This window comes from Eurosta solidaginis, chromosome 3 (assembly GCF_040869045.1).
Source record: "Eurosta solidaginis isolate ZX-2024a chromosome 3, ASM4086904v1, whole genome shotgun sequence".
NCBI lineage: Eukaryota > Metazoa > Arthropoda > Insecta > Diptera > Tephritidae > Eurosta > Eurosta solidaginis.
Window position 1 is genome coordinate 168,060,024 of NC_090321.1, and position 288,358 is coordinate 168,348,381.

General features: G+C 39.8%; 3 protein-coding genes and 1 pseudogene across 4 annotated transcripts; 2 read left to right on the plus strand and 2 right to left on the minus strand.

The window, feature by feature from the left end:
• Positions 1-42,999: 42,999 nt before the first annotated feature.
• ari-2 (E3 ubiquitin-protein ligase ari-2) lies at positions 43,000-229,409 on the plus strand. 2 transcript variants are annotated; one of them, XM_067773816.1, is made up of 3 exons: positions 43,000-43,647; positions 152,052-153,415; positions 229,073-229,409. In XM_067773816.1, exons 1-3 carry the CDS (start codon positions 43,581-43,583, stop codon positions 229,133-229,135), a joined length of 1,494 nt encoding a protein of 497 aa, XP_067629917.1. In that variant the 5' UTR covers positions 43,000-43,580; the 3' UTR covers positions 229,136-229,409. The 2 variants fall into 2 exon arrangements, with proteins under 2 accessions (XP_067629917.1, XP_067629916.1); XM_067773815.1 differs by lacking the exon at positions 229,073-229,409 and adding an exon at positions 209,051-213,218.
• Positions 170,215-171,491, minus strand: LOC137243480 (piggyBac transposable element-derived protein 4-like; annotated as a pseudogene).
• A 1,471-nt stretch (positions 229,410-230,880) lies between the features above and the next one.
• MED21 (mediator complex subunit 21) lies at positions 230,881-231,785 on the minus strand. Its single transcript, XM_067777773.1, has one exon. The coding sequence runs from the start codon at positions 231,732-231,734 to the stop codon at positions 231,309-231,311; it is 426 nt and encodes a 141-aa protein (XP_067633874.1). The 5' UTR covers positions 231,735-231,785; the 3' UTR covers positions 230,881-231,308.
• Positions 231,786-277,087: 45,302 nt separating this feature from the next.
• On the plus strand, positions 277,088-278,927 carry LOC137246765 (zinc finger protein 569). The gene is made up of 4 exons (XM_067777774.1): positions 277,088-277,324; positions 277,527-277,618; positions 277,693-278,255; positions 278,659-278,927. The coding sequence occupies exons 2-4, from the start codon at positions 277,550-277,552 to the stop codon at positions 278,855-278,857; spliced, it is 831 nt and encodes a 276-aa protein (XP_067633875.1). The 5' UTR covers positions 277,088-277,324; positions 277,527-277,549; the 3' UTR covers positions 278,858-278,927.
• The last annotated feature ends 9,431 nt before the right edge of the window (positions 278,928-288,358 follow it).

Genomic DNA, 288,358 nt, shown 5'->3' on the forward strand with positions numbered 1-288,358 from the left:
TTGTTGCACTCGAGACCCAATTAATTCTCTGGCCACTGTTCCAAGTTAAGGAAAAAGAAAAAATGTCCACGCCAGTAGTTGCCTTCGCATAGGCGCATATCAAAAATTTCAGCCAAGTGTTTTCGCAAGCGCCTTAGCTGGGACCATCGCATTAGGTGTGTAAACCAATATTTCACAAGGTCTGCATTGTCTATATACCTAAGCGGACCACAGCCTCAACTGGCAGATAGGAAAGGGCAAATTACTCGAACGACGTTATCAAAACTGTGACACTGTCGCACTCAAAAAGTTAAACGGCGTACAGTGTCTGAAGGAAATCGTTTCCTCGGAACAAGAGATCGCTGCCATTGGAAGTCTTGTCGATTATTGGCAACTCCTAATTTAGCTCAACCGACACAGCATCATAACTCCCACCACATGAGTACGCATCATCATCATCATAAGCAGTCGCACAAATGATGAGATATCATCATAATAATCACGCGCATCCAACGCCAAGAGAGATTCCGAAACATAGTGGAAATGGTAATAGTAGTCAACAACAGCACAACACTGCCGACACAGTGGGTGAGTTCTGTTGAGTTCTGTGCGAAAACAAGTAAGGCAAATTTATTATATTCCAATTTACGCTAAAACAAAGATGACAAATCCAATATCAATAAAATGAAGTTTTCCAGTTCATTCGAGGACGAGTTTTTTGTTTAAGAATTTGATTTTTCACTGTCAAAAGTCACTTCGAAAATTTCCTACTTCCTACCTAGATGCATATGCATATACAATATCCCTTTTAAACCTTTTGTGAGGATATATAAAAAACCAAGAGAAAAGTTGGGGATCAGCAGAAAATGAAGCAGAAGCAGAAAAAGGAGTTGGTTAAAGAATAACGCATTTTGGAATAAATTAAATACATATATTTTTCCGTCTTCATTACTTATTATTAATAGGAAATAAAAAAGTAATATACAACACTTGTAAACTTATACCTACATATATGACCAATACATGTACTACGTCATACTACTACTATGACAACATATCAGATATCTATACACCCAATATAAAAAGTGACGTGCACTAAACTTTTTTTTGCAAAACACACAATAAATTAATTACAAAAAAAAAAAAAATAGCACTTAGTCTAGTATACGTACGTATATACAAAATAAAAAAAAATGATGAACGATCTTATTAACTTATAATTAACTTAGCTCTATGGCGTTTTTTTGCCTACGCAATCACATATATTAAATGCATATACGATAACATAACTATCGGTATACATAGGCCTAGGATAGTTAACTTCGTAAACACAATCACTCTACGGATACATACATATTCCTATACAAATCATTGCTGAAAATCGTTAGAAGTTATATACCTGCATGGTAGAGGAAAAAAATAAGGTACTTAAATGAAACAAAAATGGTGTAAGAAATTCGAAAACTATTTTACTAATATAATAATGAATGGTATCCGAAGATTGGTGTTTGCCGTATTGCGCGCTTGTATTTAAGATCCAATTTTTCGTGCGTCGTACAAGTAACAACATGTTGGTACTCTATGTACTATGAAGCAAATAATTTTGAACCTAATATTTCAACAAGCTACGCTTTCAAAACACATGTTACAATTTATATAGTACTACAATTAAAAATATTGTAAATTTGCAAAACAAAAGAAAACTTTCTTTAAAATACACAGAAAAGTTATTTTAAAACCAAAAAAAAGGGAATTAGAACACGAAGTTATATTTTATAACCACCAAATACAAATACATTAACAAATTTTACTTTCCCAGTTTTCCTGGCGATAGTCTTATGCGAGCTCGTTTGCGAATCTTTTGCAGGAACCTATAGGCACACTTTTTTATTTATTTGCTGCAAGCAAACAATGTTGGTTTTAAAACAACATTTAGAGAAACTACTACCTTATACGAGGGCTATTCATTTGCACACATAAATACAATCTTAATATCGTTTTCATTACATATATGTAGTTTTTTTTCATTACATAATTATATATTATATCCATACTAGGCGTGTGAGGGATTAAATGAAATAATTAAACGTACGAAAAGAAATATAGATATATAAGCTAATATCCATACATATACAGGTATATATATACATAATAGTATTGGACATTTTCGTGAACGCGGTATACGTTTAACAACAACCGCAAATGGTTGAATCTATAGTCTATGAACTATTTTGAAATGAATTTTGAATACACTTTTGTAATTAAAATGGGAATGCTGGCATTCTTTTGATTTAGAAGGCATAGGTAACACAGGTAAGGGGCCACCGAAAAATTAGGTGCGTCGGTGGCCATGGTTTTGAGGGTGGGATCAGCACCGGACGTCACAACAAACCCGCGGCGCCCCCTATGTATATTCGGTTTTTTTTATTTTTATTTTTATTTTCACCCGTTTTAGTTTTCTTTTGATTCAGCAAGTTAGTAACCGGTCATAGCCAGTTCTGTTAACTTTTTTTTTTTTTGCGTTCGATATTTTGAATTTTAAATTTTGAATGTTTAACGGTCTGTCCGTGGCATCCGGTTCTGCCGGATGTCGTTTTATTTTGAAATGTAAGCGTTTTGAATGAGTTCTGCGTTTTTTGACAGTTTGTTTTGAATAGGCATGATAGGAATTTTTCTGTTTACGGCGCAGGACAGCAAGATTGGCAAGAACCCAGCCCAGCCGACATGACTAGCCACAGTGCACCACAATATCATGCCGACCGCCTTCCATGCTGCTCCACTGTAGATGCATTTCCATAACAATTTAATATTCCAAAAGCTCCCATCCCCTTTGACAGCATACACATTGACCATTTAGGTCCCTTACCTGCCATCAGCTCAAAAAAAGTATATATTGGTCGTTATAGACGGCTTTACAAAGTTGTACGCTGCAACAACTACGAGTTCCAAAGAGTCATGCGCAGCACTCCAAAACTTCTTTGATAGCTATAGCCGACCCCGACGTATCATCAGTGATCGAGGCACGTCTTTCACATCGGCCGAATTCAAAGAATTTGTAGAAAAGAAAATATACAACATATACTGAATGCAACCGCGTCACCGCAGGCGAATGGTCAGTGGAAGGAGTTAACCGTGTCCTTACTCCCCTAATGGCTAAATCTTGTGAAAAACATGGGCATGCAGATTAGTTTCATACGTTGCGTAACGCTGAATATATACTAAACAATACTGTCCATAATGCAACAAAAACAACACCTTCTATCATCCTATTTGGCGTCGCTCAGCGGGGTGAAGCTCATTGTTTACTATATAGTTTGGCAGCTTAAATAGAGCTTATGTTGCGAATAGAGTGGAAGGCAGTGGACTAGGCAGTCGAATGTCATATAATGAAGGAATTGATGTTCGGTGTTTTTTCAAAATTTGCCCGAAATCCTGAATCACAAAAGGGAGTGTAGTTAAGTACAAAAATGAAAAAATGTAGTTAGGTTTTGCTCCTTTTTTAGCAGGAGATTTTCATTTTAAAAATGTAATGTACAAACCATTGTTCATTCTATTACCTTTTTAGCAAGAGATTTTCATTTTAAAAATGTAATATATAAACCAACGTTCCTTCTATTACTCATTTTATCTATGGAGCTTCACATGCACTTTATAAAAACGTGCTTTTTATTTTTACGAACTTATTCCTCAATGAAAATAAATGAAACATGTATTAATGTAAGCATTAATCATGTTTCTTACTTCTTAAATATTCTTCTTAAATATTATAAATGTGTTAAAAGTAGCAGGACTAAAATAATATTGACAAATCTGATATGTCAAACTAATTTTATATAATAAAAATGATTTCATAAATTGCATGCATTTTATACATATGCATTATATTTTAAATTTTTTCTAACTATTCGTTTTGTGCTGACTTAATTTTGATTATGCATAACTTTCTTTGACATAAGCTAAAAATTCCAGGGGCCGTTTTCACCATCTTCGGTGAAAGCTAGGTTAGGTTAGATTGCAAGGGCTGAGCTGAACACTAAGGTAACAAGCTCACTACTTAGGCCACCAATGGGCCCATTTTAATTGTAAATTTTGCCAGAGCCTTTACTTCATAGCAAGAGACCTCAGCGAGGTCACGTAGAAAAGGTTTACCAAGGATAGCCATCCTACGCCTACTGAGCGCTGGACAGTGACAGAGAAGGTCCTGGACGCTCTCTTCCTCTTCTGTACATCTGCAGCTGCGACAATAGTCGAAGGTCTCTACCCCCATTCTAGCACCGTGCCTACCTATTAAGCAATGCCCTGTTAGAACACTTATCAGGGACGATAGAGCTGATTTGTTTAAAGTCAGAAGAGCTTCTGTGCGCCCCTTGTCATATGAGGGCCAGGTTTGCCTGGATGTCTCACACGAAGATATGGCTGACCATAGTCCATTAAGTGCTTGTGCTCACACGAAGCCTGAAACTGGCCATGGGTATGCCTACCGAATCATTTCCCGGAAGAATATGGTCGGTGGTGCCTCTTCTGGCCAGCTCGTCTGCTCTGCAATTGCCTTCAATATCCCTGTGCCCAGGTACCTATATAAGGCTGATACTGAAGTGCTGAGCCATCTCGTTAAGAGATCTGCGGCATTCAGTGACCGACTTTGCGTTGTCGACGAATGAGTCCAGGGCATTTAATGCGGCCTGGCTGTCAGAGAAAATAAACACCCGTTTACCATCCTTAGGCATAGACCCGAGATGGTTTACAGCCCTGTGTATTGCCAGCATTTCCGCTTGGTAAACACTACAGTGATCTGGTAGGCGAAAAAAGACCTCTAGACTCAGATCCGGCGAAAAAAGGCCTGCTCCCACCTTCCCGTCAAGCTTAGAACTATATGTTGCCTGGTATTCCAGTCCTGTCGCGATGGTATATATACTATAATTTTTAACGAAGACGTTATTTGGCGTGCAGTAGTCAGTGCGCGCCGGGATTGGGACTGGGGCGCTCGTGCCCAGGATTGTCGCGTGTCCACTAGATCCATTTGACCAGAGACCTGTTTCCCTTATGCGTAGAGCGGCGATGACCGCTATTTACTTCGCCACCAGGTCAAGAGGTGGAAGGTATAGCATTGTGTTGAGTGCTTCAGAAGGAGTGGAGCCGAGAGCCCCGGTGATGCAGAGCTCCGAACTCCGTTGCACCTTTTGAAGCGTCTTAAGATAGGTAGTTTTAGCTAGTGCAGGCCACCAGACCAAGGCACCATAAAGAAGAATCGGGCGCACAATGGCTGTATAAATCCAGTATGTCACCTTGGGGGAGAATCCCCAGGAGGTGCCAATTGCCCTCTTGCAGGTGAACAGCACTGCTGCTGCCTTCTTGCATCGCCCCACTATATGGTCACTCCATAATAGCTTCCTATCCAGAATTATTCCCAAATATTTGACTCGATCGCTAAACGCTAAAAACGTACCCCCAATTCTTGGCGGCGTTAGATTTGGCACCTTATACCTCCTCGTGAAGAGGACAAGCTCGGTTTTGTCCGGGTTAACTTCCAAGCCTGTGGCTGTGGCCCAGTGCGAGATTTTCGATAGTGCCCCTTCCATTAGGTTGCAAAGAGTTTGCGGAAATTTTCCCCGCATGGTGACGCAGATGTCATCTGCATACGCGATCACTTGGTGACCTTCCGATTCCATGAGGCGGAGTAGTTGGTTGACGGTAACCACCCAAAGTAGCGGAGAGAGAACATCTCCCTGACCGGTCTGCGGATCACGCATCCACCTAGCTCAGTTCTAACCTGCATACGCGTAAGCAGATTGTATATAAACTCCACCAGGCACGCGTCCACCCCCAGATCGGTCAGCGCAGAGGTGATGGACTCAGGGAGAACGTTGTTGAAAGCACCCGCTATATCTAGAAATGCCACCAATGTGTATTCCTTGAGGTCTAGTGACCTTTCGATAGCGGATACCAGTGAGTGCAAGGCCGTGTCAGTTGACCTGCCCTTAGTATGGCATGCTGTGCTTGCGAAAGAAGCGACGGCTCAATCCTCCTCCTGATGTGGTCCTCTAGAAGTCTTTCAAGCGCTTTAAGCAGAAAAGAAGATAAGCTTATAGGCCTATAATCATTTGCTTTAGAGTGGGAGGGTTTCCCTGCCTTGGGGATAAAGACCACGTTGACTTCCCTCCACGATACTGGTACGTAATTTAGCCTAAGACAACCTATAAACATCCCTTTAATCCAGGGCCTTATAGGTTCGGCAGTATACTGGAGCTGAGCCGGAAAAATTCCATCCGGCCCCGGCGATTTGTAGGGCTAGAAGGTCTGTAAAGCCCAATCTATACTTTTATCATCTGTGAGTTCGCTTATCAGCTGATCATTAGGTGACCCTCCGCTGACAATACTTGAAGACACGCCCGTTCCTGCTGGGAAGTGCGTATCCATTAGCAGGTTTATGGTTTCAGCGCTGGAGTCCGTCCAGTGCCCATCCGGCTTTTGGACGTAACTTAGCTGAGTTGGAGATTTCGATAGCACCTTCCTTAACCAGGAGGCCGCGGATGCGGATTCAATCCTGCCGCAGAAATCCCTCCAGGAGGATCGCTTTCCATTCCGGATTGCTTTTTTATATATATTTATCTTCGCTTTATAAGCAGCCCATGAGGATTCATGTCCATCATGCTTTGCTTTATTGAAGGCCGCCCTACATGACTTTCTAAGTTTATCAAGATCAGACGACCACCATGGTGGTTTGTGAGTATCCAAAACCTTTTTAGCCGGGCAAGCCCTATCTAAAGCATTCCTGCAATTTTGACTGAAATTGTTTACAAACACCTCCAGCTCCTCCTTGCTTTCTGGGACTCCTACCTCCTCTGCGTATAGCAAAGCTTGCCCTCTAAGAAGATTCAGAGGAAAAGCAAAGCCGCCATGGTGGAGCAATGAGCTGAGTCTTCTAAGAAGACAGGTAAAAGAAATGTTTAAACTCGCAAAGACCGCGGAAAGCGAAGCGTGTCGGGACGAGTACAGGGATCTACTGAGGATCTACAAGCGTGAAATTACCAGGGCGAAGAGAAACTCATGGAAAAGTTTCTGTACGGACATAGAGTGCTCCAGTGAAACAGCACGGTTGAAAAATGTCCTAACAAAGGGAAACATAGTCCAGGGACTAATAAAGAAAGAGAACGGGGAATGGTCACGTGATAGTGAGGAATCCCTTGAGGTGCTTCTCGATACATATTTCCCATCGGGAGACGGTTTAGAAGAACCAGCAGACATCACTCACACTTCGATAACGGAGCTAGTGGTGCCGGGCTTGGTGACCGATACCAAGATCGAGTGGGCAGTGAAGACGTTTTCTAAGTTTAAATCGCCGGGCCCAGATGGTATATTCCCGGCCATGCTACAAGTCTCAAGTAGGGCGGTCGTGGAATGGCTTAAAATAATATTCGATGGGTGCATAATAGTGTTGGAAAACTATCGATAGCCAGACCTATCGATAGTTTGCGATAGTTTCAGATTGACTATCGAATAAATTATCGATAGTTTTCTTAAGTTGACTACGCGAAGTTCATGTATGAATATAGCAAAAATTATAAAGCTAATTTCTGAAATAATATTGCTAATAAACACTTATTGTTAATTTTATGTATGTTTTTATTTTAAAAACTATTTTGAGAAGGTAAATATACATTGTGGTTTTCAAAAAGGTTTTCAACGTACCTACATACTTATGTATCTTTTTTTTTTTTTTTTTTTTTTTTTTTTTTGCGGGGAGGCTGAAAAATGCCTAATGCACCATAATTGCTGCCGTCGCAGCAACCGTGTGTCCGTAGACTAAAAAACAGCCCCGTTCTGGAACCGTCGCCCACCCCGGCACCACTTTCGCATTACTTCAGGGTGGCGTTCCATATTTCTCATTTTTTAAGAGCCTACTGTTGTCCCTGCGTCCAGGTTCCCGCTATTTGCTCTGAGTGTCCATTTAATCGCCACTGCTTCGCATGCGCATTTCTCTGCGCTCCCTCTCAGCATCCATCAGGCGTGTCATTACTACAAATACCATTTTGCTTACTGCAGTCCAGCATTCTTTCCTGCTGCACATATGTGAAACTAAATTTCTCGTGGTAGGTTCCTCCCCAAAGACTCCATGCAAGGTGAGTCTTTCTTCGTGGAAACGGGGGCAGTAGAACATGACGTGTTCTGCGTTTTCTAACTCTGTGGTACACATTGGGCAATGAGGATCTTCCTCTATCCTACGCTTCCATAAATACTCTTTGAAACATTTCATTTACTTCGTATATGTACATTACATACATACATATGTCTGTATGTATTTTTAAATAAAAGCTTAACTTCTATTTAGGGAGTTCACAATATGTTGTAAAGTGTTGTATCCTTGTATAGTTTAAAAACGCTTTTATCAGCATTGTTGTTTGCTGCAAAAAATTTGAATAGCGACGAAGGCCAGCTGTACGGCGATATTCAAGTTATGTACAATAAACAACAATGCTGGTAAAAGCGGTTTTAAATTATACAACGATATAATACTTTACAATACCTTGTGAACACCCCAATTATTTTGATTTGTATTTCAAGAAATCCAATGGCTTTTATTGAGAAAAACTATTTTATCCATATTTTTAGGCTTTAGTCTGTTTCGCCGTTCGGAACTTACAACTCCGCATTTGCTGAATGTGCGTTCTGATTCGGTCGAAGTTGCCGGAATACAGAGATATTTCAAAGCAACCGTCTTCATAGTTATAAAATCATCGTTTGAAGTCTCAAAAAAAATGTTATGTATAAATTTACTCAATATTTAGAAAATATATACCTTCCAAAAATATAAAATATTCGCACTCTGAATTAAATTGGGTCTTTCAAGATATTGTATTTTTATGATTATATTGTCTACTTTTCGGGATGTCACCTCTTCATTCCTTGCATCTTCTAAGAATTGAAATAGTGGATCACCTCCGGGTTGGGAAATATTTTCGATCGGCCGTTCGCTCACTGAAGGTGTTATACAGTTCATTTCTGATTCAAGAAGCATAGCAGCTGAGTTTGCGTTCAGGATTGAGATGAAAGCCTTTTTCTTGAAACGAGGATCCAATAGTGTTGAAATTTTAGTTGCGGTTCTCTTCTCGTATGGAAAGGACGTTCTACAACCCCTTCTTTTAAACTTTTACACAAACGTAAAGCGGTAACGTTATCTGGTTAGGGTAAAAATAGCGATTTTTAGTTTTTTAAACGGCAAAAAAAATTAAAATTTATATACCTATTTTAGTTTCCATTTCGCAAAGATTTCGGTAAAGCCTATTGACCAAAGGAATTATAAGCGATATTGTTAGCCCGTTTCCGGAACACCTAACCGTCAATGTATAAAAAAGCGAGAGTATTTTCTCGACTTGCTTTAGCGTAACCATTTCTTCCCCGGTAAACGGTTCAGGTGCTTTTCTGTTTGCCATTAAAACCGATTAAATGACATCTATTGTTTCCAATATTCGTTTGATCATCATGTATGAGCTATTCCAGCGTGTTGCAACTTCTTGTATAAGTTTCAGAGGGGTCTCGGTATTCTGATACTTCTTAAACAGTTCAGTTGCATTTGAACTTTTTTTAAAGAATGTGACAATCGTTTTACACTTTTGTAGCAGAGGAGCCAGATATATGTTGTCCTTGTCTTGCAATAGACTATTTTGTACTACCAAGTTCAAAGTGTGCGCCAAACATGGAAGATTCTTCTTTTTCAAAATTTCGCACGCGTTAGTCATATTAGAAGCATTATCAGTAGCAATGTATGTAACCTTATCCAAAATATCATAGTCAATAAAAATATCATGCAAAGATTTGACAATGTTGTCAGCGTTGTGATTAGTAGCTTCAAGTAATGGCATAGTTGATAGTACTGCCGTCGCATACTAAAGTCTGGATCAATAAATTGACACGTTCTTTCCGTGGCGGCCGAAGTTGTTATAGCAAGGTACTCAACAGCTGAGAGCAAATCACGCAGCTTTGACCGGCATTGTTCATACATATTTTGTATATGTACGTTTTTTAAAGTGGTTTTGCTGGGTAATACATACGGCGGATCTAGTATTTTTGTAAAGGCTCTAAATCCTTCATCATTAACAATACTGAAAGGCTGCAAGTCAACTCCAATTAGTCTAGCCAAATTCTTATCAATTTCTTTTTTTTCGCGATGATGTAGGATCATCTTCTGCACCTCTTTTGAAATGCGAGTCTATTGAACGCATTGATGATAGGATGCTACTGGAGCCGCTCGAGCAACCATCATTTTCATTTTCCATGTTGGGATGCATTCTCTTCAAATGGTAACGTAAATTGGACGTGTTGCCACCTGTCCTATATTATTTTTGGCATATAAGACATTTAGCCAACTTCTTGTCGGTAGACTTTTTAAAATATTTCCACACCTTTAAGATAAACATTTTAACATCTTCATGCAAACGTTAGGAATTATAAATATTTACCAAATATAGCCCCTTAATCCTCCCATTTCCGCCAGCTTCGTCAGTGGCTTCAACTTCGGCCGAATCGGCATTTGTAACAGGGAACTCAATTTCTACAATAATGGTATTGTATTAAAATAAAATTAAAGCGCAAGATTTGTATGCTTTATTTAACTTACCTTCGTTGGTTCTAATCACAAATTTATCCATTTTTTCGTGTTTTAAAAAAATTTAGGCATGGTAACAAAAGTCGAAAAATTATTGATGGTTTTCCCAAACTATCGATGGCGGTGATGATGCCCGACTATCGATACTATCGATAGTGTCATCGATAGTTTTCCATCACTAGTGCATAAGACTGAATCATGTACCGTACTCTTGGAGAACTGCTCGTGTAGCTTTTCTACCAAAGGCGGGGAAGATCGGTCACGTGTATCCCAGAGACTATAGACCCATTAGCTTAACATCATTTCTGCTCAAAACCTTTGAGAGGCTGATAGATGTGTACATAAAGTCCAACGTGGATGAAAAGCTGCTCTCCACAACACAGCATGTGTACACCAAAGGCAAGTCGGTAGACACCGCATTGCATAGGGTGGTAATAAGCATAGAGAAATCCCTGGAATATAAGGAGTATGCTCTAGGAGTCTTCTTGGACATTGCCGGGGCTTTCAATAATGTTGCAAAATGGGCGATTATGGATGGTCTTAATTACATTAAAGTACATCCTGCCTTAATCAGATGGATCGGCTGCATGTTAAATTGCAGAAAGATTACATCACAATGGGGATTGTACGAGGCCACGAAATCAGTGGACAGGGGCACGCCGCAGGGAGGGGTGCTATCACTTCTGCTGTGGACACTGGTAATCAACCAACTGCTCAGGCAATTCGATGAGGGACCCGTAAAACTTACGGCTTACGCAGATGACGTTGCAATTGTCATAAGTGGAAAATGCCTTCCAACGATTAGTTCTTTGATGGATCGGGCGCTTCGGGATATTCATACCTGGGCATCTAATGTCGGGCTGAAAGTCAATGCGGAGAAGACGGATATAGTCTTGTTTACAAATAGGTACAAGGTCCCAAATTGGACCAGGCCTAAGTTAGGAGCGGTGACCTTACAGGAGAAACCTTGCACAAAATATCTAGGAATCATCCTAGACAGTAAGCTGTCATGGAAGCTCAACGTGGAGGAGGGGGTCAAGAAGGCCTCAACGGCACTCTATGCATGTAAAAGAATGCTGGGGTGCACGTGGGGCCTATCGCCCTCTCTTTCTCATTGGGTTTTTACAGGAATTGTAAGCCCTATTCTATACTATGGAGTTCTTGTTTGGTGGAAAGCCACACAAAAAACAGCATACCTCAAAAAATTAGAGGGGGTATGCAGACTATCGATGCTTTGCATTACGGGAGCCCTGAAAACAACCCCGACGGCTGCACTGTATGCCATTCTGCACATTCCACCTGTAGACCTGGTAGCAAAGAACAAAGCGTTAACGACCGCAACCAGGCTCGATGCTTCAGGGCAGCTTGAGCGCCGACCATATGGCCATAGTAGTATAGCGTCATCAGTCACAAGACGAACAGACTACATGATTCCCTACCTGCACTTTGAGGGAGATCTTAAGGCCACAATAGAGGTGGACGGTTGGCGCAAGGGTGCGCAAATGGCGGACGAGGCGATACATGTGTACACCGATGGTTCCAAAATAGTGGAAGGAGTAGGGTCTGCGGTATACTGCGCTGATCCGGAAATAAGCAGATCCTACAGGCTGCCGGATTACTGTAGAAACCCTGGAAGAGAATAGCTTAAGCTGCAACCCTGTTAACTTTTATATTGACAGTCAAGCAGCAATTAAGGCAATAATATCGCATAGCACAGCACCTCAATGCGTGTTAGAGTGTAAGCAGTCTCTGGAGAGAATCGGGACAGGGAGAAGCATACATCTATATTGGGTCCCAGGGCATATGGGAATAGATGGGAATGAAAAAGCGGACGAATTAGCTAAAAAGGGCGCATCCCTTGAAGCTTGCTCCGTAGACGTCCCAATTAGATTGGGCGAGATTAAGCGAAGGCGAGAGGTGCACATGATCGACCAAGCAGGAAAGGCGTGGGTTCAAGCGCGGGGCTGTAAAGTGTCGAAGATTATGTGTAGGTCTTACAACCTTAGAATAACACAGTTGCTTCTATCATTAAAAGGACTGTAGACTCATGACGGGTATTCTGACTGGACACTGCCTTCTGGCGTCACATGCATTTAAATTAGGCTAGGTCAGTGATAGCAGGTGTAGGAAGTGCGGGTTGGAGGAGGAAACGATCGAGCACGTTCTGTGCTCCTGCCCTGCACTTGCCAGGCTAAGACTCCAGCTATTAGGAGTGATACAGCTGTCAGATCTAGAAGTAGCAAGTGGCTTAAGTCCTAGGAAGCTTCTAGTATTTGCCAAGAGGACGGAGTTATTTTATAACATAGGTCCTGGTTTTTGATAGGGTTTTTCAGTTTGGTCGTTAAAACAAACTTCTGGTAACACTACGGACTCAATCAGTCTATGTGAGGTCCTCATGGACCGGCCAGTTCAACCTACCTACCTACCTCCTCAGATAGCTTTTTACCTACAATCTTCTTATAGTAGCCCCAGTTTGTTCTAATATTTTGTATATACTTAGGACTTGCGTGCGCCTGCGATATAGAAAAACTTATATATCTATTGTCAGAAAAGGAGTGCTCCTTTAGAACCCACCATGAAACGATAAGGTCACTGAAAGAGTCTGTGACCAGTGGTATGTCAAGGAGGCAAGTTTAAAGCTCCTCCCTAGCCCCTCGACGCTGACCGCTGTCAAATCCCCATCGCTATAGTTGGGTAGACGAAAAACATTAAGAGTAGACTTAGCCAATATACATGTGCGAGGCTTACCCTTTTCCTGAGCGTTATAAAGCTTATACGCTGGTGTCCGCAGGCCACAGATCCTATTGCCAGTGATCCACGGCTCCTGGACTAGAACGATGTCTACCACACCTGAAGACAGGTGCAGTAGGAGTGCATCTGATGCTGCTTTGCAGTGATGCAGGTTTATTTGGAGGACCCGGATCACTACTTGATTGTGCTCTCCTCCGTGAGCGTCGCGTCGGAATCGCCATCCTCCAGAAGCTGACCCTCAGAGTAAAACCCTCTGAGAGCCAAGCCCCCGCTCGAACTTGCCGAAGCATAGCCACCAGCTTCTTCGCCCTCGTCTACCTCCATCTCGTCTTCACTGGCGGGGAGTTCAGCCACCTCCGTACGAGATGCAAGGTTTACCAAGGCTTCGACGTCAGCCTTATAAACCTTAAGGCTTATATTTTTGAAGCCGTAGCTTACCCTGAAATCCTGCCTTTTCAACGCTTCGACGCTTGCGCTGTCGAGCAGCAGGACTATCTGCATCGTGGCCCGTTCAGTCTTCTCCACGTTAACCACCTTCCAGTTTTGGGTCGGTAGACCCGGGTTGTACTCCTGGAGCAGTTCCAGGATATCAGCGTGGTCCGTTGGCGTCACTGGAACCCAGGCTCGCGCCCTTGGTCGTGAGGGGATGTCACACCCCTCCACTACCTTGAGGCGCGCGCCCGGATACACCACCCCTATCAGCGAAACGGCGGCTTTATAAAGCTTCGCCGACCTGGCATCGTCACACGCAATTAGTTTTATATTGCCCTGGAACCACCCCGCATCGGTATAAGAAGGCGGCGGACCAGGGTCATCTTTTTTGACCTTAACGGCCACAGTAGCGAGCGCTGCCTCAATCCACTTCCACTGCTGTTTCGGGATCCTGCCATCTTCGCTGCTCTCGTCCATAAGACCAATGATCTGCCGATCCTTGGCTATTTCGGCGAAAGACCGAGTCCAGCCTCCCTGCACCTTGGCCCTTTTCGGCGCCGTAGGGTTGGTTTCATCTCGACCCAGTCCGACCTGTACTCCGGCAATATTTGCTTCGCCCAAGCAAGATCACGCTGAGCCTTCGCCCAGTCCTCCGCGGAAACTTCCCCCTCCCTAACCGGCGAGGAGGTATTCCTACGCAGGATCCGGGCAGCCCAGCGCTTGTCCTGATTACTGGGCTTTTTTACTCCCTTGACCCTGGAGCCCCCAGCAGCCAACCCGCAACACGCTTGACGCTGAGTGGCAGCCGTGCTGGTGGCTCCGAGATGGGCGGCAGCCGCCCCAAGGGCCTCCCGGTCGGTGGCCCCTCCCCGAGAGGTACCGACCTTTGGAGTACCATGGCTGGATTTTACCTCAGCCCTTTCCTGTCTAGATTGGCCCTTGGCCCTATAGCCGACCCCTCCCCCCACCCTGAGGCCCACAGCAGTTGACCCACCAGACGCTTGTCGCTGGGTGGAGGGCTTGCTGGTGGGGCCCAAGCGAGGGGCGGTAGTGGCACTGATGACCTCCCGGTCAGTACCCCCTCCATGAGAGGTACTGGCCATCGGGCTGCTCGAACCGGATAAACTCTCGGCCCTCTTCTGCCTATCTGCCGCTGCATCAGCGAACCTCTGAGGAGTTCTCTCAGCTAGTTTTAGGCCCGGCTGAGCCGTAGCCTTTGCGGAGCAAGCTCCTAACGAATTCTTCTTTGGAGAGTCGCCCTCCTTACAATTTTAAAAAAAAATTTCCTACATACTATAAACCCACGAGTAGCGGAGAAGGGGAAAGGTCCACCCGGACAGAGATCCGCGATGTCCGGGTTAGGCTTAATAGCATCGAAGGTCGCCCGGTATTCGATGCACTCCGTTAACGACTGGGCTATTTATGGGCCCCCAGCCAGGCTGATCCTCGGCACGGGTCGTATAACACCTTGATCCAGCCCATTTAAGGAGAAGGGGAGAGAAAAAGGAAAAGGAAGAAGGGAAAAAGGGTTTGAGGGGAGTGGGAAGAGAGGTCGCCGCTCGAATTAGCCGCCGAAGCGTTACCAGGTGCCACCACGAGGAGGCTCCGCCCCTACATGAGGGAGGGAGGGTGTAAAAACACCTACGAGTCGACGGTTTGGGGTGACGCCGGTGAGTGCAAGGCACAAACACCCCCATGAAAGGCACCCCGGTGAACGCTAACAAACACTTTATTTGAAAGAAATCGTTCAGTGATTCGTCAAATAAGGGTTACTTTAACATGAAGATAGATAGAAAATTTATTGGGGATTGCACTGCGACCGTTTTTCTATTGTGCCCTCATCAGATTGCGTCGCGTTCCAGGAGGATATGTTCCACCGTCTCTCCTGATCGATCACGAAATCGACATGAATACAAAATTATATTTTTTATTTAGTTGAACGGCGATATAAAATCTTTTTTTTTTTCTAAAATGCAAGAAACTTTAAAGAGAACGTAGGTTTTTAATTATTTGTGTGTTGCTTTGACGTTGGCGTTGCGTTGCTTATGGGTTGAAGCACTTAAAACACGTGTATTCAAAGTCAGATGTAGACGCAACGCAAGTGCCAAAACGACGCAAAAGTCACCTTAAGCGTATTTGCTTTAGGTGTTATTTATCAATATTAATTAAAAATGTTAAATCTCCTAAAAAGTTGAACTTAGGCAAGATACACAAGAGGCATAGCTTCGTGGACGCCTGCAAAATATGGCATGCAGCTAAGATCTCTCTACACCTCAATATTGCTTATGCTGTGCCTAATACGCGTCTATGAAGCTACGCCTCGTGTCCATCTTCTCTTAGATTATATTTCAAAAACATTTTTTAGCTTTAAACTTTGTTCATAATATTCAGGTAGATGTCTACTACTATGGCAGTCGCTTGCATACTACTATTTCATTATTTAAAAAAAAAAATTAAGTTCGGAAAAATGCAACCTTATCACGTGCATTCTCAAACACGGTTGCCACACCATATTGTCATTTGGGAACAAAATTGATCGAAAAAAGGACCAGACCTCAAAAAAGAAGGAACAAATTTTAGTTAAATTTTATTGGTATACAAACAATTCGGCAAGTTCTAGAGTATCGTATTTGTTGTAAAACGCGAAAATTGTAGGATGTTTCAGGGGTTTCCTATATAAAATTTTAATAAAGGAGACACTTGGTTTTAGTTCAGACTGCACAAACAAAAATAAAGTGGACCTTTAGGTATCACATTTTCAAATTTTTAGGATAAGACTATGTCTTTCACCAATCTAACGTTGTGAACCTAGTTTTGCTTAATTGCACTGAAATAAAATGTATAGCGCAATAAATAATAAATGAAACTAAGCAATTGTGTTAATGCTATTTTTATAGATGCTTTCATTTTCACTCACAGTTTAAACTTCATACCAGAGCCTAGATTCAGTAAGTGTGAGTTTTGAACTCAGACTAAAAATGAAGCGTCTTAAAAGTTTCAACTGTATAATAATTGAATACCGATCGAAATATCTAAACACTAAAACAAGTCTTTTTCTGATAAGTGCGTTGTTTCATCAAAAATTAATGACAATGTGTTTGTCCGAACATTCAACACTTCATTTTTAATGCCTCGCCTAAATTATCTCCCAAGTGAAATGTCATTGTTCTGCTACATTTTATTGATAGAGCAATTCTCGTGGTAAGAATTCCATTGGAGTAAATTGAAAATTATATAAGGGTAATAGATTTGCTGCAATTTTTTTAGCAGTGTTTTCAATTTTTGTTTCAGTGAAAAAGAAATAAAAGTACCAAAACCGTGCCGAAAAAGACCCAAAATTGAGAAAAAGGACCAGCGGACCATATAGGGGGGGAGAGAATGGACTGAAGTGGCAACCGAGTTCTCAAATACAAGCTTCCACATCAAATACATATACATATAAGTACTTCGACATTACGAAATACATTGTCGCGTTGTGAGGCTAAGTATTTTTGCATAATAGCTTTTTGACCACCACGATACCATAGATTAAGTATAAAATTTCACAAAAATAATACATTTTTTCGAAAAATTACACAGAATATCCGCAGTCATTGTTTACGAATTTTGAACAATGAGAATGGCAAATACGAACGTGTATGAAATGTAATGTCAAAACGTATATGCACATGGTTGTATTTATATGCACGAAAATGTTTTAAAATCGCATGAAATTGTTAAAATAAAATTCAAAAATAAATGAAAAAACTTTAATATAATTAAAAAGAATCGTTTAATAACAACAAAAACGCCTTATATATTCTATATATGTATATATATCAATTGGTAAGGATTATCTCACTTTAAAATTTACGCTAAATAATCTAAAGTTTTTTATTGAAACTGAGTCGAGAACTGTGCGTGTGAATGTGCGAATTTCACCGATCAGCTGTTAGTTGCGCTACTTGGTAAAATTTACTATGGTGAAGTTATTGATGAATTAACTGAGTACTTAGACGAGAGTAACAGTGTAGTTGAGCGTGACTTAGCTTTGGTGAGAGATGCCGCACAAAAAAAATATAATCAAATCGCAAGAATCAAATCATAACTATTTTCTAAAACGTAATGGGCCTGCTGAAAATTATGAAAAGGCGATTACGTAGTTATTATACACAGTAACACTACGACAGGCACCAACAAAAAATTAGATCCTAAATATCATGGGCCTTATGTAATTGAACGGGTCCTACCTCATGACAGGTATGTAGTACGCGATGTCGACGGTTGCCAGATCACACAAATACCATACAATGGTGTTGTTGAAGCTAGAAAGCTTAAAAAATGGGTCTTGAGTTCAGCGGTCTTAGTTCTCGAAAGTGGTCCTGAAGAAACGCTTACCGGGTCAGATATAGAAATAACAAATTAACTTGTAATATTATTATAATATTAAGTTGGCAAATTGGGGTCAATTCGAGGCTCAGGATGGCGAACTGTAGTATATTACAGATTACAGTTACGTCTCATGTACAGTAGGATAACCGTGTATGATTATGTTGCCATGTCGCATAGTGTATCTGACCGTTAAGTTATCCCTTAGCTTACCGCGTGTACTAGGCCTAAAAGCCAAATTAAACTTCCTTAACCCTAACGCCATAGTCGTAACCATACCCATATCCATAACCATCTCAATGTGATCGATTAATGGTGCCTTAACCTAAAAATCGTGAAAATTTCATAAAAATTATGAAAACGGAAAAAATTACAAACATATTCCACAAAAAATAAGTATCTTAGTCATAACGTATCCAAAACAATGAAGAAAATCTAAAAAAAAGTTATTAAATTCACCAACTCAAATATTTTTAGGTTATGGATATGGAGAGCAACCAAAAACCAATTGAATGGCTATGGCGTTAGCGTTATGGTATGGCACCATTAATCGATTACATTCCTTTCCATAAGGTAGGTTCGATCAGCTGATTTATATGGTTATGGCTTTATGGTTATAAGTCACCATTAATTCGCCCTTAAAGCCCTAATGTAAAAGTATTGTAAAGCATCGGAATTTCGATAAGCGACACTAGCTAAGAAACGCCTCATTAGCCATCATCCCGTCGCAAAGGTCCTGAGCCAGATAAACTGAGCATGTAAATGCAACAACAACGATTTGAGCCAGATAAATCCAGATAGAGGTCTGGTTCAATTTGTGAGCCAGATAATTTGTTAATTGTCTTTAGTTTGGCAACTCTGCCTTTAATAAACATACCTTTTCAAAAATTGATGTCGCCGCCTATCACATTTCACGTGTGCGAAAATATCACATCTGATTCTCAAGTCTCTCAATGATCCAGAGCATTCCCGTGAGAACTGAGCCTGAGCCAGACCTGTAAAACTCACTGGAAGACGACAATTAGTTCATTCCATGGTACAATAACCAGGTAAAAGCATCAGAGTTGCATTTTGCATATTTTTTCATTCGAAGATACTTATAAAATGTCAAACTTTGTTTGTGTTTACATTTTTTGTTTATTTACTTTTGATGGTAAAATTTATTAGGTAATTCTTTACTTTAGCTCACAACTACTAAAACTCCTTCAAAAATATCGGGAGAGGTGTCAAAAGGCGCACTTTGGACCCAGGACCATGAATCCGAAAACGGAAATTGAAAATTGAATTTCTTTCCAGATATATTTACAAACAAAGTTGAAAATTTTCATGCGGCTGTTGTAATTTTGATGGTGTTGTATACCCACAAAAAAAAAACTGTGGGTAAAAGTGTTTAGCGCGGATATAGATTTGGTATCTCATGTTAATTTTTAATACACAACCAATAATAGCCAAAGCCATAATAATTTACATGGTCATCAATTCCTTCTCTGATTCAAAAGCTGAACCATAGTGTACCTATACAAGTGCGTCAACTAAGCGATAAATGTCAAAACTACAAACAGCCTCGCTCACCTGATGCAAATTCAGGTCTAAAATTGCATTTTTGGTACGTAAGAGTACTTCAAGCTGAATTGCATTTGATAGTTTAATAAAACTTTGTAGTATTTACAGATGAAATAGTTGCATATATTTCCGCGGAAATAAGAATACTAGAAGATTTGTAGTCTGCAACAATGCGTAAACATACGGAAAGCAAAATTTATTTAAATTAGAGTCAAAATATAAAGCGCCACACGTGTAACATGGAAAAATTTCACTACTAAGGCTGTTTACACAAAATGGTGCTGTAAGTGTAAACAAATCAAACTCCTATATGACACTACTTTAGTTCCTATGTATTTTCTGTTATATTTTTTGTCGAGGGAGCCAATAAGGTTTCAGTACTGGTGTAAGTGTGTGAACTATATTTGAAAAAACTAACGAAATACAAGAAAAATACAACGTAGTTCATTAAAAACAAACAAGCCAGTTTGTGTTTCGATAGGGTTTTTTGACATTAGGCCGTTTTTTATTTATTTTTTTCTGACAAATGAAAATTTTGTTTTTAGTTTCAAAATTTTGTGCATAAAAACACAACTAATTTCAAAGTGTAAACTGTGTGTGCAAATGAGTTTTCAATAAGTGTACATTTTTCAGTGTTTCAAAGTTAAGGAATTGACCTCCAGATTCTTGTGTTACACAAATATAGTGAACTTGGGTACAGAAATTCAAATTAAAAAGTGTTTCACAATAATTTGAAAAACTCTACGTTTTCTCTGCTTTTTACACTTAAAGGAGTAACCCCCCGTAATCAATTAAACATTTAATGAAAATCAATAACTCTGAACTGAATACTTTTCGCCATGATATAAAATTAATATGCTGTGGAACAGGAGCAACACTTTTGTGACTACATAAACCCTGTTTCAATCTTTTGCGTCTCTGCACAGAACCCTAAATGACCGTTTTCAACCGAAACAACAATGGCAACCCAGATTTTCCCGTTATGCTCACTTAAGCGAGTGCCTGTCAGAAAGAAGTCAACACACTTGTACTTGTACACTATGAGCTGAACTACCAGCTACCGTCATCAGCTCAGTGTCATCATTGCCAGTAGCGCCAATAAAACCAAACTCGTGCCTGACACACAAAAGTCGTTTCACTCACTAGCGCAAGTAAAATGTACTACGCACTCACTACTAAGCAGCGTCAAAAATTCGCTTGGAGTCATTGCGTCAATGAACTACCATTGAGCTGGCAACGCATTGGCGCTGGCGCCATGCAATTTACATCACTAAAATTGCGCGAATGCCCAGGCTCATGACTTTTTTAATCCTGATGGTGAAAACGAAGCAGGGGCAAAACATATGGTGTATTCCTGGCGCATCCGTCCCACTTTGTGGAGAATGAACGACTCTACAATGCTCCCTCTTATTAATCTACTCTCTTTGGTAGTACCTTGAAAGATCAGTGGATGCACCAAAAAATATTTTAAGCGGATGGGGATGTGCAGGAGCAATACCGCAGATACCTACATTTTAAGCAAATGTTTGATATACAAGTAGAGACTTGAATGTACAGTGAAGTTTGTCATTTGGATGCGTTCAACGCAATGTTATGCATTCCAGTAACACCGCCACCCAAAAACTCTGTACAATATAATTTCCGTATTTGACCTCAAGCTTTTAAAATGCTTCCGAGTGCTTTAAACGCTATATTTTAATTGTCTTTATGCTGTATCCCCGAAATGTTGCAGAATTGGCTCACCGACTCCAGATCAGATTAATTGCAACTTTTAATTCTTAACATTTTATATTTTCTCATTATTAAATTATCTTTTCTTATCATCAATTCATATTTCTCATTATCAATTTATGTATTCGCAATATGAAGTAACATATTTCACTGTCAATTTATATTTTCCCAATAAGAAGATACGCTTCTCATTATCATATTTTATTTTCTCATAATAAAGTTGGATTTCCCATTATCGATTTGCGTTTTCTCAATATAAACTTATATTTCTCAATACAAAGTTATATATTCTCATTATAAACTGGAAAAGGTGTAGTGCGTAAACGAACTGTCAAATTTTGTATGAAAAATCATTTACACAATTTGTATAAATTTAAGCGCACATTTCATGGTGTAAATGCGATAAACTCAAAGAAATGCAACCTTGCAAACATAACAGCCGTCATTTTCATGTGTAAAAATTCTCTGATACAACGAACGCTAACGCGGTTAGGCTATTATCGCTAAGTGTTGCGTACTTTTCTGCGCACTTGATTTTGTTTTGCAGATCTTTGGCGATGGAATTTTAGCTAAGCGAAAGTTGGAATGAAAACGGCGACCTTGTAACTGATGTCCAGAGAGTGCTTAGATTACTTCTCTGCTCTCCTAAATGGAGGCAGCAATTCACCGCGCAGAGATGAAGAACCCGATCCCGCAATCGATGATGATGGAATATATGTCCCCCCGCCCGATTATGACGAAGTTAGAATAGCAATAACCAGATTGAAAAACAACAAGGCCGTGGGCGCTGATGGATTGCCTGCGGAGCTATTCAAGTTCGGCGGCGAGCAGTTGGTAAGGCGCATGCAGCAGCTTCTTAGCAAAATATGGGCGGACGAAAGCATGCCCGACGGTTGGAATCTAAGTGTTCTTTGCCCAGTCCACAAGAAGGGGGATACTGCAAAATGCACCAACTATCGTGGAATCAGCCTTCTTAATATCGCATATAAGGTCCTTTCAAGTGTATTGTGCGAAAGATTGAAGCCCTCCGTGAACCGGCTGATTGGACCTTATCAGTGCGGCTTCAGACCTGGTAAATCTACCACCGACCAGATTTTCACAATGCGCCAAATCTTGGAAAAAACCCGTGAAAAGAGAATCGACACACATCACCTCTTCGTCGACTTTAAAGCCGCCTTCGACAGCACGAAAAGGAGCTGCCTATATGCCGCTATGTCTGAATTTGGTTTCCCGCAAAACTTATACGGCTGTGCAAAATGACGTTGAGCAACACCATCAGCTCAGTCAGAATTGGGAAGGACCTCTCCGAGCCGTTCGAAACTAAACGAGGTTTCAGACAGGGTGACCCCCTATCGTGCGATTTCTTTAATTTGATGCTGGAGAAAATTATACTAGCTGCAGAACTTAACCGCACTGGAACAATATACTATAAAAGCGTGCAATTACTGGCATATGCTGATGACATTGATATCATCGGCTTTAACACCCGCGCTGTTAGTTCTGCTTACTCCAAGCTGGAAAAAGAAGCGGTAAAGATGGGTTTGATGGTGAATGAGGGCAAAACGAAGTACCTGCTGTCATCGAGCAAAGAGTCAGCGCATATGCGCCTTGGCAACCACGCTACTGTTGGCAGCCATAATTTCGAAATAGTAAAAGACTTCGTTTATTTGGGAACCAGCATCAACACTAGCAACAACATCAGCACTGAAATCCAGGGAAGAATCAATCTTGCCAATAAATGCTACTTTGGACTAGGTAGGCAATTGAAAAGTAAAGTCCTCTCTCGGCGAACGAAAATCATACTCTACAAGTCACTTATCGTACCCGTCCTGCTATATGGGGCAGAAGCATGGACCATGACAACAGCAGATGAAGCGGCTTTGAGAGTGTTCGAGAGAAAAGTTCTTCGAAAGATTTATGGACCTCTACGCGTTGGCGACGGCGAGTACCGAAGAAGATTTAATGATGAGCTGTACGAGCTATACGCAGACATCAACATAGTCCAGCGAATTAAAACGCAGCGGCTGCGCTGGCTAGGCCATGTTATGCGAATGAAAGATGATGCTCCGGCCAAGAAAGTGTTCCTATCGGAACCCGCCTATGGAAGCAGAGGTAGAGGGCGGCCCCCACTCCGTTGGAAGGACCAGGTGGAAAATGATTTAAACTCCCTTGGTGTGACCAATTGGCGCCGGTTGGCGAAGCGAAGGAGCGACTGGCGCGCCTTGTTGGACGGCCATAACCGTTTAGACGGTTAAGCGCCAACTAAGTAAGTAAGAAAGTTGGAATTTTATTTTAAACAGATTTAACGCACAGAGCAGAGATCTGCAATGAGTAGTTGTAAACTCAACGCGACATAGGCAAAGTCACAATAAAATATGATTTTAAGTTAGTTAACACTCGAATAGAAGAACTTGACTGTTCAAAGTTGACTTCGAAGAAACCTTGTAATGTTGATGCATTAAAAGAAATGGATAGGATGAGAAGCGTTACTAATAACTAAGTAAAGATTACATAACTAATTTAAACAATATTTTACCCTACTAAAAATTTTAAAAAATTCATATTTAAATTAAATTTAAGAAAAAAGCTTTTCTAAGAACAAGCTTCTATTACTTGTTAATAAAACGAACTAAAAAGTAAAAAATAAAATTAAAGAAAAAAACTTTTTTAAAAATAAGCTTTTATTATTGGTTAATAAAATTAAATAAAAAGTAAAAAATAAATTGACTGTAAAGGAATATAACACTTTATAAGTTCATTGTAAACTTTACGATAATTAGGCTTTTTCGTCTGCGACAAAAAATTCTAAATTGTACATAATTATATATTTTTACATTAAAACTTTACACCTAAATTATTACATCTTACAGTTTATATCACAGTCCTAATTGTTCTAATAAAAGCGTGTTACATTGTGATAGCAAGAAAAGGAGGTCCTAAATGTTCTTAATTGTACCATCAAAATTTACCACGGTTTTTATTTGAACAATTAGGACTGTGATATAAACTGTAAGATTTAATAATTTAGGTGTAAAGTTTTAATGTTAAAAATATATAATTATGTACAATTTAGAATTTTTCAGTCAATTTATTTTTTACTTTTTAGTTAATTTTGTTAACCAATAATAAAAGCTTATTTTTTCTTTAATATTTTTCTAATCAATTGGTTCTAGCACCATCTCCCATAATGGAGACATTTCACGTAAACGTTCGGCATGTTTGATGCATGTATCGGTAATATAATCAACCTCTTCAATGGTGGTAAAACGACCAATACTAAACCTATAAAAATTTAGCAATAAATTACTTTCAAATTAACTACTCAATTCAGTACGGTAAACTCGTATACCTTATTGAACTATGTGCCAAATCCTCATCAGTTCCAATCGCACGTAGTACGTTCAAAGGTTCCAGTGATGCAGAATTACATGCTGAGGCACTAGACAACGCCACATCTTTTAAGGCCTTCAGTAATGATAAATTTAATAAACCACCCTGCAAAAATTGTTGGATTACGTGTTCCATTTTCTTCATGTTGGAGTACTCTAACTCCTTTGCAATGCGTTTGCGGACTACCATCAGCTGATCATTGCTCGTATTTTAACGACCGTGATCACGACACGATGACGATCGAACAGAGTTGCCAAAATTAAATATTGCATACAAATAACTGATAATAAAATTTTACTATGAAACTCTGATAAAATGCAACCGCGCACTGGTTTTATGTATACATACTGTTTGCGCCTAATTGGCATCTCTATATGTAATCATATCAAACGTCAATTAGTGGCATTGGCAGCACTGACTTTCAGCTGTCAATGGCTGCTTCCGTTTATCTAAAAAGTAATTAAACAAAGAAAAACAAGTGGAAGTTTTCTTTATAATCGGTTATAATCCTCGCGTAAGTAAAACTTGCAACCCGCAACCCGCATTTTAACGCTAACATTTTGGTCCATCGACCCGGATCGCGCAATATTTCCGCAAAATACAGTCCACATCGCTTTAATTAAAACATTTCATAAAAACCCGCAAATAAAAAATGTCTTCTTTGAAAGTTCACGATTCTGCTTTAAATGCATTAAAGCGGCATTTGCAATCGAGCAAAGCCGATTCGCTTGCTGTCGATGTAGAGGCTGCAACCACATATTTGCAATTGCTAGAGGAGCAGTGGGAACGTTTCTGCAAAGCACAAGAAGAAGTGGAGGTGTCGTGTGGCGACGAAAACACAGCAGTAGAAGAGCAGGCACGAATTCAAGGTGAGGAGTGGTATTTGATCGCTAAATCAAATTTTAAGCGCATTCTTGCACCACAAAAGCAACCAACCCCTACAGTAACTCCGACTGCACCTGCACGTATGCCGCTACCGAAGCTGCAGTTACCATCCTTTAGTGGCGATCCAACAAAATGGATCACTTTTCATGACGCATTCTGTTCACTAGTGAATTCCAATGCAAGTTTGTCGAACACAGAAGTTGCAATACTTGCGTAATTGTTTAAATGGTGAAGCATTGGAATTAGTTAGTAGTTTTGCTGCAAGCGACAGCAACTACAGTGAAGCTTGGGATATGCTGACAGCACGCTATAAAGTTGTGCGTATCATAGTGGACAGCCATATAAAAGCATTATCATCGATCGAAAAGGCATCGAAAGACTCCGCAAAAGCAATTAAAAACGTTTTAAATTTAACATTGCAGCACGTTGGTGCGCTACGTGCCCTCAAACGCCCGGTTGAATTTTGGGACAATTGGCTTGTCCATTTGACTGTTTCGAAATTAGCCTATGAAACGCGAAAACAGTGGGAATTATCGGTTGTGGCCGACAATGTGCCATCGTTTACATCGCTTCGAGATTTTTTGGAAACGCGAGCCCGCTCTTTGGAGATGGTGCCCACTGCCGCAAACGGACGTACAACTGCAAAGAACGTTTTGCATACAACATGCAACCAATTAGTACCAAAAAATCATCCATCATCAAAAACCGTTAAAACCACATCGTGTATATACTGCAAAGGTGAACATCGAATCTACGCTTGTGAAAAATTCAACCAACTCGACGCGAGAGCAAAGCTATCCACAATAAAATCAGATGGTGCATGTCTAAACTGCCTTAGTAAAGGACGTGTTTTCGCTAACTGCCGCAGCTCGTCATCGTGCCGCATATGCCAACGCCGCCACCACACGCTTCTTCATGCTGGTCTCAATACAAACGAGGCAGCTCCTGCTATGCAAAATGCCGTCCGAAACAACGTAACGTCGCACTACGCCGATGCTGAACGCGTAGTATTACTAGCTACTGCTGACATTTTATTGCAAGATAACTCCGGCCGCTGGCAGCCAGCCAGGGCACTGTTCGACAATGGCTCACATGCTTCGTTCATCACGGAGCCCTGCGTTCAACGACTTCGTTTACCACGAAATACGTCATCAGCTTGCGTCACGGGTATTGGATCCGTACAAAGAGGTCGCACAAAGGGTGAGGTCAAGTTATCCATAGCGCCAAAGCACTAAACTCTAAATTTCACGTGAGTACGCTTATTTTATCTAAAATTACTAACGATCTACCAACAAACGCCTTGTCCGAATCACGGTGGCCGCATGTCAGTGGCTTACCGCTTGCTGACCCTAACTATTTCAAACCTGGTCCGATAGATGTCTTGATTGGCATGGACGAAATAGACAAGTTTTTACTCGACGGCCTAAAAAAGGGTGAAAATGGTACTCCGATGGCACAGAACACCGTGGATATTCGACCCTCTCGGCTCATATCTCCATGCACCATTCGCTCAAAAATTTGGTTGCAAAGAATTTGGCGCTCTAACGTCGATTGGGATGAGTTAGTTCTGCCTGAGATAGCTACAGATTGGTTAACGCATAGAAAAGAGCTGGCCATACTTTCATCACTGAAGCTAAATCGCTGGCTTGGTACTAGTCCAAAGGCCGACACAGAGTTCCATGTTTTCACTGACCCATCAGAGGCTGCCTATGCAGCCGCTATCTACTGCCGCACTCAGTCATCGGACGACGAGATAAACGTCGTGCTCATTGCTGCGAAAACTAAAGTAGCTCCGCTAAAAACAACTTCGTTACCTCGTCTGGAACTCTGCGCAGCTCATCTAGGCGCTAAACTCGTCCGCCTAACTGAACAAAGTTTTGGCCACAAACTTGAAAAGCTGTACGCGTTGTCAGACTCAACGATAACGTTGGCATGGTTGCAATCAAATCCAAATCGTTGGGCAACGTTCATTGCAAATCGTGTAGCCGATGTACAAGAATTATTGCCGTCATACCATTGGAGTCACGTCATCTCAGAACATAACCCTGCAGATTGAGCTTCTCGAGGTCTCACACCTGCACAGCTCCTCGATCACCGCTTATGGTGGCAGGGGCCACACTGGTTATCCGAAACCGATCATTTTTGGACGCAGCACATAACGAAACATACTACGAATTTTGAACTGAAATCAATCAAAGCTAGTTCTCATGTAAGGCAAACGTACGAAGATTGGGATTTACTAACGAAATTACACTCTTACAACAAACTCAAACGAGTGACCGCACATATACTTCGCTTCATAAACAACGCTCGCATATCTGCTCAGAAGTCGAGTGCACACGAACGGCTGTCCAGACCGTTAACATGCTCTGAAATCCGCAAAGCCGAATTATCTTTGATAAGGTATTCGCAAGCTAACGTTTTCTAACAAGAAATTTCTAATTGCAGGTCAGGGAAGCCAATACCGATACGTAGTAGCCTCGTTCGTCATCAGCCGTTTTTAGACGACGCAGGCATTTTACGAGTAGGAGGTCGAATTAAGAACGCATCGTGCACGAACGATATAAAACATCCGATTATTTTGCCTAAAAATTCACCGCTCGCTAAAACAATAGCCCCTGAAACTCACATTGGTATGTTGCACGCTGGCCCTCAAATGATGCAAGCTGCTATAGAACGTAAATTTTGGATCCCTGGCATTCGCAATTTAGTTCGGGGTACATACCGCCATTGCGTACGATGCAAACGCTTGAACCGCAAACCGCTACAGCAGCAGATGTCCGATCTACCACCTAGTCGCGTTACGAGTACGTTATGCTTCCTTCGAAGTGCGGTCGATTTTGCCGGCCCATATAACGTAAAATTTACTCATGGTAGAGGCGCGAAATCAAAAAAGGCGTACATTTGCTCATTTATATGTATGAGCACAGGCGCCATGCACCTAGAATTGGCCGGAGAACTCACATGGCCGGCTATTGGGAGGTTGGAATTAAGCGCATAAAGCATCATTTAAAACGCGTACTAGACTCCGCGTTACTATCTTACGAAGAGTTTTCAACAGTCCTAACCGAGGTGGAAGCATGCGTCAATTCTCGACCACTCTGCTGGATACCTTCTGACATACAAGACTTCGAAGTGCTGACACCTGGGCACTTTATGATCGGCGAACCAATAAAGGGGTTACCGGACCTTGACACAGAACCTTTCAAGGCCAACCTTCATCAGCGGTGGCAAGCAATCACAGCAATAAGGCAGCACTTCTGGAAGCGATGGCGAGACGATTATCTCGCGAATCTTCAGCGACGATCGAAGTGGGTTCTTCCAACGCAAAACCTACAACGAGATGATGTCGTAGTTATACACGACAACAACGCTCCGCCCACTAAATGGAAACTTGGTCGATTTCTCGACAGCTATACCGGCTCAGATGATCGCGTACGAATTGTCAACCTACGAACATCCGAAGGAGAGCTGCTAAGACCTATTGCGAAGCTATCATTATTACCAACAAAAACACACAGTTTTTACTTTGAATTTTATTGATGTAAACTTTAAATACTTTGTACCTTTTTCTAATTTTGAACGATCGTTCAAGGCGGCCGGCATGTTTGCGTCTAATTGGCATCTCTATATGTAATCATATCAAACGTCAATTAGTGGCATTGGCAGCACTGGCTGTCAGCTGTCAATGGCTGCTTCCGTTTACCTAAAAAGTAATTAAACAAAAACAGAAGTACCTGCTGTCATCGAGCAAAGAGTCAGCGCATATGCGCCTTGGCAACCACGCTACTGTTGGCAGCCATAATTTCGAAATAGTAAAAGACTTCGTTTATTTGGGAACCAGCATCAACATTAGCAACAACATCAGCACTGAAATCCAGCGAAGAATCAATCTTGCCAATAAATGCTACTTTGGACTAGGTAGGCAATTGGAAAGTAAAGTCCTCTCTCGGCGAACGAAAATCATACTCTACAAGTCACTTATCGTACCCGTCCTGCTATATGGGGCAGAAGCATGGACCATGACAACAGCAGATGAAGCGGCTTTGGGAGTGTTCGAGAGAAAAGTTCTTCGAAAGATTTATGGACCTCTACGCGTTGGCGATGGCGAGTACCGAAGAAGATTTAATGATGAGCTATACGAGCTATACGCAGACATCAACATAGTCCAGCGAATTATAACGCAGCGGCTGCGCTGGCTAGGCCATGTTATGCGAATGAAAGATGATGCTCCGGCCAAGAAAGTGTTTCTATCGGAACCCGCCTATGGAAGCAGGGGTAGAGGTCGGCCCCCACTCCGTTGGAAGGACCAGGTGGAAAACGATTTAAACTCCCTTGGTGTGACCAATTGGCGCCGGTTGGCGGAACGAAGGAGCGACTGGCGCGCCTTGTTGGACGGCCATAACCGTTTAGACGGTTAAGCGCCAATTAAGTAAGTAAGTAAGTAAGTATAATCCTCGCGTAAGTAAAACTTACAACCCGCAACCCGCATTTTAACGCTAACACATACTATAGTATAGAGAAATATTAGTTTCTTTATTCACGCAAATGCTAAATAACATAAGAGTATTCGTAGTAAAAAATATAAAAGTTGTATTGCCCCTCTTCATTTACTTTCATTTTAAATTAAATTCACTCCGATAATTCTTTCCGACACAATTCCTTTTTAGTACTTTGGCATATGATCCTCTGTGGGTGCTCCATGGAGTACTACAGTGAAAGTACTTTGGAAAGTACTCTCACGTATGTACTCTATGGAATACTCACAAAAAAAAGCGGGAGTGGGATCACCTACTCCTCTCCTAGGACATCGCAATGTTAATTGGGGCACATTTTTTGTATGAATACAGATAAGTTTTGGAACACTCCTATACTCCCAAAGGAGTATTCCCTACATTAATTATGGAGTACTCGCGAGTACGAGGGCACTATACCTTTGCTCTGGATCATCATTACATATACCATGTGATAATCTTGAATTGGTGCGATCATATAAATGTTTCGAAAGAAAATCTATAAATTTCTTATCATATTCCATTTCTTTGAGTGCAAGATGACATGCATCACCAAATCCAATAACAATAATCCGAAGGCGGAAAAGAAAAATTTGAGTTCGTTCAAAAGATATTCCCAAAAAACCGAAAAATGACCCCGGAGTGCTTCGAAAACGGGGTGGGATCCATAGTATTTTTGCGCCTGCGGCACCGGTTGGAGACCAAAACTATATCTGCGCAAAACACTTATGTCCAGAATTTTTTTTGTGGGTAAAAATATCATCAACATTACAACGCCCACATGAAAATTTTAATTTGAAAATTTTCAATTTCTTTTGCAAATATCTCTTGACCAACACAAAATATTTTACCTCCGCGTTCGGATTATTGTTGTCGAGGTTAATGCCCGTCTTTTAACACCTCTCTCGATATTTGTGGACGCGTATTATCAGTATCATGCTGTTGTACAGAATTACCAAGAGTTGATGAGCTGGAAACGTTGAAGAAATGATTCAGCTGTTATATGTAAATAAATAATAACAATAAATTAAATATATATAATTTAAAAATCAGCTAATTACCTTTATTAACCGTTAAAAATGCCTTTTTCCTCCAGCTTCATCCGCAAACCAACTTTTTTCTTTTTTAGTTTTGGCTTTGTTGACGAAAATTATATGTGACATTTTTCTTCTCCCATCAATTTTGACAGAAGAAATTGAAAGAACGATTGACAGTTTATGTACGATCGGCAACAACAAAATACATAGGAGGGTTGCATTTTCCCTTCTGCTTCTACCTGGTAATTGTACCATGGTTCATTCAAATAAAAACGTTTGAGAAGAGAAGTCGCGACTACACAACCATTTTTTATTTATTGTTGTCATGCTTAATACGCGTCTTTTAAACCTCTCTCGATAATTTTGGACGCGTATTAGCAATCGATCCCTGTTCTAGACTTTTATTACCAACAAACTATTTTTAAGCAAAAACTCATAAATTTAAGAAAATTTGTGCAAAAACGAAGTACATAATCAAAATTTATTACTTTTGTAATGAAAATTAATACTAGCTGCCAAAAATTTGGTTATACGAAAAACTTCACCAAGCCATATGGCACATTTAGTACTTTATTCATATTATTCATTTTCTTTGTCCACTTAAAGAAAAGTTATCGCGAAAAAAAAGCTGGCTCAATTTGGGTTCCTTGCAAGGTTGATATGTTATATGCCCAAGTAACGTTGAGCCACAACCACCCATCAGCTCCGTCAGAAGTAGGAAGAGAGGGTATTCGTCTAACGGGAGACCGAGGATACTTGCACTTTCAACAGAGGCGTTATTGGTTCTGTTTAATTAATTCAGCATCCAGATCGACGCGCGTCTCCCTACTCCTTCCTCTATACTGCGAGTTTAGGGTGTTTGAATTAAGGAAAGGCTTACGCTTGTTTTCTACATACGACTGGCTGAGTTCTCAAGGCCCGCGTTTTCTTCATAGCGCTCGCGGAAATGACCTAAGCTTGTTTTTTAAATATCGCAAATATTTCACAGCGCAATTAGCAATTTCGTGATTGAGCTCACTGTCTTCCTTCATTTTCTCTATTACATTTAACCCATTTTTAAATTTTATTTATCTAAAAAGTAAAAAATAAGCAAAAAAATGAGCGTTCTTTCTTCATTGTAACTTGTAATTTTTGAATAATTTCCTTTTCATTTTCCCCCTGTGTTTAATTTTCCAACGCAACATTATTTTGTTCAAACCACACCCTGTTAATGCGGAAGCATCAAAATCATGGCGCAACGATATAAGGTTGTAGCATGGAACAGCTGATTATAAACTTTTTCTATTTGATTGAATACATCAACTTCCGGTGCAATACGATTTTGACATTTGTCCGTCGAATTTACAAAAACAATGTACATGCATTTTTTATATATGTTTGTAGGTATGTCACCATTAGAGTTGGGTCGTTTCGTTCTGAACTTGTTCAATTGACCGGGTCTCTCAACTGAACAAGTGAACTAGATCTTCGATTTCGGTTCTATTTGTTCCTTTAGTTCATTTGTTCCTTTAGTTCGTTTTATCTAATGTTATTCTTTCTCACTCTCGTTCGCGAACATTGTAAATTCATACAGACATACGCAGAAATTCTGAGCACGAATGTCGATGATGCCACTTACCCTAAAGATAATGTGTGGTCATCTTTTTGTGTGGCACTGCTACAACAATATATGTATGGACTAATTATGAAAAACATCTTTTGTAAGAAACTAACTACATTTATTAAACTTGAAAAGATCATATTTACAATTTGTGTCTGTACTATTTCAATTTCCTGGATCTTCCGAAATTTCTAACTTTTTTTGAAGTTAATTAAACATATATGTATATATTAACTTATTTATTCATAACTCATTTAAATATACCTACACAAAGCATTGCTGCATACATACCCTCATCTATACTTTGTTATGAAATCGCATTTACAGTGGAAGCAGTAAGGAAGGCGGTCGGTATGATGTGGTGGTGCACAGTGGCTAGTCATTGTCGGCTGGGGCGGGTCCTTGCCAAACTTACTGTTCCTGCGCCATAAACAGAAAAAAATGTCATATCATGCCTATCAAAACTAAAAGCTCTCAAATTCAAAAAAAACCGACAGAAGCGCAGAGACCGACTCAAAACGCTTATAAATTCAAACTAAAACAACATCCGGTCGAACCGGATGTCACGGACAGACCGCTAAACATTCAAAATTTAAATTCAAATTCAAAAAAGACTGACGCAAAAAAAAAATTACCGAACCGGACATGGCCGGTTACTAAGGCTGAAAATCAAAATCAAAAAAAAAACTGCTGAAAAATTAAAAGAAAACAAAAAGGAAAATAAACAAGGGGCCGAATATATATAGGGGGCGCCGCAGGTGGTGTTGCGACGCCCGGTGCGTATCCCACCCTCAAGATCCATGGCCACCGTCGCACCTAAAATTCCGGTGGCCCCTTACCTGGTAACCCTACGTGCCTTCTAAATGAGCCAGAACACCAGCATTCCCATTTTATTTACAATTTTTATTCAATACTCATTTCTATTAACGTATGTATGCTACAAAAAAAAAATATATGATAGTGCAGGTTTCTTAACCAGGGCTACAGCATAGGCTCGAAAGCCAAAACAAGGCTGCTTATAGCATCGTCCCAAGACAAATTCAGACCGAGAAAAAAAATGTTGAACTACGAAAAGCTATTTACACTATGAAAATGTATGTAAGTGTGTGTAGTATATAAAGTGAGAGAAAAAAAATGATCCAACAGTTCACACTTTATTGGGCCGAAATCGAAAACGAAATCTAATATGAATACTTAAGTCTGGCTAAGTTTGTTCTGTTGGGGGTTCTTTTCTTTTCTCTTACTTTTGCTCATAATATGTCTAGTTATACATATATTTATGTCTCCCCCTTTTTTTTTGATAATAGTTATAAACGCTTTGTGTGAAAAAAAAAAAATGTAATTAAATGTACTTATGTATAGTAAATATACTACATACAAAGTAAGAATTTGGTTGAATACCTTATTTTTTTTTCATTCACAAAACATATTTTAGGGCTATAAAGTTTGGATACAAATTCCGATAATTGGGGCTCTCTTACCAAATTATTATGTTGTTGTAGTAGAACTTATTTTTTTGAGTGCAACAAAATATCAATTTGGTATAATGGCATAGTATAATGATAATAATATGTAATATGTACTAAAAAATTTGTTATTAAAGCAATAAAGATGAAATTGTTATAGCACTATGTATTATATGCACGTATATTATTTTCTTCTTGTTGTTCGAACGATATTGCCAGCAATAGTGATTCATATGTATATATATATATATATATATATATATATATATATTGTATTTGTATGATATAAGAAAAAAAAAGTTTAAATCTTTTAGCCAATTCGTGCATAATCGACCAATGGCTGCGGCCGCAAATTTTTTTTTTAACAATTTATGGTTGAGCTCCAAAAATGGATCGCTAAAACGTTTCACGTGATAAAGACGGCTTATTATGAATAAAATTTATAGAGCTAACTTCAATCATTTTAAAGGAACAAAATATATTATTAAAATGTTATAAAAAAATGTATGCCCTTTGTTGTAAAGCTAACAATTTCAAATATTCAATAATAAAATTTGACGAAAAAAATTGACCCTTGTTAAATGGGTTAACCGGACTGTATAAAACTCTCTAAGTACTGCTTGGAAATTTCTTTTAACTATTTATATCTAAGGTTATACTTTGCTGGTACTTACATAGCCGCCAGAGTACGTACCATGGGCCTCTGCCGGCGTGGTTACTGTTGTTGGTCATGGCGCGCGGTATTGGGCGCGCTGTGTTGGAACTGTTGCGCTCTGGTCCGAGGTAATCGAGTGAACCTGGTGGCGATAAAACTTCGTGCTGACCTTTACGATTTGGATGACTTGGTAATTTTGGCGTTCGTTGTATTACGCTGCAGCGTACTGCTGGCCCTGGAGGCGGAGGTGGTGTCGGACGCTTTTCCGAAGGTGGTAGTGTACTTTGTAAACGTAGAGAAAGGGGTTTATCTTCGGATAACAAGGATTCTCATCACCATTTAGTTTAGTGCCGTCCGAATCCGAATCACTAGAACTTTCCTCACTAGGTGTGACTGTGAAACGCCGACCTACTTCAACTGGATATTCTATACGTGGAGCTTGTGTCACCACACACAACTGTTGTAAGGTTTATTACCACCCCGAAATAGACGAGTAAAAACGAGGCTTGTCGGAATGGACTGTGTCGGTACTTTGCGCTATCGACTCTTCCTAGTTTCTGGGCATTTCCCGGTTTATTATTTGGTAGTTGGGTTGAGGAATCGGCCTCCTCGTTGCAGTCCTTTGGTTCTTCACAATACTCTCTTGAAAATGTGCACAGCACGCGAGGGTGTTTTGCGACCAGTTGAATATAGTTGGGGACGTGCAGTTGAGGTAAGCAATAGTGCTATTGAGGCAGTCTCTGAGCTTGACGCCTTTGGTGTTGGAGTTGTGTCCTAGATGTTATACGATCCTTTTGGTATGGTCGCAGGGCCGCCAAAATTTAGGCTGAAGCAAATCACAAATCTTCTCGTTGGTATAACGCCTTATAGGACTAGTTTTACGATAAACCTTTTTGGTTTTATAAAAATGTCCGATTAACTGCGCAAGTAAAAAGCTAATTCTTGCGTTTTTTCCCGGCCGGAAAACTCGTGGCTCTCTTTTCTTTCCTTTTCTAAAATTTTTTTACTCCTTCTTGGTGTTTCTACGGCCGGAAACTCATGGCTTTTTTCGCTAGTGATGGCCGGTCTTTCTTTCTTGTTTTTCGATACTTTTGTATCGCAACTTTCGCCCGATCACCAGTCACTAGGTGTGTTCGCACGAAAACGCTCCCAAGTGGACCGTAACCGTATACCATAACAGCAGACCGTAACAAACCTGCTTCGCTTTAAAGACTAGACGATGAAACGAACAGGAAACCGGATCATCTGTGGTAAGCCACTGCCAGGGACCTCCGACGACAAGCAACGTGGGGCACGACTCACCCCTGAGATAAGAGTCTCAAAGTCCTACTACGAAGCTAGTCGGGCAACATAAGTCCATCAAAAAAAAAGTTAAGTCAAGTTGGGAATTAATTCTGTTTCCTAGTTTAAAAGGCCTTTGCGGCAATTAGACATTTGTTATGGAGAACTCGTCAAAACTCCGAAAGATGATTTCTAGTGGCTATCGCCCCCACAGAAAGGCAAAACAAAAAAAAGGTGTAGACATTTTGATATGGAGAACTCGTCCAAACTCCGAAAGGCTAGTGACTATCGCCCCCACAGAAGGCCAAAAAAAAATATTTGGGTAGTCAATGGGAACGCTGACATCCCATTCCCCGAAGGCACTCGGGCTACAGAAAAAAACAAGAAAAAAAAAACAAACTCATTCATTCTTGTCCCCATTGCTCCCAACCGCAACGCATAAGGAGGTATTAAGGACCTGCCTCTGGGACTGGTTGGGGCCACTAGGGTCAATTTCCTACACACCCAGGTTGGTCCCAACACACCCAGCCGCAACGCAGAGGCGGTCTCTAGGGACTCGCTAGTGGGACTGGCTGGGGGTGCTGAGGCCTCCCGATCATTCACCCTGGACACCCCTCCTGCCTCCGCCGCTATGGGTGGAGCGGCTTCAATGCCCGCTCCCCAGACTGGTGGGACAGGAAAGGGTGCCGCTTTGAATCCCAGCTCAACCCGTCACAATCCAGGTGGTATTCTGTGGTACCACCTGAGACGTGAGCTGAGCTGGGGTCCTACTATTCACACACTCACTCCAGACAACACTAATTCGGCTAAAACAAAAAAAAACTAAAAAAAAACAACCCAATTTAGCGGACAAAGTTATTCCTAGCCGACTACGGACAACATCCGGCAAACTAAAATCCCAACTACAAAAAAAAATAAAGTGCGTGCATCACTGCCTCATCGGGTGAATGCAAAAGTCCGGAGGACACGACGCTAAGTCTCGTGACGCCTTCGACTACTGCCCCCAATGACCAGTCCGGACAACCTGATCCGTCAACCATTCCACCGCAACGCAGGTGGCTGCTTCTGTGGCTGCCCACCTCGGACTGGTGGAATGGTCAAGTTCACACGTTGTCCGAACTGACCACTGAGACCAGCGCCTCAGGTGCCACGTTGGGCGCCATCTGTTATGGCGCCCTCAGCAACTGTCAACGATGATCACTCCGGACAACTTCATCCATCTAACCATCGACCAACGCAGGTGGCTGCTCACCTCGGACTGGTGGGATGGTCAACTTCACAAGTTGACCCGGAATGACCAGCGCGACAGCGCCTCGGGCACCAAATCCCCTTGTGCGCCCTCTGTTATGGAAACGCATCTTTGATGGAAGCAGTAAGGAAGGCGGTCGGCATGATGTGGTGGTGCACAGTGGCTAGTCATTGTCGGCTGGGGCGGGTCCTTGCCAACCTTACTGTTCCTGCGCCATAAACAGAAAAAATGTCATATCATGCCTATCAAAACTAAAAGCTGTCAAATTCAAAAAAAAACCGACAGAAGCGCAGAGACCGACTCAAAACGCTTGCAAATTCAAACTAAAACAACATCCGGTCGAACCGGATGTCACGGACAGACCGCTAAACATTCAAAATTTAAATTCAAATTCAAAAAAGACGGACGCAAAAAAATTACCGAACCGGACATGGCCGGTTACTAACGCTGAAAATCAAAATAAAAAAAAAAATGCTGAAAAATTAAAAGAAAACAAAAAGGAAAATAAACAAGGGGGCCGAATATATATAGGTGGCGCCGCGGGTGGTGTTGCGAAGCCCGGTGCATATCCCACCCTCAAGCTCCATGGCCACCGTCGCACCTAAAATTCCGGTGGCCCCTTACCTGGTAACCCTACGTGCCTTCTAAATGAGGCAAGACACCAGCATTCCCATTTTATTTACAATTTTTATTCAATACTCATTTATATTAACGTATGTATGCTACAAAAAAAAATACGATAGTGCAGGTTTCTTAACCGGGGCTACAGCATAGGCTCCAAAGCCAGAACAAGGCTGCTTATAGCATCGTCCCAAGACAAATTCAGAACGAGAAAAAAAATGTTGTGTGTAGTATATAAAGTGAGAGAAAAAAAAGATCCAACAGTTCACACTTTACTGGGCCGAAATCGAAAACGAAATCTAATATGGATACTTAAGTCTGGCTAAGTTTGTTCTGTTGGGTTCGTTTCTCTTCTCTTACTTATGCTCGTAATATTTCAAGTTATACATATATTTATGTCTCCCCCTTTTTTTAATAATCGTTATAAACGCTTTGTGTGAAAAAAAAAATGTAATTAAATGTACTTATGTATAGTAAATATACTACATACAAAGTAAGAATTTGGTTGAATACCCTATTTTTTTTCATTCACAAAACATATTTTAGGGCTATAAAGTTTGGATAAAAATTCCGATAATTGGGGCTCTCTTACAAAATTATTATGTTGCTGTAGTAGAACTTATTTTTTTGAGTGTAACAAAATATCAATTTGGTATAATGCCATAGTATAATGATAATAATATGTAATATGTACTAAAAAAATTTGTTATTAAAGCAATAAAGATAAAAATTTGATAGCACTATGTATTATATGCACGTATATTATTTTCTTCTTGTTGTTCGAACGATATTGCCAGCAATAGTGATTCATATGTATATATATATATATATATATATATATATATATATATATATATATATTGTATTTGTATGATATAAGAAAAAAAAAGTTTAAATCGTTTAGCCAATTCGTGCATAATCGACCAATGGCTGCGGCCGCAAATTTTTTTTCTAACAATTTATGGTTGAGCTCCAAAAATGGATCGCTAAAACGTTTCAAGTGATAAAGACGGCTTATTATGAATAAAATTTATAGAGCTAACTTCAATCATTTTAAAGCAACAAAATATATTATTAAAATGTTATAAAAAAATGTATGCCCTTTGTTGTAAAGCTAACAATTTCAAACATTCAATAATAAAATTTGACGAAAAAAATCGACCCTTGTTAAATGGGTTAACCGGGCTGTATAAAACTCTCTAAGTAATGCTTAGAAGTTTCTTTTAACTATTTATATCTAAGGTTATACTTTGCTGGTACTTACATAGCCGCCAGAGTACGTACCATGGGCCTCTGCCGGCGTGGTTACTGGTGACGTTGTTGTTGCTGGTGAAGCCGTCGCCGTTGTTGGTTATGGCGCGCGGTCTTGGGCGCGCTGTGTTGGTACTGTTGCGCTCTGGTCCGAGGTAATCGAGTGAACCTGGTGGCAATAAAACTTCGTGCTGACCTTTACGATCTGGATGACTTGGTAATTTTGGCGTTCGTTGTATTACGCTGCAGCGTACTGCTGGCCCTGGAGCGGAGGTGGTGTCGAACGCTTTTCCGAAGGTGGTAGTGTACTTTGTAAACGTAGAGAAAGGGGTTTATCTTCGGATAACAAGGGTTCTCATCACCATTTAGTTTAGTGCCGTCCGAATCCGAATCGGAATCACTAGAACTTTCCTCACTAGGTGTGACTGTGAAACGCCGACCTACTTCAACTGGATATTCTATACGTGGAGCTTGTGTCACCACCACACAACTGTTGTAAGGTTTATTACCACCCCGAAATAGACGAGTAAAAACGAGGCTTTTCGGAATGGACTGTGTCGGTACTTTGCGCTATCGACTCTTCCTAGTTTCTGGACATTTCCCGGTTTATTCTTTGGTAGTTGGGTTGAGGAAGCGGCCTCCTCGTTGCAGTCCTTTGGTTCTTCACAATACTCTCTTGAAAATGTGCACAGCACGCGAGGGTGTTTTGCGATGAGTTGAATATAGTTGGGGACGTGCAGTTGAGGTAAGCAATGGTGCTAATGAGGCAGTCTCTGAGCTTGACGCCTTTGGTGTTGAAGTTGTGTCCTAGATGTTATACGATCCTTTTGGTATGGTCGCAGGGCCGCCAAAATTTAGGCTGAAGCAAATCACAAATCTTCTCGTTGGTATAACGCCTTATAGGACTAGTTTTACGATAAACCTTTTTGGTTTTATAAAAATGTCCGATTAACTGCGCCAGTAAAAAGCTAATTCTTGCGTTTTTTCCCGGCCGGAAAACTCGTGGCTATCTTTTCTTTCCTTTTCTAAATTTTTTTTACTCCTTCTTGGTGTTTCTACGACCGGAAACTCATGGCTTTTTTCGCTAGTGATCGCCGGTCTTTCTTTCTTGTTTTTCGATACTTTTGTATCGCAACTTTCGCCCCACCACCAGTCACTACGTGTGTTCGCACGAAAACGCTCCCAAGTGGACCGTAACCGTAGACCATAACAGCAGACCGTAACAACAAAAAGAACAACTTGTTCGTTCATCAGAAAAAGAACTAAAGAATCGAATCTCTGAAATGAACGAAAAAGCACAACTCTAGTCACCATGCTGCCACCTTGTATCATTCCGCTATGATCAAAATCTCAACTCTGTCCGAATTTGATGTTAGGAATCATGTGTTTAGAAAACAACAAACTTCGGAGAAAATATTTGAGAACTAAGAACAAAAAATAGCCGAAATTGGTCAAGAATTGGACTTAGTATGAAATTATATTTTATATGTATTCTATGGTAATTGTTTACTTTAGCTCACAACTGCTAAAACCCGACCAAAAATATCGGGAGAGTTGTCAAAAGGGGTTGGATTTTATATAAGGTGCCACGATTTTCAAACTTTTGTTGATTTGTAGGGGTATAGGGGGTCCTAAAAATCACAAAATTATCATCCGCAGCTCTAGGAAACTCCTAGTTTATGAAATATAAGCTTTTTAATTTCCAAATTTAGTAAAATTTCAACTTAAGTCCTGCACTTAAAATTCGGGTCGCACATGCCGATAGCGGTATCAAAAGACGCGTATTTGCGTCAAGATTCAGAATCCGAAAGCAGAAACTATATTTTTTATCTCGTTTAAAGGTTATTCGCGGAAAACACGTCGGTACTATTGTCGCTTCTTTCGTTGTTGCAATTAAACAAACGAAAACAAATGAAGGTGGTGAATAGTGCTGCCAGCTCCGCAACAATATCTTTTTATCTTGGTAGAACATTATAAGGTGGTGGCACGTCGACATAAATGCAAACAAACATACGCTATCAATGTATTTTGGTTTTGTAAAACACTTTTAATAATTTGCAATCTAATATTATTTGGGGTGCTGCGCAGAAGGGTGTACTACGCAGAAAGACACACACCCGGACTTGGCATGGCGTAGCCCAGGGTTATTTTTTATAAGCGCGGCCAAAGGCCGCCTATGCAGAAAGGTGTTTTACGCAGAATTACCGTTGGAATCAGCATAAAAATCTCTATAAAGTCCGATTTTTTATTTATTTTATTTGACAAATGTATGTATTCTGCACTTGTTCCAATTAAATACATTGGCGCATAGTCATAGTCAAAATAAAATAGATTTTAAATTTAGTTGCAGCTTTTTGACATAATTTTCTATGAGCTATCTGTCAAAAAAGCTGCAACTAAATTTAACACCTATTTTATTTTGACTATGACTATGCACCATTAATTTCAAATTAGTCGGAGAATTACAAAACACTTTTTTCTCGATATTTTTGACGCGTATTAGCAGTAGACCACTGTTGTTGTTGTTTTTGTTGTAGCGATAAGGTTGCTCTCCGAAGGCTTTGGGGAGTGTCATCGATGTGATGGTCCTTTGCCGGATACAAATCCGGTACGCTCCGGTACCATAGCACCATTAAGGTGCTAGACCAATCATCTCGGGAACGATTTATGTGGCCACATTAAACCTTCAGGCCATTCCCTCCCTCCCTACCCCCAAATTCCATCAGGAGCTTGGGGTCGCCAGAGCCTCGTCTGTTAGTGAAACAGGATTCGCCGCGGACAGGTGAGGTTGACAATTGAGTTTGGAGAAGCTATATATTGCGCTGGCAACCTGAAGGGTTGCGCTACACAGCCCCTTGAATATGGTACTTTAGTCGCCTCTTTCGACAGGCATACCTACCGCGGGTATATTCTGATCCCCTAACCAGCTCAACTAGACTATTATCAAAATATTCCCCGCCAAAAGACGCGCTTTGGTACCAAGACCACGAATCCGAGAGCGGAAATTAAAATTTTATTTCTGACAAAAGTTATTTCCGAAAAACCGAAAAATGGCCCGGAGCGGTGTGGGATCCATAGTTTTTTTTGCGCAGAACACCTTTCTGCATTGGCGGCCTTCGGCCGCGCCCATAAAAAATTACCCTGGGTGGGTCCAACCACGGTTCGGAAACCAAAACTATATCCGCGCAAAACACTTTTACCAACAGTTTTTCTTGTGGGTACTACAAATTCATCAAAACAACCACATGAAAATTTTCAATATTGTTTGCAAATATCTCCGAAATAAATTTTGAATTTCCGCCTTCGGATTCGTGATCCTTGGTGCAAAGCGCGTGTTTTGACACCTCTTCTGATATTTTTGGACGAGTAAACAATTACCTATTCTATTCCACATTTTCTTTTCCATTTTTACATCACTTGGTTTTAATGAAGAAAAAAAGATGCAGTGTTTGTAGATATCAAATTTTTTCATCTTGTAATTAATTTAAATTGACAATATGAACTACAATAACTTAAAAATATGATTATTACAGGGTATTCTTTACAGAAATTGTTACGGGTCGTACTGTGTTTCGAAATTGCCATCTGTTTTTGTTTCAATCTTATGTTGATCTCATGGAGAATTAGCAACGTTGTTACGAGTGAAAATTAGTCGGAAGAGAAAAAAATTACTTTTTACCTAAAACTAGTTAAAACGATTTTTAAACTATAAATTTACTATAAAACAAAGCTATCTAAGAACAAACATGTAGAATGAATAATACTGCAAGACTTCTGCAGCACACCTCTGCTATTAAACGGGAAACGAGTGAAGTAAAAAAAAAATATGACAAGTTGTGTGCAGTGTAGAATAAAGCAATCAAATCTTAAAAAAAATTTAGTGGAACATGTTTTATGTATTCAAGCAAATAAAGCTTATATCTCTAGACATTTACCCAGCCTATTTCGACTTTGTATATCATAATTATTTTATATTGAAAAACCCCGGCAGTGAATATTAACCCTAAACGCACACTCCACCGTTGTCACCATGGTTCATTGAATAAGTTCATACATAGCGAGTTCATGCACCTTCACCACTCCAGCCCTTATTATTGCAGTTCGCGTTATTTATAAAGCATTGTAATACACAGCATTAGAAAAGAAAATCATTGCAAAAAGTGCCGTCTACCGCTACTTTAGTACTTCCTGACACCAAACAAAAATGTCAGCCGACTCGGATATGGAATATTCCGATAATGACTGCGAATATGAAGATTATTACAATTCAGGTTAGTAGAATAAGCGTAACCAGTAGACTACATGTAAAAAAATTAAACAGAATTACCGCGCTTAAAAAAAAAACAAGAAGGAAGCTTGGAAACCAGACCAGTCCAACCTTTTAATATTTTGATCTTAACCCACGTTCACAGTAGAATCAGAAAGCTGTTGCTGATGCTACCTAATTCCCCTTAAGCCCCTGGGCGGTGTAGCCTCATCAATCAGATGTGTGTGGGGATGCCCAGGTTTCTGGATATTCAACAGAAACTGCTTGGTTAGCATTTCGTTTATCTCCCTAATGGGGAGTAGTCTCGCCTCATTATATAGATGGTGTTCTGGGGAAATAAAAAGACAGTCCGTAACGGTTCTGTGGGCGGGTTTTTGGCAGGGCTGTAGTTTCTTCCAGTGAGTAGTCTTTAGGCTTGGCGACCAAATCGGGGACGCGTAGCATGCAATCGGCTGGCCAATTGCATTGTAAGTGGTAATGAGCGTTTCTTTATCTTTATGTCATGTACTCCCGGCAAGATATTCAAATTCATTCATTTATTCAAATAAAAATTAGTACAATGAGACTTAACATCTTTTATAGTACAACAAAAAACAAAATTGTAATGAACTACATCAAGTAAACAATATAAAGAGGTGTCTGCACATCCATTTTGAACATCCACGTCGATGGCTCTACGCTACCGACTGTCCTACACCCCAACATCTTGGGTGTGACGTTTGATCAGGGTCTAAATTTTGGTGAGCACGCAGCCGCAATTGTTCCGAGAATTCAGAGCCGTAACAAAATCTTCAAATCCCTCGCTGGCAGTACTTGGGGAAAAGATAAAGAAACGCTCATGACTACATACAAAGCAATTAGCCAGCCGATTACGTGCTGCGCGTCACCCATATGGTCGCCAAGCCTAAAAATCACCCACTGGAAGAAACTACAGGCCTGCCAAAATACTGCTCTCAGAATCGCCACGGGCTGTCTTCTTATGTCCCCAGAACACCATCTGCATAATGAGGCGAGAATACTCCCCATCAGGGAGAGAAATGAGATGCTGACCAAACAGTTCCTGTTGAATACCCAGAAACCTGGGCATCCCAACAGACATCTGATTGATGAACCAGCACCGCCTAGGGGCTTAAGGAGTCATCTCCGTAAGCATTTTGAGGAAATACGGCACCTGAGAACCCAGCCGTATGAAGTGAAAAAACACAAGCAGGTCCTTGGTGAACTCCATAAACAGGCGTCGGCCTTTTATGCCGGGAATTGCCCGGTGAATCCAGTGCTTAACGAAAATTATCCAAAACTTGCGGAAGAGGAACGCATACTCCCCAGGGAAACGCGTATCACTCTTGCTCAACTTCGTTCTGGATACTGTAACAGGTTAAACTCTTACCTATCCAGAATCAACCCCGACATACAAAATGTATGCCCCGCTTGCAACGTGTCCCCACATGACACCAATCTCTTCAATTGTAATGCAAATACCCGACTTTTGATACCGCTATCGACATGTGCGACCCGAATTTTAAGTGCAGGACTTAAGTTGAAATTTTACTAAATTTGGAAATAAAAAAGCTTATATTTCATAAACTAAGAGTTTCCTAAGGTTGCGGATGATAATTTTGTGATTTTTAGGACCCCCTCTACCCCTACAAATCAACAAAAGTTTGAAAATCGTGGCACCTTATATAAACCCAACCCCAAGGAAACTTGCCGTTTCTACAGGGGTGGACCATAAGGAAATGGGTGTTAGAGGCGTTGGTTCCACATTACAATTAAAGAGTTGGTTGGTGTCATGTGGGACACATTGCAAGCGGGGCATACATTTTGTATGTCGGGGTTGATTCTGGATAGCTAAGAGTTTAACCTGTTACAGTATCCAGAACGAAGTTGAGCAAGAGTGACACGCGTTTCCCTGGGGAGTATGCGTTCCTCTTCCGCGAGATTTGGATACTTTTCTCTAAGTACTGGATTCACCTGACCCTGAGAAATGGTTTTGCTGCATCTGCCGGAAAAGAATCTTTTTAGGACGGTCATACTCTGTTCAGTGGGTCTCGTGTAAGGGATGGTTGCATCGGACAGGTTGTTCTGGCTTGTTCCCAAAACCCGACGTCCACGTAACTTTTATAAATCTTTTTTGGCTCCTTGCTGTTAACGCCCATGGGCGGCCCGCAGTCTACGGCTTAGCGTACCACTACCTTCTAGCAGATCCGCTGCTCAGCAAGCCACAACAAGTACCCGCTGCTGCTCGCGCCCCACGGCACCAACAACTCAAACGGACGCTACCACACTTAACTACTATCTCCGTAGTAGAGTCAGTCCAGGGAAACAGACTTAGTCCCTACCTCCGTTTGCACCGTTTGCCAGCACAGAATTTATATGTTTGCGACATCCGCCCAATACAGCTCCTGCCTTTCGCGGTGCCACTTTCCTAGATGTTCTGGTCTCCGCAACGGCAACCTCCCGACGGGTTTCTTTGCGCCATGTTGCCAGGTCGCTAACCCAATTACACCGGGTACCCCAATGCTTACCCAAGGACGTCCAGTCCCAGGCCCACAACAGCAGTTGCTTCCTAGCCTTTCACAACCCAGGCGTAGTCACCCATCTCTTACTCCTAGAGTGACGACGTCTCCCCCGTTGCACTTCAGAATTCTGCAGTTAAACTGTAATGGACTAACTGGGAAGATCACGGAGATAGTCGATTTCATGAAGCGGCACAACATCCGCATCGCCGCGATTCAAGAGACTAAACTCACAGCAAGATCTGATCTGCAGACCTGTGTTCTGGGTATAATATCAAAAAAAAAAAAAACTAAAAAAGATCGTGAGAGCGGAAATGGAGGCGGCCTCGCGTTTATCGTACACCACTCAGTGTAATATCATTTATTTGATCCCGGCATCGGCCGCAGGGACAGTGTCTTAGAACGTCAAGCTTATCTGTCCGGTCAGGCGATGCAAACCTGTTGTTGTTGTTGTAGCAGTGCTTCGCCCCACCTAACAGACGCGACCGATCACAAACTGTCATCAATATCCTCTAACGGGAGTCCAAGGAAACTTGCTGTTTCAACAGGGGTGGACCATAGGGAAAGGGGTGTTAGAGGCGTTGGTTCCACATTACAATTAAAGAGATGGTTGGTGTCATGTGGGGACACATTGCAAGCGGGGCATACATTTTGTATGTCGGGGTTGATTCTGGATAGTTAAGAGTTTAACCTGTTACAGTATCCAAAACGAAGTTGAGCCAGAGTGACACGCGTTTCCCTGGGGAGTATGCGTTCCTCTTCCGCAAGTTTTGGATACTTTACTTTGAGTACTGGATTCACCGGGAAATTCCCGGTATAAAGGTCCGACGCCTGTCTGTGGAGTTCACCAAGGACCTGCTTGTGTTTTTTCGCTTCATACGGCTGGGTTCTCAGGTGCCGTATTTCCTCAAAATGCTTACGGGGATGACTCCTTAAGCCCCTAGGCGGTGCTGGCTCGTCAATCAGATGTCTGTTGGGATGCCCAGGATTCTGGGTATTCAACAGGAACTGTTTGGTCAGCATCTCGTTTCTTTCCCTGATGGGGAGTATTCTCGCCTCATTATGCAGATGGTGTTCTGGGGACATAAGAAGACAGCCCGTAGCTATTCTGAGAGCAGTATTTTGCCAGGCCTGTAGCTTCTTCCAGTGGGTAATTTTTAGGCTTGGCGGCCATATGGGTGACGCGTAGCACGTAATCGGCTGGCTAATTGCTTTGTATGTAGTCATGAGCGTTTCTTTATCTTTTCCCCAGGTACTGCCAGCAAGGGATTTGAGGACTTTGTTACGGCTCTGAATTCTGGCAACAATTGCGGCTGCGTGCTCACCAAAATGTAGATCCTGATCAAACGTTACACCCAAGATTTTGGGGTGTAGGACAGTCGGTAGCGTAGAGCCATCGACGTGGATGTTCAAAATGGTTGAAATTTGGGACGTCCATGTTGTAAATAAGGTCGCGGAAGATTTAGTCGGTGATAATGCCAGGTTTCGCGAGGCGAAAAAACTGGAGAGATCAGGGAGGTAGCCGTTTATTTTATTGCATAGCTCATCGATCTGTGGGCCTGGGCCTGTGGCCATTACTGTGCAGTCATCGGCGTAGGAAACGATTGTGACTCCTTCCGGTGGTGAAGGTAGCTTAGATATGTAGAAATTAAACAAAAGTGGGGATAGGACACCACCCTGTGGCACCCCTTGTTTAATTCTCCTTGGCTTTGATGTTTCGTTTCTAAATAGCACCGAAGCCTGCCGACCACCCAGATAATTTGCGGTCCACTTTTTAAGACATGGGGGAGGGGAGACCCTTCCAGGTCTTGCAGTAACGAGCCATGGTTGACCGTATCAAAAGCTTTTGATAGGTCTAGCGCTACGAGTTCTGTTCTATGGTGGGGGTTTTGATTTAAGCCGCAATTTATGGCAATGGCATTTAGCGCTGAAGTAGTGCTATGGAGTTTTCTGAAGCCATGCTGTTGGGAGGCTAGCTGCAAATTTGCTTGGAAATAAGGGAGCAAAATGGCTTCGAGCGTCTTTGCTACTGGCAATAGGAGAGATATCGGACGATACGACTCTCCTATGTTAGCTGGTTTACCAGGCTTTAGTAGCGGGACCACCTTGGCCATTTTCCATTTCTCAGGTATGACAAAGGTGGAAAGAGACAGGTTGAAGACCTGCGCTAAATATTTGAAACCCTCTTTCCCTAGGCTTTTAAGCATCGGCATGGCTATGGCGTCTGGGCCCACTGCTTTGGATGGTTTAGCGCGACCAATGGCGTCCTCAACCTCTTTAGCGGTGATAGTGATTGGTGACGCGCTGAATTTGTGTTTATGTGCGTGTCTGTTAGCCCTCCGTCTATCTTTGTCGACCGTAGAATGCATTATATATTGTCGGCAGAAAGCGCTCGCGCATTTTTTCGCATCCGACAGCACTTTGTCGCCAAAGACGATGGAAACTTTGTCTTTGTGCTTAGTCGGATTCGATAGGGACTTTACGGTGGACCAAAGTTTACCCACACCGGTAGAGAGGTTACAACCTCTTAGGTGCTCCTCCCATTTCGCCCGCTTGTGTTCATCCACAAGCAATCTGATGCGTTGGTTTATATCCCTTATTTGGGGGTCGCCTGGATCAAGCTGCCTTATAAGGTCACGTTCTCTCGCTAAGTTTGCGGCCTCCGCCGGGAAGTGAGGCCGGATTTCGGGAATTCTCCCGGCGAGGATGAAGCGTGCCGAGGCGGATTCAATGACCTTGCGGAAGGCACGCTCCCCTTGGCGGGCATCAGTCGGGATAGGGAGGGCAGCAAAGAGGTTGTCTGTAAAAGATTTATATTCTTCCCACTTTCCTTTTTTAAAGTTTATGAAAGTGCGTTTTTCTGTGACGATGAAGTCGGCGGTACGCTCGAGCGAAACAAGTATAGGCAGGTGGTCGGCTGCCAATGTTACCATCGGCTGCCAGTTGACGCAGTTTACGAGTTCTGCGCTCACGATTGAGATATCTGGCGAACTGTGACAGCTTCCTACCATACGTGTGGGGGCGTCTCCGTTTATTGTGCAGAACGTCGTTTCTTCTATTTGATCCGCCAACATCTCACCCCTACTGTCCGCCCGCAAATTTGAATGCCATAGATCATGATGGGCATATTCTCTTACTCCGGGAAGGTATCGAACCCAATACGGGTCCGTCTCCTGACCCCGGTCCTGAGAAATGGTTTTGCTGCATTTGCCAGAAAAGAATCTTTTTAGGACGGTCATACTCTGTTCAGTGTGTCTCGTGCAAGGGATGGTTGCATCGGACAGGTTGTTCTGGGCTTGATCCCAAAACCCGACGTCCACGTAACTTTTATAAATCTTTTGTGGCTCCTTGCTGCTCACGCCCAAGGGCGTCCCGTAGTCTACGCCTAAGCGCCCCCCCCCCCCCCCCCCACCCCTAACTTCCAGCAGCCTCGCTGCTCAGCAAGCCACAACAAGTACCCGCTGCTGCTCACGCCCCACGGCGCCAACAACACAAACAGCTGATACCACTCATAACTACTACCTTCGTAGTAGAGCTGGTAGCAATGCTGAGCATCAGCCCCTGCCCCCGTCTTCTTCTCCCCCCTCTTTTCTGGCAACAATCGTGCAGGTCAGGGAAACAGACTCTTAGTCTCTACCTCCGTTTGCACCGTCTGCCAGCACAGAATATATAGGTTTGCGACATCCGCTCAATGCAGCTCCTGCCTTGGGTGGTGCCACTTTCCTAGATGTTCTGGTCTCCGCGACGGCAACCCCTCGACGGGTTTCATCGCGCCATGTTGCCAGGTCGCAAACCCAAATCATCCGGGTACCCCAATGCCTGCCCAAGGGCGCCCAGTCCCAAGGCCACAACAGCAATTGCGTCCTGGCCTTCCACAACCTAGGCGTAGTCACCCGTCACTTACCCCTAGAGTGGCGGCGTCAACCCTCATGCACTTCAGAATTCTGCAGTTAAACTGTAATGGACTAACTGGGAAGATTACGGAGATAGTCGATTTCATGAAGCGGCACAACATCCGCATTGCTGCGATTCAAGAGCCTAAACTCACAGCAAGATCTGCATTGCAGACCTGCTCTGGGTATAATGTCCACAGGAAAGACCGCGAGAGCGGAAATGGAGGCGGCCTTGCGTTTATTATACACCACTCTGTGCAATATCATATATTTGATCCTGGCATCGACCGCAGGGACAATGTCTTAGAACGTCAAGGCCTCTCTGTCCGGTCAGGCGATGCAAATCTAGAAATCATCAACATCTACATCCCTCCTGTCACCTGTTGCCCCAGTGGATACCGCCCTAATATCGAGGCCTTACTCACTGGCAACAATCGCATTATCTTAGGCGATTTCAATGCCCATCACGACCTATGGCATTCAAACTTGCGGGCGGACAGTAGGGGTGAGATGTTGGCGGATCAAATAGAAGAAACGACGTTCTGCACAATAAACGGAGACGCCCCCACACGTATGGTAGGAAGCTGTCATAGCTCGCCAGATATCTCAATCGTGAGCGCAGAACTCGTAAACTGCGTCAACTGGCAGCCGATGGTAACATTGGCATCCGACCACCTGCCCCTACTTATTTCGTTCGAGCGTACCGCCGACTTCATTGTCACCGAAAAACGCACTTACATAAATTTCAAAAAAGGAAAGTGGGAAGAATATAAATCTGCAACAGACAGCAGCTTTGCTGCCCTCCCTATCCCGACTGATGCCCGCCAAGGGGAGCGTGCCTTCCGTAAGGTCATTGAATCCGCCTCGGCACATTTCATTCCCGCCGGGAGAATTCCCGAAATACGGCCCCACTTCCCGGCGGAAGCCGCGAGCTTAGCGAGGGAACCCGACCTTATAAGACAGCTAGATCCAGGCGACCCCCAAATAAGGGATATAAACCAACGCATCAGATTGCTTGTGGACGAACACAAGCGGGCGAAATGGGAAGAGCACCTAAGAGGTTGTAACCTCTCTACCGGTGTAGGTAAACTTTGGTCCACCGTAAAGTCCCTATCGAATCCGACTAAGCACAAAGACAAAGTTTCCATCGCCTTTGGCGATAAGGTGCTGTCGGATGCGAAAAAATGCGCGAGCGCTTTCTGCCGACAATATATAATGCATCCTACGGTTGACAAAGATAGACGGAGAGCCAATAGACACGCACATAAACACAAATTCAGCGCGTCACCAATCACCATCACCGCTAGAGAGGTTGAGGACGCCATTGGTCGCGCTAAACCATCCAAAGCAGTGGGCCCAGACGGCATAGCCATGCCGATGCTTAAAAACCTAGGGAAAGAGGGTTTCACATATTTAGCGCATGTCTTCAACCTGTCCCTTTCCACCTTTGTCATACCCGAGAAATGGAAAATGGCCAAGGTGGTCCCGCTACTAAAGCCTGGGAAACTAGCTAACGTAGGTGAGTCATATCGTCCGATATCTCTCCTATCGCCAGCGGCAAAGACGCTTGAAGCCATTTTGCTCCCTTATTTCCAAGCACATTTGCAGCTAGCTTCTCATCAGCATGGCTTCAGAAAACTCCATAGCACTACCTCCGCGCTAAATGTCATTATCACCCAGATAAATTGCGGTTTGAATCAATACCCCCACCATAGAACAGTACTCGTAGCGCTAGACCTATCAAAAGCCTTTGATACGGTCAACCATGGCTCGTTACTGCAAGACCTGGAAGGGTCTACCCTTCCCCCATGTCTTAAAAGGTGGACCGCAAATTATCTGGGTGGTCGGCAGGCATCGGTGCAATTCAGAAACGAAACATCAAAACCAAGGAGAATTAAACAAGGGGTGCCACAGGGTGGTGTCCTGTCCCCACTTTTGTTTAATTTCTACATATCTAAGCTACCTTCACCACCGGAAGGAGTCGCAATCGTTTCCTACGCCGATGACTGCACAATAATGGCCACAGGCCCAGGCCCAGAGATCGATGAGCTATGCAATAAAATAAACGGCTATCTCCCTGATCTCTCCAGTTTTTTCGCCTCGCGAAACCTGGCATTGTCACCGACTAAATCTTCCGCGACCTTATTTACAACATCGACGCCCCAAAGGTCGACCATATTGAACATCCACATCGATGGCACTACGCTACCGACTGTCCTACACCCCAAAATCTTGGGTGTGACGTTTGATCAGGATCTACATTTTGGTGCGCACGCAACCGCAATTGTTCCGAGAATTCAGAGCCGTAATAAAATCCTCAAATCCCTTGCTGGCAGTACCTGGGGAAAAGATAAAGAAACGCTCATGACCACATACAAAGCAATTAGCCAGCCGATTACGTGCTACGCGTCACCCATATGGTCGCCAAGCCTAAAAACTACCCACTGGAAGAAACTACAGGCCTGCCAAAATACTGCTCTCAGAATCGCCAAGGGCTGTCTTCTTATGTCCCCAGAACACCATCTGCATAATGAGGCGAGAATACTCCCCATCAGGGAGAGAAAACAACCAAACAAAAACCAAACAGTTTCTGTTGAATACCCAGAAACCTGGGCATCCCAACGGACATCTGATTGACGAACCAGCACCGCCTAGGGGCCTAAGGAGTCATCTCCGTAAGCATTTTGAGGAAATACGGCACCTGAGAACCCAGCCGTATGAAGCGAAAAAACACAAGCAGGTCCTTGGTGAACTCCATAGACAGGCGTCGGACCTTTATGTCGGGAATTGCCCGGTGAATCCAGTACTTGAAGAAAAATATCCAGAACTCGCGGAAGAGGAACGCATACTCCCCAGGGAAACGCGTGTCACTCTTGCTCAACTTCGTTCTGGATACTGTAACAGGTTAAACTCTTACCTATCCAGAATCAACCCCGACATACAAAATGTATGCCCTGCTTGCAATGTGTCCCCACATGACACCAACCATCTCTTTAATTGTAATGTGGAACCAACGCCTCTAACACCCTTTTCCTTATGGTCCACCCCTGTTGAAACGGCAAGTTTCCTTGGACTCCCGTTAGAGGATATTGATGACAATTTGTGATCGGTCGCGGCTATTAGGTGGGGCGAGCATTGCTACAACAACAACAACATGGGCATTGAAATCGCCTAAAATAATGCGATTGTTGCCAGTGAGTAAGGTTCTGATATTAGGGCGGTATCCACTGGGGAAACAGGTGGCAGGAGGGATGTAGATGTTGATGATTTCTAGGTTTGCATCGCATCAACATCTGCATCCCCCCTGCCACCTGTTTCCCCAGTGGATACCGCCCTAACATCAGCGCCTTAGCCACTGGCAATAATCGCATTATTTTAGGCGACTTCATTGCCCATCACGATCTATGGCATTCAAACTGGCAGTCAGACAGTAGGGGTGAGATTTTGGCTGATCTAATAGAAGACGTTCTGCACAATAAACGGATATGCCCCCACACGTATGGTAGGAAGCTGTCACAGTTCGCCGGATATATCTAACGTGAGCGCAGGACTCGTAAACTGCTTCAACTGGCAGCCGATGGTAACATTGGCATCCGACCACCTGCCTATACTTATTTCGCTCGAGCGTACCCCGACTTCATTCTCACAGAAAAACACACTTTCATAAACTTTAAAAAAGGAAAGTGGGACAAATACAAATCCTTTACAGACAACCGCTTTGCTGCCCTCCCAATCCCGACTGATGCTCGCCAAGGGGACCGTGCTTTCCGCAAGGTCATTGAATCCGCATCGGCTCGCTTCATTCCCGCCGGTAGAATTCCCGAAATTCGGCCTTACTTTCCGGCGGAGGCCGCAAATTTAGCGAGAGAACGTGACCTTATAACACAGCTCGATCCCGGCGACCCCCAAATAAGGGATATAAACCAACGCATCAGATTGCTTGAGGATGAACACAAGCGGGCGAAATGGGAGGAGCACCTAAGCGGTTGTAACCTCACTGCCGGTGTAGGTAAACTTTGGTCCACTTTGGTTTTGTGACAAAATTTCCATCGCCTTTGGCGATAAAGTGCTGTCGGATGCGAAAAAATGCGCGAGCGCTTTCTGCCGACAATATATAATGCATTATACGGTCGACAAAGGTAGACGGAGGGCCAAGAGACACGCACATAAGCATAAATTCAGCGCGTCTCCGATTACCATCACCGCCAAAGAGGTTGAGGATGCCATCGGTCATGCTAAACCATTCAAAGCAGTGGGCCCAGACGGCATAGCCATGCCGATGCTTAAAAGCCTAGGGAAAGAGGGTTTCAAATATTTAGCGCATGTCTTCAGTCTGTCTCTTTCCACCTTTGTCATTACCTAAAAATGGAAAATGGCCAAGGTGGTCCCGCTACTAAAGCCTGGGAAACCAGCTAACCTAGAGTCATATCGTCCGATATCTCTCCTATCGAGGTCCGTCAAGCTGGACCCCCCACGATGGATTCGAAATTTGGTAGGCCAGGTATTATGTGCTATTTATGTGCTAATTTGTTCCCAAAATAAAAAATTTTGTGCTCAAAATTTAAGTACTTTTTTTTAACCTGAAAATGGGGGGTCCAGCTGGACGTCCGGCTAGACCTCCCCCCCCCCCCCCCCTCCCTCATAAGCACTAGGTCAAACAAAAAAATTTTAATGTGGGAACTATGTGCTATTTACGTGCCCAATAGTGCCAAAAAGAATTCGGTTTTTTGACAACTTTTAATGATTTTTTTAAAACTTCAAAAGTGGGGGGTCCAGCTGGGTATACGATAATGATAAAATCAATTTAAAAATGTATGCGCATTTAAAACATAAAAAACTCGAGTTGCTTAATATTGTGTGTACTAACAAAATAATGGAGTTAGATGAATTACTTTTGAAGCTTGTAAAAGAAGCTGGTAAACACAATATTAAGCAAGCAGAATGGCAAAAAGATGATCGAATATTTAAATATTTTTCTATTTCAAATTTTAAAAGTAGAGGGAATTCAATTCTAAACAATTTACAAATGCTATTATTAGAACCTGTCCAAACAGTTACGGACAACGACAAAAACCTTAAACTCATGGAAATTTACCACAACGACCCGATATCAGGTGGTCACTGCGGAAATAAAAAGCTTTACGCAAAAATACGTACAAAATATTATTGGAAAGGTATGACCCGTGATATTGCCACATACGTCAAAAATTGCAAAAAATGCCTTTTGAATAAAGTCAAGCCAAAAACCAAAGAAAATTTGGTGCTTACACCAACACCCTGCAAACCTTTCGATGTCGTAGTTATAGATACAATAGGACCTTTGCCTGAGTCGAATAATGGGAATAGGTTCGCGGTTACCATTATGTGCGACTTAAGGAAATACCTAGTTACAATATCAATCCCTGATAAGTCAGCAAAAACAACTGCAACAGCCATTTTTGATGGCTTCATCCTCATTTATGGTATAATGAAATCAATTAAAACCGATTTAGGAACCGAATATAAAAATGAAATTTTCTCTGAATTAACTAAAGTCCTAAAAATCGAACATAATTTTTCTACAGCTTACCATCATGAAACCCTAGGTACAATTGAAAGAAATCATCGGGTGTTTAATGAATATTTACGAGCTCTTCTAAACGATAACTTCCACGAATGGGACGTTTATTTGAACTATTTCACATTTTTGCATAATACAACTCCTAGTACAGTTTTTGATAATGGATTTACTTCATACGAATTAGTATTCGGTAGAAATGTTACCTTACCAAATGAAGTTCAAAAGGAACAAATCGATCCAATTTACAATGTTGAAAATTATGCAAAAGAAGTAAAATACAGACTACAAAAAACACATAAAATAGCAAAAGATTTAATTAATGAACATAAAATTAAAAATAAGGATCTATATGATAAGAGGGCGCGTCCGTTAGCCATTAATATAAACGATAAGGTAGTAGTACAAAAAGAACCTAGAATTAAACACGAAATAATTTATCAAGGATCATATATAGTCACAAAAATTGATGGAGTTAATGTCACGGTTTTAGATGAAATAAATAAAAAGGAAAAAAACCGTTCACAAAAACCGAATCAATAAGGTAAACTAAACTTTTCTTCATACAAATTTACAAACTAGCTTGTAACTAATTTTAAATTTTCATTACTCTGTTATTGAAACATGAAATCTCAAATTAAAATTTATGTTAATATACGAAAACAAAAATTTCAATTTGCTTGTAAATAAAACCAAATATTAATATGCACGCACTATTTGTAATAAATATATATAATACATTAATTTAGTGCAATAGAAATTAGAAAACAAATTACATGTAAATAATTGAATTAATATTAACAAAATTTCATATGTAAAAGGAAAAAAATTGTTCTGATTGAACGAATGAAAAAAAAAGGGGAGGAACACCCTAATATCATACATTCATTCAACCAAAACAATTTAAAAGTCATAGGAACAAGAAGAATATTACAAATCTGATAAACTTGTCAGATTCTTCTTTTTCTAAGGAAGGGTGGTATAACCGCACTGCGTTACCCGCCTTTACGCACCACCCCTGGGTCATAGTGTACCTATACAAGTGTGTCAACTAAGCCATAAACGTCAAAACTACAAACAGCCTCGCTCACCTGATGCAAATCTCAGGTCTAAAGTTGCATTTTTGGTACGTAAGAGTACTTCAAGCTGAGTTGCATTTGATAGTTTAATAAAACTTTGTAGTATTTACAGATGAAATAGTTGCATATATTTCTGCGGAAATAAGAATACTAGAAGAGTTGTAGCCTGCAACAATGCGGAAACATACAGAAAGCAAAATTTATTTAAATTAGAGTCAAAATATAAAGCGCCACACGTGTAGCATGGAAAAATTTCACTTCTAAGGCTGTTTACACAAATGCATAAGGGCAAAATTATATAAACGCTTTGGTCGCTTCAAAGCAAAAATAACGTACGGCGTTTCAATGGTTTTCGTATGACGTTGTCAAAGCGTAGGCACGCAAGCAAAGCATTTATGTAAATTTTTCGATACTTCGAATGACAGATGAATTAATGAATGCAACACAGCCAAAGCGTCTGTGTAAATCCGCCTTAAGTTTTGTAGCTGTGAAAGTATCCTGCAAATAAAATGGTGCTGTAAGTGCAAACAAATCAAACTCCTATATGACACTACTTTATTTTCTATGTATTTTTCTTGTATTTTCTCTTATATATTTTGTCGAGGAAGCCAATAAGGTTTCAGTACTGGTGTAAGTGTGTGAACTATATTTAAAAAAACTAACGAAATACAAGAAAAATACAACGTAGTTCATTAAAAACAAACAAGCCAGTTTGTATTTCGATAGGGTTTTTTGACATTAGGCCGTTTTTTCTTTATTTTTTTTTGACAAATGAAAATATTGTTAGTTTCTAAATTTTGTGCATAAAAACACAACTAAATTCAAAGTGTAAATTGTGTGTGCAAATGAGTTTTCAATAAGTGTACATTTTTCAGTTTTTCATAGTTAAGGAATTGACCTCCAGATTCTTGTGTTACACAAATATAGTGAGCTTGGGTACAGAAATTCAAATTAAAAAGTTTTTCACAATAATTTGAAAAACTACGTTTTCTCTGCTTTTTAAACTTAAAGGATTAACCCTCCGTAATAAATTAAACTTTTAATGAAAATCAATAACTTTGAACTGAACACTTTTCGCCATGATATTAAATTAAAATGGTGTGGAACAGGAGCAACACTTTTGTAACTACATAAACCCCTTTTCAATCTTTTACGTCTCTGCACAGAACCCTAATTGACCGTTTTCAACAGAAAGAACAATGGCAACCCAGATTTTCCCGTTATGCTCACTTAAGCGAGTGCCTGTCAGAAAGAAGTCAACACACTTGTACTCATTGTAAATTTTACCAAGTAGCGCAACTAACAGCTGATCGGTGAATATTCGCACATTCACACGCACAGTTCTCGACTCAGTTTCAAAAAAAAACTGTAGATGATTTAACTCAAATTTTAAAGTGAGATAATCATTACGAATTTATGTATATACAATATATAAGACATTTTTGTTGTTATTAAAACAATAGTTTTATTTATATTAAAGCTTTTATAATTTTTTTTTTTTAACTTTGAAAAAACTCCGAACACCATTATTTCATTATATGACATTCGACTGCCTAGTCCACTGCCTTCCACTCTATTCGCAACATAACCTCTATTTAAGCTGCCAAACTATATAGTAAACAATGCGTGTACTTGTACACTATGCCCTGAGTGCAAATGGCATCGCTGTCAGCTGTTGCTGAACAGCAATGCCAATTGCACTCAGCAGGGCCAATTGCATACTGCAATGAAAAATGATGGCCGCTGAGGTGGGTTGAGAAAACGAAATAGATTAGAGTCGTGTGAGCATTGTAAATTTTACCAAGTAGCGCAACTAACAGCTGATCGGTGAAAATTCGCACATTCACACGAACAGTTCTCGACTCAGTTTCAAAACAAAACTTTAGATTATTTAACTCAAATTTTAAAGTGAGATACTCTTTACGAATGTATGTACATGGAATATATAAGGCGTTTTCGTTGTTATTAAAACAGTAGTTTTATTTTTATTAAAGCTTTTATCAATTTTTTTTTTAATTTTCAAAAAACTCCGAACACCATTCCTTCATTTTATGACATTCGACTGCCTAGTCCACTGCCTTCCACTCTATTCGCAACATAACCTCTGTTTAAGTTGCCAAACTATATAGTAAACAATGCGTGTGAGTGAACAAGAGTGGCGGTCGTGCTAATGAAAAGGAAAAGTAGATAAGAAAAGTGAAATTATTTATGTCTCAAATTTATTAAAGTAGTAAATGTTTAAAATAATATGAAACACTATTGTAAAACATAAAAAAACAACATTTTTATTTATTTAAACAATAAACAGAACAAGTAAGTGTGGGTGTGAAGTGGCAGCGAGTGTGTGTAGCAGAACAATTTTTCATGGGGTCCACGATGGACACCTTAAATGGACGTCCAGCTAGAACCCCCGCCCCGCCCCCCCCCCTCTCATAAGCACTAGGTCAAACAAAAAAATTTAAATGTGGGAATTATGTGCTATTTATGTGCTCCAACATAAGCTACGGTCTGTCAAGAAAAACAGAGGGGGACAAGGGGGGAGCGGGGGCATATAACCCTAGACGGAAAAACCGAAACGGGATAGGTGCAGAATTTTGTGCCTCCAGCTCCAGTGCTTCTGGGCCTCCAGCTAGACCTCCCCCCCCCCCCCCCCCCCTCATAAGCACTAGGTCAAACAAAAAAATTTAAATGTGGGAATTATGTGATATTTATGTGCTCAATAGTGCATAAAAGAATTCGGTTTTTTGACAACTTTAATGATTTTTTTAAAACTTCAAAAGTTGGGGGTCCAGCTGGACGTCCAGCTAGACCCCCTCATAAGCACTAGGTCAAACAAAAAAATTTAAATGTGGGAATTATGTGCTATTTACGTGCTCAATAGTGCCAAAAAGAATTCGGTTTTTGACAACTTTTAATGATTTTTTTAAAACATCAAAAGTGGGGGGTTCAGCTGGACGTCCAGCTAGACCCCCCCTCATAAGCACTAGGTCAAACAAAAAAAATTTAAATGTGGGAATTGTGTGCTATTTACGTGCTCAATAAGAATACGGTTTTTTGAGAATTTTTAATGATTTTTTAAAACTTCAAAAGTGGGGGGTCCAGCTGGACCTCCAGCTAGACCCCCCCCCCCCCTCATAAGCACTAGATCAAACAAAAAAATTTAAATGTGGGAATTATGTGCTATTAATGTGCTCAATGGTGCATAAAAGAATTCGGTTTTTTGACAACTTTAATGATTTTTTTAAAACTTCAAAAGTTGGGGGTCCAGCTGGACGTCCAGCTAGACCCCCCTCATAAGCACTAGGTCAAACAAAAAAATTTAAATGTGGGAATTATGTGCTATTTACGTGCTCAATAGTGCCAAAAAGAATTCGATTTTTTGACAACTTTTAATGATTTTTTTAAAACTTCAAAAGTGGGGGGTCCAGCTAGACCCCCCCTTCATAAGCACTAGGTCAAACAAACAAATTTAAATGTGGGAATTATACATATGTTGTTTACGCGCTCAATAGTGCCAAAAAAAATTAGATTTTTTTGACTACTTTTAATGATTTTTTTAAAACTTGCGGAAGAGGAACGCACACTACCCAGGGAAACACGAGTCACTCTAGCTCAACTTCGATCTGGATACTGTAACAGGTTATACTCTTACCTATCCAGAATCAACCCCGACATACAAAATGTATGCCCCGCTTGCAATGTGTCCCCACATGACACCAACCATCTCTTTAATTGTAATGTGGAACCAACGCCTCTAACACCCCTCTTATTATGGTCCACCCCTGTTGAAACAGCAAGTTTCCTTGGACTCCCGTTAGAGGACATTGATGACAATTTGTGATCGGCCGCACCTATTGGATGGGGCGAAGCACTGCTACAACAACAACAACAACAACTAGGGTCTCGAGATATAGGCCAAAACGTGGGCCAGTGAATGCCTGGACAGTGTTTATACAATATGGATATCAAATGAAAGCTGTTGATGAGTGCTTTAGTACAGAGTAATATATTATCCAGAGACGGACTGGGACTGGGATTAGGACTAGGACTGGGACTGAGACTCGGAGTGGGACTGGGACTGGGACTGGAATAAAATACATACCACCCTCTCGGACAGGCAATAAGGGATGCAGAAGAATGAGAAGAAATTGAGAGAAGAGAAAAGAGAGAAGGAGATTGAGAAAGAGATAGAATGAGACGAAGATGGGGATAGATGAAGCGAAAAAGACGGAGGGAGGAGTGAATAAAAGGATTAGTGTAACTGCTCCATTATCGTATTAACAAACGCAACCCTGCGTATTGCTGAATATTTGCCTTATTTCTTTATTTCTTGTATTTCGTATTGCTGAATATTTATCATATTTCTTTATGTTGTTCTATTTCACTCGTTCAATTTATTCGTTGTTAACCTTTCTTTGTAACTTATAAGTTCAGTTAAATACTGGACGCCAACAAAGTGTAACACGCTCAAGACTTGGAAATTAAATGTTCATTTTAAAACTAGTAAACATATATTTTTTACTTGCCAGTAGCATCAGTGACATAAGTTTACACTTTGCGTCCAAATTAACTTGTCCATTGAGACAATAAAGCGAAATATAGCCGAAATTCATACGCGCAGTCAGCGTTCTAACTATTTATCGTCAATTCGCAGCACGCCAAGCTGTCGTAATTAAAAACATCGCAGTCAGCGTCCCAAATTAACTTGTCCATTGTGACAATAAATTTAAATATTGCCCAAATTCGCACACGCAGTCAGCGTTCTAAATATTTGTCGTCACTTCGCAGCACCCAGGCTGCCTTAATTCAAAACGTCGCAGTCAGCGTCGCAACCGTCGCCACTTTGCCATAGTCGTGTTGAAGCACGTCAGGTTGTTTAATTTATAAGCGTCGCAGTCAACATCGCAACCGTCGCCATTTCATATTGTAGCATAACAGAAAATAAGTCTGTTGTAGTTGGTTGCAATAGATACATAACTCGTCAACATTTGTTGCTGAAAATCAAATTAACCGTCAACATTTGCCCCATCGAATACTCGCCACTTTATTTTCATTTGAACAAACAATTGCAACAAAGAAGTTCATTTTGCGTCATAAAATTTCGTGTAAATGATGACAAGAAACAAATCAAAAGAAAATAAAAATACCGATGGAAATTCGGCAGAAAATTCGGAGGAAGACGAGAATTTAAACAGAACAATGGTTGAAATGAATAATACCACCGGAGAAAACGCATCAGCACAAATTTCACAACAAGAATTGACAGCGTTGTTAGCCAGCATAAATTCCCTGCAGGAGTCAGTTAGCGAACTACGTCGTGACAACGAGCGATTGCAAATGGAAAGAGATAATGCCGCCGCAGCTAATCTTCCAGCTGGTTCATCGGCCATAACATTTACATCATCCGCAAATGTTTTAAACAATTTAGGGCTGAACTCTACCACCGCTGTTGATTCAACCAGCGTATCTACCATTCCGCATTGCAAGTACTCCGCAACGACTACCAAACAATCATCAGAATATATGCCATACCAAACAACTGTAGGCACAGCAAATTCGCTAATTATTTCTCCCTCTCCTGTCGCCACAACCGTCGCCGGTGTTTCACCAGTAACACAAGTTGCCTATAACCAACCATTGCCATATCTAGGATTCATGCCGAATGTTCCTGTGAACCTTGGGAACACACCGCCACCGAGCCAATATTTACCATCGCTGCCTACCTTGCAGGCCGCACAACCACAGATGTATCAGCCAGGAGCTGAGCAATATCGAGGAACGATGACATACGTGGAAAATGCAGCTGCTAAACTCTATCCCCTGCCTACTTTCAGTGGTGATCCGGAAGACTGGCCATTATTTAAAGCGAGTTACATTGACACCACCAGAGAGTTCGGCTACAATAACAAGCAAAATTTGATACGATTGCAGAAAGCGCTGAGTGGAAATGCCAAGCAAAAGGTTTCGTCACTGCTAATTTTTCCAGACGAGGTGTCACATGTTTTAGATGAGCTGGAATTTAATTTCGGACGTCCTGAGTTACTGTTACGTGTACAGATGCAAAGATACAACAGTGCCCAGTTATAAATGAAAGAAATATTGAACAAATAGTTGACTTTTCAAATAAGGTACGCAATATAGTGGCGTTTTTAAAGTCTTCCAATGGCCATCATCATTTAATGAGCCCTATGCTATTGGAGTTACTCGTCCTTAAGATGCCACCCTCGAAGCAGTTCGAGTGGAGTCGTCACATCCTGAATATATCACATCCTAATCTTCAAGTTTTTTCTGATTGGTTAAGTGAATTGGCGAAAGTGGTTAGTCTGATGCCGTCAATTTATACAGCCCTTCAGCCTCCGGTTACCACAACGTCGTGGCGCCAGCATGGATCGCCAACAAAACAACAGACGTCACACCAGTCTTCGTCCCGTCAGTCAAATTCTGGCCCTAGCACATCACGTCGAATGTTGTACACTTCCGAATCAGGTGAGTCCAAAGCCTGTGTTAAATGCAATCAAGAGCATCAGCTAGAAAATTGTGGTCAATTTAAAACATTGTCGGTATTTAAAAGATGGGAGTTCGTTAAACAACGCTCCCTTTGTTTTTCTTGCCTCAAAGCTGGCCATAATTTAAGTAACTGCCAATTTAAAAGGGTATGTGGCATTGATTCTTGTCGACGTATGCACAACGAGCTGCTCCATAATGCAGAGTCAGTACCGGCTGCAGCTAAATCGAATGTTTCCACACCACAAGAAAACGCACATATTTTAAATACGTCAATAAATAAGAACACTGCATGCCTATTCAAAGTCCTTCCAGTCATTGTTAATGGACCGAAGGCAAGTGTTAAAATCTACGCAGTGATGGATGAAGGGTCATCAGTCACACTTTTGGAAGAAAATATTGCCAACGTCTTAGGTGTTCGAGGATGCATCGCCCCACTCACATTACAGTGGTACAACGAAAAACAAACTACCGAGAAGTCACGCATGGTCAATCTAGAAATTCGTGGTTTAGATTCAGCATCGTATCATCTTAAGAATGTACGAACAGTAAAACACCTCGATCTGCCGACGCAGTCGTTTCGCAAAGATGCGCATGAACATTTGGTACATTCATGTGTAGCAGATTATGAAAACGCGCAGCCGTCATTGTTGATAGGGCTTGATAACAGCTTTCTATGTACACCTAATGATACGATTGACGCCGGACCGGACCAGCCTATCGCAGTCGCCACCAAATTGGGTTGGCTGGCGTACGGACCAGTAGGATCAGTGAGTACAGCCCAGGTGCTCCATGTGCGCCAGTCTGTCAGAGAAAATCAATTACATCAGCTTGTCGCGGACTATTTCAGTGTCGAAAACTTTGGTGTCAAGCATTTAAACGCGACTTTGGAGTCAAATGAAATCAGCCGTTCCAGGCGCATTCTGGAAGAAACCACCAGATATCTTGGGAATCGTTATGAGATAGGATTGCTTTGGCGCGAGGACCATATCCAACTGCCCCTCAGCTATGATATGGCCAAGCGAAGATTAATTAGCAGCTATGCCGCCACCTACAAAGCAGAAATAACAAAGTATATCGATAAGGGATATGCACACCTGTTGACAATGCGTGAAGCACAACACCATACATCTACGACTTGGTATTTACCTCATTTCGGTGTAATTAACCCCAACAAGCCGAATAAGATGCGCATCGTATTTGATGCAGCTGCTGTTGTGGAAAATACATCACTCAACTCTACACTATTGAAGGGACCAGAACATGCTCAATCATTAATGGCAATTATGTACAAATTTCGCCAACGTAAAATTGCTGTCGCTGGGGATATCGAGGCCATGTTCTCTCAAATAAAGGTTAGACCGGAAGACATAAATGCGCAACGATTTTTATGGAGGGATGGCAACCAATCCGAGCCTATACGAGTATACGTAATGTCGTCCATGATATTTGGTGCAACTTGCTCACCATGTTGTGCTGAGTACGTGAAAAATAAAAACGCTGATCAGTTTGTACAATCCATGCCGCGTGGTGCCAAAGCAGTAATACACAACACTTACGTAGACGACCTGGTCATCAGTTTCGACGATGAGCAAGAAGCGGCCGAAGTTGTTAATGAAACTATAGTCATCAATGCCAGAGCAGGATTTAACTTGAGAAATTTTGTATCCAATGCCAAGCAACTGCAACAACAGTTAAATGGACACACCATAGCCAAATCAAATGTCGTCAATATGGACCAATCACAGACCGACAAAATTCTTGGTATGTATTGGAACAGCAATAACGATGTTTTGGAATTTCATTTTAGGTTCTACAAAATATGTCGAGACGTTATCGATTGTGTACGTGGTCCAACCAAACGAGAACTACTTGCCATCGCTATGTCTATCTATGATCCGTTTGGCATTCTGGCGAACGTTACCATTACCGTCAAGATAATTATCCAAGCTACTTGGAAACAAAGCATTGAATGGGACGATCCTTTACCAGCGGAGCTTAACAAGCAGTGGGTAATATGGTGGTCATCCTTTCAGAACGTGGAACAGTTCGCGGTGCCCAGATGCCTCTCACCCCGTTACTCAACGGCAGGCGAAATACAGTTACACATCTTCGTAGATGCAAGCGACACAGCTTATGCTGCAGTGGCATATTTAAGAATCAAGCAAGATGACAGTATCGACGTCGCATTTTTGTCTGGAAAATCGCGGTGCGCCCCTAAACGAGAAATATCCGTTCCACGATTAGAACTGCAAGCCGCTGTGATGGGTAGCCGTTTAAAGAGTTCCATAGAAGAATGTCTTGAGCGAAAAATGGACAGTATAACGTTTTGGAGTGACTCTAAAACCGTATTACTATGGATTCGTTCTACCACGCGAAATTTCAAACAGTTTGTCGCCAATCGTATTGCAGAGATACTAAACAACACCGCACCCTCACAGTGGCGGTGGATACCATCGGCAATAAACGTAGCCGATGCCGCAACAAAAATAAAGTCGCCACCCATACTCCAATCAAATTCACCGTGGGTAAAAGGTCCCGATTTCCTACATGTCAGCGAAGACATGTGGCCGGAGGAACCCTTGCACATGCATTCCGAGCACTGCGTCAAAGAAGAAACGCACAAATTTTTGCTGGTCACAGCCAACAAGGTAAAGCACATTGTGGAAATTAGCAAGTTTTCGTCATATTTGAGACTGTTGCGAGTTATTGCTTGGGTTAAACGTTTTGTTGATAATGTAAAGGCTAAACAGAGCAGACGCGGAGAACTTACAGCAGACGAACTGACTGAGGCCGAAATCTACCTGTGCCAACAGGTCCAACATGAAGTTTTTTATAAAGAGATCTACGCTCTACAAAATAACCAATCTGTGCCGAAGTCTAGCGCACTATACCAGCTTACCCCGAAGCTCGATGAAAAAGGTTTCCTACGGGTGAACGGCAGAATCGATGCAGCTTACTGTCTCCCATACTCAGCTCGTCACCCCATTATACTGCCGAATGGTCACGCCCTCTCGAATTTAGTAATGGACTACTACCATACAAAACGGCATCATCATAACGATCAACTTATAATCAACGAAATGAGACAGCACTTCTGGATACCCCGGTCCCGTCATCTATTGAAAACTGTTAAAAGAAACTGTCCTGTGTGTATTAAAAGCAGCGCTAAACCTATTGTGCCGCGGATGGGTCAATTGCCACCGGACCGCCTTACGCCCTATGTACGTCCATTTACATATGCGGGTGTAGATTATTGTGGGCCATTCCTTGTCACCATCGGCCGACGTCGTGAAAAACGCTGGGTAGCGCTATTTACTTGCCTGACAACACGAGCTGTCCATATAGAAATCGCTGAGGACTTATCAACCGATGCCTTCATTATATGTATGAGAAACTTTGTTAACCGTAGGGGCGTGCCCATTCGTTTGAGAAGCGACAACGGCACCAACTTTATTGGGGCCCAAAAGGTACTGGAAAAGGATCAGCAAATCTTTGATTTCGACGCAATACAACAGGAGGCCGCTAAAAATAGAATTGAATGGGTTTTCAACTGCCCAGGTCATCCTGCCGCTGGTGGATGCTGGGAGCGTCTGGTGCAATGTGTTAAGCGCATATTACAAAGAGTTCTCAAAGACGAAGCACCACGAGTCGAGACATTGCGAAGCGTGCTTATCGAAGCTGAAAATATAATAAACAGTCGTCCGTTGACAGACATCCCAGTGACTCCCGACAACCCTGAACCATTGACACCAAATCATTTTTTATTAGGTGGCCTGAATTCGACACAGACCCCAGCTCCCAGTGAGGAGAATGTCTGTTTACGTAAACAGTGGCGTATAGCACAAAACTTAAAGAACCGTTTCTGGAAACGGTGGATATCCGAATATTTGCCCCAATTGCTCCTTCGGCAAAAATGGCGTGAAGAAGTTCGACCATTGGAGGTAGGCCAGTTGGTTTTGGTGTGTGACTCACAGCTCCCAAGAAGTCAGTGGCAAACAGGCCGCATAACCGAAGTCATTACCGCAAAGGATGGTCAGGTGAGGAGCGCCACGGTGCGAACAAGCCACGGTATCCTGCGAAGACCGACCTGTAAGCTAGCCGCTTTAGCGCTGTGAATCCCCATGGATTCACGGAGGGGTGGAATGTAACTGCTCCATTATCGTATTAACAAACGCAACCCTGCGTATTGCTGAATATTTGCCTTATTTCTTTATTTCTTGTATTTCGTATTGCTGAATATTTATCATATTTCTTTATGTTGTTCTATTTCACTCGTTCAATTTATTCGTTGTTAACCTTTCTTTGTAACTTATAAGTTCAGTTAAATACTGGACGCCAACAAAGTGTAACACGCTCAAGACTTGGAAATTAAATGTTCATTTTAAAACTAGTAAACATATATTTTTTACTTGCCAGTAGCATCAGTGACAATTAGGAAAAGGTGAAGAGGGGGGAGTGCAGAGTCAGACGGAAAAAGCTTATTAAAATATATGCAGATAGGCTAAACTTAGGGCAGGACAATGTCTGCCGGGTCTTCTAGTAAGAAAATAGGATTTGCCTGGAATTACTTTTGTTTAGCTTACCCCTAACGGAGGCAGGTATGGAATTCTAGGTTCTTATAGTGTTGACAAACAACAACCTCGCAGAAGCTATGAAATTAAAGGTAGGGACCATTAAATCACTGGTACGCTCAGACCTCGTGAAAACAAGTTTGTCAAACAGGTAAGAGGGAGACTTACAAGACATAAGACGAAACAGAAAAATACAGCTTCTGGCTTTACCATACTGGAAAATATCACACACCAAAAGTTTATTTCTCCAGCTGGAGATGTGATCATATCTCTTAAGACCATAAACATACCGAGTAATATGATTGTATAAAATTATAGGTAGCAGTAGTTGAATAGCGAGTCTCCGCCTAATGACTAAAGGTGTAAAAAGCACCCATTAGCCTCAGACTTCTTAAGGAGGCATACACTTTACATACACCTGAATTTGTGTGATCAGCACAGGATAAGTTAGAATTAATCACGAAGCCAAGGTTAGTAATTTTACTGACAACCTGCAAAGACATCATGTTCAAGTACAGCAGGGGCAAGGTAACACCTTGCAACCTCTTTTTCGCAATAGGCGGGACAAAGGATTTATTGGGATTCAGGCGCAGACTATTGCTTCCAGCCCAGTTCGCAATCGACACCAGATCAGTGTTAAACTTTTGAGCAAGGGTATCAATATTATCAAAGGAATCTGATAAATACAGCTGAATATCATCAGCATAGGCATGAAGACTTACATAGTTGTAAGACGAAAATATATCGTTAATAAGCAGGCTAAAGAGAAGAGGGCCAAGTATAGAGCCTTGTGGAACACCAGAAGTGAGAACTTCTGATCCATAGATATCAGTACTGGTCATTACTGTTTGGCACCTACCAGTAAGGTAACTTCGCATAAGCTTAACTGAATTTTCACTAAACCCAAAGTACCTACCTAGCTTTGAACAGAGTAATAAATGATGAACAGAATCAAAGGCTTTTGAGAAGTCAAGTAGAGAAAGCAAGGTCAACTGATTTTTATCAAATGGCACGCGAATATCATCCAAGATTTTCAACATGGCAGTGGAGCAACTTCGCCCAGCCCTGAAACCAGACTGGTACGGGGAAACCAAACCATTATTATGTGTATGTAGGTTAATTTAATCATACAGAAGACGCTCAAAGACTTTTGACAGGCCAGACAAGATGCTAATTGGACGAAAATCACTGGAGCTACACGCAGACTTCGTTCTCGCTACTGGTCGCACAGACGCAATTTTCCACAGGGATGGAAAGCAAGAGGTTGTGATGGCGTGATTGATAATGTGGGTTAAGGTACCAACAATAACTGGTAGTTCAATCTTAATAAATTTGATTGGTATACCATCCTCACCAGTAGCATTAGATTTAATTTTAAGTACTGATCTAATCACATGACACTCGGATACAGAGACAACTTCGAACGGTGAACCAAATTACATGAAATGGGCAGGGCTTGGCTGGCAGAAGGAGAACAACCTTTGCAATTGCGGCTGCATGCTCCCACCCAAGATTTCGGGGCGTAAGACAGTCGGTAGCGTATTGCCATTGACGTGGATGTTCAATATGGTCGGCATTTGGAGCGTCCATGTTGTAAATACGGTGTAAAAAGTGGCCATTATTGAGCAGTTATCGGCGCAGGAAACGATGGAGGTAACTTTGATATGTAGAAGTTAAACAAAAGTGGAGATAGGACACCACCCTATGCACCCCTTGTTTAATTCTTCTTGGTTTGGCTGTTACGTTCCTGAATTGAACTGATGCTTGCCGACCAGACAGATAATTTGCGGTCCACCTTTTAAGACTTTGGGGAAGGGGAGACCCTTCCCGGCCTTGCAGTAAAGTGCCATGGTTAACCATTTCAAAAGCTTTTGACAAGTCTAACGCAACGAGTACTGTCCTATGGTGGGGGTTTTGATTTAATCCACAATTTATCTGAGTACTAATGGCATTTAGCGCGGTAGTTGTGCTATGTAATTTTCGGAAGACATGCTGATCTTCGCTAATGGCAATAGGAGTGATATCGGACGATAAGAATCTCCTATGTTAGCTGGTTTCCCAGGCTTTAGTAGCGAGACCACCTTGGCCATTTTTCGGGGATGACAAAGGTGGAAAGGGACAAGTTGAAGACAATTAAATCCCTCTGCCTAGGTTTTTAAGCATCGGCTTGGCTATGCCATCTGGCCCACTGCTTTAGATGGTTTAGCATGAACGATGGCATCCTCGACCTCTTTGGCGGTGAACATCCACGTCGATGGCACTACGCTACCGACTGTCCCACACCCCAAAATCTGGGGTGTGACGTTTGATCTACATTTTGGTGAGCATGCAGCCGCAATTGTGCAAAATCCAGAGCCGTAATAAAATCCTCAAATCTCTCGCTGGCAGTACTTGGGGAAAAGATAAAGAAACGCTCATTACTACTTACAAAGCAATTAGCCAACCGATTGCATGCTACGCGTCCCCTATATGGTCGCCAAGCCTTAAAACTACTTACTGGAAGAAGCTACAGGCCTGCCAAAATACTGCTCTCATAATCGCAACGGGATGTCTTCTTATGTCCCCACAGCACCATCTACATAATGAGGCGCGAATACTCCCCATCAGGGATAGAAATGAGATGCTAACCAAACAGTTCCTGTTGAATACCCAGAAACCTGACGGACTATACGAAAGTAATCTTCGTTGTGAGCGGACGTGTTTTCGCAGTGTCGTGGGGTGCGCGATTTGTTAATACGTTTTCTCTACTATAACTCTTAAAAAAAATATATATATATATAATATGTTCTGCCCTGCTTGCAGTGACAAAGTTGATCGTGCGGATGTGGCTAAAGTCGCGTGTGCTGATTGTGGTAGCTTTTTTCATGCCTCATCTGCAAGTATTACTGCTGATGATTTGGACTATATGAAGTCCAATAACATTAAACATCGCTGTGGTGCATGCACTATTTCGCGGCGCAAGTCCATACAACAACAGTCATTACCAGGTTTTGTGCCTACTGTTGCCATGGATGGGTCTGCTACATCAGGATCGAAGTCTGCCGCACAAACATCCACCAAATCATCATCAGCGGCGCTTGCTAAACAAAAACAGCACGTGCTCAACAGCCAAAAACAACAAACACAAAAGATCATTGGCAATAATAGCGCCAACTTACATAAATCCACAAACAACAACAGCAATATCCTCAATGTAAACCAAACGGGTCAACTCCACCGCCCTCAACAAGAGCAATTGCAATCAAGTCAAACCAACACAGGTACGAAAGAAATAACATTGCAATTGCTGTATGAAGAACTCGTGGGCTTAAAGAAACAAAACTCTGATTTCCTCAGCATAGTGAAGCAGCTCAAAGAGGAAAACGCAAAATTGTGCGATAGAGTGAGCAAGCTGGAAGGTTTATTGAACTGGAGAGAACAGCAACTGCTCAGCAGTGCTGTGTACATTGTTGGTGTGCCGCAACTAACAAGTGACAATGCAAGTGAAGTGACAAAAAATCTTTTAGGCTCTGCTTTTGGCATAACTGTCACTTCTGACGACATAAGCAGATGCTATGTAAAAAAATAAAGCAGGGAACTGATTCTTCTCATTTGAGAAATGTGGTGCGAGTACACTTTGCTTCAGTTGAAATGAAGAGTAAAATAATGTCGAGCAAACGTAAGATGAAGAGAAAATTAACTACCGAAGTTCTTGGTGATACAAACAAGCAATATATTTATTAACGACAGTCTCACCAGCTACAATCGAGCTCTGTTCACAGTGGCAAAAGAAATAAAAAAAGAGAAAAGTTATAAATATCTGTGGGTTAAGAATGGCAGTATTTTGATGGAAAAGGCTGATAATGACGTGGTTGTCTATTTAAGAACTTTTGACGATTTGTCAAAAGTGAGTTAGTTTTCCTTTTTATTTCTTTTTATTAATAATAAATTAAATGGTCTCTTTCGATTTTTTAAATAATAACAGCCACTCCGTAATCAGCCCAATCAAAGATTTAAATTTATTATGTAATACTAGTGACTCTTTTGTTGTTGTCCATCAAAACATACGCAGTCTTCGGCAAAATTTTGATTTGTTGCTCTGTAATTTGGTATTATTTAAAATCAAACCGGATTTATTTTTTGTTTCCGAAATATGGATATACTGTCACGAAATACGCTTCGGTTCTATGTGACTCGGGATTTTTCCCGACCAAGGACTGTCATTTCAGTGTGACCCCATCTAATTTGTTTCGTCCCTCCCACAAATTGTCATCCTCCCAGCAGCTCCTTGCAGCAGGACTGCTCCATATTCTCTTACTCCGGGAAGGCATCGAATCCAATCCGGGTCCGTCTCCTGACCCCGGTCCTGAGAAATGGTTTTGCTGCATCTGCCGGAAAAGAATCTTTTTAGGACGGTCATACTCTGTTCAGTGTGTCTCGTGCAAGGGATGGTTGCATCGGACAGGTTGTTCTGGGCTTGATCCCAAAACCCGACGTCCACGTAACTTTTATAAATTTTTTGTGGCTCCTTGCTGTTCACGCCCAAGGGCGTCCCGGCTACCTTCCAGCAGCCCCGCTGCTCAGCAAGCCACAACAAGTACCCGCTGCTGCTCGCGCCCCACGGCGCCAACAACTCAACCAGCTGATACCACTCATAACTATTACCTTCGTAGTAGAGTTGGTAGCAATGCTGAGCATCAGCCCCTGCCCCCGTCTTCTCCCCCTCTTTTCCGGCAGCAATCGTGCAGGTCAGGGAAACAGACCCTTAGTCCTTACCTCCGTTTGCACCGTCTGCCAGCACAGAATATATAGGTTTGCGACATCCGCCCAATGCAGCTCCTGCCTTGGGTGGTGCCACTTTCCCAGATGTTCTGGTCTCCGCGACGGCAACCCCCCGACGGGTTTCATCGCGCCATGTTGCCAGGTCGCAAACCCAAATCATCCGGGTACCCCAATGCTTGCCCAAGGACGCCCTGTCCCAGGGCCACAACAGCAATTGCGTCCTGGCCTTCCACAACCCAGGCGTAGTCACCCGTCACTTACCCCCAGAGTGGCGACGTCTCCCCTTATGCACTTCAGAATCCTGCAGTTTAACTGTAATGGACTAACTGGGAAGATTACGGAGATAGTCGATTTCATGAAGCGGCACAACATCCGCATTGCTGCGATTCAAGAGACTGAACTCACAGCAAGATCTGCATTGCAGACCTGCTCTGGGTATAACGTCCACAGGAAAGACCGCGAGAGCGGAAATGGAGGCGGTCTCGCGTTTATCATACACCACCTGTGCAATATTATATATTTGATCCTGGCATCGACCGCAGGGACAATGTCTTAGAACGTTAAGGCCTATCTGTCCGGTCAGGCGATGCAAACCTAGAAATCATCAACATCTACATCCCTCCTGCCACCTGTTGCCCCAGTGGATACCGCCCTAATATCAGGGCCTTACTCACTGGCAACAATCGCATTATCTTAGGTGATTTCAATGCCCATCATGATCTATGGCATTCAAACTTGCGGGCGGGCAGTAGGGGTGAGATGTTGGCGGATCAAATAGAAGAAACGACGTTCTGCACAATAAACGGAGACGCTTCCACACGTATGGTAGGAAGCTGTCACAGCTCGCCAGATATCTCAATCGTGAGCGCAGAACTCGTAAACTGCGTCAACTGGCAGCCGATGGTAACATTGGCATCCGACCACCTGCCCATACTTATTTCGCTTGAGCGTACCGCCGACTTCATCGTCACTGAAAAACGCACTTTCATAAACTTCAAAAAAGGAAAGTGGGAAGAATATAAATCCTTTACAGACAGCCGCTTTGCTGCCCTCCCTATCCCGACTTATGCCCGCCAAGGGGAGCGTGCCTTCCGTAAGGTCATTAAATCCGCCTCGGCACATTTCATTCCCGCCGGGAGAATTCCCGAAATCCGGCCCACTTCCCGGCGGAGGCCGCAAACTTAGCGAAAGAACGTGACCTTATAAGACAGCTTCCCCAAATAAGGGATATAAACCAACGCATCAGATTGCTTGTGGATGAACACAAGCGGGCGAAATGGGAGGAGCACCTAAGAGGTTGTAACCTCTCTACCGGTGTGGGTAAACTTTGGTCCACCGTAAAGTCCCTATCGAATCCGACTAAGCACAAAGACAAAGTTTCCATCGGGTTTGGCGACAAAGTGCTGTCGGACGCGAAAAAATGCGCGATCGCTTTCTGCCGACAATATATAATGCATCCTACGGTGGACAAAGATAGACGGAGAGCCAATAGACATGCACATAAACACAAATTCAGCGCGTCACCAATCACCATCACCGCTAAAGAGGTTGAGGACGCCATTGGTCGTGCTAAACCATCCAAAGCAGTGGGCCCAGACGGTATAGCCATGCCGATGCTTAAAAGCCTAGGGAAAGAGGGTTTAAAATATTTGGCGCATGTCTTCAATCTGTCTCTTTCCACCTTTGTCATACCTGAGAAATGGAAAATGGCCAAGGTGGTCCCGCTACTAAAGCCTGGGAAACCAGCTAACATAAGTGAGCCGTATCGTCCGATATCTCTCCTATCGCCAGTGGCAAAGACTCTTGAAGCCATTTTGCTCCCTTATTTCCAAGCAAATTTGCAGCTAGCCCCTCATGAGCATGGCTTCAGAAAACTCCATAGCACTACCACCGCGCTAAATGCCATTAGCACCCAGATAAATTGCGGTTTAAATCAATACCCGACCATAGAACAGTACTCGTAGCGCTAGACCTATCAAAAGCTTTCGATACGGTCAACCATGGCTCGTTACTTCAAGACCTGGAAGGGTCTACCCTTCCCCCATGTCTTAAAAGGTGGACCGCAAATTATCTGGGTGGTCGGCAGGCATCGGTGCAATTTAGAAACGAAGCATCAAAACCAAGGAGAATTAAACAAGGGGTGCCACAGGGTGGTGTCCTATCCCCACTTTTGTTTAATTTCTACATATCTAAGCTACCTTCACCACCGGAAGGAGTCACAATCGTTTCCTACGCCGATGACTGCACAATAATGGCCACAGGCCCAGGCCCAAAGATCGATGCGCTATGCAATAAAATAAACGGCTACCTCCCTGATCTCTCCAGTTTTTTCGCCTCGCGAAACCTGGCATCACCGACTAAATCTTCCGCGACCTTATTTACAACATGGACGCCCCAAATGTCGACCAGTTTGAACATCCACGTCGATGGCACTACGCTACCGACTGTCCTACACCCCAAAATCTTGGGTGTGACGTTTTATCAGGGTCTAAATTTTGGTGAGCACGCAGCCGCAATTGTTCCGAGAATTCAGAGCCGTAACAAAATCCTCAAATCCCTCGCTGGCAGTACTTGGGGAAAAGATAAATAAACGCTCATGACTACATACAAAGCAATTAGCCAGCCGATTACGTGCTACGCGTCACCCATATGGTCGCCAAGCTTAAAAATCACCCACTGGAAGAAACTACAGGCCGGCCAAAATACTGCTCTCAGAATCGCCATGGGCTGCCTTCTTATGTCCCCAGAACACCATCTGCATAATGAGGCAAGAATACTCCCCACCAGGGAGAGAAATGAGATGCTGACCAAACAGTTCCTGTTGAATACCCAGAAACCTGGGCATCCCAACAGACATCTGATTGATGAACCAGCACCGCCTAGGGGCTTAAGGAGTCATCTCCGTAAGCATTTTGAGGAAATACGGCACCTGAGAACCCAGCCGTATGAAGTGAAAAAACACAAGCAGGTCCTTGGTGAACTCCATAAACAGGCGTCGGACCTTTATGCCGGGAATTGCCCGGTGAATCCAGTGCTTAACGAAAATTATCCAAAACTCGCGGAAGAGGAACGCATACTCCCCAGGGAAACGCGTGTCACTCTTGCTCAACTTCGTTCTGGATACTGTAACAGGTTAAACTCTTACCTATCCAGAATCAACCCCGACATACAAAATGTATGCCCCGCTTGCAATGTGTCCCCACATGACACCAACCATCTCTTCAATTGTAATGGGGAACCAACGCCTCTAACACCCCTTTCCTTATGGTCCACCCCTGTTGAAACGGCTTTCCTTGGACTCCCGTTAGAGGATATTGATGACAATTTGTGATCGGTCGCGGCTATTAGGTGGGGCGAGCATTGCTACAACAACAACAACAACAACAACAACAACGTGACTACTATACCTGGCTATACTTTCTTTGCAAATACAAATGACCGATATTCAGCGGGTAGTGTTGGAGTTTTTGTAAGAAGTAATTACGAATGTGAATACTTAGAATATGATATTACGAGTGCTGACATTTTAAAGATATCTTTAAGGTTGGATTCCAAAGTTTTCAGTTTCATGTGTGTCTACAGGCTACACTCGGTCGCTGTTCAGATATTTTTGGATGAGTTTTCAAATCTTCTTTGCAGTGAAAATTCTGGTAACTTTTTTATTCTAGGTGACCTTAATTTAGATATCCTCAACCTAAATGCTATAACTGACAGCTACTTAATGCTTATGACTAATCATGGGCTAACGTCCTTTTTAAATGAACCTACTCGTAGTGTTTCTGGGAGCTGTCTCGACCATGTATTTGTTCGCAGCAGCAGTTATATATTTAATATTGTTACTGGTATAAATCTCAATCTCAACATTACAGATCATTCTATGACAGGCTTAGTAATAAACATTACACGCAAAAAAACAACCCCGAATAGCAGTAATGCTAATTCTAAATTCACCAGGATTAATTTCGGTTCCCTCAACCAAAGCCTACAGTTTGAGTCCTGGGACTTAGTTTATGCTGAAGATAACGTTTCTGTTGCATACCAAATCTTCTTAAATATCTTTATTAGCCATATACAGGCAGCAAGCTTTTCTTTCACTCCACCTAGGTCTGAAATAAAGTTGAAGCCTTGGATCAGCAAGCGGTTGGTTAAAACCATCCGCCTTAAAAATAAGCTTGGGAGAAAGTGCGCTCAATATTCGTCAAATACGAGGATTCGTAATCGGTATAGAGGCTTATGTAAAAAGTTAAGGAAAGAAGTCCGTTTTGAACGCGACAGTTTCTATAGAAACGAGTTCAGAGCATCGCATGGGAACCCAAAGAAGGAATGTAAGGTAATAAACAATATTTTTAATCGGGGTTCTAAATCAGTCGACTCATCAATTATTTTATTACAAAGTGGTGTAAACATTTCTGATCCCAAAATTGTATCAAATCTCTTTAACTGTCACTTTTCTTCAGTCGGTCTAACTCACACAATTGCAGGCACATGCGAAACTTGGATTATTAACCCTATATTTTCGACCTCAGGCAGCAGTTTTTACTTTGTACCTTTTACCGGCGCTGAAATATTAAAGGCAGTTAATTCTTTAGATAACTCCAGATCTTGTGGCTCTGATGGAATTTCCAATCAGGTTTTGAAAAATGTCGCTTTAAATTTAGTCGATATTTTAGTTTATTTGTTTAACAAAAGCATCTTTTCTGGAATTTTTCCTACTGACTTGAAATGTGCTGTAGTCATTCCCTTATTTAAAAAGGGTGACAAAAAAGATATAAACAATTACCGACCAATTTCTTTACTCTCTTCCATCTCGAAAACTTTTGAAAAGCTTGTTAAACGTAGAATTCTTGAATTTCTTAACAACAAAAATTTTTTCAGCCCGATGCAATTTGGTTTTCGATGTGGACGTTCCACCGAAGATGCCCTCTTGAACTTTTGTTCCTTTATATATAGCGAGTTAGACAAAAAAAAAGAACTGTGCTGGCCTATTCGTAGATATCACGAAAGCATTTGATATGGTAGATCACCAAATCTTGTTAAATAAATTACATTGCGTGGGCTTTCGTGGCTTTATGTATAACTGGTTGAAATCTTACTTATCAGGAAGAGCGCAAAAAGTTAAGGTTGGCAGTTGTTTCAGTGATTCTGTTACTATTAACCTGGGAGTACCCCAAGGTTCTGTCTTAGGTCCGACATTGTTCTTAGTTTATTTGAATTCCTTATTTTCCTTGCCCTTTTATGGGAAGGTTACCGCGTTTGCAGATGACCTTGCTATAGCCTATAGTTCAACGAACTACCTAGATTTGGTAGCAGGTGTCAACTATGATGTTCATCTGTTGAGAGTGTGGTTTGCTACACATAAAATGATTGTTAGCAGGAAAACACAGATGATGTATTTCGATTTACATTCAAAAATCTCTCCCGATATTGATATTATATTCCACGCCACTGACTGCGAACATTTTGCTCTAAACAATTTGTTGTGCTCTGGAACGTGGTATAATTCTGAAACAACTTGTAGCGACAAGTGTTTTCCAATTGAAAGAGTTAAAGTCTTCCAATATCTGGGAATTTCTGTGGACCAATCCTTAAGTTGGTCAACACATATTTCTCGCCTGAAGTCCTACATGCGATCCACAGTTCGCTATTTTTATAGTCTGAGGAAGATATGTTCAAACGCAACGCTTAGAACAATCTACTACGCGTTGGTTCACTCAAGGCTTCAATATGGCATATGCTGTTGGGGGGGGGGGGGGGGGGGGGGGGGGGTGCTTCTCACAATTATATCCAGCAACTTCTTATTACTCAAAAATTTTTCATATGCAACGTTAACCGTTTTCACCACAACATGGACTTATTCAGGGAAATGAAAATTCTTCCGGTAAAACACATGTACTATTATAAAACGTTAAAAATATGTTTTATTCGCTGTGGGTATTTACACAGCCTCGTCTCTGATAATTATAACTTAAGGCAAAACTCACTGGGACTTGTTGTTGTTCCCACTTCTCGTACTACTCATTTTAATAACTTCTTTACTATCGTTTCTTGTAAAGTCTTCAATAAGATACCTGCGACTATGCGTGTCATTAGGAATTTGCGAGAATTTTTAAAAAATGTTAAATCATTTTTATTAGAGCTGTCACACGACGAGATCAAAACTTTGCTGAACCCTGTCACTTAGTGAACTGAAACCAAAATTGTTATTTTTAATGCTTTATTATTTTCATTATTTAACTCATTGAACTTATGGATTATCTTTACCTTCACCCCACACATATCGTACATGTTCATTAATCTTAATTTGTGACGGCATTCAACACTAAAATTGCATACTATTTTACTGAATGCCTTAACTTTCTTTCATTTCTTAATAATTTTTTAAGTTAAGTTCCTATTGTATACATATATGTAAAAAACTTATTGAAAGAATGAATAAATCTAATCTATAATAATCTGGGCATCCCAACAGGTATCTGATTGATGAGCCAACACCGCCTAGGGGCTTAAGGAGTCATCTCCGTAAGCATTATGAGGAAATACGGCACTTGAGAACTCAACCGTATGAAGCCAAAAAGCACAAGCAGCAGTGAACTCTACAAACAGGCGTCGAACCTTTATGCAGGGAATTGCCCGGTGAATCCAGTACTCAAAGAACAGTACCAAAAACTTGCGGAAGAGGAACGCACACTACCCAGGGAAACACGAGTCACTCTAGCTCAACTTCGATCTGGATACTGTAACAGTTTATACTCTTACCTATCCAGAATCAACCCCGACATACAAAATGTATGCCCCGCTTGCAATGTGTCTCCACATGACACCATCCATCTCTTTAATTGTAATGTGGAACCAACGCCTCTAACACCCCTCTTATTATGGTCCACCCCTGTTGAAACAGCAAGTTTCCTTGGACTCCCGTTAGAGGACATTGATGACAATTTGTGATCGGCCGCACCTATTGGATGGGGCGAAGTACTGCTACAAAAACAACAACAGCAACTAGGGTCTCGAGATATAGGCCAAAACGTGGGCCAGTGAATGCCTGGACAGTGTTTTAGTACAGAGTAATATATTATCCAGAGACGGACTGGGACTGGGATTAAGACTAGGACTGGGACTGAGACTCGCGGTAGGGCTGGGACTTGGACTGGAATAAAATACATACCACCCTCTCGGACAGGCAATAAGGGATGCAGAAGAATGAGAAGAAATTGAGAGAAGAGAAAAGAGAGAAGGAGATTGAGAAAGAGATAGAATGAGACGAAGATGGAGATAGATGAAGCGAAAAAGACGGAGGGAGGAGTGAATAAAAGGATTAGGAAAAGGTGAAGAGGGGGGAGGGCAGAGTCAGACGGAAAAAGCTTATTAAAATATATGCAGATAGGCTAAATTTACGGCAGGACAACGTCTGCCGGGTCTTCTAGTAAGAAAATAGGATTTGCTTGGAATTACTTTTGTTTAGCTTACCCCTAACGGAGGCAGGTATGGAATTCTAGGTTCTTATAGTGTTGACAAAGAACAACCTCGCAGATGCTATGAAATTAAAGGTAGGGACAATTAAATCACTGGTACGCTCAGGCCTCGTGAAAACAAGTTTGTCAAACAGGTAAGAGGGCGACTTACAAGACATAAGACGAAACAGAAAAATACAGCTTCTGGCTTTACCGTACTGGAAAATATCACATCCCAAAAGTTTATTTCTCCAGCTGGAGATGTGATCATATCTCTTAAGACCATAAACATACCGAGTAATATGATTGAATAACACATCAATTTTGTGGGCAGATTGTGAATCCAACTTATTATAGACTAACTCGGAGTATGAAATTATAAGTAGCAGTTGTTGAATAGCGAGTCTCCTCCTAATGACTAAAGGTGTAAAAGCACCCATCAGCCTCAGACTTCTTAAGGAGGCATACACTTTACATACAACTGAATTTGTGATCAGCACAGGATAAGTTAGAATTAACCACGAAGCCAAGGTTAGTAATTTTACTAACAACCTGCAAAGGCATCATGTTCAAGTACAGCAGGGGCAAGGTAACACCTTGCAACCTCTTTTTCTCAATAGGCAGGACAAAAGATTTATTGGGATTCAGGCGCAGACTATTGCTTCCAGCCCAGTTCGCAATCGACACCAGATCAGTGTTAAACTTTTGAGCAAGGGTATCAATATTATCAAAGGAATCTGATAAATACAGCTGAATATCATCAGCATAGGCACGAAGACTTACATAGTTATAAGACGAAAATATATCGTTAATAAACAGGCTAAAGAGAAGAGGACCAAGTATAGAGCTTTGTGGAACACCAGAAGTAAGAACTTCTGGTCCAGAGATATCAGTACTGGTCATTACTCTTTGGCACCTACCAGTAAGGTAACTTCGCATAAGCTTAACTGAATTTTCACTAAACCCAAAGTACCTACCTAGCTTTGAACAGAGTAATAAATGATGAACAAAATCAAAGGCTTTTGAGAAGTCAAGTAGAGAAAGCAGGGTCAACTGATTTTTATCAAATGGCACGCGAATATCATCCAAGATTTTCAACATGGCAGTGGAGCAACTTCGCCCAGCCCTGAAACCAGATTGGTAAGGGGAAACCAAACCATTATTATGTGTATGTAGGTTAATTTAATCATACAGAAGGCGCTCAAAGACTTTTGGCAGGCCAGACAAGATGCTAATTGGACGGGAATCACTGGAGCAACACGCAGACTTTGTTCTCGCTACTGGTCGCACAGACGCAATTTTCCCCAGGGATGGAATGCAAGAGGTTGTGATGGCGTGATTGATAATGTGGGTTAAGGTACCAACAATAACTGGTAGTTCAATCTTAATAAATTTGATTGGTATACCATCCTCACCAGTAGCATTAGATTTAATTTTAAGTACTGATCTAATCACATCACACTCGGATACAGAGACAACTTCGAACGGTGAACCAACATAAACAGACGAATTACATGAAATGGGCAGGGCTTGGTTGGCAGAAGGAGAACAACCTGTGAAATTGCGGCTGTATGCTCCCACCCAAGATTTCGGGGCGTAAGACAGTCGGTAGCGTATTGCCATCGATGTGGATGTTCAATATGGTCCGCATTTGGAGCGTCCATGTTGTAAATACGGTGTAAAAAGTGGCCATTATTGTGCAGTCATCGGCGCAGGAAACGATATCTTCTCCTTCTGGTGGTGAAGGTAACTTTGATATGTAGAAGTTAAACAAAAGTGGGGATAGGACACCACCCTGTGCACCCATTGTTTAATTCTTCTTGGTTTGGCTGTTACGTTCCTGAATTGCACCGATGCTTGCCGACCAGACAGATAATTTGCGGTCCACCTTTTAAGACTTTGGGGAAGGGGAGACCCTTCCAGGCCTTGCAGTAAAGTGCTATGGTTAACCATTTCAAAAGCTTTTGACAAGTCTAACGCAACGAGTACTGTCTTATGGTGGGGGTTTTGATTTAATCCACAATTTATCTGAGTACTAATGGCATTTAGCGCGGTAGTTGTGCTATGTAATTTTCGGAAGACATGCTGATCTTCGCTAATGGCAATAGGAGTGATATCGGACGATAAGAATATCCTATGTTAGCTAGTTTCCCAGGCTTTAGTAGCGAGGCCACCTTGGCCATTTTTCGGGGATGACAAAGGTGGAAAGGGACAAGTTGAAGACAGTTAAATCCCTCTTTGCCTAGGTTTTTAAGCATCGGCATGGCTATGCCATCTGGCCCACTGCTTTAGATGGTTTAGCATGAACGATGGCATCTTCGACCTCTTTGGCATTGATGGTAAATGGGGACGCGTTTTATTTATGTTTGTGTGCGCGTCTGTTGGCCCGCCGTCTAACTTTGTCAACCGTAGAATGCATTATATATTGTCGGCAAAAAGCGCTCGGGCATTTTTCCGCATCTGACAGCACTTTATCGTCAAATGCGATGGACATTTTTTCATTGTGCTTAGACGGATTCGATAGGGACTTAACGGTGGATCAAAGCTTAGCCACACCGGCAGAGAGGTTACAATTCATTAAATGCTCCTCCCATTTCTCCCGCTTGTGTTCATCCACAAGCAATCTGATGCGTTGGTTTATGTCCCTTATTTGGGGGTCGCCGGAGTCGGGCTGTCTTATAAGGTCACGTTCGCTCGCTAAATTTGCGGCCTCCGCCGAAAAAAGAGGCCGGATTTCCGGAATTCTTCCGGCGGGAATAAAAGGATCCGAAGCGGATTCAATGACTTCGCGGAAAGCACGTTCCCCTCCTTGTTGTTGTAGTGATAAGGTTTCTCCTCGGAGGCTTTGGGGAGTGTTATCGATGTGATGGTCCTTTGCCGGATACAGATCCGGTAACACAGCACCATTAAGGTGCTAGCCCGACCATCTCGGGAACGATTTATATGGCCACATTAAACCTTCAGGCCATCCCTTCCACCCCACCCCCAAGTTCCATGAGGAGCCCCTTGAATCTGGTATTTTAGTCGCCTCTTACGACAGGCATACCTACCTCGGGTATATTCTGATCCCCTAACCCGCTGGGGTCACGTTCCCTTTGGCGAGCACCAGTCGGGGAAAGGGAGGGCAGCAAATCGATTATCTGTAAAGGATTTCTACTCATCTCACTTTCCTTTCTTAAAGTTGATGAAAGTGCGGTTCTCGGTAGTGATGAAGTCTGCGTTTCGCTCGAAAGAAAAGGAACAAAGACAAGAACTGCGCTCACGCTAGATAGATCTGGCGAACTGTGACAGCTTCCTACCATACGAGTGGGGGCGTCTCCGTTTATTGTGCAGATCGTCGTTTCCTCCATTTGATCCGCCAACATCGCACCCCTGCTGTCCGCTGTAGGTTAGAATGCCATAGATCATGATGGGCATTGAAATCGCCTAAGATAATGCGATTATCGCCAGTGAGTGCTCTGATATCAGGAAGGCATCTACTGGGGCAACAGGTGACGAGTGATATAGATTTTGCTATTTTCTAGGTTTACATGTTGTTGTTGTTGTTGTAGCAGTGCTTCTAGGTTTACTTCGCCTGACCAAACAGATATGCCGTGACGTTCTAGGACACTGTCCCTGCGGCCGATGTCGGGATTAAATATATTGTATTGCACTGAGTAGTGTATGATAAACGCGAGACCGCTTCCATTTCCTCTCTCGCGATCTTTTCTGTGGACATTATACCCAGGACAGGTACTCAGAGCAGATCTTGCTGGGAGTTTAGTCTCTTGAATCGCAGCAATGCGGATGTTATGCTGCTTCATGAAAACGACTCTCTCCGTAATCTTCCCAGTTAATCCATTACAGTTTAACTTCAGAATTCTGAAGTGCAACGGGGAAGATTCGTCTCTCTAGGGGTAAGTGACGGGTGACTACGCCTGAGTTGAGGGAGGCCAGGGCGCAATTGCGGTTGTGGCCCTGGGACTGGACGTCCTGAGTAAGCATTGCGGTACCCGGTGTAGTTGAGTCTGCGGCCTGGCAACATGGCGCAATGAAACCCTTTGGGGGTTGCCGTCGCGGAAAGAAGGGGAGAAGAAGAAGGGGGCGCTGATGCTCGGCATTACTACCCACTCTGCTACGGAGATTGTAGTTATGTGTGTGAACGTATGAGCTCGTGGCGGCGCAGGGCGCGAGCAGCAGCGGGTACTTGTTGTGGCTTGCTGAGCAGCAGGGTAGCTGGAAGATAGTGGAAGATCGCTAAGGCGCAGACTACGAGACACCCTTGGACGTGAACAGCAAGGAGCCAAAAAAGATTTATAAAAGTTACGAGGACGTCGGGCTTTGGGATCTAGCCCAGAACAACCTGTCCGATGCAAGCATCCTTTGCACGTGACGTACTGGCAAGAGTGTGACCGTCCTAAAAAGATTCTTTTCTGGCAAACGTAGCAAAACCATTTCTCAGGACCGGGGTCAGGTGAAGGACCCGGATTGAGATCGATACCTTCTCGGTGCAGGACAGTATGGCGCAGTCCCGCTGCAAGGATCTGCTGGGAGGATGACAACTTGTGGGAGAGACGCAACAAATTAAATGGGGTTACACTGAAATGACAGCCCTTGTTCGGGAAAAATTCCGAGTCGTCCGGTACATAGAACCGGCTGCCATGGGACGCGACCCGCTGCTGCTAACGCCTCATGGCGCCACCAGCTCATATGGCCGCTCGTACTCATAACTACAATCTACGTATTAGAGTTTCCCCCAGCGGGTTAGGGGGTCAGAATATACCCGCGGTAGGTATGCTTGTCGTAACAGGCTACTAAAATACCAGATTCAAGGGGCTGTGTAGCGCAACCCTTCAGGTTGCCAGCGAAATATATAGCTTCTCCAATCCCAATTTTCAACCTCACCTATCCGCGGCGAATCCTGTTTCACTAATAGACGAGGCTCTGCCGGGAGGGATAGACTGAAGGTTTAATGTGGCCATATAAATCGTTCCCGAGATGGTCGGGCTAGCACCTTAATGGTGCTGTGTTACCGGAGCGTACTGGATCTGCATCCGGCAAAGGACCATCATATCGATAACACTCCCAAAGCCTTCGGGGAGCAACCTTATCGCTACAACAACAACAACAACGTAGTAGAGTCAGGATCAATGCCGAGCATCAGCCCTCCGCCCCGTCTTCTTCTCCCTCTCTTTCCGGTACTAGTATTCGAGTAGGTATGGGAAACAGAAACGTAGTTCCTACCACCTTTTCCACCGTTTTCCAGCACAGAATAAATACGTTTGCGACATCTGCCCAATGCAGCTGCTGCCTTGGACGGTGGCACTTTCCTAGATGTTCTGGTTTCAGCGACGGCAACCCCCCGACGGGTTTCATCGCGCCATGCCACCAGGCCGCAACCCGGGTACCCCAATGCTCATCCAGGGACGTCCAGTGCCAGGGCCACAACAGCAATTGCGTCCTGGCCTCAACTCAGGCGTAGTCACCCGTCCCTTGCCCCCAGAGTGCCGACGTCTCCCCCGTTGTACTTCAGAATTCTGCAGTTAAACCGTAATGGGTTAACTGGGAAGATCACGGAGATAGTTGATTGCATGAAGCTGCATAACATCGGCATTGCTGCGATCCAAGAGACCAAACTCACAGCAAGATTTGCTCTGCAGACGTGCTCTGGGTATAACGTCCAAACTGCGTCAACTGGCAGCCGATGGTAACATTGGTATCCGTCCACCTGCCCAAACTCCTTTCGCTCGAGCGATCTGCCGACTTCATCACCACTAAGAACCGCACTTTCATCAACTTTAAGAAGGAAGGTGGGATGATTACAAATCTTATACCGACAATCGCTTTGCTGCCCTCCCTATCCCGACTGATGCAAAGGCAAAGTGCTTTCCGCAAGGTCATCGAATCCGCCTCTTCTTGTTTTATTCCCGGCGGAGGAATTCCGGAAATCCGGCCACACTTCCTGGCGGAGGCCGCAAATTTAGCGAGAGAACGTGACCTTATAAGACAGCACGACCCCGGCGACCCCCAAATGAGGGATGTAAACCAACGCATCAGATTGCTTGTGGACGAACACGGGAGGGGAGGAGCATTTAAAGAATTGTAACCTCTGCCGGTGTGGATAAAGTTTGGTCCAGCCTAAAGTCCCTATCGAATCCGTCTAAGCACAATGACAAAATCTCAATCGCCTTTGGCGACAAAATGTTTCGGATGTGAGAAAATGCGCGAGCGCTTTTTGCCGACAATATGAAATGCATTCTACGGTTGACAAAGTTAGACGGCGGGCCAACAGACGCGCACACAAGTATAAATACAGCGCGTCCCCAATTATCATCGCCAAAGAGGTTGACGAGGCCATCGTTTATCCTAAACCATCAAAGCAGTGAGCCCAGACAGCATAGCCATGCCGATGCTTAGAAATTTAGGCAAAGAGGGATTTAATTATCTAGCGCATGTCTTCAACTTCTCCCTATCCACCTTCGTCATCCCCGAAAAATGAAAAATGGCCGGGGTAGTTCCGCTATTATAGTCTATGAAACATAGCTTACATAGGAGATTCTTATCGTCCGATATCTCTCCTATCGCCAGTAGCCAAGACATTGAAGCCGTTCCGCTTCCTATTTTAATGCTAATTTGCAACAGCGCCAATCATCAGCTTGGCTTCCGAAAATTACATAGCACTACCACCGTGCTAAACGCCATTAGCACTCAGATAAATTGCGGATTGAATCAAAACCCCCACCATAGGACAGTACTCGTTGCGTTAGACCTGTATACGGTCAACCACGGCAAGTTACTCCAAGACTTGGAAGGGTTCACCCTTTCTCGTGGCCTCAAAAGGTAGACTGCAACTTATCTGTCTGGACGGCAGGCATCGGTGTAGTTCAGAAACGTAACATCTAAACCCAGACGAATTAAACACGGGTACCGCAGGGTGGTGTCCTATCCCCGCTTTTGTTTAACTTCTATGTATCGAAGCTCCCTTCGCCATCTCAAGAAGTTACCTTTGTATCCTACGCCGATGACTGGACTATAGGATGTGGACAAGACAAATATCGATGGTATTACTCTACCGACTGCCTTACGCCCAACAATACTGGGCGTGACGTTCAATCACGATTACATTTTAGCGAGCAGGCATCCGCAATTGTACCTAAAATCCAAAGCCGTCAAAAAATCTTCAAATCTCTTACCGGCAGTATTTGGGGTAAAGATAAAAAGCGCTCATTATCACTTACAAAGCAATTGGCTGGTCGCTTGCATTCTACGCATCAAAATATTGTCGACGAACCTGAAAGATACAAACTGGAAGAAACTATAGGCCTATTAAAACACCGCTCTTAGAACTGCTACGCGTTGTCTTCTTATGTCCCCAGAAAATAATCTACACAGTGAGGTGAAAGTAAGTAAGTAAGCAAAAGAAATAAAATGCGTAACAAGCAGTTGCTGTCCAGAAACCTGGACATCGCAACAGACAACTGGTTGAAGAGGACCCGCTTCCCAGGAACTTAAGATGTCATTTTCGCGAGCATTGTGAGGAAATACTGAGAACCCACCCATATGAAGAAAAAAAAGCACAAAAAAGTCTTCAGAGATATTCACCAAAATGCGCTGGATCTCTAAGCCAGAAATTATCCGGCGAACCCCGTTCTTAAAGTCAAATAACCTAAACTCGCAGTAGAGAGAAGCAACCTACCCATGGAGACGCGCATCACTCTAAGTCAATTCCAATCTGGATACTGGAATGTGTTTAACTTTTACCTATCCAAAATCAACCCCGAAAAACATTATGTATGTCCTGCTTGCAACGTGTCCCCACATGACACCAACCATCTTTTCAATTGTAATGTGGAACATATGCCTCTAACACCCCTTCCTCTCTGGTCCACCCCTGTTGAAACTGAAGTTTTCTTAGACTCCAGTTAGAGGATACTGATGATAATTTGTGAGTACTCCCACCTTTTGGATGGGGTGAAACACTGCTACAACAACAACAAAATACCAAGTTCTGCATAACAATGCCCAACACTCAAATAGCATTTCGTTCGTAGTTTTAGTTTTGCTATTCGCTATTCTCTAAAAAAATTTATGACTTTTATATGATACGGCTCTGCTCTGTACTAGAGCTGATGATACCTTGGTACCCAGGTAATACCTATGTAATAAGGACCCTATGTCTTCGGGAACCCTGGTAATACAAGTGATTGAGCGTAGCGCGGGAAGGAAATCGTTAGACTCAACCGAAAGAAAAATTTAAGTGAGAATTTTTCATCCATCCATCCGTTAGTTAAGAGTCATCCTCACATATATTTTAGCAATAACTTTCATTTAAAAAAGGGTGTAGTAATAAAATTTCGCACACAACTGCTTCTTACCTCGAGTAACGCCCCCTTATGTATCAAATATTTCATATAAATCTAATCCGTTGCTATTTCCATAGCAAAAAGAGCTTTAGTCTTCAAATTTTAAACTTCGATTCCCTGTGTAGAGCTGGCTTGATCTCCATAACAAAATTTAAAAAATGAGGGTGGCAACGCCCACTTATTAAATAGGGTTTGATCGCCTTACGGTAGCAATATCTCGAAAAAGGTTGAAATTTAGTGTGCGCCTATTTAATTTAAAGATGATCTCCTTTTGATGAAGTTACTAAAATCGGTTGATGACCACGGCCACTTCTATATAAAAAGAGAATAACACATTTTTACACACATCTAACGTCATATCCCCGTAAATTATAAAATTACAATGCTAAAATTTCAGAGGTACTATCTCGTAAGGACGACTAAAAATTAAATATTCAACAACTTTGAAAATAGGCTTGGCAACAGCTACCTATACAGCTCAAAACTTTTAAAAAACCTTTGCGTCCACTTCCGTGAAACTGAAGCATGTTTTTAAGACCGACTATATTTTAGATCTGGGTGATTTTTCAGGACTGGTTCTCCTTTAAAGAGAACAGATACATACCAAATTTCATGAAAAAAGGGCCTTAACCATTCTCAAGATATCGTTACCGAAAGTAGACACAAAGCTTTTTTCAAAGTTTTGAGCTGCATAAAAAGCCGTTGCCAAGCCATAAACTTGAACAGTGACGCATCGCAAATAAAACGCATCGTTATAAATAATGTGATCATTGAACAATACTATGAAATTGCAAGCCGACTGAACCTTTACTTCGTCGAGAGCATAAGAACAATTTGCAATAATATTGAATCAACTACACCAGATGAAACCCCAGAGGATAATATTAGAATTGTATTTAAATTTAAACAAATAAACGTGGAACAGCTCGTGAGAACAACTGCGATTTTAAAAAATAAGTATGGAGGAAAAAAGCTGGTATCTGAAGGTGTATTTAAAGACGGTATGGAATACTTAGGATACGCATATACGTGCATTATCAATGAAAGCTTTAACAAAGGTGTATTTCCGGCAAGTTGGAAAATCTCAACAATTGTACAGTTGAAAAAGTCAAAGGGACGGAAAAACCGGAGGAAATACGGCCCATTAATACGTTGCCCAGCGATGAAAAAATGATAGAGAAAATCGTGAAGTGCCAGCTTCTAGGGTACCTGAACAAACAGAAAATTATAATAAATGAGCAATCGGGCTTCAGGTCAAAACACTCTTGTGAAACTGCCCTAAACCTGGTAATAGCAGAATGGAAAGAAGTCTTGTCAAAAAAACTAATAACAGTTTCGGTCTTCTTAGAACTAAAAAGAGCATTTGAAACAATTGACAGGGTTATCCTTTTGAGAAAGATAAATAGAATAGGAGTACGAAATACGGCTCTTGATTGGTTTAAAAGCTACCTTACTGGATGAGTAAGCAGAAATGCACATCGCCGGAAATTGATGTTGAAATAGGTCTACCGCAGGGATCTGTACTTGCAGCAATTTTGTTCATTATTTACATAAACGATATTAAAAACTGTCTTAGCCATTGCTACATACGACTTTTCGCAGATGATGCATTATTGACAATAAGCTTTCCAACGAAGATAGAAGCTGTGTCCAAAATGCAAGCGGATTTGGATGCTATATATAAGTGGTTGTGCCAAAACAAGTTAAAACTAAATATTGATAACACAAAATGGATGATCATGAGGAGAAAAATAACAGAAGGCAGTATTACCCTAAAAATGGCAAATAGTACTATACAAAGGGTTGATGAAATGAAATACCTAGGAGTAATAAATGATGAGAAACTCAAGTTTGATGGGCATCTGAAATATATAGAGGCAAGAATATCAAAAAAAAAAAAAACATTGGTCTATAGGTCTATTGTAGAACCGCACTTCATATATTGCCCTACAATTTTATTTACGTTAGCGAACTCGAGCATTACAAAACTACAGGTGAAGCAAAATAAGGCTATGCGGTTCATCCTCAAAAAACGATATGACACTCCAATACACGAAATGCTTAATAGCCTAAATAGGCTGAGTGTTAAACAACTCACTGTGTACTACACTTTAAAATTTATACATAATATTAAACTAGGTAACCTGCCGACATATTTGAACGACCGCGTGTTATAAAATAATGAGGTCCATGCTTATCAAACGAGAAATAGAAACAATTTTCATTTGCCAGCTGTAAGATCGGAATTCAACAAAAAAATTTATATTACGGTGGAATAAGAGAATAGAACGAGATACCAAATAATATAAAACAATGTCAAAATATCAATCTAAGAAATTATTGTTCAATTACTGCAAAATAATGCCTTTTAGATAATTTAATGATGTAAAACCAAAAATCAATTGGCATAAAGAGATCTCATGGATGTAATTCAAGAAATTTAAGAAAAATTTAAGTCTACAAGACTGTAAATAAATAAATAAATAAAGCCCATTACTTATGTTGTTTGATCAGTGATTTTTAGTCACCTTACGAGATATGTGTCCAAAATACGTGTTTTTGTGTGTTTTATATAGAAAGTGTGCGTGGTCATCAACCGCTTTGACAGTTACATCCAGAAGAGATCATCTTTAAATTTAACAGACGCATACCAAATTTCATCACTGTATCTTTATCCGTTTTCCAGATATCGCTACCGTAAATCGATCAAACCTCTTTTAATAAGTGGGGGCGTTGTTATGTTCCCATTACGCCCCTATTTAAGAGGAAACATTACTTACTATAAGTAGTAAACCAAACTTCATCACGATAAATTTATTTAAGTGAATGTCATTGGAAACATACACTGGGGATGACTCTTAGCAGACGGATAACGAATGGATGGATGACAAATTCTCACGTAACTTTTATTGCGGTCCCAGCCTTAGAACTTTACTTCAAAAACATTCGAGTTGCCCGGATATTACCCGGTTAATGACCGGGTGAACGGGTAACCGGGTAACCGGGTATTTTACTGCCGGGGTGGTGGGTACTTGCACTCTGTTCATGCCCAGAGCGGGAGCAATTGCAAAAAAAAACACTGTAATAAATTTAATACAAAAGAGATTTTGTGGGCGCTTATGTTCAGCGCTAAAATCAGATTAATTTCTTTATTGATAAAATTCTTTCCTATTTATACAAAAGTTCTTAACCTATACATATATACAACCTTACATTAATATTTACATGCTAAAGGTGCATGACTCAATAGTGAGGAATGGTTTGTCAGCAAATTATTATATTGACCTACATATTGTCAATATGATGCCCACTAGATCAGTTTGGTATGACGCATGAATATATTGGGCGACTTGGCAAATGCGAATGAACTCATGGTGGTTATCTGGGTCAATTAGATATGAACGTTTGTTTGTAAGTATATTTGTAACATTAAGCGTGTTTGAAGTGAGGTGAGTTCCACGCAATACTACAACATCGGCCTTTTAAGTGAGCGTATATAATTTTATGCTTACTTATAGACGGTCACTCTAATGTCACTGTGATAAGTGTGCCGTGTTGTTTCATTTTTCGTTGAATGACCCAGTCGACTTGCTTGGTGTTACCAAAAAAAAATTTTTTTTTGAATTCAGTTGTAATTATGTCATAGTGGTAACTTGATATTAAGAGCTTATGTGTTTTGTTTTTTTGTCTTTATTCGTTTGCATTTGCTTTACATACAGTGCCCGTTATGCTTACTCTCGCTTCATAATATGCTGACTTTTGCTATTATTTTTTGTTTTCGTATATTTACTGTGATGAGTAATTTTTTTATTTTATTTTCTTTTGCACAGCCGACCCTTAAGAGCGTCGACTCACTTAAAAATCGGCATGTGTTTACAAATTAACGTTTGTGAATTAATGGTAACTGGATACCAATATGAATTTTTTGTTTTTGTTTTCTCATTTTTATTCACCAGTAAATTGGAATGTCTATAGTGTGATTGTTTTGATTTTATTTTTTTTTTTTTCAAATCATTCGGGTTACTGTTTTTGTTGTTGTAGCGATAAGGTTGCTCCCCGAAGGCTTTGGGGAGTGTTATCGATGTGATGGTCCCTTGCCGGATACAGATCCGGTACGCTCCGGTACCATAGCACCATTAAGGCGCTAGCCCGACCATCTCGGGAACGATTTATGTAGCCACATTAAACCTTCAGGCCATTCCCTCCCTCCTCACCCCCAAGTTCCATGAGAAGCTTGTGCTATATATTGCGCTGGCATCCTGAAGGGTTCCCCTACACAGCCCCTTGAATCTGGTATTTTAGTCGCCTCTTACGACAGGCATACCTACCGCGGGTATATTCTGATCCCGTAACCCGCGGGGGGGTTTGGGTTACTAGCAAATGTTCTATACTGTGTTCTATACTGTGCCATGTAATATGTCCTGTACTGGTTTAAACCTATTCTTATGGATTATATGTGTAGGTTGAAGTAAAGATGTTTCCTATTACTATTTTCTATTCTGTAGGGGGTTTGAAGTAAAAATATTTTTTTTTTATTACTATATTCTATTCTATTTAGAATAAAAGATATTTTCCTATTAGTATTTCCTATTCTACCGGTGGCTAAAAAAGCGAGGTTTTCTAACTGAAACAGGCCATACTTACATCTATTTTTTTTAATGATATGTCTTACTTTAATTATTTCTATCAAATAACAGCTTTTCATTGTTATTTCATTTCATTAGGGTTATATTAAACTTAGTAAAAAAAATCTGTAGCTAATTATACGAAAGTTTATAATATGAGATATGTAACTAATTATGCAGAAATTTAGGAGCTGTGATTGACGGAAGAGCAAGGTAGTTTATATTAGTAGTAGCAGTTCAGCTAGTGAGCGGAAGAAAGGTACAGTGGATGTAAAAATTCTTCTATCTTTTAATTTATTTTTCCATATTTTTCCTATTTTCCAGCAATACCTTTGATCTTATATGTCATGCGATTTCTGCGGCGGCCACCAAGACAGAATCGTCATGACTTTTATGAAGAATTATTTTTATTTTAAACCGGGATTTGTCACATGCACAACCTCTTGGGTTTGTGCAATTATTGGTCTTAGAGAACGTGGCTACCTACTTTTATTATTTTAAATTTGCCTACTCGAGTATACATATTGATATGGCTGGTTTTTGATGCCAACCATTTTTCCTTAGAAAAGGGAAATACGCTGGTGGGCATGCAGCTCAATGTGCACACCCGCACCCACACACACAATAAATTTAGTTTCTTTTATGTTTGGTTAGATTTAGTTCGTCTTTATTAAAATAAATTTCATTTGTTCTTGTTTAAGTATTAATTTAATTAAATTTAATTTATTAAACAATGAACGTTTGTGTTTCACATCACACTTTTGGTTATGATAAATGTTTTTTTTGTTCTTATTTTAGTAAATTTAGTTTAAGACTCTACACTTTAAAATCTTTACTTTAATTTCCTTCACTAGTTAGGTTTTACGACCGAGCACTCCAACATGTCAAAACGAATTTTATCCCCCACGCTCAGCGGCCATCATTTTTCATCGCTGAATCTTATTACCCCTGCTGAGTGTAATTGGCATTGCTTTTCAGCAACAGCTGACGGCGATGCCACTTGCACGCAGGAATGCATTTTGTTACGTGCGTTTTGTTGCGTCAAGGCGGGTAACGCTGTGCGGTTATACCACCCTTCCTTAGAAAAAGAAGAATCTGACAAGTTGATCAGATTTGTCATATTCTTCTTGTTCTCTGACTTTCAAATTGTTTTGGTTGACTGAATGTATGATATTAGGGTGTTCCTCCCCTTTTTTTTCATTCGTTCAATCAGAACAATTTTTTCCTTTCACATATGAAATTTAGTTAATATTAATTTAATTACTTACATGTAATTTGTTTTCTAATTTCTATTGCACTAAATTAATGTTTATATATTTATTACAAATAATGCGGGCATATTAATTTTTGATTTTATTTACATGCAAATTGAAAATTTTTTTTTTTTTTTTTGTATATTAATATTAATATAAATTTTAATTTGATATTTCATGCTTTAATAACAAAGTAATGAAAATTTACAATTAGTTACAAGCTAGTTTGTAAATTTGTATGAGAAAAAATTTTTAATTTACCTTAATGATTCGGTTTTTGTGAACGGTTTTTTCCTTTTTATTTACTTCATCAAAAACCGTAACATTAACTCCATCAATTTTTGTGACTATATATGGTCCTTGGTAAATGCTTTAATGTTTATTTCTAGGTTCTTTTTGTATTACTACCTTATCGTTTATATTAATTGCTAACGGACGCGCCCTCTTATCATAAAGATCCTTATTTTTAACTTTATGTTTATTAATTAAATCTTTTGCTAATTTATGCGTTTTTTGTAGTCTATATTTTACTTCTTTTGCATAACTTTCAACATTGTAAATTGGATCGATTTGTTCCTTTTGAACTTCATTTGGTAAGGTAACATTTCTACCGAATACTAATTCGTATGGAGTGAATCCATTATCAAAAACTGTACTAGGAGTTGTATTATGCAAAAATGTAAAATATTTCAAATAAACGTCCCATTCGGGGAAGTTATCATTTAGAAAAGCTCGTAAATATTCATTAAACACCCGATGATTTCTTTCAATTGTACCTAGGGTTTCATGATGGTAAGCTGTAGAAAAATTATGTTCGATTTTTAGGAGTTTGGTTAATTCAGAGAAAATTTTGTTTTTATATTCGGTTCCTAAATCGGTTTTAATTGATTTCATTATGCCATAAATGAGGATGAAGCTTTCAAAAATGGCTGTTGCAATTGTTTTTGCTGTCTTATCAGGGATTGATATGGTAACAAGGTATTTGCTAAAGTCGCACATAATGGTAACCGCGAACCTATTCCCATTATTCGACTCAGGCAAAGGTCCTATTGTATCTACAACTACGACATCGAAAGGTTTGCAGGGTGTTGGTGTAAGCACTAAATTTTCTTTGGTTTTTGGCTTGACTTTATTCAAAAGCATTTTTTGCAATTTTTGACGTATGTGACAATATCACGGGTCATACCTTTCCAATAATATTTCGTACGTATTTTTGCGTAAAGCTTTTTATTTCCGCAGTGACCTCCTGATATCGGGTCATTGTGGTAAATTTCCATTAATTTAAGTTTTTTGTCGTTGTTTGTAACTGTTTCGACAGGTTCTATTAATAGTATTTTTAAATTTTTTAGAATTGAATTTCCTGTATTTTTAAAATTTGAAATAGAAAAATATTTAAATATTTGATCATCTTTTTGCCATTCTGCTTTCTTAACGTTGTGTTTACCAGCTTCTTTTTCAAGCTTCAAAAGTAATTCATCTAATTGCATTATTTTGTTAGTACACACAATATTAAGTAACTCGAGTTTTTTATGTTTTAAATGCGCATATATTTTTAAATTGATTCTATCATTATCGTTGTCATGACATATTTGGCTTTTTATCCTATGGATTTTCTTGGAAAAATTATATGAAAATTTGTCGAATACCTGTAATTTGACTTTTTCTTCGTTTATGTCTTCAGCTGATTGTTGTAATTGTTCGTGACGTTTCGTCATAGATCTCGTCTGTACCGCTAAAATTTGATTATTGGAATTTTTAAGTTCTTGGATTGAAATTCGCGATAATGCGTCTGCACCTACGTTAGATTTTCCTTTAATATATTCTATGGTGAAATTATATTCGGACAATTCCAAACGGATTCTGGAAAGTTTCGACGACGGATCTTTCATATTAAATAGATAAACTAGTGGACGGTGATCTGATTTAACTTTGAAGTGAGTGCCATAAATATATGGACGAAATTGCTTTATTGCAAAATATATTGCCAAAAGTTCTAATTCTATTATTGCTTTATTTTGTTCTGATTTGCTAAAGGATTTTGAAGCAAAACAAATTGGCAAGTCGTTACCATTATGATTTTGACTCAGTATCGCACCACAACCTAACTTTGAAGCATCAACCGTAATTAAAAATTCTTTGGTGAAATCTGGATATTGTAAAAGTTTTGGAGAAATCAGACTTTTTCTTAGTTTTTCGAAAGCTAACTCACATGCCGTATCCCAATTAAATTCAACCTTTTTTCTACTTAAACGATTCAATGGAGCTGCTACAGAAGCGAAATTTGGAATAAATCTATAATAATTTGCGAATGCCACGAATCTTCGGACAGCGTCTTTATCGCGTGGCTTAGGATACCTTTTAATTGCTTCAATTTTTGAATCGTCTGGTAGCAAACCATTTGCTGAGCCCTAAGAAGGTTACTTCAGGTCTAAGAAAATTACACTTTTTTGGGTTAAGTCGCAAGTTGAACTTCCTACAGGTTTCGAAAACTTTTTTTAAATTATTGAGGTGATGTGCTTCGCTACATCCAATTACTATTATATCGTCTACATACATAAAGGCTTGGTTGGGTGAAATACCAGAAAATGCAATTGACATCATTCTTGAAAATGAATTTGGAGCTACGTTAAGACCAAATGGTAAAACCTTCCATCGAAAAGCTCCGCGGTCAGTACTAAAAGATGTTATGTCTCTTGAATCTTTGTGAAGTGGGAGTTGGTGAAAACCCGAAAAAAGATCTAATGTAGAAAAGAATTTCGCACGGCCAAGGTTATCTAAAATATCGTCTACACGTGCCAAAGGAAATTTATCGGCAATTAACTTTTTATTTACAGCCCTAAAGTCAACGCACATTCTATACGATTTTTGGCTATTTAGGTCTTTTTTCGGTACCAAAATCAAGGGACTATTATAATTCGAACAACTATTTTCGATCAGATCGTTTTCCAATAATTTATTAACTTGTTTATTTATTTCTTCACGTTGAGAATACGGCAGGCGGTAATTTTTAATGTATACTGGCGTCGTATCGTTTAGTCTTAGTTTTTGTTCATAAAAATTGTTGATTGTCATTTTATCATTGTCTAGCGCAAAAATATCGGAATATTGTAAACATAAGTTAATAAGTTTGTTTTCAGCATAATTAGGTATTTGTTTTTCTAAAATGCTTTTAAGTTCTTTAATACGACTATCTTGCTTTACTGGATTATTGATTTTATAAACGTGATAATTAGAAAGTTTTTCGGTTTGAATGTTGTGGTTGTTTACGTATTTTACGCTATTTGTGGTGTTTATTACGTTAATGATCGGATTACTGGAATCAACTATACATTTCGCTGTGAAAACACCGTCGGAAATCTCTTGAGAATCCACGAAAAGTGGTTCTGAGTCGTTTTTCAAGGCGAAAATTCTATAAACTTCGCAACGAGGTGGAATAACAAATGTATCGCTTTCCATTCCGTGAAGGATAGGAAGTGCGATCTTTTCATTGCCTATCCAGAAGGAAATGCAGTTTGTTGCATAGCTGATATCGCATTTATTTGTTTTTAGGAAATCCTTACCAAGTATTCCATCTGATGGAATGTTGAAATCATTATCTACCACGTGCAATGTATGTTTGATATAAAAATTTGAAAAGTGTAAGTTAGTTGTAAAAGTACCTAGTGTAGAAACTGTATCTGTAGTTACTCCAGTAATATTAATTGTATCATTGTTATTGATTGACAAGTTTTTATTAAGAGAGGAAATTTTAATTAACGAAATGTCTGCTTGTGTATCGACTAGAAATGTACAAAATTTGTTAGAACCAGTAATATTTATTTGTATAAAATCGGAATAATTTAAGTTAAGACAATAAACGTTTTTAGAAGAAAAATTGTGTGCTGAATCAGTTAGTAATTTGTCTCGTCCTCCCTCAGTGTTCGCTCCTGAGGGGCTTCCCTGTTTAAAGCCCGAACGCTTGCATTTCTAGCTCTATTATTGGAAGTGTTAGGACCGCTATTATTGCTAGTACGACTATTGTTGCTATTATTATTATTGTTAGGCTGATTTCGATTTCCGCCGCTGGAACGGAAATTTTGCCTTTGATTGCCGCGATTGAAGTTGTTGCCATAGTTACTGTTACTAAAGGATGGTCTATTTTGTCTATAGTTGTTAAAGTTACGATTTTGATTTTGAAAATTTCGACCTCGGTTATTATTTTGAAAATTTCTAAAATTGTTATTGTTCCGCGCCCTAAATGCTAAAACTTGACGTTCTTTTACTTCATTTGGTTGCTCTACAATCAGTTTGGCTACTACGTCCTTGGAATCAGAAAAATTGGCTGAAGCAAGGATTGATTTTACTAAACTGGTTTTTGCGTTCAATCGGCAAACGTTAACTGTTTGCTCGATGGCCATTTCATGGGCTTTGGTCTGAGTAATCCCTTCGATAATGAGCGAACGCTCTAAAGCATCAGACAATTCCTCAACGCGTTTTGCAAAATCGGTATAATTGTTATTATTAACTTGCAAAGCTGCAATTTTTCCGGCCACAACTTTGGAGTTGTCGGGTTTTATACGGTTACGTAGTGCTATTTTTATATCGTTAACTGAAAGTACTTGAGTTGGTATCGCTTCTCGAGCTTTACCATCGAGTTTGGATTTAATATATGAGATACAAATGCTAGTTAAATTTTCGTCGACAAATTGTTCGATTAACTCAATTTTAGTAATAAAAGATTCGAGACCTAGGGGCTCACCGCTATAATTTTCACGCATAATACCAGCACATATGCCGATAAACGTTCTTTTTTCTTCAGGAGTCGCCATATTTGTATCGGAATTAGGATTTGAAATATTAGTTTCGGGCAATTCCTCAAATCCGTGAAATTCTCCGGACAAAGAAAGTCTAACAACAAGGTTTTTGATTGTACTGGGCGAATATGTGGTTGAGCCTTCGGAAACTGGGCTTTTAAAATCAAGATTATCGGAATCGGAATTTTCGGAATTAAAATTTTTGGAATTGGAATCAGAATTTTTGGAATTTTCGAAATTTTCGGAATCTGAGTTTTGTTCTGAAATTCTAGGAACCACTTTTTGATTTCTAAGGAACATATGTAGTAGGAAGCAAAGGAAGAAATATTTAAACTGATTAAAGTCGAATTTGTAGAAATTGCTTACGAAAATTTAACAGAAGTTGAAATTGAATTGAATGTTGATTTCAAATTGAAAGAATTATTCGGCAATTTAATGAAAGAGTGAATATTTAATGATAAATTGAATGTATCTTGAAGTAATTTAATTTAAATTGATTTCAAAGGAAAATATTTTAATTTGATAAAAGGACTTGGCTGTTGATAACGGACGCACCGCTGTATTAAAAAGATCTCAATTTGTTTGTGTAATAACGGACGCACCGTTTTTATTAAAATTGTATGGTTTTATTTTTATAGATACGGGCGCACCGCATCTTTTCAAATTTGTATTACGAATATCCTCGGACGCACCGGGATTAAAAAAACTTTACATTGGTTGTTTACGGGACCACCGTTTACGCAAAAAAAATCTTTTTGGTTAATTACGGAACCACCGTTTTATGCAAAAAAAATATTTTTCATGTTATTTTTTCTCTTTGATGGAGCCCACTGTAGGGCAGAGTGGGACTAAAATTAGAAAAAAAAAGCGTTTATTGTGTTTTGGCAATTGGTTTAAGAATCAAAACGTTGAAGCAATGCAATTATGGAAAAAAAAAAAATTTTTCTGTTTTTGTCCGACCCTGTCCCACAGTGCCTACCTTCACACATTTTGCACACATCTATGTGTGTATGTATACGTCGGGAAATTAAAAGTTTTTTTTTTTTTTTCTTTTTTCTTGTTTAATGTAATTGAATAATTATGATTATAATGGTAATTTTGAAATTAGAAGTTTAATTTAAAATGTATTACTTTGTAGTAGAAAAAGGTTAATATGAAATAATTTTTTTTTTTGATAGAAAATGTAAGAATGTTCATAAGAAATTGACAAAAATGTAAGTTTAATTTAAAAAAATTATTTCATACCAACTGCTGCTGTTTCGATACCGTTTGCTCGCTTGCCGTTATGTTGCTGCTGCTAATGGACTGCTGCTTCGGTTGCTGTTTCGCTGCAGCTGCTGCGTTTGTGCTCTGCCATGTACTGCAAGGTGTTTGTTGCTACCTTTTTTTTTGCTTACGGTGGTTTGCCGCTATGTTGGTAGCGTGGCTAGGGCCGTTATATGTTGCGTGGCTAATGCCGTTTTTATAGTAAAAATTTTTGGTACAGTCATTTAAAGTTAGTGTTTTAGTTTCGAAATTTTTTTTGAATTTTTAGATTTTGTAGATTTTTTGTAAGTGTTTGTTTTTCAATTTTATAATTTTTTTTGTAATGTTTAACCGTTTTTTATTTTTTTTAGAATTTTCCACATATTGTAGGGTTTTTTCAAATTTTTGTAAATTTTTTTTTTTGTAGATTTTAGTTTTTTGTTTTTAAAGAAAAAAAAATTTTTTTGAGTAGTTTTTAATTTTTAAATATATTTTTTTTTTTTTTTTGTAAGAGTTTTGCGTTTTTATATATTTTTTGTAATGGTTTTTAAATTTTGTAATTTTTTTGTAATTTTTGTAGTTTTTTTTTTTTTAAAGAACGTTTTTTTTTTGTATAGTTTTTGGAATTTAAAAATTTTTTTTTTTTTGTAAAATTTTTGCATGTTTATATTTTTTTTGTAGGGTTTTTATAAGTTTTGTATTTTTTTTGGATTTTTATTTGGTTTTATGATTTTTTTGTAGATTTTTTTTGGATTTTTATTTGTAACTTTTTCTTATATATGTGTATTTTGTTGTAATTTATTAATAATTCATTTTGATTCTCTTTGTAATTTTTGTAGGTTTAATTCATTTTCAGTTAAAAAAAATTTTTTTTTATTTTAAATTTTTATTTGAAGTTTTTGCGTTTTTAAAAGGCCTGCCTCTTCGCCACTATGGCCGCCATTTTGAGGCCCGGCGTCACAGTCGCCATGATATGGCTGGTTTTTGATGCCAACCATTTTTCCTTAGAAAAGGGAAATACTCACGCTGGTGGGCATGCAGCTCAATGTGCACACCCGCACCCACACACACAATAAATTTAGTTTCTTTTATGTTTGGTTAGATTTAGTTCGTCTTTATTAAAATAAATTTCATTTGTTATTGTTTAAGTATTAATTTAATAAACGTTCATTGTTTGTGTTTCACATCACACTTTTGGTTATGATAAATGTTTTTTTTTGTTCTTATTTTAGTAAATTTAGTTTAAGACTCTACACTTTAAAATCTTTACTTTAATTTCCTTCACTAGTTAGGTTTTACGACCGAGCACTCCAACATGTCAAAACGAATTCAATTCGGTTCGTTTATCCCCCACGCTCAGCGGCCATCATTTTTCATCGCTGAATCTTATTACCCCTGCTGAGTGCAATTGGCATTGCTTTTCAGCAACAGCTGACGGCGATGCCACTTGCACGCAGGAATGCATTTTGTTACGTGCGTTTTGTTGCGTGCGTTTTGTTGCGTCAAGGCGGGTAACGCTGTGCGGTTATAATATATTCAATTATTTTTCACCAATTTGTCCCTCAGGACAACTGTGTTTTTTCGTATAACTTTCAAGTCCTAGATTGGCGGCATTTGTACAGCATGTATACAACCTGATAAGGAATTGTCCTAAGTCAATTTTATCATCTACAATCAGGTTGCTTGTATTTCTACGCTGCCATTTTAGGAGCGCGACATGTCTTGTTGCTGCAAATTTATATAGCGCTTCACATATATTTTTATATGTTCTCTTTGTGACTTTTCTTCATTCTTTTTTGTTTTTTTTTTGTTCTTATTGGCAGGTTGTAAAATTTTTGTATTTTTTGTATAAGCTTTTATTTAGTTTTACTTTTGTTGTCTGTAATGGAATCTTGCAAGTTAAATTTGATACACTTCCCGGTGTCCGATTGAGCTGAAATTTTGCACACATGTATAACTCCGATGACAATGCAATATTACTTTGTTAGAATTCGATAAATTAATCGATAACACAGTTATCGGTAAAGATTTGTATTTACTTTGGCATAACAGCCTAAGTCCCATACAAACCCGGCGGTACCTATCCGTGGATTGTGATATTTGGACGTGGTGAATCACGCGTGTCACTCGTGGTGAATCTCAACGCTTGCGAAAAGCGGAGACACAACCCTCTGTTGTATTTCTGTGTATAACCAACATAGTTTTAAGGCTGTTTAACTCTGTAATCTTTTCTGTAATTTATTTTGCTTTTGGAAAAATTACCTATTTGAAAAAAGCTGGCTGAAAAATATTGGCATAACAGCTTAAGCTAAATCAAGAATGGAAAAACTTTGAAAATTTTAGCAGATGTGGCAATTTCGCGTGTCCGTTGAACGAAATATTGACAATCTATTGATCATCGCTAGGAAATTAGCGACATTCCATCAACTTAGCAGCACTTTAGCAATACTACTGTTCTTATTTGGCCGCTCAAACACACTCATATTAATTGTGCATTAAATTTAAAATATACAACTCAAAAATGACTCCGGTTGTTATGTCCGCAGCATTTATTTGGTGCAAATACAACACACTAATTTACACGGCCAAAGCCATAATAATTTGCACGGGTCATCAATTCTTTCTCTGATTCAAAAGCTGAACTACCAGCGCTACCGCCATCAGCTCAGTGTCATCATTGCCAGTAGCGCCAATAACACCAAACTCGTGCCTGAACCACAAAAGTCGTTTCACTCAATAGCGCAAGTGAAATGTACTACGCACTCACTACTAAGTAGCGTCAAAAATTCGATTGGAGTCATTTCGTCAATGAGCTACCATTGAGCTGGCACCGCATTGGCGCTGGCGCCATGCAATTTACATAACTAAAATTGCACGAATGTCCAGGCTCATGACTTTGTTAATCCAGATGGTGAAAACGAAGACTCAAAAGAATGCAACCTTGCAAACAACAGCCGTCATTTTCAAAGTGTAAAAATTCTGTGATACAACGAACGCTAATACTGTTTTCACACAGACACTTAATGATCTCATTTCACCTGCTAATGAAATCGTAAATTTTTTGCTTTCACACAGAAGTAACTGCTCGATTAGTATGAAGGATGAGACAGACAATCATGGCGGAACGATACAAGGTGGGAGCATGGTGACATACCTACAACAAAAAAGAATTCCATGTACTTGTAAATTCGATGGACAAATGTCAAAATCGTACTGCGCCGGTAGTTGATGTATCAAATCAAATAAAAAATGTTATAATCAGCTGTTCGATGCGGCCACCTTGTATCGTTCCGCTATGCAGACAATGACATTTGCTTTGACAAATGGCATTTTTAAGCACTGAACACACCAAAAACTAAGAAGCGGAACGCGGCCAACAGAGTTGCATTGTGGTTTTGACTTCATTAGGCATTCGATTAGCTACTAATGAAATAATTATAGGTTTGAATTGTGTAGGGAAGATTGAGCTTAATAAGCGTCTTAATGTAGAAAACTGCCTTTATTATTCAATAAGCCGTCTGTGTGAAAATAGTATATCGCCGTTAGGCTGTTATCGGTAAGTGTTGCATACTTTTCTGCGCACTTGATTTTGTTTTACAAATTTTTGGCGATGGAATTTTAGCTTAGCGAAAGTAGGAATTTTATTTTAAAACAGATTTAACCCACAGATGAAAGATCTGCAATAAGTAGTTGTAAACTGAACTCGGCATAGGCAAAGTTAAGTTATTTAACACTGTTTGACACAATTTTATATGCGCTCTCTGTCAAAAATGCTTCAACTAACTTAGTCACATTTTATTTCGATTATGAATATGCCCCAATATATTCGGATTATGATATAATAAAATTAAAGAAAAAAATAAAATTAAAGAAAAAAAACTTTTTAAAAAATAAGCTTTTATTATTGGTTAATAAAATTAACTAAAAAGTAAGTTGATGCATTAAAAGAAATGGATAGAATGAGAAACGTTACAAATAACTAAGTAAAGATTACGTAACTAATTTAAACAATATTTTACCCTACCAAAAATTTAAAAAAATTCCAATTTAAATTAAATTTAAGAAAAAGGCTTTTCTAAGAATAAGCTTCTATTACTTGTTAATAAAACGAACTAAAAAGTAAAAAATAAAATTAAAGAAAAAAACTTTTTTAAAAATAAGCTTTTATTATTGGTTAATAAAATTAACTAAAAAGTAAACAATAAATTGACTCTAAAGAAATCTAACACTTTATAAGTTCATTGTAAGCTTTAACGATAATTAGGCTTTTTCGTCTGCGACAAAAGAATTCTATATTGTACATAATTATATATTTTTAACATTAAAACTTTACACCTAAATTATTAAACCTTACAGTTTATATCACAGTCCTAATTGTTCTAATAAAAGCGTGTTACATTGCTATAGCAAGAAAAGGAGATCCTAAATGTTCTTAATTATACCATCAAAATTCAACACGTTTTTTATTAGAACAATTAGAACTGTGATATAAACTGTAAGGTTTAATAATTTAGGTGTAAAGTTTTAATGTTAAAAATATATAATTATGTACAATATAGAATTCTTTTGTCGCAGACGAAAAAGCCTAATTATCGTTAAAGCTTACAATGAACTTATAAAGTGTTATATTTCTTTAGTCAATTTATTGTTTACTTTTTAGTTAATTTTATTAACCAATAATAAAAGCTTATTTTTAAAAAAGTTTTTTTCTTTAATTTTATTTTCGTTAGGCTTTGCTTACTTCCACTGTCTTAGAATTTCCTATTGCTTCATGACCATCTTTGTCAGGAGCATTCAAAGGAATTATGCAAATTTTTGATTTGCTGTTCACTTTAGGCAGGGCTGCCGTTACTGTCGATTGTGACATTTTTAGATTTACTATTAGAGATTTACTTGAATTGTTTATTGCTCTTCCTCAGCTCTGGGTTTGGTAATTTGGGTAGAGAAAAAAAATTTTAGACGCGCTGTTATTCAACTGCCTATATTTAAATTTCATATAGTTTTTAAGTATAGCGGCTATCACTATGATTAATAGCCCTATCGTTCATATTAAAGCACCTAGCCAAATGTCTGTGGTTTTTGTGTCCACTTGGGCTTGTGGCTCATATTTTATCAATTTGTTGTCAACTTTTTCCTCTTCAGAGGTTTCTTTACCGAATTCATTATGCCTTGCGCAATCTTTGTCCACCAAGACATTTTGAAACTTCTGTAATTTCTTTCCTGTTTCAGTAAATAAGGAGAAATTCCAATAAAATTTCTTTGATGGTTTTTTTTATCCTAAATAATCCATTTTATTTATAATTGTTATTTTATAAAAATTGTTATTCTAAAAATTTTATAATTTACTAGCTTAGTATAGTTTATTTTACTAAATATGAAAAATATGTTTATTTCTTCATTGCAAAAAAAAGTTTTTAAACGCTATTATAATTCAGTTTTTGGCGTTTTCGGGGAACACATTTCTCATCATCCTCAGAATTTCTTCTTCTTTGGTCGTAGGGTTTACTACGTCCTCTAGGGTTGGCTCCCTAGTCGTACCTATTTTCTTCCAAAAAGACTTTAACCATTGTAAATTTTTTTCATAATCTACTATTTTTGCATCTAAAATTACTTTATCCTCCCATTTAATGGGTTGTTCCCAATATTTCCCTGGCATTCCAATTTACGTACTTAAAAATGAAAGTTAACTGAGTATTTTATGAAACGTCCTAAACATTCCAATTTACTTATTTGAATTTTGAATTTTAATTTATTTTACATTTAATTAATTCCTTTTTTTTAATTTTAGTAAAGCATAATTGACTTAATATTTCAAAGTTCCTTTTAATTAAACTAATCCTACTGTGAGGAAAGAGAAAAAATTCCCAAAGCAAAAACAAAGTTTTGCTCATAGTTTAGCGTCCCTGGGCCGCTCAATTGATTCCAAATTTTTATATACTTAACATACGTAAAACTCGTTGCCAATCTTGGTGCCAGTCGTACTGCTAATCGTGTCCTGCTGGTTTGCTATTAGTCTTTTAGTCGGTTTCCGGCCGTCATTCAGATATTCTATTTATTCCACTTCACTTATGCGTTTGCTGCCAGTCAAATATATTGTTCAATTTTCCGTTCTGTGATCTTTATTCCACCCCTTTTATGCGTGGTAATTGCGGTTTGCCGATTGCCATAAGGTATGCCTTTGCTATATTTTATTGTTTCCTTTTGCCTTGGTTTATTTTTATGCTTCAAATCGGTTGCCTTCAAGTTGACGTAGTGCCTCTGTCTTCCATATCGCTCTGGTGTGTGAAGGAAGGTTACTTTTCGGAGTTGTTTTAATTATTCATGCTGCAACAGCAGTTGGAATCCTTTGTATTTTTTGCTTATTTTATTATTTCAGGATCCTTCAGCGTATTTTAAAATTCAATTTTTGCTAGGATGGCAAGGTTATTAATTTTTCTACTTTTCGAAAAAAAAAAAAATTCCTTGGCAGGATCTCCCGCCAGCTAGATTTTTAGCAGTTTTGCCAATTTCCAATCTAGCCTGGCAGGATCGCCATGTAATAAGGCGAATCCTGCTTGGTTATTAACGCGACAGGCTCTTCTGACCAGCTAGATCTTTAGCAGTTTTGCTAATTCTGATCTAGACTGGCAGGATCGCCATGTTATAAATTTACCGTATATTAATACAAAAGAGATTTTGTGGGCGCTTATGTTCAGCGCTAAAATCAGATTAATTTCTTTATTGATAAAATTCATTCCTATTTATACAAAAGTTCTTAACCTATACATATATACATTAATATTAACATGCTAAAGGTGCATGATAGTGAGGAATGGTTTGTCAGCAAATTATTATATTGACCTACATATTGTCAATATGATTCCCGCTTGAGCAATTCGGTATGACGCATCAATATATTGGGCGACTTGGCAAATGCGAATGAACTCATGGTGGTTATCTGGGTCAATTAGATATGAACGTTTGTTTGTAAGTATATTTGTAACATTAAGCGTGTTTGAAGTGGGGTGAGTTCCACGCAATACTACAACACTTCATGGGCTTGATTCAGTAACTGTGAGTTTTGAAAAGTACAATTTTTCTTTATTTGTACTTTGGAAAGTACTTTCACGTATGTACTCTATGGAATACTCACAAACAAAGCGAGAGTGGGATCACCTACTCCTCTCCTAAGACATCGCAATGTTAATTGCAGCACATTTTTTGTATGAATACAGATTAGTTTTGGAACACTCCTATACTCCTAAAGGAGTATTCCTTACACTATTTATGGAGTACTCGCGTTTTTTGAAGGGTACGAATCATAGACAATTTTAAGATAGAGATGTTGCATGAACGAAAAATAGTTTGAAGCAAGCTTCACAAAATTCTAGTAGGTCACTTTCACCACTTACCACAGCAGAATTTGTTAAACTACCACTGTCTGTATTTATTATTTGACAATTATATGTACACTTTTAATTCAGCTAATGTGTTCAGAATTTACATTTTTACACTCTAAAACTACAATCAGTGAATTTTGTGTGCTTAAATTATGTTAAAACTTGTGTTAAAGTTTGTGGTGTGGTGGAATTGACCAACTAGAATTTTGTGAAGCTCCGCTGCTTTCCGCCGAAGTTCGCGCCTGCAACATCTCTATCTTAAAAATTGTCTCTGTACGAATAAAGGCGAAAGAGAATAATAATACGCGTGAAGTGGTGCCAATAATTATTCAACTAAATGGTGACCTCTGGTCTATATCTTTTTCTTTAAGGGTTTAAAATTTTGAGATGCGAACCAAACTAAATATACCATTTCATTTTCTTGAAAGGTATGAAGAGTAATACAAGCCGGAAGATGTGAAGCATCGTATACATTACCTTCCTAGGACAGCGTGTTAGAGAATTTCGTACACCTTTTCGTCCTTGGGCTAGATATCGTAAACTTGCTTTTAGTTTAATATTCACTTACATTAGCTTTCATGCACCATTTTTTTTTAAGAAAAATGTAATGATTAATCTTTTCTTACTAGGCAACTTCGTTTTCTTTGAAATATGAATTAAAAAAAATTAATTGGAAAACTTATATCAACGTGAATTCCCACAAGTGAAGAAGTGAGTGCAGCAATTTGGTAGGCTGCAACTTTTTCCGGTATGCGTTTTTAAGATCAGGCGATCAAACTGGTGACGCGTAGAACATGAGCTGCCGGTCAATTGCTTTGCACGTGGTTAGCAACGTTTCTTTATTTTTTCCCCCAAGTGCTGCCGGCAAGCGACTCGAGGATTCTGTTGCGACTTTGTACTTTAGATACAATTTCGGTGGCATGGGCCTTGAAGGTTAGAGTATTATCGAACGTTACCCCTAAGATCTTGGGGTGACTGACAGTCGGCAGCGTAACACCATCGACGTGAACGTCCATTATTTGCGTCATTTGTCCTTTGCACGTAGAAACAGAGTGGCTGTGGATTTGGTTGGTGATAATGCCAGGTCGCGCGAGGTAACGAAACTATTTTGTCTATTGGAGGGTCCGGTTCCGTTGCCATTATCGGGCAATCGGCGACGTAGGAAATGATAGTAACTCCTTCAGGTGGGGATGGGACACCACCCTGTGCTACCCCCTATAGTGGTTAATGTTTTTCTTCTTTGTATTTTGTACTTAACATTTTTTTAAATATTTACAACCAAGTTTAATTTTGTTCATGAAAATTTTTAAAAGTTTCAAAAGGAAAATTTTAGACAGTTCATAAAACACCCAGCGGGTAAGGGGTTAGAATATACCCGCGGTAGGTATGCCTGTCGTAAGAGGCGACTAAAATACCAGATTCAAGGGGTTGTGTAGCGCAACCTTTTCAGGTTGCCAGCGCAATATATAGCTTCTCCAAACCCAATTGTCAACCTCATCTTCGAGCGGCGAATCACGCTTCACTACCAGACGAGGCTCTGGCGACCCCAGGCTCCTTGGGCGACCCCAAGAACTTGGTGGTGGGGAGGGTGGGATGGCCTGAAGGTTTGTTGTGGCCAAATAAATCGTTCCCGAGATGGTCGGGCTAGCACATTAATGGAGCTGTGTTACCGCAGCGTACCGAATCTGTATCCGGCAAAGGACCATCACATCGATATTATTATTAATAGGTCTGGAAGCACTGCGACCTTTGTTCAGATATATTGTGCAAGACCTTTCAGCCTAATTTTGTATCTGGAGGCTCGTGATTTATCTAAGTACCTCTTCAGGCTTTTTACTCCATATAACATAGGGATTAAGAGTCTCACCACCTAGATGGGATAGTCTGCCTAGCTAGAGCGACGCATTCGCAGAGAATGTGAACCGGCGTTTCAATCCAGCTCACAGAAACGACAAATTTGGGTATCAGATAGATTTAATTTACTTAGGTGATATCGTAGACCGCAGTGTCCCGTGTAGTACCCAGTAAGAGTTCTTAGGTCCTCCCTGCTTAGGTTAATGAGTTTGGCTGATACTTTCGTTGCCGAAAGTATAAACAGTTTGGCCTGCCTTTGCCCTGGGCAATCAATCCAGTGACGTCTGAATTGTTTAGTTTCCCAGTTACTTATAGTTTCCCTGGTGTGTGCTTTTGTGAGTCCACAAAAGGGCTCTGGACCATAGAATGCTGATGTATCACCCTGCTTTGCTAGGTAATCTGCATGTTCATTACCTTCATGTCCCTGATGTCCGGGAACCCATCCCAACAAAACCTTGTTTTTGGCTCCCACGGCATTAAGGATTTCAGTGAATTCATCCACCAGCCTAGATGTAACTATGTAGGATTGCAAGGCACTCAGTGCCGCCTGGCTGTCCGACATAATGTAGATGCTCTTCGATGTTGGGCCTCTCCGCAGACATTCTCTACCACAGACCTCTATTGCATGAATTTCTGCCTGAAATATGGTGGGGTAACATCCCATTGGTATCGATTTTTTTGAAGTTTGGCCCATAGATGCCAGCTCCCGTTCTTCCGTCATCGAATTTCGATTCATCCATCGATAACACTCCCCAAAGCCTTCGGGGAGCAACCTTATCGCTACAACAACAACAACAACAGTTCATAAAATAAAGAAATTAATAAAATAAAGTGTTTATCACATATCCTTTTTTATTTGTTTTGTATCTTAATGACCTGCCTCGTGTTCTTAAGTATTGTGACGCCCACATTTATGCTGACGATGTTCAAATGTAAATATATATATATGTGCTGTCCTGTCAATTGTATGAGTTCATTTATAAGTAATTTGAATTATGAATTTAGTCAAATAGGTGTATGGGCCTGAACGGCTTATGTCTAAATCCTAGAAAGTCGAAAAGTATTGGCATCCACAGAAAGCTGCTACCCTGCAAAAATCGTTGAATCATGTGGTCCACTGGAGTACTTACCATTATACTCCACTTTAATGCAGCAATGGACCAACTCATGTTTCTATACGAACATATTGTAAGCCGATCATTGCTCGTTTTTAACGATTACTCTGATGTAATGCAGAGCTGGAGTATATGGTCCAGTCCTGGGACATCGCAATGTTAATTGGACCATATTTTTTGAATGAATTGTGGTTAATTTTGGAGCACTCGCTTGGTCCATAGCGAGTACTCCATACATGCATGCGTGTGCGGTAGCCACGGTTATGTCCTTCTGCGCAGTACAACCTTCTGCGGCATGGGGTAGCCCAGGGTTATTTTTTATAAGCGCGGCCGAAGGCCGCTTATGCAGAAAGGTGTTCTACGCAGAATTACTGTGCATCGCGCGATTTTTTATTCCAAATTTTCTATTTTTTTGTAAAATAAATAAACAGAGTTGAATGAAAAAGGTCCATTTTCCTCGTTGGTACTATTTAAAAATTTTACATTCGTTGGAACAAATTAAAGCATCTGGTACCACCAAGCAAGCAGTGAATTAGATAAAATGGCTGTATGCTTATGTTCGCGGAAAGTAAAGAAATAAATCATTAAATTTTACAATAATACGCAAATTTAAACAAATGAAAATAGTTGATTGTGGTTTTATAAACATTATAAAGTGTACTTATGTATAAAATTCTTGTGAAAGTGTTCGTATGTAGATAAAAAGTGATAGTTATACCATGGTAACTTTAACTACTAATTACTAGTAAATTGTTAATAACAATTAAAAATTACTTACTGATTCCCGTTGGGGAACTCCCTGAGAACCTATGTGCAAAATTTCAAAGTTCAAACCCCTTTGGTTTACGAATAAAACCAATTGGTCCCTTAATGTATAGCCGATCCATAGAAACTGTTAGAAGAACGTCAAAGTTTGATAAAATTGTATTTTTAAGAAAATGAAATAACTCCCAACAAAAATGAAATAACTTCCAATGCCTGAATTACAAACAATGAAGTAAGTCCCAATAAAAATGAAATAACTCCCAATCTCAAAAAATTATGAAATAACTCCAAAAAAAATTTTATTGGGGATTATTTCATTTGGGAGTTATTTCATTTTGAAATAATTACCAGCAAAAATTATGAAATAAGTCTCGATGAATTGCGAGCTATTTCATAATGAAATAAGTCCCAATTTGTATGGAAAATATTTGGGAGTTATTTCATTTTTTTGTTGGGAGTTATTGCATTTAGGAGTTATTTCACTGCACCATACTTTACTAGTATTCGCGACTGCTTTTATATGCACCTATGCCTTTGACGATTACTTCATGCCTTTTTCATGAAGCTACACAATTAATGTCAAAAAAATGGTTGAACCACTTTTAAACGTTATATAGACTGCTAGTATGATTGTTAACTATATTGACCTATTTTAACCCTTCTACGTAACTTAAAAGTTTTGGTAATAAGGCCGTATCTGAGCGAAGTCGTTAATAAAGTCGTATCTCAGGTTTTAAAGAGGTCGCAATTGAAAAAAATTATTATTTTTTGCCTAAAAAGCTTAGAATTTAACTTTATTTCCTATTCACAATTTACAAAAGACAAATTGGTAAACCAGAATATTGATTTTGTGTCTTCTATAGTATAGTTTAGCATTTTAGCATTGAACCAACTTTCAAAGGAAATTGAACTAAATTTAGTTCATATCTCGACCTTATTACGATTTTATTAACGACTTCGTTGAGATACGGTCTTATTGACAGAATGTCTGAGATACGTCCTTTTAAACAAATCTTTTAAGTTACGACTTTCCTATTAGTACAGGCCGATATTAATTAAGCAAATTAAGTTTTTAAAATTGTATGAAAAAAGCAGGGTCGGTAGAAAAGGAATTGACCAAAGTTAGAAAATTGTTTAGCAGCTTGATATTATGTCTCTATCTCGAGCTTTAAATGTTGAGATAATTAAAATTAACAATTTTTGTTGTTATATCGGCCTACTGATTTTAAGATCGCGGGTTCGAATCGAGCTCAAGGCATAACAATAATTTTTTTTTTTTTTTATCATTATTATTGTTATGATAAATTTTTTCTTAATTGAAAAAAATTTTAAATTAGAATAGAAGAAAGAAAAAATTTTAGACAACTGCCAAAGCTCGTTGTATAGATCCATTTCGGGAACTGCTAAATTCCTTCATCGGCAACGTTTAGGCGCCGCTGCTATAACCATTCAGCCACCACAGCGGTTTTTTGTTTGTCTTCATTAATCCTACTTCCATTCTGGTTCGTGCCAATTGATATTCACAACACTGCGACATCTGTTGCAGAATAGCTGTGAAAATTGGACTTGTTTGTTGGCAATGCTGCCATAATGTCATATTTTATTGACACTTTTTTCCCCGTGCTCTGGGATGTATTAACAATTTTTGTTGTTATATCGGCCTACTGATTTTAAGATCGCGGGTTCGAATCGAGCTCAAAGCCTAACAATAATTTTTTATCATTATTATTGTTATGATAAATTTTTTCTTAATTGAAAAAAATTTTAAATTAGAATAGAAGAAAGAAAAAATTTTAGACAACTGCCAAAGCTCGTTGTATAGATCCATTTCGGGAACTGCTAAATTCCTTCATCGGCAACGTTTAGGCGCCGCTGCTATAACCATTCAGCCACCACAGCGGTTTTTTTTGTCTTCATTAATCCTACTTCCATTCTGGTTCGTGCCAATTGATCTATTAAATATCTTAATTTAAATAACTTCTAAAATATGAACGGAAATCAATGCTGATTAAGTCCACTTACTTAAAAGCTGAACGGATGATTGGTATCTAGGTAAGTTTGATGCTAAAGTTACGGCTAGGAAATAAGGAAGGTTTTACCAGCTGATTCACAAGGGCAAAATTAAATTAAAACAAAATTAATCATTCGGGGATTTTTATTTAATTTTTTTCATAATTTATATTTATGTTTTATGTTTTTGTCTTATCTTTTTTTCTGCACACACAAACATTTTCGTTCATATACTGAAAATGCTTCGAAATATATTACTAAAATAGTATGCTCATATTTTATCAATAAAATGCAATTCTTCCTATCAAACTTATCTCTTGATTGAAAAACATTTAATATATTTTAAACAATTTTATTCTAAAACTATAATAGTTCTACGTACAAAAGTACAAAATCTTAAAATTAAGTTGAATCAGTTTTCCTTGATACAAAAAAATTCATATATATCTAATTATATATTTAGTTATTATTATTTTTAAAATTACTTAAAGAATTTAAGAATAATAAATTATTTAAGCTTTTTGGTCCTTAGCGATTACTTTTGTCAGTCATAATATTTGTCGATTGTGACATTTTTAGATTTACTATTAGAGATTTACTTGAATTGTTTATTGCTCTTCCTCAGCTCTGGGTTTGGTAATTTGGGTAGAGAAAAAAAATTTTAGACGCGCTGTTATTCAACTGCCTATATTTAAATTTCATATAGTTTTTAAGTATAGCGGCTATCACTATGATTAATAGCCCTATCGTTCATATTAAAGCACCTAGCCAAATGTCTGTGGTTTTTGTGTCCACTTGGGCTTGTGGCTCATATTTTATCAATTTGTTGTCAACTTTTTCCTCTTCAGAGGTTTCTTTACCGAATTCATTATGCCTTGCGCAATCTTTGTCCACCAAGACATTTTGAAACTGCTGTAATTTCTTTCCTGTTTCAGTAAATAAGGAGAAATTCCAATAAAATTTCTTTGATGGTTTTTTTTATCCTAAATAATCCATTTTATTTATAATTGTTATTTTATAAAAATTGTTATTCTAAAAATTTTATAATTTACTAGCTTAGTATAGTTTATTTTACTAAATATGAAAAATATGTTTATTTCTTCATTGCAAAAAAAAGTTTTTAAACGCTATTATAATTCAGTTTTTGGCGTTTTCGGGGAACACATTTCTCATCATCCTCAGAATTTCTTCTTCTTTGGTCGTAGGGTTTACTACGTCCTCTAGGGTTGGCTCCCTAGTCGTACCTATTTTCTTCCAAAAAGACTTTAACCATTGTAAATTTTTTTCATAATCTACTATTTTTGCATCTAAAATTACTTTATCCTCCCATTTAATGGGTTGTTCCCAATATTTCCCTGGCATTCCAATTTACGTACTTAAAAATGAAAGTTAACTGAGTATTTTATGAAACGTCCTAAACATTCCAATTTACTTATTTGAATTTTGAATTTTAATTTATTTTACATTTAATTAATTCCTTTTTTTTAATTTTAGTAAAGCATAATTGACTTAATATTTCAAAGTTCCTTTTAATTAAACTAATCCTACTGTGAGGAAAGAGAAAAAATTCCCAAAGCAAAAACAAAGTTTTGCTCATAGTTTAGCGTCCCTGGGCCGCTCAATTGATTCCAAATTTTTATATACTTAACATACGTAAAACTCGTTGCCAATCTTGGTGCCAGTCGTACTGCTAATCGTGTCCTGCTGGTTTGCTATTAGTCTTTTAGTCGGTTTCCGGCCGTCATTCAGATATTCTATTTATTCCACTTCACTTATGCGTTTGCTGCCAGTCAAATATATTGTTCAATTTTCCGTTCTGTGATCTTTATTCCACCCCTTTTATGCGTGGTAATTGCGGTTTGCCGATTGCCATAAGGTATGCCTTTGCTATATTTTATTGTTTCCTTTTGCCTTGGTTTATTTTTATGCTTCAAATCGGTTGCCTTCAAGTTGACGTAGTGCCTCTGTCTTCCATATCGCTCTGGTGTGTGAAGGAAGGTTACTTTTCGGAGTTGTTTTAATTATTCATGCTGCAACAGCAGTTGGAATCCTTTGTATTTTTTGCTTATTTTATTATTTCAGGATCCTTCAGCGTATTTTAAAATTCAATTTTTGCTAGGATGGCAAGGTTATTAATTTTTCTACTTTTCGAAAAAAAAAAAATTCCTTGGCAGGATCTCCCGCCAGCTAGATTTTTAGCAGTTTTGCCAATTTCCAATCTAGCCTGGCAGGATCGCCATGTAATAAGGCGAATCCTGCTTGGTTATTAACGCGACAGGCTCTTCTGACCAGCTAGATCTTTAGCAGTTTTGCTAATTCTGATCTAGACTGGCAGGATCGCCATGTTATAAATTTACCGTATATTAATACAAAAGAGATTTTGTGGGCGCTTATGTTCAGCGCTAAAATCAGATTAATTTCTTTATTGATAAAATTCATTCCTATTTATACAAAAGTTCTTAACCTATACATATATACATTAATATTAACATGCTAAAGGTGCATGATAGTGAGGAATGGTTTGTCAGCAAATTATTATATTGACCTACATATTGTCAATATGATTCCCGCTTGAGCAATTCGGTATGACGCATCAATATATTGGGCGACTTGGCAAATGCGAATGAACTCATGGTGGTTATCTGGGTCAATTAGATATGAACGTTTGTTTGTAAGTATATTTGTAACATTAAGCGTGTTTGAAGTGGGGTGAGTTCCACGCAATACTACAACACTTCATGGGCTTGATTCAGTAACTGTGAGTTTTGAAAAGTACAATTTTTCTTTATTTGTACTTTGGAAAGTACTTTCACGTATGTACTCTATGGAATACTCACAAACAAAGCGAGAGTGGGATCACCTACTCCTCTCCTAAGACATCGCAATGTTAATTGCAGCACATTTTTTGTATGAATACAGATTAGTTTTGGAACACTCCTATACTCCTAAAGGAGTATTCCTTACACTATTTATGGAGTACTCGCGTTTTTTGAAGGGTACGAATCATAGACAATTTTAAGATAGAGATGTTGCATGAACGAAAAATAGTTTGAAGCAAGCTTCACAAAATTCTAGTAGGTCACTTTCACCACTTACCACAGCAGAATTTGTTAAACTACCACTGTCTGTATTTATTATTTGACAATTATATGTACACTTTTAATTCAGCTAATGTGTTCAGAATTTACATTTTTACACTCTAAAACTACAATCAGTGAATTTTGTGTGCTTAAATTATGTTAAAACTTGTGTTAAAGTTTGTGGTGTGGTGGAATTGACCAACTAGAATTTTGTGAAGCTCCGCTGCTTTCCGCCGAAGTTCGCGCCTGCAACATCTCTATCTTAAAAATTGTCTCTGTACGAATAAAGGCGAAAGAGAATAATAATACGCGTGAAGTGGTGCCAATAATTATTCAACTAAATGGTGACCTCTGGTCTATATCTTTTTCTTTAAGGGTTTAAAATTTTGAGATGCGAACCAAACTAAATATACCATTTCATTTTCTTGAAAGGTATGAAGAGTAATACAAGCCGGAAGATGTGAAGCATCGTATACATTACCTTCCTAGGACAGCGTGTTAGAGAATTTCGTACACCTTTTCGTCCTTGGGCTAGATATCGTAAACTTGCTTTTAGTTTAATATTCACTTACATTAGCTTTCATGCACCATTTTTTTTTAAGAAAAATGTAATGATTAATCTTTTCTTACTAGGCAACTTCGTTTTCTTTGAAATATGAATTAAAAAAAATTAATTGGAAAACTTATATCAACGTGAATTCCCACAAGTGAAGAAGTGAGTGCAGCAATTTGGTAGGCTGCAACTTTTTCCGGTATGCGTTTTTAAGATCAGGCGATCAAACTGGTGACGCGTAGAACATGAGCTGCCGGTCAATTGCTTTGCACGTGGTTAGCAACGTTTCTTTATTTTTTCCCCCAAGTGCTGCCGGCAAGCGACTCGAGGATTCTGTTGCGACTTTGTACTTTAGATACAATTTCGGTGGCATGGGCCTTGAAGGTTAGAGTATTATCGAACGTTACCCCTAAGATCTTGGGGTGACTGACAGTCGGCAGCGTAACACCATCGACGTGAACGTCCATTATTTGCGTCATTTGTCCTTTGCACGTAGAAACAGAGTGGCTGTGGATTTGGTTGGTGATAATGCCAGGTCGCGCGAGGTAACGAAACTATTTTGTCTATTGGAGGGTCCGGTTCCGTTGCCATTATCGGGCAATCGGCGACGTAGGAAATGATAGTAACTCCTTCAGGTGGGGATGGGACACCACCCTGTGCTACCCCCTATAGTGGTTAATGTTTTTCTTCTTTGTATTTTGTACTTAACAGTTTTTTAAATATTTACAACCAAGTTTAATTTTGTTCATGAAAATTTTTAAAAGTTTCAAAAGGAAAATTTTAGACAGTTCATAAAACACCCAGCGGGTAAGGGGTTAGAATATACCCGCGGTAGGTATGCCTGTCGTAAGAGGCGACTAAAATACCAGATTCAAGGGGTTGTGTAGCGCAACCTTTTCAGGTTGCCAGCGCAATATATAGCTTCTCCAAACCCAATTGTCAACCTCATCTTCGAGCGGCGAATCACGCTTCACTACCAGACGAGGCTCTGGCGACCCCAGGCTCCTTGGGCGACCCCAAGAACTTGGTGGTGGGGAGGGTGGGATGGCCTGAAGGTTTGTTGTGGCCAAATAAATCGTTCCCGAGATGGTCGGGCTAGCACATTAATGGAGCTGTGTTACCGCAGCGTACCGAATCTGTATCCGGCAAAGGACCATCACATCGATATTATTATTAATAGGTCTGGAAGCACTGCGACCTTTGTTCAGATATATTGTGCAAGACCTTTCAGCCTAATTTTGTATCTGGAGGCTCGTGATTTATCTAAGTACCTCTTCAGGCTTTTTACTCCATATAACATAGGGATTAAGAGTCTCACCACCTAGATGGGATAGTCTGCCTAGCTAGAGCGACGCATTCGCAGAGAATGTGAACCGGCGTTTCAATCCAGCTCACAGAAACGACAAATTTGGGTATCAGATAGATTTAATTTACTTAGGTGATATCGTAGACCGCAGTGTCCCGTGTAGTACCCAGTAAGAGTTCTTAGGTCCTCCCTGCTTAGGTTAATGAGTTTGGCTGATACTTTCGTTGCCGAAAGTATAAACAGTTTGGCCTGCCTTTGCCCTGGGCAATCAATCCAGTGACGTCTGAATTGTTTAGTTTCCCAGTTACTTATAGTTTCCCTGGTGTGTGCTTTTGTGAGTCCACAAAAGGGCTCTGGACCATAAAATGCTGATGTATCACCCTGCTTTGCTAGGTAATCTGCATGTTCATTACCTTCATGTCCCTGATGTCCGGGAACCCATCCCAACAAAACCTTGTTTTTGGCTCCCACGGCATTAAGGATTTCAGTGCATTCATCCACCAGCCTAGATGTAACTATGTAGGATTGCAAGGCACTCAGTGCCGCCTGGCTGTCCGACATAATGTAGATGCTCTTCGATGTTGGGCCTCTCCGCAGACATTCTCTACCACAGACCTCTATTGCATGAATTTCTGCCTGAAATATGGTGGGGTAACATCCCATTGGTATCGATTTTTTTGAAGTTTGGCCCATAGATGCCAGCTCCCGTTCTTCCGTCATCGAATTTCGATTCATCCATCGATAACACTCCCCAAAGCCTTCGGGGAGCAACCTTATCGCTACAACAACAACAACAACAGTTCATAAAATAAAGAAATTAATAAAATAAAGTGTTTATCACATATCCTTTTTTATTTGTTTTGTATCTTAATGACCTGCCTCGTGTTCTTAAGTATTGTGACGCCCACATTTATGCTGACGATGTTCAAATGTAAATATATATATATGTGCTGTCCTGTCAATTGTATGAGTTCATTTATAAGTAATTTGAATTATGAATTTAGTCAAATAGGTGTATGGGCCTGAACGGCTTATGTCTAAATCCTAGAAAGTCGAAAAGTATTGGCATCCACAGAAAGCTGCTACCCTGCAAAAATCGTTGAATCATGTGGTCCACTGGAGTACTTACCATTATACTCCACTTTAATGCAGCAATGGACCAACTCATGTTTCTATACGAACATATTGTAAGCCGATCATTGCTCGTTTTTAACGATTACTCTGATGTAATGCAGAGCTGGAGTATATGGTCCAGTCCTGGGACATCGCAATGTTAATTGGACCATATTTTTTGAATGAATTGTGGTTAATTTTGGAGCACTCGCTTGGTCCATAGCGAGTACTCCATACATGCATGCGTGTGCGGTAGCCACGGTTATGTCCTTCTGCGCAGTACAACCTTCTGCGGCATGGGGTAGCCCAGGGTTATTTTTTATAAGCGCGGCCGAAGGCCGCTTATGCAGAAAGGTGTTCTACGCAGAATTACTGTGCATCGCGCGATTTTTTATTCCAAATTTTCTATTTTTTTGTAAAATAAATAAACAGAGTTGAATGAAAAAGGTCCATTTTCCTCGTTGGTACTATTTAAAAATTTTACATTCGTTGGAACAAATTAAAGCATCTGGTACCACCAAGCAAGCAGTGAATTAGATAAAATGGCTGTATGCTTATGTTCGCGGAAAGTAAAGAAATAAATCATTAAATTTTACAATAATACGCAAATTTAAACAAATGAAAATAGTTGATTGTGGTTTTATAAACATTATAAAGTGTACTTATGTATAAAATTCTTGTGAAAGTGTTCGTATGTAGATAAAAAGTGATAGTTATACCATGGTAACTTTAACTACTAATTACTAGTAAATTGTTAATAACAATTAAAAATTACTTACTGATTCCCGTTGGGGAACTCCCTGAGAACCTATGTGCAAAATTTCAAAGTTCAAACCCCTTTGGTTTACGAATAAAACCAATTGGTCCCTTAATGTATAGCCGATCCATAGAAACTGTTAGAAGAACGTCAAAGTTTGATAAAATTGTATTTTTAAGAAAATGAAATAACTCCCAACAAAAATGAAATAACTTCCAATGCCTGAATTACAAACAATGAAGTAAGTCCCAATAAAAATGAAATAACTCCCAATCTCAAAAAATTATGAAATAACTCCAAAAAAAATTTTATTGGGGATTATTTCATTTGGGAGTTATTTCATTTTGAAATAATTACCAGCAAAAATTATGAAATAAGTCTCGATGAATTGCGAGCTATTTCATAATGAAATAAGTCCCAATTTGTATGGAAAATATTTGGGAGTTATTTCATTTTTTTGTTGGGAGTTATTGCATTTAGGAGTTATTTCACTGCACCATACTTTACTAGTATTCGCGACTGCTTTTATATGCACCTATGCCTTTGACGATTACTTCATGCCTTTTTCATGAAGCTACACAATTAATGTCAAAAAAATGGTTGAACCACTTTTAAACGTTATATAGACTGCTAGTATGATTGTTAACTATATTGACCTATTTTAACCCTTCTACGTAACTTAAAAGTTTTGGTAATAAGGCCGTATCTGAGCGAAGTCGTTAATAAAGTCGTATCTCAGGTTTTAAAGAGGTCGCAATTGAAAAAAATTATTATTTTTTGCCTAAAAAGCTTAGAATTTAACTTTATTTCCTATTCACAATTTACAAAAGACAAATTGGTAAACCAGAATATTGATTTTGTGTCTTCTATAGTATAGTTTAGCATTTTAGCATTGAACCAACTTTCAAAGGAAATTGAACTAAATTTAGTTCATATCTCGACCTTATTACGACTTTATTAACGACTTCGTTGAGATACGGTCTTATTGACAGAATGTCTGAGATACGTCCTTTTAAACAAATCTTTTAAGTTACGACTTTCCTATTAGTACAGGCCGATATTAATTAAGCAAATTAAGTTTTTAAAATTGTATGAAAAAAGCAGGGTCGGTAGAAAAGGAATTGACCAAAGTTAGAAAATTGTTTAGCAGCTTGATATTATGTCTCTATCTCGAGCTTTAAATGTTGAGATAATTAAAATTAACAATTTTTGTTGTTATATCGGCCTACTGATTTTAAGATCGCGGGTTCGAATCGAGCTCAAGGCATAACAATAATTTTTTTTTTTTTTTATCATTATTATTGTTATGATAAATTTTTTCTTAATTGAAAAAAATTTTAAATTAGAATAGAAGAAAGAAAAAATTTTAGACAACTGCCAAAGCTCGTTGTATAGATCCATTTCGGGAACTGCTAAATTCCTTCATCGGCAACGTTTAGGCGCCGCTGCTATAACCATTCAGCCACCACAGCGGTTTTTTGTTTGTCTTCATTAATCCTACTTCCATTCTGGTTCGTGCCAATTGATATTCACAACACTGCGACATCTGTTGCAGAATAGCTGTGAAAATTGGACTTGTTTGTTGGCAATGCTGCCATAATGTCATATTTTATTGACACTTTTTTCCCCGTGCTCTGGGATGTATTAACAATTTTTGTTGTTATATCGGCCTACTGATTTTAAGATCGCGGGTTCGAATCGAGCTCAAGGCCTAACAATAATTTTTTATCATTATTATTGTTATGATAAATTTTTTCTTAATTGAAAAAAATTTTAAATTAGAATAGAAGAAAGAAAAAATTTTAGACAACTGCCAAAGCTCGTTGTATAGATCCATTTCGGGAACTGCTAAATTCCTTCATCGGCAACGTTTAGGCGCCGCTGCTATAACCATTCAGCCACCACAGCGGTTTTTTTTGTCTTCATTAATCCTACTTCCATTCTGGTTCGTGCCAATTGATCTATTAAATATCTTAATTTAAATAACTTCTAAAATATGAACGGAAATCAATGCTGATTAAGTCCACTTACTTAAAAGCTGAACGGATGATTGGTATCTAGGTAAGTTTGATGCTAAAGTTACGGCTAGGAAATAAGGAAGGTTTTACCAGCTGATTCACAAGGGCAAAATTAAATTAAAACAAAATTAATCATTCGGGGATTTTTATTTAATTTTTTTCATAATTTATATTTATGTTTTATGTTTTTGTCTTATCTTTTTTTCTGCACACACAAACATTTTCGTTCATATACTGAAAATGCTTCGAAATATATTACTAAAATAGTATGCTCATATTTTATCAATAAAATGCAATTCTTCCTATCAAACTTATCTCTTGATTGAAAAACATTTAATATATTTTAAACAATTTTATTCTAAAACTATAATAGTTCTACGTACAAAAGTACAAAATCTTAAAATTAAGTTGAATCAGTTTTCCTTGATACAAAAAAATTCATATATATCTAATTATATATTTAGTTATTATTATTTTTAAAATTACTTAAAGAATTTAAGAATAATAAATTATTTAAGCTTTTTGGTCCTTAGCGATTACTTTTGTCAGTCATAATATTTTCCGCGAGTGAAAAACTCTTTCAGATGGGGCACTGCTTGCAGGAATGCACAAAATCATTCTTGCAAATTTTGATAGGTTGGGATATTCTGATGAATGGTGACCCACCATTTCAATGGCTCAAAACTTGTATCAGGATTTACTTTACACGAGCAGTACCTTTGCAATTCATCTCCTACACGCTCTCTATCTGAACGGTTCTCTGTACTAATTACACTTGATAAAAATAAACTGAAATCTAGATCTTGATTTGTGGAACTCATTGAGGTATTCTCGACTGCTAAATCAATTGTTGAGTTAACCATATTTCTTTCCAAAATATTAGAAATACCAAAATTTTTGATTTTAGCATTGTCTTCAATTAGATTATTAGTGGGAGGATACAAAAAACAAGCTACTTTGTGGTATATGCTAAGATTTGGAATCCACTTCTCTATTTGATGCAAAATCTTATCTTTCAAATCTGCCTCAGGCTGGAAATCGAAAGGTATATATAGATAAAACTATATATTTAAAAGAAAAACAGTAGTTTCGTGTTTAAAAGAATTTTTAATAATAATAATTTTTCTTTGAGAAGACCAAATTTAAAAATATAGAAGTGTAAAAAAAGAATTTTTAAAACAAAGTAAAAATTGGTAAGAGTGTTTGCCACATTACACCCTTCCTAGTTTAACATAAATTAAACGAAACAGATTTAACCTTTGTATTTGTACAAACTGATAAAGAACTTAACAAATTAGTATTGTTTACCGACAAAGATTCTAAAAAACTGGTTTTAATCTGTCGATGGAAATTGTATCTTCTTTTTGACCAACTTGAATTTTAAATATATTCCGCTCAACAACTTTGAATGGTCCATTATATCGAAAATCTAACCCCTTTTGATGCTCTGATCTCACCCACACATATGTGCAATCTTGTCAATCTTTATAAACAAAAGGCTTGAGACTTGAATGGTTACTTGCTGCAATAGGTTTCATTTCTGCCATGAAACGTCGTAAATTGCTGAGAACTTCACCTTGCATATCTAATCGTTCAGATATTGTATCAGTAAAAATTCACCAGGCAAATGAATCATCTGGCCATAGACCAGTTCTGCTGCTGATGCTTGAATGTCCTCTTTAAAAGAAGTGCGTAATCCCAACAACACTGTTGATAATGCCTTCGTCCATTGTACATTTTCATGTCAAATAAGAGCTGCTTTTAAGGTTCGATGTAGACGTTCTACCATTCCATTTGATTGCGGATGAAAATACGTGGTGTGGTAAAGCTTACAGCCTATAATTTTAGTAAAATTGGAGAAAACATTAGACGTAAATTATCTACCTCTATCTGTATGAATAGTACTTGGACAACGAAAGCGTGCGATCCAATTATCATAAAATGCGCGACAAATTTCCTCCGCAGTAATTGTACTAAGTGGGATTACTTCCATCCAACGGCTGAAACGATCTACCATAGTAAGCAAATATATTTTACCTTCGGAAGGAGGTAAAGGACCAACTAAATCCAAATGTATACTAGGAAATCGATGTGTTGGCACTGGAAAAATACCATGAGGTGACTTAGTATGTCGACAAACTTTTGTTGCTTGACATTTTAAACAAAATTTATCCCATTGATTACAATCCTTATTTATAGAAGGCCATAAGAATCTTTGAGTCAACAAACGTTGCCTTGCTTTTATTCCAGGGTGCGATAAACTATGTAAGTTTTCGAAAATGACTTTTCTAAATTCCATTGGGAAGACCTTATACGTGTTGAGTTGACACATCACAAAATATTTCCACTTCCGATTCGGGAATTTTCAGAAGTTTAAGTTGAAAATATAAATGTCGAAACTGACGTGGAGTTGCATTTTCAGACTTCTTTTGCTTAAACGCAAAAGTTAATGGCTTGTGATCCGTATATAAAACAAAATTTCTTGCTTCCAACATATGACGAAAATATTTTGCTGACAATATGCTGACAAAAGCTCTCTGTCATAAGTGCTATAGTTACATTCAGCATGCGACAACTTTCGAGAGAAAAAACCTAACGGCCTCCAGTCCTTATCTTCTTTTTGTTCAAGGACTGCCCCTATAGCGATATTTGAGGCGTCAACTTTAAGACATATTTCTAGTTCTGGATTAGGATGCACTAATATTACTGCATTTGCAATACTTTGCTTACAATATTCAAAAGCATCATTTAACTCTTCAGTCCAATAAATTTTCGTCTTATCATTTTTAATTGCACCTTTCGTTAAATTATTAAGCTTTGATTGAACTTCTGCCCCAGCAGGTAAGAACTTTCCATAAAAATTAATCATTGCCAAAAAACGCATAAGTTGAGTTATATCCTCAGGCCTCTTATACGAGAGTATTGCATCAATTTTTGATTTCATTGGAGAAATGCCTTCGCTGCTTATTTCAAAACCTAAAAACTCTTAACACATTTATCAGGATTGATAATAATTCCGAATTCCTTGAAACGATTAAGTAAAATCTTCAAATGTTGAAGGTGCTCGTTAATATTCGTTGAAGCTATGAGTACATCATCAATGTACACAAAAACAAAATCTAAATTACGACAAACTTCATCCATGTAACGTTGAAAAGTTTGGGCCGCATTTCGAAGACCAAACGGCATTATGAGAAATTCGAAAAGTCCGAATGGTGTTATAATGTCCGTTTTCTGTACATCATCTTTATGCATGCGAATTTGATGATATGCTCGTACCAAATCCAGCTTGGAAAAAATATGTTTTCCATGGAGATTATGATTGAAATCAGTTATAAACGGAATGGAGTATTTATCAGGCAAGGTTATTCTATTCAAGAATCTGTAATCTCCGCAAGGACAAGGATTTTTCTTGGGAACCATATGCAATGGATTGGCCCAAGCACTTTTAGAAGGTTGAATTATACCCTGATTTAACATGAATTGAAATTCTTTTTTAGCAATTGCCAAACGTTTAGGATCCAGTCGTCTGCTTTAGCAGTAACTGGTTTTCCAGAAGTTTCTATGAAGTGAAAAGCAAGAGTTTCCTTTAGATGTTTAAGAGAAGAGTTTACACTTATAACCTCAGGGAATTGTCTTAAAATCTTTTGATATTCTGAACTATCCTTTACTATATGCGAAACTGAAGGGGATGCAATACTTGTAATACGAGCCTTAGTTCCAACGAAATTTGTTCCATCTACTAAAGTACCATTGCGTTCATCCGGAGGTAAATTGTAATGCTTAAGCAAATCAGACCCGATAATAGGACGAGTAACGTCAGCGACAACGAAAATCCAATTGAATGAACGTCTCAATCCAAAATTTAGTTCTAAAAGCGTCATGCCATGTGTTTTGATTTCAGTACCGTTAACAGCATAAAGTTTCAAGGGACATCTAGAAAGTTGTTGAACTATTAGCTTCGTTGCCGGTATGACAGATACGTCAGCACCAGTATCAACCAAGAAAATTCGATTTGATTAACGATCTTTTACTAAAAGGCGACTTGTAGTTGAAGATATTTCGAGCGTCGCAGAACCCGAAAATTCTTCGAGTTTTTTGATTGCTTATATGAGCATGGTGGAATGCATTTAGATGCTTTAAGACCAAAACGACTATGATACCAACACAAATCATTTCTCTTTGACCTACTATTCTTTCTATTTCTACCAACCATTGAGCGATCTCTGCTACTACTTCTCCCGCGCAGTACGTCATTGAATTTGCGATCTAGTACTTCAATTTTTTCAGAAAGTTGATTGATGACGTTATCAGTATTTGATAAAGATGCTATCTGCGGTCGAGAAATTTCGAAAATTGTATCAGCTTGTTGAGCTAATTCTGCAAGTTCTGCATTGCTTATTGCTAATATTGAACGTACACTAACCGGTAATTGATCTAAAAATAGAGTCTTTAACACATTATCTCCAACACCGTTACCTACTGCTAATGCTTTCATTGACTGTAAAAAATGTGTTGGCTTCTGATCACCAATCACTAAACCAGCTTCTTTAATTTAACTTCTTCCGAAATAGCAAAGGATGATATCAGGCATTGCTTAATGGCTTCATATTTATTATATAAATTTAAATGTGCTGAGTCCAAATTAGCGACGACATGTTCTTATTTCGTTTCATCCCTCCTGATGCGCGAAAGGGAAGAAAGAGTTTTCACCTGAATGAACCATAACTGTGGCTGTTCCGACCAGAAAGAGGTAGCTTGCATACGGTTGCTGCTCCAATTTCAATATTATCTGTGCCCAAATTCTGAAGTTGCGATGATATACCATCCCCGCTTGGAGGATTTGCTGGACGAACCGGAGAATGACTTAAGGACATTTTGCTTTTACGTGTATCGAGGGTCACCAAAAATATATACATATGTAGATAAAACTATATATTTAAAAGAAAAACAGTAGTTCCGTGTTTAAAAGAATTTTTAATGATAATAATTTTTATTTGAGAAGACAAAATTTAAAAAGATAGAAGTGTAAAAAAAAGAATTTTTAAAACAAAGTAAAAATTGGTAACAGTGTTTGCCACAGTATACATAGTTTATTACACATAATTTGTTCCCTGTAGCTTTCGGTTGATTCTATCAAACTTTTCAAAATGTTCTAGCAATGCATTTAAAGTCGTGTAATCTATCGAACTTATTCAACTTAGTCAAAAATTGGGCCTAGTTCCTCAGTTTCTTCAAATGCAGAGCGGTGAACATTGTTCAGCAAATGATTAGCACAGTTAATTCTATTGAAGCCTTCTAGAGCTTTAATTATATTGGAACCACTATCTGTTACAAATGTAACATTTTGATGGTCTCTTATGTTAAATTCCTCTAAAAGTGATTGGAGCTTGGATAAAATATTTTCTCCTGTACATCTCTCGAATTCAAGAGATTGTGTACCTAAGACTAACTGCTGGCTCTGGTGATATATTCAGAAGTACTTGTTTTATTTATAAAAATTTATTGCATAGTTACGAATTGTTGAGATTACGAGCTTTGTTTATATGTGCATTGTGAAATGGTACAAACAATAGTCTTTTGGGCAGTGCGTTAAACAAAAAACACATTTTTGAAAATATACAATTTTTAACCTTAAACTGTTGCTCTACCTAAAATCTACATTCATAATTACCCTTGGCCATATGCTTAATTTACTTGCGCGAGTAGGTAGGATTTAAATATACCAAATGTTTCCATTCGAATTCTAATTCGGTCTACCTACTAAAATTTTAAAAAATTTGAAAGGCTTAAATCAATACACATATTATCCGCCCATAAAAATAGGTTGTTTTACAAAAGCTGCAAAACCGCATTTAATGGCTTTGTAATAATGATGTTTGTAAGGATAGTTTTTACTTTTTTCCTTTTTTATACCTTTCATGAAAATGAAATAGTATATTAATTTCGTCACGAAACCCAAAATTGTAAATCCTTAAAGGAAAATAGATAGACCCACCATTAAGTATACCGAAATAATCAGGTTGAAGAGCTGAGTTGATTTAGCCATGTCCGTATGTCTGTTTGTATTCCAACTAGTCCCTCAATTTTTGAGATATCTTGATCAAATTTGGTGAGCGGGTGTATTTGGGTGTCCGATTAGACATTTGTCGGAACCGGCCGGATCGGACACTATAGCATATATCCTCCATACAACCGATTTGTCAGAAAAAGAGGATTTTTGTCATATCTTCCTCAATGTAACCGATTGAAGCTTCAAACTTCACCATATACTTTCGTATATTGCACATATTGTTGTCTGAAAAAATTGACGAGATCGGTCGTTTATATAGTATATATATATACAACCGATTGTTCAGATAAGAAACTTTTCGTAATTACTGCCCTATTTTAAGAGCTAGAAGCTTCAAATTTCAACGAGTGCTTACGTATATAGCATATATTGTTGTCTGAAAAAATCATAAAGATCGGTGGTATATATAGTACTAGCCTTTACCCGCGGCCCCGTCCGCAAGGAGAAATTTAAATATATGGGCTATTCGAGTTAGCCTGCTTATCATGTTATCGTTTAAAATTTTGTTTTCTGTCTAATGCATTTTATTTTTGTAATTGAGTAAAAAAAAGAACTAAATGAGCTGATAACCTGATAGGATCCCAAATGATCCCGAAATTATCCAGAAAAAGCTACGAAATGACCCCCACGCTATCGCGGACGGATCCCGAAAACCATCCAGAAATGCCCCGAAAGGGTCTCCAAAAGTTCCCGGAATAGTCCCAAAAAACCCGAAATGACAACGACACGATTCTAGACGTATCCAGAGAACCACACAAATGATCCCTGAAGGTGTTCCAAAATGATCCCGAAAAGGTTCCGAAATGACCCTGACGGGCTCCCGTGCGGATCTCAAAATCCATCCAGAAAATATCCAGGAAGGGTCCCTAAATTATCCCAACATACTCCAGAAAAAGTTCCGAAATGGCTCCGAGGGGATCCACGACGGATCGCGAAAACCATACAGAAATGATTCCGGAAGGGTCCCAAAATGATCCCGAAATAGTCCGGAAGTGACCCAAATGGGATCCCGCACATATCCAGAAATGATCCCGGAGGGGTCCAAAAACTATCCCGGAAAAGTAAAAAAAAATCCCGAAATGGCTCCTACGGCATCCCCGACGGATCCAGAAATGATCTCGGAAGGGTCCCCAAATGATCCCAAAATTGTCCCGAAATTACCCTGATGAATCCGGCAAACCATCAATAAATTATGCCGGAAGGGTCCCCAAATGATCCCGTATTAGCACCGAAAAGGTCCCGAAATAACCCCGACGTGATCCCGGACAAATCCCGAAAACTATCCAGAAATGATGCCGGAAGGGATCCCAAATAATTCCGAAAAAGTCCCGCAATGATTCCGACGGGATCCCGAACGGATACCGAAAATCATCCAGAAGTGATGCCGGAAAGGTCCTCAAATGATCACCTTATAGTCCCCAAATGACCCTTAAGGGATCCTGGACGGATCCCGTAAACCATCCAGAAATGATCCCGATATGCCCCGAAAAGTCCCGAAAGGACCCTGACGGGATCTCGAACGCATCCCTAAATGACCCTGACGGGATCCCGGACAGATCCCGAAATCCATCCAGAAATGATCTTGGGAGGGACCCCAAATGATCCCGAAAAAGTCCCGCAATGAAAACTATCCAGAAGTGATGCCGGAAATGTCCTCAAATGATCACCTAATAGTCCCAAAATTACCCTGACGGCAACCCGGACAGATCCCGAAATCCATCCAGAAATGATCTTGGGAGGGACCCCAAATGATCCCGAAAAAGTCCCGCAATGAAAACCATCCAGAAGTGATGCCGGAAATGTCCTCAAATGATCACCTAATAGTCCCAAAATGACCCTGACGGCAACCCGGACAGATCCCGAAATCCATCCAGAAATGATCTTGGGAGGGTCCCAAAATGATCCCGAAATAGTCTTGGAAAAGTCCAGAAATTACTCTGACGGGATCCCGGACGAATCCTGAAAACCAATCTTAAATTATGCCGAAAAAGTCCCGAAATGACCCTGGGGGGACGCCGAAAGGATCCCGAAAACTATCCAGAAATAATGCCGGAAAAGTCCTCAAATGATCTCCTAATAGTTCCGAAAAGACCCTGACGGGATCCCGAACGGATCCCGACAACTACCCAGAAATGATGCCGAAAGGGCCCGCAAATGATCCCGTATTAGTCGAGAAAAAGTCCCGAAATGACCCCGACGGGATGCCGGACGAATCCCAAATACCATCCAGAAATGATGCCGGAGGGACCCCAAATGATCCCGAAAAAGTCCCGCAATTATTCCGACGGGATCCTGAACGGATACCGAAAACCATCCAGAAGTGATGCCGGCAAGGTCCTCAAATGATGACCTGATAGTCCCAAAATGACCCTGACGGCATCCCGGACAAATCCCGAAATCCATCCAGAAATGATCTTGGGAAGGTCCCAAAATGATCCCGAAATAGTCTCGGAAAAGTCCAGAAATTACCCCGACGGGTTCCCGGACGAATCCTGAAAGCCATCCTTAAATGATCCCGAAAAAGTCCCGAAATGACCCTGACGGGATCCCGAAAGGATTCCGAAAACTCTCCAGAAATGGTGCCGAAAGGGTCCGCAAATGATCCCGTATTAGTCGAGAAAAAGTCCCGAAATGACCCCGACGGGATCCCGGACGAATCCCAAAAACCATCCAGAAATGATGCCGGTAGGTATCCCAAATGATACCGAAATAGTCCCGAAATGACCTCGTCGGCATCCCGGACGGATCCCGAAAATTATCCAGAAATGATGCCGGAAAGGTCCCCAAATGATCCCCTAATAGTCCCGAAATTACCCTGATGGGATCCCGACGGGATCCCGAAAATCATCCAGAAATGATGCCGGAAGAGCCCCCAAATGATACCGAAAAGGTCTCCAAATGACTCCGACGAGATCCCGGACGGATACCGAAAACTATCCAGAAATGATGCCGGTAGGTACCCCAAATGATCCCGAAATAGTCCCGAAATGACCCCGTCCGAATCCCGGACGGATCCGGAAAACTATCCACAAATGATGTCGAAAGGGTCCCCAAATGATCCCGTATTAGTCGAGAAAAAGTCCCGAAATGGCCTCGAGCGGATTCACGACGGATTGCGAAAACCATCCAGAAATGATGCCGGAAGAGCCCCCAAATGATCTCGAAAAAGTACCCAAATGACCCCGACATACTCCAGAAAAAGTTCCGAAATCCTCTAACGGATCCACGACGGATCGCAAAAACCATACAGAAATGATTACGGAAGGATCCCAAAATGATCCCGAAATAGTGCGGAAATGAACCAGATGGGATCCCGGACGGATCCAGAAATGATCTCGGAAAGGTCCCCAAATGACCCCAAAATGGTCCCGAAATGACCCTGATGGATCCGGCAAACCATCAAGAAATTATGCCGGAAGGGTCCCCAAATGATCCCGAAATAAAACAGAAAAAGTCACGAAACGACCCCTAGAGGATCCCCAAATGATCCCGTATTAGCCCCGAAAAGGTCCCGAAATAACCCCGACGTGATCCCGGACAAATCCCGAAACCCATCCAGAAATGGTGCCGGAAGGGATCCCAGATGATTCCGAAAAAGTCCCGCAATGATTCCAACGGGATCCCGAACGGATACCGAAAATCATCCAGAAGTGATGCCGGAAAGGTCCTCATATGATCACCTAATAGTCCCGAAATGACCCTTAAGGGATCCTGGACGGATCCCGTAAACCATCCAGAAATGATCCCGATATAGTCCCGAAGAAGTCCCGAAAGGATCCTGACGGGATCTCGAACGCATCCCTAAATGACCCTGATGGGATCCCGGACAGATCCCGAAATCTATCCAGAAATGATCTTGGGAAGGACCCCAAATGATCCCGAAAAAGTCCCGCAATGAATCCGACGGGATCCTGAACGGATACCGAAAACCATCCAGAAGTGATGCCGGAAAGGTCCTCAAATGATCACCTAATAGCCCCCAAAATAACCCTGACGGCATCCCGGACTGATCCCGAAATCCATCCAGAAATGATCTTGGGGAGGTCCCAAAATGATCCCGAAATAGTCTCGGAAATGTCCAGAAATTACCCTGACGGGTTCCCGGACGAATCCTGAAAGCCATCCTTAAATGATCCCGAAAAAGTCCCGAAATGACCCTGACGGGACCCCGAAAGGATCCCGAAAACTATCCAGAAATGATGTCGGAAAGGTCCTCAAATGATCCCCTAATAGTTCCGAAAAGACCCTGACGGGATTCCGAACGGATCCCGACAACTATCTAGAAATGATGCCGAAACGGCCCGCAAATGATCCCGTATTAGTAGAGAAAAAGTCCCGAAATGACCCCGACGGGATGCCAGACGAATCCCAAAAACCATCCAGAAATGATGCCGGAAGGGACCCCAAATGATCCCGAAAAAGTCCCGCAAATATTCCGACGGATCCTGAACGGATACCGAAAAACATGCAGAAGTGATGCCGGAAAGGTCCTCAAATGATCACCTAATAGTCCCAAAATAACCCTGACGGCATCCCGGGCAGATCCCGAAATCCATCCAGAAATGATCTTGGGAGGGTCCCAAAATGATCCCGAATTAGTCTCGGAAAAGTCCAGAAATTACCCTGACGAGATCCCGGACGAATCCTGAAAACCAATCTTAAATGTTGCCGAAAAAGTCCCGAAATGGCCCTGTTGGGACCCCGAAAACTATCCAGAAATGATGCCCGAAAGGTCCTCAAATGATCTCCTAATAGTTCCGAAAAGACCTTGACGGGATCATGAACGGATCCCGACAACTACCCAGAAATGATACAGAAAGGGCTCGCAAATTATCCCGTATTAGTCGAGTAAAAGTCCCGAAATGACCCCGACGGGATGCCGGATGAATCCTAAAAACCATACAGAAAGGATGCCGGAAGGGACCCCAAATGATCCCGAAAAAGTCCCGCAATAATTCGACGGGATCCTGAACGGATACCGAAAACCATCCAGAAGTGAAGCCGGAAAGGTCCTCAAATGATCACCTAATAGTCCCAAAATGACCCTGACGGCATCCCGGACAGATCCCGAAATCCATCCAGAAATGATCTTGGGAAGGTCCCAAAATGATCCCGAAATAGTCTCGGAAAAGTCCAGAAATTACCCTGACGGGTTCCCGGACGAATCCTGAAAGCCATCCTTAAATGATCCCAAAATGACCCTGACGGCATCCCGGACAGATCCCGAAATCCATCCAGAAATGATCTTGGGGGGGTCCCAAAATTATCCCGAAATAGTCTGGGAAAAGTCCAGAAATTACCCTGACGGATACCGGACGAATCCTGAAAACCAATCTTAAATGATGCCGAAAAAGTCCCGAAATGACCCTGATGGGACCCGGAAAGGATCCCGAAAACTAACCAGAAATGATGCCGGAAAGGTCCTCAAATGATCTCCCAATAGTTCCGAAAAGACCCTGACGGCATCCCGAACGGATCCCTACAACTATCCAGAAATGATACCGAAAGGGCCCGCAAATGATCCCGTATTAGTCGAGAAAAAGTCCCGAAATGACCCCGACGGGATGCCGGACGAATCCCAAAAACCATCCAGTATATATAGTCTCGGAAAAGTCCAGAAATTACCCTGACGGGTTCCCGGACGAATCCTGAAATGATTCCGAAAAAGCCCCGAAATGACCCTGACGGGATCCCGAAAGGATTCCAAAAACTATCCAGAAATGATGCCGGAAAGGTCCTCAAATGATCCCCTAATAGTTCCGAAATGACCGTGACGGGATCCCGAACGGATCCCGACAACTATCCAGAAATTATGCCGAAAGGGTCCGCAAATGATCCCGTATTAGTCGAGAAAAAGTCCCGAAATGACCCCGACGGGATCCCGGACGAATCCCAAAAACCATCCAGAAATGATGCCGGTAGGTATCCCAAATGATCCCGAAATAATCCCGAAATGACCTCGTCGGCATCCCGGACGGTTACCGAAAATTATCCAGAAATGATGCCGGAAAGGTCCACAAATGATCCACTAATAGTCCCGAAATTACCCTAATGGGATCCCGGACGGATCCCAAAAACCATCCAGAAATGATGCCGGAAGAGCCCCCAAATGATCCCGAAAAAGTCCCCAAATGATCCCGACGATATCCCGGACGGATCCCGAAAACCATCCAGAAATGATGCCGGAAGAGCCCCCAAATGATCCCGAAAAAGTCCCCAAATGACCCCGACGATATCCCGCACGGATCCCGAAAACCATCCAGAAATGATGCCAGAAGAGCCCCAAATGATCCCGAAAAAGTCCCCAAATGACCCCGACATACTCCAGAAAAGGTTCCGAAATGGCTCTGAGGGAATCAACGACGGATCGCGAAAACCATACAGAAATGATTCCGGAAGGATCCCAAAATGATCCCGAAATAGTCCGGAAATGACCCAGATGGGATCCCGCACAGATCCAGAAATGATCCCGGAAGGGTCCAAAAACTATCCCGGAAAAGTAACAAAAAATCCCGAAATGGCTCCTACGGCATCCCGGACGGATCCAGAAATGATCTCGGAAGGGTCCCCAAATGAACCCAAAATGGTCCCGAAATGACCCTGATGGATCCGGCAAACCATCAAGAAATTATGCCGGAAGGGTCCCCAAATGATCCCGAAATAAAACAGAAAAAGTCACGAAACGACCCCTAGAGGATCCCCAAATGATCCCGTATTAGCCCCAAAAAAGTCCCAAAATGACCCTGACGGGATCCCGAAAGGATTCCGAAAACAATACAGAAATGATGCCGGAAAGGTCCTCAAATGATCCCCTAATAGTCCCGAAATGACCGTGACGGGATCCCGACAACTATCCAGAAATGATGCCGAAAGGGTCCGCAAATGATCCCGTATTAGTCGAAAAAAAGTCCCGAAAGGACCACGACGTATCCCGGACGAATCCCAAAAACCATCCAGAAATGATGCCGGTAGGTATCCCAAATGATCCCGAAATAGTCCCGAAATGACCTCGTCGGCATCCCGGACGGATCCCGAAAATTATCCAGAAATGATGCCGGAAAGGTTCCCAAATGATCCCCTAATAGTCCCGAAATTACCCTAATGGGATCCCGGACGGATCCCGAAAACCATCCAGAAATGATGCCGAAAGGGTTCCCAAATGATCCCGTATTAGTCGCGAAAAAGTCCCGAAATTACCCCGACGGGATCCCGGACGGATCCCGAAAGCCATCCAGAAATGATGCCGAAAGGGTTCCCAAATGATCCCGTATTAGTCGCGAAAAAGTCCCGAAATGACCCCGACGGGATCCCGGACGGATCCCGAAAACCATCCAGAAATGATGCCGGATGAGCCCCAAAATGATCCCGAAAAAGTCCCCAAATGACCCCGACGAGATCCCGGACGGATCCCGAAAACCATCCAGAAATGATGTCGGAAGAGCCCCCAAATGATCCCGAAAAAGTCCCCAAATGACCCCGACGATATCCCGGACGGATCCCGAAAACCATCCAGAAATGATGCCGGAAGAGCCCTCAAATGATCCCGGAAAAGTCCCCATATGACCCCGACGAGATCCCGCACGGATCCCGAAAACCATCAAAAAATGATGCCGGAAGGGTCCCCAAATGATCGCGAAATAGTCCCGAAATGATTCCGGAATAGTCCCGAAAATGTTCCAAAATAACCCCGACGGGATCCCGGACAGATCCCGTAAACTATACAGAAATGATCCCGGAAGGGTCCCAATGTGATCCCGAAATAGTCCCGAAAAAGTCCCGAAATTACCCCGGCGTAATCCCGCACCGATCCCGAAAACCATCCAGAAATGATCCCGGAAGGGTCTCGATATGACCCTTACGGGATTACAAATAAGGTGAAGCTAATTATAAAACCATGTTAATAAGGCAGCAGGCGCATTGGAGCGAATAAAAAGTTAGATAGAAACATACAGGTAAAGCTAATAAAAGCGTGCTAATAAAAACAATTGATGGAGGGCGGATGGCGGGAGTAGAGGAGAGGACCACTGATCGTTCCTCCAAAATTGTCTAGATCTCGTTCTGTATGTACCAGATACCAAAAACTATTGATTTAGGAGAAAATTTAGATTGAGTTATAACAATTTATGGATTTTACACCAGAGGGGGAGATAAAGGGGGCGGGCGGAGGGTGTCACTGCTTACTTTGTAAGCCCTCGACTTATTTGACCCCTTGAGTCTGTGATATTGGTGAAGGCCAGTATACGTAAAGTTATAATGTGTAAAAATTATGAAAAATAATTTCTCGAAGGGTCGTGGGACTCCCACCCCTCTTTCCATGTTCGAAAAAAAATTTCGCTAGTAGACTACTGTCTGTGTCCCAAATTTCATCAAAATCCGTGTAGCCATTCTGGCGTGATTCAGACGCAAAGACGAAAAAATATAATAATTAAATTATAACTGTTCCTAGGGGGCGGGGACCACGCCCCTTTTGAAAAATATATAGCTAGTAGATCCTTCTAGACTATTGGCTATATGTGTGCAAAATTTCATTCAAATCGGTCCAGCCGTTCTTGCGTTATTGAGTCACAAAGACAAACGTCTGGACAAACATCCAAACATCCAAACATCCAAACATCCAAACATCCAAACATCTAAACATCCAAACATCTTAACATCCAAACTTTCCCATTTATAATATACTAGCCTTTACCCGCGGCCCCGTCCGCAAGGAGAAAATGAAATATGTGGGCTTTCACGTTAGCCTGCTTATAAAGTTATCTGTTTAAAATTTTTTTCTGTCTAATGCATTTTATTTTTGTAATTGAGTAAAAAATAGAACTTTATGAGCTGATAACCTGATAGGATCCCAAAATGATAACGAAATTATCCAGAAAAAGCCACGAAATGACCCCGACGCTATCGCGGACGGATCCCGAAAACCATCCAGAAACGCCCCGGAAGTGTTTCCAAAAGTTCCCGAAGTAGTCCCAAAAAAACCCGAAATGACAAAGACACGATTCTAGACTTATCCAGATAACCACACAGAAATGATGCCTGAAGGGTACCAAATTGATCCCGAAATAGTCCCGAAAAAGTTCCGAAATTACCCTGACGGGCTCCCGGACGGATCTCAGAAACCATCCAGAAAATATCCAGGAAGGGTCCCTAAATTATCCCGACTAACTCCAGAAAAAGTTCCGAAATGGCTCCGAGGGGATCCACGATGGGTCGCGAAAACCATACAGAAATGATTCCGGAAGGATTCCAAAATGATCCCGAAATAGTCCGGAATTGACCCAGATGGGATCCCGCACAGATCCAGAAATGATCCCGGAAGGGTGCAAAAACTATCCCGGAAAAGTAACAAAAAATCCCGAAATGGCTCCTACGGCATCCCGGGCGGATCCAGAAATGATATCGGAAGGGTCCCCAAATGATCCCAAAATGGTCCCGAAATGACCCTGATGGATCCGGCAAACCATCAAGAAATTATGCCGAAAGGGTCCCAAAATGATCCCGAAATAATACAGAAAAAGTCAAGAAACGACCCCTAGAGGATCCCCAAATGATCCCGTATTAGCCCCGAAAAGGTCCCGAAATAACCCCGACGGGATCCCGGACAAATCCCGAAAACCATCCAGAAATGATGCCGGAAGGAATCCCAAATGAAGTGACGCCGGAAAGGTCCTCAAATGATCACCTAATAGTCCCGAAATGACCCTTAAGGGGTCATGGACGGATCCCATAAACCATCCAGAAATGATCCCGATATATTCCCGAAGAAGTCTCGAAATGACCCTGACGGGATCTCGAACGCACCCCTAAATGACCCTGACGGGATCCCGGACAGATCCCGAAATCCATCCAGAAATGATCTTGGGAGGGACCCCAAATGATCCCGAAAAAGTCCCGCAATGATTCCGAGGGGATCCTGATCGGATACCGATAATCATCCAGAAGTGATGCCGGAAAGGTCCTCAAATGATCACCTAATACCAAAATGACCCTAACGGCATCCCGGACTGATCCCAAAATCCATTCAGAAATGATCTTGGGAAGGTCCCAAAATTATCCCGAAATAGTCTCGGAAAAGTTCAGAAATTACCCTGACGGGTTCCCGGACGAATCCTGAAAGCCATCTCTAAATGATCCCGAAAAAGTCCCGAAATGACCCTGACTGGACCCCGAAAGGATTCCGAAAACTATCCAGAAATGATGCCGGAAAGGTCCTCAAATGAACCCCTAATAGTCCTGAAATGACAGTGACGGCATCCCGAACGGATCCCGACAACTATCTAGAAATGATGCCGAAAGGGCCCGCAAATGATCCCGTATTAGTCGAGAAAAAGTCCCGAAATGAACCCGACGGGATGCCGGACGAATCCCAAAAACCATCCAGAAATGATTTTGGAAGGGACCCCAATGATCCCGAAAAAGTCCCGCAATAATTCCGACGGGATCCTGAGCGGATACCGAAAACCATCCAGAAGTGATGCCGAAAAGGTCCTCAAATGATCACCTAATAGTCCCAAAATGACCCTGACGGCATCCCGGACAGATCCCGAAATCCATCCAGAAATGATCTTGGGAGGGTCCCAAAATTAGCCCGAAATAGTCTGGGAAAAGTCCAGAAATTACCCTGACGGATACCGGACGAATCCTGAAAACCTATCTTAAATGATGCCGAAAAAGTCCCGAAATGACCCTGATGGGACCCGGAAAGGATCCCGAAAACTAACCAGAAATGATGCCGGAAAGGTCCTCAAATGATGTCCCAATAGTTCCGAAAAGACCCTGACGGGATCCCGAACGGATCCCGACAACTATCCAGAAATGATACCGAAAGAGCCCGCAAATGATCCCGTATTAGTCGAGAAAAAGTCCCGAAATGACCCCGACGGGATGCCGGACGAATCCCAAAAACCATTCAGAAATGATTTTGGAAGGGACCCCAATGATCCCGAAAAAGTTCCGCAATTATTCCGACGGGAATCTGAACGGATACCGAAAACCATCCAGAAGTTATGCCGCAACGGTCCTCAAATGCTCACCTAATAGTCCCAAAATGACCCTGAGGGCATCCCGGACAAATCCCGAAATCCATCCAGAAATGATCTTGCGAAGGTCCCAAAATGATCCCGAAATAGTCTCGGAAAAGTCCAGAAATTACCCTGACGGGATCCCGAAAGGATTCCAAAAACTATCCAGAAATGATGCCGGAAAGGTCCTCAAATGATCCCCTAATAGTTCCGAAATGACCGTGACGGGATCCCAAACGGATCCCGACAACTATCCAGAAACTATGCCGAAAGGTTCCGCAAATGATCCCGTATTAGTCGAGAAAAAGTGCCGAAATGACCCCGACGGGATCCCGGACGAATCCCAAAAACCATCCAGAAATGATGCCGGTAGGTATCCCAAATGATCCCGAAATAATCCCGAAATGACCTCGTCGGCATCCCGGACGGATACCGAAAATTATCCAGAAATGATGCCGGAAATGTCCACAAATGATCCCCTAATAGTCCCGAAATTACCCTGATGGGATCCCGGATGGATCCCGAAAACCATCCAGAAATGATGCCGGAAGAGCCCCCAATTGATCCCGAAAAAGTCCCCAAATGACCCCGACGATATCCCGGACGGATCCCGAAACCCATCCAGAAATGATGCCGGAAGAGCCCCCAAATGATCCCGAAAAAGTCCCCAAATGGCCCCGACGAGATCCCGCACGGATCCCGAAAACCATCCAGAAATGATGCCGGAAGAGCCCCAAATGATCCCGAAAAAGTCCCCAAATGACCCCGACATACTCCAGAAAAGGTTCCGAAATGGCTCCGAGGGAATCAACGACGGATCGCGAAAACCATACAGAAATGATTCCGGAAGGATCCCAAAATGATCCCGAAATAGTCCGGAAATGACCCAGATGGGATGCCGCACAGATCCAGAAATGATCCCGGAAGGGTCCAAAAACTAACCCGGAAAAGTAACAAAAAATCCCGAAATGGCTCCTACGGCATCCCGGACGGATCCAGAAATGATCTCGGAAAGGTCCCCAAATGATACCAAAATGGTCCCGAAATGACCCTGATGGATCCGGCAAACCATCAAGAAATTATGCCGGAAGGGTCCCCAAATGATCCCGAAATAAAACAGAAAAAGTCACGAAACGACCCCTAGAGGATCCCCAAATGATCCCGTATTAGCCCCAAAAAAGTCCCAAAATGACCCTGACGGGTTCCCGAAAGGATTCCGAAAACAATACAGAAATGATGCCGGAAAGGTCCTCAAATGATCCCCTAATAGTCCCGAAATGACCGTGACGGGATCCCGACAACTATCCAGAAATGATGCCGAAAGGGTCCGCAAATGATCCCGTATTAGTCGAAAAAAAGTCCCGAAAGGACCACGACGGGATCCCGGACGAATCCCAAAAACCATCCAGAAATGATGCCGGTAGGTATCCTAAATGATCCCGAAATAGTCCCGAAATGACCTCGGCGGCATCCCGGACGGATCCCCAAAAATTATCCAGAAATGATGCCGGAAAGGTTCCCAAATGATCCCCTAATAGTCCCGAAATTACTCTAATGGGATCCCGGACGGATCCCGAAAACCATCCAGAAATGATGCCGAAAGGGTTCCCAAATGATCCCGTATTAGTCGCGAAAAAGTCCCGAAATGACCCCGACAGGATCCCGGACGGATCCCGAAAACCATCCAGAAATGATGCCGGATGAGCCCCAAAATGATCCCGAAAAGTCCCCAAATGACCCCGACGAGATCCCGGACGGATCCCGAAAGCCATCCAGAAATGATGCCGGAAGAGCCCCCAAATGATCCCGAAAAAGTCCCCAAATGACCCCGACGATATCCCGGACGGATCCCGAAAACCATCCAGAAATGATGCCGGAAGAGCGCTCAAATGATCCCGAAAAAGTCCTCCTTGTCACTGCTTACTTTGTAAGCCCTCGACTTATTTGACCCCTTGAGTCTGTGATATTGGTGAAGGCCAGTATACGTAAAGTTATAATGTGTAAAAATTATTGAAAAATAATTTCTCGAAGGGGTCGTGGGACCCCCACCCCTCTTTCCATGTTCGAAAAAAATTTCGCTAGTAGACTACTGTCTGTGTCCCAAATTTCATCAAAATCCGTGTAGCCATTCTGGCGTGATTCAGTCGCAAAGACGAAAAAATATAATAATCAAATTATAACTGTTCCAAGGGGGCGGCGACCACGCCCCTTTTCAAAAATATATAGCTAGTAGATCCTTCTAGACTATTGGCTATATGTGTGCAAAATTTCATCCAAATCGGTCCAGCCGTTCTTGCGTGATTGAGTCACAAAGACAAACGTCTGGACAAACATCCAAACATCCAAACATCCAAACATCTTCACATCCAAACTTTGCCATTTATAATATATATTAGATATTAGATAATATTAGATATATATGGTGGTATGTAGTAACATTCTGACATATAGCAAGAAAGCAATATATTGTATTTGCGAAGTTTCAGCCAAATTCGATTATATCTTGATATTCAATAATTATAAGCCGGTGTTAAGCTCATGAATTCTTAAATATTAAACTATGTATATATAGCATATATATATATATAGTATATATATATATATTAGGCCGGGTCGATTTGTGGGGAGGCAAAAAAATTGCCCATTGCTCTGCGAAAATCATATTCTAGGGATCAAAATAAGAAACTTTGCCGAAGGAACCATACCTCTAAAACAAATTCTGATGCCCCCCCCCCCCCCCCCCCCCCTTTGGGTCGTAGGGGCAAATTTTGAAAAATCCCACTTTGAAATGCCTATGTTTTTTCTTTTTGGAGTTTATTTCTCGTTAGAAATTTATTTAGTCAGAACATATGTAAATGAAAAAATGAATTTAACTTAGTAATAGAAAAGAAATTAAAAAAAATTATTAGAAATTAGCGTTTTTACAACCCCCTTTTAAAACCAAGGCATCACTGTGATGCATTTGCATGTCGTAAACAGTTGTGTGGGTTTTTTATTGAACCGTTTTAAAAAATGAAGGTATCACTGTGACACAATTGCAGATCATAAAATTGCTTGTGTTGTTTTTTTTAAGCCACCACAAGACACAGCAGATTGAATTGAAATTGCCCCTACCCAAAAGTTCGACCCAAAGGGGGGGACATCAGAATTCGTTTTAGAGGTATGGTTCCTTCGGCAAAAAATAATAATATATATATATATACATATTTTCGCAATTTCAGCCCCATTTTAGAAGCTTCAAATTTCACCGAATGCTTACGTATATAGCATATATTGTTGTCTCAGAAAACCATAGAGATCGGTTGTATACATATATATTATATATCTCATACAACCGATTGTTCAGATAAGAAACTTTGCGCAATTTCTCCCCCATTTTTACAGCTAGAAGCTTCAAATTTCACCAAATACTTACGTATATAGCATATATTGTTGTCTGAAAAAATCATTGAGATCGGTGGTATATATAGCATATATCTCATACAACCGATTGCTCAGATAAGAAACTTTGCGCAATTTCTGCCCCATTTTAACAGCTAGAGGCTTCAAATTTCACCAAATGCTTACGTATATAGCATATATTGTTGTCTGAAAAAATCATAGAGATCGGTGGTATATATATTATATACCCCATATAAACTGTCATTTTTGCCCCTTTTTTACGGCTAGAAGCTTCAAAATTCATCAAATTTCATCAAATAGTTACGTTTACGTCATATATTGTTGAAATATGTGATTCGTAGTCATAGTTTTTACACGCAGACCACAAAAAACCTGAAACTTTGCATCCTCACACAAAGTACCTACCTATTTGTTATTTTATATTTATCTTAAAAATCGTTTAGGTATGTAGATCTGTTCAGTATATATTTCTTATCTTATACATCCGATTATTTGGAGATTACGAACGGGATAAGATAATTTTTCAGTCCCATTCATGAAAGGTATGAATTCTTCGGCACAGCCGAAGACAGTCCCGTCCTTACTTGTTAGATTAGAATTTAGTGCTCAAGGTTACAAAAAAAAAGGCATATAGGTAGGTATTTCTTTTTTGCTTGAACAAGCTCAACGGATGACTATATTTCGAGTTTTGCGAATACGAAGAAATCATTCTTAGATATTGTTATTTGAAATACATGAGTATATGAACGAAAATATTTGTGTGTATGCAACATTTTGTCATTGTATGATGCAAGTTGCTTTCACCACGTTAATATCGTCATACACCTCGAATGACATTGCTGCCTTCTAAAAAACTGCGAATCATTTTTGGTGTTGTACGAATCATTTGAGGTGATTCCAAATTTGAGAATGCGCTGCATTATGCTAACTTTTATTAGGTAAGTTAAAATAAGATTTAACAAGTCGAATAAACATGTCAAAGGCAGTTTATTATTTGGGTCAGCTCATTGAAATAAGGAGTAAGTTTGGAAATTCCGCGAAGAATTCGTTCGAGCTTAGTAAACCTTGCCTGTTTAACCGCATTTTACTGATCCATGTTATATATTCATAGCTAATAATAGACATCTGTTGTACGTATGCACTAATTGCTTTCGCAAGTAGGTAGGTATACACTGCAAGCAAGTGATGGCCCGCTATCAGCCAACCTACTAAATTTTCTAAAATTTGAAAAGGCTTACATTATTGTTATATTCGCCCACAGAAGGCTTCAAGGAAAAATATGCACTCGCTGATTTTTGTCTTTGTTATGATGACTAAAAAGATACGGTTTTGCTGTTTCATTGCTTAAACCAATAGAAAACGTTCTGTATGGCACACTAAAATGTAGTACTATGTAACTCAACATTTGTACGTTTTCAATTTGATAACAAAAGCATGCGTTAACTATATAAATGTATGTATTTAAAAACACTATTATTAATATTAAAAGTGCTTGGTCATTTAAATATATACTTATATGAACGAAATTCATTTTATATATGTACGTATACAAAGAATTTCAGCTCAATTCATTTTATTTCATTATTTAATAATAATGAGAATAATGCACTGCTAATTTCTCTAAAAAATTGGAATCACCTCAAATGATTCGTCCGACACCAATCAATCTTTTTAGACGGTGAACCTTCTATGTTTTGGAATAGCGTGCCGTGGTTGACTATGTGCAAAGCTTTTGACAGGTCGAATGCCACGAGCATCTCCTATGATGTTCGTTTATCGTGCAGGAAGTCGTGTTGTCTATTTGCTGTGCTAGCTGCCTGCCATTGGTGTCGCTCACAAGCTGGAATGCCAGAGGTATGGTGAGCGTTGAACTCGCTAAGAATAATACTAAGTAGCGCCCTGATATCAGGGCGATAGCCACTTAGACAGCAGGCGACAGGAGTGATATTGATGTTAATTAATTAATTAATTTCTAGGTCAACATCGCCTGACCGGATGGTTATGCCTTGACTTTCTAAGGTTTTGTCCCAGCGGCTGATGTTTGATTGAAGTATACAATATTGCACTGTGTGATGAGTGATAACGGCAAGGCCACCACCATTACCTCTTGTGCGATCTTGCCTATGAATGTTGTAACAACCGCAAGTTTGGTAGTGCTATCTGGCAGTTAGCTTTGTTTCTTGAATTGCGGATATACGGCTTTTATTTTTATTTATGTAGTTAACTATCTCCGCGATCTTTCCGGTAAAACCGTTGCAATTTAGTTGCAGAATTCTGAAGTGCAACGGGGGGCGCAGGGCAGTCGTCACTCTGGGGCTTAGAGATGGGAAGACAAACCTTGAAGGATTAAGTCATTATCGTGTATGGTATCCGACTGCTGCTGAAGTACCTGGTATTGATGGGCTGGTACTTGCAGTTTGGCAGCACGGTGCAACGAATGCGCCATTGCCAAGCCAGGAACATCTACGAAGGTGGCATCGGCCAAGGCATGGACTGCATTGGGCCGATGTCGCAATCATAAATATGCTTAGCTGACATACAAAGCACATGGTGTGGGGGACTAGGAGGTTATGACTCCTTCTTACTCGAGTGAGTGTGCCAAGAAGGAGAGGCGGGACGGGGTGCTGGTGCTGGACCGGCCGCATTAGTTGCCATTTGGCGCGAGCAACAGCGGGCAGTTGATGTGGCATTGCTGCTAGAAGGTGGCGGAGGTACGCTTGAGCGCATTGCGTGGGACATCCTTAGACGTGAACAGCAGGGAGCCACAAAAATTTTGTAGAAATTTCGGGGACGAAAACGTTGTCTTCTAACCCAGAATATCCCGAACGATGCAGCCATCTGTCACGCTTAATAATAACATGAGTATGACCGTCTGAGGTACATAGATTCTTTTCCGGCATATGCAGCAGAACCACATCCGAGGACCGGGTTTAGGCTAAATTCCTTCCCGGAGCAGGAGGGTATGGAGCATTCCAGCTGCAGGGAGCTGGTCCGAAGGCGACATTTTGCGAGAGCGGAGCAACAAATTAAATTGGGTCCCTTGGTGGGGAAAGTCAAAAGCAAAGTCCGACATTACCAGGATCCGATAAATGGGTTGGACGAAGCAAGGAAGAAAGAAGATTAAAATGTGTGACATCTACTAGAGCGGCCAGACAAGTGAGCGCAGTTTCGGCGTGGGATTCGTGGTGGGAGGGAGACTTTGTCGCCAAGTAATGGCGTTCACGTCTGTGGACGAACGTCTCGCCGCTCTCTGAATAAAACAAAATTTTCCAATATATCATTCATCAAGCTGTATATCATTCATGGCTGTCCCCTGATCGAAATACACGCAATCAGATCGACCACGTTGTGATAGACGGATGGCATGATTCCAGTGTTTTATATGAGTGCACGATCCGAGGAGCCAATATCGACTCGGACCATTATTTCGTCGCAGCCAAAATACGCTCCGCAAGGAAAGCTAGACCTCGAAAGGCTGCAATCGCAACAAACTGCCAATGATTTCGCAACTTGACTCTCACACCTGCTCGCTGAGAGCACAAGTCAACCAAACGGAATGCAGGAGCAGTGGGAGCATATCTCTAAAGCACTTCGTACCGCAGCGGAGGAAAAAATTGGTTAACGACGACCACGCGAAAACAACTGCTACGATGAAGAATGCCGCGTTGTAACCGCAAGAAAAGACGCTGCATACAGGGCTACTTTAAAATCGAGCGCAACAAGAAGAGTGTGTGAACAGTACCGCGAGTTGAAAACGGAAGCGAGAAAGAAAGAAGCAGAGGCAGAAAGACGTGAGGAGCTTGAGCTGCTAGCCACTAGGAATAACGGCCGCAAATTCTACCAAGTTTTAAGTCCAGGGCAAACTCCTATAAGAACGAAAACGACGATCTTATAACCGAGGTCTAGAGAGGACTTATGTTATGTAGGGAACACTTCTCTGCTCTCCTAAATGGCGAGCACCGAAGAAGATTTAATAATGAGCTGTACGAGCTTTACGCAGACATCAACGTAGTATAAGAATTATTTCAGAAAAAATGCTAGATGGGCAAAAAAAAATAAGTTAAAAAAGGCTAAATAAAAATTATTAAAGCTAAAAAAAAGCTAAAAGTTTAACTCAACTTTTCAAGCCTTTGCTTTATTTTATTCATCAAAAACTTATCAGCATAAACATTTAATACTTCTAGTAAAAAACTAAAATTTCATAGAAAATAATTAAAATAGTTTACAGATGCCATCTGTGTTCAGCTTATATATGAAGTTGAATACAAAATATCGTAAAACAAAAACAACAAAAACTTTTCTTAGTGGGTTTCAAATAGCTCTAGAGTTCCTGAAAAGGAGAGAAAAAATCTGCAATTTTACGCTGAATGTTCACAGTTTTTACAAAAGTCGAAAATTAAAAAAAAAAACTTCGAAGGAGAAAAAAAGTTCTGCAAAATTTCGACCATCATTTACATTTTTCGGAAAGTCGAAATTTTAAAAAATTTTAAAATTAAAAATAAATTGGTGTTGTGAGTAGATTTTCAACAGTTCTGTAGTTCCTGAAAAGGATAAAAATGATCTGAAAAATGTGATAGTTGGTCATAATTTTGTTGAGCTCTTTTCCTGATTTTCAAACCCCTATTTTTTCATTTTGAAAATTTTTTCTTATTACAATTTTAGAAAAATATTATCTCGTTCGTGTAGAGCAGTTCGCAATGGTTCAAGCCACCGTTAATGCCAGCAAATAACAAGCTCTTTTGTGTATTTGCGAACTTAGAAAACCAGTTAAATGTTTCTGAAATCAAAAACTTAAATTTCGCTCGGATGTAGTTTTGAAGCAGATGAAACCGCCTATTGAATCGAATGGCAAACATACGGAACTAAATCGCTATTTGGTTGATATTCCTCGATTGCTGCCTACCATAACGCTAGCAATTCATTCAATGTTCTTAAAATTTAATATACACCAAATTTCTAAAATTTTGAAAAGAAGTTAAAAAGAGCTAACAAATTTCTCAAAACACTGAAAGCTAGCTTGAAAAAAGCTAAAATGGTAAAACCGACTAGGCCATGTTATGCGCAAAAGTGATAGTAACTTCTTCTGGTGAGGAAAGCAGCTTTGATATGTAGAAATCAAACAGAAACGCGCCAGTCGCTTCTTCGCTCTGCCAACTGGCGCCAATTGGCCACACCAAGGGAGTTTAAAACATTTTCCATCTGGTCTTTCCAACGGAGTGGGGCCGCCCTCTTCCTCTGCTTCCATACGTGGGTTTCGATAAATATATTATCTTAGCCGGAGCGTCATCTTTCATTCGCTGGACTATGTTGATGTCTGCGTAAAGCTCGGACAGCCCATCATTAAATCTTCTTCGGTACTCGCCATCGCCAAAGCGTACAGGTCCGTAAATCCTTCGAAGAACTTTTCTCTCAAACACTCCCGGAGCCGCTTCATCTGATGTTGTCATGGTCCATGCTTCAGCACCATATAGCAGGACGAGTACGATACGCGACTTGTAGAGCATGATTTTCGTTTGCCGAGAGGGAACTTCTGGTTGATGGTAGATTAATCAGGTCTGAAGCCGCACTGATAAGTTCAATCAGCCAATTCACTGTGTTTCATTCATCGCACAATACACCTGACATGACCTTATATGCGATATTAAGAAAGGTGATTCCGCAATAGTTGACGCAGTTTGCAGGATCCCCTTTCTTGTGGACGGGGCGAAGAACGTTCATATTTCAATCGTCGGGAATGCACTCGTCCGACCATATTTTGCACAGAAGCTGACGCATGCGCCATGGATTATTGTTAGACACGTTTTTTTTTTAAATATCTTTTAACTCAAAAACGATGAATATATGGACGTTTTATATTCAATACCCTCTTATATGCAATAACCTCCATCAGCATGTTTGACGAAAATGAGTTTTAAATGGTAAAATGATCTCTGACTTCCATTTCATATATCACATTGCCAGCTTTAAAACTTAGCTCAAGTGGTATTAATTCTACTTTGAAAATTTCTCTATTAGCAACGAAATTTTTTTTCAAAAGCAAAACCCTCTATCAGCATAAGTTTTTATACCGAACTATATTTATTCATAGGTATTAGAGCTTTAATCGAATAACTAAGGGTACAATAGAGAAAAGGGTCGCGACTTAAATAAACTTCCGTATATCAATAATATAAGTGTTGAAAAAAATTTTGATTGAGCCTGGTCCGTCCGCTGTTAACTTTTTTGATAATAACTGCCTTGGGCACCAGAATCACTGCCTTCGGTATGCAGCTCTAGCATTACCCACTATTACAAAGCGTCTTCCTCAAAACATGATTCAACATAACTCTACTCCCAAAAACTAAAATTTTCTTTATTCTACGAAAACCTCTTTAAACAATATTTTTTATTCGAACAGCAAAAAGCTTCATCTGACTTCTAAACTAAATTAATCTGAGTTTATAACAAAAAACTGTTTTGAATACGCAACGGGACTTTTCAGCACCCATTGGCGTAGGCGTACTTCATATTATAAGCAAACTAGCAAACCCGTCAGATGTTGTTCCGCCCTAAATTTGGTCTATCTGCATACATTTTAATAAGCTTTTTCCGTCTATCCCTGCCCTCCCCCTCTTCACTTTTTCTTAATCCTTTTATTCTCTCCTCCCTCCGCCTTTTTCGCTTCATCTATCTCTCTTCGTCTCACTCTATCTCTTTCTCAGTCTCCTTCTCCTTCCCTCTTTTCTCTTCTCTCAAGTCTTTCCCATTCTTCTTCATCCCTTATTGCCATTCCCAGAGGGTGGTATGTATTTTGTTCCAGTCTTATTCCGAGTCCCAGTCCCACTGCGAGTCTCAGTCTTAGTCCTAGTCCGAATCCCTGTTCCAGCCCGTCTCTGGTCTACTTCCCGGAAAAAGAGGATCGTAAATACTAATATAGGCAAATTTATATACCAAATTTCAGGCAAATCGAATAGTACGTATGTAAATAGGTATGTGGGTATTACTAATTCATGTCTTTATTTCGGCTTCGCATGCATATTTATCAGTTTTGCCAGGTTGATGCGACTAAATCGTATATGAAAATTACTTTAAAGCTCTCAGTGACAGCTTTCATTTGATATCCATATTACAGACACATTCTAGGGGTATCCGGGTGCAGGTTTTGGCCTATATCTCTAGACCCTAGTCACCCAGGGATATAAAGATTACTCTGTACTAAAGCACACATCAACAGCTTCAATTTGATACCCATAATGTAAAACCACATCCTAGTGTTTCCCTGGTCCACGTTTTGGCCTATTTCTCGAGACCCTAGTCACAAATACATAGGTATGAAAATTACCATGTACTAAAGCACTCATCAACAGCTTTCATTTGTTATCCATATTCTATAAACACATTCTAGGGGTACCCGCGTCCACGTTTTGGCCTATATCTCAAGACCCTAGTCACCCACGGGTACGAAAAATACCCCGTATCAAAGTACTCATAAAAAGCTTCCATTTGATACCCATATCCTAGCCAGAACGGGATAAAAAGTATCCTATGTCTGTCTCCTAGGCCAGGTCGATTTGTGGGGAGGCAAAAAAATCGCCCATTGCTCTGTGAAAATCATATTCTAGGGATCAAAATAAAACTTTGCCGAAGGAACCATACCTCTAAAACGAATTCTGATGTCCCCCCCCCTTTGGGTCGTAGAGGCAAATTTGAAATGCCTATGTTTTTTTTTCTTTTTGGAGTTTATTTTTCTCTTTAGAAATTTATTTAGTCAGAACATATGTAAATGAAAAAATTAATTTAACTTAGTAATAGAAAAGAAATTAAAAAAAATTATTAGAATTAGCGTTTTTACAACCCCCTTTTAAAACCAAGGCATCACTGTGATGCATTTGCATGTCGTAAACATAGTTGTGTGGGTTTTTTATTCAACCGTTTTAAAAAATGAAGGTATCACTGTGACAGAATTGCAGATCGTAAAATTGCTTGTGTTGTTTTTTTTAAGCCACCACAAGACACAGCAGGTAGAATCGAAATTGCCCCTACCCAAAAGTTGGACCCAAAGGGGGGGGACATCAGAATTCGTTTTAAGAGGTATGGTTCCTTCGGCAAAGTTTCTTATTTTGATCCCTAGAATACGATTTTCACAGAGCAATGAGCGATTTTTAAATCGACCCGCCCTACTGTATCCTGGTTCTAAGCTACCCCTCCACCAATTTTCAGCCAAATCTCTTCATCCGTTCTTGAGTTATAAATAGTGTAACTAACACCACTTTCTTTTATATATATACATCACATTAGAAACTTCAAAAATAACAGCATTTATTTTATAAGATTTATAGATTTCAATATAGTTGCCAAAACGGACTATTTTCTCTCCTCAAAAACGGGGTTTTCCTAATAGAGGATATTGAATATAATAAGAAAAGTTGCAAAAGGTTCGCATTTAGAGTGTTAAGTGGATTATTTTATTCTTATTTTTCAAAGTAAAATTACATGCATATTTTTATTGTCTTAGATGATCGTTGTGTTTGCATCCTAAAAGAAATTCCCATCTCGAAGGATCACAATTTTGCTTTAAACGGTAACGGTATGGCAATGCAGATAGCAAAACCAAAGAGGATAAATTAATACAAGAGATGCCAGTCTGCTACTTGTAGCCAATTGCTCGATGTAGGTAGTCGCTGTTTTTTTTGGGCGAGATGTGCATAAAATGCCTTATATACATTTTCGTGGCGTATTTGCGTTTATTTAAACGATTGTATTTATTTCATTAATTAATTCTCTTTCAAAAAATCTAAATTACTTAAGTTGACTACACCGTTCGAATAAATGCGAGGCAAATCAAAAAACTCCCTCATAGAAAACATACATTTTTTTGTTTTTCAACGAGTTACTCGCCACTCGTAGCAAACTGGTGGCTCTTATATCAATTTATCCTCTATGGCAAAACAACAACCTTAATTAAACTGCAAAAATCCCCACAAGAATTTACAGTTAAAAAAAAGTTTGGACAATCCACTCGCAAATACTTAATTTTTTAAGCAATTTAATGAACTATTATATGGGTAGTTCACACCTGATTTGTGAATCCGTTAGTCGGAAGTTTTTTACGTGTTAAGTAAAAAATTGGCTGAAGTAAAAAATTATTGGGAACTGAGTTTCATTATATACCCACAAATATTTTGTTAATGAGCTGCACCAATGTTTTCCTCGCGAATTTTAAAGTGTTACATATGTATATCGCTCTTTACATTTTTATTTAAAAAAAATTGCAATACTTAAGTCTCGATATTGGTTGGTTTATTGAAGTTACACACAGCTCATTTTGCTTAGCTTCCCCACAATTTCAAAAGCAATACCGCTTATAGTAATTTGTAATATTTTTGCTTTCAGGGGAAGACTGCGACGTCGAACGCTTAGATCCGAAAAAAACTGATCCAGAATACTTTGAATTTGAATGCCTCACTGTCGAAGAGGTTGAAAAACTGCTCAATGAATCTGTGGAAAAGCTTTATACTGTTCTGGAGATAACTCCTGCTTTGGCGAAAGTGCTATTGTTAGAGCACCAATGGGATAATCAAGTGGTGGTAAATAAATATAGAGAAGATGCGAATGCTCTTTTGATAGCAGCTCGCATCAAACCGCCGAAATTAATGGCCAACCCCCTCGACCCATCTGCACCCTCAACCAGCAAAGACGCAGCTGCCTACAGTATAAGTAATAGTATTAGTAGTTCTGTAGATGCATCTCGCAATGCATTGATCTCGATTAGTGTCTATACCACACCGACTGCAGGTAGCGGAGGCACAACAACATACCGTAGTCAAATGTGCCCAGTCTGTGCCAGCTCACAGTTGGGTGATAAATTTTTTAGCCTTTCATGTGCTCATGCTTTCTGTAAAGAGTGTTGGTCAACGTTTTTTGATACGCAAATATTTCAAGGAATTTCAACACAAATCGGATGCATGGCTCCAATGTGCAATGTACGCGTTCCCGAAGATTTGGTTCTCACTCTAGTAACACGACCGGTTATGCGAGATAAATATCAGCAATTTGCTTTTAAAGACTACGTCAAATCACATCCCCAATTACGCTTCTGTCCTGGACCAAATTGCCAAATTATTGTGCGGTCAGCTGAGATCTGTGCAAAGCGTATAATCTGTACTTCCTGTCATACGTCATTTTGTTTCAAGTGCGGTATGGATTATCATGCACCCACTGACTGCATAGTCATTAAGAAATGGCTTACAAAATGTGCCGATGATAGTGAAACAGCTAATTATATTAGCGCCAATACCAAAGACTGCCCGAAATGCCACATTTGTATTGAGAAAAATGGAGGATGCAATCACATGCAATGTTTTAATTGCAAACATGACTTTTGTTGGATGTGTCTGGGGGATTGGAAGACACACGGTTCTGAATATTATGAATGTTCACGTTATAAAGACAATCCAAATATAGCCAACGAATCAGTGCATGTCCAAGCACGAGAAGCTCTTAAGAAATATTTGCATTATTACGAACGCTGGGAGAACCACTCGAAATCCTTACAATTGGAACAACAGACTATTGATCGATTACGTGATCGTATTAATGATAAAGTGATGAAAGGAAGGGGTACTTGGATCGATTGGCAGTATCTGTTCAATGCTGCTGCTTTGCTGGCAAAATGTCGTTACACTCTTCAATATACGTATCCCTACGCCTACTTTATGGAAAGTGGATCACGGAAAGATCTTTTTGAATATCAACAGGTGAGTACTTTACAGTAACGATAACACAGGCCGACCAATTTTAACCCAGAAATTAAAGAACTTTGGTCCGTAGTATGGGGGATCACGTTTAATGCTGATTAAATACCGACCGGACAGTAATAAAGTTTTAAGAAATACTTATGTATATGATACGATCTATGAAAAAGGGGTTTTGGTTTATATCAGTAATAAAAATAATAAAGTGAATGGTTTTTTGTATTTGTTTTCAAAGTTTTATATCGAATTATCTTGGTGTATATTGTATATGTACATCCAATTTTTCTATAAAATGAAATGTTTAGCCTTTGTTTTAACCCGACGAGAATGTGGTGCCTAAATAAAACATTGAGTGTGTGGCCGGGCATGGCATACCCCCATACTAAATTGCCTGTATTTATTTCTATATTAATCTTTACATAAAAAATGTTATACGTTAGCTGAGACAGAACAATTTATAAAAAGGATTGCCAAAGCAAAACTTGAATGAACTGGAGATTCGCGTGGAAAACATACGTGATATAGAAAACTGTCTGTGGCAAAAGAACGGGAAATTATAGATTTCATAAAAAGCTTTCCGTCATATGAATGTCACTATACTCGTCGTAGTACCTCTAAGCGCTATCTACCAAGCATCGCCTCTATAGAGATAAATACAAAAATTCCCTATCCCTTTCAAAATTTACTCAATTGTTTGGAAAACTAAATCTAAAATTTAAAAAACCAAAGGTTGATACTTGCCACAAATGTCATTTGATTCAATGTAAAATACAACTTGCCAAATCTGAAGAACTGGAATCTCTAAAATTAGAGCAAATGGAAAATCTCAATCTAGCACAACAAGCTTATGATGCTAAAAAAAATGATAAGGAAAAATCTCTAAATGATATTAAACTCAAAGTGTTTTGTTTTGATCTTCAGATCTATAGTGATTGCTGCCCAGGTCAAAACAAAATTCTTTCATTGCAACTATGATCATACTTACTTACTTAATTGGCGCTTAACCGTCTAAACGGTTATGGCCGTCCAACAAGGCGCGCCAGTCGCTCCTTCGCTCCGCCAACCGGCGCCAATTGGTCACACCAAGGGAGTTTAAATCGTTTTCCACCTGGTCCTTCCAACGGAGTGGGGGCCGCCCTCTACCTCTGCTTCCATAGGCGGGTTCCGATAGAAACACTTTCTTGGCCGGATCATCATCTTTCATTCGCATAACATGGCCCAGCCAGCGCAGCCGCTGCGTTTTAATTCGCTGGACTATGTTGATGTCTGCGTATAGCTCGTACAGCTCATCATTAAATCTTCTTCGGTACTCGCCATCGCCAACGCTTAGAGGTCCATAAATCTTTCGAAGAACTTTTCTCTCGAACACTCCCAAAACCACTTCATCTGCTGTTGTCATGGTCCATGCTTCTGCCCCATATAGCAGGACAACTATGATCATATGATCATAAATTCATGATCCCTGGTCACACGTACATGGAGTGCGATAGAGAAAAAGAAAAACAAATCTTAAATAAAAATACATCATCCCCGGGATTGGTTTCAATTTATAGGAACAGTCGGAGTAAAGAAACACTTTTTGGTTAATGAAATGGATCAATCAAATATATTCGATTTTGCAGACGCATCGAAAAGTTTCTTTACATGGCGAAAAGTAGATGAAAACGGTGATAAATTCAGTTGGCAGGACATTAAGTGGTTCAGATTTACTAAGGAATATGGTAAAATATATTTTAAAACATCTTGTGTTAAAATTAAAGATTTAAAAAATGTCTCGGTAGCTCCAATAAAAATTAACACAAAAAAGAAAAGAGATCTCATAGATATCCTGCCGCTACCTAGCCAGCATTTTTTGAAAATTTTGATCAAAAAATATTTAAATATCATACCCCAAGATTATTAAAAACGTTCAAATTTAAAAGCATTTTCTGTTCGAAAATTAACGTATCGTCGGGAGAAAAATGTACCATAAATGTGAGTATTCTTGAATAATCATTTATGATTCCTATTTCGAACGCTTTATATTCATATTTGATATCATTGTAAAATTGAGCTTTAGAGTAATATTTGACTGCTTTTCACAGTCATTTTCTGATAATATTCGTGAATATATTTCAATCGTTTAGGTTGAGATTTTTGAATCATTTTTGAATGCCTTTATAATGCATTTATTCTTAATATCTCATTCAAAATAGGATACTAAATAATAATCTTATTTCATCAGGGGAAGAAAGCATGTGAAAGTGAACTATTCGAACCACAGTTAACTCGCAAACAAATTTGACCGATATACACCTGCGACTACAACATCCAACATCAGCATTATCGTCTGCATCTTAAAATACGGATACGATACAGGATGTTGAAGCCGTATCCAGGTATGTCAAGATAGTTTCACTTACCTGGGGTTCAAATAGCTCACAACCTATGTATTGTCCAATCATTATGTATTTTCTGGGAAGCTGAAGAGGAGAAATGGTTGGGGAAATCTTCGTTCCCGAGCAGCATTACATTATATTTGTCTTGAAGAATATCTTTTGCATAAATAATACAATTTTTATATATTTTTTCTTAGCTTCATGATTGAAAAAATATGTGTATGTGAAAAAAATAAAATTTTTAATGAAAAGTAAAATTTCAACAATTATAAAATTCATTATTCAGTCAACAAATAGATTCATAAAAGATTCAGAAAGCTGAATGAAAAATGATTATAAATTTTTGATCACCTAAAGTAAACACATTTGATTCAAATATGATTCCAAAATGTGATTGAAAAACTAGGTTCATTTTTTGATCATCAAAGGTAAGCATATTTGATTATTCTTTTTGTTGGTTTTTATGAAATATTAAAATTTAGTCATTAAAGGACTTGAAATATGATTCCAAAAAGTGATCGAAAAATGCTTTCTAGTTTTTCATCATCAAAAGAATTCATATTTGATTATTTCTTTTGTTCAATTATATGATAACTCATTATTTAGTCAGAAAGAGTAGGTAATCAAATTGTATTGATATGTAAGGAAATTCAAAATTGAATCACATAAATGCTGATTGGGTAGTGGATGAAGTTTATACAGACTTTTTATTTATTTATTTAATGACGAATAATTATTTACTTACTTTGAAGCCATTTATTCCCAAACTTACGGAAAAACTTGAGTATTACTTTTTTTTATACCACTATGAAATTTTATTGTTTTAAATAAAAAAACAAGAACTGAAACTATATTTCTTTTATCATAATAGTTTTTGTTAAAGAATTATAATGTCACGGATATTACCACCCCTAAGTTATCCCATCACTAAGGCGATGCTAAGGCCATGCCAAGCAGTATTTACGTTAATAATCAAATCAAGTATACACATATATAAGGCAGCCCAGAGAGATGTCACACACAGATGCATTTACTTATACGGCTATGTGCGCGCGAGAGACTGTTAACTACAAACATTCACATCAATAATTCAATCTTTATGTATCTACATAAACGAATAAATAATTGCGTCTACACATATGTACGTATACGAGCAGCGGAGCGGCAATGCACAAACACATGCATATATCTTATCTCAGTGGTCACAAGAGAGGGCAATAATTTGTGCACGTAGTTGTGGCTGGCGATTTTGTAGCCGAAACAACTAGTAACTTCTGGAAATCGAAGAGCCTAGAAGTATGCAGCGTAAACTATAAAGGCAGTGCAGGCGAGTAAGAAGTAATTCAGTTTGATTTGAGTTGATCAGCAATTACGACTAAGAAGATATCTAGCGAGCAATACCAGTATTATTTTGATTAGTGGAGTTTCATTTGAGCTATCAGTTTGGTTATTAAGCTATTCGTTGCACAGTTTGAGTGTTATTGTGAAGCATTTTAATAAAGGCCATTTTTCCATTATTCAATATTGGAGTTATTTATTCAACAGTTTAGCGATACGAACCTAGCAAAAGGGGCAAATAAGAGGATTTGCAGCAAATTCGTTACAATTGGTGTCAGAAGAGGAATTGTTGAATAAATTCCGGAGGACAACAAGGACATGGCAAAGTTAAGTGAATTGAAGATCCCGCAACTGAAGAAGGAGTTGGAGAGCCGTGGATTGAATACAAGCGGCGTTAAACTCGAACTTCAGGCACGGCTACGAGAAGCAATGGAAGCAGAAGGAATTGATGTGGAAGAGCATGTCTTTCATCTTGATGGCGAGGAGACAACAAAAATTGAAGAGAAGAACGAAACACCGCAGACGGTTACCAGTACAGATTTGAACATGATTTTAGCTGCAATATCTGCTCAAACATCGACAGTGTCATCTCAACTGGCAGAACAGCAGACATATATGGAATCGCAGGAGAACCGTATAACATCCAAGATGGAAGAACAGAAGACATATATGGCATCACAACTAGAATCGCAGGAGAACCGTATAACATCCAAGATGGAAGAACAGAAGACATATATGGCATCACAACTAGAATCGCAGGAGACACTTTTAACATCCAAGATGGAAGCACAAGAGGCACGTATAACAGAAATATCATCACAAATATCCACAAATATGTCATCACAGCTGGAAGAACAAAAGACATATATGGCAACCCAACTGAAAGAACAAGAGGCACGCATAACAGTACAACTAGAAGCACAAGAGGCGCGTATATCATCAAAACTCGAAGCGCGCATGGACGAAAAAATAATGCAGTTTGAAGAAAAATTCGAGGCAGAGGTGGATGCGTTGAGAGGTCGTATACAGGAATTGCAACTTAATCGGCCGGCTGCTTCAGCGAGTAATACAAAGGTAAAAACTCCATCTTTTGACGGTTCTGTTCCTTTTCAGGTCTTTAAGCTACAGTTTGAGAAGACCGCAGCAGTGAACCAATGGAATGCTGAAGATAAAGTTGCTGCACTGTTCGTGGCATTGAAGGGGCCAGCAGCCGAAATCCTACAGACGATTCCCGAAGGAGAGCGGAACAACTATGAAGCATTGATGGCCGCTGTCGAGAGACGTTACGGAAGCGAGCATAGGAAACAGATATTCCAAATTGAGTTGCAAAACCGTCACCAAAGAGCGAATGAGACTTTGCAGGAGTTTGCCTCGGATGTTGAAAGGTTGGCTCATCTCGCAAATGCGGACGCACCCGTGGAATACACCGAGAGGGTAAAAATCCAGAGTTTTATAAATGGCATACGGGACGTGGAAACGAAGCGAGCTACATACGCAAACGCAAAGCTTACATTTGCTGAAACGGTATCACATGCATTGACTCAGGAAACTGCCTCCCTATTAAGTAAACCAGCATATAAGGCTCATCGTGTAGAAGTAGAAAGGCCAGAATGGGTAGACACAATTTTGGAAGCACTGAAGGGATCACAACAGAAAAATGCCGGAGTTATTAAGTGTTTCAAGTGCGGCAACCCAGGTCATATTGCACGACATTGCAGCACCGGTCCGAATAGCTCCAACAATGTGGGTGGCCGTAAACGCAGAGCTGAAGGAGATGAGCAAATCTCCAAGTCCACTCAATCGTTAAACTAAAGCGAGTCAGCCGCAAGGGGCGACAGCTGGCTCCCTCAATTGAATGCCCCATAATCTCTATCTCACAAATTGGAAGAAGGTCAAACAATCTTACTGTCGGAGGACATGTGGATGGAAAGGAACGTTTACTGACTGTAGATACGGGTGCATCTCATTCCATCATTCGAGCGGATTTAGTCAACAAGAAGATAACACCATTGCATGGAGCAAGATTGCGTACAGCCACTGGAGAAGACAGCACGGTTCTAGGAGAAGTATCATGTGAAGTCGCAATTGGGAACGTCACGGTAGTACACAATTTTATAGTGGCAGAGATTGTTGATGAAATCATAATTGGAGTGGACTTCTTAATCGACCAGGGCATCAAGATCGACATGCAAAGCAAGACGATGCGATATAAGAACATGGATGTACCACTTAATTTCGGCTACGAGAGAGGCTACAGCAGTAAACGAGTGCTGGTGGAAGAGAGTCAGCGAATACCACCAAAATCCGAAGCAGTCATCTGGGCAAAGGTTGATGGAGATTGTGGGACAAACAAATTGTGGGTTGTCGAAGCAGCAAACAGATCAACACTGAACATACTTGTAGGAAAAACCCTGGCTATGACAAAACAAGATGGACGTGTTCCGGTAAGAGTACTCAATGAGTTCAATTCACCACTCAAACTGACTAAAGGAGCTATTTTGGGAAAATGCCAAGAGGCTGAAGTAATTATTAACTGTGAACAGCTCCAGGAACACGTTTCAGCCAGTAATACTAATCTTTCAAATGACATCACGGCATGGACGCAGGGGCTAGAGGAAGCATATCAGAGTAAGGCAAAACAACTGCTCCTAAAGTACGCGAACATATTTGACCAGGATGGTTCTAAACCAGGCCGCACCAACGTTGTGAAACATCAAATTGACAATGGAGATGCGAGGCCGATCCGTCAAGCTCCACGTAGTGTTCCACTGGCGAAGCGGCAAGTTGTGAGTCAAATTATACAAGAAATGAGCGACAGCGGCGTCATCGAACCATCAGCTAGTCCCTGGAGCTCACCGGTAGTACTTGTAAAGAAGAAGGATGGAAAAATGAGGTTTTGCGTGGACTACCGGAAGTTGAATGACGTTACGAAAAAGGATAGCTACCCATTGCCAAGAATTGACGACACTCTGGACTCGCTCTCTGGTACGAAATGGTTTTCCACACTGGACTTGAAAAGCGGCTACTGGCAAGTGGAGGTAAAGGAAGAAGACAAAGAGAAAACAGCCTTCAGCGTCGGAGATGGTCTTTGGCAATTTACAGTAATGCCCTTTGGACTATGTAATGCACCAGCTACTTTTGATAGACTCATGGACCAGGTACTGAAAGGACTACATTGGAAAACATGCTTGGTGTACCTGGACGACATCATCGTATTGGGCAAGAACTTTGATGAACATCTTAAGAACTTGGAGGAAGTTTTCCAGAGAATAGCTGGCGCTGGTCTGAAGTTAAGTCCCAAAAAGTGTGCGCTGTTTAAAAAGGAAGTCAATTATTTGGGTCACAAGGTAACGACAGAGGGCATCTGCACTGCGAACGAAAAAATAGAGGCTGTAAAGGATTGGCCAAGACCACAGAACCTACATGAATTGAGAAGTTTTCTTGGGCTGTGCACATATTACCGCCGATTTGTACCAAATTTTTCCAGCGTAGCCCATAGCCTCCATGAGCTTACAAGAAAAAACAAAGCTTTTGAATGGAAGAAGGAGCAAGAAGTGGCTTTCCAAACATTGAAGGAGCGTTTGTGCACTGCCCCAATGTTAGCATATCCGATTCCAGGAGCAACATTTATTCTAGATACAGATGCGAGTGGATATGCTATAGGAGGCGTTTTATCACAACTGGTCGATGGACAGGAGAAGGTAGTTGCATATTACAGCCGTTCGATTGGAAAACCAGAGAGGAACTACTGCGTTACGCGGAGAGAGCTGTTGGCATTGGTAGAGTGCGTCAAACATTTTCACAAATACCTCTACGGCCAGCGATTCCGTGTCAGGACAGATCACGCAGCGTTGAAATGGCTTCTGCAGTTCCGTAATCCGGAAGGACAATTGGCACGGTGGATCGAGCGACTACAAAGCTACGACTTTTCCATTGAGCATCGAAAAGGTAGTACCCATGGAAATGCTGATGCAATGTCACGAAGACCATGTAGTTTGGAATGCAAGCACTGTTCAAAAGCCGAGGCTAAAGAAGACATTATAGATGTCCGGCTAATGAATATAACATGTACAGATGAATGGGACAAGGAACAGCTAAGGAAGTGCCAGCTAGAAGATGCAGATCTGTCACGTGTTATGCAAGGGCTCGAACGAAATGAAAGACCAAACAGAGAAGAGATGTCAGCAGAGAGTCCTATTGCGAAGTCATATTGGGCACAGTGGAACAGTTTAGAATTGATATCCGGTTGCCTTCATCGAGTATGGGAGAGTGAGGATGGTAAATACAAGAATAAACTGATAGTTGTTCCCAGAAAGAGGATTCCTGACGTGCTCAGCGAGCTGCATAATGGTCCAAGCGGAGGTCATCTTGGAATCACGAAGACGCTCGAGAAGATTAAACAGAGATTCTATTGGGTTGGTTGCCGTCAGTCGGTCACTGAGTGGATTGCGAACTGCGAGGTTTGCAGCAGAGCGAAAGGGCCCAGAACACGAAGTCATGGCCAGATGAAGCAATATAACTCAGGTGCGCCATTTGAAAGGATCGCCATGGATGTCGCAGGTCCATTTCCTACTAGCAACCGCGGCAACAAATACGTACTGGTGGTTATGGATTATTTCAGTAAATGGCCAGAGGTATACCCAATCCCAAACCAAGAAGCAGAAACAGTAGCAGAAGTGGTTAAAAACGAATGGGTTGCAAGGTATGGTGTACCAATGGAGTTACATTCTGACCAAGGCAGGAATTTTGAATCAGCTGTGTTCCAAGAAATGTGCAAGAAGCTGGGCATTCGGAAAACACGGACAACTGCATTGCATCCTCAGTCCGATGGTATGGTGGAACGTTTCAATAGAACATTGGAGGAGCATTTAAGGAAAGTAGTCGACAAGTACCATAAGGACTGGGATACACACATATCATTATTCTTGATGGCCTACCGATCGGCAGTACATGACACAACGGGCCAAACTCCCGCAAAGGTAATTTTTGGCAATGACCTTCGACTGCCAGCTGATTTGAAGTATGGGATAGATGCCGATGCGGAGAGGAATGTCAAGAAATCCACTGATGTCTTAGAAGAAGAGCTGAGAGAGATACACGATCTGGTAAGGCAACGAGCAAAGATTATGAGTGACAAGATGAAAGCGAGGTACGATAAAGCAATTAATTCGGAAGGGTTTCAGGAAGGAGATTTGGTGCTGCTATACAACCCACAACGTAAAAAAGGTTTGTCCCCGAAATTGCAGTGTAATTGGGAAGGCCCATACAAAGTTGTAAAACGGATCAACGATGTAGTGTACCGCATACAAACCATCGGTAAACCACGAACCAAAATGAAAGTGGTCCATTTAGAAAGGCTGGCAACGTTTAGATCGAGAGATTTGTCTGATCGGGACGATCAGACTTAGGTGGAGGGCAGTGTCACGGATATTACCACCCCTAAGTTATCCCATCACTAAGGCGATGCTAAGGCCATGCCAAGCAGTATTTACGTTAATAATCAAATCAAGTATACACATATATAAGGCAGCCCAGAGAGATGTCACACACAGATGCATTTACTTATACGGCTATGTGCGCGCGAGAGACTGTTAACTACAAACATTCACATCAATAATTCAATCTTTATGTATCTACATAAACGAATAAATAATTGCGTCTACACATATGTACGTATACGAGCAGCGGAGCGGCAATGCACAAACACATGCATATATCTTATCTCAGTGGTCACAAGAGAGGGCAATAATTTGTGCACGTAGTTGTGGCTGGCGATTTTGTAGCCGAAACAACTAGTAACTTCTGGAAATCGAAGAGCCTAGAAGTATGCAGCGTAAACTATAAAAGCAGTGCAGGCGAGTAAGAAGTAATTCAGTTTGATTTGAGTTGATCAGCAATTACGACTAAGAAGATATCTAGCGAGCAATACCAGTATTATTTTGATTAGTGGAGTTTCATTTGAGCTATCAGTTTGGTTATTAAGCTATTCGTTGCACAGTTTGAGTGTTATTGTGAAGCATTTTAATAAAGGCCATTTTTCCATTATTCAATATTGGAGTTATTTATTCAACAGTTTAGCGATACGAACCTAGCAAAAGGGGCAAATAAGAGGATTTGCAGCAAATTCGTTACAATAATAATATACAAACATCCTATCTCTATTTACTTACTCGTTTTAATTTTAACAAAAGATCTTATGTCCACTTGTACATTTTAAAACGCTAGTCTCTCTTTTGCAATAAAATCTTAAGTCTAATTAAGGCGTCCTTTTTCTTTTGATTTCGTTTTACAAAACACCTTAACTGTAAAGCAGTAAAAAAATAACATTTCTAAAGGATATTTTTTTTAAAAATAGTTGATTTTGTCTTTAAAAATAGTGAAACTTCTTCGTGGGTTAAAAATATTTTTTAAAACTCTAACAGAATAAATTTTAAACAAAATCGTTAATATCTCCAAACATGATTTTTAGACTTAAGATGTTATGATAAAACGACACAGATTTTAAGAGGGTTCATTAGCTATCTAATAAATATAAAACAAATACTTGTTATTAAATATTTTTATTTATATTGTAACGAATTTGCTTGCAAATCCTCTTATTTGCAATCCTCTGCTAAGTTCGAATCACTAAACTGTTGAATAAATAACTCCAATTTGTAATAATGCAAAATGGCCTTTATTAAAGTACTTCACAATACACTCAAACTGTGCAACGAATAGCTTGATTAATAACCACACTGACTGATAGCTCAATGAAACTCTACTATTGCTAGATATCGTCTTAATCGCAACTGCTTGACAACTCAAATCAAACTGAATTCCTTCTTACTCGCCTGCATCGCTTTTATAGTTTACGCTGCATACTTCTAGGCTCTTCGATTTCCAGAAGTTACTAGTTGTTTCGGCTACAAAATCGCCAGCCACAACTACGTGCACAAATTATTGCTCTCTCTTGTGACAACTCAGATAAGGTATATGCATGTGTTTGTAGTTTACAGTCTCCCGCACACACATAAGCGTATAAGTAAATTCATCGGTGTGTGACATCTCATCTCTCGCTGCCTTGTATGTAAATGTTGCTCGTCGGAATATGTACATATGTGTAGACGCAATTATTGATTCGTTTATGTAGATACATAATGATTGAATTATTGATGTGCATTCACGTCACTGTTTAGATCGGCTTAGAGCTGGCAGCACTCCTTAGTTTTGCTAATATTCGTAACACTGCCCTCCACCTAAGTCTGATCGTCCCGATCAGACAAATCTCTCGATCTAAACGCTGCTAATCCCTCCAAATGAACCACTTTCATTTTGGTTCGTGGTTTGGTAGTGGTTTGTATGCGGTACACTACATCGTTGATCCGTTTTACAACTTTGTATGGGCCTTCCCAGTTACACTGCAATTTCGGGGACAAACCTTTTTTTCGTTGTGGGTTGTATAGCAGCACCAAATCTCCTTCCTGAAACCCTTCCGAATTAATTGCTTTATCGTACCTCGCTTTCATCTTGTCACTCATAATCTTTGCTCGTTGCCTTACCAGATCGTGTATCTCTCTCAGCTCTTCTTCTAAGACATCAGTGGATTTCTTGACATTCCTCTCCGCATCGGCATCTATCCCATACTTCAAATCAGCTGGCAGTCGAAGGTCATTGCCAAAAATTACCTTTGCAGGAGTTTGGCCCGTTGTGTCATGTACTGCCGATCGGTAGGCCATCAAGAATAATGATATGTGTGTATCCCAGTCCTTATGGTACTTGTCGACTACTTTCCTTAAATGCTCCTCCAATGTTCTATTGAAACGTTCCACCATACCATCGGACTGAGGATGCAATGCAGTTGTCCGTGTTTTCCGAATGCCCAGCTTCTTGCACATTTCTTGGAACACAGCTGATTCAAAATTCCTGCCTTGGTCAGAATGTAACTCCATTGGTACACCATACCTTGCAACCCATTCGTTTTTAACCACTTCTGCTACTGTTTCTGCTTCTTGGTTTGGGATTGGGTATACCTCTGGCCATTTACTGAAATAATCCATAACCACCAGTACGTATTTGTTGCCGCGGTTGCTAGTAGGAAATGGACCTGCGACATCCATGGCGATCCTTTCAAATGGCGCACCTGAGTTATATTGCTTCATCTGGCCATGACTTCGTGTTCTGGGCCCTTTCGCTCTGCTGCAAACCTCGCAGTTCGCAATCCACTCAGTGACCGACTGACGGCAACCAACCCAATAGAATCTCTGTTTAATCTTCTCGAGCGTCTTCGTGATTCCAAGATGACCTCCGCTTGGACCATTATGCAGCTCGCTGAGCACGTCAGGAATCCTCTTTCTGGGAACAACTATCAGTTTATTCTTGTATTTACCATCCTCACTCTCCCATACTCGATGAAGGCAACCGGATATCAATTCTAAACTGTTCCACTGTGCCCAATATGACTTCGCAATAGGACTCTCTGCTGACATCTCTTCTCTGTTTGGTCTTTCATTTCGTTCGAGCCCCTGCATAACACGTGACAGATCTGCATCTTCTAGCTGGCACTTCCTTAGCTGTTCCTTGTCCCATTCATCTGTACATGTTATATTCATTAGCCGGACATCTATAATGTCTTCTTTAGCCTCGGCTTTTGAACAGTGCTTGCATTCCAAACTACATGGTCTTCGTGACATTGCATCAGCATTTCCATGGGTACTACCTTTTCGATGCTCAATGGAAAAGTCGTAGCTTTGTAGTCGCTCGATCCACCGTGCCAATTGTCCTTCCGGATTACGGAACTGCAGAAGCCATTTCAACGCTGCGTGATCTGTCCTGACACGGAATCGCTGGCCGTAGAGGTATTTGTGAAAATGTTTAATGCAGTCTACCAATGCCAACAGCTCTCTTCGCGTAACACAGTAGTTCCTCTCTGGTTTTCCAATCGAACGGCTGTAATATGCAACTACCTTCTCCTGTCCATTGACCAATTGTGATAAAACGCCTCCTATAGCATATCCACTCGCATCTGTATCCAGAATAAATGTTGCTCCTGGAATCGGATATGCTAACATTGGGGCAGTGCACAAACGCTCCTTCAATGTTTGGAAAGCCACTTCTTGCTCCTTCTTCCATTCAAAAGCTTTGTTTTTTCTTGTAAGCTCATGGAGGCTATGGGCTACGCTGGAAAAATTTGGTACAAATCGGCGGTAATATGTGCACAGCCCAAGAAAACTTCTCAATTCATGTAGGTTCTGTGGTCTTGGCCAATCCTTTACAGCCTCTATTTTTTCGTTCGCAGTGCAGATGCCCTCTGTCGTTACCTTGTGACCCAAATAATTGACTTCCTTTTTAAACAGCGCACACTTTTTGGGACTTAACTTCAGACCAGCGCCAGCTATTCTCTGGAAAACTTCCTCCAAGTTCTTAAGATGTTCATCAAAGTTCTTGCCCAATACGATGATGTCGTCCAGGTACACCAAGCATGTTTTCCAATGTAGTCCTTTCAGTACCTGGTCCATGAGTCTCTCAAAAGTAGCTGGTGCATTACAAAGTCCAAAAGGCATCACTGTAAATTGCCAAAGACCATCACCGACACTGAAGGCTGTTTTCTCTTTATCTTCCTCCTTCACCTCCACTTGCCAGTAGCCGCTTTTCAAGTCCAGCGTGGAAAACCATTTCGTACCAGATAGCGAGTCCAGAGTGTCGTCAATTCTTGGCAATGGGTAGCTATCCTTTTTCGTTACGTCATTCAACTTCCGGTAGTCCACGCAAAACCTCATTTTTCCATCCTTCTTTTTTACAAGTACTACCGGTGAGCTCCATGGACTAGCTGATGGTTCGATGACGCCGCTGTCGCTCATTTCTTGAATGATTTGACTCACAACTTCCCGCTTCGCCAGTGGAACACTACGTGGAGCTTGACGGATCGGCCTCGCATCTCCAGTGTCAATTTGATGTTTCACAACGTTGGTGCGGCCTGGTTTAGAATCATCCTGGTCAAATATGTTCGCGTACTTTAGGAGCAGTTGTTTTGCCTGACTCTGATATGCTTCCTCTAGCCCCTGCATCCATGCCGTGATGTCATTTGAAAGATCAGTATTACTAGCCGAAACGTGTTCCTGGAGTTGTTCACAGTTAATAACTACTTCAGCCTCTTGGCATCTTCCCAAAATAGCTCCTTTAGTCAGTTTGAGTGGTGACTTGAACTCATTGAGTACTCTTACCGGAATACGTCCATCTTGTTTTGTCATAGCCAGGGTTTTTCCTACAAGTATGTTTAGTGCTGATTTGTTTGCTGCTTCGACAACCCACAATTTGTTTGTCCCACAATCTCCATCAACCTTTGCCCAGATGACTGCTTCGGATTTTGGTGGTATTTGCTGACTCTCTTCCACCAGCACTCGTTTACTGCTGTAGCCTCTCTCGTAGCCGAAATTAAGTGGTACATCCATGTTTTTATATCGCATCGTCTTGCTTTGCATGTCGATCTTGATGCCCTGGTCGATTAAGAAGTCCACTCCAATTATGATTTCATCAACAATTTCTGCCACTATAAAATTGTGTACTACCGTGACGTTCCCAATTGCGACTTCACATTCTACTTCTCCAATTACCTGGGTGTCCTCTCCCGTGGCTGTACGTAATCTTGCTCCAAGCAGTGGTCTTATCTTTTTGTTGACTAAGTCCGCTCGAATGATGGAATGAGATGCACCCGTATCTACAGTCAGTAACCGTTCCTTTCCGTCCACATGTCCTCCAACAGTAAGATTGCTCGATCTTCTTCCAATCTGCGAGATAGAGATTATGGGGCATTCAATTGCGGGAGCCAGCTGTCGCCCCTTGCTGCTGACTCGCTTTAGTTTAACGATTGATTTGTCTTGGAGATTTGCTCATCTCCTTCTGCTCTGCGTTTACGACCACCCACATTGTTGGAACTGTTAGGGTTGGTGTTGCAATAACGCGCAATATGCCCTGGCTTTCCACACTTAAAGCATTTGACTGCATCATTATTCTTCTGCTGCGTACCCTTCAATGCTTCCAAAATTGCGTCTACCCAGTCTGGCTTTTCCACTTCCACGCGATGAGCTTTGTACGCTGGCTTACTCAAAAGTGAGGCTGTTTCCTGAGTCAGTGCATGCGATACCGTTTCAGCAAACGTTAGTTTTGGATTCGCATATGTAGCCCGCTTCGTTTCCACATCTCGTATGCCATTTATGAAGCTCTGGATTTTTACCCTTTCAGTGTATTCCACGGGTGCGTCTGCATTTGCAAGATGAGCCAATCTTTCAATATCTGAAGCAAACTCCTGCAATGTCTCATTTGCTTTTTGGTAGCGGTTTTGCAACTCAATTTGGAATATCTGTTTCCTATGCTCGCCTCCGTAACGTCTCTCTAAAGCGCTCATCAATGTTTCGTAGTGGTTCCGCTCGTACTCTGGGATGGTCTGTAAGATTTCCGCGGCAGGCCCTTTCAGTGCCACGAACAGAGCTGCAACTTTATCTTCAGCATTCCATTGGTTCACTGCTGTGGTCTTCTCAAACTGTAGCTTAAAGACCTGAAAAGGAACAGAACCGTCAAAGGATGGTGTCTTTACCTTTGGATTACTCGCTGAAACAGCTGGGCGGTTTAGTTGTAACTGATCCATACGACCTTTTAACGCTTCTATTTCGGCATCAATTTTGTCCTCGAGTTGTAAAATTTTTGCATCCTGTTCTTCCAGTTTCACAAAGAGCTGTGATGATACCTGTTCCGAAATTTGTGCCGACATTTCAGATATACGTGCCTCTTGCGCTTCCAGTTGAGATGCCAAATGTGTCTTCTGTTCTTCCAATTGTGATGTTATACGGGTTTCCTGCGATTCCAGTTGGGATACCATATACGTCTTCTGTTCTTCTAGTTGAGATGACATATACTTTTTCTGTTCTTCTAGTTGAGATGCCAGTTGAGATGTTATATCTGTCTTTTGCGATTCCAGTTGAGAAGCCACTGTCGATGTTTGAGCAGATATTGCAGCCAAAATCATGTTCAAATCTGTGCTGGTAACCGTCTGCGATGTTTCGTTTTTCTCTTCAATTTTTGTTGTCTCCTCCCCATCAAGGTGAAAGACATACTCTTCCACATCAATTCCTTCTGCTTCCATTGCCTCTCGTAGCCGTGCCTGAAGTTCAAGTTTAACGCCGCTTGTATTCAATCCACGGGTTTCCAACTCCTTCTTTAGTTGCTGGATCTTCAATTCACCGAACTTTGCCATGTCCTTGTTGTCCTTTGGAATTTATTCAACAATTCCTCTTCTGACACCAATTGTAACGAATTTGCTTGCAAATCCTCTTATTTGCAATCCTCTGCTAAGTTCGAATCACTAAACTGTTGAATAAATAACTCCAATTTGTAATAATGCAAAATGGCCTTTATTAAAGTACTTCACAATACACTCAAACTGTGCAACGAATAGCTTGCTTAATAACCACACTGACTGATAGCTCAATGAAACTCTACTATTGCTAGATATCGTCTTAATCGCAACTGCTTGACAACTCAAATCAAACTGAATTCCTTCTTACTCGCCTGCATCGCTTTTATAGTTTACGCTGCATACTTCTAGGCTCTTCGATTTCCAGAAGTTACTAGTTGTTTCGGCTACAAAATCGCCAGCCACAACTACGTGCACAAATTATTGCTCTCTCTTGTGACAACTCAGATAAGGTATATGCATGTGTTTGTAGTTTACAGTCTCCCGCACACACATAAGCGTATAAGTAAATTCATCGGTGTGTGACATCTCATCTCTCGCTGCCTTGTATGTAAATGTTGCTCGTCGGAATGTGTACATATGTGTAGACGCAATTATTGATTCGTTTATGTAGATACATAATGATTGAATTATTGATGTGCATTCACGTCACTGCTTAGTTTTGCTAATATTCGTAACAATATTATTACGAGAAAATGAGATCATGAAAATTTTGGAACTAAAACAGCCTATACTTCTTAGGCTAAAAAATAATAATTAAAGAAAAATTATTTTCTCTAAGACTAAATAAATGCAAAATATGTGAAGCAAAATAACTAAAAAAATAAATTCTAAACATTACAACTAAACGTGACATCTTAAGAACTAGAGTCACATTCAGTACAATCTTTACAAAACAAAAAAGCACGTTCCATACAAATCGCCTTTTTACAGCCAGCACATTCATGTTTAGTTTTGCGATCTTTTTTGTTTGAACAAACGGCACATCTCACGTAGCGGCCAGCAGTATTTGATGAGGGAGTGGATGATTCCATAATCTGAGATGAGATTCTCTTCCTTATGTAGGTTGGGATATTTTTTTGATCTCTTCGCATTCGTAGATGTTCGTTTATCAAAGCCAAACCTAGCTTCCGGATGAAATCAGTTCTTTTAGTGCTTTGATTTAAATTTTCTCTAAAAATTATGTTTGCATTTATAGCAGGTTTGTTGAGTACACCATAAAAGATCGTCATATGTGAGCGTTTGCTGTTTCGCGAGACGCTGTATGTACCACATAATTCGTCAACAACATCTACTCCTGCTTTTGTTGAGTTGTAGAATGTGATCATCTCTGGTTTTTCTTTTGTTCTATACTTTTATCAATTTTGTCATCGTGGTGCAGAGTAGACATAACTATGACCACTTTCTGTTTATTCGAAGCGTAAGACACGATGGAAATGTCTTTTTGGAAACAAAAAATTAAACGATTTTCTCTAAAAATTATATTTGCATTTATAGCAGCTATGTTGAGTACACCATAAAAGATCGTGATAGGCCAGCGTTTACTGTTTCGCGAGACGCTTTATGTACCACATAATTCGTCAACAACATCTACTCCTGCTTTTGTTGAGTTGTAGAATGTGATCATCTCTGTTTTTTTCTTTTGTCCTGTACTTTTATCAATTTTGTCATCGTGGTGCAGAGTAGACATAACTATGACCACTTTCTGTTTATTCGAAGCGTAAGCCACCATGGAAATGTCTTTTTGGAAACAAAAAATTGAACTTCCTGGTTTCTTTCCTGTCTTCAACAGTGCGGGTGGTATGCATCTTTTATTTTTACGAACAGTTGCTGTTGAGGTAAGCCTGTGCTCAGCTAGCAGATGAAGCATCAACTCGTGACTGGTAAACCAGTTGTCAAATGTCAAATTGCGATTCGATTGTGATATTGGCTGAACTAGTCTTTGCACTACGTCGAACGGTTTGTTGCTAACTGCATATGGACCTATAGGCTGCTTTCCTGCGTAAACTTCCAAATTGAAAGTATAAAAAGATTTAGCATCTACAACAGCTTGTATTTTGATGCCATATTTGGCCGGTTTACTTGGTATATAAACACGAAATCCGCATCGACCCCTGAACGCTAGAAACATCTCATCTATAGTCATGTATTCATTAGGAACATAGGCTTTTTGACAACAATCAACTAATAGTTCAAAAAACTCTCTGATATGAGCCATATTGTCAGTTTTATTTCGCTCTTCCCTGGTAGATTTATCGTCGAATCGAATACAGTTTTGCAAAAAGTAAAATCGTTGCATAGACATGGTTGTTCGGAATATGTCTACACCGGTGCCATCTGTACGCCACAGATCTTTTATGGACTGACGACTTGATTTGTTGAGACCAGCAATATACAGTAAACCAATAAACGCATCCAGTTCCGGTATAGTTGTTTCTTTCATATAATATAATTTATTCGGATCTTTGCACTTTTCTCGACGACTAATTATTTCTTGGTTTGTATATGTCAGTATTATGCTCTTTATTTCTTCAGTTATAAAAATGTTCCAGCATTCATTTTCCGTTTTAGCCTTTTTTGCTATGCCTGTCGTGAATTATATTTTCTGTTCGTGAATTATATTCCCTGATGTGACACCTTTTATCAGGATATCTTTAATGACATTCAAAAACGGTACAGTTCCTTCCTTTCGCATTACCTAAAAAAAATGTGCGCAATTTATTAACCCGGGAAGGTTGAGATAAGAAACAATTTCAAAATGGTGTAGCCTGTTTAAAATAATCAGTTCAAATTTACAAAATTGTTTAGCTTTTAGTGCAAAGGTAGGAGCCAATTTACTTCCGATTTTTGGGATTTGTTGAAAAGTAGTTTTAGTAGAAAGCTTTAAGTATGAAAGATGACTTTTTACCAGTTGTTCAAGATCTTGGAAGTGTTTGGTAAATTGTTATACTTTGGTATCACATTTTTTGACCTTTCAGAAACAAACCTCTTCCATTAGCATCGAATTGTCAAAACAAGCCCCTAACATGACTTGGCATATTGCGTCCAAGGCGGACGTATTAAGTAGCGAAACGTTACTACCATCAATATGGATTGGCTGCAAATCAGGATCACTTCCGTTTTTTAAAATGGGTAAGGCAGTGTGAAATGAAAACCTAAATTATCTTTTGTGGCCCTAAAAAGCACCTAAATAGCTCCTAATTTTGATATATTTTGTATTAAAAAAAAATGAAATTTATTTGCGAATGTCTCGAAAACGAAATGAAAACCTAAATTATCTTTTGTGGCCCTAAACAGCACCTAAATATATCCTAATTTTGATATATTTTTTATTAAAAAAAATGAAATTTAAGTTGTGGGTCTGCTAGCTTGACGTTAAGCTAGCAGACCCACACTTTTTTGCGAATATCTCGAAAACGAAATGAAAACCTAAATTATCTCTTGTGGCCTTAAAAGCACCTAAATAGCTCCTAATTTTGATATATTTTGTATTAAAAAAAATGAAATTTATTTGCGAATATCTCGAAAACGAAATGAAAACCTAAATTATCTTTGTGGCCCTAAAAAGCGCCTAAATATATCCTAATTTTGATATATTTTTTTATCAAAAAAATGAAATTTTTTTGCGAATATCTCGAAAACTAAATGAAAACCTAAATTATCTTTTGTGGCCCTAAAAAGCACCTAAATATATCCTAATTTTGATATATTTTTTATTAAAAAAATGAAATTTAAGTTGTGGGTCTGCTAGCTTGACGTTAAGCTAGCAGACCCACACTTTTTTGCGAATATCTCGAAAACTAAATGAAAACCTAAATTATCTTTTGTGGCCCTAAAAAGCACCTAAATATATCCTAATTTTGATATATTCTTTATTAAAAAAATGAAATTTAACGTCAAGCTAGCAGACCCACACTTATTTGCGAATATCTCGAAAACGAAATGAAAACCTAAATTATCTCTTGTGGCCTTAAAAGCACCTAAATAGCTCCTAATTTTGATATATCTTATCAAAAAAAATGAGATTTAAGTTGTGGGTCTGCTAGCTTGACGTTAAGCTAGCAGACCCACGCTTTTTGCGAATCACTCGAAAACTAAATTAAAACCTAAATTATCTTTTGTGGCCCTAAAAAGCTCCTAATTTTGATATATTTTGTATTAAAAAAAAAATGAAATTTATTTGCGAATATCTCGAAAATGAAATGAAAACCTAAATTATCTTTGTGGCCCTAAAAAGCACCTAAATATATCCTAATTTTGATATATCTTATCAAAAAAAATGAGATTTAAGTTGTGGGTCTGCTAGCTTGACGTTAAGCTAGCAGACCCACGCTTTTTGCGAATCACTCGAAAACGAAATGAAAACCTAAATTATCTCTTGTGGCCCTCAAAAGCACCTAAATAGCTCCTAATTTTGATATATTTTTTATTAAAAAAAAATGAAATTTAAGTTAACGTCAAGCTAGCAGACCCACACTTATTTGCGAATCACTCGAAAACGAAATGAAAACCTAAATTATCTCTTGTGGCCCTCAAAAGCACCTAAATAGCTCCTAATTATACTCAGTTGAGCAGAGCTCACAGAGTATATTAAGTTTGATTGGATAACGGTTGGTTGTACATATATAAAGGAATCGAGATAAATATAGACTTCCATATATCAAAATAATCAGGATCGAAAAAAAATTTGATTGAGCCATGTCCGTCCGTCCGTCCGTTAACACGATAACTTGAGTAAATTTTGAGGTATCTTGATGAAATTTGGTATGCAGGTTCCTGAGTACACATCTCAGATCGCTATTTAAAATGAACGATATCGGACTATAACCACGCCCACTTTTTCGATATCGAAAATTTCGAAAAACCGAAAAAGTGCGATAATTCATTACAAAAGACAGCTAAAGCGACGAAACTTGGTAGATGAGTTGAACTTATGACGCAGAATAGAAAATTAGTAAAATTTTGGACAATGGGCGTGGCACCGCCCACTTTTAAAAGAAGGTAATTTAAAAGTTTTGCAAGCTGTAATTTGGCAGTCGTTGAAGATATCTTGATGAAATTTGGCAGGAACGTTACTTCTATTACTATATGTACGCCTAATAAAAATTAGCAAAATCGGAGAAGGACCACGCCCACTTTAAAAAAAAATTTTTTTTAAAGTAAAATTTTAACAAAAAATTTAATATCTTTACAGTATATAAGTAAATTATGTCAACATTCAACTCCAGTAATGATATGGTGCAACAAAATACAAAAATAAAAGAAAATTTCAAAATGGGCGTGGCTCCGCCCTTTTTCATTTAATTTGTCTAGGATACTTTTAACGCCATAAGTCGAACAAAAATTAACCAATCCTTTTGAAATTTGGTAGGGGCATAGATTTTATGACATTAACTGTTTTCTGTGAAAATGGGCGAAATCGGTTGATGCCACGCCCAGTTTTTATACACAGGCGTCCGTCTGTCCTTCCGCATGGCCGTTAACACGATAACTTGGGCAAAAATCGACATATCTTTAATGAACTTAGTTCACGTGCTTACTTGAACTCACTTTATCTTGGTATGAAAAATGAACGAAATCCGACTATGACCACGCCCACTTTTTCGATATCGAAAATTACGAAAAATGAAAAAATGCCATAATTCTATAAAAAAAAAAAAAATGTAAGGCGCGATAACCTCCGAAGAGATCTAAGGCCGAGCTTCTCTTCCAATTTGCGTCGTGCTCCTCTTGATTTTTCCCTACAAATTGGCCGGACGGGACCTTCATGTTTTATGCCGACTCCGAACGGCATCTGCAAGGCAGATGAGTTTTCACTGAGAGCTTTTCATGGCAGAAATACAATCGGAGCGCTTGCCAGACACTGCCGAGGGGCGACCCCGCTTAGAAAAATTTTCTTCTAATTGAAAAATCTTATTTCTAAAATTTTGATGTTGCTTTGCCCGGGAGTTGAACCCAGGGCATACGGTGTGATAGGCGGAGCACGCTACCATCACACCACGGTGGCCGCCGCCATAATTCTATACCAAATACGAAAAAAGGCATGAAACATGGTAAGGTAATTGGATTGTTTTATTGACGCGAAATATAACTTTAGAAAAAACTTTATAAAATGGTTGTGACACCTACCATATTAAGTAGAAGAAAATGAAAAAGTTCTACAGGGCGAAATAAAAAACCCTTAAAATCTTGGCAGGTATTACATATATAAATACATTAGCGGTATCGAACAGATGATGTTCTGGGTCACCCTGGTCCACATTTTGGTCGATATCTGGAAAACGCCTTCACACCATTCCCTTTTAAAACTCTCATTAATACCTTTAATTTGATACCCATATCGTACAAACTCATTCTAGAGTCACCCCTGGTCCACCTTTATGGCGATATCTCGAAAAGGCGTCCACCTATAGAACTAAGCCCCACGCCCTTTTAAAATACTCATTAAAACCTTTCATTTGATACCCATATCGTAAAAACAAATTCTAAAGTCACCCCTGGTCCACCTTTATGGCGATATCTCGAAAAGGCGAACACCTATAGAACGAAGGCCCACTCCCTTTTAAAATACTCATTAACACCTTTCTTTTGATACCCATATTGTACAAACAAATTCTAGGGTCACCCCTGCTCCACCTTTATGGCGATATCTCGAAACGGCGTCCACATATGGAACTAAGGATTACTCCCTTTTAAAATACTCATAAACACCTTTCTTTTGATACCCATATTGTACAAACAAATTCTATGGTTACCCCTGGTCCACCTTTATGGCGATATATCGAAACCGCGTCCACCTATGGAACTAAGGATTACTCCCTTTTAAAATACTTATTAGCACCTTTCATTTGATACCCATATCGTGCAAACGCGTTCTATAGTCACCCCTGGTCCACCTTTATGGCGATATCTCGAAAAGGCGACCACCTATACAACAACCACCACTCCCTTTTAAACCCCTTATTAATACCTTTAATTTGATACCCATATCGTACAAACATATTCTAGAGTCACCCCTGGTCCACCTTTATGGCGATATATCGAAACCGCGTCCACCTATGGAACTAAGGATTACTCCCTTTTAAAATACTCATTAGCACCTTTCATTTGATACCCATATCGTGCAAACGCGTTCTATAGTCACCCCTGGTCCACCTTTATGGCGATATCTCGAAAAGGCGACCACCTATACAACAACCACCACTCCCTTTTAAAACCCTTATTAATACCTTTAATTTGATACCCATATCGTACAAACATATTCTAGAGTCACCCCTGGTCCACCTTTAGGGCGATATTTCGAAACGGCGTCCACCTATAGAACTAAGGCCCACTCCCTTTTAAAATACTCATTAACACCTTTCGTTTGATGCCCATATTGTACAAACAAATTCTAGGGTCACCCCTGGTCCACCTTATGGCGATATCTCGAAACGGCGTCCACCTATGGAACTAAGGATTACTCCCTTTTAAAATACTCATTAACACCTTTTTTTTGATACCCATATTGTACAAACAAATTCTAGGGTCACCCCTGGTCCACCTTTGTGGCGATATCTCGAAATGGCGCCCACCTATGGAACTAAGGATTACTCCCTTTTAAAATACTCATTAACACCTTTCATTTGAAACCCATATCGTACAAACGCATTCTAGAGTCAACCCTGATCCACCTTTATGGCTATATCCCTAAATGGCATCCACCTATAGAACTATGGCCAACTCCCTCATAAAATACTCTTTAACGCCTTTCATTTGATACACATTCCAGGGTTTCCCTCGGTTCATTTTCCTACATGGTTATTTTCCCTTATGTTGTCACCATAGCTCTCAACTGAGTATGTAATGTTCGGTTACACCCGAACTTAACCTTCCTTACTTGTTTTGATATATTTTTTATTAAAAAAAAAATTAAGTTTAAGTTGTGGGTCTGCTAGCTTGACGTTAAGCTAGCAGACTTTTTGCGAATCACTCGAAAACGAAATGAAAACCTAAATTATCTTTTGTGGCCCTAAAAAGCATCTAAGTAGCTCCTAATTTTGATATATTTCTTTATTAAAATTAGGATCTATTTAGGTGCTTTTTAGGGCAGCTTAACGTCAAGCTAGCAGACCCACAACTTAAATTTCATTTTATTTTAAATAAAAAATATATCGAAATTAGGAGCTTTTTAGGGCCACAAAAGATAATTTAGGTTTTAATTTAGTTTTCGAGTGATTCGCAAAAAGCGTGGGTCTGCTAGCTTAACGTTAAGCTAGCAGACCCACACTTTTTTGCGAATATCTCGAAAACCAAATGAGCACCTAAATTATCTTTTGTGGCCCTAAATAGCACCTAAAATGCACTTAATTCTCAAACATCTTAAACTTATTTTTGAGCACTTGGGTCTGCCAGCTTTACGCACGTCATGGCACTGCATCGTCGCCATCCACTTGACTTCCTATGCGTCTGTACAACTTTCCATCCTCGATAACGTACTCTGGGAACTTCTTCGGGGTCTTTCTTACATCTGCCATCTTTGCTTTAATCCATTTGCATACGGCTATTTCGTCATCCATCGTTAACGTACCCAACTGCTCGTCCATCGATTGCCCATGCCTTGATAGTGCATCTGCCACAACGTTCAACTTTCCTTTTCGATACTGTACGTCAAATGAGTATTGCTGTAGTTCCAGCGCCCATCTCGGGATCCGACCAGTCGGACTCTATCGCATTCAACCATTTCGACGCTAGGTGATCTGTTATTACTGTTAACGTGTATCCTTCTACGTATGGCCTCATTTTTCGTATTGTCCAAACTATTGCCAAACACCTTCGGTCGGTGAGTAGGTCATCTCTGTCTTGTTTATCCTACGGCTTGCGTATGCTATTACTCGCTCTTCGTCGCCTGACCCTTGCGTAAGTACTGCACAAAGACCAAAATCACTTGCATTTGTCTGTAAACTAAACTTCCTCGAAAAATCTGGACAAGCGAGTAGCGATGCCTGCGTCAGTGCTGCCTTAAGTGCTTCGAATGCTGATTGCTGCTCTTCAGACCACCTGCACTTACTACCTTTCTTAAGCATCGATGTTAACGGGTGTGAGACTTGTAAGAAATCCGCACGAATCTTCTATACCACGACACGACCCCTAGAAAACGTCGTAACTCTCGTATGTTCTTCGGTGGTTCCAGTTCTTTGATGGCTGCTATCTTGTCTGGGTCGGTATGGATGTCTTCCTAGCAAACGACATGACCTAGATATTTCAAAATTTTCTTAAAAAACTCACATTTTTCCGGGTTTATCCTCAGGTTCGCTCTATGCAGTCTTCGAAATACTTCTGTTAAATGTGCAATGTGTTCTTCCAAATTTTGCTTGTAATGATAATATCGTCAAGATATGCAAACGCGTATGGTTCCAATTCTGGTCCTATGACACGATCAAGTGCTCTCTGGAAAGTTGCTGGGGCTGAGTGCAAGCCAAATGGCATTACCCTCCATTGGTATAGTCCACGCCCAGGTACTGTGAATGCGGTGTATTGCTTGCTGCTTGCTTCCATAGGGATTTGCCAATATCCATTTTTCAAGTCGAGGCTACTGATAAATCTCCCGTTTCTTAATTTGTCCAAGATATGTTGTATACGTGGTAAAGGGTATGCGTCTGGTACTGATCTTGCGTTTAGTTGACGGTAGTCTACGCAGAGTCTCCATTTGCCAAAACTATGGGTGCGCTGTGCGGGCTATTCGATGGTTCGATGCAATCTTTTTCGATCAGCTCGTCTATTTCCTTGTTGATAATTTCTTGCATTTTCGGATTCTTCGGATAGTACCTTTGCTCAATTGGACGGCCATCTTTCATAACTATTTTGTGTGTGGCCACGTTGGATACTCCTGACATCTTTGCGAACACCTGTAATTCTGGGCTTAGAAATTTACTCACCGAATCCTCTGTCTTGCTCGTTGCTGCCGACGCCATCGAGTTGTGTTCCTTGTAATCTTCGCTATTCGTTTCGACCATAGTTGTACATGTCGCTACCTCTTGCTTCCGTTCATCTACTCAACGTTATTTCTTGACCACCACATCTCATCTCCAGGTTTACCTTTGCCAGATAGTCCGTGCCAATTACCACCTCATCGCCTAGTTCCGGTAGGATTAACATCTCGTTCCGCTGTACTTTACCACCCATTCTTAATTCTGCATCTTCCGCTTCTTTGATTATTATTGCTCTGCCATCGCCCATTCTTACTCGTGTCTTTACTTCCTTCTATTTGCCAGCTTTCAATCTCTTCGCCATTGCATCACTTATAAAACTCCTCGTCGCGCCCCTGTCAATCGCTGCTACCGCTTCTTCTCCGTTCACATACGTTGTTACCAATATGCGGCCCTTTGTGTATTTGAACATGTCTAATTTCTCCGAGGTTGCACCTCCGAAGACCCCATCCTTCGGTTCCAATTAGGTCTCTGGTCGTTTCCCTGTGGCTTCCTACAACAATCACGAGTGAGCACGTCTATCTTACCACATGTCCAGCAAAATTCTCTTCACCTCTTCCGCATCGTCTGCAGGCCGTTCTTGTGCCTACATATTCTTGCTGTGGCTCTGACCTCTGCTGTTGTTGGACTTCTACTCGCTCCTCCTGTCTTTGTTCTGCCTGGAGACACTGGTACTGACCTTCTTGACGCCGTGGTATGAATGGCCTTGTGGTTGCTCGCATTGGTTCCCTGTCAGGAGTAATATTTTCATAGTCTTGAGCTAAACTTACCAGCTCCTCAAGATTCCTGGCCTCGCTCCGCTTTATATATAGTTGGTACTCTCTGCGCGCGTTTCTGTAGATGCGGGTTAGTTTCTGCTCCTCGGTGTTGCCCGCGTGACGCATGAGTCCTTGTAGTACTAAGACATAATCTTAATAAATTGCTCACCTTGTCGTTGTACGCGCATTCGAATTTCATCTTCCAATTGCTCTTAGTATCGGGAGCTTAGGAAGAACTTCAGGAAGTCCTTCTTGAAGGCGTCCCACTCTTGCCAGTGCCGGTTGTTATTCCTATGCCATACCAACGCTTTGTCCTTCAACAACTCGGTTAGCGCTTTCGGAATTGTGTTGCGGTTGATTTCATACCCATCTGCTAGCTCCTCCACTCTTTCGATGAATCCTAGGGGATCTTTGCCTCCATCGTACTTTAATCCCCACTTCCTTACTCTGTCCATGGTCGTTGCATATGTGCCAGGCTGCTGAATATAATTTGTCATTGCGTACGTACCAGACTGCTGAATATACTGTATGGGTGGCTGTCCCACCTCCAGTTGATTGGATGCACCATTTGCCTGCCTATCATTTCTTGTTGAGTTTAGTTCGCTGCTTGTCCTTGATGCTTGTGGATTTGTTAACCGCGCATGCCGGATTGCCAACTCTATCAATCGATCGCGTAAGTTCTCGTTGTCCTTCTCCTCTGGATGAATGCCGCCAGTCGTTTTCTTAGCTCGTCAACCGTTCCGCCATCCTCTAACCCAAATTCCGTGCTGTAAGCTACCAGACCTTCTCGAGTGAGGTAGTATACCCAAGATACCTTTACCATTGTTCTGCTTTATATCCTCGTAGTAATAACCCAGAAATGTGAAATCCTTGTTTACCTCTTCGTTGATGATGCTCTGAAATTATATCTTAAAATTTGTATTTAAATCTGCTCGCGAGCCATAAATGTGATTCGTCCCTGCTCGGGCGACAAAATATGACGGACTTTTCCTTTGGTTTTGCCGGGGTTGGTCTCAGTCCGTCCAGGGTTCCTGAAATTAAAAATCCCTACCGGTCCTTCTGAATGAATAACCCTGTTGATTTCATGTCAAGAACGTTATAAATATTTATTTCATAAAAATTCTATTTCTACTCCTAACTTATTCCCTTGCTTTGTAAGAGGTGACTGAGGTAATAAAACCCTCGGCAACCTCTGGAGTCGAATGGAGTAAAAAGCGTCCACACGAATATACTTTAGTACAAATGAAGTGAAAACCTCCAGGTGTACTCTTGGTCGATAGTCATAAAACCTACCGCTCTTATGCCTGCCTACTAATCTCTCAATTTTAATGCGAATTCGTCGCCCTTATATACTAATTTTTCCCGCAGGCAAACGGTTATTTTATAATAACAATTTCTATCTAATAATATTAACAATATATTACAACAGTTATTTCAGTGAATATTTATTTCCATAAATATCCACGCACCATAATACTCCTTGTTGAATACAATGCCTTTGTATTTGTCCGTATACGGTGCTTTCGAGCCTTCGCTTTGACTATTGTGTGTTTGTACATTTGTTTGTTTTCACTTGATTCTAACGTTGTGTTTTGCTTTGCTCAATGCTTCTGCCCTGCAAAAATCGCGAGTACTCCATGCATGCATGTATGGAGTACTCGCTATGGACCAACCGAGTACTCCAAAATTAACCACAATTCATACAAAAAATATGGTCCAATTAACATTGCGATGTCCTAGGACTGGACCATATACTCCAGCTCCGCATTACATCAGAGTAATCCATGGAGTACCCACAGTCCAATAAACATCATGTAGTGATTACAATCATTAAAAACGAGCAATGCTCGGCTTACAATGTGTTCGTGTAGAAACATGAGTTGGTCCATTGCTGCATTACAGTGGAGTATAATGGTAAGTACTCCAGTGGACCACATGATCCAACGATTTTTGCAGGGTGCCTTCTGTTGTACGGCGTGTGTTGGTGTGTTGTATGCTAGTGCGTAAGTATGTATAGCAAAATTCCAATTAGTAGCGGCGCTTATCATAGTGTACAAGTACAAGTGTGTTGACTTCTTTCTGATAGGCACTCGCTTAAGTGAGCATAACGGGAAAATCTGGGTTGCCATTGTTGTTTCGGTTGAAAACGGTCAATTAGGGTTCTGTGCAGAGACGTAAAAGATTGAAACAGGGTTTATGTAGTCACAAAAGTGTTGCTCCTGTTCCGCAGCATTTTAATTTTCCCTGCAAAAATCGCGAGTATTCCATGCATGCATGTATGGAGTACTCGCTATGGACCACCCGAGTGCTCCAAAATTAACCACAATTCATACAAAAAATATGGTCCAATTAACATTGCGATGTCCTAGGACTGGACCATATACTCCAGCTCCGCATTACATCAGAGTAATCCATGGAGTACCCACAGTCCAATAAACATCGTGTAGTGATTACAATCGTTAAAAACGAGCAATGATCGGCTTACAGTATGTCGTGTAGAAACATGAGTTGGTCCACTGCTGCATTACATTGGAGTATAATGGTAAGTACTCCAGTGGACCACATGATCCAACGATTTTTGCCGGGTTATATCATGGCGAAAAGTGTTCAGTTCAGAGTTATTGATTTTCATTAAAAGTTTAATTTATTACGGAGGGTTACTCCTTTAAGTGTAAAAAGCAGACAAAACGTAGAGTTTTTCAAATTATTGTGAAAAACTTTTTAATTTGAATTTCTGTACCCAAGTTCACTATATTTGTGTAACACAAGAATCTGGAGGTCAATACCTTAACTATGAAAAACTGAAAAATGTACACTTATTGAAAACTCATTTGCGCACACAATTTACACTTTGAATTTAATTGTGTTTTTATGCACAAAATTTTGAAACTAAAAACAAAATTTTCATTTGTCAGAAAAAATAAAGAAAACACGGCCTAATGTCAAAAAACCCTATTGAAATACAAACTGGCTGGCTTGTTTGTTTTTAATGAACTACGTTGTATTTTTCTTGTATTTCGTTAGTTTTTTTAAAAATAGTTCACACACTTCCGCCAGTACTGACACCTTATTGGCTCCCTCGACAAAAAATATAAGAGAAAATACAAGAAAAATACAGAGAAAATAAAGTAGTGTCATATAGGAGTTGGATTTGTTTGAACTTACAGCACCATTTTATTTGCAGAAGACTTTCACAGCTACAAAAATTAAAGCGGATTTACACAGACGCTTTGGTTGTGTTGCATTCATTAATTCATCTGTCGGGCGAAGTATCGAAAAATTTACATAAATGCTTTGGATGCGTGCCTACGCTTTGACAACGCCATACGAAAAACAATGAAACGCCGTACGTTATCTTTGCTTTGAAGCGACCAAAGCGTTTATATAATTTTGCCCTTATGCATTTGTGTAAACAGCCTTAGAAGTGAAATTTTTCCATGTTACACGTGTGGCGCCTTATATTTTGACTCTAATTTAAATAAATTTTGCTTTCCGTATGTTTTCGCATTGTTGCAGGCCACAAATCTTCTAGTTTACTTATTTCCGCGGAAATATATGCAACTATTTCATATGTAAATACTACAAAGTTTTATGAAACTATCAAATGCAACTCAGCTTCAAGTACTCTTACGTACCAAAAATGCAACTCTAGACCTGAGATTTGCATCAGGTGAGCGAGGCTGTTTGTAGTTTTGACGTTTATCGCTTAGTTGACACACTTGTATAGGTACACTATGGCGCTTATTTTCGACGACTTGCTGCTGATCTCCGTTTATTTAAGTTAATATGTATGTTGTATTTGTAGCTGGGAACATTGGATTTGGCGTGTGCAAAGGGTTGGTTGACCGATGCATTTTTCTGTTTTGTGCGTATCTCTTCCAAATATTCCGTGCTGGTTAGGGTGATCCTATATTTAAAATTTATGTGGACGGAAATGTGAATATTTTGCGTGCGTGCAAAGTGCGCAAGTCTAATTTGTCCTTCAATTTAGTAATTATTGATTCAATATACAACATAATATATGTATATATTTTGGCGCATAATGCTTAAGGGTAAATGTACATTTCGGGTACTTCATAGGAAATGTATAAGTTATAAATTCACATATTTTTATAAAGTCAAAGTTATAAAATTCAAATATCATATTATAAAATGTATGACCGAAAATGTATATGTTGTGAGGGTACAAAGCCCTCGGTTTTGCGGTCCTCACAAAGTAAAATCCCGTTGGATATTTTTCTGCTCCCAGTCCCATTCAATTTTCTTCACATCGGGAAGCCAGTACATTGCTGTAGTGTCCAAACTAAGCAAATTATCTGGCTCAAATTATCTCGCACAAATTATCTGGCTCAATGAAGGTGTGTCCGAACTTAGAATTAGAATTTAGTTGTGTGTCCAAATCAAAAATTGGAACCTAAAGAACTTATATGCCCCACAAATTTCACCATTCCAGGGCTCCCGAACGTGTAAAAATATTCGAAGCATTTACAATTTATTACGAACAACGTACGTACCTACTTAAATAATTTTATTTGAGTTTTTTTAGCTTTTACGAATGTTATATATGTATATTCCATTAAAACAAAGGCTAAAAATTTCATTTTATAGAAAAATTGGATGTACATATACAATATACACGAACATAATTCGATAAAAACTTTGAAAACAAATACAAAAAACCATTCACTTTATTATTTTTATTACTGATATAAACCAAAACCCCTTTTCATAGATCGAATCATATACATAAGTATTGCTTAAAACTTTATTACTGTCCGGTCGGTATTTAATCAGCATTAAACGTGATCCCCCACCCTCGATATTTTTTAAAATACAAGTGTAATAAATTTAATTAACCCGTACTAAATTAGCATTAAATGTTGTGCAATTTAGTACGGTCTCGTTTTTTGATTGGGCTGAAAAGGTTGGGCTAGCATTATCATCATCATCATCATCATTTATTTAAGAGTTCGTTATTAGTACAGTAAGATAACATAACCTTTTATCGTACAACACAAAATTATTACAAGTCAAGTGAATCGTATTCATTTATAAATATACATACATATAATTAATTTAACAAATTTTAAACAGAATAAATAGCTTAAGTATAAAAAGCATAGAAAAAGGAAGGTAAAAAGTCAGTAGAGCATTATGCTGATAGTTGGTTTATGTTTTATTAGAAAAAAAACTATAAAGAACACGTCTATAGTTGTTTTGGTTTAAAGAGTTTCTCACAGTAGACGGTATTGAGTTCCAGAGACGTATGGTGTTGACGAAGAACAGCCTAGCCGATGCCACATAATTAAAACTGGGTATATTCAGAGTACATGACCTGGTGGACCTATTAAACGCAAGTTTGTCATACAAGTATGGGGGAGACTTCGTTAAGATTAGTCTGAATAAAAATATGCAACTCCTTGCCCTTTGATACTCAGTTATGTGGCAACCTAATAGACGAGATCTCCATGCAGATACATGGTCAAATTTGTGCAAGCCATACACATACCGAGTGACGTGGTTGAAAGCAACCTCCATTTTATAGCTCGAGTCTAATGCATTGTATACCAACTCTGAGTATGTTATGATTGGCATAATGAGCTGTATGGCTAGCTTGCTCCTAATTTGAAAGGGAGTGTAGGGCGCGGACTGCCTCAGATTACGCAAAGTGCCATAAACTTTACCCATCACGGCGTTAATATGGTCGCTGCCATTAAGACTGGAATTAATCACTATACCAAGATTCTTTACTTTATTGACGGTCTTCACGTTAGAGTTGCCAATAATTATTGCAGGTATTTGAAGGCTCGATATGTTTTTCTTAGCAATAGGTAACATGTATGATTTTGAAACATTGAGACATAGGCCATTGTCATTCGCCCAACATAATATGGATGACAAATCCCTATTTACTCGACAACATAAGTCACATATATCAGTAAACTCACTAGACAAATACAACTGAATATCGTCAGCGTACGCATGCACATTAACAAATTTACACATATTAAACACATCGTTTATAAAGAGACTAAATAGCAAAGGACCAACTATAGACCCTTGAGGAACACCAGTTGTTAACTCCTTTGGCTGCAATACATCAGCACCGTTGCTCACGAATTGTGAACCGCCGAATAGGTAACTTTTTATCAAGTTGTGAGCGTTGTTACCGAATCTAAAGTATCGTTGCAACTTGTAACATAACAATGAGTGGTTAACAGAGTCGAATGCCTTGGAAAAGTCGAGTAAGCATAGAAGCGTTAGTTGGCCTTTGTCAAAGGGCACACGTATGTCATCCAAAATTTTTATTAGGGCAGTTGAGCAGCTATGTCCAGCTCTGAATCCGGACTGACACGGAGATAATAAGTTATGTTTAAGTATGTGTGTGCCAATTTGCTCCGCTAGTAAACCTTCGAATGCTTTAGACAAAATTGGTAAAATGCTTATAGGTCTAAAGTCTCCCGAAGAGTTTGCCTTCCTATTTTTAGGATGAGGTAGAACCTTGGCCCTTTCCATACATCCGGAAAGCATGAGGTTGTAATAGAGTGATTGATGATATGAGTTATTGTCCCTATTACGAACGGAAGAATAATTTTCAAAAATTTGATAGGGATTTCATCCACTCCTATAGCCTTGGTTTTAATTTTGAGGATGCACCTTATGACATCAACTTCTGTCACCGCAGAGAACTCAAGCCTCTCCCCCGAATTACATGCAGGTACACAATACAGGGAATTCACAGGACTTAAACTACACATAGGACCACTAAGAAATGCACTATTAAGGACATCTGAATTCAAGGAGCATTCGGAAATGGCCTTACCACAAACACGCAAACTTTTTAAATTTCGCCACAAAACACTGGGTGGAAGATCTGAACCCAAACGTGACGAGTAGAACTTGCACTTTTCCATTTTAATAATCTTTGTGGCTGTATTTCGCGTATATTTATAAAAGTCCCAGTCTGATTCCCGCCTTTTCTTTTTCCAAATGGAATAGGCCTTATTCCTCGTTTTAATTGCATCTATCACTTTCCTGTTAAACCAGGGGCATGTTAAGGACTTAACCTCTCGAGTGCGCATGGGGACATGATTCTCAAGTGCATCAGTTATTTTGTTGTTAAGAAACCCCAGCTTCTCATTTACGGTTGGAAGACGCCAACATTCACACCAATCGACACTAGACAAATGGGAGAAAAGAGCGTTTTGGTCAAGTGAGCGGTAATCTCTATAACTATATGTAGTTCCTATGCTAGGTGGGTCAAATTTGAGGTCAAGTGAACAAAATATAAGATCGTGGTCTGAAATAAACGATAACTGGTCAAATTTTAGGACAATTGTAGGGTCAGCGATAATAAAATAGTCGAACAGGCTAGGACTACAGTTATGAGCATATCTAGTAGGTACACTTGTGTTAACGACAGAGAGACCTGCTGCAGCTACGTTATCAAGGAGCCTAACACTGGAACACTCGCGAACAAGAAGGTTGACATTTAGATCTCCACATATAAGCAAATAATTATAGTCGACTACATATGAAGCCAAAGACGAAAATAGTGCGTCAAGGCTTATCGACTTGTGGGGATTGTACACACATGAGACAAACATTTTAACAGAATTACTATACAATTCGACAAACAAATACCCTGGACCCTCAGACATCTTTATACATTTCATTTTGATACTATTTTTGCAATATATCGCAACGCCTCCACCTTTTTTATCCTTTCTGTCATTTCGGATTAGGCTATAGCCACCGATGGTAGCGTGAGTGTCATCCAACTCTGGCGTAAACCAAGTTTCTGAAACACAGATTACATCCACAGCAGAAGATTCAAACACATACCTGGCGTAATCCATCTTTTCATTGCATAGACTTCTAGCATTGAAGTGGACAATGTTGAATGCCGTTTGTTGTTTACACAGCAAGTTTACCATCGCAAGGCTGTTATCGACAGCACCACTTACGCCTCTGCTAGGAGACAAAAACAAAAAACAGACAACCGAAAACAACTATAACACTGAATCTCAAAACATAGATATTGAGTATCCCACTTAAACTGACCATGCCAGCACTTGATATTAAATGTCGAAGCTTAAGAGGAGAATAGGAGAAAGGGAAGGAAGAGCATAAAAATAAACTTATAAAATAGAGTGAAGAATGCTCAAACATAATAATTTTAGTAAAAGCCATGCAGATCGTCAAGCGCAGATATCTTTACTGTCGTGAGAGTCTCTGCTTTCTCGTATGTGAACTTCCCCTCTAATAGGGAATGCTGATTTGATTTTACCAGCTCTTCGAAGTTGAACCGCTGCTTGCAGAATTTTCCTATTCTCCAGAGTTAAACTTTCAAATATTCCGAAGACACCCGCGAGACCAACAACAGACAGTGATATCACAGACTTAGTGCGCTTACGATACTCACCAAAAGCACGCAACACCCGATTTCGATCGCATGGGCTGTGGAATTTTATTATTATCACGCTGTTTGATTTGTTTACTACTCGCGCTGGCCGAAAAATATCACGTATTTGTGGGGAGAGAAAATCAATGGAGACGCAAATTTGGTTGAAAATGCTCTTTAGATTTTCCCCCTCTACATACGGAACTCCAACAATAATCGCGTCAGCAGCAATATAAGACGTTGGTTTCTCAGCTTTTATTTTGGTTTCTTCGCTCTGTAGTTTATCCAACTTAATTTTAAAATCAGCGGCCTCTGCTTCCAATACATGCATACGCTGCTCAGTTTCGCTGGCTTTGTTAACTAAGGCAGCTACCTCTACATAGATTCCACTCACCAGCCTGTTCTCCAGCGCAGTTATTTTATCAGATAAGCCATCAAATATCGACTGCAGCTTATCAGACTGTTGTAGTCTCTCCTCTAACTCACGAAGCGTCGTAACAACTGAAGATAAGATTGCACTCTCATCCAGTTTGGCAGTTTTTGCCTTTGCTCTGCCGACGTTTAAGAGAAGGTGGAAGGGGTGGTGTCATCACTTATATTATGTGTATGTATGTATGCAGGTTTGAACTGTATATTGTTGACAAACAAACGAGGTGAAGATTTGTTTATAATTTTCTCTAATTTCTTTTGATTTGAATTTTTTTTTTTTTTTAATTATTTTCGCCCGTAGTTGAAGTTATCAAGCAAATTCTTGATGCAATTATGATATGATAATATATTTTAGATAGTGAACTTTATGACACAAATTTATATAGCGTATGCAATAGACTTTTGTATATAAAAATAAGGAGCGAGAAAATACACATCCGCACTCGGCGACCGCACGATAATAAGAGACCTAAAACCCTGTTTTCTGCTTTGCATTATGCTTTTTCGTTACGAAAGCTTCTTCATACAAAGATTTTTTGCAAATTTCAAGTCTACTTTTAGGCATATTAGTCACATAATAATTGCATGTAGGCTAAGCCGTTCGTTATATATGTATACTTTTTTTCCACATATTAAGTTTGCCGGGCGGAATATTATAAATAATGGTATAAAAATAAGCTGTGCAAAATTTCAGTCGAATTTGATAACTCTTAGAACTGCCACGTGCCATATGCATTCAGGGTGCAACAGTTTACATAACATAATTGATAAACGTTGATTTGTTAATCATTTATTATGTGAAAAACTCACATAATTAGACAATGAAGGTAAGAAGTAGTAAAATTGTATTGGGTCTGAGATTTCGCGTAATTATCGACTTTCAAAAAACAATAAAACGCAATTTTCGTACTGCTCAAAAAATCTCCAGTTTTTATATGGAGCACAATTAGAAATCCCATCTTCATAATTTGCAAAATATATGAATGGAAAACAATTATTTTGGTATTGATTTTGGTAAGGTCACTCATTTTTCCGTCACTTTGGTGTGAACCATTTTCAAATCGGATCAGAAATAGCAAAGTTATAGCGAATTAGTAAAGTTATATATGTAGCTTCATTTGGTATATCGATACTCTACAGCACATGTAATCGGAAATTTTATTTCAAAACCATCAACTTTTTTCTATACAAATTTAATGCGAATGCTCGTGTGGGTTTTATGTATCAAGTTTTCGATCTACCTCAGACGGTGATACTCTTGCCAGTGTGTCACGTGTTGAAGATGGTTGCAGCGTTCGGGTTGTTCTACGTTGGGGCCCAACGTTCGTCGTCCCCGAAATTTCTACAAAACTCTTGTGGCTCCCTACTGTTCGCGTCCGCGTACCTCCACCTTCTGCCACACTGCGCAGGAGGCCACATCAAACGGCTGCTGTTGCTCGCGCCAAATAGCGCCTCTAGCTAACGCGGCCGCTCCAACCCATTACTAAAATCTACGTTGCATGGACAGAAGTAATGTTGAGCTTCAGCCTGTTCCCGTCCCGCCCCTCCTTTTCCGGCGCACGCACTTACTTAAGAAGCATTCATCAACTCCTAGTCCCCCACCAGCTAAAAATATTTATAATCGCGACATGGGTCCAATGCAGTTCATGCCTTAGCCGATTCCACCTTGATAGATGCTCCGGGTTTAGAAATGGCAACCGTCAACCGGCCTTTTCGTTTCACCGTGTTGCCAAAACACAAGTACCAACCCATCGACACCAGATACTCCAGCAGCAGTCGGACAGCACACTCGGCACAGCCCGAATCCATCAAAGCGTATCCACCCATCTCTAATTCCCAGAGTGGCTGCTGCACCTCTTTGCATTTCAGAATTCTGCAACTGAATTATAACGGGTTAACCGAAAAGATCGCGGAGATAATTGACTACATGAATTACAATAATATCCGTATAGCCGCAATTCAAGAAACAAAGCTAACTTCCAGATCGGACCTCCGAACTTGCGATGGCTACATTCACAGGAAAGATCGCACAAGGGGGAATGGTGGTTGGCTTTGCCTTCATCACCCATCACACCGTGCAATATAGTCTATTTCAATCCAACATCATCCGCAGGGACAAAACTTTAGAAAGTCGAGGCATAACCATCCCGTCAGGTGATGTTCACATAGAAATAATTAACATCTATATTTCTCATGCCACCTGCTGCCCAAGTGGCTTTCGCCCTGATACTAACGCGCTACTGAGTTGCGAGAACCGTCTTGTTCTTGGCGATTTCAACGCTCACCACGACGTTTGACATTCTAGCTTGCCAGTCGACACCAGAGGCAGGAAGGTAGCACAGCAAATATACAATACGTTTTTCTGCACGATAAACGATGGTGCCCCACATTGAATTGCAGGTAACTGTCACAGCTCGCCAGACATTTCCATTGTCAGCGCATGACTTATAGACTGCGTCGAATGGCAGCCGATGCTTACTTTAGCATCTGGCCATCTGTCCATACTCCTTTCAATACAGCGACCTGCTAATTTTATCACCTCTGAAAAGCGGACTTTTATTAATTAAAAAAAATATTTAAAGTACAAAGCCGCAACAAAATCCTTAAGTCCCTTGCCGGCAGTACCTGGGGAAAAGATAGAGAAACGTTGCTAAGCACGTACAAGGCAATTGGCCGACCGCTCATGTGCTACGCATTACCAGTTTGGACACCACCCACTCAGCATTTAGGTGATTCAATTTTGAATTTCCCTACATATCAGTACAATTTGATAACTCTTTCTGACTAAATAATGAGTTATCATACAAGTGAACAAAAGAAATAATCAAATATGAATACTTTTGATGATCAAAAACTGAAAATCATTTTTCGATCACTTTTTGGAATCATTTTTGAAGTCCTTTGATGATTAGATTTTAATATTTCATAAAAATCAACAAAAATAATAATCAAATATGAATACTTTTAATGATCAAAAACTGAATATTGTTTTTCAATCACATTTTTTAATAATATTTGAATCAAATGTGCTTACTTTAGATGATCAAAAATTTTTCAGTCAGCTTTCTGAATCTTTTCCGGCTATCTTTGCTGACTAAACAATAAATTTTATACTTGTTAAAATTTTACTTTTCATTGAAAATCTTATTTGTTCACGTGCACATATTTTTTCAATCATGAAGTTAGAAAAAATATATACAATTTTTTTTATTTATACAAATGATATTGTAAATGCTGCTCATAACCGAAGATGTCCCCAATCATGTCTCCCCCTTCGGCTTTCAAGAAAATACATAATGGTTGGACAATACAAAGTTTGTGAGCTATTTGAACCCCAGGTAAGTGACACTCTCTTGACATACCTGAATACGGCTTCAACATCCAGTTCCTTATCGTTTTTTAAGATATTGACGATCATAACTGATGTTGGATGTTGGAGTCGCAGGTGTATATCGGTCTATTTTGTTTGCAAGTGACATGTGGTACAAATAGCTCACTTTCGCATGCTTTCTTCCCCTGATGAAATATGATTATCATGTAGTATCTTATTTTCTATGAGATATGAAGAATAAATCATGATAATCGTATTCAAAATAGATTCAAAAATCTCAACCAAAACGATTGAAATATGTATTCGTTATGTTCAGAAAATGACCGTGAAAAGCAGTCAAATATTACTCTAAAACAATTAAAGTTCAATTTTACAATGATATCAAATATGAATAAAAAGTGTTTCGAAACATCAATCAAAAATGATTATTCAAGAATAATCACAGGTGTATTTCGGTCTAGTTTGTTTGCAAGTGACATGTACAAATAGCTCACTTCCGCATGCTTTCTTCCCCTGATGAAATATGATTATCATGTAGTATCTTATTTTCTATGAGATATGAAGAATGAATCATGATAATCGTATTCAAAATAGATTCAAAAATCTCAACCAAAACGATTGAAATATGTATTCGTTATGTTCAGAAAATGACCGTGAAAAGCAGTCAAATATTACTCTAAAACAATTAAAGTTCGATTCTACAATGATATCAAATATGAATAAAAAGTGTTTCGAAACATGAATCAAAAATGATTATTTAAGAATAATCACATTCTCCCGAATTTTCGAATAGAAAATACCTTTAAATTTGAACGTTTTTAATTATCTTGGGGTATGATATTTGAATATTTTATGATCAAAAATTTCAAAAAATGCTGGCTGGGCAGGACTTAAAAACACATACTAAAATAAAATAATGTGGCGAATGTTGACATCATAGGCTGTTAGTAAATAATCACGCAACAACAAAACCATGAAGTAGACACTCTTATATACATGTCCACATTAAAGCTAGCAGCACTTATGTAGAAGGCGACGAAGAGATATCTCACACACACACACATGTAGTCATCAGCCGAAGTAGTTACTCACACATACACACGCATATATCTATAAACTACAAATATACACGTATATAGCTGGTTACCAAGGATGAGCTGCAAGAGTTCTAGAAGGTGAAACGTCTAGACCTTTGGAGAAATATGCGGATGAGGCAACAGAGAGTAGAAAAGCAGCGCAAGCTGAGTAATAACGGATCAGTTTTGGTTTAAACACGCTATTGGTTGTGAAGTACAATTGTGAAGTACTGCTCTCAAATTAATGTAAATAAAGACCAGTACTGAATATTGTGAGTGATTTATTCAACAGTTTAGCGATTCGAACGTTAGCAGAAGGTGCATAATATCTAGGATTTCCCCAAAATTCTTTACAATAATAAAACAAAAAATTATTAAGTTAAACGATTTTATTGAAAACAATACTTACATTAAGTAATAATAATACTAAAAGCTAGAAAATAATTAGGTAGGTCCTAGGTACTAGTCATCACACTCCTCATAAATCTAGGGCGTTGATCAGACAATTAAATAAAAGCGTTGGACGCATCAAATTTCTATTGATAGTCATAAGTAAGACCAACTGAACCTTAATCAGGTTATGCTACGCCTCACAGTTTTAGAAATTTCACGCGCCCAGCGCTTTCAACGCCCTAGATTGATGAGGAGTGTGATGACTATTTAATTGCCTATTATTTCACATTCTATTTAGTTAATTTAGTGACTCATTATTACAAGGACTCTTTCCTGACAATTCGTTACAATCTAAGTCCTCAATACATAATCCTTCCAAAGACTTTACTCGACTCGGCGCCACGTATGCTTGTCCCTCCTCGAGCTCCATAGTATTTTGATGTCACTTCTACCGGACTGTATATAATATGTGTTCCAAATATGAGCCAAATCGAACCACAAATACGATTTTTTGAAATATTTCGATCCATGCGCATTGTCATCAGGTTCTGAACTACATATATTCTAAGTTTCAAGCTTGTAGCTTATCGGGAAGTTACTTAAATTTGAATTACAAAATTCGTCCACAACGGCCGGCCGCTACACAGAGTCAAGCTAAATAAAACCGTTTAAAAAGCTACAGACCTGTCCAAATGTAAGCAATCAGAACTGCCACGGGATGTCTCCTTATGACCCCCGAACACCACCTACATAATGAGGCCAAAGAGCTCAACATTAAAGAGCACAACGAAATGCTGAACACGCAGTTTTTGCTAAACTGTCACAAACCAGGACATCCTAGCAAACAACCGCGTGATCTGGCCCCGCCTCCACGGGGTTTAAGGGAAAATCTCCATAAGCACTATGATGAGATCCCGCACCTGCCAACACGGCTGTTTGATCCAGACAAACACAAGGAGTCCCCAGGTAAAATCCACACAGAATCTGTAAACGCCTTTGCCAGAACGCGCCCAGTGAATCCTGTTATCAATATACAATATCCTAATCTTACAGAAGAAGAAAGCACACTACCAAGGGAGGCACACGTCACCCTGGCGCAACTTCGTTCTGGGTACTGTAACAAGTTAAACTCTTGGCCAAAATCCACTCCGACATACGTAATGTATGTCCTGCATGCTATGTGTCCCCACATGACACCAACCATCTTTTCGAATGTTCTTTGAAACCTACGCCTCTAACACCACTCCCCTATGCTCCGCCCCTGTTGAAACTGCCAGTTTCCTTTGACTTCTGTTAGAGGACTTTGATGATAATTTTTGAGTGGTTGCACCCATTGATTGGGGCGAAGCACTGTTAACACAACAACAACAACCAAATCGGCTATAACTTCATTTTTAAACAGATTTGTTGATAGTTTGAACAAATATGATCTGGAATTAATTAACCTTTAATATTACATCCAAATACTACTTGATACTTATTGAGGTATTTTCACCATACTACCCTATGAATCTAAATTCTGCTATATTTCCCGCATAAACGCACGAATATCTTCTTTGTCTTACTGAAAAGCATTATATGGCGATATGCTGCGTTTTCGCAGTTCCATACAAAGAACTGGAGATTTTTGAATAGTACGAAAATGGCGTTTTGTTGTTTTACGGAAGTCGATAACTTCGCGAAACAGATTTTTACCTTCGTAATCTAATTCTGTAAATGTTTTACGTAATAATTCATTAAAAAATAAACGTTTATCAATAATTTTATACAAACTGTTGCACCCTGAATGCATATGGTTTTAAAAAATTTCAAACGCAACGTCGCAGTTGTAAGAGTTATTTTCGCACAGCTTATTTTTAGACCATAGTTTCCTATATTCTGTCAGGCAAAACAAACTTTTAACGGACACAAAGCATTTAACTTAAGATTTTTAAGAATAAATGAGCTTAACACCTAAACAATAATTGTCATTCAATTATTATTTTTGTTTATTGGGAAAAACTGAAAAAAGGAAACATTTACTGGCACATTGCGATGGTACCATTTCGAATATCGTCACGTCATCATCGTCAGGCAATTTCCTAATGTTTTTTTTTTGTATTTATTTCAACAAGTTTTGCCGGGGATCGAACCACGGTCAAACCACTGAAATCACAATCACCTAATAACCATTGGTCTATTGTGTTGTAATTGCTTTCTTTGCTAATTTCAGTTTTATCCCATTTTCACGCTCTCGCGTCATAGTCAAATTAAAATGGGTTTTATATTTAGTTGCAGCTTTTTTGACAGCTAGCTCATAGAATATTACACTGAAAGAAAAACACTGGTAAAATCAACCGAAATACGGTTCAATTCAACCGAAATTTCAGTCAATTTTTATCCATCGCAACAAGATGTTGAATCAACTGCGCACAAATCGATGAATCGTAATTGACTCTTTTAGTAGTCAAATGAACAAAAAAAGTTGTTGCGACAGCTTTGTATGAAAGTACCTATGTTGCCATATAAATAAATAACGGTAAGGCGCGATAACCTCCGAGCGTCGTGCACCTTTTTAATTTTTCTTATAAATTGGCGGGACGCGACCTAATTGTTTTATGCCGACTCCGAACGGCATGTGCAAGGCATATGAGTTTTCACTGAGAGCATTTCATGGCATAAATACACTCGGAGTGCTTGCCGAACACTGCCGAGGGGCGACTCCGCTTAGAAAATTTTTCTTCTAATTGAAAAAGCTTGTTTCTAAAATTTTTATGTTGCTTTGCCCGGGGTGTGAACCCAGGGTCTTCGGTGTGGTAGGCACGCTACCATCACACCACGGCGGCCGCCATATAAATACGTAAATATGTGAATCCATAAATACGCATGCATACATACATATGAATATAGAAATGAAAATAGTAGTCACAAAACTGATTCTCAATTCTTTCAGTTCCAGCTCAGCTCATTTTCAATTTCTTCTCTCGCATGTAGTTGCCACAATTGATTGTTTCGAACAAAACTTGTAGTATAAATGTTTGACGTAACATTTTAAAAAGAGAACTTGTAAGTTATAGAAAAGTAAAGAAGCAAATCGCAGCAAGGTAATTCACCACTGGAGTAACTTTACATGTAATTGGGCAAGTTTAATTTTCGTAACACTTTAAATTGAAACGATTCCAAAACAACTCAAACTTTTATTTTGTCGGAAACATAAACATTAAAAAAGGATGTTTTTTTATTATCTTATTAGATTCGTTCGCGTGAGTGAAAAATCCTGTTCGTTCAAACAAAACTTTTGCAACAAGATTTCGCTTGGCGAGACGCTGCAAAATTGTACCCGATAAATAGGTGTCCCGGGTTTTTTGTTTTGTATTGGTAACTGAAAAACTAGTTTTTTATTGTTTTCCCATTTTGTGTATTTTTTCGATTTGCTGGTTTCCTTAATTTTGGTGTTTTTTTTTTTAACAAGTCATCGTCATAAGTACAAAGTAGAGAGCGCAGTGAGCGTAAAATTCTCTTTGAAATTTGCTCATGTATTGACAGTTGATCGCCGTTGAAATGACCTGTAAGATCAGTTGTGTTAACAGAAAAATCGGTTAGATTGATTAGGAATCTGTCAATTTTACAAAATTTCTGTTCCGTTGAAATGACTATACTAATTTGTTCGCTTGACGAAGAACTCGGTCGAATTAACCATAATTCGATCAATTTCACCGAATCTCCGTTAAGTCAAGAACATAAGAACCGATTTGTTGATTTTACTAGCAGCATTTCTTTCAGTGTATGTCAAAAAGCTGTTATTAAATTTAAAACCTATTTTATTATGACTATGCGCCTCTGTCTTTACATTTATTTGTACTGGGCGTGCTTTTTATACCTTTCATGAAAATGAAATGGTATATCAACTTCGTCACGAATCTCAAAATTATAAGTCATTAAAGGAACATAGATAGACCCACCAATAAGTATTCCGAAATGATCAGAATCCGTCTGTCTGTCTGTTTGTATGCAAACTCCCTCAATTTTTGAGATACGTTGATAAAATTTAGGTGTCCGATTAAACATTTGTCGGAACCGGCCGGATCGGACCACTATAGCATATATCCCCTATATAACCGATTTTTCAAAAAAGAGAATTTTTGCCATATCTTCCTCAATTTATCAGATTGAAGCTACAAACTTCACCATATGCTTTCGTATATTGCACATATTATTGTCTGAAAAATGGATGAGATCGGTCGTATATATGGTATATATCTCATACAACCGATTGTTCAGATAAAAAACTTTTCGTATTTTCTGCCCCATTTTAACAGCTAGAAGCTTCAAATTTTACAAAATGCTTACGTATATAGCATATATTGTTGTCTGAAAGCTGAGTAGAATCGAGCAGTTTTTTGATTTAAACACGCAATTAGTTGTGAAGTAAGTGTTATTGTGAAGTACTCTCAGAGTAGTCTAATAAATACCATTTTGCATTACTGAATATTGGAGTTATTTATTCAACAATACGCGAAGCTTCACTAAATTCGTTACAATTGGTGACAGAAGAGGAATTGTTGAGTAAATTCCAGAACAAGGACATGGCAAAGTGGAGTGTTTTGAAGATGCAGCAACTGAAGAAGGAGTTGGAGAGCCGTGGATTGAATACAACCGGCAATATACACGAACTTCAGGCTCGACTACAAGAGGCAATGAAATCAGAAGGATTTAACGTGGAAGAGTATGTCTTCCATCTTGATGGCGACGGACAACAAAAAAAATTAAGAGAAAAACGAAACATCGCAGACAGTTACGAGCACAGACTTGACATGATTTTGGCTGCAATATCTGCATAAACATCGACAGTAACATCCAAGATGGAAGCACAGGAGGCAATCATGTCGTCGCAATTGTCATCCCTGCTGGAATCGCAGGAGACACGTATGACATCACAATTGGAAGAACAGAAGACATCTCAACTGGAAGCGCAAAAGGCACGTATATCTGAAATGTCGGCACAAATTTCGGAACAGGTATCATCGCAGCGCTTTGCGAAACTGAAAGAGGAGGATGCAAAAATTTTACAACTCGAGGACAAAATTGATGCCGAGATAGGGGCGTTAAAAGGTCATATGGAGCAGTTACAACTAAATTGTCCGGCTGTTCCAGCGAGCAATCCGAAGGTAAAAACTCGCATCTCTTCACGGTTCTGTTTCTTTCCAGGTCTTTAAGCTACAATTTGAGAAGACGTCAGCAGTGAACAACTGGAATACGGATGATAAAGTTGCTGCCCTGTTCGTGGCATTGAAAGGGCCTGCAGCTGAAATCTTACAAACTATTCCAGAGTACGAACGGAACAGTTATGAAGCATTGATGGCCGCTGTCGAGAGACGTTACGGAAGCGAACATAGAAAACCGACATACCAAATTGAGTTGCAAAACCGCTACCAAAAAGCGAATGAGACATTGCAGGAGTTAGCTTAGGATGATTAAAGGTTGGCTCATTTGGCAAATGTGGATGCACCCATGGAATACACTGAAAGAGGAAAGATTCACAGCTTTATAAATAGCATACGGAACGTCGAAACAAAGAGAGCTACATACGCAAACCCAAAACCAATATTTGCAGAAACGGTATCACATGTATTGACTCAGGAAACTGCCTCGCTATTGAGTAAACCAGCATACAAAGCTCATCGTGTGGAAGTAGAAAGGCCAGATTGGGTAGACACAATTTTGGAAGCACTGAAGGGATCACAACAGAAAAATGCCGGAGTTATGAAGTGTTTCAAGTGCGGCAACCCACGTCACATTGCACGTTATTGCAGCAGCGGTCCTGGTAGTTCCAACTTGGCTGGCCGTAAACGCAAAGCTGGAGGAGATAAGCAAGAGCGAACGAGATAAAGATCGAGAACTTGTCTCAGCTATTGAATGCCCTGTGATATCTATCTCGCAAATTTGAAGAAAAACGAGCAGTCTTGGCGGCCACCGTGATGTGATGGTAGCGTGCTCCGCCTACCACACCGAATGCCCTGGGTTCACACCCGGGCAAAGCAACATCAAAATTTTAGAAATAAGGTTTTTCAATTAGAAGAACATTTTTCTAAGCGGGGTAGCTCATCGGCAGTGTTTGGCAAGCACTCGAGTGTATTTCTGCCATGAAAAGCTCTCAGTGAAAACTCATCTGTCTCGCAGATGCCGTTCGGAGTCGGCATAAAACAAGTAGGCCCCGTCCCTCCAATTTGTAGGAAAAATTAAAAAGGAGCACGACGCAAATTGGAAGAGAAGCTCGGCCTAAAATCTCTTCAGAGGTTATCGTGCCTTACATTTGTTGTCTGAAAAAATCATAGAGATCGGTAGTATATATAGTGTAACGGATTTACTGAAATTCCGCTTATTCCAAATCTTCTGCTAACGTTCGAATCACTAAACTGTTGAATAAATAACTCCACTCTTCAATAATGCAAAATGACCTTTATTAAAGTACTTCACAATAACACTTATACTTCGCTTACTGATAGCTTGCTTAACTCAAACTGATTGTCGCGCCTCTACCGTGGCGGCCTTTTATACTCTGTGATTTCTCGTTTGCATACTTCTAGGCTCTTCCAAAATTTACTTAGTTACTGCTATATAATTATAACTACAGATGTACGTGTATAGCTCTCATATGCGCGTGTATTTGTGAGCGACACTTCCACAATTATAATTGCATACTTTTGGGAGCATCTCAGATAAGATATCTGCATGGGTTTGTGCGTTGCTTATCCGCTACGTGTATGTACATATGGGTAGACATAATGATTGAATTATTGATGTGCAACAAGTCACTGCTTAGCATCGGCTTAGATATGATAGTATCCCGTAGTGCTGCTAATATTCGTTACACTGCCCTCCACCTAAGTCTGCTAGCCTCTCCTAATGAACCACTTTCATTTTGGTTCGTGGTTTGCCAATGGTTTGTATGCGGTACACTACATCGTTGATCCGTTTTACAACTTTGTATGGGCCTTCCTAATTACCCTGCAATTTCGGGGACAAACCTTTTTTTTCGTTGTGGGTTGTATAACAGCACCAAATCTCCTTCCTGAAACCCTTCCGAATTAATTGCTTTATCGTACCTCGCTTTCATCTTGTCACTCATAATCTTTGCTCATTGCCTTACCAGATCGTGTATCTCTCTCAGCTCTTCTTCCAAGACACCAGTGGATTCCTTGACATTTCTCTCCGCATCGGCATCTATCCCATACTTCAAATCAGCTGGCAGTCGAAGGTCATTTACAAAAATTACATTTGCGGGAGTTTGGCCCGTTGTCTCATGTACTGCCGATCGGTAGGCCATCAAGAATAATGATATGTGTGTATCCCAGTCCTTATGGTACTTGTCTACTACTTTCCTTAAATGCTCCTCCAATGTTCTATTGAAACCACCATACCATCGGACTGAGGATGCAATGCAGTTGTCCGTGTTTTTCGAATGCCCAACTTCTTGCATATTTCTTGGAACACAGCTGATTCAAAATTCCTGCCTTGATCAGAATGTAACTCCATTGGTACACCATACCTTGCAACCCAATCGTTTGTTACCACTTCTGCTACTGTTTCTGCTTCTTGGATTGGGTATACCTCTGCCCATTTACTGAAATAATCCATAACCACCAGTACGTATTTATTTCCGCGGTTGCTAGTAGGAAATGGACCTGCGACATGCATGGCGATCCTTTCAAATGGTGCACCTGAAATATACTGCTTCATCTGGCCATGACTTCGTGTTTTGGGCCCTTTCGCTCTGTTGCAAACCCAATAGAATCTCTGCTTAATTTTCTCGAGCGTCTGCGTGATTCCAAGATGACAGGAATCATCTTTCTGGGAACAACTATCAGTTTCTTCTTGCATTGACCATCCTCACTTTGCCATACTCGATGAAGGCAACCGGGAATCAATTCTAATATGTTCCACTGTGCCCAATATGACTTCGCAATGGGACTCTCTGCTGACATCTCTCTATTTGGTCTTTCGTTTCTTTCGAGCCCTTGCATAACATGTGACAGATCTGTATCTTCTAGCTGACACTTTCTTAGTTGTTCCTTGTCCCATTCATCCGTACACGTTATAGTCATTAGCCGGACATCTGTAATGTCTTCTTTAGCCTCGGCCTTTGAACAGTGCTTGCATTCCAAACTACATGATCTTCGTGACATTGCATCAGCATTTCCATGGGTACTACCTTTTCGATGCTCAATGGAAAAGTCGTAGCTTTGTAGTTGCTCGATCCACCGTGCCAATTGTCCTTCCGGATTACGGAACTGCAGAAGCCATTTCAACGCTGCGTGATCTGTCCTGACACGGAATCGTTGGCCGTAGAGGTATTTGTGAAAATGTTTAATGCACTCTACCAATGCCAACAGCTCTCTCCGCGTAACGCAGTAGCTCCTCTCTGGTTTTCCAATCGAACGGCTTTAATATGCAACTACCTTCTCCTTTCCATCGACCAGTTGTGATAAAACGCCTCCTATAGCATATCCACTCCCATCTGTATCTAGAATAAATGTTGCTCCTGGAATCGGATATGCTAACATTGGGGCAGTGCACAAACACTCATTCAATGTTTGGAAAGCCACTTCTTGCTCCTTCTTCCATTCAAAAGCTTTAGTTTTTCTTATAAGCTCATGGAGGCTATGGGCTACGCTGGAAAAATTTGGTACAAATCGGCGGTAATATGTGCACAGCCCAAGGAAACTTCTCAATTCATGTAGGTTCTGTGGTCTTGGCCAATCCTTTACAGCCTCTATTTTTTCTTTCGCAGTGCAGATGCCCTCTGTCGTTACCTTATTTACTTCCTTTTTAAACAGCGCACACTTTTTGGAACTTAACTTCAGACCAGCGCCAGCTATTCTCTGGAAAACTTCCTTCAAGTTCTTAAGATGTTCATCAAAGTTCTTACCCAGTACGATGATGTCGTCCAGGTACACCAAGCATGTTTTCCAATGTAGTCCTTTCAGTACCTGGTCCATGAGTCTCTCAAAAGTAGCTGGTGCATTACAAAGTCCAAAAGGCATCACTGCAAATTGCCAAAGACCATCACCGACACTGAAGGCTGTTTTCTCTTTATCTTCCTCCTTCACCTCAACTTGCCAGTAGCCGCTTTTCAAGTCCAGTGTGGAAAACCATTTCGTACCAGATAGCGAGTCCAGAGTGTCGTCAATTCTTGGCAATGGGTAGCTATCCTTTTTCGTAACGTCATTCAACTTCCGGTAGTCCACGCAAAACCTCATGTTTCCAACCTTCTTTACAAGTACCACCGGTGAGCTCCATGGACTAGCTGATGGTTCGATGACGCCGCTGTAGCTCATTTCTTATATGATTTGACTCGGATCGGCCTCGCATCTCCAGTGCCAATTTGATATTTTACAACCTTGGTGCGGCCTGGTTTCGAACCATCCTGGTCAAATATGTTCGCGTACTTTAGGAGCAGTTGTTTTGCCTTACTCTGATAGGCTTCCTCTAACCCCTGCGTCCATGCCGTTATGTCATTTGAAAGATCAGTATTACTAGATGAAGCGTGTTCCTGGAGCTGTTCACAGTTAATAACTACTTCAGCCTCTTGGCATCTTCCCAAAATAGCTCCTTTGGTCAGTTTGAGTGGTGACTTAAACTTATTGAGTACTCTTACCGGAATACGTCCATCTAGTTTTGTCATAGCCAGGGTTTTTCCTACAAGTACGTTCGGTGTTGATCTGTTTGCTGCTTCGACAACCCACAATTTGTTTGTCCCACAATCTCCATCAACCTTCGCCCAGATGACTGCTTCTGATTTTGGTGGTATTTGCTGACTCTCTTCCACCAGCACTCGTTTACTGATGTAGGCTCTCTCGTAGCCGAAATTAAGTGGTACATCCATGTTCTTCTATCTGTCTATCGCATCGTCTTGCTTTGCATATCGATCTTAATGCATTAGTCGATTAAGAAGTCCACTCCAATTATGATTTCATCAACAATCTCTGCCACTATAAAATTGTGTATTGCCGTACTTCACATGGTCTTATTTTCTTGTTGACTAAATCCGCTCGAATGATGGAATGAGATGTACCCGTATCTACAGTCAGTAACCGTTCCTTTCCATCCACATGTCCAAGATTGTTTGATCTTCTTCCATTTTGCGAGATAGAAATTATGGGGCATTCAATTGCGGGAGCCAGCTGTCGCCCCTTGCGGCTGACTCGCTTTAATTTAACGATTGGGTGTACTTGGAGATTTGCTCATCTCCTTCAACTCTGATTTTACGGCCACCCACATTGTTGGAACTATTAGGGTTGGTACTGCAATGACGTGCAATATGCCCTGGCTTACCACACTTACAGCATTTGACTGCATCGTTATTCTTCTGTTGCGTTCCCTTTAAAGCTTCCAAAATTGCGTCTACCTACTCTGGTCTTTCTACTTCCACACATTGAGCTTTGTATGCTGGTTTACTCAATAGTGACGCCGTTTCCTGAGTCAATGCATGTGATACCGTTTCTGCAAATGTTGGCTTTGGGTTTGCGTATGTAGCTCGCTTTGTTTCGACGTCCCGTATGCAGTTTATAAAGCTCTGAATCTTTACGGTTGCAGTGTATTCCACGGGTGCGTCCGCATTTGCCAAATGAGCCAACCTTTCAACATCCGAAGCAAACTCCTGCAATGTCTCATTTGCTTTTTGGTAACGGTTTTGCAACTCAATTTTGTATATCTGTTTTCTATGCTCGCTTCCATAACGTCTCTCGACACGGCCATCAATGCTTCATAACTGTTCCGTTCATACTCTGGAATCGTCTATAAGATTTCCACTGCAGGTCCTTTCAATGCCACGAACAGTGCAGCAACTTTATCTTCCGCATTCCAGTTGTTCACTGCTGCTGTTTCTCAAACTGTAACTTAAAGACTTGGAAAGGAACAGAACCGTCAAAAGATGGAGTGTTTACCTTCGTATTACTCGCTGAAGCAGCTGGACGATTAAGTTGCAATTCCTGTATACGACCTCTCAAAGCATCCACCTCTGCCTCGAATTTTTCTTCAAACTGCATTATTTTTTCGTCCATGCGCGCTGCGAGTGCTTCTAGTTGTACTGTTATGCGTGTCTCTTGTTCTTTCAGTTGAGTTGCCATATTTGTCTTTTGTTCTTCCAGCTGTGATGAAATTTGTGTTTCCTGTGCTTCAATCTTGGCTGTTATCTGTGTCGGCATTTCTGAAATACGTGTTTCTTGTGCTTCAATCTTGGACGTTATGCGTGTCTCCTGCGATTCCATATATGTCTTCTGTTCTGCCAGTTGAGATGTTATATTTGTCTTTTGTTCTTCCAGTTGAGATGACACTGTCGATGTTTGAGCAGATATTGCAGCCAAAATCATGTTCAAGTCTGTGCTCGTAACTGTCTGCGATGTTTCGTTTTTCTCCTCAATTTTTGTTGTCTCTTCGCCCTCAAGATGAAAGACATACTCTTCCACGTTAATTCCTTCTGCTTCCATTGCCTCTCGTAGTCGTGCTTGAAGTTCGATTTTAATGCCGCTTGTATTCAACCCACGGCTCTCCAACTCCTTCTTCAGCTGCTGGATCTTCAATTCACTCCACTTTGCCATGTCCAAGTTGTATTCCCAATCTTCGGAATTTATTCAACAATTCCTCTTCTGACACCAATTGTAACGATTTTACTGCAATTCCGCTTATTCCAAATTTTCTGCTAACGTTCGAATCACTAAACTGTTGAATAAATAACTCCACTCTTCAATAATGCAAAATGGCCTTTATTAAAGGACTTCACAATAACACTTATACTTCGCTTACTGATAGCTTGCTTAACTCAAACTGATTGTCGCGCCTCTACTGTGGCGGCCTTTTATACTCTGTGATTTCTCGTTTGCATACTTCTATGCTCTTCCAGAATTGACTTAGTTAAAAAAAAAAAAAAATGTAAGGCGCGATAACCTCCGAAGAGATCTAAGGCCGAGCTTCTCTTCCAATTTGCGTCGTGCTCCTCTTGATTTTCCCTACAAATCGGCCGGACGGGACCTACACGTTTTATGCCGACTCCGAACGGCATCTGCAAGGCAGATGAGTTTTCACTGAGAGCTTTTCATGGCAGAAATACACCCGGAGTGCTTGCCAAACACTGCCGAGGGGCGACCCCGCTTAGAAAAATTTTTTTCTAAAATCTTATTTCTAAAATTTTGATGTTGCTTTGTCCGGGAGTTGAACCCAGGGCATACGGTGTGATAGGCGGAGCACGCTACCATCACACCACGGTGACTTAGTTACTGCTATTATAATTATACAGATGTACGTGTATAGCTGTCATATGCGCGTGTATTTGTGAGCGACACTTGCACAATTATAATTGCATACTTTTGGGAGCATCTCAGATAAGATATCTGCATGGGTTTGTGCGTTGCTTCTCCGCTGCGTGTACGTACATATGTGTAGGCATAATGATTGAATTATTGATGTGCAACAAGTCACTGCTTAGCATCGGCTTAGAGATGATAGTATCCCTTAGTGCTGCTAATATTCGTTACAATAGTGTATACCCATATAAACTGTAATTTCTGCGCCCTTTTTTACGGCAAGAAGCTTCAAATTTCATCAAATACTTACGCTAACGTCATATGTATATTGTTGAAATAAGTGATTCGTGGTCATGCAGACCAAAAAGCGTGAAACTTTGCATCCTCACACAAAGTCCCTACCTATCTTTATACTCAGTTGAGCAGAGCTCACATAGTATATTAACTTTGATTGGATAAAGGTTGGTTGTACAGGTATAAAGGAATCGAGATAGATATAGACTTCCATATATCAAAATCATCAGTATCGAAAAAAAAATTGATTGAGCCATGTCCGTCCGTCCGTCGGTCCGTTAACACGATAACTTGAGTAAATGTTGAGGTATCGTGATGAAATTTGGTGTGTAGGTTCCTGTGAACTTATCTCAGATCGCTATTTAAAATGAACGAAATCGGACTACAACCACGCCCACTTTTTCGATATCGGAAATTTCGAAAAATCGATAAAGTGTGATAATTCATTACCAAAGACGGATAAAGCGATGAAACTTGGTAGGTGGGTTCACCTTATGATGCAAAATAGAAACTTAGTCAAATTTTGGATAATGGGCGTGGCACCGCCCACTTTTAAAAGAAGGTAATTTAAAAGTTTTGCAAGCTGTAGTTTGGCACTCGTTGAAGATATCATGATGAAATTTAGCAGGAACGTTACTTCTATTACTATATATGAGCTAAATAAAAATTAGCAAAATCGGATGACGTACACGCCCACTTTAAACAAAAAAAAAAACTTTTTAAGTCAAATTTTAACAAAAAATTTTATATCTTTACAGTATATAAGTAAATTATGTCAGCATTCAACTCCAGTAATGATATGGTGCAAAAAAGTACAAAAGTAAAAGAAAATTTCAAAATGGGCGTGGCTCCGCCCTTTTTCGTTTAATTTGTCTAGAATACTTTTAATGCCATAAGTCAAAAGTTTACCAATCCTCGTGAAATTTGGTAGGGGCATAGATTATATAAGGATAACTGTTTTCTGTGAAAATGGGCGAAATCGGTTGAAGCCACGCCCAGTTTTTATACACTGTCGACTGTCTGTCCTTCCGTTCGGCCGTTAATAAGATAACCTTAGCAAAAATCGATATATCTTTACTAAACTAAGTTCACGTACTTATCTGAACTCACTTTATCTTGGTATAAAAAATGGCCGAAATCCGACTATGACCACGCCCACTTTTTCGATATCGAAAATTACGAAAAATTAAAAAAAAATGCCATAATTCTATACCAAATATGAAAAAAGGAATGAAACATGGTAATTGGATTGGTTTATTGACGCAAAATTTAACTTTAGAAAAAACTTTGTAAAATGGGTGTGACACCTACCATATTAAGTAGAAGAAAATGAAAAAGTTTTGCAGGGCGAAATCAAAAGCCCCTTGGAATCTTGGCAGGAATACTGTTCGTGATATATAAAGAAATTAGCGGTACCCAACAGATGAGGTTCTGGGTCACCCTGGTCCACATTTTGGTAGATATCTCGAAAACGCCTTCACATATACAACTAAGGGCCACTCCCTTTTAAACCCCTCATTAATACCTTTAATTTGATACCCATATCGTACAAACACATTCTAGAGTCACCCCTGGTCCGCCTTTATGGCGATATCTCGAAATGGCGTCCACCTATAGAACTAGGTCCCGCTCCCTTTTAAAATACTCTTTAATACCTTCCATTTGGTACCCATGTCATACAAACACATTCCAGGGTTACCCTAGGTTCATTTTCCTTCATGGTGATTTTCCCTTATTTTGTCTCCAAAGCTCTCAGCTGATTATGTAATGTTCGGTTACACCCGAACTTAGCCTTCCTTACTTGTTTTATTTTATATTTATGTTAAAAATCGCTTAGGTATATACATCTGTTCACTATATCTTTCTTATCTTATACAGCCGATTATTTGGATATTACAAGTGGATATTACAAACCATTCATGAAAGGTATGAAGTCTTCGGCCCAGCCGAAGACAGTACCGTCCTTACTTGTTTGTTATTGGTATGTATTGTACAATTCACTGCAGAAGATTATTTGTGTACTATATTTAAACTCGGGCTCAGTTTATATATTTATGTATATGTTTGTATGTTAATGCCGTCATTAATTCTTAAAAATCTTAAGTTAAACTGGACACACCATTAAACATACAAAGCATTTAATTTCATGGACTATTATATCTGCTAATCAACTCTAAACCCAATATAAGAAAGTCTGCCTGAAAGTATGCTACGCATATTGCTTTTGTTAGCAGCGAGCAAGAACTCAAACACGAAAAAGTATAAATCAATATACCAAAAATAAAAATCAATGTACCACAAATAAATAAATGATTGTGATTTTAAACGGTATGTGTAGATTATTAATGAAATTATAGAGGGCGTTAAAAGTCCAATGTGCTTCTTTCGAAGCGCAGTTTTCGACAAAACAGATTTTTAAAAGCATCGTAGGCGAATGCTAAAACTAAATTTATATCAATGAATAAAATACTATTATAAGAATTTGTAAAAATTTAAAATATTATAAATGGGAGTGGCATGGCCATTAATTTTCTACGTTTCTGGAGCCATATCTTGGTTTCAGGAAGATGATTGATTACATAGTAAAGGAAACAACCTTCCGGCTACATTTGGAAAAGCGTATTATATTTGCTTGGACGAAAATACACATATTTTTTTCAGGATCAGGCTTATGTACTCATATACTACACATGTCGTGATTATGTACATAGGTGTTTACCTTCATATATTTATAAATAATTTGATTCATTTCTTCGAAGGCACAACTGGAAGCAGAAATCGAGAATCTTTCATGGAAAATTGAACGCGCGGAAACTACAGATTTAGGCGATTTGGAAAATCAAATGGATATAGCTGAAAAGCGTCGTACGACGCTTCTAAAAGACTTCTTCCCCATAGATGTTTGAGTGCCAACATATTGACTGTACAAAATTAATATTAAACAAAATATTCAAATTATTCTACGTCTTTGAATGGTGGCTGGTCGATTGGGCTATTGCAGGACGAGAATATATAAAATGCAATATAAACGCAATGCGCTAAACAATTTAGAATTTACTAAAATTCACTTATTAATATCTAATTAAAAGTAACGCAGATCTACATAAGTATATTTAAACACTTGATTTAAAATATCATATTAAAATATAATGCATAAAGCAATTTTAAGCGCATCTACATCCAAAAATATATCCACATGTGTATGTATGTCATTAGTTAAAAAATAATCGTTTAGAGCTAGGTTTTAAAATAAATACTAATAGGTACAATAGACGTAGAACAAAAGGTTGAACTTCTAAACAAATTGCAAATTTGTTAGTAATTTTGAATATAAGAACGGCAATGTAAACTTAAGCAATTTTAGACCTGTTAGCTATAAATTAGCTTATGAAATTGTATATTTAGAAAAACAAAGCAAGAAATTGATAATCACACTGGGGTGGCTTTCCGTCGAGTAAAACCGTGTAACAAAGGGTCATTCACACTCTGTTGGAAGTGTCGGTTGACTATAGAGCTGGGCCCGTATCGTGTTTAACGATTCGTGATCGAAATCCATTTATAAATCCCAAAAGCTCTAAACGGTAAATCGGGATAGTGACATATTTAAGCTAAGGACCGTCTGAACAAAAGGGGGCTTCAATATGCGGTCGTATAACACGATACGCCACTGAGTTTTGTCGATCAAATCCTTTTTTATTTCATTTTGGCGTTATGTAAATTATTAGATAAATCTTTGGGAGACTGTGTTAACACACGAAAAGTTTTGGTGCTGATCATCATCAACTTATTTTTTGATGATCCGCATTACATTGACACACTGCAACTATTTGACATTTCTTTTCACGTTTGGCGTTTTATATTTAATTTTTTAAATTAAACGATAGTAGCATATTTCAAAGAAATATTAAAGCTAATAGAATTTGTTAAAAGAAGAAAGTCAGCACAAAGCAACAAAACTTGGCATGTGTAAATGTTCGATACAGGGTTTAGCTTGGGCCTGCTTTTGAAACTTTTTGTAATACATACCTATGACCAAACCAAATATGTTGTAAAATTTAGACTATAACGGTCTTCTTGAAAATGAGTGCGCGGAACTGTGTTCCAATTTTAAAGACAATTCTACATTTGCAGTTATAAAAAAAAAAAAAAAACAATTGGTGTTGGTTTCGAACTGATGTGCCCCGGATTGCAGCAGCTTGCTATACCTACTGAGCTATCACATGTGGTTTAAAACATATCATAACACACTTTTCGCAAATGTAGGTTTTTATTTTCAGAATCAGCAATAAATTTAAACTCTTGGGGTTTGTCAGTGGTTTGAATTTTAAAATATTTTTCAGATTATAGACGTATTTTTCAATTAAGTTTGAACCCAATTATATTAGAAAACAGAGTAGTTTGCTGAGAGGTTTGGAATTTAAACAAAAAAAGTTTGAAAGAGCGTAATCAATAAATGGTTTAAAAATGAGGTTCAAATTTCTAACGGTATAGCACAGCTCTTCAATTGACTATTAGTAAGTCAAAAACTTTAATGGTATCGTGATTACTTGAAGAGTTTTCTCATTACCAAAAACTGTATGTCGAACGTTCGATGTTGCATTGGAAAACAGGACCGAGTCTAGTGTCGACTATCGCATTTCGCAAAGCACTTACACTAACGTAATCCACTTACAAATTCATATATGTACATTAGGGTGGTTCCTAAAAAATCAATAACGATATATCCAGGCTCGCCTCTTAAGACGGTGAAACATTTGATTTTCGCGGGCAAAAGGCTACTTTTCGAGTGCGTACTCAGTTCAAAGTTGTTGGCAAGAGCTATTTTACGTTGGAGGTCTAGGCTGACATTGTTTGCGTTGTCAATGTTTCTTTCCAGGCAGGTTTAGTCCTTTGTGGCATCGAATTTATTTCCTACAAAAGTGACGTGATTGCTCTCTTTGACAACAGCAAGAAGTGCTCGCTTACGACAAGACACACTTGTTTTTTTTTTCTCTATCCAATCCGGAGAAGGTAGTTTGGCGAGTTTGTTATGGCCAACGATATCAATCGTACGCTCTTATATCCGATTGTATAATCTTGGTATAGATCCGCTGCTAAAATAATCTGCAACATAATACTAAAAATATTGATCAAATGAAATTGTTTTTGAATCAGTCAAATTTTAAATTGGTTGCTTGGGGTCTTTGTGAATTGAGGTAACGATATGCATTGTTATATATCGAATCGTAATTATATGTATAGGCTCCATATATCTAACGGAATCACTGTTGCGTGAACTTATATCAATTGCACGGTCTACTACTAATACTTTTTCAAGGCCTTTTTATACAAGTTGATTTTGAAATTGATATATTGACGTTCAAATATCAATCGCGCTATAACCTTTGAGCGAACGTAAAAAAATCGTCTCAAGTAAAGAACCTTTACATATGAATTTTTTTTTAACATTCACCCAGTGTTAGTTCTATTCTTAAGAGTTTTTTTCAATAAATCCTCTTAAATTTATACAAAGCGCTGTGGTGATAAGTAAAATATGTTAATTCCGAGTATTGATAGAAGAGTGATTTTTTTGTTTTTTTTTCAAATCAGATAAAACTTTTTTCATTTCAAATGAAACTATTTTATGGTTTGTGATATCATTATGTGTGGAATCTTGCTTTTACAACCAGAAACTATTGTGCTATTTCAATTTTACTGTGGTAGCTTCATACATACATATATCGACTGCTCTGTAGAATATCATCCTATAACCGCTGCTGATTCGAAAACGTCTTAAACTTTCAAAAAGTTATCTACATACGTCAGATTTTGTTTGCAGAATGCGCCACTTCAGACTTTTATTAAAAAATTCCTATTTATTAATTTTTTCAAAAAACACCCTCTTCGAACATGTATTGAATATACAATTTAACTTGAGATAAGGCGATTATGACAAAAATTCGCAGTTAGGGCCTTCTGCGCCCAAATTCTGAGATTAGAACTGGCAGTGGAGATAAAATATAATATTTCACTCAGCAATTTCAAGTTTCATTTGATTTGAAAAGATATTTGATTTTAGAAATGTTTCATATGACTTGAAAAAACTTCAATTTGACCTAAAAATGCTATAAAATGTCATAATGTCGCGCATATAAAGCATAATTAAGCTTTAATTTTTCATTCGTTTTATTTGATAGGTTTATGTTATAATACTTGTAACTTTAATAGTGTATAGTACCGCTTACACATTTTGACTGAATAAGTAATGTTATTATATAATTATGAATAAGTGTAGATTAAACTCGAGCTATATTGCAATTAGCTGAAATAGATAAACCTCCTGATATGGAGGAAACATTGATATTTTAAAAGCTGTAATTGGTATTATATTTGACCGCGTTTTTGTTTCTCATATTTGTGTATTGTAAATCTTTTAAGTATATTCCTACATTACATAAATACTTGTATTGTGAAATATGCGTTTCAAAAATTACGGAATCACGTATTAAATTAAACTATTATAATAAATGGATATAACAGAAACAAATTTTCGTGAAATTGTAATCTAGCCATGTTCCATAATTGGGGTGCTACATAATACCACCGTCGCAACACTATGTTTTCATTTGGGACTAAAGTTCATAGAAAAATAGGACCAAATTTGAAAAAATTACAAAATTTTGGTATTATTTTATGTGTAAGCAAAAAACGTAAGTAACAACTTATCATGTGGTTTTGGTAAAAAAAAAAAAAAAAATTAGTATATAGACACGAACCGGACCCGTGCGCATCTTGCGCAACCAATATAAAAGTCTCTTATCAAATATCAAGAGAAATTAGCTGTTCTATCAATCAATTAAAACTTACCGCTTGCGCTGCCATCTAGCGTATGGCAGCAACTGCCGGTAATGCAGTGCAACTATTCACAATAATGCCATAGTACAAATAGATTTCTTTGTGTGCTCACAATCGTTTATTTTTAACAAATTATTTTAATAAAATATAGCTAAACAAAAGCACTACGACCAAAATTGCCCAAAGCTCGCTAATAGCCCGAATCTCCATGTTTACAATAAAAACTTTATTTATAGATTGGGATTCCAAATAAGAGCGAAAAAATTAGAAATAATATAGATGATCATAATGCAATAATAAAGGTGATGTAAACAACATAGCCTCACTTTTTCGGCAGCTCTATTCGCCTGTATTCAATTGTACAACAAAATTATCAAATTTTGATTGGTGCATTTTTCGTACAATTTTCTCTAAAAAATTAGTTTTCCGCCAAATTGTTCCTATATTCTTTTGGGCAATGCAAAGTTACATTAATCCTTTTATTTATTTATTATTATTTAAGCCAATTAAAAAAAGAATCTTATAGGCTAATTATAAAAGTTTAAAGTAGTTAACAATGTTAATATAAATTACCTTACTTATAAAAAGTATTTAAAATACTCAGAAAGCCATCTTTCGAACAAGAAAAATCTATCTCACAAAATTTAGAAATTCTGTTGAACTCAATTAAGGCTCTAGTAATTGGGGCATTCCGCTTATAAATAGCCCTAAGAACACCAATATGAAAAAACTCAGAAGCACGAAGAGCTCTAGCCGGTATATTAATGAAAATCCTCTCCAAGAGCACAGGGCAATCAAAAACCCCACGTAACAAATCGAAAACGAACGACAGCGATAAAATTGTCCTCCTGTCCTGCAATGATTTTAAGTTAATCAATAAGCAACGAGCTTTATAAGTCGGGATAGGATCCGAGAAGCGCAGACTGCGTAATGGAAAGTGTACGAATACTTTTTGGATTCGTTCAATTCTTGCAACATGGCAGGAATAATACGGAGATCAAATAAAACAAGCGTACTCAAGTTTGGATACGGGTCACTTAAATCCAAGCTATGACGCCTAACAAAAGCTAGCATGGCATACGACTTAGCAATGCACACATTAATATGACTTGAAAACGAAAACTTCGAGTCAAATATTACTCCCAAGTCCTTAATTTCACTAACCCGCAACAGGGGCGAGTTTGATATTTGATACACGGTATCAATCAAGTTGACACGCTTCGAAAAAGTTATTTGAAAGCACTTTTTTAGGTTAAGTGATAACCGATTATTATTACACCAGTTACTAAGTTTATCCAAAGCTTCTTGCAACAATACCGCATCATGAAGGCTATGAATAGGCAAGTATATCTTAAGGTCATCTGCATACAGCAAGAATCTTACTTTAGAGAAGAAAGAGCGAATATCATTAATAAACATGACAAAAAACAGTGGACCCAGGATACTACCTTGTGGAACACCGGAGGAAGCAACGAATGGATGAGACCTAACACCATCAACTACAACCATGCAACGACGATTAAATAAGTAGGATTCAATCCAACTCAAAAATACTGAGTGAAAGCCCAAACAAGCTAACTTTTTTATCAAAATAACATGGGAGACCCGATCGAATGCCTTGGAAAAGTCAGTATACACAGCGTCAACCTGATATCCTGCCTGAAAAGCTGCGAGGCAGTCATCCGAGAAAATTGTCAAATTAGACACAGTTGAACGTCCTGGAAAAAAATCCATGCTGCTCTGGACACACAAAATTCTTAACACAGAAACGTAATTTATCTTGGATTATACATTCAAAGAGCTTCGCAATGGTGGAAAGTTTTGAAATAGGCCTATAATTAGTAATATCATTTTTATTGCCGCTCTTGAAAATAGGTGTAATGAACGCTAATTTCCACGCATCAATAAAAGTACCTGTAGATAACGAATTATTAAAAATTAACAACAGTGGATAGACTAGGGAATCACATTGTTTAAACAAAATTGCAGAGAACCCATCGATATCGGTACTCGTCGACGTTTAAAGCCGAATAAGCCCATTAAGAACATCTTCCTTAGACAGTACTACATTACCGAAGTCAATAGAAGCCTGAATATTAAAAGTAATATTATCGTGATTGACAGAATCAGAAGTGAAATTGCTCATAAAGTATTCAGCAAAAAGATTTGCAGCGTCCTCCGGAGTATCGACAGCTTTTTCAACAAGAAAAAGAGAGGACGGAATATTCGAAACTGATTTCTTCGAGTTGACAAAGTTCTGGTAGAGGCTTCCGGAGCAGGAAGGTATGGAGCAATCCAGCTGCAAGGAGCTGCTCCGAGGATGACAATTTGTGGGAGGGACACAACAAATTAAATGGCGTTACACTGAAATGACAGCCCGAGTCGCTCTGGTACATAGAACCGGCTGCAGTGGGAAGCGAAATTGGTATTGTAGTCGCCTTTAAGACAGGCATACCTGCCGCGGATAGATTCTAAGCCCCCTAATCCGCTGGAGTATGAGCTACGCGTCACTTGTTTGGTCGCCTGGTCTTAAAACAAAAACAAAAAAACGACATACTGGAACAGGCTGCAAGCCGGTCAAAATGCTGCAATCAGAACTGCCACAGGATGTCTCTTTACGACTCCCAAGCACCACCTACATAGTGAAGCCAAAGATCTCGCTATTAAAGAGCACAACGAAATGCTGAACAGGCAGTTTTTACTGAACTGTCACAAAACAGGACATCCTAGCAAATGACTGATTGATTTAGCTCCGCCTCCACGGGAGTTAAGGGAACATCTCCATAAGCACTATAACGTGATCCCACATCTACCAACACAGCCATTTGATCCAGACAAGCATAAGCAGCGCCCGGTTAACTCTGTTATTAATATACTAGGGGGCTTTGCCCCTGCACGCTACGCTCGCCAACCCCCACCCCATCTTCCGATAGCTGCGCTATCTCCAGTGGGGCCCCCCACACTTTACTTAAAATATTTTTTATTAACAGTTTAAACAGTAACAGTAGTAAAACTTTTTCATTAGTATAGGGTTGGTGGTAAACGATGCTCTTTCGAACATAGCTTCGCCATTGTCATATATGTAAATTTGTCCAAATTGAGGGTATTTACCATTGTGTTCCAGCGATGTAGTTGCTTTTAAGTGAGCTTCGCCTAATATACTCATTGCATAGATTCCTTTTTTCAAGTCTACATTTTGAGCATTGAAGGAAGCAAATGCGAATAAATTGTTGTACACTCTAATATTTTATGTGAAATGTTTATTTATTTCATTGCCTTCGTACAACAATTTCTTTAGTATTTCGTGGTACTCGTCGTTATTTGGTAGTACAATTTTAGCCTGCTGACAACATGAATGTTTGGAATGCGACATTTAATTTTTGAACGAAATGTAATATTTCACATCGAAATGTAATATTTTCACTTTGTCTTTCTCAACAAACATTTTCTTAGCATTGCGACGCTGAATACGTTTTCTCTCCGCCAACTCAGCTTCGGTTAAATTTAACTTCATTCTATAAATTAAAAAAAAAAAAAACAGTACATACTACAGAAAGATCATACCACTGAAATAAAATATTCCCGGGAAAAAAACTTTTTTATATAATAGAAGGATAATACCCTACCCTTGCAGAAGAAGAAAGCACACTGCCAAGAGAGACACGAGACACTCACATAATCGAATGAGCTAAGATCCCGCAATCCGGAATTGTTGTATTTGTAATCGAATTTAAAAAAAAACTTTGACGACGTAGCGCTTTTGAAATTTTTCGATTTATTACATTTCTCTCATGTTTCGCTACCAGTGTTCGGAGTATTTAAAACTGTTACCTGAGTAAACGACTACGCCGGAGTAAAAATTAAATTTTCGGAGTATATTTTTTCTTCCTTTTTGAAAGCGGACGAACAACTAACATCAAATTGATTTGGTGGCTTGGCAAACCTTTCGTTATCTGCCTTATCAGATGCACATGGAGCCGGCCTAAAACGTGTAGGATGACCAATTAATGCTCCCATTAACACACCACATTCTATCCCCCCGGATATTTATCGCGAAAAAATATTATTATTTTCGGTTTACCATACATATTTCATACTCTTTTAATGACCTAGGGTTTGAAGACCGGGCAGATTCCTGTAGGAACGACAATGGCGACTTGGTAAGTGACGTACAGAGTGTTGGGGAAGACGAACCCGATACCCCGATCGCCGATGATGAAAAACACTCCCCGGCATCCAATATCACGGCTAAAAAATTACAAGGTGCCAAATAATGGCGGGATACCCGCCGGGCTGTTCAAACATGGAGGCGAAGAGTTGGTATAAGATAAAGAAGCAAAAAGAAGGTGGATAGTGCAGTAAATTTGGACAAGATGAAGTACTTGCTGTCATCGTGGCCTTTGTAGCTCACTGTTGACGGATATAAATTCGAGACTGTGAAGGATTTCGTTCATTTGGGAAGCAGCATTAAAAGCAAAACAATGTTGGCCTAAAAATCAAACGGAGAATAATAGTCCTATGCGTGATGTCGACGGCGAGTATCGCAAGAGGTATAATGATGAGCTATATGATCTTTACGCAAACATGACGATAGTGCAGCGATTGCAAATCCAAAGGCTTCGCTAGGTGGGGCATGTTATGCGGATGAACGAATACGCTCGGCAGTTTGTAAACAGAGCAAAGAGAAGACCTTCACTGAGTTGGGAGAGATAGTTGGAGGAAGATTTGACCTCGCTTGGTCCCCAATTGGCGACTGTTATCGCAAAACTGGGTTAGCTGGCCTCACTGACTCAACGTACTTAATTTTTATATAAAACTTTAAGAACATACAGCACGTTGAATTTTGGCAGGATTTACAGATCGCGGCCGATTTGCTTATATTTTACTCCTTCTATTCTCATTCCGTACGAAAAAAGTACAAAAACTGTGAGTAGAATGTGAAGAAACATGTCTTAAGACACGAAAAATGAATTCACGTAATTTCATCCAATCGTCACTTGTAAACAATCAGCTTTTCATACGTATATAATAAAAACTTCAACCAAAAGATATTAGGTAGTAATACCATTTAGTTTTCAACTCGACCCAAATAAACTTTTGAGATAAAAAATGTAGTAGGAGGTAAGAGCGGAGCAAAATACTCCGAGTGGAATAAAGTCTGAACACTAGGTCAGCAATGAAACATGTTATCAAAAGCGTGACGTCACGACGAGAAAATTTATTTCACAGCCAACTATGATTTTGTGCTCTCTCATTTTTTAATGCGGGATCTGTTTATTGGTTCATGAGACACCCTGGCCCAAATTAATTTTGGATACTGTACCAGTTAAACTCCTTCTTGTCCAGAATCAACCCCGACATACGTAATGTATGTTCTGCATGCGTTGTTTCTCCACATAACACCAACCATCTTTTTAATTGTAATGTGGAACCCACGCCTCTAACACCAACCTCCCTATGGTCCGCCCCTGTTGAGACTGTCAGTTTTCTTGGACTCCCGTTAGAGGACTTTGATGGCAATTTGTGTCGTGCCCATTGAATGAGGCGAAGCACTGTTAACACAACAACAACATGTATCTGGTTCATCCCTATTGAAACAGCAAAATGGTTGACAAGGCAACCCCAGTTTGTTAGGGGGCTCAGAAAATACTTTGCGCTACCCAAATGATTCAAGGGGTTGTGTAGCGCATCTCTTTCAAGGGGATTCTAGCGCAATTTATAGCTTTTCCAACCCAATTGTCAACCCCGGGCCCGCGATTTAGAGGTACTAAGACATTTTTTTAAAATTCAGGAGGCTTTAGTTGTTCCATGTGCAAATTTTAAGCCGAATTTCAAAAGCAACGAATATTGATAACGATTTTTTGCCTGGGCCTGAGGAGACAATAAAAACATCAAACAAAAATGTGTGTTTACATGAATCCGAAATCGTAAAGTTTTCGTGGTGACACTGATGAAGGTTCATCTTCAAAAAGCCTTCCAGCAATACCACCAACTCTGTATCAAAGTCCAGATTATTTAAAGGACTTCGACATCGGTACCGTGAATAATGAGTTTTTCGATCTGAAGAAGTCAACGAAATAATTGGTCGAGGTCATCAAAAGTGTCCTGTTATATTTCCACGTGATCGTCATGACGAGACATTTCCTACCTCGTTGTTAAACAAAATCTTTCCAAATGGAGACAAAGTGGAGCGTGACTGGTTAGTGTGGAGTGCCAGTGGCAATGCTTTTTTTTTTGCCTACCATGTCGTCTGTTAAGCACCAATACTTTAAATCGACCTAAAATTTGTTCTGCGGATATTCGAAATTCCAGGTATGGAAGAAGTTATACGATAAACTGCCATCACACGAAGATACTCAAGATCACATTAAGTGTTATATTCCATGGCGATCTTTACAAAATCTAATTCAAAAGGAGGCTACAATTGATACACTTATCAATGACCAGCTAATCACTGAAACTCAAAAGTGGAAAGAAATCTATATATATAAAAATGAATTGCTGTTCGTTAGTCTCGCTAAAACTCGAGAACGGCTGAACGGATTTATCTTATCTTGGTCTTGAATTATTCGTGGAGGTCTAGGGAAGGTTTAAAAGGTGAGAAAAATTCGAATACTTGCCGAGAAAATACTCAAAACAGCATATTTCCTCGAGATATAGGCCAAAACGTGGACCCGGGTACCCCTAGAGTGTGTTTATAGAATATGGATATCATATGAAAGCTGTTGATGAGTGCTTTAGTAGAGGGTAATTTTCATACCCCTGGGTAACTAGGGTCTCGAGATATAGGCCAAAACGTGGACCCGGGTACCCCTAGGGTGTGTTTATAGAATATGGATATCAAATAAAAGCTGTTGATGGGTGCTTTAGTAGAGGGTAATTTTCATACCCCTGGGTGACTAGGGTCTCGAGATATAGGCCAAAACGTGGACCCGGGTACCAATAGGGTGTGTTTATAGAATATGGATATCAAATAAAAGCTGTTGGTGAGTGCTTTAGTAGAGGGTAATTTTCATACCCCTGGGTGACTAGGGTCCCGAGATATAGGCCAAAACGTGGACCCGGGTACCCCTAGAATATGCATATCAAATGAAAGCTCTTGATGAGTGCTTTAGTAGAGGGTAATTTTCATACGCCTGGGTGACTCGGGTCTCGAGATATAGGCCAAAACGTGGACCTGGGTACCCCTAGAATGTGTATGTGGCGCCTATACTTGTTGTCAATACACTGTACTTTTTTATTATTTCTTTTGAACAAATATGCTAAGAGTTTTTTGTAAAAATATTGAAAAGATTTTTTTGTTGATTAAAAAAGTTTAGTTGTTCAGAAAATATTGTTTTGTGTAATAAATTAATTTCTTAAATATATTATTTAAGTGAATCCTTTTCTAAGGCACTTAATTGGTGACCCCGACAGAGCTTTGTTAATATTATTCAAGCATGTTCAACTCTCCGCATCTAGCGCCAGTAACCAGAAGTTTCACGAGCCGTGGTTTTTACGAATCCGAACAGCCACAACTTGATCAGCATGAAATGGAACAAGAGGAACATTTTGCTGATGCATCCAACATCATGGTCAACCCATCAAGTGCAGCAGCCGCCGTGTTAATTAAATCACAGCCACCAAAACTACAAGGATATGCAGTAACTAATATCCAATCATGGTTTATTCGACTAGAAGCATACTTTCAGATTCATGGATTGCAGCAGGATGAAGATAAGTTTAACGCCACCATCGTCAATTTAGATGAGCGCCTTTTCGATCAAGCTTATGATGTTATCGACAATCCACCAATCAGCAACAAGTTCGGAGTCCTTAAACAAACTCTCATTGATAAATTTTCAGCGTCATCTTTAACTCGTCTAGAGCAATTGTCCTCCGGTATACAATTAGGTGACAACAAACCAAGTCATATGTTGACACAGCTTCAAAGGACTAATGTTACGCGTGATCAACAAATTATAAAAGACTTTTGGCTGCAACGTTTACCAACTGCAGCACGTGCAGTAATTGTTGGTGTAAGTAAAACCCAACCGTCCATGTCAGTTGAAAACCTTGCTAAAATTGCTGATGAGATAATTGACACTATGCGTAACAGCAATGTTGAAGCTGTAGGCACGCAACAACATGTCGAAGCTGTTCATCACAGTAGTAATCGCCATAACCACGATCGATTTTCACAAATTGAGCAGTCCATTGATCGTTTGGAAAGTAAACTTAATCAGTTACTCAGAAGCGATGCTCAAACTTCATAATTATCATCGCCTGTTAACATAAAAACTGCCGATGTGTGCTGGTATCACACAAAATTTGGTGAAAAAGCAAATCAGTGCAAGAAACCCTGTTCTTATCAAAAAAACTAGTTTCGTCGACGACGTCATTTAATAGCGTCGTCGATGATCAAATTGCAACAAGCTCTGGACTTTCTAACAACTTGTTTTTTTCGAAACGTCTTTTTATCACAGATCGCTCCACCAAACGCAAGTTTTTAATCGATACTGGCGCAGATGTTTCATTGATTTCTTCCTCGGGTATTGGAAATTTGACAAGAACTTCTCCCGTACTTTTCGCAGCAAACAACAGCCCATTCCAACTTTTGGCACCATTCGAATGCCGATTGATTTTGGACTTAAACGAAAATTCGAATGGACATTTGTAATAGCATCCACGGATTACAATATAATTGGGGCTGATTTTTTAAATAATTTCGGGTTAGTTGTTGATATTAAAAACTCGTCTATCGTCGATTCACTCACTAAATTTCAAACGAAAGGTATCAACATGTTAAGCAAAAATTACAGTTCAATCAAGACGTGTGATTCATCCTCACCCTATAGTCAGCTCTTAGCTGAATTTTCTGACATAACGCAGTTAAACAAAATTTCATCGTCCTCATCTACGGCAACCGAGCATGTAATTGAAACACATGGTCCACCTGTCACGGCAAAACCTCGTCGACTCACTGACGAGAAATTGAAAGCTGCAAAGGAAGAATTTTTTTTCCTTATGCAGCTTGGCATATGTAGACCATCGAAAAGTCCGTATGCCTCACCACTTCATATGGTTCGTAAACCTAACGGATCTTGGCGGCCTTGCGGGGACTATAGAGCACTCAACGCACAAACGATGCCAGATAAATATCCCTTGCCACACATGCAAGACATTAGTAATATTATGTACGGAAAGTGTATTTTTAGTAAAATCGATTTAAATCGTGCTTATAATCAAATTCCGATTAGAACGCAGGATATTCCGAAGACGGCTATAATAACACCTTTTGGCCTTTTCGAGTTTACTCGTATGACATTTGGCCTTTGTAACGCAGCACAGACATTCCAGCGTTTCATGCATGAAGTTTTAGCAGGTTTAGAATTCACATTTTGCTATCTGGATGACATTTGTGTAGCGTCGTCATCATCAGCTGAACATTTACAACATTTGCGTAAAGTTTTTGAAAGGTTGCGTCTCTTTAGCCTCACCATTAATCCCTCAAAATGTGAATTTGGAAAGTCTGAAATACTTTTCTTAGGACATGTGATTTCCAGTACAGGCATAACACCAAATCCAGCAAAAATTGAAGCCATCGTGAATTATTCGATACCCACGAAAGTTTTTGAACTTAAAAGTTTTCTGAACATGATAAATTTTTATAGGAGATTCATTCCGCATGCAATTGTACATCAACAACCCCTTATCAAGTTAATTCCAGGTAACAAGAAAAAAGACAAAAGCCTAATTGCATGGACGCCAGAAACAAAACATCACTTCGAGCAATGTAAGCAGAGTCTTGCCAACTTTACTCTTTTGAATCACCCTCAACCCAAAGCAGAAATTGTGTTATGCTGCGATGCTAGTGATACGGCCGTTGGTGCGGCTTTACATCAAATTGTCAAAAATCAACCACAGCCACTTGGTTTCTTTTCGAAAAAACTGTCCGCTGCTCAACAAAAATATAGCACATATGATCGTGAGTTATTGGCAATATATTTAGCTGTAAAACATTTTAGGTATGCTTTAGAAGGACGCGATTTCGTCATTTGGACAGATCACAAACCGTTAACATTTGCTTTCTTGAAAAAACAAGACTCATCAACACCTCGTCAAATTCGTCACTTAGATTTCATAGGCCAATTCTCAACATGCATTAAACATGTTCCGGGAAAAGATAACATTACAGCTGATACATTATCCCGAGTAAATGCTTTGCAATCGATGAGTACAGTTATAGATTTTGATGCTATAGCAAAAGAACAGCGCAAATGCGCGGAACTAAAAGCTTTTCTTGACTCTAAAACAACCTCTCTTCAGCTCAAACCTTTAAACTTTCCGCAGTTGTCCAATCCTCTCGTTTGCGACCTTTCGACATCTTATGTACGGCCGTTCATACCACGTCCTTGCAGAGACAATTTAATTGCAAAAATACACAACTTAGCACACACCGGTATCAAAGCTACTTCTAAAACCATTCGTGAACGTTTCGTGTGGCCGCATATGCAAAAAGATATTGCAATTTTCGTTAAGAACTGCATCAATTGCCAACGCGCAAAAATACAAACACACACATCGACACCTTTACATCGGTACGTACTTCCATCTCAGCGCTTTGAGCACATTAATATTGATTTAATTGGTCCTTTACCCCCATCAAATGGATATCGTTATTGTCTTACTGTTATTGATCGATTCTCAAGATGGCCTGAAGCTTTTCCAATTACTGATATCAGCGCGGAAACTGTAGCAAGCAAACTCGTAAGTGATTGGTTTTCAAGGTTTGGAGTACCACTTCGCATTACTTCCGATCAAGGAAGGCAGTTTACATCCACACTTTTTACTGAGTTATCAAAACTTCTTGGAATCAACCATATTAATACAACAGCTTATCATCCGCAAGCGAATGGTTTAATAGAACGATGGCATCGTACATTAAAGGCATCTTTAATGTGTTTCAACACCAACAATTGGTCTCAACATCTACCTCTCATTCTTCTGGGTCTTCGGTCTACGTATAGACCAGATATTGGAGCCAGCCCTGCTGAAATGGTTTTTGGTGCTTCACTAAGGCTGCCGGGCGAAATATTTACCGACAGTAAATTCATTCCACAGAACGAGTTCGTAAAAAACTTAACAGATATAATGCGATCCATGCGTCCATCGGATACGGCACATCATACAGTTAAAAAGCCTTTTGTCAATTCAAATTTAATGAATTCCACGCATGTTTTTGTTCGAAATGATGCGATTTCCCCTGCACTTACTCCACCATATGATGGTCCGCATAAGGTCAAAAAACGTTATTCGAAATTTTACACAATTATTATCAAAGGAAAGCCAGTCAATGTTTCACTAGATCGTCTAAAGCCAGCATTTTTATCAACTACTTTCGATCAATAGTCCCACGAATCTATTCATAAATTCAACTAGCTTTAAATTTACTTGCGCTAGTCTGGCGGGGAAGTAGTGTGGCGCCTATACTTGTTGTCAATACACTGTACTTTTTTATTATTTCTTTTGAACAAATATGCTAAGAGTTTTTTGTAAAAATATTGAAAAGATTTTTTTGTTGATTAAAAAAAGTTTAGTTGTTCAGAAAATATTGTTTTGTGTAATAAATTAATTTCTTAAATATATTATTTAAGTGAATCCTTTTCTAAGGCACTTAATGTATATAGAATATGGCTATCAGATGAAAGCTGTTGACGAGTGCTTTAGTAGGGGGTAATTTTCATACCCCTGGGTGACTAGGGTCTCGAGCTATAGGCCAAAAAGTGGACCCGGGTACCCCTAGAATCTGTTTATAGAATATTGATATCAGATTAAAGCTGTTGATGAGTGCTTTAGTAGAGGGTAATTCTCATACCCCTGGGTAACTAGGGTCTCGAGATATAGGCCAAAACGTGGACCCCGTTACCCCTAGAATGTGTTTATAGAATGTGGATATCAAATGAAAGCTGTTGATGAGTGCTTTATTAGAGGGTAATTTTCATATCCCTGGGTGACTAGGGTCTCGAGATATAGGCCAAAAAGTGGACCCGGGTACCCCTAGAATCTGTTTATAGAATATTGATATCAGATTAAAGCTGTTGATGAGTGCTTTAGTAGAGGGTAATTTTCATACCCTTGGGTGGCTAGGGTCTCGAGCTATATGCCAAAAAGTGGACCCGGGTACACCTAGAATGTGTTTATAGAATATTGATATCGAATGAAAGCTGTTGATGAGAGCTTTAGTAGAGGGTAATTTTCAAACCCCTGGGTGACTAGGGTCTCGAGATATAGGCGAAAACGAGGACCCGGGTACCCCTAAAATGTGTTTATAAAATGTGGATATCAAATGTAAGCTGTTGATGAGTGCTTTATTAGAGGGTAATTTTCATACCCCTGGGTGACTATGGTCTCGGGATATAGGCCAAAATGTGGTCAGACGGAAAAAGCTTATTAAAATGTATGCAGATTGGCCAAATTTAGGGCAGGACAACGTCTGCCAGGTCTTCTAGTTTATATATATAAAAAGAAGAGTACATTTTGATTGTCACTCCATAACTCGAGAACGGATAGAAAGATTGCCATGAAATTTTTAGAAAAGATACAGGAAGGAGAGATGATGGTTAGTTCGCTTCCCAAGGCAGTCGGCTCTATGTACCGGAGCGACTCGGGATTTTTCCCGACCAAGGACTGTCATTTCAGTGTAACCCCATTTAATTTGTTACGTCCCTCCCACAAATTGTCATCCTCCCAACAGCTCCTTGCAGCCGGACTGCTCCATATTCTCTTGCTCCGGGAAGGTATCGAATCCAATCCGGGTCCGTCTCCTGACCCCGGTCCTGAGAAATGGTTTTGCTGCATCTGCCGGAAAAGAATCTTTTTAGGACGGTCATACTCTGTTCAGTGTATCTCGTGTAAGGGATGGTTGCATCGGACAGGTTGTTCTGGGCTTGATCCCAAAACCCGACGTCCACGTAACTTTTATAAATCTTTTGTGGCTCCTTGCTGTTCACGTCCAAGGGCGTCCTGTAGTCTACGCCTTAGCGCCCCCCCCCCCCCCACTACCTTCCAGGAGCCCAGCTGCTCAGCAAGCCACAACTAATACCCGCTGCTGCTCGCGCCCCGGGGCGCCAACAACTCAAACAGCTGCCACGCCCAGTCCCAGAGCCACAACAGCAATTGCGTCCTGGCCTTCCTCAACCCAGGCGTAGTCAACCGTCACTTACTCCCAGAGTGGCGACGTCTCCCCCTATGCACTTCAGTATTCTGCAGTTAAACTGTAATGGAATAGCTGGGAAGATCACGGAGATAGTCGATTTCATGAAGCGGCACAACATCCGCATTGCTGCGATTCAAGAGACTAAACTCACAGCAAGATCTGCACTGGAAACATGTTCTGGGTATAATGTTTATCATACACCACTCTGTGCAATATCATATATTTGATCCTGGCATCGACCGCAGGGACAATGTCTTACAACGTCAAGGTCTATCTGTCCGGTCAGGCTATGCAAACCTAGAAATCATCAACATCTACATCCCTCCTGCTACCTGTTGCCCCAGTGGATACCGCCCTAATATTAGCGCCTTACTTACGGGCAAAAATTGCATTATCTTAGGCAACTTTAATCACGATCTATAGCATTCAAACTTGCGGGCGGACAATAGGGGTGAGATGTTGGCGGATCAAATAAAAGAAACGACGTTCTGCACAACAAACGGAGACGCCCCCACACGTATGGTAGGAAGCTGTCACAGTTCGCCAGATATCTCAATCGTGAGCGCAGAACTCGTAAACTGCGTCAACTGGCAGCCGATGGTAACATTGGCATCCGACCACCTGCCTATACTTATTTCGTTCGAGCGTACCGCCGACTTCATCGTTACAGAAAAACGCACTTTCATAAACTTTAAAAAAAGGAAAGTGGGAGGAATACAAATCTTTTACAGACAACCTCTTTGCTGCCCTCCCTATCCCGACTTGTGCCCGCCAAGGGGAGCGTGGTTTCCGCAAGGTCATTGCGGAAGGTCAAAGCACGTGAGGGAAACTATAAGAAAGCCAAGTATTTTGCTTTTATCGTTGAGGCTATGCCCGATGCTAGTCACTTTGACTACGTTCATTTTGCTGGTCAGAAAATCGCTGATATAATTTGCCATACTTGATTGAATATTGTCGTGCACAAGGGTACGATAACGGCGCCAATATGAAAGGAGCTTACAACGGAGCACTACGTCACATTCTCGACAAAAACTCGAATGCTGATTACTCGCCTTGTGCAACCCACAGTCCCAATTTATGTGGTGTTGATGCTGCAGAATGTTGTACGGCTGCAATTACTTTTTTCGGAGGTGTACAAAAATGTTTTACTATTTTCCGCAGCACTCCACAACGATGGGACATCCTCAAAAAAAAAAAACTACCGAGCTCTCTTCATATTCTTTCAGCCAAAAGCCAAATTTGACTGCGCAAGCATACGGCAATGTTACCGGCATTCTCAAGTACATCAACAAGTTCGAATATATCTTGCTGTCCTCAATTTGGTTCAAAATACTGACTACCATTAATGAAAGAAACGTGGTCCTCCAAGCTAGAGACGCCACCATAGATGTTGAGGTCCGACATGTAGATGCCTTATTAGCTGATTTGAGGTGGATCAGGAGCCAATGGGAAACAATTTTACACGAATGCAAGACAGTTGCTATTCAATTGAACACCTCGCCTAAGTTTCGGACATTCGAAAGAGAAAACCCAAAAGACGTTCTGAAGACAATTTAAATGAGATGATAACGGATGATTCAGAGTCTGATTTTAAAAACAATACATTCCTGGTGATCGTTGATTCGGTAATCACTGTCATTACTGAAGGATTTGCAGCTATGAGAAATTTGAGCAAGACGTTTTCCTTTTTGTGACAATTTGAAGACATGGATGAAACTACGGTTCGGGCGAGCCCAGCAAAATTTGTCGAAAAATACAAGTCGGACATTTCTGAAAGCTTAGAATGCGAAATAATTCACTTGAAACACATTTACGAAGCAAATTTTGATAAAGGTCTGCCACCATTAGGATTGCTAAATTCCATCTATGTTCAAAATCTGTTTACAATTTTCCCCAACATATGTGTTGCTTTACGTATCTTTTGCACTATACCTGTTGTTCTGGTTGTTGTAGCAGTGCTTCGCCCCACCTAACAGCCGCGACCGATCACAAATTGTCATCAATACCCTCTAATGGGAGTCCAAGGAAACTTGCTGTTTCAACAGGGGTGGGCCATAATTAAGGGGGTGTTAGAGGCGTTGGTTCCACATTACAATTAAAGAGATGGTTGGTGTCATGTGGGGACACATTGCAAGCGGGGCATACATTTTGTATGTCGGGGTTGATTCTGGATAGGTAAGAGTTTAATCTGTTACAGTATCCAGAACGAAGTTGAGCAAGAATGACACGCGTTTCCCTGGGGAGTATGCGTTCCTCCTCCACAAGTTTTGGGTACTTTTCTTTGAGTACTGGATTCACCGGGCAATTCCTGTCATAAAGGCCGACGCCTGTTTGTGGAGTTCACCAAAGACCTGCTTTTGTTTTTTTTTGCTTGATACGGCTGGGTTCTCAGGTGCCGTATTTCCTCAAAATGCTTACGGAGATTACTCCTTAAGCCCCTAGGCGGTGTTGGCTCATCAACCAGATGTCTGTTTGGATGCCCAGGTTTCTGGGTATTCAACAGGAACTGTTTGGTTAGCATCTCATTCTCTCCCTGATGGGGAGTATTCTCGCCTCATTATGTAGATGGTGTTCTGGAGACATAAGAAGGCAGCCGGTGGCGATTCTGAGAGCAGTATTTTGGCAGGCCTGTAGCTTCTTCCAGTGGGTAATTTTTAGGCTTGGCGACCATATGGGTGGCGCGTAGCACGTAAACGGCTGGCCAATTGCTTTGTATGTAGTAATGAGCGTTTCTTTATCTTTTCCCCAGGTACTGCCAGCAAGGGATTTGAGGATTTTATTACGGCTCTGGATTTTATGCCTGTCACTGTAGCTAGTGCAGAACGTTCCTTCAGCGTCCTTTCAAGAATCAAAAACTTTCATAGATCGGGTTCATCTCAAGAGCAAGTTTCAGGACTTACCACGCTTTGCGTCGAGTTCGTTTTGGCAAGACTGTTACATTTGGATATTATTATAAAAAATTTTGCAGCGAAAAAAGCAAGAAAAGCCAGTCTTTAATATCCGAACTTTCCATATTGAATAATTGAAATTTATAATCATCATTAAATTTATCAGAAATGTATTAAAATGTTACTAAATAACTCGAAAAGATTACTTGAAACAATATGTAGCTGTTAAAAGAGAATTTAATTCTACGTTACAATAAAATAGTAAATATTCTGTGTTAATTTTATTGTCAGCTCTTAGTCCAAAAATCATTTAGTTGATGTGGCAAACATTTTTTTTGATGTAATCCATCAATAACACCGCGTTACACACATTCTGTCCTATGAACCAAATATACTTTTTCGGAAGGGGGAGAAAAAGTAAAAATATACGTGTATCGGCGATTTTCATGCACACGTCAAAATCTTTTTTATGTGTAAAGTATAAAGCTCGTGTTGTTGTTGTTGTTGTAGCGATAAGGTTGCTCCCCAAAGGCTTTAGGGAGTCTTATCGATGTGATGGTCCTTTGCCGGATAAAGATCCGGTACGCTCCGGTACCACAGCACCATTAATGTGCTAGCCCGACCATCTCGGGAACGATTTATGTGGCCACATTAAACCTTCAGGCCATTCCCCCCTCCCCACCCCAAGTTCCATGAGGATAGGTGAGGTTGACAATTAGGTTTGGAGAAGCTATATATTGCGCTGGCAACCTGAAGGGTTGCGCTACACACCCCTTGAATCTGGTATTTTAGTCGCCTCTTACGACAGGCATACCTACCGCGGGTATATTCTTACTCCCTTACCCGCTGGGGGTTATAAAGCTCGTAGTGTCCGTCTGTCCGCCTGTGTGAGACTTTGGATCGATTTTTAACCTTTTTTCCGTGATCCAATCGAGCTGAATTTTTGCAGGCAGACTCGTAGAAATGTCTGTATCACGCCATATTTAAAAAATAGATGTTTATCAATTCTCAGATGTTCCTAAATTTTTTTCCGAAAAAGTATATTTGATTCATAGGACATAACTAAAGCTCGTTTATGTAACGCAGGGTAATGATTCATGAATGGGATTCAAGGGGTTGTGTAGCGCAACATATAGCTTCTCCAACCCAATTGTCAACCTCACCTTCGAGCGGCGAATCCCGTTTCACTAACAGACGAGGCTCTGGCGACCCCAAGCTCCTCATGGAACTTGGCGGTGGGGAGGGAGGGATGGCCTGAAGGTTCAATGTGGCCATATAAATCGTTCCCGGGATGGTCGGGCCAGCACCTTAATGGTGCTGTGTTACCGCAGCGTATCGGATCTGTATCCGACAAAGGACCATCACATCGATAACACTTCCCAAAGCCTTCGGGGAGTAACCTAATCGCTACAACAACAACAACATACGTCATTAATTCAAGTTAATGAAATGTATTGGTGGATTTTTTATAGGCGGCCCGTAAATTATCTAGTCCCGGGCCCGGATTTTCTCTCTACGGCCCTGGATATACATCCATCTTAGTACATGTGGGCCGCAGCCTCATGATTTGCCCGCTAGACGTTTGCATACCATGAATGACTTCGTGGACCTAGTAGTCATGGAGTCGAATTGTATTACTTAGTACCTTTCATTTATCTATATCTATAAGTTTAATTTTAAAATAAGTACATGTTCCTGATGCAAGTTTTTATTTTACGAGATATACAGATTGTGGTAAAAGTCTAGAACAGCAGTATACTGCTAATACGCCTACAAAAATATCGGAATCCATAAATATTAGTAGTTGTAGACGTCCACACCAAAGTGAAACATTTACATCATAAGTAGTTTCGAGAAAATTGACAAGGAACGTTGGTTTGCCTTAAAAATTCTTATGAAGAGCGGCCGAAGGCTTCAAATGCGTTATATGTTCTGTCCGAGATATTTTTCGGCTTTTCGTGAATATGTTTTGATCGATGCGACTTTTACTTTTTTTTGCATTCAGTTTTTGGCACCTTATAAGAAGTACCGCCGTTCTAGGCTTTTTCCAGATTAAGACAAGTGTCATATGGTGATGATGTCCAAAAAATGCAGCATTCAACTATTTGTGGATCTTATATGCATTTCTAACTGAGCTTGAGCGATGTCTTCTAGGGATATTTGTATCTTCTCCAAAATACGTTCACCGTGCTGCACAATGTCTTCTAATTTTTTCGCAGCCTCTTGATTCTCGACTTCTAGTCTTTTCAGACTTTGCAACTGGAGTTCGGTAGAGCTGTCTTCGCTTGGAAGGGATTCTATAAGAGTATCTATGTCTTTAGCACATCGTGAAATAAGTTGAGCAAAGAGCTGAGCATAGTCTTCTTGTGTAGTCCGCAGAGGAGTTTGCGAGCCAGACCGATCGAAATTTAAAAATTTGCTTGGATATGACGTTTGTTGGATAATACCAATGGAATTGCAAAAGTGTTCAGCCTGTTGGTTTACAGTGTCCTGAAGTTGAGACAAACGGTCAGCCATTGTCATTAAAAAACGAATATGTAGAATAACTTAATAGTGCAATAGGGTAGGCAAAATACGGTACTATATCGATATTTTTTCCTACCGATTTCGATACATCATTTTTGATATTGTGGCGAATGTTATAGCTCCGACACATAAGCAGTTTTTCATATAGATGAGTTTAACACAAGCGAATGCATTATGAGTAGATTGCACGTATTTTTATGGACAACGGTAGAATGAGCGACACTGGCGCCATCTCATATTGAAAAGTACCCAACTCCAAAATTTTGTTCCAAGTAAAGCATAATAAGAAGAACTTAACAGTTGCTTTGGCTAACGGTGTTGGCACACTTTGCAAGACAAATTATTTTTCCCACTGGCGGGTAAATTTTCTAACATTTTTCGCAATTAAAAACTGCAATATAACAATCGATTACGACAAAAAACATGTTAGCAAGTATTTTTGTTGTATTGGGAGAATGTTTATAAGAGTGCTTCGCGACATTTTGTATGTGAATGGGCAAGGCGTAATAAACTTCAATTGCCACGTCCGAAGTTCCTTCATATTTACAAACGCAACATCTTGGTTGATTGTGGCGATGTTATTGGAATGCATAAGCTTGTGTTAAACGCATCTCTATAAAATATGTCATTGTGGCACCGCCTTTACCAACTTCGATACACCACTATGCCGCTAGTAATGAAAGCCTCATCACATAAACAGTTTTTCATATATATCTGGGGTATTCCATCCCATTTCGACCAATTTTGAACCCGACCCCTTTAGAATTGGCTGAAAGTTTTTATTCTTTTTCAACTCAAAAAAAGTTATGAATTTAAAAAAAAACACCGTTTTTGTTTTCAAAATGCTATAACTTTTTCAAAAATTGACCTTTTGGGATCTTTTTTTTTTTAATTTATTTTTAAATGTACTTTTCGGAAAAAATTCAAAAAAATTTTTAAAGTTTTTTTTTTGTAATTTTTCAGTTTTTCAAGATTTTTCGTATTTCGCCCTTTTTTTTCTCATAAAAAACTTCAATCAATTCTGCAATCATCCCCACTAATCCCGGAGTGGGCCGAAAATTTTTTTTTTTTTATTTAATTGAAAAAAAACTTTAAACTTTTTTTGTATTTTTTCCGAAAAGTACATTTAAAAACATATTCAAAAAACAAAAATGATCCCAAACGGTCAATTTTTGAAAAAGTTATAGCATTTTGAAAAAAACACCGTACCACAACCCAGAGGAGAGGAGATAGGACACCCCCCTGTGGCGTACCCCTGCACACCTTCCTCTTAATTATGGCCCCTCCCCACTCCGCTGCGACAATTCTGCCGCATATAAGTTTGCTAATAAATTCAACCAGAGCCGCCCCGACTCCTAAACCCACCAGAGCTCTTTCGATTGCCCCGGTGAGACATTGTTAAAAGCCCCCTCGATGTCTAGAAAGGCACCCAGAGCATACTCTTTGTGTTCTAGGGACCCCTCTATTTGCTTTACAATCGCATGGAGAGCTGTTTCCGTCGATCTGCCCTTGCAGTACGCATGCTGTGAAGCCGACAGTAACCCCCGAGGTATCCTTTCCCGTAGGTACAGTTCAATCAACCGCTCAAACGTCTTAAGAAGAAACGACGAGAGATTGATTGGCCTGAAATCCTTAGGTGATACATGAGAGCTTCTGCCGCCTTCGAAATGAAAATAACCCTAACCGTGTGCCAATACTTCGGGATATAGTTAAGCCTGAGGCAGTTAGTATAGATGATGGCCAACCAGCGGCAGGAAATCCCCAAAGACTTTTGAAGTTGCGCAGGAATGATTCCATCCGGGCCCGGAAACTTATAGGGCTTGAACGACCCTACAGCCCAGGTTATTTGACTTTCCCGTATTGGAATGGCAGGCACTTCTGCATGGCCAACGACCGCCGACCATGCAGGCGAAGATCCCTGCGCAACTGGGACATCGGGAAAATGATTGTCCAGTAAAAGCTTTAGGGACTCCTCGCTACTCATCGACCAGTTCCCACCATCATCTCGCAGATACCCCAGAGGAGCGGGATTCCTAGAGAGTATTTTTCTAAGCGTGGCGGATACATTGCAGCCTTCTACGTTTTCGCAGAAGCTTCGCCATGCATCTCGCTTGGATATCCTTATTTCATATTTATAAATCCCCAGACTCACCTTATAGAGCTCCCAGTCCGAGGGTAATTTACTCCTTCTGGCTCTGTTGAAGAGCCGGCGACTGGACGCTCTTAGGTCGTCAAGAAAATCCGAATACCAGGGCGGCTTGCCCTTCCCCCTGTAAATTTTCAATGGGCAGGACAGCTGAAAGGCGCTATTACTTGCCGAGTAAAGTTTTCCACCAGAACGTCTATCTCAGATTCGGACAGGTCCGAACTAACGGTATGCGCCGCAGGCAATAGCTCTCCTAGCTTCCTACAATACAAGTCCCAGTTAGTACTTTTAGGGTTCCTAAAAGATATTTTACCGGGACGTTCTTCGTTCACCTAGAACTGAATATATCGGTGATCAGAGAAGGAGTGCTCGTTCAGAACCCTCCAGCCAGATATCCGACCTTCCAGTTCTCTACTAAGCAGGGTGAGGTCCAGGACCTCCTCCCTTACCGCAGTAATAAAAGTCGGGTCATTCGCCCTATTACATATACAAAGTCGCTCATCTACAATAAAAGTAAATAAAGACTCACCTCTAGTGTTGGTATCCGAGCTTCCCCAGATGCTATGATGGGCATTAGCATCGGCACCGATGATCACGCCAACACCTCTCCGCCTTGCTTCAGCGGTGATTTCGCCCAGTATCGCAGGTGGTGGTCCCGCTACGTCCCCGTGGGGCATGTACGCTGAGACCACCCACATTTCATTACTTCCTCGCTCGAGGCAGACCGTGGTTACGTCAGCATTGCTGAAATTAGAGAGAATAAAAGCTTTAATCTCTTTTTTAACAAGCATACAGGATCTAGGCCTACTTGCCTCCCCATGCCCCAAGGTGTTGAATTTTCCAGTCCTTAATCCAGAAATCTTACTGCCGTTGCTACTCAGCCACGGCTCCTGGATAAGGACTATATCCACTCCGCCTTTTTCAAGGCAGAGCAACAAATTTGCGGAAGCCGCCTTAGAGTGCTGACGATTGATTTGACGGATTTCCATCAAAACCACTCTTCTTCCGCACCCCATCCTTGGCGGATTCGTGTTAGTCGTGTCCATAGTACAGGTTTACAAGTATGATATGTATGAGAAGGAAACAATTCCTTTGTCTTTCTAACACACTGCCGTTTGACACTTCGGTCAGTGTCAAACTAGTGTGGAACTCAGTGGAACCTGCGTGGAACATGCGTTTGACACTGAAAGAAGTATCAAAATTACCGGGGATGCTGTCGTGGAAAGCGACGCAGGGAAACGGTAATTTTTTTTGAACGAATTTAGTATGAAAATGTATTGCACCTATATGCGTCCAACAGAATATTATATAAAAGTCTTGAATTGGGGTATCTGAGGAAGCGTAGTTATTCGAGCATTAAGAATACAAACACGAGTGCTAAGTTTTTGTACCCGTTCAAAAGATTTCCGCGAAAACCGTTTGAAATCAAGGTCGACTGCAATAACCCGTCCAAAATGTGGAAAGAGAAATGAAAAGACGCGTTTTGTCCTGTTATCAATAGTTCAAAGCGAAAAAGTATTCGAATTATTGGGAGCGAGGCAAAAAGGCGTCTATTAATACCTCCCCGATGGTTTTGGTCGTGTTTTAGCAATCCTCCCCGTTAATAAAGTATCATAATTTGTTAATCAAAATTTTCCAAAACATATGGATTTTAAAGAGAGATGTAATTAAGTGCTCATTTGAAAGTAAACAAGGATATTTCTTTGTAATTTTACAATAAAAATTTTACACAGATTTGGCTAGTAGCTACTAAACTTTTCTTGGACCTAAGAAGTACAACAGTGTCAAATAGCATCCACACAAAAAACGAACAAGAACAAGCATTTTATCAGGTGAGCGTGACTGTGTATGTGCGCGCTGCTACATATCCTACTTGTAGACCTGTACTATGAGTCGTGTCCATTCTAAAAAGACCCCCCTCAAGGCCGCTATCCGGAGCCGATTGGGTAGTCGCCCTTCAACGGTCTCGTGATTATCTATGCTACGCAGGGAGGCCACGCGAGGGTTGACGCATTACTTTATCAGTAATGCGGTCAGAGCCAGACTGGACGCAAAGCAGGAAAATCTTCAACCGCACCTACACCACCAACTTAACGGCGACGTAGCCGGAACGTACCTTGAGGCCCGCCACGGTTTTAACGGGACGTGGGCAGGTGCAGCATTAGCCTACCAGCCGTTTCGATAGGGTTTCACCCCGACCTACTAAGGTGGCAGAATACCGCACCTACCAGCCCAAGTCATCAATTCCTAAACATAATCAAAATCAAAGTCACTAACAATCCAGTTCGTCACCGTTGTGTACCGATCTTGACCCTTAACAGGGTCCTCCCTCCCCTGAGCTCGGCACAATGACTCATGGGTGCGGGTTTTATCGAGTTGTCCTCTCTAGATCCGCCATTATCAGTAGAAGCAGGGGCACCTCATGCAGGACGTGATAACTAATCACGCGTGACATTCGTCACTATGGCCGGTCTAAGACTGATAACAGTCCCTGATCCAGAGCCTGGAACCACTTATGATATCCAAGCCAAGTATCTTAGCCCCCGGGGGTCGACTACTAATACGCTACCAAAAGAGAGGTGTCAAACGACATCAGTATAAATAATCCGAAGGCGGACAATAAATATTTTAATTAGATCAAAAAATATTAACGAAGAACCAAAAAAGACCCGCAGGTCCCTCCGAAACAGGGGGTAGAATCCATAGTATTTTTGCACAGAACACCTTTCTGGATTGGCGGCCTTTGGCCACGCTTATAAAAAATTACCCTGGATGGGTCCAACACCGGTTTGGAGACCAAAACTATATCCGCGCAAAACACTTATGTTCACAATTTTTTTTTTGTGGTACACAACATTACAACAACCACGTAAAAATCGCCAACTTCAACTGCAAATATCTCCTGACAGAGATACAATTTTTTTTCTGGTAGCGTATTAGCAGGCGACCCCTCAACTAGAATTTTACCTAAATTGCAATTGCTAAGTCTGAAGTACTGCCTTTGCGTTTATATTTTCGACAATTAATTCTTGAAATTACTGACCATTGGTGAAAAATCTTAAAATGGTCATGGTTTCGAAAATTTAAAAGAAAAATTGTAACTTAACACCTTTGGTGGACCTGCCAAAGTATATTTTTATAAATGCAAAATTTTTCTGTTTTTCGTTAACATATTTTGAGCGACTACAATTTTTTTTGCAGTTGGATTGCTAATACTGAGCCCAAGACACCTCGATTGACACCTCCCCCGATATGTTTGGACGGGTATAGTAGTCGTTGTTGTTGTAACGATAAGAACACTCCCCGACAGTTTTGGCAAAGAGGATAGAAATAATAAGAGACGTCTGTACGATTTTCATTTGTAATGTACCTGATTTGTGGGTATTAGAAATATACTTTCTGCACATTTTTAAGAAGTTTATATTAATATATATTGTGATTGTTGGAAAGAGGATGAATTGTTTAAGTAACATGATCCCTTAAAATAATCTAAAATACCTCATGAAAATGTATAGGAGCATTTTAAAATTACACCTCAAATGGGACATTACAAATAAAATTCACAAAAAGTATGAAATGACTATAGTGTTAACTACTTTGTATTATTTACTTTAATTTTTAAAATAATTTTTAATTGAGTTTTCGTGTTAACTTAAAATTTTTGAATAACTTCAAAAAAAGAAAATTCTAATTAGTTTGGAAAATATTTAAACTCAAAAATAAATTTTATACTTAAAACCGAAAATAAATAATTTTTTTAAATATCAACCTGAATGTTGATATACTGGCGATTCTACCAACGGACCTAAATTTTTTTATAAGTCTATATGTGATACAATTGCTGAATGTGACGCTTTATGTATCGCGAAGCTATTGACCAATACAATACCGCAAATAAAAATGCAACTAAGTGACGTGCTACCAAAGAAAATTTGTTTAAAGCTACCTGGACCAATTACAAACTATCTACCGGTTTCAGCAAATGTGCACACGGTCCTGCTCCGAATCATCACATACTTGAATGCTGTTTAATATAAATTTTAAAAGTATATTCAGTGCATTTTCATACAACAAGAACAACGATTAAAATTTAAATAAAAAATCACAAACCGAAATTAACAGGATAAAATACGCATCTATCTACCCTCAATATTTGTGCGGTACAACTTTTAACGCTAGTGAGAAGAAATCAACAATTAAAACAAATGAGCCGTTTATTTTGAAAGTGGCATAAGTCATTTCCAACTCGTGGTCTTAAATGCATTGTTATTTTTGAACGAATGCATATATAGATGGTTCTACAATTATAAAATAATAATAAGAATTGGGAGGGTGGGGCCGTGTGTAGAAGTCCACGAAAGTGGGGAAAGCTTCTGACCGCCATTCACCTGGGAATGGCCAGAGCGATTCTTTTGCATGCGGTTCAAGCAGCTCACTACTGCCGGTCGCTTGCGGCCAAGTATCCTCTGGGTAGCCGCTAAACACCCGTTTAGCGGTGAGCTAATGTGAGAAGGCGACAACCTGGCTAGGCCACTCTGACATAATCGGTTTAAGGGCTAGCCGGGGGGAGATTTCAGCGTCGGTACACCTCTAGGTGCGGCTGCAAGCGGGCGTCTGTCTTGGAGCAAGCGGCTCGCTATATAAACGTGCCAAGTAATATTTTCACCCCCGCTGAGCGGGTTGTGCGCTGGGCTTGGGACCCGCCACGTAAAACCATACTCCAATGAAATATAACAACAAGCCTCGGATAAATACACTCTCTATTGATGACGACCATGGCAAACGTTTGAAGGACAATGAATTGAGGGCATGCACCTGGAACGTCCGCTCCCTGAATGGGATTGGTGCAGATGCCCGGCTGGTTGATGTCCTCGTCAAAGCAAAATCTGACATCACCGCCATCCAAGAAATGCGTTGGACGAAGCAAGGAAGAAAGAAGATCAAAAATTGTGACATATATTGGAGTGGCCATGCGAATAAGCGCAGTTTCGGCGTCGGATTCGTGGTGGGAGAGAGACTTTGTCGCCAAGTGCTGGCGTTCACGCCTGTGGACGAGCGTCTCGCCGCTATTCGAATAAAAGCAAAATTTTTTAATATATCATTCATCTGCGCCTATGCGCCGACAGAGGAGAAAGACGATGAGGTGAAAGACACTTTTTATGAACAATTAGAACGCACATACGAGCGCTGCCCCCCTCATGATATAAAAGTCGTGCTTGGCGACTTTAACGCCAGGGTGGGCAAAAAAGGTGTTTTTGGCCCTACAGTCGGAAAGTTCAGCCTACACAATGAAACTTCTCCTAACGGACTGAGGCTGATTGACTTTGCCGGTGCTCGAAACATGGTCATATCAAGCACGAGGTTCATGCATAAAAAGATACATCAAGCTACATGGCTGTCTCCTGATCGAAATACTCGCAATCAGATCGATCACGTTGTGATAGACGGACGGCATGCCTCCAGTGTTTTAGATGTGCGAACGATCCGAGGACCTAACATCGATTCGGACCATTATCTCGTTGCAGCCAAAATACGCACCCGCCTCAACGCGGCTAAAAACAAGGAACAAAAAACACAAGGAAAGCTAGACGTCGAAAAGCTTCAATCACAACAGACTGCCAATGATTTCGCAACTCGACTCTCACACCTGCTCTCTGAGGGCACAACTCATCCTGAAGGAATACAGGAGCAGTGGGAGCATATCTCCAAAGCACTTCATACTGCCGCCGAGGAAAAAATTGGTTACCGGCGGCCACGAAAAAACAACTGGTATGATGAAGAATGCCGCGTTGCAACCGAAAGAAAAGACGCTGCCTACAGGGCTACGTTAAAAGCGAGCGCGACAAGAGGAGTGTGTGAACGCTATCGTGAGTTGAAAAGGGAAGCGAGACGCGTTTTCAGGAAGAAAAAAGCAGAAGCAGAAAGGCGTGAGTGCGAGGAGCTTGAGCTGCTAGCCACCAGGAATAACGCCCGAAAATTCTACCAAAAAATACGGCGACAGAAGGAAGGTTTTAAGACCGGGGCAAACTCCTGTAGGAATGAAAACGGCGACCTTGTAACTGATGTCCAGAGAGTGCTTAGATTATGGAGGGAATACTTCTCTGCTCTCCTAAATGGAGGCAGCAATTCACCGCGCAGAGATGAAGAACCCCATCCCGCAATCGATGATGATGGAATATATGTCCCCCCGCCCGATTATGACGAAGTTAGAATAGCAATAACCAGATTGAAAAACAACAAGGCCGTGGGCGCTGATGGATTGCCTGCGGAGCTATTCAAGTTCGGCGGCGAGGAGTTGGTAAGGCGCATGCAGCAGCTTCTTAGCAAAATATGGGCGGACGAAAGCATGCCCGACGGTTGGAATCTAAGTGTTCTTTGCCCAGTCCACAAGAAGGGGGATACTGCAAAATGCACCAACTATCGTGGAATCAGCCTTCTTAATATCGCATATAAGGTCCTTTCAAGTGTATTGTGCGAAAGATTGAAGCCCACCGTGAACCGGCTGATTGGACCTTATCAGTGCGGCTTCAGACCTGGTAAATCTACAATCGACCAGATTTTCACAATGCGCCAAATCTTGGAAAAAACCCGTGAAAAGAGAATCGACACACATTACCTCTTCGTCGACTTTAAAGCCGCCTTCGACAGCACGAAAAGGAGCTGCCTATATGCCGCTATGTCTGAATTTGGTTTCCCCGCAAAACTTATACGGCTGTGCAAAATGACGTTAAGCAACACCATCAGCTCAGTCAGAATTGGGAAGGACCTCTCCGAGCCGTTCGAAACTAAACGAGGTTTCAGACAGGGTGACCCCCTATCGTGCGATTTCTTTAATTTGATGCTGGAGAAAATTATACTAGCTGCAGAACTTAACCGCACTGGAACAATATACTATAAAAGCGTGCAATTACTGGCATATGCTGATGACATTGATATCATCGGCCTAAACAACCGCGCTGTTAGTTCTGCTTACTCCAAGCTGGAAAAAGAAGCGGTAAAGATGGGTTTGATGGTGAATGAGGACAAAACGAAGTACCTGCTGTCATCGAGCAAAGAGTCAGCGCATATGCGCCTTGGCAACCACGCTACTGTTGGCAGCCATAATTTCGAAATAGTAAAAGACTTCGTTTATTTGGGAACCAGCATCAACATTAGCAACAACATCAGCACTGAAATCCAGCGAAGAATCAATCTTGCCAATAAATGCTACTTTGGACTAGGTAGGCAATTGAAAAGTAAAGTCCTCTCTCGGCGAACGAAAATCATACTCTACAAGTCACTTATCGTACCCGTCCTGCTATATGGGGCAGAAGCATGGACCATGACAACAGCAGATGAAGCGGCTTTGGGAGTGTTCGAGAGAAAAGTTCTTCGAAAGATTTATGGACCTCTACGCGTTGGCGATGGCGAGTACCGAAGAAGATTTAATGATGAGCTGTACGAGCTATACGCAGACATCAACATAGTCCAGCGAATTAAAACGCAGCGGCTGCGCTGGCTAGGCCATGTTATGCGAATGAAAGATGATGCTCCGGCCAAGAAAGTGTTTCTATCGGAACCCGCCTATGGAAGCAGAGGTAGAGGGCGGCCCCCACTCCGTTGGAAGGACCAGGTGGAAAACGATTTAAACTCCCTTGGTGTGACCAATTGGCGCCGGTTGGCGGAGCGAAGGAGCGACTGGCGCGCCTTGTTGGACGGCCATAACCGTTTAGACGGTTAAGCGCCAATTAAGTAAGTAAGTAATAAGAATTGCATCTTTTGGATATTGGACTCTAACAAACTGGAGGCGAGGAGAGATACAAACAAATTATCACTGAACCTAAACGACATGAAATGACTTATGCCACTTTCAAAATAAACGGCTCAAATATCGAACAGGATGAGTACCGTTATGTGATATAGAAAAAAGAATAAAAAAAAATCTTTAAAGCAACAGCCGCTGGAACTAAACAAAAATAAATTAATTAATTGTTAAAACTTTGATAGAAACAATAAAATAGTTAAAAATGCAACAAAAAAATTGTGAAAATCAAAACAACAACCATACAGATAACATCACAATACAACTAAAAATTCTAACATTAATACAACACAAAACAACATCTCTAATATAACACAAAATACTTCAACACAAGATAACTTTACAAATTTTCCTTCTACTAAATCTATTAAATTACCACAATTTTGGCAAGATTGTCCTGATGCCTGGTTTTTACTTGTTGAAGGACAATTTGAAATTAATAATATTACTGATGATAATTTAAAATTTCAAAATGTTCTAGTTACCCTTCAACGAGATACTATTTTAGATGCTATTAACCCTCCTCCTCTTTTCAATAAATATGATACAATCAAAAAAATTCTATGTGAAAAATTTTCTCTTAGTGAAGGAAAACGATTAGAACAATTATTTTCAAAAGCTGTACTTGGTGATCGTTGACCATCTGAATTATTCAGATTTATGAAATCACTTATAGGTTCTGACTCCATAGTTAGCCAAGAATTACTCTTTAAATTGTGGATTCGTAAATTACCACAAGAAATACAAAAATTCATTTGACTTCCAATAATAATCAAAACAGAGATGAAATTATTATTTTAGCTGACAAACTTTTTGATTTAATCAATAAACCTCATTCTTCCAAATCTCCTGTAGTCTCAAGTATAAATAATAATATTTTAGAACAATGCGTTAAAAATTTAACTGAATTAACTACGACTATTTATCAAAATTTAAATAAAATTTCTGATGATATTAATCAATTACAAATCCGTTCAAGATCTAAAGATAGAAATAGATCTAAATCTCGAAATTTTTCAAGTTCCAGAAATTTTTCAAACAATCATAATTTTAATTTGCAAACAAATATTTGTTAGTATCACAAAAAATTTAAGAATAACGCTCTTAAATGTATACCCCCATGCAATTTTAATCAAAATCATAATTCATATTCCGAACAAAATTTAAACTGAAAAGATCCATTATGACGGTGACGGATAATGGAACTATTATTAAACCTACTCGTCGCCTATTCATATTTGATAAATTCAATAAACTTAATTTTTTTATCGATACCGGCGCAGTTGTATCAGTTATTCCTTTTTCTAAATTTGAAATTTATAAAAGAAATTCTGATCTTACTTTGACTGCAGCAAAAGGTTCTTCAATTGAAACTTTTGGCACAAAACTACTTAAAATTGATTTAGGTTTAAGAAGAGATTTTGAATTTCCATTCATTATTGCGAACATTGATACACCAATTTTGGGAGCAAACTTTTTAGAAAAATGCGAAATTATTGTCAATAGTAAAAACAAAGAAATAATGGATTCTACTACAAAAATTAAAGTTGCTGGATCTTCTGGATTTTCAGATATTTTCTCACTCAAAATTCCTATTGTCGAAAATAAGCTTTCAAAATTACTTAATGAATTTCCATCTATTACCTGTGAACCAGATAATACTAAAAAAGTTAAACACCATACGGTTCACATAATAGAAACAAAAGGTATTTTACCATTTTCGAAACCCAGACGTCTTGATCCAATCAAACTTAAAATTGCTAAAGCTGAATTCGAATTTTTAGTTAAAACGGGTATATGCAAAGCCTCAAATTCTCCTATTGCATCTCCACTTCATCTCGTTCCTAAAAAAGAACCAAATGATTGGAGACCTTGCGGAGACTATCGAAGACTTAATTTGATTACTACACCAGATCGGTATCCTTTACCACATATCCACGATTTAACAATTGATTTAAAAAACAAAAAATTTTTTTCAAAAATTGATCTTGTGCGTGCTTACCACCAAATTCCAATGGCAGAAGAAGACATTCATAAAACTGCAATAACTACCCCTTTTGGAATGTTTGAATTCGTAAGAATGCCTTTCGGTTTACGAAACAGTGCTCAAACTTTCCAACGCTTTATTAATGAAATATTTTCTGATTTCGATTTTGTATTTACATACATTGATGACATTCTTATTGCCAGTGATAACGAAGATCAACATATAAATCATTTAAAATCAGTTTTCAAAAGACTTGAAGAATATAATTTAAATATCAAACCTTCAAAATGTACTCTCGGTGTAAATAAATTAAATTTCTTAAGTTACGAAATTTCAGGCGAAGGTATTAAACCATCTTTAGATTGAATTGAAATTATAACAATTTTTGAAAAACCAATTTCTATAAATAAGTTAAAAAAATTTTTAGGTATGATAAATTACTATCACAGATATATTAAAATGTTAGCAACAGAACTTAGTCCTCTGCATGAAATGTTAACACATGCAATAAAAACAAACTCAAACAATTAAATTGGACAAATGAAACCACAACAGCTTTCGAAAATGTTAAAAAACTTTTTGCTAAAAATACTTTACTTACACATTTCGACAAAAATGGTACTTTATCATTAGCAGTAGATGCATCAAATGTTGCTATTGGGGCAGTTCTTCAACAAACTAGCAGTAATATACTGGAACATTTAGCTTATTTTTCAAGAAAATTAACTACAACAGAAACTAAATATTCAACATTTGATCGTGAACTTTTGGCAATTTATAATTCAATTCAACATTTTAAACATTTTCTTGAAGGTAGAACTTTTACTATTTATACTGATCATAAACCTTTAATTCAGGTTCTAAATTCTAAATTAGATATATCTCCTCGTCAACTACGCCATCTTGAATATATTGCTCAATTTACAAATGATATTCAATATATAGGTGGAAAAGACAACATAGTTGCCGACACACTTTCCCGTATTCCAGAAATAAATGCAATTTCAACTCAAGATATAAATTTAGAAACTTTATATAAAGAACAACAAACTGATACATTTTTACAAAAAACCATTTCTGATCAAAATTCTAAAAATAATTTAAAAGAAATTCATATTCCAGTTATTAATTTAAATATATGGTGTGATGTTTCTCTACAACCTTTTCGGCCTTATGTTCCACATTCTATGAGAAGAATTATATTTGACAAAATTCACTCATTATCTCATCCAAGTATAAGAACAACTAGAAAATGAATTCAAAATAAATATTATTGGCCTAACATGCGTAAAGAAATTAACGATTGGACTTCATCTGGCATCAATTGTCAAAATTCCAAAATTTCAAGACATACTAAATCTCCTATTCAAAAAATTCAAATACCATCAGGTCGTTTTGAACATATTCATATGGATATTGTTGGACCTCTTCCAGTTTCAAATAAAAAATGTTATATTTTAACAATTATTGACAGATTTTCACGTTGGCCTGAAGCTTATCCACTTAAAGATATTTCAACAAATACTATAGTAAAAACTTTTATTCAAAATTATATACCACGATTTGGTATACCATTGAATATTACAGTAGATCAAGGTTCACAATTCACATCAAAATTTTTTAAGGAATTAACTAAACTTTTAGGTTCTCATAAAATTCATACATCTCCTTACCATCCCCAAGCAAATGGCATGATAGAGAGATTTCATCGAACTTTAAAAGCAGCAATTATAGTATCAAACGACTCTGTTCATTGGTCTGACATTTTACCATTCATTCTTCTTGGTTTACGCACTTCTATTAAAGAAGATTTAAAATGTTCATCTGCTGAACTTGTTTATGGCCAAACACTTAGAATACCTGGTGAGTTAATTATTTCAAATAGTAATAAAGAACATGATTTTTCTAACGACGCTCTTCACAAAATAAGAGAATATTTTTCGCTTGTTCGTTCTAAAGATTTTCATCATAACAAAGAAAACTTTTTCGTTCCTAAAAAATTAGAAAATTGTGAGTATGTTTTTGTTAAAGTTCTTCGTAAATCTAATTTAAAAGATAAAAATGTAAGGCGCGATAACCTCCGAAGAGATCTAAGGCCGAGCTTCTCTTCCAATTTGCGTCGTGCTCCTCTTGATTTTCCCTACAAATTGGCCGGACGGGACCTACATGATTTTATGCCGACTCCAAACGGCATCTGCAAGGCAGATGAGTTTTCACTGAGAGCTTTTCATGGCAGAAATACACCCGGAGAGCTTGCCAAACACTGCCGAGGGGCGACCCCGCTTAGAAAAATTTTCTTCTAATTGAAAAACCTTATTTCTAAAATTTTTGATTTTGCTTTGCCCGGGGTTTGAACCCAGGGCATCCGGTGTGGTAGGCGGAGCACGCTACCATCACACCACGGCGGACCTTTTAAAGTTATTTCTAAGAAACATAAAACATTTACAATTCAATACAAAAATACTATTAAAAATATTTCAATTGATTTACTTAAACCAGCAAACATACTTATTAACACTAATTTAAATACAAATACAAATACATTAAACAACAAAAAACAAAAAAGGTTACATTTAATATTAATTAATAATTTGTTTGTTTTAAATTTTCTTGGAGGGGGAGTAAATACAGTGTTAACTACTTTGTATTTTTTACTTTAATTTTTAAAACAATTTTTAATTGAGTTTTCGTGTTAACTTAAAATTTTTGAATAACTTCAAAAAAAGAAAATTCTAATTAGTTTGGAAAATGTTTAAACTCAAAAATAAACAAAAATAAATTTTATACTTATAACCGAAAATAAATAATTTTTTTAAATATCAACCTGAATGTTGATATAATGACGTCTCTTATTACTTCTATCCTCTTTGGTTTTGGGGAGTGTTGTCGTTGTTAATGGTTCTTTCCCTGATGCAGATCCGGTAACACGCACGAGTAAGGTACTAGTCCGACCATCTCGGGAACGATTTGGAATGACTACGTGAAACCTTCTAGGCCATTCCGCCCTACCACCCCCTAGATCCACGAGGAACTTGTGGAAGCGAGAGCTTCGGCTGTTAAAGAAACAGGATTCGCCATGGAAACCCCTTTAAAGGGTTGCGCTACATAACCCCTTGAAGAAGGCATACCTGCCGTGGGTATATTCTATGTCCACTAAAAGTGCCATGCGCAAATATAAAACAACCAAATTTGTGCAATTGAAAATTTTGACATAAACGGCTCAAAAACGGCGGGTAATATTCATTTTTAAATTAGCGCAACAAATGAAACACGTGTTTTAATTGTATAAAAAAAGGCACTAATTGTATAAAAACACTTTATTTTTCACAGTGCTGGTAATTCACGGTATAAGTCGGAAAACTCGCACCGTAATGCTGATGGCCATAGGGTATAACATATAACTAAATCAATTGCGATTAATTGTGGACACACATAGAATACATAGAATTAGTGTAGGGGGTGAATCAAAAACACATATTTCAGTTACATCTGAGTATAAAGCGTATTGAAATTTTGTAGTACACATTTTATGCTTAGCAATTTCAGAGGTGTATTTAAAGTTTGACGCTTAGCAGTCCATATAAAGTTTAAACGTATAGACGTTTACGAGTAAAAAAAAAAACACGGCTATTATGAGAAACCACAGGTAAACTGTGTAACATTCACCACAAACGAAGAAAAAAGCATGTGCAATATTTGCAGACATGCGTAAATATCAAAATTGTTTTGATTTTAGCGCAGTTCTCTGCGCAAATAGCGCAACCAGTGCATACACCGGGCAAATCCTTGTGTAAATTACCAATACCAGGATACTTGAGCCGTGTAATTGGCGTATAAGCGACTCGACACGTAGCGACAAAATATTCTTTGGATGTATTCTTATGGAACCATGCATACATAGCGACAATCGGACGACACTACATGACCAAATTGACCAATTAAAGCCGCCATTACTGATACTTAAGGTACGCGCACATTACGCTGCGCGACACGTAGCGGCAGCGGCGCCTCACAGAGCGACATATTTTGGTAATTCACATTAAGCGGCAATCGAGCGACACATTGCGGCAAAAGTTTGTGTTTATTTTTGTTTGCGAAATGGACGACACAGTTTTTGAAGCTGTAAATATTTCATTTTTGTGCGAAGAAGAGGAAAGGAAAAGAAAAAGGTCGCGGATATGGGTCCACGACATCTCATCCTTAAGATATGAGGAATGAGAGTTCCATACTATTTTGCCCAGATTGAAAAAAGATGGTGCAAAATTCTTTGCAAGTATTCTTATGAGGCAATTCACACCTAGCGGCAGCAGCACTGCGCGACATTTCTCAAAGCGGCTTTTTTGCCTAGTTGATCAAATTTGCCGCGCTGTGCCGGGTCGCGCAGTGCTGCTGACGCTAGGTGTGAATTGCCTCATAAGAATACATGCAAAGAATATTTTGTAGTGCAGTGCAGTGCTGCGTAGTGCAGCCTAATGTGGCCTTACCTTTAGCATAGACTTGACTTGACTTGGCGTAAACTTGGCAACTTAGCCACGATTATACTCCACTTGGCGCATAAAATCTGGCATCATAATCAGCGTCGAAATTTATTTTTAAATAAATGTCAATTTGTATGACAAAATGTCAAAATGAAATGGAAACAAACAAATGGCATCTCAAAATGTAAACGCCACTTAGAACTTACATAGAAAATCAAAATTCAACAGACTTCTAAGTCAAGTTAAGTTTTGAGTAATCATTAACATGCAATGTTCATTTAACAGAACTGTAAGTGACAGTTCGCAAGCCAAGTCAAGTCTATGCTAAGTATCAGTAATGGAGCCTTAAGGCTTCGTTTCCTCGAAAGCGGTGCCGCTATATAGCGCTCGTTACATAGTGATAGAGTACGTTGTTAAAAACTTGTAATGTAAAATTTATTATGTGGAAACTAAGAAGACGGTGAAGTTCACCGTAACGTAATATTGCGGCAGGGCAAAAAATATTACGGCCGTCATGACGGTACAAACTCGTTCGTCACTGTTTATGACAAGCTGTCAAATTTTTGATTTCTTTGAATAAATAAATAAAAAAAAAACATTTTTTAATTTAAAATTTTTAAGAAAACGTATACAAAAAAAAAAAAAAAAAACTAAAGAAACCCCCAAAAATGTGGAAAATGGTGAAATCAGATTGGCATGCATTGGCTGCAACGGTGGACCAACTTTACAACAAAGCGGTGCCGCTGATGACGATAGGTAAAGCGGGTGATAATTAACTGCCGTAATAGAGCGGCACCGCTTTTTGAGGAAACCAAGCCTTTAGGCAAAAATGCCGCGAATATTTTTTGGAACGTGTCGCTACGTGTGGCGTCGCTTAGTGTGCACGCACTTTTTTCATTCATTCATTCATTTATTGACAGTATTAGCACAATAAGAACTTGTATGATCTTTTGTAGTGCAACAATGGTTACTTATTAATAGGTATAATTTTTAAAACTTAAAAATATATATATTATTCCATGTACAATTTAAAAAAAAACATGTAAGCATGTGAGAATAAAGTAATAAAGCATATATGACACTACTTTATTTTTGCTTGGATTCCAAGCTAAAAAAACTGACGAAACTTTATCGGAACTTCAAAACACAAAAACAATTTCTATCATGAAAAAGCGAGACCATTATTCCCCCAAAATTAATGAGTTTAACATGTTTTTGTTTATGTTTTACATTTTATTTTTACATTAACACTTTTAACAATAAAAACAATGCAAATAACACGCGAAAATTATTTCGGTCTCTAATGGTTCACCTTTTTCACAAGAAAGTTGATTTTAATTGTGTTTTTATGCACCAAATTTTCAAACTAAAAACAAAATTTTCATGTGTCAGAAAAAAATAAAGAAAAAATGGCAGAATGTCAAAAAAACTTATCGAAATACAAACTGGCTCGTTTGTTTTTAATGAACTAGATTGTATTTTCCTTGTTTTCGTTAGTTTTTTGACATATAGTTTACGCACTTACACAAGTACTGAAGCCGTATTGGGAGGGAGTGCGACAAAAAATTGAAGATAAAATACACGAAAATAAAGTAGTGTTATATAGGTATAACAGTGGTAATATATTAGGGTTGCTTTGGCTGTGGTGCTGCACTTATTCACCCTACAAGAAACGCTGATAGTTTTACTAATACACTCACACTTGTAATTGACAATTCTGATCCTGCGATGACGTAAACATTGATACTCAAATTTATGTATGTTCCTTTGTTCGCTCACGCATGTCCGCATGTACCCAACGACAGCCTATAATCATGAAAAAGGACTCAAACTGGGAAAGCTTCGGACACCTGGTACAGAACAAAAGAACATACAGCAGATACCATTATGCATGTGAGACAGATACATAATTCTCAACGGAATTTTATGTATGCGAGAACAGTTTATCCGATTTAATCATGTTGTCACTACTGACTGTCATATGACAATCAATTGATTATCACGGTTGTTTTGTTATTTTTTAAATTCCGCCATTTTCAGCCGACGAAAACCATATAAAAAATAAGTTTAAAAAATGAAAAAGAGCATTTCAAAGCTCCATGCTAAAAGAAAAAAAATCGAAAATTATATTAAAAAATACCAAAAGCTGTCGGAATGTGTGGGGCGCACTCAAAAAATTGATACGCGAAAAATAATAGTGGTTAGTGGTGATTCATTTTGAAATGTGTTTCCGCATGAGGAAAGCGCTCTTCTGTTGTTTTGTTATTTTCTGAATTTAAATTGAACGTTCTGAACTCGAATTCTTATAAAACTATTTATTTTAAAGAAATAAGAAACACGTATGTATGTTTTTATCACGTACAAAATTAAAAACGTAATGAAATAAAGTAAATAAAAAGCAAAAAGCATTGTTTCTTTTTTGGCGGAATATAACAATGGTCATTTATGATAGTATAACAGTCAAACCTGATATCTACAGTAAACTATCATTTATGACACTTTTTGATAGTTTGAGTGTCAGCACTGATCCAGGAAAATGAACGAGAGTGAGCAGTACGGCTATATACTTAATCAGTAGGCCATGTTGGTGTATAAGAAGGAGACAAAAACTCACACGTACACAGTTGTTTACATCACATTTGCGCAAGTCCCCTTAAGTTTGTGATAGAAAGTTGGTATGAGGCGCTGATCGTTAGGTTGACATTGCTGACAATCAGATGATAGTCATATGATAGTCAGGTGTCTTGTAGGGCAGTAGCCGCATACCCTACAAGAATACTGACTATCATATGACTATCATCTGATTGTCAGCAATGTCAACCTAACGATCAGCGCCTCATACAAACTTTCTATCACAAACTTAAGGGGACTTGCGCAAATGTGATGTAAACAACTGTGTACGTGTGAGTTTTTGTCTCCTTCTTATACACCAACATCGCCTACTGATTAAGTATATAGCCGTACTGCTCACTCTCATTCCTTTTCCTCGATCAGTGCTGACACTCTAACTATCAAAAAGTGCCATAAATGATAGTTTACTGTAGATATCAGGTTTGACTGTTATACTATCATAAATGACAATTGTTATATTCCGCCAAAAATGAAACAATGCTTTTTGCTTTTTATTTACTTTATTTCATTACGTTTTTAATTTTGTACGTGATAAAAACATACATACGTGTTTCTTATTTCTTTAAAATAAATAGTTTTATAAGAATTCGACTTCAGAATGTTCAATTTAAAATCAGAAAATAACAAAACAAGAGAATAGCGCTTTCCTCAAGCGGAAACACATTTAAAAATGAATCACCACTAACCACTATTATTTTTCGCGTATCAATTTTTTGAGTGAGCCCCATACATTCCGACAGCTTTTGGTATTTTCTAATATTATTTTCGATTTTTTTTCTTTTAGCATGGAGCTTTGAAATGCTCTCTTTTTCATTTTTTAAACTTATTTTTTATATGGTTTTCGTCGGTTGAAAATGGCGGAATTTAAAAAATAACAAAACAACCGTGATAATCATTTGATTGTCATATGACAATCAGTAGTGACAACATGATTAAATCGGATAAACTGTTCTCGCATACATAAAATTCCGTTGAGAATTATGTATTTGTCTCACATGCATAATGGTATCTGCTGTATGTTCTTTTGTTCTGTACCAGGTGTCCGAAGCTTTCCCAGTTTGAGTCCTTTTTCATGATTATAGGCTGTTGTTGGGAACATGCGGACATGCGTGAGCGATCAAAGGAACATACATAAATTTAAGTATCAATGTTTACGTCATCGCAGGATCAGCATTGTCAATTACAAGTGTGAGTGTATTAGTAAAACTATCAGCGTTTCTTGTAGGGTAGTGAAGTGTCGAAATCGCTAAAATTCGTCATACTGTCGAGTGGCTCCATCATTGTCCGGTCATCTCTGAGCCAAAATACTTGCCGTCTTCCAGTGAGTTTTACAGCTCCGGCTCACGCCCAATTATCACGGGAATGCTCTGGATCATTGAGAGACTTGAGAAGCAGATGTCGTGAAATTTTCGCACACGTGAAATGTGATAGGCAGATGTCGCCGCTGTTTTTCATTTAACTCATACTGCAAAAGCTTAAGTAGCGACATCTATTTTTGAAAAAGTAGGTTTATTAAAGGCAGCGTTGCCAAACTAAAAAGAAGTAATTGACAAATTATCTGGCTCACAAATTGAACCAGACTTCTATCTGGATTTATCTGGCTCAAATCATTGTTGTTGCATTAAGCGGGAGTCATTGGTGCCGTTTGTCGTATCGCTGTAGTCGTATCCCTAACGTAATCAGCAGTTTATCGTTACGACGGTAAACCAAAACCAATTGGTTGGCTACGATACCCCTTCAAAAAACGCGAGTACTCTATAAATAAGGTAAGGAATATTCCTTTGGGAGTACAGGACTGCTCCAAATTTACTCTGTATTCATACAAAAAATGTGCTCCAATTAACATTGCGATGTCCTAGGAGAGGAGTAGGTGATCCCACTCTCGCTTTGTTTGTGAGTATTCCATAGAGTACATACGTGAGAGTACTTTCCAAATTACTTTCACTGTAGTACTCCATGGAGCACCCACAGAGGATCATATGCCAAAGTACTAAAGAGGAATTGTGTCGGAAAAAATTATCGAAGTGAATTTAATTTAAAATGAAAGTAAATGAAGAGGGGCAATACAACTTTTATATTTTATACTACGAATATTCTTATGTTATTTAGCATTTGCGTGAATTAAGAAACTAATATAATACGCATACGCATACGTGAATAAAGAAAGTAATATAATATGTATATATAAAACCAGTGCGCTGTTACATTTTATCAGAGTTTCCAAATTAAAATTTTATTATTAGTTATTTGCATGCAATATTTTACTTTTGGGAACTCTGTTCAATCGTCATCGTGTCGTGTTCACTGTCGTTAAAAAACGAGCAATGATCGGCTGATGGTGGTCCGCAAACGCATTGCAAAGGAATATTGTTAGAGTACTCCAATATGAAGAAAATGGAACACGTAATCCAACAATTTTTGCAGGGACGGTTACGACCTTAGCGGCACCAATAATCGATTGCATTGATTCCCACAAGGTTGGTCGCATAGTAAATTTTACCAAGTAGCGCAACTAACAGCTGATCGGTAAAATTCGCACATTCACACGGACAGTTCTCGACTCAGTTTCAAAAAAAAAAACTTTAGATTATTTAGCTTAAATTTTAAAGTGAAATAATCCTTACCAATTGATATATATATAGAATATATAAGGCGTTTTTGTTGTTATTAAAAGAATCTTTTTATTTATATTAAAGTTTTTATCATTTATTTTTTAACTTTATTTTAACAATTTCATGCGATTTTAAAGTATTTTCGTGCATATAAATACAACCATGTGCATATACGTTTTGATATTACATTTCATACACGTTCGTATTTGCCATTCTCATTGTTTCTAAACTCGCAACCAGTGACTGCGGATATTCTGTGTGATTTTTCGAAAAAATTTATTATTTTTGTGAAATTTTTTGCTTAATCTGTGGTATTGTGGTGGTCAAAAAGCTTTTATGCAAAAATACTTAGCCTCCCAACGCGACATGGTATTTCGTAATGTCCATAGTGTACCTAAACAAGTGTGTCAACTAAGCGATAAACATCAAAACAACAAACAGCCTCGCTCACCTGATGCAAATCTCAGGTCTAGAGTTGCATTTTTGGTACTTAAGAATACTTCGAGCTGAGTTGCATTTGATAATAGTTTAATAAAATTTTGTAGTATTTACAGATGAAATAGTTGCATATATTTCCGTTAAGTTAAACTCTCCCTCTGACCGCTCTTCACTTCTAAGGGTAATTGCATTGTTTTGTAAAACTAGCAAAAGGCCAATGACTCTTACGGATATTGGGAACAACAAAAGCGGCAAAATTTTTGTGCATGAATGTCTAACTAGGAGCAACCGTGAGATTTTACAACATGCGCTTCAACTAAAAAAACAGAAGCGGCTAATGCGGCAGTTACTCACGAACGTACGTACCAAAAACGTGTCAGCTGACGCGACCTATCTTATGAGTGTGTAATGTAAACGAAAACTCACCGACGTGGAACGCCCGTACGTACGTAGCCCGGAACGTAGAAATCAAAACAATTTTGATTTTTTCCATAAGAACGTGTCAGCTGATCGCTCTCTCACTAGACAGAGTTGCCTAGTAAACTTTTGTGCGCTAATTTTTGACCGTTTGCAATTTTATGCAAAAAAGCCTAATTAAAGTTTGAAAAATTGTGGAAATAATTCGAAATAATTATGTAAAAGTGCTGATTATAAATATTTAATCTATTTATACTTATTTAATATGTATTCCGGCCTTTTACAATATCAAAAATTAAATTGGAAAAAGTTGATGTTTCCATAAGCATACATGCAAAATGGTCAATGGCAACAGTGCTTATCTGTAAACAATACACACACAAATATGTTATGTACATGTACACAGACGCACACATTGATTCCTACGGGCTTGAGAGTTCGGTCAAACGTGCTTCGTACGACAAACGTCCTTACGTACGGCACACGTCGGTGGGTAACTGCCGCATTACTTCTGTTTTCACAATGCGTGGAGCTGTGTATGTGCGTACTCACCAACAAGGCGAAGCAGTTAAAATTAATGACATGAGAGCGCTGACTGAATTGCAGTAGAAGAGAAATTATGAAAATATGTACATATGTGTGATGCAATATTTATATTTAATACAGCATGCTAATGCAATGTTTCATTCCCTAGTTTTTAGTCTATTGTCAATTTATATTGTTTCTTTTTCTTTGTTTATCACTCTCACCTTACTTTTTCGCTCTAATTTTCCATACTGCTTTGTTGAGCACATTTTGCCCGTTTGTTATGTTAATGGGTGATTTGACCAATGATTGTGCTGACGGTGGGCATGTGAGGTGTATTTTGGGCCAAATATTCAAAATACGCAAAACCTTAAATATCTGCCATTTAAATTCTCGTAGTCTCACGGCTGCGAAGTTAGATTATCTTTCATATATATTTGATGATAACGTTATTGATTTAATTTGTATTGCTGAGACCTGGTTCAGGTCCAGCGTTGATGATCACTCCTATAAAATGGGTAATTATGTACTATTGAGAAACGACAGAAAAGGCAATGTTCGCGGTGGAGGAGTTGCTATATATTGCAAAGGTGTTTTAAATCCTAGAATAGTGTATCAGTCAGAACTTGGAAGTGAAGTGGAAAGCATTTTTATTGAGATAAGCGACACTCGGACAAAGTGTTTCGTTGCCTGTGTTTACAACCCTAACATGTCCAATGACCTAACTTACTTATTTCAGAAGTTGACTGAGTTTTTTCTAAGTTATGAGCACGTTATTATTTGCGGTGATTTCAATATAGATATTCTTAGTAGTAACTCCCGTAGTAAGTCCATCATATATAGCTTTGAATCGTGTGATTTACACATTATAAATCAATTCGCGACCCGTTTTGCTCCCAACAGTAAACCTAGTCTGCTAGACCTGGTATGTGTTAATAATGTCAATTTCGTAAATCATTTTGACCAACTTCCCATAGAAGGCATTTCTGACCATGAAATGCAGATATTAGCGTATGACTTGGAATTTAATACTAAAGAATCTGGCTTTGAATTAACATATAGGAACTACAACGGTGTTAACTTAGAAGTTCTAAATGAAGAGGCCTCTCGTCTGGATTGGAGAGGATGTGTGTACTTTTCTACGTTAGATGAAAAATTGCAATATTTTTATAACATTGTTAATTACCTCTTTAATGCACATGTTCCCCTAAAAACCATAAAAGTTCAAAGCCATAAGAAGCCGTGGTTTACAGCGGAAATTTTAAATTTAATAAAAAAGCGTGGGAGAGCGTACAGGGAGTGGAAGCGATCTCAAAATGCAACCCATTGGGAAGCTTACCGCGTTTTGCGAAATCGGGTTAATCTTTGCATCCGCGATGCTAAGGTAGCTTATCTGAATGCTAAGTTTGATACTAATTTACCTCCTAGAATGATTTGGAAAAATCTTCGTTCCTTAAGAGTATCCAAAAAAGACCGTCTTGAGTGCAGCATTGACCCCAATGTTATGAACTCGTTCTTTTTACGCGGCCAATGATGTGCTAGAGCTGTTATGGCTATTAAGTCTAATGTCGTGGGAATCGACGGCATTAGCTTGCGTTTTATCAAACTTATACTTCCCTTTGCCATCTCTTCTCTGACACATATATTTAATTTTTCTATAATAACCAGTGGATTTCCAAGTGAATGGAAAACGGCGAATGTTATTCCCATTCCTAAATCAAATTCTCCTGATTCCTGCAAAGACTTTAGACCAATTAGCCCACTGCCTGCTTTATCCAAAGTATACGAAAAGCTACTATCAAAGCAGATAATTGACAATCTTCATGACAACCACTTGCTGTCTGAAGTCCAATCAGGTTTCAGAAAAGGGCATAGTTGTGCTACATCCATGTTGAAGATTCTGGAAGATATACGTCCAGCTTACGACAACAACGATCTTACGGTATTAGTACTTCTAGACTTCTCAAGAGCTTTTGATATGGTTGATTTTAAAATACTACTTCGCAAGCTCGAAAATTACTATAATTTCAGCCCTTTTGCAGTTAAGTTAATGCAAAATTATCTCACTGGCCGATTCCAGCGAGTTCAGTGCGGTGATAAACTCTCTGATTTAAAGTCCATAACGTTGGGCGTTCCACAAGGATCCATCCTGGGACCAGTATTGTTTACACTTTTTATCAACGACATAGTCGCCTGTTGCCGCCACGCATCTATACATCTTTACGCTGACGATACCCAATTCTACATGTCGCGCCCGATCGGGCTCTCCGAAGACTTATTTGTTAGGCTGAATAATGATTTAAAGCGCATAAGTAACTGGGCTCGCGCAAATAAGCTACATCTTAATGCGTCAAAATCTAAGGCGATTGCAATATCGAACGCAGCATACGATTTAAGCAGCCTTCCTGAAATTTTGCTAAATGATGATAAAATAGGTTTCCAGGATGTGGTTACCAATCTAGGCTTCAGAATTAATTCTAGTCTTACTAGTGCTAACCATATCAGCTTTGTGGTGGGTAAAATCTATAACACCCTTCGCCATCTTTACAGAACTGCCTACTTACTACCGCGAGACACTAAACTGAAGCTGGTAAAAACTCTTATAGTACCTCAAGTTTCTTACAGCGAACTTATATATGGTAACCTTGATTCGGTATCGCTTAACAAACTTCAGCTGGCCATAAATAATGCCGCCCGATTTGTTTTTTCTAAAAGAAAGTACGATCACATATCTTCGTGTGCCGTGCAAATACTCGGGAGTGACGTCTGCAATTTCTTAAAAATGAGAAATCTATGTTTCTTACACAAACTTCTGCATTCTCAATACCCCCTTACCTATTTAATAAGCTAACCTTGAGTCAGTCCACTCAAACATTGAATCTGTTGATACCGGCTTTTAAATACTCCACATCGTCTAGAATGTTCTTTGTCAGTACAATCCGTCTATGGAACTCACTTCCTTCCAAGACAAAAGCAATTCGTAAGGCAGGATGTTTCAAACAAGCAGTATTATATTTCCTAAACTCTTAACTTACCCTAATTTACATATCCCAAACCTTTATTCTTCAAATATTGGTCTGGAATTGTTTCTATCACACTATTATTAATTAAATACGTATAAGCTTTTTATTATTTTTAATCAAAATTTTGTGCTCATTCTTTATTAAGTTTATTTATATGTATGTAACTTCAATTTTTTGATGTGATGTACTACCTAAAAGACAGTGTCTTACTTGTACAAATAAGTTTCAAATAAATATATATAGAAATAAGAATACTAGAAGATTTGTAGCCTGCAATAATGCGGCAACATACGGAAAGCAAAATTTATTTAAATTAGAGTCAAAATATAAAGCGCCACACGTGCAACATGGAAAAATTTCACTTCTAAGGCTGTTTGCTCAAATGCATAAGGGAAAAATTGTATAAACGCTTTGGTCGCTTCAAAGCAAACGTACGGCGTTTCATTCGCCGTCATCCGGTGGCAAAATCCTGAGCCAGATAAATAATTTTGCATGTAAATGCAACAAAAACTATTTGAGCCAGATAAATCCATATAGAAGTCTGGTTCAATTTGTGAGCTCGATAATTTGTTAATTACTTCTTTTTAGTTTGGCAACGCTGCCTTTAATAAACCTACTTTTCAAAATTAGATGTCGCTGCTTAGCATTTCGCCGTATGAGTTAAATGAAAAGCAGCGGCGACATCTGCCTATAACATTTCACGTGTGCGAAAATTTCACGACATCTGCTTTTCAAGTCTCTCAATGATCCAGAGCATTCCCGTGAGAAGTGAGCGTGAGCCGGAGCTGTAAAACTCATTGGAAGGCGGCAATTGTTTTTCGTATGGCGTTGTCAAAGCGTAGGCACGCAACCAAAGAACTTATGTAAATTTTTCGATACTTCGCCCGACAGATGAATTAATGAATGCAAGACAACCAAAGCGTCTGTGAAAATCCGCCTTAATTTTTGTAGCTGTGAAAGTCTCCTGCAAATAAAATGGTGCTGTAAGTGCAAACAAATCAAACTCCTATATGACACAACTTTATTTTCTATGTATTTTTCTTGTATTTTTTCTTATATTTTTTGTCGAGGGAGCCAATAAGGTTTCAGTACTGATGTAAGTGTGTGAACTATATTTAAAAAAATTAACGAAATGCAAGAAAAATACATCGTAGTTCATTAAAAACAAACAAGCCAGTTTGTATTTCGATAGGGTTTTTTGACATTAGGCCGTTTTTTCTTCATTTTTTCTGACAAATGAAAATTTAGTTTTTATTTTCATGCCTACAAACACAACTAAATTTAAAGTGTAAATTGTGTGTGCAAATGAGTTTCCAGATTCTTGTGTTACACAAATATAGTGAACTAGGGTACAGAAATTAAAATTAAAAAGTTTTTCACAATAATTTAAAAAACTCTACGTTGTCTCTGCTTTTTACACTTAAAGGAGTTACCCTCCGTAATAAATTAAACTTTTAATGAAAATCAATAACTCTGAACAGAACACTTTTCGCCATGATATAATATTAAAATGCTGTGGAACAGGAGCAACACTTTTGTGACTACATAAACCCTGTTTCAATCTTTTACGTCTCTGCACAGAACCCTAATGGACCTTTTTCAACCGAAACAACAATGGCAACCCAGATTTTCCCGTTATGCGCGCTTAAGCTGGAGTCATTGGTGCCGTTTGTTGTATCGCTGTAGTCGTATCCCTAACGTAATCAGCTGTTTATCGTTACGACGGTTATTGGTGCCGCTAAGGTCGTAACCGTATCGTAGCCAACCAATTGGGTTTTGGTTTACCGTCGTAACGATAAACAGCTGATTACGTTAGGGATACGGATACAGCGATACGACATACGGCACCAATGACTCCGGCTTTAAGCGAGTGCCTGTCAGAAAGAAGTCAACACACTTGTATAGGTACACTATGGTAATGTCGAAGTACTTATATGTATATATACATATATGTATTTGATGTGGAAGCTTGCATTCGAGAACACGGTTGCCACTTCAGTCGATTCCCTTCCCCCCTATATGGTCCACTGGTCTCTTTTTCTCAATTTTGGGTCTTTTTCGGCACGGTTTTGTTACTTTTATTTCTTTTTCACTGAAACAAAAATGCAAAACACTGCTAAAAAAATTTCCGCAAATCTATTACCCACATATAATTTTCAATTTACTCCAATGGATTTCTTACCACGAAAATTGATCTATCAATAAAATGTAGCAGAACAATGACATTTCACTTGGGAGATAATTAAGGCGAGGCATCAACAATGAAGTGTTGAATGTTCGGACAAACATATTGTCATTAATTTTTGATGAAACAACGCACTTATCAGAAAAAATACTTGTTTTAGTGTTTAGATATTTCGATTGGTATTCAATTATTATACAGTTGAAACTTTTAAGACGCTTCATTTTTAGTCTGAGTTCAAAACTCACACTTACTGAATTTAGGCTCTGGTATGAAGTTTAAACTGGGAATGAAAATGAAAGCATCTATAAAAATAGCATTAACACAATTGTTTAGTTTCAATTACGATTTATTGAGTTTGCCACAACGAAACTTTTTTAACCGTTCCTTGCTAAAACCGAACTGCGCTATACATTTTATTTCATTGCAATCAAGCAAAACTAGGTTCACAACGTTAGATTGGCGAAAGACATATTCTTATCCTAAAAATTTGAAAATGTGATACCTAAAGGTACACTATATTTTTGTTTGTGCAGTTTGAACTAAAGCCAAGTGTCTCCTTTATTAAAATTTTATATGGGACACCCCTGAAACATCCTACAATTTTCGCTTTTTACAACAAATACGATACTCTAATACCTTACGAATTGTTGGTATACCAATAAAATAAAACTGAAATTTGGTCCTTTTTTTTGAGGTATGGTCCTTTTTTCGATAAATTTTGGTCCCAAATGACAACAAGGTGTGGCAACCGTGTTTGAGAATGCACGTGATATGGTTGCATTTTTCCGAACTCCATTTTTTTTTAAATAATGAAATAGTAGTATGCAAGCGACTGCCATAGTAGTAGACATGTACATGAATATTATGAACAATGTTAAAAGCAAAAAAATTTCTTTGAAATATAATCTAAGAGAAGATGGACACGAGGCGTAGCTTCATAGACGCGTATTAGGCACAACATAAGCAATCTTGCGGTGTAGAGAGATATTAGGTGCATGCCATATTTTGCAGGCATCTACGAAGCTACGCCTCTTGTGTATCTTGCCTAAGTTCAACTTTTTAGGAGATCTAACATTTTTAATTAATATTGATAAATAACACCTAAAGCAAATACGCTTAAGGTTACTTTTGCGTCGTTTAGGCACTTGCGTCTACATCTGACTTTGAACGCACGTGCTTTAATTGATTCAATCCATAAGCAACGCGACACCAACGTCAAAGCAACACACAAATAATTAAAAACTTACGTTCTTTTTGAAGTTTCTTGCATTTTAGAAAAAAAAGCCGATTTTCAATCGCCGTTCAACTAAGTAAAAAACATAATTTTGTATTCATGTCGATTTCGTGATCGATCAGGAGAGACGGTGGAACATATCCTCCTTGAACGCGCGCAATCTCATGAGGCCACAATATATCAACGGTCGCAGTGCAATCCCCAATAAATTTTCTATCTATCTTCATGTTATAAAAATAGTTGTATTTAATTTTTCCTCATGTGACAGGGGAATTTTTAACGTCCGTTATTTTAAATTAACCCTTATTTGACGAATCACTGAACGATTTCTTTCAAGTAAAGTGTGTTACGGTCTGCCGCTACGGTCTACGGCTACGATCCACTTGGTAGCGTGTTCACGCGAACACACCTAGCGATGTGGCGAAAGTTGCGATAAAAACATATCGAAAACAAGGAAAAGACAGACCGGCCGTCACTAGAGGAAAAAAAGAAAAAAAGGCAATTAAGTCATAGTGTACAAGTACAAGTGTGTTGACTTATCTGTCAAACATTCTGACAGGCACTCGCTGGATTCGGAATGACAGCGAATTCAAAATGGATACCATTACCGAGTGCGCCGAATGATTGAAAAAGTCGATACGATTGGTAGTCAAAAATGTTGTCGTTGAGACCAAAAATGCGACTCTAGACCTGAGATTTCCATCAGGTGAGCGAGGCTGTTTGTAGTTTTGACGTTTATCGCTTAGTGAACACACTTGGTATAGGTACACTATGAATTAAGTTTCCGGCAAGATAAGGTGTGGAGGTACGTACAATTTAAAAAAAAAAAGATCGGAAAACATCCTCGCCGGCGGTGCACTTACCCGAGGATCTGTAAGAAAAGCGAGGAAAGAGTCAATAGCGCAAAGCACCGAAACAGTTCTTTGCGACAAATCTCGCTTTGCACGGCTATTTTGTGGTGATCATAAACGCGTACAGGTTATGTTGAGTGGACACAAGATCCAGTGGAAGCAGGCCGGCGTTTGCAGCATACTTAGCGAGATAAACCTTTTCCTCTAAGTTTACTAAGGACACTACCACCGGCGTAAAGGCCAGCACGAAGCTTTATCGCCACCCTGGTCATTTGGTTACCTCGGACCAAAGCGCCAACCACCACCAACGGGGCCTACTATTACCACGGGCATCACCATCGGTAGTACCTCCCCCACCTCCTTCATAAGCGCCAACCACGAGCGCAACAACCACCAGACGTACCGCCACACCAGTTGCAACGCACGTAGCGGGGCCACGTACATAGGCCTGCGGCCATTAATGTTAACACCAACAACAGGCGGTACCACCGACCCCAATACTAGCCGCATCTTTATCGGCTGCTTTCATACCGGCGATAATACTACTAGCTCATCCTTATTAGATGCGTCCATACCGGCGATAATACTACTAGCGCATCTTTATTAGCTGCGTCCATACCGGCTATAACCATACTAGCGCAACCCTTATCCACTACGACCATATGGGCTACAATAAACCAGCTACAATGACAATCACAGGGCAGCGAATATAGGCCTGCGGCCATTCCAATTGCGATAACGAACATCAGCGGTTAAAGCGGTGAGTTCGTTCCAATACTGAACTAAAATTATGTATTTGTAGCCTTAACCTTGTCTTTTAAAATTATATTTTTGACTCTGCAACATTATATAATGTTAATATACCAACATACGCAAATCTAAGGCTATCACCCTAGGGTAGAATTAAAACGAATGTGAATACGAATGCAACATGCATAATGTCCGAAGGAAATGAAAGTATACCAAAAAAACAATTCCTGTTGTACGTTCGAAATTGTTGCATACTGAAAAAAAATTAACAAACAAAACAAAGCATATCTTAATGGTCATAGGTGTGCAATTTATACTGCCTGTGAAACAAAAAAAAGTGTTTCAGGTATTAAAATTTGCTTTGCGTTACGGTAGAATTTTACTATTACGTTTTTTAATTGATGCAATCGTTGCGGATATGGTTTTGGAATGAGCAAAAGTGTTGATATTGTTTCGGTAAGGAATAAAGTTTTATTGGTAATCCAAGTTCAGTTGCATTATCAGTTAAAATGCATTAAATCTATATTAAGAGACGCAGATAACAAGTAATGCGGATTAGCTTGCGTTATCAAAACAAAGACTTTTTTTGTATACATTTTTGTTGACTGAGTTGAACTAAACCCGAAACAATACCAACCCTGACTGTTACATGTAAAACAGTTTACGTTTCACTTGAACAAGTAAAACGATTTCATTAATTGTACTATAAGTTTAAAAGGTTCATGTTTTACCTGAACCTGTAAAACAATTTCGTCGAGTTTACAATAAATTTAAAAGTTCACGTTCTACCTGAACTGGTGAATGACTCCGGTAATTTTTCCAGGAATTTAAAAGCTTACGTTTTACTTGAACTTGTGAAACAATATTTTTTTGAGGGGTGGGATTTCCCCCAAGTTTAGTCCTAGTTGCGTTTTTAACAAATTTCTTAGTGCATAGTACATATTAGTGTCATTATACTATGTGTAATACCAAATTGATGTTCTGTTAAACTCAAAGTAAGTCTAATACAACAACCTATTAATTTTGTAAGGGGGCCCCAATTATCAGAAGTTGTATACAAACTGTACAGCCCTAAGATAGGCTTGTAAAAACAAAAAAAAAGAGAAAAGGGCATTTAACCAAATTCCTAAAAAAAAAAAAGATTTTTTTTTATTACATATATAGTATAGTAGATTATAAAACAAACCAATTATTATTACTTTCAATGAACCGTCGCAAAACGCGGCTCACAATAACTTTTTCTAAAAACTTACAAAAAGGAATAGAGTTCCTCTTCAATTAGGCACGCATTCTCGATTGCTATTTTTTTTTATAAAATTATTTATAAGCATAAATATATTCAAAAAAACCTTGCAGTAAGAAAAGAAAAAGAAAAGCTATGTTAGTAATAATGAATATTGAATAAATTTGTTAACAATATGGGAATGCTGGCGTCACCATTCATTTAGAGGCCACCGGAATTTTAGGTGCGACGGTGGCCATGGCTTTTGAGGGTGGGCATAGCACCGGGCGTCGCAACACCACCCGCGGCGCCCCTATATATATTCGGCCCTTTTTGTTTATTTTCCTTTTGGTTCTTTTATTTTATTTTCAGCAGTTTTTTTTTTTGAATTTTGATTTCAGAGTAGTAACCGGTCATGTCCGGTTCGGTAATTTTTTTTTGCGTCAGTTTTTTTTTTGAATTTTTTGAATTTAGATTTTGAATGCCAACGGTCTGTCCGTGACATCCGGTTCGGCCGGATGTTGTTTTATTTTGAATTTCAAGCGTTTTGAGTCGGTCTCTGCGCTTTTTGACAGCTAGTTTTGATAGGCATGATAGGAACTTTTTTTCTGTTTATGGCGCAGGAACAGTAAGGTTGGCAAGGACCCGTCCCAGCCGACAATGACTAGCCACTGTGCACCACAAAATCATGCCGACCGCCTTCCTTACTGCTTCCATCGTAAATGCGTTTCCATAACAGATGGCGCCCAACGGGATTTGGTGCCCGAGGCGCTGTCGCGCTGGTCATTTTGGTCAACTTGTGAAGTTGACCATCCCATCAGTCCGAGGTGTGCAGCCGCAGGAGCAGCCACCTGCGTTGCGGTGGGATGGTTGGACGGATCAAGTTGTGCAGAATGATCATCGATGACAGTTTCTGAGGGCGCCATAACAGATGGCGCCCAACGGTATTTGGTGCCCGAGGCGCTGTCGCGCTGGTCATTCCGGGTCAACTTGTGAAGTTGACCATCCCACCAGTCCGAGGTGAGCAGCCGCAGGAGCAGCCACCTGCATTGCGGTGGGATGGTTAGATGGATCAAGTTGTCCGGAGTGATCATCGTTGACAGTTGCTGAGGGCGCCATAACAGATGGCGCCCAACGTCGCGCCTGAGGCGCTGGCCGCGAGGGTCAGTCGGGTCAACCTGTGAAGTTGACCATCCCACCAGTCCGAGTGAGCAGCCACAGAAGCTGCCACCTACGTTGCGGTGGGATGGTTGGACGGATCAGGTTGTCCGGGCTGGTCATCGGGGCAGTGGCCAAAGGGGTCACGGGACTTCACGTCAGTCTCCGGGATTTTTTTTATTTTCACCCGATGAGGCAGTGCTGCACACACTTTATTTTTTTTGTTTATAAGTGGGGTTTTTTTTCTTCCGGAATGTTGTTCGTTAGTCGGCTAGGGGCGAGCCCCTGGAGACTGCCCCTGCGTTGCGGCTGGGCGTGTTGAGACCGACCCGTGTGTGCCTGGAGCGGACCCTAGTGGCCCCAACCAGTCTCGGAGGGGGGCCTTAAGACCCCCTCGCATTGCGGTTGGGAGCACTAGGGACATGCATGAATGTATCTGTGTTTTTTTTCTGTAACCTTGATGCCTTCTAATGATGGGATGTCAGCATTCCCATCACCACCTATATTGTATATTTTACTAACTACTTTTTTTCCCAGCTTTGAATTTCTTGGTCGATACGATAGTCGAACAAAATGAACGAATATGAACTGGGGCATCCACATATCCCGCCTAAAGCATTATCTCCAATATTCTTTACGTTGTTTCTATCATCTCTGAGGTTGCTGCTCTAACTACACCCTTAAAACAGTTTATTATGCGCTTGTTCATTCTAAATTGTTATATGGTATCAGCTGTTGGGGGGGGGGGGGGGGGGGGGGGGAGCATCCTTTAATAAAATTCAGTCTATCCTAGTTTTACAAAAATTCGTTATTCGTAAAATATCTAGTGTAAATCGACTGCATCCCTCAAGAGAGCTTTTTAGAGATCTAAGGATTCTTCCAATAAGGGACCTTTATTATTTTAAAGTTTTAAAAATCTTTTTCATTAGGTGTGGTTATCTGCAGAGTATGAGGTCGGAAACTTATAACCTTAGGATAAACTTTCATCCTACAGTTATTGTTCCTCCTTCCAGAACCACACGCTCAACAAAGTTTTATACAATTGTGTCCAGGAAACTCTTCAACATACTACCCTCCGAAATTCGGGCCAAGAGGAATGTTCTACAATTTACAAAATGTGTGAAATCCTTTCTTCTGAGTTTCTCACATAATGAAATCGAAGTTTTGCTACGACCTATTCAATAAGCAGCTTATTAACAGAGACTAAAAGCAAATAATAGTAGTAACTTTCTTTACTTTATTTTATATACCTACACATAATTTTTTCTTTTACTTACTTTTAGCTTTTCCAATAGTAGCATCTTGTAATAAGGCTAAAAATCATATGTAGGTTTTAAAAAAATTATAACTTAATTTCTATATTTATCAGTCACCCCACTGCACTAATGTTTCAATATTTTTGATAGATATGACATTTGTCACTATGTTAAGCTTAACATAAAAAATGTCTTACCTTTTTCTTATATCTACACGGTCTCATACACATATTATGCATTCGTTAGTTTATACTTCATAATGTTAAACTTTTTTATTTATTTTTTTTTTGCTATTGTAACTTTGCTACATATGTAAATAGATAGGTATAAGAAAAATGCTCAATAAAAATGAAATGAAATGAAAGGACAATAATACGTGTTCGCACGATTTTTTTCCGCACAAAATTTTTTTTCTCGCATATGTATATATATACACATTTTTTTTTTTGACAAATCCTCGCCTAAAATATAGGGTGGAAGGGGGTGAGTTCAGACCTTTTCCTAACCCCTAACGGCCTTACGTTTGGCAGTAAATAAAAGCCTTTCTCCGAATACTAGGATTTAACAAACTACGACCTAACAAATAAAATTTTTTTTTTAATTATTATGTCACGCGAGCAGTCGTACGGCCAGTGCGGGAAGCTTCCGTGGGAGCCAGAACCGGGGCGGTAGTAATAGGGGGGCTTTCCTCAAGGCAAGGCGTCCCTTGGTGGTGCACACCCCAGTAGGTGGACCCTATGTAGATCCCGCGGGGCCGAATATGGGCCCGGACCTGACTGACCCTCGCGAAAAATTGGACAGACCGGGAAGCAACAGTGAATTGAACGCGCCCGTATTAAACGCGCATGATATCTCGGGGCTAATAACCAATGCATCGATCTATGCACCCGAAGGAGCTGGTGCTTTACCACCAAATCAGGAGACGGGAAATTTTGGGGACGCTACAAGTGATCGGACGAATACCCTAGGAATGCAGGGAGAAGCCACTCGTGGAGGCTCGTGGGTGGACGTGCTACACCAGCTGTTCCAGGCTTCGCAGGAGGAAATGCGGAGAGAGATAGGGTCAATTAGAACCAATATGGACCAGCTCAACGCCGCTCTCGAATCCGCGCAGCAATCAAATCAGCAAAACAGGAACGCAAGTAGGATGGACCGTAACCCATTTCCAACGGTAGTACCGCCAATATACCCTGCTCCGAGCAACATAGTAGTGAAGCCGCAGGAGTGGAAAATCTCGTTCGACGGCACTGGGAGCGTAGCCGATTTCCTTTTTAAACTGAACACCTTGTGTGAGCGCACACAATGCACGGACGAAGAAATAATGGCTAGTTTCCACCTGTTTCTTTCCGGGCGGGCCGAAGAATGGTACTGGCTTTTTACGAAACAAAACCCAAACGCGACTTATGCCTTTTTGTGCTACTCATTGAAAAGAGAGTTTGGCACTTTGAAAACTGACCACGAGATCATGATGGAGATCTCCAAGCGGAAGCAAAAAGCAAGTGAGTGTTATGACGTGTTTCACACGGACATAATCTCCTTGAACGCGCGCTTAAGAGAGCCAATGTCGGAGCTTCTACTGATTGACATAATAAAAAGAAACGTCAACAGTAGCCTTAAGCTGATGCTTTTCAACGCAGATGTAAGGAACCTTCATGATCTACCCGATGTAGCACGCAGAGGTGAACAAGTGCTGAAAGAAAGCAAGCTGCTGGGAGCCACTTACCCAGGACGGCATGTAAGCGAAGCACGCGTGACAACCCCGGACATGAGGATAGAAGGCGAAGACGTCGAGATGGATCCACAGATAGAGGCGCTGGAATATCGACGCAGCAGGCGACCGGACTATTCCGGAATCCAATGCTGGAATTGCCAGGCAATGGGGCATATATTGTGAGGAACCCATAACAAATCCTTTTTGTTTTAAATGTGGGTATAAGGGTATATTTACTCCTAAATGCCCTAGGGACCATCGCAGGCAGGGAAACCAGTACCCGAGCGAGAAGGCGGGGGAACCTCGTTCGGCTTCATAGCTCCCACATCAGCCAGTGCTCGAGGCGTCGTCCCGTGCGCTGAACCAGAGGGTGAATCTCTGCATGGAGGTGATACGCTTCCGAGGTGCAGTAGTACCCTGGCCGAAGAGCCCTCAAAAGTGATAATAACTTACCCTGACAGTACGGACAGTTCGAATAGTTCTGAAGCCGAGAGTCAAACATCTTCATCCGCGATGGGCGAGCCGACTAAAGTTCTGCGACGCCGGCATAGGGATGTCGCTTGCCAGACGCAACTTTCACCAAACCTGGAAGAAAGGGAACATAGGTATGAACAAATAAGACATACCATTTTTGAACACTACCCGGTATCGGAAAATATTTTGAAGTGTAGGAAGAGATACCACAGGAGAGTACAGGAGCGTAGACTGCTGCAAGCCACCGCGTTAACGCTTACAGAGGACGAAAGGCCTTTAGTAAAGGCTAAAATTAAAGATAGTTTTCTTGTAGGGTTGTTGGACTCGGGAGCCAACGTCTCCATCTTAGGGAAAAATGGAGTAGAATTCCTAGAGGATAACGGCTTCGAATATCAGCCCTTACACGCGTTCGAATATACAGCGGGCGGCAACAAGCAAAAAATTTTAGGCTCCGTATCCCTACCAGTCACCTTCAAAAATATCACAAAGGTCATTCGTTTTTACCTTGTTCCCTCATTGCTCCAAGAAGCATACTTCGGGGTAGATTTTTGGAGAGCATTTGCGTTAGCTCCCGAAATATTCCCAAGCGTAGAGTGTTTAGAGATTAGGCTTGAAAAGGAAGAGGAACTTAACCTCCATGAATTGTCACCAGACCGGAAATTAAAATTACAAAAGTTCATCGAGACGTTTCCTTCATACGAGAAATTAGGCCTAGGGCAAACCAAATTAGTGGAGCATCACATCGACACCGGTGATGCTGTACCTATAAAAAGCAAACATTTCCCTCTTTCGCCACCGAGGCAAGCCGAAGCTTTTAGCGAACTAGACAGGTTACTCGAATTAGGGGTTATAGAAGAATCGAACTCCCCGTGGTGTAGTCCTGTAGTACTGGTCCGGAAACCAGGTAAAGTTAGGCTGTGCATAGATTCCAGGAAGGTCAACGCGGGGAGTAAGAAAGACTCGTACCCCCTGCCTCATATCAACGGCTTATTGAGCAGACTGAAGGATACGCATTTTATTAGTGGCATTGATCTGAAGGACGCGTTCTTCCAGATCAAACTGACAGAGTCCTCCAAGGAAAAAACAGCATTCGAAGTTCCGGGGAGGCCTCTGTACCACTTCAAGGTGATGCCATTTGGTCTGTGCAATGGACCGCAGACTATGAGTAGGCTAATGGATAAGGCAATCCCTTCGCGTCTGCGAGAGAATGTCTTCGTCTACCTAGATGATCTAATGGTGTGTAGTACAAATTTTGAAGACCACCTGAAATTGCTGGCGGAAGTGGCTAACTGTTTGAGAGACGCAGGTCTGACAATAAACGTCGAGAAAAGTAAATTTTGCCAGCAAGAAATACGCTATTTAGGGTACCTGATAGGCAGCGGGTGTTTGAAAGTGGATCCGGGAAAAATAGAAGCAATGCAAAACTTCCCGATCCCTAAATCCCCTCGGCAAGTGCGTAGGTTTGTGGGCATGGCGAATTGGTACCGAGCGTTTATTACCAATTTTGCTGACTTGGCAGGTCCCTTGACCGACTGTCTCCACAAGTCAGCAGGCCCGTTTAACCTTACACCTGAAGCTATAGAGGCATTCGAAAAACTAAAAGTAGCCCTGAGTTCGGCGCCTGTCTTGACCCAACCAGACTTTTCCAAAGAATTCGTAATACAATGCGACGCTTCCAAAATAGGTGTTGGCGGAGTGTTGTTCCAGGTCGATGATGAGGGCGCTTAGCATCCAATCGCGTTCGTGTCGAAAAAGCTGAATAATGCTCAACGCAATTATACAGTAACCGAGCTGGAATGTCTTGCAGCCATAATCAGCGTTAAGCGTTTCCGACCCTATGTCGAAGGATTACCTTTTCGGATTATTACGGACCACTCCAGTCTCAAGTGGTTGATGACACAAAAAGACTTGAGCGGGAGGTTGGCGAGATGGTCACTCTTACTGCAAAGATACGATTTTAGAATGGAACATCGTAAGGGCACCCTGAATGTAGTACCAGACGCGCTGTCGCGTTTTGATGCCGATGAGTTGTCTTTCACTACCACACCCGGAGAAATAGATTTAGTCTCTCCCGAATTTAGCAGCAACGAATATTTAGACTTAATTCGGACCGTCACCGAAAACGAGGAATCACTTCCGGATTTACGAGTTGTGGACGGTGTAATTTTCAAAAGAGTTAAGTTTCGTAAGGGGATGGAAGGGGAAGAAGACTCGCTGTGGCGTTTATGGTTGCCAAAAGGGTTGACTAAGGAAGCAGTGAGATTAGCACATGACGCTAACCGGAGTTACCATGGCGGATGGAAGAAAACCTTAGAACGTGTCAGGCAGAAGTACTTCTGGCCGCAGCAGGCTAAGGACGTCAGGGACTACGTCCAGCGTTGTGACACCTGCAAAACAGTAAAACCCACCAATCAGCAGTCGAGACCACCTATAGGGAGTACCTTTGAATCCGAAAGGCCATTTCAGCGGTTGTATTGCGACTTTCTAGGGCCGTATCCAGGATCTAAGCGGCGTAATCAATTTCTTTTTATAGTATTAGACCATCTTTCAAAATACGTTTGGCTAAAGCCCATGCAAAGAGCCACCACTGTTAACGTTATAAATTACTTCGCCTCCGAAATTTTTCCGACTGTAGGGGTTCCTTAATTTATCCATAATGACAATGGTAAACAGTTTATCTCGAAGGAAATGAACCAATTTTTAGTAAATTACGGGGTGACACACGTGAGGACGGGGCTATATTCTCCCCAAGCGAACGCATCTGAACGCGTCAATAGAGAAATTGTTTCTAAGATTAGGATTTTCCTGAAGGATAAGCCTGACCACACCGATTGGGATAAGCATATACCCGAAATTTTATCAGTTTTGAGAAGTGATTTTCATACGGCGATTCAGTGTTCTCCATACTTTGCATTATATGGCCAAAATATGGTCCAGCATGCCGCAACGTACAAAATTTTAGCGAAGCTCGGCAGCCTTCGGGAAGACCAAGTTACGATAGTAAGCCGAACTGACAAGTTGACTAATATTCGTGAGCAAATTCGTAAAAATTTAGATCAGGCTACGGATAGGGGAGTAACCACCTATAACAAGCGCTCTAGGCAAGTCAACTACAAGGAAGGTCAGGAAGTTTTCCGAAGAAACTTTACCTTAAGTAACTTTAAACAGGGTATTATCGCCAAATTTCTGCCGAAATACCTTAAGTGTCGTGTGCTCCGAAAAATAGGCAATGCATTGTATGATCTCGAGGACCTAAACGGGAAATTGATAGGTCGCTTCCATGCTTCGGACATTCGTCCGCAATGAACCAACAAGGGCGTTTCTTTTGCTAAATTACAATTTGATCTTTTTTATATATCTACCAATCGGACTTTTTTTTGTCTGGGCGTTTTGGCGGTCGGGGACATCTCGCCCAGTATTCTCCCCGAGCACTGACCTCATAGGATGTTCACACGCGTACTCACCGAGGACCGTGAACACCCTGGCAGTCCACGCTTAGGTCGGACTAGCCTTTCGGAGTTTGGACGAGTTCTCCAGATCAAAATGTCTACACTTTGTTTTGTTTTGCATTCCTGTGGGAGCGATACCCACTAGAAATCGTCTTTCGGAGTTTTGACGAGTTCTCCATAACAAATGTCTAATTGCCGCAAAGCCCTTTTAAACTAGGAAACAGAATTAATTCCCAACTTGACTTAGTGTTTTTTGATGGACCTATGTTGCCCGGCTAGCTTCGTAGTAGGACTTTGAGACTCTTATCTCAGGGGTGAGTCGTGCCCCACGTTGCTTGTCGTTGGAGATCCCTGGCAGTAGCTTCCCACAGATGATCCGGTTTCCTGTTCGCTTCATCGTCAGGTCTTCAAAGCGAAGCAGGTTTGTTACGGTCTGCCGCTACGGTCTACGGCTACGATCCACTTGGGAGCGTGTTCACGCGAACACACCTAGCGATGTGGCGAAAGTTGCGATAAAAACATATCGAAAACAAGGAAAAGACAGACCGGCCATCACTAGAGGAAAAAAAGAAAAAAAAGGCAATTAAGTTTCCGGCAAGATAAGGTGTGGAGGTACGTACAATTTAAAAAAAAAAAAGATCGGAAAACATCCTCGGCGGCGGTGCACTTACCCGAGGATCTGTAAGAAAAGCGAGGAAAGAGTCAATAGCGCAAAGCACCGAAACAGTTCTTTCCGACAAATCTCGCTTTGCACGGCTATTTTGTGGTGATCATAAACGCGTACAGGTTATGTTGAGTGGACACAAGATCCAGTGGAAGCAGGCCGGCGTTTGCAGCATACTTAGCGAGATAAACCTTTTCCTCTACATTTACTAAGGACACTACCACCGGCGTAAAAGCCAGCACGAAGCTTTATCGCCACCCGGGTCATTTGGTTACCTCGGACCAAAGCGCCAACCACCACCAACGGGGCCTACTATTACCACGGGCATCACCATCGGTAGTACCTCCCCCAACTCCTTCATAAGCGCCAACCACGAGCGCAACAACCACCAGACGTACCGCCACACCAGTTGCAACGCACGTAGCGGGGCCACGTACATAGGCCTGCGGCCATTAATGTTAACACCAACAACAGGCGGTACCACCGACCCCAATACTAGCCGCATCTTTATCGGCTGCTTTCATACCGGCGATAATACTACTAGCTCATCCTTATTAGATGCGTCCATACCGGCGATAATACTAGCGCATCTTTATTAGCTGCGTCCATACCGGCTATAACCATACTAGCGCAACCCTTATCCACTACGACCATATGGGCTACAATAAACGAGCTACAATGACAATTACAGGGCAGCGAATATAGGCCTGCGGCCATTCCAATTGCGATGACGAACATCAGCGGTTAAAGCGGTGAGTTCGTTCCAATACTGAACTAAAATTATGTATTTGTAGCCTTAACCTTGTCTTTTAAAATTATATTTTTGACTCTGCAACATTATATAATGTTAATATACCAACATACGCAAATCTAAGGCTATCACCCTAGGGTAGAATTAAAACGAATGTGAATACGAATGCAACATGCATAATGTCCGAAGGAAATGAAAGTATAAAAAAAAAAAAAAAACAAAAAAACAATTCTTGTTGTACGTTCGAAATTAACAAACAAAACAAAGCATATCTTAATGGTCATAGGTGTGCAATTTATACTGCCTGTGAAACAAAAAAAAAGTGTTTCAGGTATTAAAATTTGCTTTGCGTTACGGTAGAATTTTACTATTACGTTTTTTAATTGATGCAATCGTTGCGGATATGATTTTGGAATGAGCAAAAGTGTTAATATTGTTTCGGTAAGGAATAAAGTTTTATTGGTAATTCAAGTTCAGTTGCATTATCAGTTAAAATGCATTAAATCTATATTAAGAGACGCAGATAACAAGTAATGCGGATTAGCTTGCGTTATCAAAACAAAGACTTTTTTTTGTATACATTTTTGTTGACTGAGTTGAACTAAACCCGAAACAATACCAACCCTGACTGTTACATGTAAAACAGTTTACGTTTCACTTGAACAAGTAAAACGATTTCATTAATTGTACTATAAGTTTAAAAGGTTCATGTTTTACCTGAACCTGTAAAACAATTTCGTCGAGTTTACAATAAATTTAAAAGTTCACGTTCTACCTGAACTGGTGAATGACTCCGGTAATTTTTCTAGGAATTTAAAAGCTTACGTTTTACTTGAACTTGTGAAACAATATTTTTTTGAGGGGTAGGATTTCCCCCAAGTTTAGTCCTAGTTGCGTTTTTAACAAATTTTTTAGTGCATAGTACATATTAGTGTCATTATACTATGTGTAATACAAAATTGATGTTCTGTTAAACTCAAAGTAAGTCTAATACAACAACCTATTAATTTTGTAAGGGGGCCCTCATTATCAGAAGTTGTATACAAACTGTACAGCCCTAAGATAGGCTTGTAAAAACAAAAAAAAAGAGAAAAGGGCATTTAACCAAATTCCTACAAAAAAAAAAGATTTTTTTTTATTACATATATAGTATAGTAGATTATAAAACAAACCAATTATTATTACTTTCAATGAACCGTCGCAAAACGCGGCTCACAATAACTTTTTCTAAAAACTTACAAAAAAGAATAGAGTTCCTCTTCAATTAGCACGCATTCTCGATTGCTATTTTTTTTTTATAAAATTATTTATAAGCATAAATATATTTAAAAAAACCTTGCAGTAAGAAAAGAAAAAGAAAAGCTATGTTAGTAATAATGAATATTGAATAAATTTGTTAACAATATGGGAATGCTGGCGTCACCATTCATTTAGAAGGCACGTAGGGTGAACAGGTAAGGGGCCACCGGAATTTTAGGTGCGACGGTGGCCATGGCTTTTGAGGGTGGGCATAGCACCGGGTTCGCAACACCACCCGCGGCGCCCCTATATATATTCGGCCCTTTTTGTTTATTTTCCTTTTGGTTCTTTTATTTTATTTTCAGCAGTTTTTTTTTTGAATTTTGATTTCATAGTAGTAACCGGTCATGTCCGGTTCGGTAATTTTTTTTTGCGTCAGTTTTTTTTTGAATTTTTTGAATTTAGATTTTGAATGCCAACGGTCTGTCCGTGACATCCGGTTCGGCCGGATGTTGTTTTATTTTGAATTTCAAGCGTTTTGAGTCGGTCTCTTCGCTTTTTGACAGCTAGTTTTGATAGGCATGATAGGAACTTTTTTTCTGTTTATGGCGCAGGAACAGTAAGGTTGGCAAGGACCCGCCCCAGCCGACAATGACTAGCCACTGTGCACCACAAAATCATGCCGACCGCCTTCCTTACTGCTTCCATCGTAAATGCGTTTCCATAACAAGTGTTTGTTAGCGTTCACCGAAGATGGTGAAAACGGTCCCTGGAATTGTTAGCTTATATAGCCCCAAAGAAAGTTATGCATAAGCAAAATTAATCAGCACAAAACGAATAGTATGAGAAAATTTTAAATATAATGCATATGTATAAAATGCATGCAATTTATGAACTCATTTTTATTATATAAAATTAGTTTGACATATCAGATTTGTCAATATTATGTTAGTCCTGCTACTTTTAACACTTTTATAATATTTAAGAAGAACATTTAAGAAGTAAGAAACGTGATTAATGCTTACATTAATACGTGTTTCATTTATTTTCATTGAGGAATAAGTTCGTAAAAATAAAAAGCACGTTTTTATCAAGTGCATGTGAAGCTCCATAGATAAAATGAGTAATAGAAGGAACATTGGTTTATATACTACATTTTTAAAATGAAAATCTCCTGCTAAAAAAGTAATAGAATGAACATTGGTTTGTACATTACATTTTTAAAATGAAGATCTGCTGCTTAAAAAGAAGCAAAACCTAGCTACATTTTATCATTTTCGTACTTAACTACACTCCCTTTTGTAATTCAAGATTTCGGGCAAATTTTGAAAAAACTCCGACGATCAATTCCTTCATTTTATGACATTCGACTGCCTAGTCCACTGCCTTCCACTCTATTCGCAACATAAGCTCTATTTAAGCTGCCAAACTATATAGTAAACAATGGTTGGTCGAATCAGCTGTTATAAGGTTACCGATACGGTAACCCATTGTACAGGTCTACAAGTAGGATATGTAGCAGCACGCACATACACAGCCACGCTCACCTGATAAAATGCTTGTTCTTGTTCGTTTTTTTTGTGGATGCTATTTGGCACTGTTGTACTTCTTAGGACCAAACAAAGTTTAGTAGCTGCTATCGAAAACTGCTTAAAATTTTTTTTTCTTATATTACAAAGAAATATACTTATTTACTTTCAAACGAGCACTTAATTACATCTCTCTTTAATAACCATATATTTTGGACAATTTTAATTAACAAATTGTGATACTTTTTTACGAGGACGATTGCTAAAACACGACCTAAACCGTCGGGGGAGGTATTAATAGACGCGTTTTTGCCTCGCTTCCAATAATTCGAATACTTTTTCTCTTCGGACTATTGACAACAGGACAAAACGCGTCTATTAATTTTTCTTTCCGCTTTTTTGGACGGGTTATTGCAGTCGACCTCGGTTTCAAACTGTTTTTCGCGGAGAACTTTTGAACGGGTAGAAAAACTTAACTCCCGTGTTTGTATTCTTAATACAGAAATAACTACGCGTCCGCAGATACCCCAATTGAAGACTTTTTTATAATTTTCTGAAGGACCCACATAGGTGCACTTAAAATTTCCTACTAAATTCGTTAAAAGAAATTTACCATCACAGCAACCCATATCTGATATTCCGATCCCTTTTTTGCTTCCCTGTGTCGCTTTCGACGAAGCAACCCCGGTAATTTTGACACTTCGTTCAGTGTCAAAACTCATGTTCCACGCAGGTTCCACTAGGTTCCACGCTAGTTTGACACTGACCGAAGTGTCAAACTGCCGTGTGTTAGAAGGGGAAAGAAATTGTTTCCCCCTCATACATATCATACTTGTAAACCTGTACAATGACGGTAACCGATAAAGCACCAATGTCTCCAGCTTTATCTAGCTCAGGATAATTGTTTACTATAAAAAAAAATTTACAATGCTCAGGATTTTGCCACCGGATGATGGCAACTGTTCTATCAACGATTTCAAGTGTCAAATACCATTTGGGAAATCAGCTGTTGGTACTCTTTTGTGTGATGAAAAAAAATTGCCGCCGTTGTTGAAGGTAAATTAATAATTTTCATATTTCTGGTTTTTTCACGAAGAATTTTACTTTAAAAGATACTGCTGCCCTTCTTAAATTAAAACCTGCATTATATATGAATTTACGTTTTTGATATTGTGTTGGTGTGGTCGAGTTTTGTGTGAAATAACATACGTATAAAATTAGATTTAGAAAAAAATATGATTTATATTTTTTCATACAGTCGCTTTCCCTGTATACATAAATATGTCGGCAGCCGATGAATTTGAGGATTCTAATGTTCCTCCAAGCTACAACTGCAAGCGATGCAAAAAGGTAAGCGCTATATAACATACTAAACAATAATTCGTTTCACATTTTCTAACTGAAATATGCAATTCATCCTTTAGACCTTCACTTGCAAAAGGGACCAACTCTTGCATAAGAAAGAAGTGCATTTCCAGGCTAAATCTTCCTATGAATGCAAATTGTGCTCTAAGTACTTTTGTAATGGAGGCAATTTGGAGCGCCATATGAAGGTTCATAACGATGTTCGCCCCTTCGTGTGTAATATATGTGAAAAGGCATTTGCACAAGCTGTTAACTTACAACGTCATTTCTCAGTGCACAATGGAGAGCGACCATACCAATGCAATTTTTGTACCAAATCTTTTACACAGCAAAGTAATATGCATCGACACCAACTAACTCATACCGGAGAAAAACCTTTTCGCTGCAAACGGTGCGGGCGTTATTTCTCACAGCGTGTCAATCTAAAGAAGCATATTATGGGCCACCTCAACGCAAAACCCTACGCCTGTACCATTTGTCAGAAGTCGTTTATTCAAGCAAGTAATTTCAAAAAACATTTGCAGGCGCATGTAAAGGACGGTGCTGTCATAGATGTTGACGCCACAGTTTCTGTTGCTACAGCAGCAGCGCGGCATACTTTGGAGCTCGCAGCACAAGCAGTGTAAGTGAAAAACGATATACATCTTTGGTGAAAGTTCAGTACAGCTTAATAAATTTTCTTCCGAAAAGTTAGTATATACGGCATCTTAAGGATGCCGAATATGCAGCTTCATTTTCTTATTGTAGCGAAAGGGAGACTCCCCGATGTTTTTGGCGAGTTTTATCCGTGCTGATGGTCTTTTGCCGGATATTGATCCGGTGCGATACGGAAAATATCACCATTGTGGTACTAGTCCGACCGTCCCGGGAATGAGTTGATAGTACGACTTTGAAACTTCTGGGTCATCTAACCCTCTACTTGAGTAATACAATATGCTATATTGAATTTCTCCAACGTTATATGTATATAATAGTTTAATAATTAGGTTCATCAAATATTTTCTTGATCGTTTAATATTTTATAGGGCTTATGAATGTGCTATATGCCGCAGCATTTACGATAACTTTGCTGATTTCGAAATGCATGAGAATTCCTGCACAGGTGCCGTGCAACCAAAGGTGGAAGTACTTGATGCTAACGGTCCCGATGACATGTTTTCTCCAATGAAATTCGAGGTTGGCCATCTGGATACTCATGAAATAATAATTGAGACCACACGATAAACTAATTGATAAATAAGAATAAACATTAAATTACACCTAGGAATAAATGTATTAGAAAACTTATATCACATTTATACTGAGACCAAATGAGTGATTCCAAATCAATCATTTGAATATGGTGCCTTCACATATCATTGAATTTTCAATTTAAAATTAGTTTGTTAGGTAATAATTTACAACAGGAGTCGACTGCTCATACGTGTTCAAAAATATTGGGCGAGGTTGAAAGTTTTAATGTGGCTGTTGGAATTTTATTGTACACAGGAAAAATCATGTAGAAAGGTTGTTGTTGTTGTAGCGATTAGGTTACTCCCCGAAGGCTTTGGGGAGTGTTATCGATGTGATGGTCCTTTGTCGGATACAGATCCGATACGCTCCGATAACACGGCACCATTAAGGTGCTGGCCCGACCATCTCGGGAACGATTTATATGGCCGCATTAAACCTTCAGGCCCGTGTAGAAAGGTATTTTACGCGGGTATAATTTTGATCTCTAAACTGGTGTTGGACTCATTAAGGGTAATTTTTTGTAAGCGAGACCGAAAGTCGTATGGAGCTGAGACGTACATAACTTCGGAGAGGTCCAGTTATATTTGTTTTTTTTGTTTAAGAATATGTTTTGAACGAAATTTTTAATTCCTGATTCGCGATACAGTGTCCAAAACACGTGTTTTAACACCCGATACAAGTGGACGTGGGAGGGACCCAACAAATTAAATGGGATGTGGTAAATGTCGACCATTAGACATCCATGTCGATGGCATTACGCTACCGACTGTCTTACACCCAAATTAGCAATATATTTTGCTTGAATTTTTTGTTAGATTCAGCAACATAATACTATTTTTATACCATATTTGCCAAATTTTTTTGGTGTGTTAACAAACATGCGTACATACGTCTTGCCTCTTTGCTCCTTTATCAAAGACTTAAAAACAACCACCATGAAGATCTTACTCTTACCAATACAGCCACAGTTACAATTTTGGTGACCACTGGTCTTGAGATTGTTACTTTTGAATTTTGGTTATGGCCAGTTTTTCAGTGCGAGTTTAAACTAGCGTTAAAGTTGACTAAAGTTTAACCAAAAAGAATTAAACAAGGGGTTTAACTTCTACATATCAAAGCTACTTTCACCACCAGAAGGAGTCGCTATTGTTTCATACCCCGATGACTGCACAATAATGGCCACAGGCCCAGGCTCACAGATGTTGTTGTTGTTGTTGTTGTAGCAGTGCTTCGCCCCACCTAATAGACGCGATCGATCACAAACTGTCATCAATATCCTCTAACGGGAGTCCAAGGAAACTTGCTGTTTCAACAGGGGTGGACCATAGGGAAAGGGGTGTTAGAGGCGTTGGTTCCACATTACAATTATAGAGATGGTTGGTGTCATGTGGGGACACATTGCAAGCGGGGCATACATTTTGTATGTCGGGGTTGATTCTGGATAGGTAAGAGTTTAACCTGTTACAGTATCCAGAACGAAGTTGAGCCAGAGTGACACGCGTTTCCCTGGGGAGTATGCGTTCCTCTTCCGCAAGTTTTTGATACTTTACTTTGAGTACTGGGTTCACCGGGCAATTCCCGGCATAAAGGTCCGACGCCTGTTTGTGGAGTTCACCAAGGACCTGCTTGTGTTTTTTCGCTTCATACGGCTGTGTTCTCAGATGCCGTATTTCCTCAAAATGCTTACGGAGATTACTCCTTAAGCCCCTAGGCGGTGCTGGCTCGTCAATCAGATGTCTGTTGGGATGCCCAGGTTTCTGGGTATTCAACAGGAACTGTTTGGTCAGCATCTCGTTTCTTTCCCTCATAGGGAGTATTCTCGCCTCATTATGTAGATGGTGTTCTGGGGACATAAGAAGACAGCCCGTGGCAATTCTGAGAGCAGTATTTTGGCAGGCCTGTAGCTTCTTCCAGTGGGTAATTTTTAGGCTTGGCGACCATATGGGTGACGCGTAGCACGTAATCGGCTGGCTAATTGCTTTGTATGTAGTCATGAGCGTTTCTTTATCTTTTCCCCAGGTACTGCCAGCAAGGGATTTGAGGATTTTGTTACGGCTCTGAATTCTCGGAACAATTGCGGCTACGTGCTCACCAAAATGTAGATCCTGATCAAACGTCACACCCAAGATTTTGGGGTGTAGGACAGTCGGTAGCGTAGAGCCATCGACGTGGATGTTCAAAATGGTCGACATTTGGGACGTCCATGTTGTAAATAAGGTCGCGGAAGATTTAGTCGGTGATAATGCCAGGTTTCGCGAGGCGAAAAAACTGGAGAGATCAGGGAGGTAGCCGTTTATTTTATTGCATAGCTCATCGATCTGTGGGCCTGGGCCTGTGGCCATTAGGAAACGATTGTGACTCCTTCCGGTGGTGAAGGTAGCTTAGATATGTAGAAATTAAACAGAAGTGGGGATAGGACACCACCCTGTGGCACCCCTTGTTTAATTCTCCTTGGCTTTGATGTTTCGTTTCTAAATAGCACCGATGCCTGCCGACCACCCAGATAATTTGCGGTCCACCTTTTAAGACATTGGGGAAGGGTAGACCCTTCCAGGTCTTGCAGTAACGAGCCATGGTTGACCGTATCAAAAGCTTTTGATAGGTCTAGCGCTACGAGTACTGTTCTATGGTGGGGGTTTTGATTTAAACCGCAATTTATCTGGGTGCTAATGGCATTTAGCGCGGAGGTAGTGCTATGGAGTTTTCTGAAGCCATGCTGATGGGAGGCTAGTTGCAAATTTGCTTGGAAATAAGGGAGCAAAATGGCTTCGAGCGTCTTTGCTACTGGCGATAGGAGAGATATCGGACGATACGACTCTCCTATGTTAGCTGGTTTACCAGGCTTTAGTAGCGGGACCACCTTGGCCATTCTCCATTTCTCGGGTATGACAAAGGTGGAAAGAGACAGGTTGAAGACCTGCGCTAAATATTTGAAACCCTCTTTCCCTAGGCTTTTAAGCATCGGCATGGCTATGCCGTCTGGGCCCACTGCTTTGGATGGTTTAGCGCGACCAATGGCGTCCTCAACCTCTTTAGCGGTGATGGTGATTGGTGACGCGCTGAATTTGTGTTTATGTGCGTGTCTGTTGGCCCTCCGTCTAACTTTGTCGACCGTAGAATGCATTATATATTGTCGGCAGAAAGCGCTCGCGCATTTTTTCGCATCCGACAGCACTTTGTCGCCAAAGGCGATGGAAACTTGGTCTTTGTGCTTAGTCGGATTCGATAGGGACTTTACGGTGGACCAAAGTTTACCCACACCGGTAGAGAGGTTACAACCTCTTAGGTGCTCCTCCCATTTCGCCCGCTTGTGTTCATCCACAAGCAATCTGATGCGTTGGTTTATATCCCTTATTTGGGGGTCGCCTGGATCAAGCTGCCTTATAAGGTCACGTTCTCTCGCTAAGTCTGCGGCCTCCGCCGGGAAGTGGGGCCGGATTTCGGGAATTCTCCCGGCGGGAATGAAACGTGCCGAGGCGGATTCAATGACCTTGCGGAAGGCACGCTCCCCTTGGCGGGCATCAGTCGGGATAGGGAGGGCAGCAAAGAGGTTGTCTGTAAAGGATTTATATTCTTCCCACTTTCCTTTAGTAGAGTTTATGAAAGTGCGTTTTTCGGTGACGATGAAGTCGGCGGTACGCTCGAGCGAAACAAGTATAGGCAGGTGGTCGGATGCCAATGATACCATCGGCTGCCAGTTGACGCAGTTTACGAGTTCTGCGCTCACGATTGAGATATCTGGCGAACTGTGACAGCTTCCTACCATACGTGTGGGGGCGTCTCCGTTTATTGTGCAGAACGTCGTTTCTTCTATTTGATCCGCCAACATCTCGCCCCTACTGTCCGCCCGCAAATTTGAATGCCATAGATCATGATGGGCATTGAAGTCGCCAAAAATAATGCGATTGTTTCCAGTGAGTAAGGCTCTGATATTAGGGCGGTATCCACAGGGGCAACAGGTGGCAGGGGGGATGTAGATGTTGATGATTTCTAGGTTTGCATCGCCTGACCGGACAGATAGGCCTTGATGTTCTAAGACGTTGTCCCTGCGGTCGATGCCAGGATCAAATATGTGATATTGCACAGAGTGGTGTTTTATAAACGCGAGGCCGCCTCCATTTCCGCTCTCGCGATCTTTTCTGTGGACATTATACCCAGAGCAGGTCTGCAGGTCCCAGTTAGTCCATTACAGTTTAACTGCAGAACTCTGAAGTGCATGAGGGGAGACGTCGCCACTCTGGGGGTAAGTGACGGGTGACTACGCCTGGGTTGAGGAAGGCCAGGACGCAATTGCTGTTGTGGCCCTGGGACTGGGCGTCCTTGGGCAAGCATTGGGGTACCCGGATGATTTGGGTTTGCGACCTGGTAACATGGCGCGATGAAACCCGTCGAGGGGTTGCCGTCGCGGAGACCAGAACATCTAGGAAAGTGGCACCACCCAAGGCAGGAGCTGCATTGGGCGGATGTCGCAAACATATATATTCTGTGCTGACAAACGGTGCAAACGGAGGTAGGGACTAAGAGTCTGTTTCCCTGACCTACACGATTGCTGCCGGAAAAGAGGGGGGGGGGGGGGGGGGAGAAGACGGGGGCAGGGGCTGTTGCTCAGCATTGCTTCCGACTCTACTACGAAGATTGTAGTTATGAGTGGTAACAGCTGTTTGAGTTGTTGGCGCCGTAAGGCGCGAGCAGCAGCGGGTACTTGTTGTGGCTTGCTGAGCAGCGGGGCTGCTGGAAGGTAATGGGGGGGCGCTTAGACGTAGACTACGGGGCGCCCTTGGGCGTGAACAGCAAGGAGCCACAAAAGATTTATAAAAGTTACGTGGACGTCGGGTTTTGGGATCAAGCCCAGAACAACCTGTCCGATGCAACCATCCCTTACACGAGACACACTGAACAGAGTATGACCGCCCTAAAAAGATTCTTTTCCGGCAGATGCAGCAAAACCATTTCTCAGGACCGGGGTCAGGAGACGGACCCGGATTGGATTCGATACCTTCCCGGAGCAGGAGAATATGGAGCAGTCCTGCTGCAAGGAGCTGCTGGGAGGATGACAATTTGTGGGAGGGACGAAACAAATTAAATGGGGTTACACTGAAATGACAGTCCTTGGTCGGGAAAAATCCCGAGTCGCTCCGGTACATAGAACCGACTGCCTTGGGAAGCCAGGCTCACAGATCGATGAGCTTTGTTACAAAATAACAGCTATCTCCCTGATCTCTCCAGTTTTTTCGCATCGCGAAACCTGACATTGTCACCGACTAAATCCTCCGCGGCCTTATTTACAACATGGACGTCCCAAATGTCGACCATTTTGAACATCCTCGTCAATGGCACTACACTACCGACTGTTTTACACCCTAAAATCTTGGGTGTGACGTTCGATCAGGATATACATTTTGGAGAGCATGCAGCCGCAATTGAACTGAAGATCCAGAGCCGTAAGAAAATCCTCAAATCTCTTGCCGGCAGCACTTGGGGTAAAGATAAAGAAACGCTCGTTACCGCTTACAAAGCAATTGGCGGGCCGATGCATGCTACGCAGCCCCGATATGGTCGCCAAGTCTAAAGTTACTCACTGGAAGAAAAAACAGGTCTGCCAGAATACTGTCCTCAGAATCGATACGGGCTGTCTTCTTATTTCCCCAGAACACCATCTACATAATGAGGCGAGAGTACTCCCCATTAGGGAGAGAAATGAAATTCTAACCAAACAGTCTGTTGAATACCCAGAAACCTGGGCATCCCGACACATATCTGATTGATGAGGCTATACCGCCAGGAGCTTAAGGGGTCTTCTCCTTAAGCATTATGAGGAAATACGGCACCTAAGAACACAGCCGTATGACGCAAAAAAGCACAAGTAGGTCCTCAGTGAAATCCACAGGCAGACGTCGGACCTCTACGCCTGGAATTGGCCGGCGAATCCAGTACTTAAAGAAAAGGTAATAGTCTAGTTGAGGGGTCGACTGCTAATACGCTACCAAAAATATCGAGAGAGGTGTCAAAAGACGCGTATTAATCTCGAGAACAATAATCCGATGGCGGAAAAGAAAAATTTTATCTCTGTCCGGAGATATTTGCAGTTGAAGTTGCAGATTTCCATGTGGTTGTTGTTGTGTTGTAGCCCCAAAAAAAATTGTGCATCACCGTAGCGGTAGCCACGGTTATGCCACACACCCGGACTTGGCATGGCGTAGCCCAGGGTTATTTTTTATAAGCGCGGCCGAAGGCCGCCAACGCAGAAAGGATTTCTGCGCAAAAATATTATGGATCCGACCCCCGGTTTCGGAGGTACCCGCGGGTCTTCGTTAATATCTTTTGAACGCGTTAAAATTTTTATTTTCCGCCTTCGGATTATTAATACTGATGTCAAGACGCGTCGTTTGACACCATCTCTCCGATATTTTTGGTAGCGTATTAGCAGTCGACCCCTCAACTAGACTATTACCTTTTTCTTTTCCGCGGATTATTGTTCTCGAGATTAATACGCGTCTTTTGACACCTCACTCGATATTTTTGGTAGCGTATTAGCAGTCGACCCATCAACTAGACTATTACCTTCAATTGTACTGTTGGACCAACGCTTTTAACACCCCTCTCATGATGGATCACCCTGTTGAAACAACAAGTTTCCTTGGACTCCCGTTAAAAAACATTGATGACAATTTGTGATTGGTCGCACCTTACTAGATCGGGCGAAGCCAAGGCGAATTCATTACAGGTGGTGTTATCCCAACAGCTGATTGCTTCTTCTTGATTATTTTCCATACAACGCCTTGTACTTCAACATGTCAGTTAATCGGAATCAATTAAAATTTTCTTTTGACTTGACATTCTTCCGCACGGCGAATTGGTTGAATTCGCTTTTCCACCACCTAGTATAGATTCGCCTTGGGCGAAGCACTGCTGCAACGACAACAACAAGGCGAATTCAGTACCAACAGCTGATTCAAGGCAAGGCGAATTCAGTAGAGGTGGTGTTATCCCAACAGCTGATTGCTTCTTCTTGATAACTTTCCATACAAAGCCTTGTACAACAATATGTCAATTAATCGAAATCAATGAAAATTCTCTTTTGACTTGACATTCTTCTGCACGGCGAATTGGTTGAATTCGCTTTGCCACCACCTGGTATGGATTCGCCTTGTTCAAGGCGAAACTATATCAAGGCGAATCCATACCAGGTGGTGGCAAAGCGAATTCAACCAACAAGGCTTTGTATGGAAAATTATCAACAAGCAAACAGCTGATGGGATAACACCACCTCTACTGAATTCGCCTTGAACTATATATATGAATTCGCCTCGAGCTGATTACTTATTCTGGATTATTTTCCATACAAAGCCTTGTACATTGTGAATTCATACAAGTGAAAAATCTTTCTATTCTTCCATTGCCGTACCTACCTGTCAAATAATAGCTGACAGAGAGAATGGCTGTCGCAGATGGCCAGAGAATGCAAGAAAGGTTTGTTTTTTGCTCGCGATTATTAAATTGAAGTGCCATTAATTGCCCATTTGTGTTTCAAATCAGCTTTTGGTAGTAGTGCAGTTTAGGCGAATCCCGTTTCACTAACAGACGAGGCTCTGGCGACCCCAAGCTCCTCATGGAACTTGGGGGTGGGGAGGGAGGGATGGCCTGAAGGTTTAATGTGGCCATATAAATCGTTCCCGAGATGGTCGGGCCAGCACCTTAATGGTGCTGTGTTACCGGAGCGTATCGGATCTGTACCCGACAAAGGACCATCACATCGATAACACTCCCCAAAGCCTTCGGGGAGTAACTAATCGCTACAACAACAACAGGGGCCCACCCTAAAGTTGGGCCAAGATTTTCTAGTGAGGTATCAAAAGACGCGCTTTTACGCCTAGATTAAGAATACGAAAGCGGAAGTTATATTTTTTCGGTAATTCTATACGACAGCATGACACTGCTAATACGCGTCCAAAAATATCGAAAGAGGTGCCAAAAGACGCGTATTAATCTCGACAACAATAATCCGAAACCGGAAAATATCTATTTTATCTCTGTCCAGAGATATTTGCAGTTGAAGTTGTCGCTTTTCATGTGGTTGTTGTAATTAGTACCCACAAAAAAAATTGTGGACGCAGAGGGATATCAGCGTGGCGGTAGCCACGGTTCTACCACACACCCGGACTTGGCATGGCGTAGCCCAGGGTTATTTTTTATAAGCGCGGCCAAAAGCCGCCAACGCAGAAAGGTGTTCTGCGCAAAAATACTATGGATTTCACCCCCGGTTTCGGAGGGACCCGCGGGTCTTTTTTCCGTTTTTCGCTAATATCTTTTGAACGACTTAAAATTTTTATTTATTTTCGGATTATTAATACTGATGTCAAGGCGCGTCGTTTGAAACGTCTCTCGATATTTTTGGTCGCGTATTAGCAGTGTCATGCTGTCGTATAGAATTACCCTTTTTTCACCCGTTCAAAAGTTATAACAGGTTCCCTGCAAAAATTTTTGGATTACGTATTCCATTTTCTTCATGTTGGAGTACTCTAACAATACTCCTTTGCAATGCGTTTGCGGACCACCATCAGCCGATCATTGCTCGTTTTTTAACGACCATGATCACGACACGATGACGATCGAACAGAGTTGCCAAAAGTAAAATATTGCATGAAAATAACTGATAATAAAATTTTACAATGGCAACTCTGATAAAATACAACCGCGCACTAGTTTTATGTATACATACTATAGTATGTATAGAGAATATTAGTTTCTTTATTCACGCAAATGCTAAATAACATAATAATATTCGTAGTGTAAAATATAAAAGTTGCATTGCCCCTCTTCATTTACTTTCATTTTAAATTCAATTCACTTCGATAATTCTTTCAGACACAATTCCTCTTTAGTACTTTGGCATATGATCCTCTGTGGGTGCTCCATGGAGTAATACAGTGAAAGTACTTTGGAAAGTACTCTCACGTATGTACTCTTGGAATACTCACAAACAAAGCGAGAGTGGGATCACCTACTCCTCTCCTAGGACATCGCAATGTTAATTGGAGCACACTTTTTGTATGAATACAGATTAGTTTTGGAACACTCCTATACTCCTAAAGGAGTATTCCTTACACTTTTTATGGAGTACTCGCGTTTTTTGAAGGATTTGTGTGAAACATATTGTTCCCGCATGTTTGCAATCCTTTAAGCGCACACATCACTTTACTTTTTATACTTGGTATATTAACATAATGTCGGCCACCGTGGTGTGATGGTAGCGTGCTCCGCCTACCACACCGGATGCCCTGGGTTCAAAGCCCGGGCAAAGCAACATCAAAAATTTTAGAAATAAGGTTTTTCAATTAGAAGAAAATTTTTCTAAGCGGGATCGCCCCTCGGCAGTGTTTGGCAAGCGCTCCGGGTGTATTTCTTTCATGAAAAGCTCTCATTGAAAACTCATCTGCCTTGCAGATGCCGTTCGGAGTCGGCATAAAATCATTTAGGTCCCGTCCGGCCAAT

Bases quoted from the DNA above. Each gene is read 5' to 3' on its own strand.
- MED21 (XM_067777773.1), bottom strand. From the start codon at position 231,734: ATGACAATGGCTGACCGTTTGTCTCAACTTCAGGACACTGTAAACCAA.
- LOC137246765 (XM_067777774.1), top strand. From the start codon at position 277,550: ATGTCGGCAGCCGATGAATTTGAGGATTCTAATGTTCCTCCAAGCTAC. The intron at 277,619-277,692 runs GTAAGCGCTATA...TTCATCCTTTAG, and splicing joins ACTGCAAGCGATGCAAAAAG to ACCTTCACTTGCAAAAGGGA. The intron at 278,256-278,658 runs GTAAGTGAAAAA...AATATTTTATAG, and splicing joins GAGCTCGCAGCACAAGCAGT to GGCTTATGAATGTGCTATAT.
- ari-2 (XM_067773815.1), top strand. From the start codon at position 43,581: ATGTCAGCCGACTCGGATATGGAATATTCCGATAATGACTGCGAATAT. The intron at 43,648-152,051 runs GTTAGTAGAATA...TTTTGCTTTCAG, and splicing joins TGAAGATTATTACAATTCAG to GGGAAGACTGCGACGTCGAA. The intron at 153,416-209,050 runs GTGAGTACTTTA...ATTTCTTCGAAG, and splicing joins ATCTTTTTGAATATCAACAG to GCACAACTGGAAGCAGAAAT.